General features: G+C 36.5%; 1 protein-coding gene and 1 pseudogene across 1 annotated transcript; both read left to right on the forward strand.

Annotated features, from left to right (window-relative positions):
* Positions 1 to 32199: 32199 nt before the first annotated feature.
* LOC149152954 (pre-mRNA-processing-splicing factor 8A-like) lies at positions 32200 to 144367 on the forward strand (annotated as a pseudogene).
* Positions 144368 to 189911: 45544 nt separating this feature from the next.
* LOC149152955 (uncharacterized) lies at positions 189912 to 191947 on the forward strand. Its single transcript, XM_089439545.1, has 5 exons — positions 189912 to 190102; positions 190265 to 190389; positions 190492 to 190696; positions 190777 to 190956; positions 191395 to 191947. The coding sequence occupies exons 1-4, from the start codon at positions 190009 to 190011 to the stop codon at positions 190953 to 190955; spliced, it is 603 nt and encodes a 200-aa protein (XP_089295671.1). The 5' UTR covers positions 189912 to 190008; the 3' UTR covers position 190956; positions 191395 to 191947.
* Positions 191948 to 288358: the final 96411 nt, after the last annotated feature.

Consider the following 288358-nt stretch of genomic DNA (forward strand, 5'->3'; position numbering starts at 1 on the left):
CTAGATCTATGGCCACCTGTGTGGGTGTGTATCCATGTGATATCAATCACCATCTAAATCATTTATCTTTGCTGCATCTTGACTTATAACCTTGGCCAAAATATTTTCAACCGGGCCCTCTAATTCAACCTGTCAAAAGCAGGGTACAATATTGAAATGCATTAACTAGACTGGTAATAACAATTGACCTTAACTCATCAACATCTGGAACACAAGTCTTTGTTTTCAACTATTTAAATATTGATTCATTACTCTACTGTGGCTACTCCATAGACTAGGTAGATCATCAAAAGAGAAATATGTTGTCTATGACCTGTGAGAATTTTTCCTCCCAGGTATAAGATAGTAAGACATTTAGGCAAGGAAAACTAATATAGAATATAAAAAATTTACAACCCACATCTACAATTTACGTCCTTAGCTATTTTCACACCATCATTGACAATATTTGAAGAACTATACTTGCTTTCCAAAACAACATTTCTGCCCTTTGGTCCAAGGGTGACTCTGATAGGATTAACAAGCTTGTTGACACCTGCATGCAAGACAATTTGAAAATATTTTCAATAGATGCAAAATAAAATGCTGGAATATATGTCATACCAAACCTACATACAAACCACATATTAACATCAAATGTATATGGACAAAGAAATATCTACCACAATAAATTTTTATGTGAAAAAAACCTTCCTTTAGATGGACCTTTTTTCTCTGACCTACATTTTTTTTTTTGCTGACCCATCTTGGTTGAAGTAAAACTCCTTTGCCATAGCTCTTCAATTGACTACCCACTCTTGGCTACGTAATCTTGTGGTTTGCCTTCTGCTTAAGCAATTGAAGGATATGGGTGAAAAAGCAATAAGAGAAGACAATTGCCTGGCATTTTTGTCAGATATTGCACCCAACTTCCTCTCCTTTCCAATGTTACCTAGGGAGAAAGAAGTGGAAATTGTTGTCATACTACCCATAGCATAGGCCATCTTCCCTTATTCTGAATAGAGAATTACAATATCTTCATAATAGCTATTATTTCACAAACATGAATGCCAAAGGAACAAAAAGAACCTATAAATAACACACTAAGTAGCTATTAAAGCTTTTGGAAAAATATGTAGCATCACGAAAAACATGGCCTAAGAGAAACCCAACCAGCATCCTCATCTTAAATAAGACAAGTTCCTATAATTTCACTCTTATTTCACAAAAACAGACAAAAGTTGGCTAAATTAATACTATAACAAAACAATATGAACCCAGTTTTGATGTGCACCCCAAGGTTACCAAGTGAGCTTGATATGCACCTTCAAAGTTGCCAAGCTAAAGTGTAGTCACCACGCTTGAGGTTGCATATTTTTTAGTTTCAATATTTTACCTCTAGTGTCCATGTTTTCAATTGCATCCAATTTACCATCTATATTTAATTCACCACTACTATACACAAACAATCCGTTATACTAAAGCACCATATATTGAAGGATCTTCCCCACTCACTCAAACTATAAAGAAATCTATATCAAAAATGTATCACTACTAGAAACTAGAAAATAATTTCTAAGTTACTGCATGAAAGGTTCTTACAAATTGGCAACAACTTTAAGGAAATTTCATCAAACCATACTAAGAATTTTATGAAAGAAGAGATCAAATAAGATGCTGAACCAATAGCTCTGGTGGAAAAAAACTATATTGCATGCTAATGAAAGAACACTCCCACTTTTGAACCTATGGAAATAACCCCATCCTAAAATTAAGAACAATGAAAGTCAATCATTGACACTGTTGTACTAGAAGACCCCTGAAGTCTGAACAATGGGAACAAAGATTCAGGAAATGTAAGCATCTTGAATCCAAGAGATGCTGGAATTATTAAAGTGGACATTCAAGCAAGAGGGAGAGTCCAATCCATAAATCGTGTTTGTGTCGGTTTCTTTGGATAATGCTTAGAATATGATTTTATAGAAATTTTGTAATGGCGTCAAGGAGTTAAAATGCTACTTCTCAATGACTTTGAATCCTAAAGAAATTCAAATTTTCAAGAATTACATGGTTATAAATATTAATTTACTGCAGACAGTGGGAATATCCAACTTGCTCCCCGGTTTCTGTGTAAGGTAAATCCTTGTTTCTGTAAATAATAGCAAAGATGATGAAATACGAAGCTAAAATAGAGATTATGAAATGCAGAGCTAGAAGAGAGATCATCTTTACTAAGTCACCATATGTCATGGAATTCTCTGACACTAAGGAAATTTATTTGGCCAAAAGCAGTCAAATTCCAATAATCAAATGCAACCTTCTTCTAGAAAGGCTTGCAGAAGTTTCACTTACAACATTTAGCATTAGTAGGGCACCCATGTATCCACCAAACACAATAGAATTTTCAGGTGGTTGTCTAGAAAATCACACCGGTGAGTGACACTGATAGAATTTCACTTATGGGGACTTATCAACCTGCATGCAGCCTAGAAGCAAAGAAAATTTGAGTGCACATCCAAAGATGCACAGAATACCAAGAACTATCCAACAGGTCATTTGCAACTAGCTATGTTATTAGAAATTGGAACTTGTTGACACCTAATCATCAGGATTGGGTGAATGTAATTAATGTACATAAATAATAAGAAATATGAATAGTCATCGGGAGATGAAGTGAACAGTCTCTCCCTCATGTATATAATAAATACCAACCCGAAGGAATAAGATGTGAGTTAATTTGTGGAGTTACTACCTGGCCTGACATGGTATCAAAGCTAGCTCCCGAAATTACTTGTAACTCCCTTCCGCCATTTTCTTGCAGTCTGTCCACCGCCCCCTGTGGAGTCTGTCTACTGCACTCTCTGGACTCTTTGCCATAATTATTGTCTGTGCCATATTCCCTCCTTTCTTTCTGTGCTCTCTGGGCTCTCTGCCATAGCCATTGTCTGCCATTGTCTGCACCATTATCTATCATATTCCCTCCTAACTGTTGGCACGCCAGGTAGGGGCATGAACCCACAATTTCCTGGTTGAAAACACTTTTGCTCCATCAAATGCAATAGGATGAACAAATTTCTAATGCCGAAAGCTTGAACTGAGGGATTTTTCACCCAGTGTTTCAATAGTTATCGTTGGAACTAAACTAGATCTTGGGGATGATAAACAATTTTTTGTTGATCACCCTGGCACTGTTCCTATAACAACTGCTTGAGGGGAAGAGTTGAAGAAGCAAATTGGTGTTGTTCCGGATCCTAACCAGCAAACCGAATCAATTTTAATGGTGTGGTAAGTGTGGATTGAATACGCTCTCCCAACTGAGCTATCTGGTGCGTCTGCGCAGGAGGAAACAGTGTTTGGAGGCTGTGTGATATACGCTGTGTTTAATAAAGTTCTTGAATGTTGCCATCGAAGTCTATTTGAATAATTTCTTGAATGCTGCCATCGAAGTCTGTTGAAGATTTGTAGCTCAGAATGCTGGTATCATATATGGTTGTGCATTGAACTGTGGTCGCTGGTATCAGTTCTTGCATTTATGCTGCCTTAATACACAGTCTTGTGTATTACATTGAACGTTGGTATTACATTGTATTTACGCTTCCCCACTTGTGTATGCGTTGAAGTTTTTTTGGCATATAAAAATCGTTGAATGCCATGTGTTGAATAGAGTTTTTTAAAACAAGGTCGTGGGTCAAAGCACTGTGGCATGAAGTGTTGAATACACTGTACATTTTTATGTATTGGAGCTCCTCCACAATATATTTAGGCTGAATTATATTAGGCAGAATTTTTTCTTTTTTTGTTACAGTATGCATTCAATCATATCCATGGTGGGAATAGTTCTCACTAGCAAGGAGAACTATCCTGAATGGTCATGGATGATAAAACACACCCTCATTTTCAATGAGTTGCGGAAAGAAGTGTGCATTGGAGATGGAGAAAAAGAACCTGAACAACCTAACTCAGACAAAGAGCTCACCATTTGGGAGAATAAGAACAACAAAGCTTATGCATTAATCACAACATCTGTAAATGAAGAGGTGAGTCACCATATTTCACCATTTTCAACTACTTTCGAAGCCTTTCGAAAGCTGAAAGAATCTATGACTCACATTCTGCACTTGAAGTTGTTCAACTCATGATTAAAGTCTTCACTCTTGAATTAAAAAATAATGATCCTCTTGCTCTTGCATTTGAAGTAAAATCTATAATGCATGATATCAAATCCACTAAGGTTGAATTGGATATTCCTCTTATCGCTTTTCTCAAGGCACTTTATCCTACTTACTCCAATTATCTTGAGTCATTGCAAGCAAATGGAAATATCAAAGATATTACCTTTGACTCTCTTGTGAAAAAAATTGCTGAAAAAGAAAAAGCTTTTGGAAATAAGACAGCCCTTGAATTTTCTGAAGAGGTTGTGTGCCTTGCTCATAAAGAAAAGAATCCTACTCAAGATTCTTCCAGAGGAAGAGGTGGTCGAAGAGGAAGAGGAATATATTTCAGAGGTTGGGGGGGTAGACACTCTCAAGGAGAAAAGGCATATTTGCACTGCATACACTGCAAAAGAAATGGATCACATGATGCCTCTACATGCAAGTTTCCATGGGACAAAATTAAGCAGCAAAGAAACCAACAGAAAGGTAAAACTAATGACACAAACAAAGGTTAAGCACTTGAATCCACTCACTATGTTGTGGGACGATGTAATATTGGAGTAAATGAAGATGTATTTAATGCTTCACTTGCTTCGTGGAAAAATGATTGGTTGCTTGATTCAGGAGCAACTTGCCACATGACACATAGAATTTTTTTTTTTGAAGAATTTACTGATAATGTTGATGGAGCAATATACTTTGAGACCAATCAAAAATCAATCCATCAAGGCTTGGCACAATCAAGCTTAAATTGCTTAGTCTTCTAGACTTTATTCTGCATCATGTTCTATATCTCCCACAACTCAAGAGAAACTTGTTGTCCTTGGTCCACATCCACCAGCAAGCTCACTCCATTCATATGTTTGATGGCAAGCTTGAGGTGAGAAAATCATTTGACCACTCACTTGTCATGAGTGGAATAGAAGAAGAAAGGCTTGTCAAGCTGCAAGGTACCTCTGCTCATGCACAACATTTCTCATACAATTCTCATTATAAAGAAGGTACACTTCCATCAAGTTTATAATGGCATGATAGATTTGGGCATTTGAACTATGACAGCTTCTGCTTGTTGAAGAAAAATGGTGTTGCTAGTTTGCCTACAATTCCTAGGAAATTTAAGCAATGTGATGCTTGCATTCTAGGAAAGCATAGCAAACATTATTTTCATGATTCACATTCAAGAGCACATAGAAAACTTGAAATCATTCATTCAGATTTATGTGGTCAAATAACTGTTCCTTCTACAATTGGAAATAAATATATGATGACATTTATTGATGACTACACAAGAATGTGTTGGGTTTATTTATTGAAGAACAAATCTGATGCTTTTCAAACATTCAAGAACATTCATAAATGGATTGAAAATGATGCACAATCTCATATTGTGTCTATTTGCTCTGATAATGGAAAAGAATACACATCAAATGAATTTTAAAACTATCTTCACCAACATGGGATCAAACATTAAAAAATTGTACCTTATAATCCCCAAAAAAATGGTGTAGCTGAAAGAATGAATAGGTCAATCTTAAATATGGTACGCTCCATGCTTTTCTTAAAAAATGTAAAGATAATGTTTTGGGCTGATGCCATTCTATGTGCTGCATATATAAAGAACAGATGTCCATCTAATGCTATTAGAAACAGGACTCCATATGAAATGTGGTATGGGCATGTTCCTTCAGTAAAGCATCTCAGGGTATTTGGTTCCACCTGTTATGCCTTGATACCAAAGGTACATATAAATAAACTTGGTGCAAGAAGTTGTAAGTATATCTTCCTATGATGAAATCAATAAAAAGTTTGTTGTATCTAGAGATGTAATTTTTCTTGAATCATCCAAAATTGACAATGTTGTTGAGCAACAACTTGATCGCTTGGATAGATTCGTAAATGAAAAATAATTTCAGGAATTTGATAATCAGATTCCACATCTTGAAGGGGGGATTCCTATACTAGATCAACATGTGGAATCTTCTTCTAAAAAACTCTCTCCCCCGCATGAAACTCCAACAACAGATGATGCTTTAAGTGACGTGATTGATAGAATTGGGAGACTCAATCTTGATTCAGTCCCAACTCAATCAACGGAGCAGCCTGGACCATCTGAGAAAGGTCCCCCAAAGTGGCTGACAAAGACACTTGAAAGTGTACATCCTGATGAGGCTGGAAAGACAGGAACAAGAAATTCAAACTGGCAAAATGGAGGTGATGTAGATGACTCTAATTGACCTACTGATATGGATGTTTCTTATGATTGTAAATTGAACTTGTCTACAGATTTTGAACCAACTTCCGTCAAAGAAGCTGATTCTAATGATGGATGGAAAGAAGCGATGCAAAAGGAGTATGATGCCCTCATAAAGAACGACACTTGGAAGCTGGTTGATCCTCCATTAAGAACCAAACCAATTGGTTGCAAGTGGGTCTACAAGAACAAGTATAAAGCTGATGGCTCACTTGACAAGCACAATGCTAGGCTTGTGGAAAAAGGTTTTGCATAGAAGGAAGGGATCGATTATGAGGAGACTTTTTCCCCCACAGAAAAACCGGCTGCCATCCAGACACTCTTTTCCCTGGCAACTCAGAACAGTTGGAAAGTCCATCAAATGGATTTAAAAACCGCTTTCATGAATGGATATCTAAAAGAGAATGTTTTTATGTCCCAGCCTGAAGGATTTGCTGTCAAAGGACATGAGCATAAAGTATGCAAACTTGTGAAGTCCTTTTATGGCCTCAAACAAGCACCGTGAGCCAGGTATGAAAAACTAACTGAGCATCTTCTGAAACTCAATTTCAAACATTATGATCTTGATGATGAAACTTTATTTGTCAAGAAAGTTGGCAAAACAGTTGTATCTCTTGTGGTATATGTGGATGATCTTTTGATGATAGGGAACAATGAAAGCTACATTGCATCCATAAAGAAGGAATTGGGGAAACATTTTTAAATGACTGATTTGGGCTATGTTCATTACTATCTTGGTATTAAAGTAACTCAACATCCAAAGTCCATATTTCTTTCTCAAAAGAAGTACATTGGAGATCTGTTGAACAGTTTTTGCATGACAGAATGCAATCCTCTTACTACTCCAATGGAACAAAACTTAAAGCTCACATCTATTGAAGGAAAAGAATTTGAGGATGCAACAAAGTATAGACGGCTTGTAGGAAGTCTTAACTACCTAACTACTACCAGACCAGACATTTCGTTTGTTGTTGGAATCCTCTCCAGGTTTATACAAAAGCCTTGTGAGGGACATTAGTCTACTACAAAAAGAGTTCTAAGGTACTTGAAGGGAACTCAAGACTTTAGAATCAAGTATACATAGGTGGACGACTTCATTTTGATTGGATACTCTGATTCAGACTTCGATGGAGACAAAGAAACTAGGATATCTACTTTAGGGTATGCTATGAGTCTTGGATTAGGAGCTGTATCCTGGAGATCATGCAAACAATCAGTTCCAACAGATTCCACAACAGAAGTAGAATACGTGGCAGTAGTTGAAGCAACAAAATAAATTGTGTGTCTCAGGAAAATTCTTGAAGATTTGCAGGTAAAAAAAGTCCAATCAACTCCACTCATGATTGACAATACCTCTATAATAAAGTTGGCCAAGAACCCAAAGTTCCATGATTGAACGAAGCACATCAATACTAAATATCATCTGATTCGACATCATGTTGAGGCCAAATAAATCCATCTCCATCATTGTTCCACTAATGAGAAAATTGTAGACATCTTCACCAAAGCGCTTGGAAGAGAAAAGCTTGAACAATTCAGAATGATGCTTGGACTCACCAACATCCCTTTAGATTAAGGGGGGGAATGTTGCCACCTAATCATCAGGATTGGGTGAATGTAATTAATGTAAATAAATATTAAGAAATATGAATAGTCATCGGGAGATGAAGTGATCAGTCTCTCCCTCATGTATATAATAAAGACCAACCTGAAGGAATAAGATGTGAGTTAATTTGTGGAGTTACTACCTGGCCTGACAGAACTCGAAAGGGAAATGAGAATGAAATAAGAAATAGGGACAGAGGATTTTGGGGAAAATAATTGTTAGCTCGCTCCACTTGATTATTCATGTACTATTGTAGTGTCAAGATGGGAATGGGGATGAGAACAGGGATGGGACAAGAAATGGGTATTCTGGTAGTCAGTGGCAAGTGCAGTGTTAGTGAATTTAATTGTAAGCAAAAAGAATGTGATGATTTCAAATTCATCAGGACCTCCCAAGGGAAGGTGATAATGTGAGTGTCTATTGGTCATGGAGATATTTGAACCGAGTAAAAAAAAAGTCTCTCACAAAACTTGGACCCGTTACAGATTTGAGATATGAGTCTTCCCATAAGTGGAGAGGGAAAATCTACCCAAGATAAAACACCTGCAAAAAATAAAACCCAAAAACACACACAGATACCAACAACAAAACAAAGATGGCCTTGAAAAACCCACATACCTTCTTTTGCAATTCTTTCCTTCATCGCCTCCATGTATTTACCACTAAACTGAACCCTCTCAATTCCATCACCAACCCACACATAGGCGTTCTGAGTTTTCTCCTCCATAAGTTCATTTCTCGGATTAGGACCCATTTTCATAATCTTTCCCTGACCCTTCCTCTGTTTAGGTGCAATTTCTGGAGCCTTACACGATTCCACCCCATTTGTAATATCACCCAGAGCAGCTCAAGCTACAATCCCCACTCACCCATTCTTAGCACAAGAAAATGATCCAGAGACTCCCCCCTTGGTATTATTCTCCACCTTGTGAGGGAAAATGGAGGTTGCTAGTCTAGAATTTGGAGGCTTTAGCTTGTTCGTGATGGTGACTAGAGCTTTCTGATTGGATAAATCAGGATGTTGTGCCTTGAGGCCACCAGATTTAGGGACAATGGTTTTGTCTGCAATAACCATCAAATAGTTTATTTACACTCTCATTGAATGCGGTGGAAAGGAAGAAGAGATGCCCATTGGGGTTTTGTTTTGTATTTCCTTACCTCTTTTTATCTCAACATTTTCCTTCTAGAGGGCAGCAAGAGGTTGCATTTTGACTGCCATTTCTAGTGGAAGGCTCCAATATGTCGATTAAGGCTCTGATAGGTGTGTCTGACTTTCCATGACCACTATCTATAAGAAACTTTCCACCCTTCTGAGCATTAATAATTGATTTTGCTAGCAGAAGTCCACTACCCATTCGAGCCAACCCACCACCATCTGCCATGAGCTAAAATTTACACCCCAATCCACCACCGCTCCCTTGTTCTATCATTCTCTCCAAGCTTCCAGGTGACCCCATGGTCTCCAATTGTCTTCACCCTAGTGTGGTCAGGTCAGAGGGTTCTTCAAATGATATTTTTCAACAACTATTGGGATACATTATAATAATTTATAAGAGTGCACAAATTCCTAAATTTCTTATACTTGTGTTAGAGTACATAGATATATAGCATTTTGGTGTATGTTTCTTTCCATCACTTCATAGACATAGCCTATATATTCCTAGTGCACCCCCTTGATATATTACACTTCACATTACTTAAAATCCCATTACCCACCTTTGGTCATCCCTGGTCATTGTACAAGCTCTATTATCTAAAATAGTGCCTTTTTAGGGCTATCAAAAAGAGTATCTAGACATATGATTTATGTTAAAAGATATTGAGATATACTTATTGTAATTGCTTTATAGACATAATAGTAGATTCCTTATGGACATAACTAGTAGGTTCTTAAAATGAGGGTTTTTTATATGACCGATGAGCTAGAAACTCCTCAGTTTGTATAATATTGTTGCTGATGTGCCCGATTATGCAAGGGAAGGGGTACATGTTTCATATGTTCCAAAATTTGCAAAGTTTGTACTAAAAATAATCCAAGTTTGTAAAGAAAAGGATGTGTTTCTTCTACATAACATGATGAAGAGATTTTTGATGAAGTGGAGTTCTTGGATGATGAGAATGAGGCAGAGTATAAAAAAGTAAGATCACTTGTGAAGAGGGGATCCAATTCAAGAGAAAATATCCAGGAAAATAATTATGGAAGATGTGGGAGAAAACAAGAGTTTGTGGATAGAAGGAAGAGGGAAGATCATGGTGGTCACTTACAACACAATTTGAACAATGTAAATGGATTGAGGTAGTAATCTCAAGTATGTAGAAATATCTTCCTATTTAATAGATTTATAGATTGATCATAGTAGGATCCTTTGATTTTTACTTGTCAATTATATGGAGGCGGGATTTGCTTTGAAGAAACCATTTCATAATAGTTTGTTTGGCTGGCCACCATCTGCAGCTGTAAGCTGGACACAAAATTTCAAAAGGCCAAGAACCCCAACTCCCTATAGACCCTCAGCTGACTAATCTCAATGCATGTGTCAAACTATTAGAAACAACCTTAAATAAGAACCCCCTCAACTTTCAAGATCCATAAGTGGTCCCTCAGTACCACCTACAAATCTATTGACATACTCTACAGAACAAATTCAAGGTTTGATTATGTTTGCAAGTGAACCTCCTCCTTGGGGAGCATTCCATACAAAGCCCAATCAAGATGCTACTGAAGGGATGTGTCCTACCTAGCCTCCTATTGCTGGTGACATGTTTGTGATAGTAAATTTATGGCAAACCTAGTAAGTGTTGTTCATTCTGTGCCAGTATATGATCAATCCCAAGGGATTTTCTCTTGGAAGAAACCTCCTTCTAAGAATTTTCATGATCCATTCAGACAAAATCTGCACTCACAAACTTGCTTGAGGCCTTAGCATCATCCAGCTGGAGGGATTCAACCAAGGCATCCTTCTTCTAGGCCATCTTTCCCAGACTCTACTGGAGGTGTTCACCAAGTCCAACCCCTTGTTCTTGGTGCAGTTATTCTTACTGGGAGCTAGATGAATTCCAACCTCATGAATTTCTCTTACAGGCCAATGCATTCTGCTTTTATGGGAGAACCAACACAATATAATAACATTCATCCTAGCTTACCCAACAGAACTTGGACTAGAAAACACTCTGGCCAAGTAGCTAGAGGGCCTCAAGTACCATCATTGGATGCAAATTAGAGGGATTCTAACCCTATGTTGTTTAATCAAGTGCAAACTTGTGTTGGAGTTCCAGTTACACAAAATCTAGGATTGTATGACAACATTAGAATGAATGATCTCTTCCTGAACAAAATATTCTTCCATGTCCCATGCCATGGGGACAACTTGCACCTATATTTCAGGGGAATCCAAATCAACAATTTTGAAGTGGCATTAAGGAAGATAATGTGAGTGTTCCTTTCTCTCAGCCAAATAATATTTCTGGCAGTCATTCCAACGATAGTTTTCCTTTCTCTCAACCAAATAATATGTTTAGCAATCATTTCAATGGGAATGTGCTCCTTTTTGTCAGACAAATAATATGTATGGAAATAATTCCAGATCAATCCTTCAAGGTGGGCACCCACCCTATGCAGTCAATCATGAACATTCACAACCAAGTTAAATGGCTCTCAATGGACATTCTTTACTTTTTGTTATTTTGGATTGAATGCAGGCTTCCATAGGCACTTTGCACAAGCCAATTTATGCAAAAAACTTTGGCTCATCTTATATCTTGATATTTAAGCTGGGTACATATTTATCTAGTAGCAGAGATAGTTTAAAGTTATGATTCTTATTTAAAAGAGAGAATTTGGTGTATCAAAGTACTATTTTTCTTGTATGTATATTTTTGTATTATCTGCAAACTAATGGTCCAGACATGATTCACAGTTGTTTTTGCTTCATGATGCACCATGTATTGGAACAATATAACTAAAATGCATTTCAAGAGAGTGAGTTATTACCAATTAAGTCTACTAATAATGAAGATAATATATATCATATCATAGAAAATGTGAAGTATGCATTATGTGCTTTAGCACCTTTAATATATCTTGTTTTAATATTTTCTTACGTGTGAGACTAGTGGGAAGGTGTTGGGTCCCTATAATACTAGTGATTACCCCATTAATATTGTAGTTATACCCCTTATTAATATTGTTGTGCCCCTATTTCCCCCATATTATTATTATTGTGCCCCATAGAATCCCTCTGTTGTTATTTTTGTGGCTTTATATTATTATTGTTAGGTCGGCTGGATTTTATTGTGACTCCTTAGACTCCTATATATAGAAAGGAGGTTTTGTCATTTGAATCATCCATTTATTGTTCATTTATGTAATGTAAAGGAGGTTTCCCCCTCAAAGAGGCTGAATTCTAAGGTGTTGATCTATCTTTTCTATCTTTTCTTGAGCTGGTTTCATAACATTTGGATTCAGAGCTTTGGATTCTAGGGTTTCGCTGCTCCAAATAGGTCATTGTGGCATTTTCGCTATAACATTTTTTCTGTGACGTTTTAGAAGTCGCAAAAAAAACTCATTTGAGAAGAAATCACACTAAACCTTGGGTCTGAATTTTATATCTTTTCGCGCGATATTTGCGGAGATATGATCTGAGGAAGTTGGTATTTTTGCAGACTCCTGAATTACATTCAAAATAGGTGACCTGAGGAAAATCGTCATAACTTTCTCTCTGGGGATCGGATTGAAATTTTGTAAGAATTTACAGAAAGAGGACAGACTTTAGTTTCTTGTATGCATGTTTCAGATCCAAATGTCAAAACAGTGACTCGTGGCACGTCGTACAAGTTAGCTCTACTAAACTAGTCTATAAGCAAGTCACTGTGGGAGATTTCACATAACTCTTCCTTGGAGAATCCAATTTGGGTCAAACTTGTGGCATTGGAAAGAGGACACAGAGGGCTACTACAGCTCAAAAGTTCAGAACTAGATGATTGGAAAGTACAGAGATACATCAGAGGCAATATCAAGCTCCTACAAAGTGAAAAAAGGTGTGTAGATTTTCTTAAATTTTTGCTTAAGCTTGGTTTGAAAATTTATTTTTAAGGAATTCAAAGGGCATAGTAGAGCATTATTATCGGTAACTGATGCCCCAAGGAAAGAAAATGCAAGCACCTAGTAAGGAACCTGAAAGCTCTAGCATGACTCATGAAGAAGAGGAAGAAATGCAACATGATATATCAAAATTACAAGACCAAGTGCAACAACTGTCCCTTGCACAAAAAGGAACAGAATATAACATGGATGGTTTAAAGAAAGATGTAGAAGCTAAGATGGATGGTTTAAAGAAAGGTGTAGAAGCTAAGATGGACTATTTAAAGAAAGGCATAGAAGCTAAGATGATTGACGTGGAAGCTAAGATGGATGATTTGAAGATAGATTTGAATACAGACATGGACGAATTGAAGATAAATATGAATAAGTTGCTACAAGAAATGGTCCCTAAGGGTGAAAAGGTACTAAAGGAAACTCATGATGAGAACAAAAGAAATTTTAATCATGATTCCATAGACGCTAATGTTGGATTAAAGACTCACCATATTCCAAAAATCGATATGAGAAAGTTTGATGGCAAGGATCCTGCCACATGGATATTACAGATGGAGCAATTCTTCGATCTCAATAATGTGATAAACACACAAAAGGTATGTATGGAAACTTTTTATTTGGAAGAAAATCAGTTTGTATGGTATCAATGGCTTTTCTCTCGTAAACCATTTATCACTTGGACAATTTTTACGGAAGAATTGATAGCACATTATGAGGATACAAAAAGCAACACTTTTTTAAGCCAATTGATAAGTCTCAAACAAAAGGGTTCAATAATGGAGCACATTGAGGAGTTCCAAAAATTGAACATAAGGGTAAAAGATATTCCAGAGGAGCATAGGATTGATGTGTTCATAAGGTCTTTAAAGGATAATATCCAACAAGATGTTCGCCTTTGGGAACCTGATTCATTAGAGAAGGCATTTAGGTTAGCAAGAAAAATGGAAAGCAAAATTATGGCAACCAGGAAGCATACCACTCACAACTATAAAGACAGAAGTGTTGTTGCCCCTAGTCTTCCACAACCTATAAGGTTGACACCACAACAATTGGAAGAAAAAAGAGCAAAAGGGCTTTGTTACAATTGTGATAGCAAATACACTAAAGGTCATAAGTGTGCTGAGAAGAAATTATTCTACATAGATTGTGAAGAGGAAGAAGAAAAGGAGCAAGAAAGGTCAAAAGAAGAGGATATACTCCAGGAACAAAGCCTAGATAAAGAACAAATAAATCCGACCATATCTTGTAATGCATTGGCAGGAATTACCACTCCTCAAACCATCAAGATAGAAGGACAAATCAAGAAGAAAAAGGTAATAGTGTTGATTGATTCAGGAAGCACCCACAATTTTATTCATTGTAAGGTAGCAAAAGAATTGAATTGCTTCCTATATCCAGCACCAGAGTGTCAAGTGATGATTGCAAATGGAGGAAAAATAAATTGCTTTGGAAAGTGCCATAATATCAAGCTATCCATGGGAGAATATGTATTGACTAGCCCAATGCTTTCCATTCCAATGGGAGGTGTTGATGTTGTGCTAGGAGTCCAATGGCTACAATCCCTAGGTACAATAGCTTTTAATTTTCAAGAACTTTTCATCAAATTTTCTACGGAAGGAAAGGAAGTTGAATTAAGGGGTATTGCAGGGAAACCAGGAAAGATAATCAGCTCTAATAGTATGACAAAGCTTCTAAAAAAGGAGCAAAGAGGTGTAATTGCACAATTATGCTCACTAGATGTTTCCACTTCGGAATCATCTATTTCTCCAGATCTCCAAAAATTCCTGGACAATCATTCCAAGGTATTTGAGACTCCCAAAGGTCTCCCACCTATGCGTGATCATGATCATGCTATTCATCTGATTCCAGGAAGTGTTCCTCCAAACATCAGGCCGTACAGATATCCCTATGTCCAAAAGAGTGAAATTGAACGTATGGTTGCAGAAATGCTAGAGGCTGGTATAATTCAACCGAGTCAAAGTTCTTTCTCTACTCCAGTAGTATTGGTGCACAAGAAGGATGGATCATGGCGCATGTGTCCAGATTATAGGGAGCTCAACAAGCTCACTATTAAAGATAAGTTCCCCATTCCTGTCATTGATGAATTACTGGATGAATTGCATGGATCAATTTACTTCACCAAGTTGGATCTTCGTTCAGGATATCATCAAATCAGAATGAAGATTGAAGACATTCTGAAAACAACATTTAGAACTCATGAGGGTCATTATGAATTTTTGGTCATGCCTTTTGGCCTTACCAATGCACCTTCAACATTTCAAGGTTTGATGAATTCAATTTTCAAACCATTCCTTAGAAAATTTGTGTTAGTATTTTTTGATGATATACTAATCTACAGCAAGTCTTGGAAGGATCATGTTGAACATGTTGACAAGGTGCTACAACTATTGAAGGAGAAACAATTATATGCAAAAAGATCCAAATGTTTCTTTGGAGTCCAGGAGGTGGAATATTTGGGTCATATTGTATCTCATGAAGGAGTTAAGGTAGACCCTAGCAAAATTAAAGCCATTAAGGAATGGAAAATCCCCACATCCATAAAGCATCTGCGAGGATTTCTCGGTTTGACAGGGTATTATCGCAAGTTTGTTAAGAATTATGGGAGAATAGCAGCACCTCTAACAACATTATTGAAGAAAGATGCATTTTCATGGACTTTGGAAGCAACAAAGGCCTTTGAACATCTTAAAGAGGCAATGTGCCAAGCACTGGTCTTAGCTACACCGGACTTCACAAAAACCTTTATTGTGGAATGTGATGCTTCAGGAAATGGAATTGGTGTTGTTCTAATGCAAGATGAAAGACCCATTGCTTTTGAAAGTTGTCCAATCAAGGGAAAGTTTTTAAGCAAACCTATTTATGAGAAGGAAATGTTGGCAATACTCCATGCACTTAAGAAATGGCGACCCTACCTAATGGGTAGACACTTCAAGGTAAAAACGGATCATGATAGCCTTAAATACTTTTTACAACAAAGATTATCCTCTGAAGAGCAACAAAAGTGGGTCACAAAGATGTTGGGTTATGACTTTGAAATCATCTACAAAAAAGGGAAGCAAAATGTGGTGGCAGATGCACTCTCAAGAAAGGATGAGGATGTGGAAGCATTGTTGTGCGCCATTTCTATTATCCAACCAGATTGGATAAAAAAAGCAAGGGAGGAATGGAAGAATGACGAAGAAGTGTGGGCACTTATTCGAAAGTGTAACAAGATTCCAGTACGTCTGGTACATTTAGCTGGAAAAATGATTCATTATGGTATAAAGATCGCTTATACCTCTGTAAGAATTCCCAGCTAAAACAAAATATTCTTATGGAATTACACACTTCTCCCTTAGGATGGCACTCAGGATTTTTAAAAACTTACCACAGGTTAAGAAGGAATTTTTTTGGGATGGCCTTAAATCAGATATTTAAAAGTTTGTGGCTGAATGTTTGGCTTGCCAAAATAATAAAGTTGAAACAATTAAGACACCGAGTCTATTACAACCTTTATCCATTCCAAGCCAACGTTGGGAGGAGGTTTCAATGGATTTTATCACAGGTTTACCCAAGTCTGAGGGAAAGAGTGTCATCATGGTGGTAGTTGACAGACTTACCAAGTATGCACACTTTTGTGCATTATCACATCCATTTAAAGCCAGTACAGTTTCTACTGCATTTATGGAAACAATTCAAAAGCTACATGGAAACCCAAAGATTATTGTAAGTGACAGAGATCCCATTTTCACTGGAAATTTTTGGACAAATTATTTTCTTGTCTTGGTACTCAGTTAGCTCATAGCTCATCTTATCATCCTCAATCTGATGGGCAAACTGAGATAGTAAACAAATTTTTGGAAGGATATCTTCGTTGCTTTGTATCTGATAAACAGACACAATGGGTCAAATGGTTGCCTCTGGCTGAATGGTGGTATAACACTTCCTTCCATACAACAACAAAAATGACCCCATTTATGGCACTTTATGGGTATCAACCACCATCCATCACATCATATTTAAGATAAAATTCTAAGGTTCAGGCAGTGGAACATCACATCGAACATCAACAACAAGTCCTCCAACTCTTAAAGGATAACCTCGTGTTGGCACATAATAGAATGAAACAACAGGCAGATCAACATCGCAGTGAAAGAAGTTTTGATGTAGGTGATTGGGTATTCCTACGGCTACAACCATATAAGCAAATGTCCTCAAGCAAGCTAAGAAGGATAATAAATTATCACCAAAGTATTATGGTCCGTACAAGGTGTTGCAAAAGATTGGTACTATGGCATACAAATTGGAGCTTCCTGCAGCTTCTCGATTGCACCCAATTTTCCATGTTTCATGTTTAAAGAAGGTTATAGGCGACAAGCTCCCAGTTCAAACAATATTGCCAGAACTTGATGAGGAAGGAAAAATTATATTGGAACTGGAAGCAGTCACAGAAACAAGAACTTGACAGCTACGAAATCGTTCAATTTTAGAGTATCTTATCAAGTGGAAGAACTTATCCGCTGAAGATTCCACATGGGAGGATGAGAATTTTATGCAGAAGTATCCAGAACTACTCAAGCATTGAGGGCAACACATTTTTGAAGGAGAGGGCCATGTTGGGTCCCTATAATACTAGTGATTACCCCATTACTATTGTAGTTATACCCCTTATTAATATTGTTGTGCCCCTATTGCCCCCATATTGTTATTACTGTGCCCCATAGAATCCCTCTATTGTTATTTTTGTGGCTTTATATTATTATTGTTAGGTCGGCTGGATTATATTGTGTCTCCTTAGACTCCTATATATAGAAAGGAGGTTTTGTCATTTGAATCATCCAAGAATTGTTCATTTATGTAATGTAAAGGAGGTTGCCCCCTCGAAGAGGCTGAATTCTAAGGCGTTGATCTATCTTTTCTATCTTTTCTTGAGCTGGTTTCATAACAGAAGGTTTGACATGGATTTTGATATGATTACTCAGCATGGCATATCAATAAAAAAATAGATTTCCTTCAAATTCTATGCAGTTTGGTTCCTAAGCGTTAAGTATCGTGAACAATATTGAATGCCAACTAATACTTTCCCACCTTAGTAGCAATTATTGAACTACTGATCCGTGACATGCATTGTGCTAGAAAAAATTAAAATTGGAAAAAATATGTTCAAAGTATCATATTAAGTCCAAAAATTAAGGTTTTAGATGACTCCTACATGAAAGTAGAGTTCATTTCTTGATTTTTGTTCTAATTTAGAGGAAATGGAGCTCTATAAAGTACCATTGTGCACTTCTATCTTTCATCATTCCAATGAGATTTTGAGCTTGAAATCCATCATGTATCTCTCAGTTTTCACTTCTCGATATCATTTCTACCATTTAATATTGGTTCACTCAAGCATCTGGAGGAGCTTGATATCCTTTAATAAACTAAAGACTTTACCAAATCATATTGCCAATTTAATGGCTTTATAAATTTTAAAGGTAGCAAGCAACAAACTAGTGGACTTGCCATTTGGGCTATCAAGTCCACCAAACCTGCAAACTATTGATGTGTTGAACAATAGTTGGCATCTTTGGAATCTATAAATTTGTTTTCCAAGATGTCAATCAGGGAAATTAACATACATGAGGAAATATTATCTTCTTATATTGCCAACTGTTTTTAGCAACATAATAAACTCTGCAAAAACTGGAAAATTCTTGTCTAGATGAGTTGTAATTTGGAAGGAAATGATGAATTGGAATAAGAGGTTGTTGAATGTGAGCCAATAAACTCTTCTATTGAGGAAGAGGTATTTGATTCAAATTTACGTAAGGAAAAAATAAAAAAATCCATTTGAAGGAGATTCTAAAATGTCTTTGTCAAGCCTTTATTCTAAGAACATGTCAACTATTAGATATTCTCTCACATTCAGACCATTCCTATAAGAGCATGTCAACTATTATATATTCTCTTACATTTAGACCAAGAAAATTGTGGAAGTGGTAGCACCATGATAATAAACAATTAAAGGCTCGTCAAGAGTGATTGAACAATAATAGGAAGCTCTGTGTTGAAGGTCATCAAGAAAGACAGAACATGGAAATTATAATAGAGTTAGTGCCTGTGTCAAATGGGAAATTATATCATGGACAAGAGAGGGATGAGGCACTGATAAGAAAATTTCTTGCAGTGAAAAAGAACTGGATCCTAAGATACAGGATGTGTTAATAAGAGGCAAAGATCCAAGATCCAGGTGACTCTAGGTGCATTAATGCCAAAGAAAATGATTCCATATCTCTAGTGAAAAATTCAACATTAAAAGGAATATTTCCTTTGGATGATCTTAATTGTAAGTTTACTAATTCCATTAGTAGTAATTTTGGAATAGTCATTTCTAATGTCATGTTGATTATAGATCAGAGTGGAACATCCCTTGGTCTTATGAAGGAGAGTGGTCAATTAGATTGTTGCTCTAAGGCCAACAATGATGATTTTCCCACGCCGAGTAAACACCATGGTATTTTTATCAAAAATTCTAAGCCCAACAAAGAAAGAAAATCCATGGAAGAATTCTCTTGGGCATCTCAAAAATACAACATTGAGTCTTTCTGTGGCATTAATGATCAATTACCTGATGGCTTCTATGATGTTGGCTGAGATCACCAATTTAAGCCAGTGATAAACTTTGAAAAGGAGAACCTTTTCTTATATTCTCAGGAGATTATTTTGGTTGATAGAAGAAGTGATGAGGAGTTGGATGCAATAGCTCTATCCACTAAAAAACAAATTCTTGATTTGAAGAACTATAGTGTTACTACTTGCTCTCTGTGTCAAAATGATTTGGTGGAAATGATAAATCTTTGAATATATCACCCATGTGAATAATTGTTATCTAATATTTTAATTACAAAACATCCAATACCAAAATGCTTTGGTGGAAATGATAAATCTTTGATTATATCACCCATGTGAACAGTTGTTATCTAAGATTTTAATTACAATACATCCAATACTAACCTTTAGGGGTGTAGGCATTAATCCAATATTTTAATTACAATATATCCAAAATTAACCTCTTCGGCTTTCGGAAAGAATTTGTGTTAAATGTGGGTGGATCTCTTTGGGCATTGGATTGGTGCCCTAAAGGAAATCAAGGTGTTGGAAACTAAATTAACTGTGAGTACCTTGCAGTTGGAGCACATCCACCTGGCTGTTTATATCACAAACTTGGTTAAATACCTATAACTGGGAAAAGTATTGTTTAAATCTGGTCTATTTTCAACGCATGTGAGTGTAAAGGATCCACCTTTCAAATGACAGAGGGTGAGAGAAGGAAAAATAAAATGCATAAAAGTGAACCTAATTATGAAGAAGACAAAGTATCTACAGTGCCTGTCCTATTTAAAGAGCCTATGGTAGGGAAATACTCTATTCCAGAACTAGTAGTTCCAGATAAAAAAAATGGTTTTCATGAGGGATCCAGTTGGAAAAAATTGGTTGAAAATATAGAGGAAAAGATGAGGAACAAGGGAATCTAAAAAATATCCCCGCCACAATATCAATTGATCCCTAAATTTCTCAACCCTAGCAATCTCTTAGTGCATATCAAATCCAAATTTACATGGGCTTGTTGCCCATTTGAAGCATTTATTTAAAAAAAAATATTGACAATGCAATGAAATACAACATGATTTCAGGCCATTCTTTAAAACAACATGAATTCAAAATTTGAATATGCTTGTGAACCCTGGCCTAACTTGAATTCTAGAGCTTATATTGATGCTTGATGTTTTTGGTTTATATAGTAATTGTCCCTTGATAAGTTTCTTGTGCCTAGTTAAATTATATAAATATCACACCCTAGATGGTATCAAGGGAGTGGTGTTTTGGAGGTAAGTTGCAACTGTTTAGGATTTTAGTCCTAAGAAGAAAAGCAGGAACAAAATGGTTAATAATCTTCTCGTGAATAGATTTACCTACCTGTTGATGCCTCTAAAATCGCTACATCAACATTGGGGAAAACCACCTGGTCCGAACTTTAGTGCAGCTCCTTTTCCGTTTGGTAGGGTGGTTCCGGCTAGATATAATGGGACCAGTTTCCCAGTGATATATGAATTGATGGGTGATTGGTTTGTAGTGTATAACAAGAGTGATATGTGTTTTATCCTACAATGCGAAAATATACAAATATAAGTAATCTACCCCGGGTATTATTTTTAACAACACGATTCTTGATTGTTTATGTTAAACAAATAACCATAAAGATGACTTATTCATAAAATAGAATTATGCATTCATATGATGATTACTTTTTTTAAGTAGTTAAACAAAGTAATAATAAAAAAATTATCGCATTGAACATAATATATATCACTGACATATATATCCAAATGATGACAGTTCTAAAACATTCATAAATGATAAGTTAAAGAATTGCTTAAAAACACACACACACACACATCTCTCTCTCTCTCTCTCTCTCTCTCTCTCTCTCTCTATATATATATATATATATATATATATAATAGCAATGGTGAGAAATATTCATTCACATAGAGAAATAAGACAAAAAAATGATAATAGTGTCGTATGCATTTGAATTCTCCCGATGTAAACAACATTCAGATTCTGCTTTCCTATTTGAAAACACCTTCAAAAGATGCAAAAGTGAAAATCTTATAAAAGCCTCTTCCACAAAAATGCAGAACTTTGGTCCAGCTTTTGATAATAAAAAAAATATTAGAAGTACAATAGTGCAACTCCCAAGTCAAGATTTTAATACAAATTGAGGACCCTTTCTAAATACATGAAAGGGTCTTAAATACTAAAAATAAAAACTAACTATCAATAAAAATCGCTATGCACTGTTCTAACTATAGACATGAAAATCTGGGATTCTTTATGAAAATAGTAGCACAATGGTGGTTGAAATGAATTCATTGTATCGAATTCTTTTCCTGTGATTGCAGCTGACAGATTGCGAGCATAGGCTAGATTTCTGGAGGCTGGTTCATCCTAGAGTGTAGCTGAGTTGTATAGGTGGCATCGGAGAGTTCGAAGATCATGCAGTTGATTGCATCCGAAAGACATTTCATGGTCATATGCTGGTTATGTGGCTTGACAAGGAAAAACCAAAATGTTTCCAGTGTCAAGCTTGGGATTCCTCCAATCTGCTTTTCCTTGTCCACCAACTCCTGTTTCCATTGTTCTTCTAACGACTTTGCTTTTGGAAGTTTTCCTGGAGAGCAATCAGTGATCAAATTAGACATATGCAAACTATTATTTATTAATTCAATTAGACTATTCATTGCTACTCTGCATCTAGACGTTGCTCTTTCAGCTTTCATTAATTGGGACTCCCATTTGGAAAACAATATTTCCTTATGTAATTCTTGTATTCTTGGCAGATTGGTAGCTATTCCTTCTTTGGAATCTTGCCATGACAGAAAATTGGTTAACCTTTCATCTGCCTTGTCTAATTCAAGTCTGGCGTCTACTGCCTTTTCAATTATTGATGTAGAAATATCGCATAAGGGGTTGGCCAATGATATATTGTGGCAAAGAATATCCAACTGTCGAGACAAGGCTTTGGTTATTTCCAAAGCTTCTGTTCTAATTTTGCTTACCTATGGATAACCTTTATACCTTTCTATTTGTTCTTTCAGTTATGGGATTTTTTCATCCTTTGCCTTCTTTTCTTACTCTCTTAACATCTTAAGCATACTCAATTCTTGAGACAACTCCTGTTGTTTATGAAGATTCTGCTCATTAATCCTCTGCTTTTTGAATTTCAACTCCTCTTTTAATTGTTCATTTTGTTGCCTCTGTTCTATTAACTATTGTTCAAGGTGATTTATCTTCTGTTGTTGCTCTGCCAATTGCACCTCAAGTTGGGTAATCATCTAATCTTTTTCCCTCATCAGGTGGCTAACCTTTGTGACTTTATCCATTGTCATCGCAATGTAGGCTCCTGCGAACTTAGATAGCTTTGTTAAATCCTCGGAGGGGTTGACTTCTGGTTTCCATACCACGTTCACCATCTGAGACTGAGGAGTTGAAAGAGGACTTTGATCAATTTTCCTCTTCTTCCTCTATCTTTTAACTACAACCTTGTGATTCGGACTGTAGAAGACATCAAGAGGTGGTATTTCTTCAGTTTGTAGTACAATCTCCTCAGTGGGATTCTTGGGAATAATCTCTATGTCCTATTGAATTCTAGGTAGGCCGCTTGTTCCTTCAATCGGAACTGTGATAACTTTTAGCTTTTGCACTGTAGGCATTTCTTGCGTAGTGAGCTCTTGGGATTTATTCGGGTTATTGATGATTGAGTCAAATTGCTCCCATTCCCTGATTAACTTAGGATTAATATGAATATTCGTATCAAGTGGCTCACTAGTTCCTTCCTATGTCTGCTTCTTTTCAGGGGTCCCCTCCTTCTCAGGAGTCTTTTCACTAATTTTCTCTTCAAAATGGGCTTGTGATTGCACCACAGAGGTAGTATTTAATAAGTCCAGAGGTAGAGTTTCCAATCTCTGTGTCCGGAACTTGTAAAATTCCTCTAGCCCCTCTACTCCCAATTTAATTTTTTCCAGTTGTTTCACTTGAGAAAATATCTCGGCTGAAGCAAACAAATAATTATAAATATCTTGCTCATGATAAAACTTGGTGATTTTGGCCTGAGAAGTGACATTATAGGCAATCGATTTGGGATCCTACTACCTTTTTTGGATGATTTCTAACTTTAATATTTTTATTTTCTTGGCTTCCTTTTCTGAATGTTTGAAATCATGCAGCATGAAAGCACCACATCATAGGGCAAATGAAGGCCACATATGCTTTTTATTCTCCTTTAGGTTCATTAATGTCCCTTCTACTGTTATCTTATATGCCAACTCTCTGGCAAGTAACTTATCCGGGATATATAAGGGAAGGACATGTGGGTCAGTAGTGCTGTCGAAAATTCTAATGTAGGTGAACTTGTCTTCACCAAACAAACTACCAATTGTAGTTAGGTCGACAGAGGCTTCCTCGGAAAACCTAGGAGCGGGTTTATTGAAGATGGCATAATACATAGGGAGGATGAAACCATGACAGATTATATAGAAATAAATTTTGTAATGGGCTTTCCACAATTCCTTATGATAGATATGAATAGGGTTAGGGTCCTGTGGAGTCCATTTCTATCCTAGAATGGGGTATTCAAAATTGAAACAGATAGTGTCCAAAATATAGGCACTCATATAAAACAGGGGGTATCACCCATGTAGTCACGAATCTGTTTTTCCTATAATCAAGTATTTGTTTGGACATTTCATCAAACAAAATTGGCTCCCAATCCATGAAAAAAAATTAATTGTAGCCTCCATTAAAGGTACCATCTCCATAGAAAATTTGGCACAATCATCGACTCCAAAGAGTCCGCACATCATTGCACCCGCATAATAGTAAGGAGATGCTAATGAGTCTATGGAGTACATACTTGATGATTCATGCTTGTGCTTGGTCAGGAAATGCCTCCATTATCTGATAGGGTCTGATTCGATGGCGTTTTCTTTGGCGAAAGCCTCCAAAAATGCTTTGTTATATCGCTTGTGCGGTTTAGGCAAATGGTACATTCTTTTGATATCCTCTGCTCTGAATGAGTCGAACATTCTCTCATCGGCCGTAAAGAAAGTTCTATCTGTGATATTGATGCTTTCAATAACCCATCTGACCAAGTCATTATAGGGTAAAACCTTGGCGCGGGCTGCTATTCTATGAAGAAAGGAGCTGGCCAAATCCTTAAGAGTATTCTCTGACTTGTCAGTGGAATCGATTGTTGCCACTATTTCTTCATTCTCCTCCAGATCTTCAGCTTCCAGCAAATTGTATATAGTCTCCCATGAAGCTTTGCCTAGACCGAGGCAAGTAGTATCTGATATCAAGACCTTCTTCACTGGTTCCTCTTTGGCTACCACGGGGGCCTTTGGTTTCTTTGATTTCTTTGTCATTTTTGCTGGATTCATCGACTCAGACTTGCTCTGCAAAGGAAACAAAAGAATGTAACAGAGAAAAACCCATTCAAAGCAAACACAGAATACAAAGATTGATGATAATTCAAGTGTGATAAGAAATATGAACTCAAATATTAACATATATGAAATCCTCGAAGGATTCAACCTTAACTGCTTAATTAATGACCTTCGTAACCGTGAATCGTGGTAATTAAATGTAATAATGATATGTCGCATTTTCACATATTACTTACCATCTCTTAAAGTGGATCCCTTGGCTTTCCCAATCAACGATTAGCGAAAATCGCATATCACAGATTGGGAGGTTCAAAGGTCAAGCTTAAGCTATTACCATAGGTAGCTCCGATCACGATAAAGGTGATAGGTATCGTGAGGAGGCGGGATATTCAATAAATCATTTGTTTTTCACTTATTATTGATTTAAGGGTTAAACAAGCAATCATATGTTTAACAACCTCATACCAAAAAACACACCTTTCCTCTATGTAATCACATCGGCGTATTCCAATGGGGCTTTTGTTATGTGTTTCATGGTATGTGCGATGGCTGATTGCGATTGCATTATTGCATCGGGAGTTTGGCATAGACCTTTGGAATGCTTCATTGTTCAACTTGCGATTTATGATAGCGTTATCGCATTGGAGATTTTCAAATGAGAGTCTTTCAAGCATATCCTTTAAATAAAGGATGCAACATATTATTTTATGTTTGTTTCACAAAAAGGTCTTGCATGTCTTATGTGGATAAATCCAAGCTTGTGATTATTATTGAATTATTGATTTTAACTAAAAGGGGCCCCATTTCATGTTAAAGTTTTAGATAAAAAAATTTAAATGGGGAGGGTTGTTGTATAGCACAACAATTGGCGATTCACTGGAAGAAACAATTATCTCTCAGAAAGTAATGCAATATCTATAGCTTTCTAAATTTGGAAACCATTTAGGATAAAGAAAACAATCTAAGAATAGTTGGATAAAGACTAACTCTGAATATAATGAAAAAATATTTTTGTAATTCCTTTTCCAATCCTAAAAATAAAAACATTCTCGGTTTCTTTGAGCTTTGGTTGGTTGATATAGATAAAGCAGGGGGCTTCTCCAACTTAGCTTTTAAGTTTACTCTGTTGTCACAGGTAGTGCCTCTGCTACCAGCAAACATTTATAGTCTCGACAGGGTTACCTTTTAACCATGTAATCATTCATTGTCCCATCCATCTAAGAGTATAACTTTTGAAAGATAAATTCAAAAAGATATGTTTACACATATTTATTCTTTTTGTATTTTTTAACCTTTATATTTCTTTTAAAAGATAAAAAGCCATTGTCCTGATTTGGTGGCCATCTGTTGACAATGCCATTCACTCGTTGTAATTGAACTGAACATGCTAGCTCATGATGAGACCCCTTGTCTTATGATTATAAACCATTACCTTGTTTTGGTATGCAGTATTGGTAATGTCAGTTTAATTAGTTCCCTATGATGATGGTAAGCAGGCTCATGATGAGACCTCTTATCTTTTATATCAAACATATTTTAGAATTACACTCTGAAAAATCACAAACTTAATGGATGGGGTGAATGAATTTCTCCTTAAGAGTATATGGATGACAATTTAAGAGTTGTAGATGCTAAGTTTGGAAAAGTCTTTACTTTTTACAAATAACCTCTCTTGGCTCTTTAAAACTTGGAATGATTTACAGTATTGTCAAGGCTTGTGAAGGTTTTACAACTCTAAAAAAGGTTCTCACAATTTTATTCTTTAACTAACTTTCTAGAACTGTAGCCTTTTCCTTAAAGGTTTCCATCTATCGAAAGTAAGTATTTACAATATTTCCTTAAATAAATTTCCAATAGTAAAAGGTCAATGGAAGACTATTTACAACCTTATTTCCTAAAAATAAAAATTCAAACAAACAAAACTGCATAATGAATATTTACAAGTAAGAAGGGGTTACCTTCTTAAGTAAAGAATTTTTTCAAGATAATCCCATTGACAGGAAGAGAATCTCTTTTTCCTGATAGATCTTGCAATATGAACGTTGATAAGTCTATATTCTCAATGATTTGAAACGGTCCAAGCCACATCTTCTGAAATTTAGTATGTTTTCCTTTATTTTTGTGTGCTTTGTCCCATTTCAAAACAATATCGCCAATTTGTAAAAATTTTGAACCGATAGAATTTGTGTCAAAAGAAGATTTAATAATATGTTGATGTTTTGTATGTGTAATTCTGGCTTTCTCCCTTTCTTCATCTAATTTAAGGATTTGATCATATCTTAATTGAATAGAAGAGGAGGGATTTTCTTCAATAAACTGCATTAGGGCTATAGATGGGAATGCTAAGTTTGTTGGTATCACAACTTCCTTCCCATACACTAAGTTGAATGGAGAAGTACCTATTGAGGCCTTATGTGTTATGCAGTCTGCCCATAATTCAAATATCAAATACTTGTGCCAATTCTTTTGATTTTGGTCAATAGTTCTCTTAATAATATTGATAAGATTTTTGTTGGTTGATTCTGATAAACCATTTCCCTGAGGATAGTAGTTTGCAAAATATTTCAACTTAAATCCTCTCTTGAGAGAAAATTCAAGTATGGTATTTCCTGAAAAATAAGATGCATTATAAAAAACGAGAGAATTAGGTATGCCAAACTTGGTAATGATGAATTGATCGATGAATTCAATGATTGTGTCCAAGTTGGCTACCTTCAAAGGAATTGCTTCTACCCACTTTGTGAAGTAATCTATGGCTATAAGGACCTATGCTACTTGGAAGAATGTGGAAGAATCTCTTCGATGATATCCAGTCCCCATTGTTCGAATGGCTGTTCAATGTTGACTGGCTGCAAAGGAAAGGCTAGTTTCCTTTGTCTTCCATTGGCAGTTTGACAAATTTTGCATTTTCTTACATAGTCATGAGCATCTTTGAATAAAGTGGGCCAATAATATCGAACATGTAATATCTTGTGAGCTGTTGTATGAGATCCAAAATGTCCACCTGCTGGTCCATCATGCCTACAACACCTTTTGTGCTTCAGTTTTTTCAAGGCATCTTAACAAAATTGAGTCATAATTCCTTCTAAATAACACATTATCAATGATTTCGAAGTGTTTTGCTTTCAATCTCAAGGCACGTTTGTTTTTGTAAGAGAGATTAGGAGGAGCATATCCATTTTTTAAATAAAATACCAGATCTGCATATTGAGATTTAGAGTTCATAATACTTGTCTCGTTTATTTGAAGAACATTGTCTAAGTATTCATGTTCTGGAATGTTAGAAGCTCCTGCTAACAACCTACAAAAACCTTGACCTCTAAAAATTTTTGCTAGCCTAATATCTAAATCATATTATTGTAATGTTGTAACCCAATTGGCTCTCTTCTCTACCACTTCCCTTTGGACTAGTAATTGTCTCACTGCTGAGAATGGGACTATTACTTTTGTATGAGTCTTTAGGAGGAATGGCCTAAAGTGTTTAATAGATTTGAACATAGCGAAAGTTTGCTTTTCTACTTCGGAATAATTAAGTTCAACACCTTGTAGATTAGAGCTGAAAAAGGATATGGGTGCTTCAATTTGTTGATCATTGATTTGTGTCAACACATTCGTATAAGAAGTTTTGGATGCTAAAGTATACAAAATAAAATGATTAGAAAAATTTGGGGTATTCAATGCAGAAGCATTAATTATCGCCTGTTTGATTGAATCAAAGGATTCATTTTCGTTATGCGCCCATTTGAACACTGAATTTTTCTTAATCATGGTTTGTAATGGTAAAACAATCTGCAAAAAATTAGGAACAAATCTTTTTACAAAATTTATTTGACCTAAAAATGATTGCATTGATTTTTTATTGTGTGGCAGAGGAATTTCAACAATCTCCTTGATTCTTTCTGGATCAATATAAATGCCATTTTTAGATATGATAAACCCTAAGAGTTTACCTTCATCAAGAGTGAAGAATGATTTCTTGGAATTTAATGAAATACCATACCTTTTACAGCGTTCAAAGATTTGTTTCAAATCATATAAACAATTTTCTCTTTTCTTGGAGAACACAGTTATGTTGTTTAAGTAGACAAAAACTGACTTATTAATCAAACCCTTAAATGCTATATCCATTGCTCTTTTGAAGGTAGCTCCAACATTGATTAAACCAAAAGGCATTTTCTAGTAGGCATATGTTCCCCATTTGGTTCTGAAGGTAGTCTTTAGTCTGCCATTTGGATGAACCAATATCTGGTTATATCCTGAAAAACCATCCAAAAAAGACATTAATTCGGTACCAACAACTGCCTGAAGAGTCTATTCGATTGTTGGTAGTGGGAAATTATCCTTTTAGCTTGCCTTATTGAGATTTCTGAAATCAATGCATATTCTAATGTCACGATTATTCTTCCTAACAGGTACTAAGTTAGAAACCCATTTGGAATGCCTGATTGGGAAAATTATCTTTGCTTACAATAGTTTATTCGATTTTGCTTTGATCTAACTCTCTAAATTCGGATGAATTTTCCTTAATTTCTGCTGCACAGGTTTCTATTCAGAAATGATTGGAATTGTGTGTTGTATGATATAATTATCATAAGTTTTTAGATCGTAATAGTTCCAAGAGAAAACTTTTTTATATTTCTTCTGGAGTGAGCCCTAGTCCCAGATTAATATTTTTTGGTTTGGCCTCAGTGCCAAGATTTATTAATTCAAACCTCAAAAGTTGAACTTTGAAGTTTTGAATTAGTGAAATCTTTGAACCTATCCTTGATATCATAAAGATCTTCAAGTTTGACCATGGATTTAGGTATAGAGTTTTCCTCTGGTAAATGCTTTATTTGACGATCATGGTCATTCTCATCAATAATCTGGTCATCATAGGATTTCTCAGAAGTTAAGAAATTCAAAATTTCTTTGTCATGATTAAATACCCACCAATTGGTGACATTGTTTGGAACGGATGGTCTAAAAGTAAATTTGACTGAAAACCTATCAGGGTTGTAATCCTCCAATGGAAGGAGCTTAGAAGCAACATTGGCTAGTAAATCAGCTATTGCATTCTAAGATCTAGGGATGGGAGAAATATTAAATGCTAGAAAATGAGATATGAGGTCTTGAACCAAGTACTGATAATGCTTAAGATGTCCAAAAAGGAAATGGATAGTATTCCTTGCTTGATGACAATCTCAGAATCACCAAATACTTTTAGATATTGAATCTTCAAGCCTATTGCTTTATAAAGCCCTTGGATCAATGCCTCATATTCAACAATATTATTTGTACACTCAAATTCTAGTCTGCATGAAAGCATAGTTTTTCCCCCTTGGGACTAACTAAAATACATCTTGCTCCTGCACTTTCATTTGATTTTGATCCATCAAAATATAAAGACCAAAATACAGGCTTATCTATAGTTTTATTTACAATTTCTTTAGCAATAGTAACACACCTTGTTGTATCTATATGAGAAAAAATTTCTGTCTGCGATGTGAAACTATTAACAAAGAAAGGTGATGATTGAGCATTAAAATTACCAAAGAATGATTCGGCTGAGTAATTTTCGAGAATGTTATTGTTGAAAGCTATGGGTTGATTTTCCTGCTTAAACTCCATTATAGTGTGAGTCATGTGCTTCTCCCGATTGATATTAATTTGATTTGGTTTCCCTTCATAGGGAAGCCACATATGCGACCAATCAATAGAAATATATCCATGGAGTTTCTCAGACCAATCCTTGCTTAAAATTAACCCATAGAACTCAGGGATTTCATCAATCAGTATATCAATTCTCTGGACTACTCTAGGATTAGCTGACAACCTAATGGTGACTGAATTAATCTCTCCCAAGGCTTGAAGCTTAGTTCTATCCAACTGAACAATATGCACTACAGATTTTTGGGGCTCAATGTTTAATTTTGAGCAAACCGAGGTTGGCATTATGTTTGATGAAGCCCTGGAATCTATTAAGTAGTTTTGTAGATTTCTATTGTAGATTTCATAGGTTAAAAGAAAAGGAGGATTATGAGAATTAGATCTATCTTCGATCAAAAAATTATCAATAGCATCTACTCTATCTGATGGTGGCTTACTTGTTCCATTAGTCGCCTTGGACAACGCAACATTTGGAAGAGGAGAATAAGGTACTGCATTTAATTCTATGAGCAACAATTTCTGTTGATGTTTGAGTTTGCTAAGCTCAAACAAAGAGATATTCACTCTAGTTTTCTTCATGTCTTCTATAATGTTGTAATCCATAGATTCAGAGACTACGAATGTCTTGGATGATGAGGGTGGATTGGAAGATGATGGTTGATTTTGATTAGGCAACACTGCATATTTCTTCATGGGAGATTTATCTTTAGCAGTAGGGCTTGCATTTTTCTTCTTTTGAGTTGGTTGAACAGGCTCTGCATTAACTTTAATTCTAGTACTTATTGGGAGAGCTTCCTGTTCGCTTTCATTATTAGAATTGGGTGAAATGAAGTCCCACATACCATGACATTCAACAGCATCTTCTTCTTCTGTTTCCTTGGATGACAAGACTGTGTCTTCATCCTCATCATTATCTGGATCTAATTCTGCATTAGATATGGCATTAGGTGGTTTTGATTAAGCTCTTTTAAAATTCCTAAATGGCTTTTTAGTGGAGGTCATTGCTACCTGTTTCTTTATTTCTATCATTTCACTAGACATAGTCTTTAAAAAATTTTTCAAACCCTCCACATCATATGGATCTTTAGCCACTTTCTTCTTCGAATCATCTTCAAAAGTAACCTTTTTTGACTTTCTCTCCTCAAGAGTGGTTTTCTTTTCTAAAGCGATAATACGTTTCTCAACGGCGATTGCTTCTTTCATATTCTCTACTAAGGTGGGCTTTGCAGCTCTGTCAACGAAGATGGCTACATTTGAAGGTAAAGCAGAAATATACCATGCTTCCAACTTCTTCACTGGGTTTAGATGTAGCAGGAATTTTATTTAAGATTTTATTAAATCGTGAGTTGACATATTTAATGGGTTCTTTTGATTTAGGTTTAAGATTGGAGAGATCATTGATTAATGTTGTTTTGGACCTATCATCTCCGAACTTAGTCAAAAACTACTCTTGGGAAGCATTCCAACTAGTAATGGATCCTAATGGTAACGAAAAATACCATGATCCAGCTGCTCCTTGTAATGTGTATGGGAAAAGCTTCACAACAACGTCTTCTTCTGCTACTCCGTTTAAATTTGTTGACAACGTAAAGTCGTTTATGTGTTCTTCTGCCAGTATGCCGATATCTGGATTAAACTTTGGCAACCACTTTTCAGGGTGGGATGGTAATTGACTCAAGGGTGTAGGAATTGCGACTACCCATGGGTTTGTCCATGGTGTTGGTTGTGGTTGATTTTGTGCCATTGTTGCACTAACAACAGAAGAAAGTGAGGATGTAGTTACAAGTGGTTGGGTAGAGGATGTTGAAGTACCTGTACCCTGTTGGACAATGATATGAATTTTGGGAGTGGATGGTTGACTTTGCAATGGATTGGATGAAATGGATGATGATGATGAAAGAGTCTCAGTGTCAGACTCTTCAGGTATCTTCCTATCTCTTTTCCTTTTAGGCAGAGGAAATTCTGTTGGTTCAATACCAAGATTTTCACTTCGTAATCTTGTAAGAGGCTGAGAAGGAATGTATTGCAAAGTCACACTGCCTTGGGATAACTCTGAATTTTCTTGAGATATTGAAAACCCTTGAATTTTATGAATTAATGACTAAACTTCAGAGGGTTCAAGGGTGGAATTTTCTAATATGTTCAAGTTTTCATCACCGGTTGTTATCTTTTCAACTTCTCGCTTGAAAATTGGAGATTTAGAATGCGAGGGATAAGTTGGATGAGATGGCGAGGGAGATTTACTCTCAGAATGGGCTATGGGTTTAGATTTGCTCGCCATTCACAGTTCATGCCCTCCTTCTAGCACCAAAAATGTTGATGCCTCTAAAATCGTTGCATCAACATTGGGGAAAACGACCTGGTCCGAACCTTAGTGCAGCTCCTTTTCTATTTGGTGTGGTGGCTCCAACTGGATATAATGGGACCAGTTTCCCAGTGATATATGAATTTATGGGTGAGTGGTTTGTAGTGTATAATGAGAGTGATATGTGTTTTATCTTACAATGTGAAAATATACAAATATAACTAATCTACCTTGGGTACTATTTTAACAACATGATTCTTGATTGTTTTTGTTAAACAAATAACCATAAAGATGACTTATTGATAAAATAGAAATATGCATTCATATGATGATTACCTTGTTTAAATAGTTAAACAAAGTAATAATAAAAACATTATCGCATTGAACATAATATATATCACTGACATACATATCCAAATGATGACAGTTCTAAAACATTAAAAAATATAAGTTAAAGAATTGCTTAAAAACATATATATATATATATATATATATATATATATATATATATATATATATATAGCAATGGAGAGAAATGTTCATTCACATAGAGAAATAAGACAAAAGAAGTGATAATAGTACCATATGCATTTGAATTCTCCCGATGTAAACAACATTCAGATTCTGCTTTCCTATTTTAGAACACCTTCACAAGATGCAAAAGTGCAAATCTTATAAAAGCCTCTTCCACAAAAATGTAAAACTTTGGTCTAGCTTTTGATAAAAAAAAAATATTAGAAGTATAATAGTGCAACTCCCAAGTAAAGTTTTTAATACAAAGTGAGGATCCTTTCTAAATACATGAAATGGTCTTAAATACTAAAAATAACAACTAACTATCAATAAAAATTGCTATGCACTATTCTAATTGTAGACAGTGAAAATCTGGGATTCTTTATGAAAATAGCGGCGCAATGGCAGTTGAAATGAATTCATTGTATTGGCTTCTTTTCTTGTGATTGCAGCTGAAAAATTGCGAGCATAGGCTGGATTTCTAGAGGTTGACTCATCTTGGAGTGTAGTTGAGTTGTATAGGTGGCATCGGAGAATTCGGAGATCATGCAGTTGATTGCATTTGAAAGACATTTCATGGCCATTTGTTGGCTATGTGGCTTGAAAAGGAAAAACCAGAACATTTCCCATGTTAAGTTTTAGATTCCTCCAATCTGCTTTTCCCTGTGGGCCGGCTCCTGTTTCCATTGTTGTTCTAACAACTTTGCTTTTGGGATTTTTCCTGGAGAGCAATCAGTGATCAAATTAGACATATGCAAACTGTTATTTATTAATTCGATCAGACTATTCGTTGCTGCTCTGCATCTAAACGTTGCTTTCATCTTTCATTAACTGCGTCTCCCATTCGGAAAATAGGATTTGCTTATGCGATTCGTGTATTCTTTGTACATTGGTAGCTATTCCTTCATTGGAATCTCGTCAGGATAGAAAATTGGTTAACCTTTCATCTGCCTTGTCTAATTCAAGTCTGGCATCTACCACCTTTTCAATCATTGATGTAGAAATATCGCATAAGGGGTTGGCCAATGATATATTGTGGAAAATAATATCCAATTGTCGGGACAAGGCTTTTGTTATTTCCAAATCTTATGTTCTGAATTCGCTTACCCGTGGATAACCTTTATACCTTTCTATTTGTTCTTTCATTTGTGCGATTTGTTCATCCTTTGCCTTCTTTTCTTGCTCTCTTAACATCTGAAGCTTGCTTAATTCTTGAGACAACTCCTGTTGTTTATGAAGATTCTTCTCATTAATCCTCTGCTTTTCCAATTTCAACTGCTCTTTTAATTGTTCATTTTGTTGCCTCTATTCTATTAACTGTTGTTCAAGATGATTTATCTTTTGTTGTTGCTCTGTCGATTGCACCTCAAGTTGGGTAATCATCTGATCCTTTTCCCTCATCAGATGGCTAACCTCTGTGGCTTTATCCATTTTTGCTAATATGTAGGCTCTTGCGAATTGAGATAGCTTTGTTAAATCCTCAAAGGGATCGACTTCTACTTTCCATACCATGTTCATCATCTCAACCTGAGGAGTTGAAAGAGGACTTTGATCAATTTTCCCCTTCTTCCTCTGTCTTTTAACTACACCCCTATGCTTCAAACTATAGAAGACATCAATAGGTGGTATTTCTTCAGTTTGTAGTACAATCTCCTTAGTGGGATTCTCAGGAATAATCTCTATGTCCTGCTGAATTCTGGGTAGGCCACTTGTTCCTTCAATCGGAACTGTGATAACTTCTAGCTTTTGCACTGTAGGCATTTATGGTGTAGTGAGCTCTTATGATTTATTGCTCTCATTCCCTGATTAACTTAGGATCAATATGAATATGCGTATCAAGTGGCTCACTAGTTCCTTCCTGTGTCTACAGGGGTCCCCTCCTTCTCAGGAGTCTTTTCACTAATTTTCTCTTCAAAATGGGCTTGTGATTGCACCACAGAGGTAGTATTTAACAAGTCCAGAGGTAGCGTTTCCAATCTTTGTGTCCTGAACTTATAAAATTCCTATAGTCCCTCCACTCCCAATTTGATTTTTGCCAGTTGTTTCACCTGAGAAAATACCTCGACTGAAGCAAACAAATCATCATAAATATCCTTCTCATGTTCAAACTTGGCGATTTTGGCCTGAGAAGTGACATTGTAGGCAACCGATTTGGAATCATATTGCCTTTTTGGGATGATTGTTAACTTTAACATTTTTATTTTCTCGGCTTCCTTTTCTGCATGTTTGAAATCATGCAGTGTGAAAGCACCACATCGAAGGGGGAATGAAGGCCACATATGCTTTTTAGACTCCTTTAGGTTCCTTGATGTCCCTTCTACTGTTATCTGATATGCCAACTCTCTGGCAAGTAACTTATCCGGGACATATAAGGGAAGGACATGTGGGTCAGTAATGTTGCCAAAAAGTCTAATGTAGGTGAACTTTTCTTCACCAAACCAACTACCAATTGTAGTTTGGTGGACAGAGGCTTCCTTAGATAATTGAGGAGTGGGTTTATTGAATATGTCATAATACACAGGGACGATGAAACCATGACAGATTCTATAAAGATGATCTTTGTAATGGGCTTTCCACAATTCCTTATGATAGATATGAATAGGATTAGGGTCCTGTGGAGTCCATTTCCATCCTAGAATGGGGTATTGAGAATTGAAACAGATAGTGTCCAAAATATAGGCACTCATATAAAATGGGGGTATCACCCGGGTAGTCACGAATCTGTTTTTCCTATAATCAAGTATTTGGTTGGCCATTTTATCAGACAAAATGGTTGCTCAATCCATGAAAAAAGAATTAACTGCAGCCTCCATTAAAGTTACCATCTCTATAGAAAATTTGGCAGAATCATGCACTCCAAAGAGTCTGCACATCATTGCACCCGCATAACAGTAAGGAGATGGTCGAGAAATGCCTCCACTGTCTGATAGGGTTTGATTCGATGGTGTTTTCTTTGGCAAAAGCCTCCAAAAATGCTTTGTTATATTGCATGTGCGGTTTAGGAAAATGGTACATTTTTTTGATATCCTCTGCTCTGAATGAGCCAAACATTCTCCCATTGGCCGTAAAGAAAGTCTTGTCTATGATATTGATGCTTTCAATAACCCATCTAACCAAGTCATTATAGGGTAAAACCTTGGCGCAGGCTGCTATTCTATGAAGAATGGAGCAAGCCAAATCCTTAAGAGTATTTTCTGACTTGTTAGTGGAATCAACTGTTGCCACTATTTCTTCATTCTCCTCCGGATCTTCAGCTTCCAACAAATTGTATATATTCTCCCATGAAGCTTTGCCTAGACTGAGGCAAGTAGTATCTAATATCAAGACCTTCTTCACTGGTTCCTCTTTTCCTACCACAGGGGCCTTTAGTTTCTTTGATTTGTTTGTCATTTTAGCTGGATTCATCAACTCAGACTTGCTCTGCAAAGGAAACAAAAGAATGTAACAGAGAAAAACCTGTTCAAAGCCAATGCATAATACAAAGATTAATGATAATTCAAGTGTGATAAGCAATATGAACTCAAATATTACCGTGGATGAAATCCTCGAAGGATTCAACCTTAACTGCTCAATTAATGACCACCGTAACTGCGAATTGTGGTAATTAAATGTAATAATAATATGTCGCATCCGCACATATTACTTACGATCTCTTAAAGTGGATCCCTTGGCTTTCCCAATCAGCGATTAGCGAAAATCGTATATCGTAGATCGGGAGGTTCAAAGGTCAAGCTTAAGCTATTACCATAGGTGGCTCTGACCACGGTAAAGGTGAGAGGTATCATGAGGAGGCGGGATATTCAATAAATCGTTTGTTTTTTGCTTATTATTGATTTAAGGGTTAACCCACAATCATATGTTTAACAACCTGCTATCGAAAAGCACACCTTTCCTCTATGTAATCCATCGGCGTATTCCAACAGGGCTTTTGTTATGTGTTTCATGGTATGTGCGATGGCTGATTGCGATTGCATTATCGCATCGAGAGTTTGGCATAGACCTTTGGATTGCTTTATTGTTCAACTTGCAATTTGTGATTTCCAATAGCATTATTGCATTGGAGATTTTCCAATGAGAGTCTTTGAAGCATATCCTTTAAATAAATGATGTGACATATTATTTTACATTTGTTTCATAAAAAGGTCTTGGATGTCTTATGTGGTTAAATCCAAGCTTGCAATTATTATTGAATTATTGATTTTAACTAAAAGGGGCCCCATTTCATGTTAAAGTTTTGGATAAAAAATTTGAAATGGGGAGGGTTTTTGTATAGCAAAACACTACCACAGCTATATATATGAATTTTCCTATCTATGTGCATTATTTCATCATTCCACACTAATTAATGTGTCATGGACTTATGTGGGGAATAATTTTACCTCATTCAGGTTTCCATAGGAAGGCACCTAACGAAACATTGTTTGAAGACGAACAATGTGAAATTTGTTTGGATGAACGTAATAGACCTGCTACATCAGCTTATCTATTATAAGTTTTGCAAATTCTCCTTCTAGTTGGACTCGATAGAGACCTGAATCGTAAGTGTTGGAATTTGGTTCAGAATACAAAGTAACAATGGATGAGCAGGTGCATACGCCACCTTATAACCCTTCAATTTCACCCAAGATTGAATATCAACTAGGGGCACACCCCAACCAACCGGCTGATGAATTTCCTTCCTCAAATAACCCTTTCACTAAACTCCATTGCAAATGGATCATCGGTCCTAGGAAGGAAGACCTTGCGCGACTAGTTTTTTTGGTTTTCTCTTTACCCATTTGCTAAAAGTGTATTGAACCATCTCGTGTGAGATGGCATTGAATTTGTAGGGCCCCTTCAAGAAATTTCTAAGCATGGAAGTGCATATGTTGGCATAGGAAACCTAGGTCATTCCCGTTTCCCTCCAGAAGGGGCTTCCGCTATTGCCGCCATAGATCCCATCACAACAGGCATTCTACTATGTTCTTTATCTATGCCTATACACATTGCCCTCCATAAGAGGTTTTTTGGTGTCATCACCGTAGATCCCATTGCAAAATCCATTATACGCTTTTATCTCTCTGGGCCTATACATGCTTCCCTCCATAAGGAGGCTACTTCCATCATTGCAATGGATCCCACTCTAGAAGCCATTCTACTTTGTTCTCTCCATTTTCATGTACATGTTGCCATCCAGAAGGGGGTTGTTATCATTGCCTACGTAGATCCCATTGAAAATGATCTTCTATATTATGTTGCCTTCTCTCATCCCACTCATTCTTCCCTCTGTTCTCTCTATGTGCTTGTACACTCTGCCCTCTAGAAGGGGGTTGTTGCCATTGCCGCTGTAAATCCCATTGTAGAATCCCTTTGAGAGAATTTTGCATTCCCCTTCAATTTGTGTTGCCTTCCCCTTCAATCATCCCACTCATTATGCCCTCTTTGCCATTTATGCCCTTTAATCATTCCACTCATTCCTTTTAGCAAAATACCTCATTCCTTTTCTACATTTTATGAGGCCCATCAAATAGCATAGTTCAACATTTGATGAGGCCCATGCCAATATTAACATCATCTAATATTGAAATAGATCTTCCAAAACCTCATTGCTCTAGAAACAAGAAAATGAACCTTTTAAGTCAACAACTTACGCAATTTGAAAGGTAAGGAAATTAGACAACGAGATTCACAAGGTTCCATTTGAAAACATGAAAACCAGGTAATAACAAATTTGATTTATACTCAATTCCTTGGCTGGGGACAAATCAAGTCTTTCAGATGTCACATATAAGTAATTAATATGAATAAAATGCCGAGTTTCAATAAATGCAAGAAAATAGATAAGTTTTTTGCATCTCATGGGTCCATAGGTGATAACACAATCCCAAAAAGAACATCTAATTTGACAATCACTCCATGACAAATATAACACATGTAGTAGGAGTCCACTCTAGAGATAAATCTAACCCAAAAAGCCAAAAATCAATTTTATGAGTGCTGAAAAGGGCACCCAAGACACCACAAAAGGTGTCCAAGAAAGTAAGAGTCATCTTCAAAATAGTTATTAGCCTTTGTAAACCATCTAAAAGCATAATAATGTTGATGTTCCTTATAATGAAACTTGCCTCCAACAAGTAACCCAAGGCATCAACAATGCATAAATATAGATAGGGCACCAAAGGATGACCCTATTGAAGCAACTTTATAACACTATCCGTAGGGATAAGGCTTTATGACAAAACGAGGGCCAAGGAATTGGTTAAAATATCACTCATTATACCCACACACTGTGAATCATAACCTAAGCACATAAAGGTATCTTAAATATGAAAGAATAACCAACTCAATCATAGTGTTTTCTAAGTCAATCTTCAAATTAAGGTAATGTTTCCCTATCTCTCTGGTCCACTCCATTGCCTCCTGGGCTGACCTAATCCCTAGACAAACCTAATCCACTTCGGTCACACTACATACTTGGAAACTCACCAGATCCTCAAAGCGAAAGCCTTTGCCACAAATTTGTAAGCAATGGTAAGAAAAGTAATAAGATACTAACCACCTATAGAGTCTCTCATTGCATTCTTAGGAATAGGCTTCATCAACCCATAATTAAGACTTAAGGGACTCAGAAAGGAACCTAGAAAAGAAAATTCTACATCTAAACAACAAATATGATCCGCAATAAAGTCCCATGTGAACTTAGAAAATTCATAAGGCAAACCATCCAATCTTGAGGACTTTCCATTTTGCATAGAATTAAAGGAAGCACATAAATCATATGTCATAATAAAATGAACCAACATATCATTGTCCCCAAAAGTGACCTTGCAAAAGATTATCATGCAATAAGCATCTTGGGCAACACCCACACTATTTGTCAATGAAAAAAGAGAAAATAAAGACAAAGGGATACATATGTACAATATATAAATTCCATATATAAAACCCCATCTCCACACTTGTCTTCTTTGCACTCAAACATGGTCATGTCCCCCCTAAAGATGCATTAAGTTGTCAACAAAGAAGAGGCCATCCAATTCCACAACTATTCTTGCTAAAAGCTAAGGATAGGGGCATAATAACTATAAAAATGTATCACATGGTCCTAAATCAAGAACATGACCCAAACGCACATGCCTACTGAATCCAAACCACAAGAAATCACATGATACTGCAAAGACAAAGAAAGAGAAATCACTATGCCTCCACTCCCCTGAAATTGCTCAAAATTCCTAAAATGGGCCATTCCAACAATTTCTCATTTTCTTCTGAAGCTACAAACCAAATCCCCCTAGGTTAAACAAATAAGTCTATGTCAACATGTTTACAAGGGATATCATCCACAAATGTGGGGAAGCATCCCTTGGATTTCCCATGATATTTTCCTTTCAAAAAAATAATAATAATGACTATATATATGGGGTTTGTAATAGTTTCAAGTCTCATTACCAAAGTGGCACATTCCCATGTTGGGATTCCATTCCTTTGGAGTGTAGGTCCCCAATGTTATAACATCCTCCTTCACTTTGCCATTAACATCACTAAGTGGTTTTGGTGTCATGCCTTGTGGGCCCTCTTTGGTTTGTGGTTTTTATCTATGTGATGCTCATAAGAATTGTAGGTCTTACTACTACAATGCAGTATCCCTATGTTGGGAGTCCATTCCACATTAATAACTTTCTCCTTCCTCCTATGATTACTTCCCAGTAGCACAAATGTACAATATATGAAGTCACAATGTAGGTATCCAATGAAGTTGGGATATGAAGTCACAACACACGCCTCCAAGGAAGTAAGGATGGATAACTAATTTTATTGCAAACTATAGTGTAAAATAGAATGGAAAGAACATGTTTTGGAAAGTGAAAAGAAGAGGGTAAAGTATCATCCCTAGATCTATGAAACAAAATCCCAAAAATAATGAAATATATCATGGAAACATATACACCATAAATAATAACAGTAATGAAATAAAAATGCATGACTACCAACCTATGCTTTCACAAACAAATAAGTTTGGTCAAATAATATATTTAGAGTTAACAAGGAAAATGTCACCAATATATAGATGATTCATGGGAACATAGACACTGCAAAGTTCTTCATCTCCACTCTCAACCTGCATATGACAATGGGAGAAAAGTAAGAACTACCTTCCATACAAATTGAAATAATATTTATTTAAACTATAGCACGCCAAAATACATTGCATGTTTACCAATAAACATGGATTTTTATTTATGACAATAATGATAATCTGCAAATACATATCAATTTATAGATATGCAAGAAACATTTCCATCTACCACTCAATTCCAACATTCACGTGGAATGCTTCAGTATTATCTCAAATTCAAGGATATCTAAAGCATCTTCAAGGATATCTAAAACATAAGAAACAACCTGAAGGACAACTGATGCGGTAATAAAACCAAAGGCATATTCCCCTACACGTGGATGATAAATAATTGCAACCTCTTTAAAGGCCCTTGTGTTCTAGTATGCAAAGAATAAGCCATGTATAAGCTTTAATTTTTTTTACTAACAAAACAATAAAAAATTACCACCTTATCCACAATCATAAATTCAACTCTTCAATTAATAATACATGTATCCACAAATTTATTGTATTTGACAAATTCATATCTCATTGAGTGGAAAGCTAGGAATCCATTATATGCCAATCTATGGAAAAGCTTCAGAAATTAAATAAAATATATTTTTTGCAATATCAAATAGGTATAAGAAAATAAAATTACCAATATTTAAAACATGAATGCATACTTTCTTGATATTTGACTATAAATTAGATGAAAAAGTTATTTCCTTAGTGTTAGTGATCTAGCATTTTCCAGACATGATACTTGATTATACAATAAAACATGTTTCTAAAATGTAAATGTGCTAAAGCCTAAAAGCAATGCAAAATACCACATCATGCTTGTGATTCTCAAATTCAAATGTAGACATGCACATGTACCTATTAAAAGGGAGTTAAACAATTTAACATTACAATAACATGTTTTTAAAAAGCCCAATATATGATGTCTAATCTCAGGAATATCTAGAGAAATGGTATTACTTATTTGCTTTGAGATTGAGTAGATATGTTTGATAAGAGGCATTTTCTTTATGAACCATTTTCCAACCCAGAGGACAGAAGCTCCCACCTATGAAGATACAAGTAAACTCGTCAAGAATATGAAGATACAAATAAGCACTCTTAAACAACCGACCTTTGTTTGGAAAAAAAAATTGGTTTGTTTCTACACTAACCATTATTATGGTAGGCTTCCCAAATATGTGGATTTTTAATATGTTTCCATACATGTTCATTAATACAATACCCAAGAAATATTTTCATTATATCTGAAATGCAAAACAACATGAATAAATAAATTGAAAAACAAAAAAAGTAATATGGGTGCAACAATGCAGAAGTACGGAGAAATAAATTTGATATCTTGAAATTATTTTTTGAAGGAAGGGAACACCATCAAAGGTCTTTAATGGAGAAACACTTTCGAGAGCTTCTCCAATGAATGGAAATCTCATGCTACCAATCAATAGCTTTGATTTCTCTCCTAGATTTCCTTCACAAGTTTTATATTTCAACACACTACACATCATTACCTCTGAATTTCTAAAAAATGATAGATTTTGACAAGTTCCCCACTCCTTTAGTAGCAGGATCGTCAGCAGTCCTCATTTTAACCAAGCGCCACCCATTGTCTATCTAGTAGCAGCATCTGAAATGACTATTTTAGGTCGAATGTTACCTTATTCTATGTGGCCTAATTGCCATATTTTCAAGAAATAAAAATCCACTGGCCCTGAATGGCTTGCACTTAAATGAAAACATAAAAAGACTTAGAAACAAATTTTCAATCTGGAAATTACAAAAGAAAATAGGCACAAACCATTCATTACTGAGAATGGGCATTGTTCCCTGCTCCAGATCCATGTTTTGGGGAGAACTCATTAAGAAACAGTGTTCAAGATCCTAGTCAATCCATTCATGGAAGTATAACCTTTAGAAGTGAAGCCCAAACACCCAAGTAGACCCTGTCTATAAGGAAAAAAACCCTGTATATAAGGCAAAAGGGACTTTTTCTTCAGCTCCTCATATTTTGTCCTATTGGAAAATATAATGGAGCTCGTGAAGTGAAATTGGCATCATCCTAACAAAATTGGTAAAACTTCCCCTGGATTGAGGATTCACAATACAATTCTTCAATCCTCCTACCTCTTACTTGAAATTGATTTAACATTGCAACTGTTTAAATCCTTCTAGTGCTTTTTCCCTGAATTTGAACTTTTCTTAGTGGGTTTCAACTGCTTATATTTCTCAACACTCCCGTGCTTCTTGGATTACTTTGCAGGGGCAATAGATAGACCCCAGAGCCTATCCTTTCCCTAGGCCTGTCCCTCACTGGCACTCCTAAACAAAAGGTCCTTCAAACTCCACCATTTTCTCGCCCTAGGCTTCTTAGGAACCAAACTCTTGACCTCCTCATGACAAGTAGGTATGCCCTTTTCCAGTTTTGATGAGAAAAAATCCTCGGCATTTGCTTTTCGAGGCTCCTCATACCAGTGGAAAATCCTCATCAGTAGTGGATAACGACTTGGTGTGCCTTGAGTGGGATAAGGAACGCTCTAGACCCCTTCCTTTCTTCCTAGCCTCGTTCACGGATGTCATAAAGAGATCAAAATCTCTTCCATCCCCATCCCCACTCTGATTTACCTTGGTAAATATTGCATAAGCCTCCTTGAGAATCCTCCGCCTACCTTTGTCTTTCCTCCTCTTCCACCCCTCCATGATAGGCGATCGAGGTGACCATGGGGAATGCATTGACCACGAGTTTGAAGAAGCATTAAATGACTTGAAGCTCCTCTTATTACCATCATCAGATTTGATACCCAGTGACACCTTCGCAGGAAGTTGTAGCTGAGGAGGAAGACACAACGATCAAATATTTCCATTACAGAAGAGCTAGTCAGCCATACACAATAAGCCCTCTGAATTCAACGCTCCATCCACCACTATGAACCATGCCTGAACTCAAAATCATCTCCACTAGAGCTCCCAATAATTCTCTCCTTACCGGAAAATTATTCAAAATAATCCCCCCTCCATTCTTTTTCAGAATACCAGGCTTCTCCTCCCACACGAAGGGCACTTCAGATCTAGTAGACTTGGTGAACTCTAACAAAATAGCAGTTGATCGTGTTAGGCTAGTGGATGCACTGAAATAAAACCCTCCAAAAGGATATCCATTTCCTCTTCTAGGATTGGATGGCACACTCTACGTTGTGACTGTTGAGAGCTATTGACAATGCTACAAATCCTCAACCATTGAGGCTTCTTCATAGGCTCCTGTGAAGCTTATGGGGAATCAGAACTTTATGTATGCATAAAGTGACAATGTTGATCATTCAAGAAACTTCTTCCATTGTGTATGCCTCCTTGGGCATGTAATTTTTTCTGTAGAACATTAAAAAAATAGTAATATTCATTTTTCTTAATTGTACAATATAGAAGTAAGAGTGTAATGGTTTTAAAATTTAAGAGAAAATATTGAATACAAGTAAAACTATTAGGGTTTAGAGGTACTTGTTTATTGGTGGGCTCAAATTTGGTTGGTGTTTAATTTTCAATTTCTTCCACATTGTATATAGAATGTTAATTTCTTAAAAATAACAATAGATGTCATTAGAGATTGACATCCTTATGAGTGTGTATACTAAGTCCAAATGAGATTTATTAGGGAGATAATTAATACTTGTAATTATGATCTTATTTGGATTGAGAATATTACAGATCATAATTACAACCTACAAGTAAAATGTCTTTAAAAATATAATTTGATAGCATAACATTAATTTCTTGAAAAATTATTCCATTTAAAAATAATGGCATCCATATTGGTGCTCAAATGCAATAGTTATGTATCTTGGAAATTTATGATACAAAGATTAAAGACGGATTTCCATAAATGCTATAAGAAATCAAGTTGAATATAGTGAAATATTCCTAAATACACCACAATAGTGCATAAAACAAAAAAATAATTAGAGGAAAAAAATCAATAAGAAAGGACTTTAAATGAAAAATTTATGTTGATTTCAAATTACCAACCCTAAGGGGTGGGGTTGGGATAGGTGGGGTGGGGAGAGAGTGGCTAGAGAGTGAGGGTGGGCATTGGTGGAAGGCAGCAGGAGAAGGGGGTGAGTGGGAGAGTTCATAACATTAGTTTTTCAATGAACTTTGATTCCATCTTGCTTCACATGGGTTCATATGATAACCCAATAGATGGAAAAGGCTCATTCCAGTTAAGGGAATTGTATGGACTTGATCCATAAAAATAAAAATTGAAATGTAATTGTCCCATTTGAGAAGAAGCCTTGACCACGCTAAGGCTCATTCCAATTAAGGGAATTGTATGGACTTGATCCATATATTTTTTTTAAATGTAATTGTCCCATTTGAGAAGAAGCCTTGACCACTCTACCTTAGAACTGCTTCTGATCTAGGTGTCATTCCTGCTAAGGGAATTCCTAGCTTGTTGAAATTTGTGTTACTTCCTAGCTTGTTAAAACATACATTGATTCCACCATATATTATCAATATTTTTGCAATGTAACTTAAATATTTTGTACTTAATTATCCTCCTTATCGAATTACTTAATCTCTCCAGGTTGCATGTTGACTAATGAACAATGTAACATGCACAATTACAGATTTTACATGTGTCCCATTTCAAAATCTTAAGAAGACAATTAGAGGTAATGAGGAAAATCACATGGAAATTTTGATAATTTGGAATATGAACAAGGATATATTGTGTTTGTATGAAAAACATGACCTCAGTCTAATCATTGAGCAATAATTGGATCCAACATGAATGGAAACTAGCTTGAAATTTTACATAGAAATATTATTTGGAATGCTCACGTCAAATTCAAAATATTTGTAGAAGCATTTATGTGGACTCATATTGTATCAATCTTTGCATCCAAATCTTGCTATAGTTCACATTCATTGCCCTATGTTTCTTTCTTATTTTGGTTCTCTAATAGAATGGAAAAAATTTATGGGATTGTCAATTTGGTTAGTGCATAGAAATTGGTTTACCTTGGGCATGTGGCATGCTAAGGGCTTCACTTATGGATGGATAGATAGTTTGGGGTGCACATATAATGTGTCTAATCAAGATGAGGATACAAGCACACACATTGCATGATAGATTGAAACCCACTTCATGGATAGGCACATCATATGACACACCTGGATGAGGATTTATAACACACGTCATGTAATAGATGAAGATGGGCTCATGGCATTGAGTTTCCACTTAATCAACCTATAGCATATGTGTTTGTAGGATACTAAATAATAAGCCTAAATTCAGTAGACATTGATAAACACCTCCTAAAATCCTTTCACTAAATTCCCCTTCTCAATACATCATTCTAATAAAATAATTCTTATTTTAGTAGATTAAAATAAAAATATGTTTACATAATCATGCATATAGCATATGTGCCAGAATAACCCCCAACGTACATATGATTGATAACAAGTTATGGGGCATGCAGGACCCTCAAAGAAATCTCATAGGAAACATTAAATATAGCCCAAACAATAGGTAGCCACTCATCAATCGAGAAAACCAGACATGCAAACATGCATGAAGGAACCCTTAGAAAAGGGTGCATCTATCAAATTCCTAAACATCGGGAAACCACTTATCAATCTAGAAAACTAGGCACGTAGGTATAGATAAAATAAAATGTTTTTGACGATGGCATTGAAAGACACAAATTCATTTTGTAGTGCCCCCTTGTTTTGTATATTTCTCACCAAATAAGATGAGTCTAATATTCTCTTCCTCAGCAAAGAACAACTGTCATTGCCCTCTCCATCTGATAGAATGAACCTCACAACCTTTGGAATCTTCACCACGACAAAAACTACAACTGAATCCACCTCCTCTGACCATATTGCATTGGATTTCGATAGAATTCTTGTAACAATTCATTGATCACTGGGAAGAACTAAACTCGGGTCCTCTTCACAATTAGAATTCAGACCTGTCACAATGAAAACATTACAAGTTTTTGAAATTTTGGTCCTTGAGGTAAGACCTTGGCCCAAAGGTCTAATCTGAGGTTTTTTTAAGGAGGAAACCATCGTGGGAGATTCTGGGCTTTAATCTGAGTTTGCAGAGAGACAAAATTAGTCACTTATGTAGGACAAAGGAGCATACATGGGCTTGATTGATCCCAACTTTTTGGTTGCACTAGTAAAGGATTCTTAGGTCCTTCTAGGGCTTGTTTTGAGATCATTCCCATGAGATTTTTTGAGGACCAAGTGTAGCAGGTCTTGAACTTTGAGCAGCAAATTTTTTTATCGAAGTCCTAGATAGATATACCACCTATAATCACTTAAGCTATATTTTTACAAATTCTACAACTTTGTTCAAAAACAACATTGGCCTTTAGAAAAATAATAGCTCCCCACATCCTAGAATAAAGTAATTTATAGAGAATGGAATCATAAGATAGGAGTGCCCATAACTGTAACCTATTAACAAAGTTAGACAATCAATGGGTTTCCAATCTTTGTCCAGGTTATATTTTTATGCAAAGTTGTAATTAACATCCTGAATCCATTCATAGGCACATTATGAATTTAGTTTAGGGATATTAAAACTAAAGAAATATAATAAACAATTTCCATAAGATTTGGTAAGTTTTTTTTGGCAAATGCCAATGTTAGCATGTTCAAGCCATAATTATTCAATCCAACTTTTTCCAAAATCGACCCTTTCAACAAAAACTACATTGATCCTTACTAAGAAAAAAGATAGCTCTAGAGATCCTCAAATAAATAAATTTATGGATAATGGAATCATAGTAGAAGGATGCTTACATATATATGCTAATCTCAAGAGTCCAACAAAATCTTGGGTTTGCCCATCTAACTCCCTAGGCATACTTTTATGGAAAGTTGCAAATCACTTCATTCAAAAACACATTGTGAATTTGATCCATGGGTAGAAAAACTAAACCAAGTGGTATAAATGAGTTCCAAAATATAAAAATAGTGTGTTTAACCAAATATGAGCACACTATCTGAAATAACTTGAGTCATGGTCTTGCAAAATTGGACACTTTGTGAAAAAATTGCATTGATATTTATAAGCTAAACTCTATCACAAAATATCTTCAAATAGTACAATTTTAAACTGATGGGATCATAACAAAAGGATGCTCCTAGATTATTCTATGTATTGTTTTGATAAGCTAAGTGTGCAATGCCTTCTGGGTTTATAATAAACAATCCTTAAATGTGGATATATGTAATTTTCTACGAGTTCATCACCTCAAATTTTCTCATCAATTTCCCCCTTTAAATAGGTTAGAATTCTTGCATTCTTGCATTCAGTATAGCTACTAGCCCAATAGGTGCACCCATCATTGTAATGATCACACACATCTCATAGTACTTACACACAACTAAGCATGGGAGCTGAGCTAAAATTTGAATGGTCCTCTCATACCAAATTTTGTGAGGTCCAATTGGGACCTCATACTAGAGAGAGTCACAAACTATTGTTCGAAATTTTTTTATTATCAACAGGTATGTGAATTATGGAATTGAGGTCCATAATAAGGTTGAGACCAAAAAATGTGGTCATTTAAGGCCTCAAGAGGTCCCACCTTGAGCATTTGCAAAATAAAATATTTGTTTGCATCAGTAAGAGTAAGTAAGGATCTGAGGCGCATATCTACAAGATGAGGATTTCTTTGAATGAATAAGAGAGCATTGCAAAGGATTCATATTGAATCTTTTGTGATAGTGAGAGGTGGTGTGATTATCTTGTGTAAGGATTAATCCAACTTTACTTGTATTAGGAATTCAAGTATGAACTCTGGCATTGGTAAGTATGAACTCGAGAGAAATTTACTCATGAACTTTAATCTCAAGAAATATGATACCAATAAATTTGGACTTGGGAACTATGAGAAAACTTAAACCAATGAGAAATTAAAAAAGACATATATATCATTCTCTTTGCCACTATGACTTCAAGCACCTATTTTCGGGTATCAAAATTTCCACTCTACCTACAGTAATTTATTCACCCTTTCCTTAATAGTCACCACTTGCAGAAATGGAAAGCCAAAAATCCTTCGCCCTTCTTCATCTCCTTTGTCGATGAATCAACGTTGTTTCAAATGAGGTGAGATAACAATTCTTTACAACTTTTTTTGTCACTTGCAATAAAGTGGCTCAATGAGGAATTTAGAATTCAAGGCATTATTACCTTGAGGAACAGAGGCCAGATATCCTATTTCTCTCCACATACACCAACAAAAAATACATACATCATGTCAAAGTTGTTTCTTGAAATGAAAGAGACAATCATTGTTACATCCTAACTTCCATGAGTATTTAAACCAATTTAGATGCAATTACTCTGCATTATGGTTCTCATTTCTCTACCATATCAAGGCATGTTGTCAACTATAGTCCACCACACTTTACAAAACAATTATTGCACATAATCATATGCTAGAATAAACATCCAATCAGGAGCAACATATGACTATAAACTCCCAACTTATAAAATTGATCTTTGCACCATTTGGGAAACCAAATACTTCAACCTATAGTCCTAGAGTGTCAACTTTCATCAATTTATGGATCCCTATTCCATTGTAAAATGACATATGTCTTATTGTATAACAATTTCCCTCAATACGGGTTCCAACAACCTTTTCTTCTGACCTTGCAAGTTGTGAGAGTGGAGGTAAAGCCCTATGTTTGAGAAATAAAATCTTATCTCTATAGCATAAAAAGATAGAACAAGGGTTGGTGGTGTATCAACAATATTTCTAATATCTATTGGAGGGAGATGATAGCCATTGTAAAATGAAGTTTCATCATCTTTCAAAGGAGGGGTTGTTGACTTATCATAGTCTTATATATTTCATTTCAAATTATCCTAGTGATCATAACTTGATGTCTTGTTTGCACTGATTCCTAGGCATTCTCTTACATATTTAATTTCAACAAATATACACAATGAAAAGTAGGCATCTCAAAGTAACACTTCCATTGAGTTTAACAACTATTAATAACTAAGAAAATCACACGGAGATGATATCTAAATTTTGTCACCATGAAAATAACTACAACGATCCCTTTATTTTATTTCCAATATGAAAATATACTTGAAATAAATGGGTCGGAGAAACCTAGTGGTTGAGCTCCCAAGACGTGGTCTTTAGTTCAACAATCCTTCCATTGGGAAACAATCTTACATGTTAGCCTCCTTATTTGACATGTCTAGTTGTATCTTCCTTTTTTAACATCCCAGTCATATGGAGATTACACAAGTTGCCTCTATGTTCAATCAGCTAGGGGAAATGGATTGATATTCAATGCATACTATCTTTAGAAATTGGTCTCTGTTAGCGTGGGTGTGTTATGGATACGCCCGAGACGACTTCTAGTTTGTATGCAGCTCCACATATTATATTATGTTATATTATATTATATTGAATACAACTCTCTAGTATTCCAACAAAATAAAAATCAAATATCCAACACAAATCCTCTTTTCCTTACAAGTCAACACAACAACATTCAATTTTAATGTCTAAATTTAAGAGACAATCTACCTTCCAAATCCTCATTATTCCACCATAATAAAAGTGAAATAAATATAAAATATTTGAAGGCATACAATACAAATCCTCATTATTCCACCATAATAAAAGTGAAATAGATATACAATATTTCGAGGCAAACCGTACAAATTGTTATGCCCAAATTTGGGAAACCATTCCTGTTATGAAACCAACTCAAGAAAAGATAGAAAAGAAAGATCAACGCCATAGAATTCAGCCTCTTCGAGGGGGCAACCTCCTTTACATTACATAAATGAACAATTCTTGGATGATACAAATGACAAAACCTCCTTTCTATATATAGGAGTCTAAGGAGTCACAATATAATCCAGCCGACCTAACAATAATAATATAAAGCCACAAAAATAACAATAGAGGGATTCTATGGGGCACAGAAATAACAATATGGGGGTAATAGGGGCACAACAATATAAATAAGGGGTATAACTACAATAGTAATGGGGTAATCACTAGTATTATAGGGACCCAACATGCCCCTCTCCTTCAAAAAAGTGTTGTCCTCAATGCTTGAGCCGTTCTGGATACTTCTGCATAAAATTCTCATCCTCCCATGTGGAATCTTCAGCGGATAAGTTCTTCCACTTGATAAGATACTCTGAAATTGATCGATTTCGTAGCTGTCGAGTTCTTGTTTCTGTGACTGCTTCCGGTTCCAATATAATTTTTCCTTCCTCGTCAAGTTCTGGCAATATTATTTAAACATGAAACATGGAAAACTGGGTGCAATCGAGAAGCTGCAGGAAGCTCCAATTTGTATGCCATAGTACCAATCTTTTCCAACACCTTGTACGGACCATAATACTTTGGTGATAATTTATTATCCTTCTTAGCTTGCTTTAGGGACATTTGCTTATATGGTTGTAGCCGTAGGAATACCCAATCACCTACATCAAAACTTCTTTCACTGCGATGTTGATCTGCCTGTTGTTTCATTCTATTTTGTGCCAACACGAGGTTATCCTTTAAGAGTTGGAGGACTTGTTGTTGATGTTCGATGTGATGTTCCACTGCCTGAACCTTAGAATTTTCTCTTAAATATGATGTGATTGATGGTGGTTGGTACCCATAAAGTGCCATAAATGGGGTCATTTTTGTTGCTGTATGGAAGGAAGTGTTATACCACCATTCAGCCAGAGGCAACCATTTGACCCATTGTGTCTGTTTATCAGATACAAAGCAACGAAGATATCCTTCCAAACATTTGTTTACTATCTCAGTTTTCCCATCAGATTGAGGATGATAAGATGAGCTATGAGCTAACTGAGTACCAAGACAAGAAAATAATTATGTCCAAAAATTTCCAGTGAAAATGGGATCTCTGTCACTTACAATAATCTTTGGGTTTCCATGTAGCTTTTGAACTGTTTCCATAAATGCAGTAGAAAATGTACTGGCTTTAAATGGATGTGATAATGCACAAAAGTGTGCATACTTGGTAAGTCTGTCAACTACCACCATGATGACACTCTTTCCCTCAGACTTGGGTAAACCTGTGATAAAATCCATTGAAACCTCCTCCCAACGTTGGCTTGGAATGGATAAAGGTTGTAATAGACTCGGTGTCTTAATTGTTTCAACTTTATTTTGTTGGCAAACCAAAAATTCCGCCAAAAACTTTTGAATATCTGATTTAAGGCCATCCCAAAAAAATTCCTTCTTAACCCTGTGGTAAGTTTTTAAAAATCCTGAGTGCCCTCCTAAGGGAGAAGTGTGCAATTCCATAAGAATCTTTTGTTTTAGCTGGGAATTCTTACAGAGGTATAAGCGATCTTTGTACCATAACGAATCATTTTTCCAGCTAAATGTATCAGAAGTACTGGAATCTTGTTGTAGCTTTCGAATAAGTGCCCACACTTCTTTGTCATTCTTCCATTCCTCCTTTGCTTCGTTTATCCAATCTGGTTGGATAATAGAAATGGCACACAACAATGCTTCCATATCCTCATCCTTTCTTGAGAGTGCATCTGCCACCACATTTTGCTTCCCTTTTTTGTAGATGATTTCAAAGTCATAACCCAACATCTTTGTGACCCACTTTTGTTGCTCTTCAGAGGATAATCTTTGTTCTAAAAAGTATTTAAGGCTATCATGATCCGTTTTTACCTTGAAGTGTCTTCCCATTAGGTAGGGTCGCCATTTCTTAAGTGCATGGAGTATTGCCAACATTTCCTTCTCATAAATAGCTTTGCTTAAAAACTTTCCCTTGATTGGACGACTTTCAAAAGCAATGGGTCTTTCATCTTGCATTAGAACAGCACCAATTCCATTTCCTGAAGCATCACATTCCACAATAAAGGTTTTTGTGAAGTCCGGTGTAGCTAAGACCGGTGCTTGGCACATTGCCTCTTTAAGATGTTTAAAGGCCTTTGTTGCTTCCGGAGTCCATGAAAATCAATCTTTCTTCAATAATGTTGTTAGAGGTGCTGCTATTCTCCCATAATTCTTAACAAACTTGCGATAATACCCTGTCAACCCAAGAAATCCTTGCAGATGCTTTATGGATGTGGGGATTTTCCATTCCTTAATGGCTTTAATTTTGCTAGGGTCTACCTTAACTCCTTCATGAGATACAATATGACCCAAATATTCCACCTCCTGGACTCCAAAGAAACATTTGGATCTTTTTGCATATAATTGTTTCTCCTCCAATAGTTGTAGCACCTTGTCAACATGTTCAACATGATCCTTCCAAGACTTGTTGTAGATTAGTATATCATCAAAAAATACTAACACAAATTTTCTAAGGAATGGTTTGAAAATTGAATTCATCAAACCTTGAAATGTTGAAGGTGCATTGGTAAGGCCAAAAGGCATGACCAAAAATTCATAATGACCCTCATGAGTTCTAAATTCCGTTTTCGGAATGTCTTCAATCTTCATTCTGATTTGATGATATCTCGAACGAAGATCCAACTTGGTGAAGTAAATTGATCCATGCAATTCATCCAGTAATTCATCAATGACAGGAATGGGGAACTTATCTTTAATAGTGAGCTTGTTGAGCTCCCTATAATCTGGACACATGCGCCATGATCCATCCTTCTTGTGCACCAATACTACTGGAGCTGAGAAAGAACTTTGACTCGGTTGAATTATACCAGCCTCTAGCATTTCTGCAACCATACGTTCAATTTCACTTTTTTGGACATATGGATATCTGTACGGCCTGATGTTTGGAGGAACACTTCCTGGAATCAGATGAATAGCATGATCATGATCACGCATAGGTGGGAGACCTTTGGGAGTCTCAAATACCTTGGAATGATTGTCCAGGACTTTTTGGAGATCTGGAGAAATAGATGATTCCAATGTGGAAACATCTAGCGAACATAATTGTGCAATTACACCTCTTTGCTCCTTTTTTAGAAGCTTTGTCATGCCATTAGAGCTGATTATCTTTCCTGGTTTCCCTACAATACCCCTTAATTCAACTTCCTTTCCTTCCACAGAAAATTTCATGAAAAGTTCTTGAAAATTAAAAGCTATTGTACCCAAGGATTGTAGCCATTGGACTCCTAGTACAACATCAGCACCTCCCATTGGAATGGAAAGCATTGGGCTAGTCAATACATATTCTCCCATGGATAGCTTGATATTATGGCACTTTCCAGAACAATTTATTGTTCCTCCATTTGCAATCATCACTTGACACTCTGGTGCTGGATATAGGAAGCAATTCAATTCTTTTGCTACCCTACAATGAATAAAATTGTGGGTGCTTCCTGAATCAATCAACACTATTACCTTTTTCTTCTTGATTTGTCCTTCTATCTTGATGGTTTGAGGAGTGGTAATTCCCGCCAATGCATTACAAGATATGGTCGGATTTATTTGTTCTTCATCTAGGCTTTGTTCCTGGAATATATCCTCTTCTTTTGACCTTTCTTGCTCCTTTTCTTCTTCCTCTTCACAATCTATGTAGAATAATTTCTTCTCAGCACACTTATGACCTTTTGTGTATTTGCTATCACAATTGTAACAAAGCCCTTTTGCTCTTTTTTCTTCCAATTGTTGTGGTGTCAACCTTGTAGGTTGTGGAAGACTATGGGCAACAACACTTCCGTCTTTATAGTTGTGAATGGTATGCTTCCTAGTTGCCATAATTTTGCTTTCCATTTTTCTTGCTAACCTGAATGCCTTCTCTAATGAATCAGGTTCCCAAAGGCGCACATCATGTTGGATATTATCCTTTAAAGACCCTATGAACACATCAATCCTATGCTCCTCTGGAATATCTTTTACCCTTATGTTCAATTTTTGGAACTCCTCAATGTGCTCCATTATTGAACCCTTTTGTTTGAGACTTATCAATTGGCTAAAAAAAGTGTTGCTTTTTGTATCCTCATAATGTGCTATCAATTCTTCCGTAAAAATTGCCCAAGTGATAAATTGTTTACGAGAACAAAGCCATTGATACCATACAAACTGATTTGGTTCCAAATATAAAGTTTCCATACGTACCTTTTGTGTGTTTTGCACATTATTGAGATCGAAGAATTGCTCCATCTGTAATATCCATGTGGCGGGATCCTTGCCATCAAACTTCCTCATATCGATTTTTGGAATGTGGTGATTCTTCGATCCAACATTAGCATCTATGGAATCATGATTAACATTTATTTTGTTCTCATCATGAGTTTCCTTTACTACCTTTTCACCATTAGTAAGTATTTCTTGTAGAAAATTAGTCAAATCTGTCTTCAAATCTGCCATGCCTGTCTTCAAATTTGTGTTCAAATCTATCTTCAAATTGTCCATCTTAGCTTCCATGCCATTCATCTTAGCTTCCACGCCATTTATCTTAGCTTCCACGCCATTTATCTTAGCATCTGTTAACTTTTGTGAGTGTGACATTTGTTGCACTTGTTCTTGTAATTTTGATATATCATGTAGCATTTCTTCCTCTTCTTCATGAGTCATGCTAGAGATTTCAGGTTCCTTACTAGGTGTTTGCATTTTCTTTCCTTGGGGCATCAGTTACCGATAATAATTCTCTACTATGCCCTTTGAATTCCTTCAAAATAAATTTTCAAACCAAGCTTAAGCAAAAATTTAAAAAAACTCTACACACCTTTTTTCACTTTGTAGGAGCTCGATATTGCCTCTGATGTATCTCTGTACTTTCTAATCATCTAGTTCTGAACTTGTGACCTGTAGTATCTCTCTGTGTCCTCTTTCCAATGCCACAAGTCTGACCCAAATTGGATTCTCCAAGGAAGAGTTATGCGAAATCTCCCACAGTGACTTGATTATAGACTAGTTCAGTAGAGCTAACTTGTACGACGTGCCGTGAGTCACTGTTTCGACCTTTGGATTTGAGAAACACCCATAAGAAACTAAAGTCCGTCCTCTTTCTATACCTTCTTACGAAACTTCAATCCGATCCCCAGAGAGAAAGTTATGACGATTTTCCCCAGGTCACCTATTTTGAATGTAATTCAGGAGTTTGCAAAAAGACCAACTTCCTCAGATCATATCTCTGCAAATATCGCGCAAAAAGCTCTGAAATTCGGACCCAAGGTTCAGCGCAATTTCTTCTCAAATGGGTTTGTTTTGCGACTTCTGAAACGTCATAGAAAAAAAGTTATAGTGAAAATGACACGATGACCTGTTTGGAGCAGCGAAACCCTAGAATCCAAAGCTCTGATACCAAATGTTATGAAACCAGCTCAAGAAAAGATAGAAAAGAAAGATCAATGCCTTAGAATTCAGCCTCTTCGAGGGGGCAACCTCCTTTACATTACATAAATGAACAATTCTTGGATGATACAAATGAAAAAACCTCCTTTCTATATATAGGAGTCTAAGGAGTCACAATATAATCCAGCCGACCTAACAATAATAATATAAAGCCACAAAAATAACAATAGAGGGATTCTATGGGGCACAGAAATAACAATATGGGGGTAATAGGGGCACAAAAATATAAATAAGGGGTATAACTACAATAGTAATGGGGTAATCACTAGTATTATAGGGACCCAACAATTCCACTTCTAAATCTTGATTTGTAAAAACCAAATAACCAATAAAAAAACAATAAAGCAATGCAAGAATTTTGAAAAAATGAAACAAATCTCAAGTATTCCAATAGAACAATGAAGATATATACTATCCAACACAAATCCTCTTCTCCTTACGAGTCAAAACAACAACATTCAATTCTCATGTATAAAATTGAGAGATAATCCACCTAAATCCTCATTATTCCACCACAATAAAAGTAAAATAAATAAAACAGTAACATTCAATTGTTATGCCCAAAATTGAGAAACCATTCACCTTCTAAATCTTGGTTTGTAAGTGTGCTCTATCATCTTCTAACACGGTATAAAGGTGAAAATTAATTAATCAACTTCTTCAATTTTAGGCCCCGAGCCTGCAACAGCAGAATAACCTTGTTCAGGAGATCCAACAGCTCCATATGCTCCACCAGGTATATCAACACCATCGCCTTGGTACATCTTAGCAGTGATAGGATTTCAAGTGTTCTCCAACTCCTTCATCTTGTCATCAAACTCATCAACATCTGTAAGCTAGTTGTTATCCAACCACTGGATATTCTTCTCACGGGCATGCTCAACCTTCTTTTTATTAGATGGATCTAACTTTTCCACAATCTTTTTATCTCTAATGGTATTCCTTATTTTGTAAGAATAATTCTCCAAAGACTTCTTGGACCCTACCCTCTTCTTGTGCTCTTCATCTTCAACCTTGTATGTCTCAGAATCAAGAACCATCTTCTCAATCTCCTCTTTACTCAATCTACCCTTGTCATTTGTAATGGTGATTTTGTTTTGTGACCATTGTTTTTATCCTTAGTAGACACATTTAGAATACCATTGGCATCAATATCAAAGCACACAGTGATCCGAGGAACTCCTCTAGGAGTAGGGGAATACCAGAAAGTTCAAATTTACCCAACAAGTTATTATCCTTGGTTCAAGTTCGACCACACTCATACACTTGAATCAACACACCAGGCTGGTTGTCTGAGTAAGTAGAAAGACTTTCTCCTTCTTTGCGGGGATGGTAGCATTCCTAGGGATGAGAAATTTCATAACCACACCTACAGTTTCCAGCCCTAATAAAAGGGGAGTAACATCTAGAAGCAATAGATCTTGCACTTTCTCATTTCCCTCTCCAATCAAAATAGCATCTTGCACTGTAGCTTTGTATGCAACAACCTCATCAGGGTTAATGCTCTTGCAAAGCTCCTTGCCATTGAGGAGGTATTGCAACAAGAAATGAACCTTAGGCATCCTAGTGGACCCATCAACAAGAACCACATCATGGATTGAGCATTTGTCCATCTTCACATCCCATAGGCATTTCTCAACAAGCTCCATGCACTTCTTGAGAAAATCCATGTTCATCTCTTCAAATCTAGTGTTATGAAACCAGCTCAAGAAAAGATAGGTCAACACCTTAGAATTCAGCCTCTTCGAGGGGGCAACCTCCTTTACATTACATAAATGAACAATTCTTGGATGATTCAAATGAAAAAACCTCCTTTCTATATATAGGAGTCTAAGGAGTCACAATATAATCCAGCCGACCTAACAATAATAATATAAAACCACAAAAATAACAATAGAGGGATTCTATGGGGCACAGTAATAACAATATGGGGGAAATAGGGGCACAACAATACCAATAAGGGGTATAACTACAATAGTAATGGGGTAATCACTAGTATTATAGGGACCCAACATGCCCCTCGCCTTCAAAAAAGTGTTGTCCTCAACGCTTGAGTAGTTCTGGATACTTCTGCATAAAATTCTCATCCTCCCATGTGGAATCTTCAGCTAATAAGTTCTTCCACTTGATAAGATACTCTGAAATTGATCGATTTCGTAGCTGTTGAATTCTTGTTTCTATGACTACTTCTGGTTCCAATATAATTTTTCCTTCCTCATTAAGTTCTGGAAATATTGTTTGAACTGGGAGCTTGTCGCCTATAACCTTCTTTAAATATGAAACATGGAAACTGGATGCAATTGAGAAGCTGCAGGAAGTTCAAATTTGTATGCCATAGTACCAATCTTTTGCAACACCTTGTACGGATCATAATAATTTGGTGATAATTTATTATCCTTCTTAGCTTGCTTGAGGGAAATTTACTTATATGGTTGTAGCCATAGGAATACGCAATCACCTACATCAAAAATTCTTTCACTACGATGTTGATCTGCTTGTTGTTTCATTCTATTCTGTGCCAACACGAGGTTATCCTTTAAGAGTTGGAGGACTTGTTGTTGATGTTCGATGTGAGGTTCCACTGCCTGAACCTTAGAATTTTCTCTTAAATATGATGTGATGGATGGTGGTTGATACCCATAAAGTGCCATAAATGGGGTCATTTTTGTTCCCGTATGGAAGGAATTGTTATACCACCATTCAACCAGAGGCAACCATTTGACCCATTGTGTTTGTTTATCAGATACAAAGCAACGAAGATATCCTTCCAAACATTTGCTTACTATCTCAGTTTGCCCATCAGATTGAGGATGATAAGATGAGCTATGAGCTAACTGAGTACCCAGACAAGAAAATAATTCTGTCCAAAAATTTCCAGTGAAAATGGGATCTCTGTCACTTACAATAATCTTTGGGTTTCCATGTAGCTTTTGAATTGTTTCCATAAATGCAGTAGAAACTGTATTGGCTTTAAGGGGATGTGATAATGCACAAAAGTGTGCATACTTGGTAAGTTTGTCAACTACCACCATGATGACACTCTTTCCCTCAGACTTGGGTAAACCTGTGATAAAATCCATTGAGACCTCCTCCCAACGTTGGCTTGGAATGGATAAAGGTTGTAATAGACCCGGTGTCTTAATTGTTTCAACTTTATTTTGTTGGCAAACCAAACATTCTGCCACAAACTTTTGAATATCTGATTTAAGGCCATCCCAAAAAAAATCCTTTTTAACCCTGTGGTAAGTTTTTAGAAATATTGAGTGCCCTCCTAAGGGAGAAGTGTGTAATTCCATAATAATCTTTTGTTTTAGTTGGGAATTCTTACAGAGGTATAAGCGATCTTTGTACCATAACGAATCATTTTTCCAACTAAATGTATCAGACGTACTGGAATCTTGTTATAGATTTCGAATAAGTGCAATCCTTCTTCCATTCCTCCCTTGCTTCATTTATCTAATCTGGTTGGATAATAGAAATGGCACACAACAATGCTTCCACATCCTCATCCTTTCTTGAGAGTGCATCTGCCACCACATTTTGCTTCCCTTTTTTGTAGATGATTTCAAAGTCATAACCCAACATCTTTGTGACCCACTTTTGTTGCTCTTCGGAGGATAATCTTTGTTCTAAAAAGTATTTAAGGCTATCATGATCCGTTTTTAGCTTGAAGTGTCTTCCCATTAGGTAGGGTCGCCATTTCTTAAGTGCATGGAGTATTGCCAACATTTCTTTCTCATAAATAGCTTTTCTTAAAAACTTTCCCTTGATTGGACGACTTTCAAAAGCAATGGGTCTTTCATCTTGCATTAGAACAACACCAATTCCATTTCCTGAAGCATCACATTTCACAATAAAGGTTTTTTTGAAGTCTGGTGTAGCTAAGACCGATGCTTGGCACATTGCCTCTTTAAGATGTTCAAAGGCATTTGTTGCTTCCGGAGTCCATGAAAATGCATCTTTCTTTAATAATGTTGTTAGCGGTGCTGCTATTCTCCCATAATTCTTAACAAACTTGCGATAATACCCTGTCAACCCAAGAAATCCTCACATATGCTTTATGGATGTGGGGATTTTCCATTCCTTAATGGCTTTAATTTTGCTAGGGTCTACCTTAACTCCTTCATGAGATACAATATGAGTCCCACGGAAAATTTTAGGGGCTAATGTTCGCCCAGTGGGCTAATTTTCCATGATTTTTCCACAAAAAAGATTCGCCAATTTCCAATTTTATAAAAGACGATTCGCCCAAATTTTAGAATATAAAATTATTTTACGTTAAAAATCGCCAACATTATATAGAGACTATATATAAAATAATTATAAATTTGATTAATTTTACAAATATATCAATAAACATTTATAATTTGCATATTAGGGATTACTGAGATTCGCCAATATTTTAAACTTCAAGAAAATTTTCCGTCCTTAAAATTTTCCTTGAATATGACCCAAATATTCCACCTCCTGGACTCCAAAGAAACATTTGGACCTTTTTGCATATAATTCTTTCTCCTCCAATAGTTGTAGCACCTTGTCAACATGATCCTTCCAAGACTTGCTGTAGATTAGTATATCATCAAAAAATACTAACACAAATTTTCTAAGGAATTGTTTGAAAATTGAATTCATCAAACCTTGAAATGTTGAAGGTGCATTGGTAAGGCCAAAAGGCATGACCAAAAATTCATAATGACCCTCATGAGTTCTAAACGTTGTTTTCGGAATATATTTAATCTTCATTCTGATTTGATGATATCCTGAACGAAGATCCAACTTGGTGAAGTAAATTGATCCATGCAATTCATCCAGTAATTCATCAATGACAGCAATGGGGAACTTATCTTTAATAGTGAGCTTGTTGAGCTCCCTATAATCCGGACACATGCGCCATGATCCATCCTTCTTGTGCACCAATACTACTGGAGCAAAGAAAGAACTTTGACTCGGTTGAATTATACCAGCCTCTAGCATTTCTGCAACCATACGTTCAATTTCACTCTTTTGGACATAGGGATATCCGTACGGCCTGATGTTTGGAGGAACACTTCCTGGAATCAAATGAATAGCATGATCATGATCACGCATAGGTGGGAGACCTTTGGGAGTCTCGAATACCTTGGAATGATTTTCCAGGAATTTTTGGAGATTTGGAGAAATAGATGATTCTGAAGTCGAAACATCTAGCGAACATAATTGTGCAATTACACCTCTTTTGTCCTTTTTAGAAGCTTTGTCATACCATTAGAGCTGATTATCTTTCTTGGTTTCCCTACAATACCCCTTAATTCAACTTCCTTTCCTTCCGTAGAAAATTTGATGAAAAGTTCTTGAAAATTAAAAGCTATTGTACCTAAGGATTGTAGCCATTGGACTCCTAGTACAACATTAGCACCTCCCATTGGAATAGAAAGCATTGGGCTAGTCAATACATATTCTCCCATGGATAGCTTGATATTATGGCACTTTCTAGAGCAATTTATTGTTCCTCCATTTGCAATCATCACTTGACACTCTGGTGCTGGATAGAGGAAGCAATTCAATTCTTTTTCTACCCTACAATTAATAAAATTGTGGGTGCTTCCTGAATCAATCAACACTATTACCTTTTTCTTCTTGATTTGTCCTTCTATCTTGATGGTTTGAGGAGTGGTAATTCCTGCCAATGAATTACAAGATATTGTCGGATTTATTTGTTCTTCATCCAGGCTTTGTTCCTGGATTATATCCTCTTCTTTTGACCTTTCTTGCTACTTTTCTTCTTCCTCTTCACAATCTATGTAGAATAATTTCTTCTCAGCACACTTATGACCTTTAGTGTATTTTCTATCACAACTGTAACAAAGCCCTTTTGCTCCAATTTTTGTGGTGTCAACCTTGTAGGTTGTGGAAGACTAGGGGCAACAATGCTTCTGTCTTTATAGTTGTGAGTGGTATGCTTCCTGGTTGCCATAATTTTGCTTTCCATTTTTCTTGCTAACCTGAATGCCTTCTCTAATGAATTAGGTTCCCAAAGGCGAACATCATGTTGGATATTATCCTTTAAAGACCCTATGAACACATCAATCGTATGCTCCTCTGGAATATCTTTTACCCTTATGTTCAATTTTTGGAACTCCTCAATGTGCTCCATTATTGAACCCTTTTGTTTGAGACTTATCAATTGGATAAAAAAAGTGTTGCTTTTTGTATCCTCATAATGTGCTATCAATTCTTCCGTAAAAATTGCCTAAGTGATAAATTGTTTACGAGACAAAAGCCATTGATACCACACAAACTGATTTGGTTCCAAATATAAAGTTGCCATATGTACCTTTTGTGTGTTTTGCATATTATTGAGATCGAAGAACTGCTCCATCTGTAATATCCATGTGGCGGGATCCTTGCCATCAAACTTCCTCATATCGATTTTTGGAATATGGTGAGTCTTTGATCCAGCATCAGAGTCTATGATATCATGATTAACATTTCTTTTGTTCGCGTCATGAGTTTCCTTTACTACCTTTTCACCATTAGTAAGTATTTCTTGTAGAAAATTTGTCAAATCTATCTTCATATCTGTCATGCCTGTCTTCAAGTTTGTGTTCAAATCTATCTTCAATTCTTCCATGTATGTCTTCAAATCTATCTTCCAATCATCCATCTTAGCTTCCACGCCTTGTATCTTAGATTCCATGCCATTTATCTTAGCTTATGTTAGCTTTTGTGAGCATGAAATTTGTTGCACTTGTTCTTGTAATTTTGATATATCATGTAGCATTTCTTCCTCTTCTTCATGAGTCATCCTAGAGCTTTCAGGTTCCTTACTAGATGTTTGCATTTTCTTTCCTCTGGGCATCAGTTACCGATAATAATTCCTTCAAAATAATTTTCAAACCGATCTTAAGCAAAAATTTAAGAAAATCTACACACCTTTTTTCACTTTGTAGGAGCTCGATATTGCCTCTGATGTATATTTGTACTTTTCAATCATCTAGTTTTGAATTTGTGACCTGAAGTAGCCCTCTTTGTCCTCTTTCCAATGCCACAATTCTGACCCAAATTGGATTCTCCACGGAAGAGTTATGCGAAATCTCCCACAGTGACTTGATTATAGACTAGTTCAGTAGAGCGAACTTGTACGACGTGGCACGAGTCACTGTTTCGACCATTGGATCTGAAAAATGCATACAAGAAACTAGAGTCCGTCCTCTTTCTGTAACTTCTTACGAAATTTCAATCCGATCCCCAGAGAGAAATTTATGACGATTTCCCCTAGATCACCTGTTTGGAATGTAATTCAGGAGTTTGCAAAAAGACCAACTTCCTCATATCATATCTCCGCAAATATAGCGTGAAAAGCTATGAAATTAGGACCCGAGGTTCAGTACGATTTCTTCTCAAATTTTTTTTGTTTTCAACTTTTGAAATGTCGCAGAAAAGAAAGTTATAGCGAAAATTCCACGATGACCTGTTTGGAGCAGCAAAACCCTAGAATCCAAAGCTCTGATACCAAATGTTATGAAACTAGCTCAAGAAAAGATAGAAAAGATAGGTCAACGCCTTAGAATTCAGCCTCTTCGAGGGGGAAACCTCCTTTACATTACATAAATGAACAATTCTTGGATGATTCAAATGACAAAACCTCCTTTCTATATATAGGAGTCTAAGGAGTCATAATATAATCCAGCCGACCTAAAAATAATAATATAAAGTCACAAAAATAACAATAGAGGGATTCTATGGGGCACAGTAATAACAATATGGGGGCAATACGGGCACAACAATATTAATAAAGGGTATAACTACAATAGTAATGGGGTAATCACTAGTATTATAGGGACCCAACATCTAGTGCTAGTAATAGTGGTATATAAGTCAATACCTTCATATAGGAAATCAATCTCAATGGTGGTCTGGGAAATTGATGAAAGGGTTCTCTTAGCTCTCTTATAGGAAGTTCTGAGTCTCTTGAGGGTTCTGTCATTACCACTAATGTCCTTCTTATGTTTTCTCTTAAACTCTTGTACAAAGTGGTTCACCAATCTATTATCAAAATATTCGCTCACCTAAATGTGTATCACTAGCAGTAGCCTTCACCTCTAAAATACCCTCTTCAATTGTGATAAAAGACACATCAAAAGTACCTCCACCCAAAACAAAGATAAGAATGTTCTTCTCACTAGAACTGCTAGCCTTCTTGTCAAGCCCATAAGCAATAGCAACAACAATGGGCTCATTAATAATTTTCATAACATTCAACCTGGAGATTGCACCTGCTTGCTTGGTTGCCTACATTTGAGAATCATTGAAGTAATGCAAGAATAATGACCACAACATTCTTAACAGTGGTCCCAATATAATCTTCTGCAATCTCCTTCATCTTAGTTAAATCCATGGAAGATATATCTTTGGCTGAAAAATACTTTTCCTCCCATTTGTATGTTACAACGATGTTGGGTTATTGACAATCCCTGAAATGACCTTGAAAGACCATAATTTCACATCACTCACAATGGAGGGATTAGAGAACTTCCTACCAATCAATCGTTTTGCATATATGATAACATAAAACCAAACTACCATCACTAAATGCCACCTTCCTGCCTCAATCTTCTCCATGATTATCAATCCTTTACAAATTCCATTAAAACATAATGCATGGCTTATTCGTAAGGTCGAGGGTTATGAGCTCCAAGATAAATTAAGAGGTTGTAATGCATGGATTATTCGCAGAGCTGAGAGTTGTGACCTCCAAGACAAGTTAAGAGGCTGCAATGCATGGCTTAGCATGACTTATACGTAGGGCCGAAGGCTACGAGCTCCAAGATAAACCTAAGAGGTTGCATGGTTCGCAGGGTCGAGGGCTGTGAGCTCCAAGATAAACCTACGAGGCTGCATGGCCTTAACGAATAAGCAAAAAAGAATTAACAATAATTAAAATTAACAATAACAAATATTATGGCCTCCCATAATAGTCAATCCTATGACAGATCATTCTTCAATCGTCTAACAATAGATCTAACAATGTTGACAAGTACAGAGTGGAAACTAGGGGAGTTCTTCTCAGAGCGTAACACCTTACGATGTAATTATTATTATTATATTACTTAATATTATGTGGGATCCAAAGCTCCTCTTCTGGTGGGATCTAAAGCTCCCTCTCAAGAGAGCACCACATCACGTTATCCTCATCAAACTTTACCTCCATTCTCACAACTGTCATTCTGAGGGATGACAAGTACACACAGTAGTTGTGGGGATTTTTTGTGTAACCCAAAAATACCCAAAATTCTACGGTCCACTCAAGCTTATTCCTTGATTCTTTGGAGACATCGTAGTAAATAGAGGCCCTAAAACTCCTGAAGTGTGACACATATGACTTTCTCCCTGAGAAATCCTCCTATAGTGTAATCATCCCAAGAATTTGATGAGGACTATGGTTCTTCAAATATACTATTGCGTTGCATGCCTCAGCCCACAAATGCAGAGGTAGGCCTTGGTAATGCAACATCACCCTTGCTGCTCCCATAATGCTATGGTTCTTTCTCTCAACCACGCCATTCTGCTGTGGGTTGTGGGCTGTTGTCAACTCTTGTTGGATGCCTTCTTTCACACATAAATTTTTAAATTCATTCAACATGTACTCACCTGCATTATTTCTTCTTGGAGCCTTCAACTTCTTGCTAGTTTCTTTCTCAATCAGTGCCTTGAATTCTACGAACTTGGAGAATGTCTCATCTTTCTTCCGCATGAAGAAGATCCAACACTTCTGTGAGAAGTCATCAATAAAAATGACAAAATATTTGTGTTTTGTAGTGGAGGCTGTCGAGAAAGGTCCACAAAAATCAGTGTGAATCCTTTCTAGGAATGCATGTGCTTTGTTGTCCTGATCATGGAATGTGGATTTTGTGTACTTCTCCAACGTATACCCTTTGCATACATCATGTTGCTTAAATTATCCTTTATGGAGGTCATTGGTTATTTGTTGTATAATCTTCAACGTGCCATGATGAAATGGCCAAGTATTTTATGCTAAATTTCACCGACATAGCGACCCTAGACTTTCTCTGCCTTAGTGCTTAATGCAATATAGTCTTCCACATTTAGCTTATATAGGTTCATTACATGATCTCCAATCTATTTCACCTATCCCATGGTTATGTGTCTCAGGAATGACTTTCCTTTGTTGAAGATCAGATCATAACCACGGCCTTCCAAAAATGCAACAAGGATGAGATTTTCTTTAGGCCTAGAACAAACAGGACATCCTTGAGCCTGAGAGGGGAACTTGACTCCCTATGAAAGGTAACTGTCCCAATACTGATTGTGTTGTATCTTCCTTCACCCTCTAGCTTGATGTGCATATTGAGATCTTTCTCCTCTAGGTTACTGAAAAATATCTACACCCTGTCATGTGGAATGATGCACCTGAGTCAAAGTACCACACGCTCCCCATCACTTTGTTGGACATGCATGTGATAAGGGTAAATTCAAGCTCGAACTGTGAAGCCAAGGCTTCAGCTGCTGCTCCTCCTAAGTTCTTCTTGCTTGCATTTTTGTGTGGACACTTTGTGGTATAGTGCTCATATTCATGACAATGGGAGAATTTAATTTTTGACAAATATTTCTTCTTTCCCCCTTTGATGGATTCTAGTTTGGTTTAAGATTTCTTACCTTTTCCCTTCTTTCCCTTTCCAACCAAGGGTAAGTTCTATTCATCATCACCCTTGGATGAGGTCCCATCTCTAGTATTCCATCTTATTTACTCTTGTACCAAACTAGACCACAAGTGTTACCAATTCAATATTTTCTCCCTTCCGTTCATTGAATCTTGATAGCTACACTAGCTCTTGGGAAGTCCCAGAAGGGCTAGGCTTACCAATTCATCCTCTAAAACAATAACACCAAATCCTACAAGCTCATCATGAACTTGGGTGAACTTGCTCAAATACTACGAGATAATGTCATTCTTCTACATCTTTATATTTCAAAGTTTATCCTTGAGCACCAACTTCTTGTGGTCACTACTATTCTGGAATAGATCTGTCAATGCCTACCACATTGCATAAGTATTTTCTTTCCCATGGATATTGGTGATAATGTGGTCCCATAATCCCTTCAATACTATTCTCCTCACCTTGGCTACATCTTTCTTCAACTTAGCAAGGTTCCGGGCATCAGATTCTATTAGCTTTCGAACATCTCTCTTGATGTATTGTAGAAATCCATTGTCATCAAATACCTCTTCCATGTGATCCTTCCATGTGATGAAATTAGAGTTTCCTTCCAATTCATACTCTAGCCTCAACCTGTTGAAGGTCATCTTCTTAGCTCTAAAGAGATCCCGCTACACTGAACTGCAAATTCGAACGTCCTGAGAAACAACATCAAAATTCTCACTTTATTGTAAAACCTTATCTCATACCATGTAGAAATTATGGTGTAAATTTGCAACTGCTCATGAAATATTTTCAAAATCACAAGAAACTAACCTACTCTATTGCTCTCTGGAAGTTAATTCACAATTTAGAACAAAATTTTTTGACCTGCAATAAGAAATAACAAACATGCACACAATATTTTTCCTGGGGAAAGAAATTTGCTAAAAACCTTAATGTCTACTTGCATTTATCTGATGAATAGAGATGTATTACAATTGCTTTGCTAAACTGAGCACAACTTGCAAGTGAATAACCTCTCTCTGCTCACTAAGAAGATTTGACCCAGACTTAGTCAATTTCTTCCTCTGCTTGAGCCCCTATTTCCATGCGAAATTCCTTGAAAAATTAGGCCCCTATTATTTAGGATTTTTTTCCAAAATGGATTGTACAATTCCTAAGGTTGATCAACTGACTGCATGCAACACTTGTACACTCAAGACTAGTCTAGAACTATTGTTCCACTACCTTGGAATCTCCACCAAATCTGGGGAACTCAAATTATTTGCATGCACTATCTATTTTGGGTCGATTGATTAGTTAACTTGATGATCATTGAGTTTGACTGAAGTCCCACTACACAACTGACCTTCCACTAGTTCCTCCAACAGTTAGAACTAGTTTAACTGAAAACAACTTGGGATAAATGACTTTGATTTCTAAAAATTAGCAATCACACATGCTTAACTGAACTCTAACTCCTCCAACTCAAATTTATTGAGTAAACTTGGTGACACAATCCATGTCATACGAGTAACTACAACCAAGTTATCTAGTGATGTGGAAATTCAATTTTTCTCAATTTAATCAAAGCAAAATCAAATAGAGAATTTCTTGTTGCATTTTTCAACAATCCTTCAGGTGAATCTAATGCATGTTGTCGATGATAGTGAGGAGTTCTAGTACAACAATGTGTTGATAACAATAAATAGTGGATAGAAGTGTTGAAAATAGCCACAAGAAATGCTAAAAATAGAAGTGCTAAAAATAGCACTGCTATAAATAGCAGTTTGCGTACCAGTGCTGGATTGAGCAACAGGGAATGAAAAATTGAAGTGCTAAAAATAGAATTGTTATTTTTAGAAGTTCGGGATAGATTCCAATTTTAGTCAATCCCTGGACTAAAATAGGAAGTAAAATTCGAATTTGAACTTAACAGTTGTTTGAAAATAAATTAATTAATTCACCATGAGTTAATTAGTTGTGAAAAATCAAACATGAAGTCTATGTGAAGACATGCAACAGTTTCTCTATTAATTGAGAAATTTATCCATCAGTTAAAGAGATAAGGATGGGTTGTAATTAGTTGGCTCAGTTAACTGAGTCAAGTCCAGTTAGATTAATTCAAACAGTTTGTTGAATTAATTGTGAGTTCAATTAGTTAATGCTTGTATGCATGTAACTCTTGCACTTCAGATAACTGAATATTCTCTCATAAATAACTCATGCATGTCAGTTCAGACAGAGACCTAGTTGAGATCAAAGGAGGGAAAATGTACTATCAATTGGATGGATTTTTCCTATAAAGGAAGCTCATCCATGGAGAAGGATTTATCTCCTTCAGGTTTGTGCAGTTATTTCAGAGGTCAGAGCAGTGTGTGAGGGATTATTACACACAGGTGGCAGCTTGAGGACCGAGGAGAAACTATGCAAGGAAATAGGAGGCTTGGAGGGCAGAGGAGAAATTTTGAGAGAGGCCTTTGACTATCTATTAGCAACAGAGGGATTATACTGAGAGTTGGTTGGCTTCCAAGCTAAGGCTTTGTGTAATTTTGTGACTATTTTCTACTTGTATGATAATATGGAGATTGGGGTTTTAGGCCAAGGATTTCCTCGGGTTATTTCTTCTGTGTTATGTGTGATTGATTTCTCGTTCTCAGTTATATGTATTCTCTTGATCTTGCTTAATTCGATTAAGCTTCCACAAAGTGTTGTAGAAGTAGATCTTGTATTGTGTTTTAGTATATTATATAATCTGTTGATCTACAATGGGAATTCTACATGGTATCAGAGCTAGATGATTTGTAGAAAAATTCTACAAGAAGTAGCGTTCAAAAGAAATGAAATAGTCAAAAAACACATATTAAAACACAATCGGTGGAGACCCCAAAAAGTACTTGAACTATGTTATTGCCTATCCACGTTCAGTGAAAGTGCCTCCATCACTCCTCTCACGAAGCACACCTATATTGTTGGCCTCCATCACCCTAAATCCCATCAGTCGTTGTCAGCCTCCATCACTCCGCTTCCTGAAGAAGCCATCAACAACGTAAATACATATTATTAATCCTTTACCTTTTTTTACTAGCGCCTCATATTGAAAATTTTAAGGCAAATTAAATTTTAAGAAAAAAATTATTTTGTGTTTAAAAATTGTGTTAAAACCCCCCTCCGTGTAGTAGGGCTGGATGCAATGACAGACAAGTGTTCTCTAATCGTATCAACAGAGATCAAAGGGACAAAAGAAGAATTGATGTCCAGGAAATCTTGCCAGGAAAAGTTGTTGCATTCTTCAGATCTAGCTACCCCCACAAAACGAATAGCCCAACAAATCATTGTCTTATATAAGATAACAACAATGATAAGTGAAATAAAACGCTAGGTATAGGTGCGAGACATTAGTATCCTGCAATCTGATGCACTTGGGGTGCATTGTTAAAGTTAATTTTGCAGTTGTTCGATAATATTGTCTTGAATTGATAGCTTTTTTTCTCAGTTGTTAATTATCTTAAATTAGTTTCGTCTTAAGTGGCCATTGTCTTCAATATAAATTTTTGTATAAAATATTTTTGTCTCAAACTGTTTTTGTTTTAAATATAAAGTTTTGTCTTAAACCATTTTTGTCTTAAATATAAAGTTTTGTCTTAAAGTATTTTTGTCTCAAACTATTTTTGTTTTAAATTTAAAGTTTTGTCTTAAAATATTTTTGTCTCAAACTGTTTTTGTCTTAAAGTTTATATTTAAGACAATTCAATTGATATTAACTTTTAATGTAAAATAACTAAAATAAAAAGTGACCTTTTAAGACAAAATATTTCTTTTGTCTTAAAAGTGCCCTTGGTGTAGTAGTGTGAGAATTTCCTGGTGATATAAGCTTGAACAAGATAATATATTTATCTAACTCGTTTAAGAACTATGTGCTTTCTTTGTATTACAAACTACTTTTGTGATAAATGTTGCATTGCAACTCCGATAGAGGAAGTATAGGAATTTATGAAAAATATTGCATTAGCATTTCTCTTAAAATAAATATAGAAAATTTCTCACAAATTTTGTATTAGAAGTCCTATTGGATGAAACATAGGGAGTCTTGTTAAGGCCTGTACGGGAACTTATGCTAAAAGAGATGAGGGACACTTGGTGAATGTCGCATGTGGGTTCTGACAAATGGAATGTGGTGACTTGAGTATTGGGTAAGAATGTTAGTCAAGAAGTATTCCAAATAACAATATAGGGTTTAGAACAATAAGCAACACACTAACCTTAAGATTAATTAACAACATAGCAGATTGTGTACAGGGTATCAAGATACATATAGGATGGGTCTACGACTTAGGAGTAACTGAAGGCATCTGTATAAAAAAAATAAAACATATAGGAAGAGGATAACCTTGTCAACTGAGTGGTTTAAAACTAAAGAAATTATTATACAAAGCTTAGGGTTAGCTCTCTATGGCTAGCCACTACAGCAGCCTAGGAGTAGTCCTATTAGTCACCCGGGATCATGCATTTGAGTTAAACGGTCAACGCAAAACCCACGGTGGCTCAAATTTTTCAGGAGAATAAGGAAACAAATAAAATGAAGTACAAAACACTCATCCAGGTATAACCTTCAAAACAAACAGGATAGTTAATGTAAGTGATTACATTGATGCTATTGATCTAAAGATGATCTGAGGTTGTCATTGATGTCAACCCAAGCAGCACCAGGGGCTACCCTGATCTTGCAAGGGAATTTTGGCTTGAAAACTTACTCTATTTTGATTCAAGGATCTTCTAGATAGATTCTACTTGTCGAGATGTTTCTGTTGATATATGGCACACCAAGTAATTCTTCACGGTTTGAGAGATATTCATGTTGGAAGTTAGTAACCCCAGTTAGTGGGCTAAGACCCTATTGGGTTGTGGCATGGCAACCATAGTTGGTTTTGGTCATTGAATAGTCTTTAATTAATAATTTTTTAAGCTCCTAAAATGCCTCCAACATTCTCTATAGAAGCCCCTCTCAAATCTAAAAAAGAAATATCATATATCCTCCATATGTAGTGATCATGGCATTTTCGCTATAACTTCATTTCTACGAAGTATTAGATTCTGAAATGAAAACCAATTTGATTCACAGTCCTAATGAATGTCATGACTAAATTGCAGATCTTGGTTCGCTATACTTTCAGAGATATGATCTGTGGAAGTTAGGGTTTTTGTGGGCTCCCGAATTTCATCTCAAAGAAGTGACCTTGGGAAAATCGTCATAACTCTCTCTTTGAGAATATGATTGGAATTTTGTAAGAAGTGGTGGATAGCGCATGGAATGTAGTTTTTTTTGTATCAATTTCGGAGCCGAAGGAGGAAACAATGACATGTGGCACGCCGTACAAGTTTTCTCTAGTGAACTAGTCCTTAATTAGGTCATTGTGAGAGATTGGGCATAACTTTGCCTTGAAGAGTCCAAATCGGGTTAGACCCATGGCATTGGAAAGAAGACTCAGAGTGATACTACAGGACCAAAGATCACATACTGTGGATCTGAATTCATAGAGATACATCAGATTAAATATTGTGCTCCTAGAAGGCGAGAATAACTAGATCAAGCGCTGTAAAGGGGTGCAAAGGACCAGACTTTCTAGGGCAACAAGGAGAAAGGCTCAGTGAAATGATGTAGCAGAGGTAAGTTATAGGTAAGTGTATTTTGTATATGCATGTTCATTTCTTAATTTCATATGGTTCTTTGTATTCTAATTTGTTGTTGTTTTTTTAGCACTGATATATGCTCTGCAGGATGAGGTAAGTTTTGCTATTATCATGTCATGGGTATTTCCTTGAAGACTTTTTGCAGGTATTATATATTCATCAAGAGAGGACTCAATGCATAATCTAATGTTCTGAAGAGTGAGAAAGGGTAGCATGACAAGAACAGAAATCAAGGTGCAGAACAACAGCAAGAAGTTCACCATATGAAGTCTTCAAGTGAGAAGCACTGCATACAATCATTGTAAAAGTATCATTGTACAGAGTCATTGTAAAAGTTGTACAAGTGTCTATCTGCCAAGAGTTGAAGAGGCAGTGTTGGGAGGTCCAGGATCATCATTAGGTGGTTGTGTCATAGTTGAGGTTATGGTCTAGTGTGTCTTCTTCTTATACATCATTCTATATCATTGTAAAGTAGACCATTTTCCTTGGTACGGGAGTCCATTCTTTTTTTATTCTTCTATAGGGTGATAGGGTGGTGCTAGGGTTAGTTGTAGCTCATTGGGTGTTGGGGCATCTGTTTAGTTGACTACTAAAGAATCTCAGGAGCGTCCATCCAATGGGAGCTGGAGAAGAATGATTTTCTACAATTCTAGGAAGTTGTTGCTTTCATTTCAGTTGGGGCTGAAGATTAAAGAATTTATTAGAAAAGTGTTCAGTGGTTTTTGACCTAGAGGTGGTTTTCGACGTAAAATCTTTGTGCCTCCTGGGTTCTTTTATTTACTATTATTACTGCATAAACATTAATAATAATTGAAGATTAACTAATGCTATGAAAATATTTAAAAGTGCTAATTGCTATGGAATACTAATTCACCCCCCTCTTAGTATTTTCCAATAACTGGTATCAGAGCTTGGTTCCTTCAGTAGCAACTTAACCGCTGGAAGTCCGTTTTTAGAGCATAGAGATGGAAAAGTCAAAGAAGTGGGTTACAAGGATTCAAAAGGAAGGTACAGGTACAATAAAATCTCAAGAAAGTGAGTATTGTGTGCCAACCCTTGATTTTGATGTAGATAATTACTGGATATCGAAATCCAGGATGGAAGTATCTTTGCAGGCACATGGAGTATGGGAATCAATTGTTTTTGGAGACACAACTACTGACAAAACTAAAAGGTACAATTCAAAGGCCATGAATGTAATTTTTAATGTTTTGCCAAATTCTGTGAAAACAAAAGTTGGTCAATGTTCAATAGCTAAAGCTCTTTGGGAAATGCTTCATAATCCCTATTCGACAAAGAAATCAGGTCAAGATGTTATTGAAAACTAGGATCTTTCTGAGTATGATGAAGAAGGGTTGACCATAGAATAATTTTCTAAGGAGACAATCAAGCTTATAAAAGAGCTCAAGGCTGAGAAGATCCGTTCTAATACTCTTGAAGAACAAGTTCAAGGTCTCAAAATTGAAGTTGAAGAACACAAATGTATTGAAGAGTCACTTCAAAAGAATTTGGAAGATATTAATAATACAGCGACACGAGAACTCAAGACAGAAGTCCAACAAAAGTAACAAGAACTCGACACAACATTTGTAGATATTATCAAGATCACACAACAGATGCAGGAAGTAGAAATTGAAAGGAAGGAATCTGATCAAAGATACATATCCGCCATTGAACAAAAGCATAAGGAATTAGAAACATGTTCAATAGAAATAAGCAGGCTCAGGATTGAAAATGAGAAGTAGAAGGAACATATACAGGTTCTCAATAGAGAAGTAGAGAAGATCAATCTTCTCAAGCTACAGGTTGAGGAGGCAAAAAAACTAAGGAAGATCTTGAAAAGATGGTTTCAAGAAAATCTTGCTCAAAAGAAAGAAGAACTTGATGCAACTCGTGATGAGATCAACAAACTCAAGGGATCGCAAAAAGAATACTTAGAAGGTAAGATAGATGAAGAAGCGAAAATGAAGGCAATTAATGATGGTAAAGCTCCAGTTGATGAAGGTACAAGCTCCACAACTTTGCAGGATGATTCTAAGAAGGAAGTTGACCAAAGTGAAAAGCCAAAGAAGAATGTTGCAACTCCAAAGAACAGGACCAAAGAAATCAAGAACAAAGGACCACAAGAAACTACAACACCGCCTCTAAATAAGAATGAAAAATCTTCCAAGTATGTTAGTTTATTTAATGGTTAAATCTTTTTGTGTGCTAACTATGGGCATATGTCTAGGGATTGTGAAGTTTTTGATAGGTACAATCATTATCTACAAAACCCTAGAAGCAAGTTTGCAGGATCACGAGACAAGTTCCATGATGATTTTGTTAGAAGAGAATATGTGCTAGATGGGCCAAATATTGAATGTTTCAAATGCCATAACTATGGCCATAGCACTTGTGGTTGCAAATATTAGATGGAATCGCCTATGGACAACATTGAATGCTTCAAGTGTCATAACTATGGGCACATGGCTCAATATTGCAAGAATAAGAAGGTCTAGAAAAGGAAATAGGTACATGAAGACAAAGTAGATAATAAGGTTTCAACAGTTATGCTTTCAGGATTTGTAAAAGCAAAAGGTCATGAGGAATTAGCAGTTACTTCAGATAATGACTCAAGTCAAGATGGCCTGTTAGGTGACTCACTATTTTGAAAAATCTGGCTTGTTGACTCCTTAATGTTTGTACAAGAGGAGTCTATGCAGTAGTATATGGCACAAGTCTATGATTGACAAGAAGGTAGTTTGAACAAGATGGTAGTTTCATTAAAGGTTCAGGGGGAGAAAAACAGTTGAAGGATTACAAGTTACCAAGAACAAGAGAAGATTAGTTTGAAAAAGTTATGTACAAGTGGAAGGAATTGATTTCGACGAAACATTTGCACTAGTTGCCAGAATGGAAGCCATCTGGATGTTTCTCACTTATGTATGTTTAAGAAAAATAAAAGTCTACCAAATGGATGTTAAGTCAACATTTTTGAATGGAGAATTAGAAGAAGAAGTTTACATCAAACAACTTGAAGGTTTTCCACTATCAAAAAAAGAACACTATGTTTGCAGGGTAAATAAGGCTATGTATGGTCTCAAGCAGGATCCCAAAGCATGGTATGCTCGTCTTGATGGATATCTACATCAACAAGGGTTCAAAATAGGTACTGATGATAGCAATATTTACGTACAAATAGATAAGTATAATTTAACAATCGTTGAGGTATATGTGGATGATATAATATTTGGTAGCAATGATGCTCGACTAAGTAAGAACTTTGCTACAAAGATGCAAAGCGAGTTTGAGATGTCTTTACTTGGTGAGTTGACATACTTCTTAGGGCTTCAAATATCTCATCAAGAGAAAGGAATATTTATATGTCAAGCCAAGTACATCAAGGAAATTCTCAAGAAACTCAAAATGGAAGATTGCAAACCCGTCCTTACTCTAATGGTAATAGGTTGCAAATTGAGCATAGACAATGCATCTAAGGATGAGGATCAAAGGTTGTACAGATCTATGATTAGTAATCTTCTATATGTAACAACCTCTCAGCTAGATGTTATGCAAGTAGTTGGACAAGTAGCAAGATTCCAAACAGCACCAAAAGAATCACATATTATTGCCATCAAAAGAATTCTTCGATATCTAAAGCACACAACTCAATATGGCTTGTGGTATCCTAAGGGCAACAATCTCATTATTCAAGCCCTTATAGATGCAAATTGGGTAGGAAGTGTTGATGATCGTAAGAGTACTAGTGGAGAAACATTCTATCTAGGTGGTTGTCTCGTATCATGGTTGAGAAAAAATAAAACCTCAATTCGTTATCCACAATAGAAGTAGAATATATCACAACAACAACTTGTTGTACTCACGTTCTCTGGATGAAGAAAACTTTTCAAGATCTTCAGGTCAAGTTTGATGAGCCTATTCCGATATTTTGTGATAACACCGACACCATCAATATCTCCAAGAATCTTGTGATGCATTCCAAAATGAAGCACATTGGAATTAAATATCATTTCGTTAGAGAGCAGGTCGCTGAAAACAATATCAAGCTTGAATGTGTTGGTGCAAAAGAACAGATCGCTAATATCTTCACTAAACCTTTACCTTGTGAAAAATTTGAATATCTTCGCCAAAAGCTTGGAATTCTCTCAAGTTCTCATTAGATTTTCCTTATTCAGAAAATAAAGGGGGAGTGGAAGTGTGTATAGGTCCACAAGATGGTTATGTGTCAAGGGGAGTTACCCTTTGTCATTGATGTGAAAGGGGGAGAGAAGACAATAGGAAGAGTTTCCCTGGTCGCAGCGGGAGTACTTGTGTTGTCATCAATGCCAAAGGGGGATATTGTTGATCTAAAGATGATCTAAGGTTGTCATTGTTGTCAACCCAAGTAGCACTAGGGGCTACCATGATCTTGCAAGGGAATTTTGAGTTGACAACTTACTCTATTTTGAGTCAAGGATATTCTGTATAGATTCTACCCGTTGAGATGTTTCCATTGATATATGGCACGCCAAGTAATTCTTCACGATTTGGGAGATATTCATGTTTGAAGTCAGTAACCCCAGTTAGTGGGCTAAAACTCTATGGGGTTGTGGCATGGCACTCATAATGTAGAATTTCCCACTTTATATCAACAACTTATGCAATGTACTAAAGAAAAATACAAGATCTACTTTTACAACAAACTTGCAGAAGCTTAATCGATTATGAGAAGGATCAAATAGAACACATAAAACAGAGAATGAGAAATCAATCACACATGAACATAGAAGAATACTTTGGGGAAAGCCTCAGCTAAAAACCCTGATCTCTGTATTATCATACAAGTGGATATATGTCTGGATTACACAAAGCTTTAGCTCACAAGCTATCCAACTCTCAGTACAATCCAACATTACAGCTCATAGACTGATTAGACACAACATTTGCCTTGCCTCAGCCCTCCAAGCCTCCTATTTCCTTGCGCAGTTTCTCTTGGGGTCCAATGTTGCCACCTGTGTGAATTGGCCTCATCACACACTCATCAAACTCAAAAGTAACTGTGCAATCTCCAAGGAATGAATTCCTTCTGCATGCAAGAGATATCTTCAATGGAATATTCCTACAACTGATAGTACACTATCCCATCATCTGATCTCAACTGGGTCTCTAACTGAACTGACATGCATGAGTTATTTATGAATGAATATTCAGTTATCTAAAGTATAGCAGTTACATGCATGTATGCATTAACTAACTGAACTCACAATTAGTTCAACAAACTGTTTGAACTAATCTAACTGGACTTAACTCAGTTAACTGAGCTAACCAATTACAACTCATCCTGACCTCCTTTAATCAAGGGATAACATCCTCAATCAATGGAGAAACTGTTGCATGTCTTCACATAGACTTCATGTTTGATTTTCTACAACTAATTAACTCAATATGAATTAATTAATTCTTTTACAAACAAATGCTAAGATCAAATTCGAATTTTAATACTCAAGTTTAGTTTAGGGACTAACTAAAATTGGAATGTATCCCGAAATTCTATTTATAGCAGTGTTATTTTTAGCACTTCTATTTGTTTAGCATTTCTTGTTGCTATTTTCAACACTCTCTCTCAACAAGAAAGGGATTATCAGTCACCCCAATCCTGTCTTTGTGGAACTCGAACTTGCATTTTGACAATGCCTTAGTAAAATATTTGCATCCTGTTCCTTGGTCAAAACATACAACAACAACATGATCCTCTTCACCACACAATCTCGAAGATGATGGTATCAGATATCAATGTTCTTGGACCTATCATGAAATAATGGATTCTCAGAGAGTTTGATACAACTCTGATTATCGTAGTAGATCACAATTGGATCCATCCTTTGACCAAACAATCCCACTAGAATCTTCTGCATCCAAATGGCCTCACATGCTGCTTGACTGGCAGCCATGTATTCAACCTCTGCTAATCTAAGTGCAATTGACCTCTGTTTCCTACTGTACTAGGAAATTGCAGTTGAACCAAGGTTGAATATTCCTTCAGAAGTGCTCTTCTGGTCTGATGGACTCCTTGCCCAATTTGCATCTGTGAAGCCCTGAAGATTCACTCCCTCTATCCGTCTGTACCACAATCCATACTGAGATGTGCCTCTGAGGTATCTCAACACATGCTTCACTGCCTTCCAAAATAGCTTGGTAGGCTAAACCATAGCTTGACTCAGCTGGTCACTGCAAAGCATAAGTTTGGTCATGTGTTCACTAGATACATTAGTGAACCCACAAGCTGTCGATAAATAGTAGCAACTACTACCTCACCTAAAGTAGCCTCCTGATCAGGATTTAAACAGGAACAAAAAAAATTATAGAGATAACCATAAACACAAAGATGCAACAGAAATAATACTTCATGTCATTAATGTAAAATACTGAAATATGCTTACAAACAAAAATGGAAATAAACCAGCTAGGGCAGTGGTAGCTTATCTTTGAGAAGAGAGGTGGCAGCTACATGCCTTTGAACTGTGTTACAATGAGGCTTGAAGGACTATTTATTGTTGAGAAACAATGGAAAACCCTTAACATCCCAAAACCTAACCCTAGAATATGAAACGCCAAATTGTGGGCCCCGTTTTGGGTAAGTTGGTACATAAATTTCCCAGGGTTGTAACTTTGGCACCCGATCTTCGTCTGATGCGTATAATAGCTCGTTAGAAAGATCTATCCAAGAACTACAACTTTGGGAAGAGCAACATCGGTCCATGGACCCATGTCAATCCCATATTTCCCAAAAAAACATCGTTTAGGGCCTCAAAATGGCTCCAGAAGTTCAGGACATGAAAAACTACTAAAAATACTAAATTGTGCTACAATTACGAAAACTGAAAAATTGAGAGAGACAGTTGTGGGGGTCCAAGTGGGATAGGTGGGTGGCCACCAACATCCACTTGTATCACATATTCCTTCCTCCAGTTACTGGCTAGAGGAGTCTGAATGGGCTTGCACTTCTCCATGTGGAATCGCTTGAGTATCTCATTGGCATGCTTGCCTTGAGACACAAATACTTCCCCATCTTTCTGCCACACTTCCATGCCTAGAAATTAGTGCATAAGACCCATGTCTTTCATCTCGAACTCTCTTGCAAGGTCCTCCTTGCAAGACTTGATCAACTGATCATCACCTCTCAAAATCAGATCATCCACATTAATAACAATGATCAATGGCTTACCTTCAACCATGATGTGGTAAAGGTTCGCATCTGCTTCACTCTTGGTGAAGCCCAACCCAATGAAATAGTTGTCGATCCTGTTGTACCAAGCATGAGGTGCTTGCTTCAGCCCATACAAAGCCCTCTTGAGTTGGCGCACATGCGACTCATGATCGAAGGTCTGAAAGCCTTCCAGCTGCTCAATGTACACCTCTTCCTTAATCTTCCCATTGAGGAATGTTGTCTTCACATCCATCTGATGAATCTTCCAACCCATTTGAGCTGATAGTGCCAATATCGTTTGGATAGATGAGTACCTTGCTATAGGAGAAAAGGTCTCGTTGTAGTTGATCCCCTCAACCTATGAGAAACCACGGGCAACAAACCTTGAATTATGTTTCTCAACACTGCCATCAGTTACCTTCTTTACCTTGTAAAGCCATTGGGAACTCACCACTGACTTGTCCTAAGGTCTTGGGACAACATCCCTCACACTATTCTAAATGATAGAGTCATACTCCTCTACCATAACATCAACCCAAAATGGTTGCTGCATTGCTTCCTCCAATGAAGAAGGTTTGGTCTCTACACACTCCCCAACCAGGGCCATGTACCCAATGTACTGCTCGGGTGACCTCCTCTATTTGTGCTGAGAAGATGGCTATCGCACATTCTCTCGTGCATCTAACATCAACCTGTTAGCTTCCCTTGAGCATTTCTACCCATCTCTGGAAGACTCAGCATGAATGGATGCCTCCACTCCTGGATCCTCTGCATGCGGCTGCTCCGCATTAATTTGAGGCTCCTCCTCCTTAGGAACTAAAAGTTCCTCCTCTTCATGCAACTTGAGCTCCCTCTCAAGTGATACTAGCATGGCTTTTTGCTTATGGAACTTCAAATATTTGCATACCACTGTCCTTCAACTGGTAGGCAGGAACACCCGATAGTTGTGGGGTGTATCAGTGTACCCAACAAGTATCCCCAACTCAACTATTGGATCTAGCTTCTTCCGGGCATCTTTGGTCACATGGCAATAAACCGATGATCCAAAGATCCTGAAGTGACTCACATCTGGTTGCTTCCCGAAAAAACCTCCATAGGTGTCTTCATTCCCAGTATACGGTGCAGGCTTCTGTTCTGCAAGTATACCACTGTATTGCATGCCTTAGCCCACAAATGAAGTTGTAGGCTTTGGGCATGCAACATTGCTCAATCTGCTCCCATAATCGATCTATTCTTCCTTTCGGCCATCTCATTCTACTGAGGGTTATAGGGTGTCTTCAACTCCCGTTTAATTCATTTTGCTACGAAAAGTCCTTAAACTATTGGGAGACATACTCTCCACCATTGTCACTACACAAGGCTTTTATTTTCTTTCCAGATTCTTTCTCTATCAAGGATTTAAACTCACAAAACCTTAAGAAGGTCTGATCCTTCTTTTGCATAAATTAGATCCAACATCTATGATAAAAATCATTAATAAAAATAACATAGTACGATTGTTTAGCTGTGGAGGCTGTAGAGAATGGTCCAAAAAAATCTATGTGAACTCGCTCCAGGATTGCTCCATATCTACTGTCTCGATCCTGAAAGGAATATTTCACATACTTACCCAACGTACAACCTTTGCATGTATCTGTCTGCTCCAGTTTTCCCTTGGGAAGTCCAATAGAATTCTGTTGAATGATCTTCAAGGCTCCATGTTGCAAGTGGCCCAATCTTCTATGCCATAGCTTGCCAACATCTTGGATCTACCCCAACTCAGCTTTGGAACTCAATGCAGCACAGTCATCTATCTCCAGCTTGTAGAGATTCTTTACTCGAATCCCAATCCTCTTGGTCTGTCCAGTGTCGATATGCCTCAGGAATACCTTTCCTTTACTAAAGACTACATCATAGCCTTTGTCTTCTAGTATAGTAACAGACACAAGATTCTTCTTCAGACCTGGTACATACTTTACATCAGTTAGCATGATAGGCATTGCATGCTCCCTCTGAAACACAATTGTACCTTCACCTGAAGCATGGTACTTTCCATCGTCGCCCATCTCAATCCGCATCTGGAGATCCTTCTCCTCCAAGGTACTGAAAGGATTCTTATCGTCGATCATGTGGAATGAGGCTCCACTGTCCAGGTACCAAACACATCCCACCATGGATGAAACCATGCATGCGATGAGAGAGAAATCCAACTTGAACTATGAGGCTAGTGCCTGACCATCTGATCCCTTCATGGATCCCTTCTTGGATTTATTTTTTGGACAATTCGTAGCATAATGGCCCATCTCATGACAATGAAAGCATCGCACTTTCGATTTGTCAAACTTCTTCCCACCATTGGAAGAACTGGATTTGTAATGGGATGCCTTCCCTTTCCCTTTCCTCGCCTTACTCACTAAGGCTAGATTTTCTTCGTCATCTTGCTTTGATAAAGATCCATCTTTGGTGCTTCTCCTGATCTCGTCCTGCGTCAGATCCGACCAAAGTCGTTCCCAATATGGTAGTTTCTCTCTTCCATTTACTGAGTCTTGGTAGCTATGCCAGCTCTTAGGAAGACCAAGGAGAGCAAGACTCACCATGTCATCATTGGTTGTCGTGATCCCTACACTTCCAAGCTCATCCCTATAGATGGTGAGCTTGTTCACATATCTAGAGATCGTGTTTCCCTTTTCACACTTGATTTTCCGAATCTTGTCTTTCAACGCCAGCTTCCTCTAATCACTGCTATTCTGATATAGATCTTTCAATGTTTTCCACATTGAAAACAGTGTCTCCTTCTCGTGGAGGCTCGAGACAATGTGGTCTCGAACTCCCTCTAGGAGGATTCTCCTCGCTCTAGCCACACATTTCTTCCATTTCGCCAATTATGCAGCATTAGTTGTTGCTGGCTTGGGGACTTCTTAATCAATGATGTCCTTTATATCATTGTCCTCTAATACTGCTTCCATGCGATCCTTCTAGGCTATCTAATTTGAGCTGCCATTAAGGGCATACTTGAGTCTTAAGCCATTGAACACCAATGGTGAAATTTGAGATGTGATAAGAATTTGAATTCTATAATCAGGAACTCGAAACTTCAAACTTGTCCCTTCTTTATATACTGTTCTTCACTTTGATCACCTTTGCTCTGATACCATGTAGAATTTCCCACTGTAGATCAAGAGATTATGAAATGTACTAAAGCAAAATACAATATCTACTTCTACAACAAACTTGTGCAAACTTAATTGGTTATGAGAAAGATCAAATAGAACACATATAATAGAGAATGATAAATCAATCACACACAAACACAAAAGAATACTTTGGGGAAAGCCTTAGCTAAAAACCCCAATCTCTGTATTATCATACAAGTGTAAATATGTCTAGATTACACAAAGCTTTAGCTCACAAGCTATTCAGCTCTTAGTATAATCCAACAATTACAACTCACAGACTGAATAGACACAACATATGCCTTCCCTCAACCCTCCAAGCCTCCTATTTCCTTGCACAGTTTCTCTTGGGGTCCAATGCTGCCACCTATGTGAATTGGCCTCATCACACACTCATCAAACTTAAAAGTAACTGCGCAATCTCCAAGGAATGAATTCCTTCTGCATGTAAGAGATATCCTCAATGGAATATTCCTGCAACTGATAGTACATTGTCCCATCATCTGATCTCAACTATGTCTTTGACTGAACTGACATGCATGAGTTATTTATGAGGGAATATACAGTTATCTGAAGTGCAGTAGTTACATGCATGCATGCATTAACTAACTGAACTCACAATTAGTTCAACAAACTGTTTGAACAAATCTAACTAGACTTAACTCAGTTAACTGAGCTAACTAATTACACCTCATCCTGATCTCCTTTAATCAAGGGATAACTTCCTCAATCAATGGAGAAACTGTTGCATGTCTTTACATAGACTTCATGTTTGATTTTCAACAACTAATTAACTCAAGATGAATTAATTAATTATTTTACAAACAACTGCTAAGATCAAATTCTAATTTTAATTCTCAATTTTAGTTTAGGGACTAACTAAAATTGGAATGTATCCTGAAATGCTATTTTTAGCACTTCTATATTTTAGCATTTCTTGTTGCTATTTTCAACACGTAATTGGTTTTGGTCATTGAATAGTCATTAATTAATAATTTTTTAAGCTCATAAAATCCGTCCAACATTCTCTATAGAATCCCCTCTCAACTCTATAAAAAGAAATCTCATATATCATCCAAATGTAGCGATTGTGGCATTTTCATTATAACTTCGTTTCTATGAAGTCTTAGATTCTGAAATGAAAACCCATTTGACTCACAATCCTGACGAACATCGTGACTAAATTTCAGATCTTGGTTCGCTATATTTTCATAGATATGATCTGTGGAAGTTAGGGTTTTTGCAAGCTCCCGAATTTCATCTCAAAGAAGTGACCTTGGGAAAATCGTCATAACTCTCTCTGTGAGAAGAGGATTGGAATTATGTAAAACGTGGAAAATAGTGCATGGACTATAGTTTTCTGTGTATCAATTTCAGACTTCAAGGGGAAACAATGACATGTGGCAAGCCGTAGAAGTTCGCTCTACTAAACTAGTCCATAATTAGGTCATTGTGAGAGATTGGGCATAACTTTGCCTTGAAGAGTCCAAATCGGGTCAGACCTATGGCATTGGAAAGAAGACTCAGAGGGATACTATAAGACCGAAGATCACATATTGGGGATTTGAAATCACAAGGATACATCAGATTAAATATCGTGCTCCTAGAAGGCAAAAACAACTAGATTAAGTGTTGTCAAGGGGTGCAAAGGACCAGACTTTCTAGGGAAGCAAAGAGTAAGGTGCAGCAAAATGGTGCAACAGAGGTAAGCCATAAGTAAGTATCTTCTATATATGCATGTTCATTTCTTAATTGAATTAGGTTCTTTGTATTCTAATTTGTTGTTTTTGTTTAGCATTGACATATGCTCTATAGGATGAGGTAAGTTTTGCTATTATCATGTCATGGGTATTTCTTTGAAGACTTTTTGCAAGTATTATATATTCATCAAGAGAAGACTCCATGCATAATTTGATGTTCTGAGGAGTGAGAAAGGGTAGCATGACAAGAGCAGCAATCAAGGTGCAGAACAACAGCAAGAAGTTCACCATATGAAGTCTTCAAGTGGGAAGCACTGCATACAATCATTGTAAAAGTATCATTGTACAGAGACATTGTAAAAGCATCATTGTAAAAATATCATTGTATAGAGTCATTGTAAAAGTATCATTGTAAAATTTGTACTAGTGTCTATCTACCAAGAGTTGAAGAGGCAGTTTTGGGAGGTCGAGGATCATCATTAGGTGGTTGTGTCATTGTTGGGGTTATGGTCTAGTGTGTCTTATTCTTCTACATCATTCTATATCATTGTAAAGTGGACCATTTTCCTTGGTACATGAGTCCATTCTTCTTTTATTCTTCTATAGAGTGCTAGGGTGGTGCTAGGTTGGTGCATGAAGTCACCAACAGATTCAAGCCTGTGAAAACTTCAGGGTGGTAGGGTGGTGCTAGAGTGAGTTGTAGCTCATTGGGTGTTGGGGCGTTCGTTCAGTTGACTACTGAAGAATCTCCGGCGTTGGAGTGTCCATCCAGTGGGAGCTGGAGGAGAATGCTTTTCTACAATTCTAGGAAGTTGTTGCTTTCATTTCAGTTGGGGTTGAAGATTAAAGAATTTATTAGAAAAGCGTTCAGTGGTTTTTGACTCAGAGGGTGTTTTCCACCTAAAATCTTTGTGCCTCTTGGGTTCTTTTATTTACAGTTATTATTGCATAAACGTTAATAATAGTTGAAGATTAACTAATGCTTTGTAAATATTTAAAAGTGCTAATTGCTAAAGAATATTGATTCACCCCCTCTTAGTATTTTCCAACAGATGCCACCTATGGCACGTTGGTTGACAATAGGTATCAAGTGCAATCTAAGTCACCAATTTTGTTCACCAAAACAAGGATGTAGAATAGTGAAATGAATTAGTAACCTTCAACAAACTCAGAATAACATGAATTCAACACAAATCATTGAGTAAAGGACGTTTTCTTCCAACAGATGCCGCCTATGGCACATTGATTGACAATAGGTATCAAGTGCAATCTAAATCACCAATTTTGTTCACCAAAACAAGGATGTAGAATAGTGAAATGAATTAGTAACCTTCAACAAACTCAAGATAACATGAATTCAACACAAATCATTAAATAAAGGATGTTTTTCTTCACAAAAAAAAATTAAAGAAATTCTTTTTAAAATAAATAAATCAACCAATTGCAGCGTAAGGGCCAAACCCAAAAGGATAACTCATAAATTGCACTCTAAGCATAATCCAAACCCTAAGGATTTGAAGAAATATGAGGAATATTCTTAAATATAATCTAAGACTTATTCCGCTAGCAGCTGTGTTATTATAACAGAAAGTACAATCAAAGTAGACCCTCACACCAAGCCATCGAACTTCTCAATAACCAGTAGGGAATTAAGTTAAGAAATTATGTCCACACCTTGAAGGAAAACACGTGAGAGTCACCTTTAGTAAAAACCAGCAGGGAATTAAGTCAAGAAATTATGTCCACACCTGGAAGGAAAACAGGTGAATATTTTACTCATTCGAGGGCGGTGAACCAGTAAAAATGACCAGTTAGAAATAATTCATTTTAAAATTTGAATTATTTCAAATACCTTTAAATAATTTTAAAGATACAATTCATGCCCAAAAAATTAAAAAACCCATACCCGTTTTTCCTTCCAAGACCTTAAATCTAAAAATTCTAACATAACTGTTTAGTTTCAAATATTAATCGTCAAAAATTCTTGTCTAATAAATAAATATATAGAATATCCTATTTTATTTTATTTTAGAATATCCTATTTTATTTTATTTTTTTCACTCTTTCAAAGTAAAAAAATATTTAGAAAATGAATAATAATATATTTTCAGTTATTCTTTTTTTCCTTGCTTTATTGTCCTTCTCGGTCAAATTCAAAAATGAAAATTTTCCAATTTCACAATTGTTTCTATTTTTCTTGGTTTTTTTTTCTAAATACATACAGTTATCTATATATGTTGAAATCTTAACACTATTTACTTACTTTTTTCCCTATTTTCTTGGCAGGCAAAACAAAAATAAAATTGAAAAATAAAAATTTTCCAATTTCAAAATTATTTCTATTTTCCTTAATTTTCTTTTTCCAAATACATAATTATCTATATATGTATTAAAACTTTAACAACTTTAACTGGATCTCTTCCTAAAACCACAACCTATTTAACCATTTCATTTCTTACCCGAAAGTCAAATCACTCCTTACTCTTTAGGAAACACTCTCATGTTAAGTATTTGCTTTCCTTGAGTACAAGCTCAAATGAACGATCTGGATCGAATTTCAGGTGCTTTTTCCCTTGACTAACGGTGCTTAGTCGTCGAAGGTACCATGTTTTTGTTGACCAATAAAGCCATTCTAACGATAAAAAACTATTTCGCTATCATTGTATAAAACTATAACTAAATCAAGTAAAATAGGATAATAATTTTAATCAACTATTTCGCTGTCATTGTATAAGACTATAACTAAATCAAGTGAAATAGGACAATAATTTTTATTCAACAACACAATGCTCAAATCACAAAAGAATCTATTAAATTATGTGTACTCACTTTCAAAATCTATATGTGGATTCACTTTCAACATTTCATGAATAGTCGTCAAATTTATCTAGATTTTGGTAAAAATAGGAATACTCCTCAAGTTTATTTCTCTCATGGGCTTTAACTTTTCGTTGAAATCCTACGTGGACTAAAAAAAATTCAATTCATACACGAATGTTCATCAAATAATTGAATATCGTAGGACGCCAACCCTAAGCTCACAATTACTATTAGGTCTGTAGTTCCCCGGAAGCCCTCAAATCCATTCATACACGAATGTTCATCAAATAATTGAATTCCACCAAGAATAATGTAGGACGTGAACCCTAAGCTCTCTATTACTCTTAGGTCTGTAGTTCACCGGAAGCCCTCATTTCTCGAATCAACTTATCATCACACCCAATGGAACCTTACCCGGTTGTTGACCAGAAAAAATCAATCCCTATCTTATCAATTAAGTGTTAAAATAAATCAAACACTAAGTTATTAATAAATGTTAAAAGTTTATATTCATTTACGGTATATTGTTTCTTTATTGAATAAATCTCATAAAAATTTATATGTATTTTGGAAAATAGATATCTCACAATAAATTTATCATAGCTTTTTATAAATTATACAACATTTTCAATATAAATATTTATCATATTTTTTTATAAATTATACAACATTTTTAATATAAATATTAAAAATGAAAAGAAAATTAATTTTAATAATTTTATCAATAAATTATATAATATATTTCAATTTTCTTTTATAATAATTTAATAGTTAATTTTCACAAAACTGGTTGAAAGTGAAAAATAAGATAATTTCAATGATTGTTAATAAATTTAATGTTTATATTTAAAAGAAATGATACAAAAATCTTTATGTATATTGAAGAATAGATATGTTATGGTAAATGGATTACAATGCCTTTTAATTCTCTTCCATAATAATTTAGTAAAAACATTGTTCACAGAATAAAATGAACGAATATAATTTTAAAGTTTATAAGAAATCTATCCACAAATAGAGTTTTATATTTTCTGTTTTTATTATCTTTGTCTAGTCAAATATAAATGTAATCATACATTATTTTGTCATTTTAATTGTATTTTATATTAATATAAAGCTGTGTGTTTTTATTGTTTTTTATTGGAATAAATGTTAAAAGTTTATATTCATTTATTTTACATTGTTTTTTCACAATAATTGTAAATAAATCTGATGAAAATCTATATGTATCTTGGAAAATACATATGTCACAATAAATTGATCATATATTATAACAATAAATCTTCTTTATAAATTATACAACATTTTCAATATAATTATTAAAAATGAAAGAAAATTAATATTAATAATCTAACCAATAAATTATATAACATATTTCAATTCTCTTTTCTGGTAATTTAATAGTCAATTTTCACAAAAACAGTGGCTGAAAGTGAAAAATAAAATAATTTCAATGGTTGTTAATAAATGTCATCATTATATTAAAAGAAATGATAAAAATCTGTATGTATATTGAAGAATGGATATGTTATGATAAATAGATTACAATGCCTTTTAATTCTCTTCTACAATAATTTAGTAAAATATTTTGATCACAAATTAAAATGAACCGATATAATTTTAAAGTTTATAAGAAACCCATCCACAAATAAAGTTTTATTTGTATTTTTATTATCTTTGTCTAATCAGATATAAATGTAATCATAAATTATTTTTCCTCTTAATTATATTTTATATTAATATAAAATTGTGTGATTTTTTTATTTTTTTATTTTTTTATTTTAATTCAATTATATTTAAAATAAAAGTGAGTAACTTCGGACTATGTGAACTAGTTCATACTTTTCAAAATTTTATAATTAAATGATAAGGAATATTAGCTATGCGCCTTGTTTTTTAATCACTTTACTTATAAAGTAATAGAAAACATATGTAAAAAATACACCAAAATCTATAAGGAGAATCTAGATGTCAATACAAACCAGGTTACTTTCAACGAAGCATCCTCCTTGAATCGTAGTTCACGTGAAAATGAGGAAAAATTTGACCAGCTATGTGTGTCTTCATACCAAAGCGAATACAAAAATAAAGTCAAACGTCTCGCCTCTCATTGTGATCGACCAAAACACAAACTCAATAATTGTCCCAACGACCACTGAAAGAAGTGAGACCTTTCAAAATCGCCCATGAAAGTCGTAAAACAAGGTTAAAAAAGTCTTTTAAATGTTAAAAGTTTATAAGGTATGTTTTCACTAGGTCAAAGTTATCATTTGTATATGATAACTTGCAATTAACATCATCCACTACTCAGAAAATATAGTGTTTTCTTATTGACGATCCACCCATGTAGAAAATAAGGATTTTTATAAGGGTATTTTAAAGTGTGAGTGGGTATTATTAAAAATTAAAAATAAAATAAACGATTTTTGTAACACTATTTCAAAGTGTGAACGAGTATTATAAAAAATAAATAATTTAATGATAAATATTATTTTTTCTAGTTGGTGAAATAGTTTAGTGATTAAATGTTATGAATTTTAAATTTTAAAAAATAGGGTAAAATTATACACTAGTTTTGTCATGAATCATTTCTTTTATATGGAATATTATTAAGTGTTTAATTTTTCTTCCTACTAAAAATAAATATTAGCGTTAATTTTCTTAATCATAATTAAAAATCTTAAATATAATGGAAAATTGAATGAAAAGAAATTTATAACTTGTAAAAGTTGATTAGGTTTTAAAATTACAATTTAAAGTTATATGCATATGATATAATATTGATAAAATTTTACTTTCGATGTCGATAACAACAATGGTAATTTAAGTTTAGTTTTAACCAATTTTTTTTTTTTTTTCATTTCAACATAACAAAAAGAAGGTAGTATTTTTACCTTTAAGTGATTTAAAGATTGTTGTGGATATTTTAATGGATAATTCATCACAGTAGATATGATAAAATATACTTAAAAATCCAAGATCTAATCTATTACAATTTTATTTCTCTTTAGAATTATAGATTTGTATATTATTGTTAATAGTGTATGTATGCTAATTAAAATTATGTAGAAAATAGATAACAACAAAATAAAATCCCATAGACACAATTTACACAAGATATGACATGGAAACCCATTTGGAAGAAAAAACAACTGGAAGATGAGGTTGCTCCACTCTCTTTCTTTGAATAGAAAATGTCTCTAAGTACAAAGAAGTGTGACTTGCAGCTTGTGGGCTAATACATTGCACAATGTTGAAGAATGTAACTAGTGCCTTTCTCATAATTTTATTTGAGTCATGATGTATTATATTTATCAAAATAAAGAAAAATAAATTGACTTATTAAAGTATGAGTTTCATGGCTGGGTCAATTGTTTTTAGGTCAAATACTCCATTGAAGACTTCTAGGGTTTATGTGAAGTATCCTTGTCCATGTCACAATGTAAATAACCCTTATTGGGAATTTTTTTCAAGAAAGATAATTATTTTATTGTAAATTAGGTCAATTAGGTATCCTCCACCAAGTCGGTCTTAAGGAAGGTCAAGTTGGCCTCAAAGGAAGAATTCAATCACCTAGAAGGAATATATATAAGCAACAATTTTGCTCATTTGGAAGAGATCACTCAACAAGTTCAAATTTCATTAGTTGGAAGCAATAAAAGGTATGAATTCCAAGGAAGAAAATGAAAGAGCTAGTGAAGGAGAAGGAGGTCATTATCTTACTAAGGAAGTTGAAACTTTCTCTCTTGTCTCACACAAATGAATTGAAGCTACAGGAGGGCTGAAATTTCAGTCTTGAAGCTGGGCCAAAATTCTAATGCAGTAGGTTGAAATATGTCTTTAATGCAGTATTGATGCAGTATTGAAGTAATGTTGATGCAATATTATTGCAGTTGATCTTTGAAAGTTGGAAGAACAACTTGAGGGTTGACTTGGTGAAGGGGGAAGGTTTGTTGGTCTAGGGTCTTGGTCAATCTAATTTGAATACTTGAAGGAAGAGTCCTTGACTGGGTTTTCCCTTATATAAGGGTTTTACCCTAGCTGTGCACCTACATACGGTGTCCTTGATCTTCATGTTTTGGTTTTCGCAATTGCTTGATGAACTAAGATAAAATAATAATGTAAGAACAATAATGATAATTCAATGAAATCAAAGGTAATTATCAACAAGAGAAAATCTTTCTTCTGTTATGATTTTCTAACATTTTATCAAAGCTGAGGTGAAGAAGGAAGAAAAAGGCAGGTTAAAATATCTATTGAGGAAAAATAAAATCAAGAAAAGGTCATTAAAGGGGATCATATAAGGAGATATCTCTACCATCTATAGGAACTATGTCAAACTCAATGAAGGGAAAAAAAATTAGAAGGAGCCTCTAACTATAGGGCCTGGAAAAAGAGGATAGACTTCATTATAAAAAAAGAACAAATTTTTGGATCTCATTCAAGGAAAATCTAAGAATCCTACAAATGAATTAAGTGAAGCAAAGAAAACAAAGTTTAGAGAAATCAAAATCTTGGCTATGAACCTTATAGTGGATGGAGTTAAGGATAACCTAATACCATACATATCCAACATAAATCTTGGTCAAGAAATGTATGAGGCTTTCTCCAAGTTATTCACAATAATGAACATTGGTCAAATAGCAAGCCTAAAGAATGAACTACGAACGATTAAGATGAAAAATGATATGGTTTCATCATATTTTATAAGGATATCTAGAATCAGAGATGAAATCCAAGAAATAGATGAAGTTGTCCTAGTAAAGGATCTTGCAATTACTTCCCTTCTAGGACTACCAATATATTTGAGTGCCTTTGCATGAGGACTTAGAAATTGGAAGGATACTCCAACATTTGAATAAATTTGGAATGCATGTAGTAAAGAAGAAGCCAAAATATCGTTAGTAAACAACAAGAAGGAGGAAGAAGAAAACATCTTGAATGCTTATTATACTTATCACAAGAACAAGGTAACCTTCAAGAAGTTCAAAGGACCAAAGAATAAAGTGGACTTATCCAAGATTGAATGTTACAATTGTCACAAGATGGGTCACTACAAAATCCATTGTCTTGAGAATCCAAGGAATGGAAATATAGAAATAGAACATGTGAATATTGTTAATGAAGCTCCACCAAAGAAGAACAAGACACAAGAATACAAAGTAAAATACCTATTTGCTACATACTTTTAGGGATAATATCCCTTGCATATCCTTCTATGTTATGTTTTGAATTGTTTTCCTTTATGTTTTGACTTCTATAGTTTGTAGGAATAACATGTCTTGTTAGAACATTTTTCATTTTGATAAGGTTGTAGGTATCTCTCAAAAGGATTGGGTTAAGAGCGAGCGTCCACCATTTTACCAAAATATAAGTATTCTATTCTTGGTTTCATATTTTCATGTTTGGTTTCCTCCCTACATCAAGACTTGTTTGTATTGTATACTAATAACCTTTCTCTTTATATTTTCTTTGGATAGGAAATCTTGCTAAATAATGTAAGGTTATTGAGGAGAATTGAAAGGATAGACTTTCAATTGCAAAGGAGGCCCTTTAAGAATTGATGTCCTATAAGGGTTCTAAGGAACAAATCAAGGTATGTCTTAAACATTGTTATAAATTTCTGTTCATGTAAAAGGTATGATCATTCTTCTTTTAAAGTTTTCTCTACATTACTGACACCGTTATGTCTAGGGTTTTGAATCACAAAGATTCTTGTTAGGGTGATTGATCACTGATTAAATCTATCCACATTATATTATCATTCTTTTGGAACCCTAAAAAGGTTCATTGTAAAAACCTTCCGTAAGGGTGTGTCAATATTGATTATCAAACCATAATCTATTTAGGGTTGTTGACAAAATCTAGAAAACCTATTCATTTCATGTTTAGGGTTTTGGTATTGTTATGGTAGAAACGCTATCCCTTTAGGGTTTGTTGTCAATGTCTAAATTGAAACCCTATATCTTTAAGGTTCGGTGAATTAGGGTTTACAAGATAAACCTTTGAATATTCATAGTAAGATCCTAGGAATGAAACCCTAGGTACATATTCCCATGTCTCATCGAAACACTAGTCTCGTCAAAATTTTTGTATATTTAACTTTGATGTATTAATGTTTGTGTATTGTATTTTCTTAGTAGATATTGTTGTGAGCTACTAGTGCATGGTAATGAAATCCTAGATATATGTGTGTATGCTAACTTAATTATTGATGCTCATATTTTAGTTTGTGAAATATAGGGTTTATAACAAAGCCCTCTTAGAGATTGATATTCTAGGATATGATGATATTGTTTTCCGATATGATATAATTTTGATAATAAAATCTAGGGTTTGTAACAAATCCTAGTAGAGTCTAAAATTGTTGAAACCTTAGATGTATAGTAGAATTGTTACTTGATTGAATTGTTGATATCTAAGGTTTTGTGTCTCATAGATGCACCCTAAGGGTTAGTAACAAAAACCTAGTAAGAGGTTGAAATCTAATACGTGTCTCTTGTTGATTATAAACCTAACTAGGTTCTGATATTTGATGTCTAAAGTATTTGATTGTTTTGATGCTTCCAATATATTGAAGTGATTTTGATATAGTTAACTTCATGCTTCAATTTGTATTTGGTTGTACTTGATGTTAAATATTTGCATGTACATAATATGTAAGATATTGAAGATGTCCATATAAGCATGATGAAGGAAGCTACAAGGATGATGATAATCAATATGACCTTGATTAAGTCGTGAAAGTTTTAATCTTCTCTGATGCTACAGAAGGAGAAAATAGTTAATCTCCCTAAGTTAAGAGGGAGCATGGTTAGAAGAGAAGAGTACATCTCCCAAGTTGAGATGGAGGGAATATTGTGATAGTCATTATGGATACCTTGTAGAAGAAATCAGAGAATGAATAGATTTGAAATGTATTGAGGATGTCTTGGTGCTACTAAAGAAATGAAAGGAGAAAAGTTTCCGATATTTTGAATATGAATAAGTGGCATCAGAATGATTGAGGACCTCAAAGATTTGTTTTTATTTATATGTATATTTGAAAGTTATTATTGATTAGGTTTTGTGTTTGTATAAGCAAAATATCTCCATAAGAAGGTTGAAGACTCTGGAAGCATGCTTGGACAAATGGATATATCTAGTTTATTAGGGATAGATGAAGCATCTAATGTCAAATTCTTAGGAGGACATTTGGTCGCCCTATGTCTTGATGTTTAGGTCCCAAAGAGGGAGGGTGGAATTGGTATTGGATATCTGACCTTGGATATGCAACTAGATCCCCTGGTTGATCGTTAGTGAGTAAGCCTGATGGTACCTAGATTTGTTGAAAGCTTGAGTTCATCGTAGTCCCACTCAAATAGATTACCTTGGTTAGGTATCTAGTTCATAGCAATGAGTACGTTGAACTCTTCATAGTTCATTTTGAGATCTTCCATGTACCTCTATAAATATAGGTAATTATGAATACCTTCTTAGTTAAGAGGGAGTGTTGAAGAATGTAACTAGTGTCTATCTTCATAATTGTATTCAAGTCATGAAGTATTATATTTTTCAAAAGTAAGAAAAATAATCTTTTTTATTAAATAAGTTGACTTATTAAAGCATGGTTTCATGCTTGGGTCAATTGTTTTTAGGTTAAAGTCTCCATTGAAGACTTCTAGGGTTTATGTTAAATGTCCTCGTCCATGTCACAGTGTATAGAACCTTTCTTAGGAATTATTTGTCAAGAAAGAAAATCATTTTAATGTAAATTAGGTCAATTAGGCCTCCTCCACCAAGTCGGCCTCAAGGAAGGTCAGGTGGCCTTAAAGGAAGAATTTGATCACCTAGAAGGACTATATATAAGCATCATCTTGACTCATCTGGAAAAGATCACTCAACAAATTTGAATTACAGTAGCTGGAAGTAGTAAAGGTAAGAATTCTAATGAAGAAGAAGGAAAGGGATAGCGAAGGAGAAGGAGATCATTATCATGCTAAAGAAGTCAAAATTCCATCTCTCTTGTCTCACACAAAGGAATTGAAGTTGTAGGAGGGCTGAAATTGTAGTCTTGAAGCTAGGTCGAATTTATGATGCAGTTGGTTGAAAAATTGTATTTCATGTAGTATTGATGTATATTGAAGCAACATTGATGCAATATTATTGCAGTTGATATTTGAAGGCTAGAAGACTAGTTTGAGGATTGACTTGGTGGAGGAGAGAGGCCTATTGGTCTAGGGTCTTTATCTATCTAATTTGAATTACTGAAGTAAGATTTATTGATTTGGTTTTCCCCTATATAGGGGTTTTTCCTTGGTTGTGCACCTACATCTGGTGTCCTTTATATCCATGTTTTGGGTTTGGTAATTTCTTGATGAACTAAGATAAAAGAACATAAGAAAGAAAATAATAATTCAAAGAAATCACAAGTAATTATCAACAAGACAAAATCTTTCTATCTTTCCAATTTTCTAACACACAAATCGTCTCTATGTGCTCTATATCTTATCCCCCTTTACTATATTTTCTCAACTATGGAACAAATGCACTTGAAATAATGGAACCCCTTTTCCTCCGAGTGGCCCTATTATAACACGGTTTGATAGCCTACTAGTGGTTAGGTTTGACTACCTCAACTCTTAAATAAAGTTACAATATAGACTCTTATAGAGTCGTATACATCATATTCACATGGATAGCCTATTTTTCATGAATAATGGGTGTTGACATGGCATCCTCTCAAATTATGGTGGTGAAAAAAGGAAGGTCAACTTCTAAGTGACATAACTTTCACATACACTCTAATTGATGAAATTAGTATGTTGTTGGAAAGGTATCTATATGTGGAATAGGTAAAAAGGGTGTGGATCCAAAGACAAAAAAAATTATCCCCAAATTTTTTTATGTTTGATGCCTCAAAATGCTCCTAGAAGATTTCAGACCCCAGTTTTCCAAACTAGGTCCTACCAGTAAAAATAGTCCTAAGAGCCGATTCCTCCACTTTTTCCACTTTGAAAGCATTGATATGGATGAAAAATAATATAATGATCCAATATGTATCACACCTCCCTATTTTGGTAGGATTTTGTTCCCCAAATATTCTACTGAATGAGGTGAGGAAGTTGGATTCTAATCCTAGAAGTTGTCCTTTCAACCTAATTTACAAAAGGTCATGCTACTATTGTCTTGTAGTTTTGGACCTATTTTACAAAATTGTATCTTCTGTCAATTTTTCCTAAGCATTTGGTTCTAAATTCGCCACAGAAGGTAGGACATGTTCCTCTTCCTAATCTATCATGGAGGGTTCACATAGTTTTGAATCTCTGGATTCACAACTGAGTAAATGTGCATATATGGTGGGAAACTGAGTTGATAGGAATTATCACCCACCTTTCCTAGTATCTTAAAGGGACCATGCCTAAGAGCCTTGATTTTCTTACCATGCCACTGTAACCTATCCTTATTTAATTGTAGCCATACTATGTTTCCCAACTTGAATGATTTCTCTGTTCCATGTTGATCATCCCTAGCCTTATATTTCTCCTGTGACTTTTGCAATGCCTCTTATACCTATATATGGATCTTCCTTATCTTCACTATAAATTTTTAATACCTCAAGGCATCTCTTGTAAGATCTTCCCTCACTCCTCCTTGCTCCCCATATGTAATGTCCAAAGGTGAAGGTGGAAAATATCCAAAACAAGTTTCAAGTGGGAACTTTCCTATAGAAGTGTGGACTGATCTATTGTAATAATGCTTTATATACACTAGATTTTCATCCCAAGTATTCAAATGATTCTAATTATACCCCCTTAGAAGATGCACCAAATTCATGTTGACTACTTCCGTCTGCCCATCTATCTATGGATGGAATGTTGTAGATCTCTTCAATTTTGTGTCCATCTTCTACCACAATGTAGTCGAGAATGCACTGAAAAATATTGTGTCCCTATTTGAAACAATGATCCTTGGTATCCCAAAGTGCACCCAACGTATCCAAAGAACAAGTTTATTGCTTGTTACCCACTAATGATATTTTTACAGGGCATCAGAACACACATCTTGCTAAACCTATTAACTATGACAAACAGGCAGCCATGTCCCTTCCTGGTTGTTGGTAAAACTCCCACAAATTCCATGGAAATGATTTCCCATGGACAAGTGGGTACATGTAAGGGATGATATAGACCTTGTTTCCTATTGCTAGGCTTGTTGGTACAATAAAGCATGCATCCTCTTATGAACCTAGCTACTCATTCTTGCGTTTTAGGCTAATGTGCATATCTCTACAAGTTGGCCATGGTCTTCCCTACACTAAAGTGTCGTGCAACCTTGGAGGTGCGATACTATCTAATCAGTTGTAATGGCTCACATTTAAGAACATATAGCTTATCTAGTCTATAGAGTAACTCATCCTGGAGATGGTAATTAAAAATGTTGTCACCATCATGCACATGACTCTAACTCTGCAATTGTTGAAACACTTCCTTGAGGTCCTCATCCTTTGAATATGCCTCTTTGTATGCATCATGGGTGAATGGATCCATGTACATAAGGGTTTCCAAAGCTATGATCCTTGATCTGGCTAGCCTTGAGAGCATGTCAACCAACTTTTTTGTGTTTACCTTCTTATACTTGATCACCAAATGAGACTTTTGTAGAAACCCCATCCACTCCTAACGCTTGGTTTGTTGTATCTTACTCTAGGCATGTAGGTACTATAGTGGCTAGTGATATGTGTGGATTACTATATCCTTTCCCATCATATAGTTCTTCCACTTCTTCATAGCTTGCACTAGGGCATAGACCTCCTTATCATAGGTAGGTTAGTTAAGAACTACCCCATGAAATACTTTAGAATGGTAGCATACAATCCTTCATCCCTCCATCAAGACCACTCCCATAACACACCCACTTGCATATATCTCCACTTCAAAGGGTTTTTGAAAGTTTGGTAATTCCAGAACTGGTACTTGACTAATCTTCCTCTTTCGCTGCTCGAAGGCCCTCTACTAATTGTTTACTCACCGGAAACTCTTGCCACTTGTTATTATGGCATGGATTAGTGCTACTATAATTGAAAATGGCGCTATGAATTTCCTCAAGTATTGTGCCACCCCAACAAAACTCCTAACCTTAGATACATTAGTAGACACTAACCATTTAATGATTGCCTCCATCTTGGCAGGATCTATCTTTCGCTCTCCTCCACCTATCACATTCCAAAGATACACCAAATACTATTTTGAAAACTCACACTTATTGATATTTTATAGAAGTTGGCACTTATTTGATGTCTCCAACACACGTGTCAAACGTGAGATGTGCTCATACTAGGTATCACTGTATACCAATATATCATTCAAATAGACAATAGAAAATGAATCTATAAAATGGTGCAATAAATCATTCATTAATCTCATAAATGTAGTTGGTGAAATGCATAGTCAAAATGGCATGACTAAACACTCATACAAACCTTGATTGGTTTTGAAGGCAGTCTTCTAGGCATCTCCTTCTCTGAATTGAACATGGTGATATCTAGACTTTAAGTCTAGATTGACGAAGTATTTTTCTTATTGTAACTGATGTAGTAGATCATCTATCTTGGATAGGGGTACCTATTCTTTAGCGTGATTTTTTTCAATTCCATTTAATTTATACAGATCTACCAAGTCCAATCCTTCTTTGGAACAATGATGATGTACAACCCACATAGTGGTGTACTTGGTCGAATGTCACCCTTTTCTAGACGTAGTTGATGCAACTGTTTTTTCACCTCACAGGCTTCTATAAGAAACTGGTTGTACAACCCAATGTTTGTCAATGGGGAGTCTGACAATAGCCGGATCTCGTGCTCCACTTCCTCTTACCTGGTAACCTTTAAGCTCTTGGAACACATCCTTATATGCTTATATAAAAAACTCTTATAGTTGTTGTTTTTGTTTCGTAATATATTCCTCCAGGGATTCCTTTCCCCTTACTAACTCTTTTATAGATTTATTTTCTCTCAAAAATAACAAAACATACTTCTTGCTAGTACTAATAAATTTCTTAACTTGGTCAGAACTTACCAGGAAATTTTTTAACTTTCTTTTGTGCGCATTGATTGTAAACTATTTTTTATCGTTAACGATTCAATACTAGTTTACTCTTTGCATGAATATTGCATCTCATATGTGCATGTATGTATTACCAAACAGGACTCCCCATATATCAAGAGGAATGTCATCTAGTTCTACTTCATCAATAAAATCAACATTGATGGAAAATCTAATTTTTCATTATTTTGTTATCTATAACTTTGCATCCTTATTTTCCCATCCCAATGGATATGGGCTTGGATAATCATGAACTTCGAATGTCAAATTCTTGACTAGCTCTACTACATTGAAATTTTTTTATGAACCCAAGTCAAACAAAGCATCAATATTTTTCTTCTTGACCTAGATATTTATATGGAAGAGTTTGGTCATTTCTTTATCTTCTTATTGTTGAAGGCTACTCAAATTCACCTCCTTCTATGTTGACGTACGAACGATCTTCTCGTCCATGTTTGAGCTAATCTCAAATTGGTTACTCGAATTAGTGGCCATGAAATTCTTCTTATTGTCTTGATTTTTGTCCTTTGGGTTTCACTCAAGATGAAACTTCCAACACTTCTCTTCTATATGGTTGTCAATATTTCAATGGTTGTAGTGGTTATTGTATCTTTTCATTAGTGTGTCATGGCTACTATATTTTATCTTTTCCTCAATTCAGCTTCTTCTTACCCTCCTTAGAGGCATCCTATTTCTCCTTCTACTTTGGTCCACTTGATTGTGCTTTCTCGAGGCCAATGTTCTCCATGCACTATTCCTGTACATAAGCCTTGTCAACATATTTGGGTTTGAAAAACATCAATTTCTCTCGCAAATAGTGGCGTAGACCCCCAAACACTTAAGGAGTACATCTGGGTTCTTTGGGGAGACAATCATAATTATGACCATATTTTTGAACTCTCTGGTATACTCATGCATGCTTTTGCCTATCGTTTTCCTTAAGTAGTGCCACTGAATCCACTGGTCCTCTACATACCAAAAAGGGTAAAATGTGACTTAATGAACATTTTATATTCCTCCCACTTAGCCACTAGAGGCTTTCCCTCTGATCTTAGGGTGTCTGTGTGGCTTTCCCACCAAGTTAAGGCATGATCCTCTAAATTCAGCGAAGAAAATGAAATCTTTTGTTCTTTCTCATTGTGATGGACACTAAAATACATTTCCAGTTCCAACAAATAGTGATTTAGATTTAGAGTATTGATCTCGCCATGGTACAACTTCATATCAACCTTTTCTTTAATTTTGAATAAGGGTTATGATTGATTCATGGCACTCAAACTAGGTTGATATTTTCTAGGTCCTTTCTTCATCTAGTTCTTTATTTCTTCTTGATCTCTTGATCCCCTTGAGAACCCCTATCTTCTTTAAATATCCCAAGCTTATTACTCAAGTCTAGAATGAGGATATTTACATTACGATTTATAGCTGAGACTTGTTGTTCTAGCTGTGAAAACCTATCCTGTATAGGATCATGAGGGTTAGTCACATAATTGTCATCCATGATTAGGGTTTTATGACTTTTGGCCCAACTGATCTAGATTCCTTGCAGATCTCCATAGTATACCCAAATAAACTTTCTATGATACCAATATGATCCGTAAATTGTCATGGATATTCTACTAAATAGTTTGCCGCAACAGATGTGCTAAAATATACTTTAAAATTTAAGATCTACACTATTACAATTTTATTTCTCCTTAGATTCATAGATCTGCAGATTACTATTAATAGTGTATGCATGTGAGTTAAAATTATTTAGAAAATAGAGAACAATGAAATAAAATCTCACACACACATTTGAAACAATATATGACCTAGGAAACCCTCTTGGGAGAAAAACCTAACTGGAAGGTGAGGCCACTATTCTCTCTTTCCCTGAATAAAAATTGTCTACGAGTAAAATTAAGAATGGCATGTGGCTTGTGGGCTACTACAATGCAAAAACCATATGTGTTTTCTCTATCCCCTATTCCCCTCAGTTATTTTCTCATATATGGAACAAATGCATTTGAAATAATGGAACTCCTTTTCCTCCTAATGGCCTGGTTATAACAGATCCCATTGCCCTACTAGTGGTTAGGTTTAACTACCTCATCTCTTAACCAGAGTTATAATATAGACTCTTCCAGTGTCTTCTACCTCATAATCATGTATCTAGCCCTTTTCATGAATAATTGGGGCTGATGTGGAATCCTCTCGACTCATGGTGGTGAAAACAAGAAATTCAACTTTTGAGTGGAATAATGTTAGCATACAGACTCTGAATGACATAATTCTTGCATCATTGGAAAGGTATTGTGTGTAGAATAGGAAACAAACGAGCAATGCTAAAGTGGAAAAATTTTACCCCAATTTTTTTTTTATTCGATGCCTCAAAACTCTCCTAGAAGGTTTTAGACCCTTATTTTCCAAATTGTATCTGACCGGTGAAGATGATTCCTCCACTTTTTCCACTATAAAGGAATCGATATGGATTAAAAATAATATAATGATCCAATCCAAATCATTAAGTTTAACTCTCAACTAAAAAACATTTGTCATTTCAACACAACAAAAGGAAGCTAATATTGCATGACTCTATAACACATTCTTTTTTTGAATCCATCTCAATAGAAATGGTTAACATAAAGAGAAATTTTGCATAGATAAGATATGAAATTTTGATAATGTTTTGTTAAAAAAATATGAGTTTCAATTCAAAATGTCATTTTTCTCATAGAAGTTAAAAAATCAAAATGATGGGAAAGTTTGAATATGGAAGTCCAAGTGGTAAATAAAGAAATATTGATTGATTCTTGATCAAATTAAAAATATTTTTAAAATTAATAATACAAGCTATTAAAACCCTAATTAATTAAATAGAAGATGAAACTCCAAGTGTAATTAATGAAAAATGATAAATATTAATATATCATCTAAATACACTACAAAGTATGAATAATGATTAATGTATCAACAAAATACATTACCAAGTGATTTAGAAAGGCCCACGACACAATATATCATTCATCAACCACATAAATGTAGATTTCTCATCATAAAAACCAAATGGAATTACCAGAAACTCATATATGCCTTACCTTATCTTCAAGTAGGTCTTCTAGGGATTTACTTATTTCACTCACACTTGGTGATTTCCTAGTTTGAGATCCAATTTTGTGAAGTAAATGGCATGTTGCATTTGATCCAAAAAATCATCAGTTTGAGGTACATGATACTTATTGTCTAGGGCAATCTTTTCTGGATATTTTTAGTTGACACACATTCTCCATGTCCCATCCTTCTTGAGTAGTATGATAATAGTTCATTCAAGAGGTGAGTTTCTTGGAAATATGATTCCTTTCTCCAACAAATGTTGCACTTCAATTATGGATTGCTTATGAAATCATATTATTAGTAATGGAGAATGGTAAAAACCATATATTGAACTCTACTTTCCTTTTAGGTGGTATTCCTTTAGGACCTTAGAACACTTTTACATAAACTTCTAAAGATGCCTTTACTTCTATTAATGCATCTCCTTCTTGTTTCTTTTGCAGGAAGAACATTGCAAACTCCATAATTAAGAAAATCAAATTCTTGTTTTTGTTAGCATTCAACCAAGGAGATATTGGATTTACCTTTCCATGCATTAATCATTATGTATTTTGAACCTTTTACTAGGTGGTGTTCACTTTCTCTCCCCATGAAGAGTGCATTCCTTGTGTGCATATAGGGACATCAAAACATTACACTACGCATGTCAATTCAAACCCTACATATACATCCACTTAATTAATATAACAATACGTAATGACGAATATGATATTCCACTACTTAGTAACCCTTCTCTTTGCAATATAAATCCTTCTTCACCCTTCCTTGTGGCTATGGATGAGGATAATTATGAACCTCAAATCCAATATTACATACTAAATCCATTGATATGAGCTTGGATTTTGAGCTAAATTCAATTATAGAATTAGCCTTGGTCACATTGACATGTTGTTTGGAATCATGATTGGCATTAGACCAAAACTCGTAGGTGTTAGTCAATAACCGCATCACCAGAGCTAATGACTGATGAAAGGCAGTTACTCCATGTCACAAAATACACGGGGAGAATTGGTTTATCTAATGCCTAACAATCTCCCTACCAACATGAGTTGAGTGTGTATCGAACTCGTGACCTATGCTTTGATACTACTTGTTAGGAATCATGATTGTCGTTAGACCAAAACCTGTAGGTGTAGTCAATGATTGCATCACCAGAGATAAGGATCCACAAGAGGCAGCTATTCCATGTCACGAAACACAAGGGTAGTGTTGGTTTATCCAATGTCTAACACATGTATCTTGATGTGGAAGAGTTTGAACTTTTTCTTCTCTTCACTCTACGGGAGGTTTCTCATGTGCACCTCTTTGTGCACTATATTGTAATTAATGTTCTTGTATATCTCTAAGATTCTCTCTAACTGGTTCCTTGAATATATTATTAAAATGTTTTTTTATTATTGGAGTTCTTCTTATGATTTTTTGGATCTAATTTAAGATGTATCTCTCAAAACATTTTATTTGTATCCTTAGACTAGTGTGTGGTGATGGCAATGTTATTTCCCTATCATCTCCACTTCTTCTTTCCCTTCTTGGAAACACCCTATGGATTTGTTTTCTTGGAACCACTTGATTAATTTTTATTCTTGTCCATATCTAGATATCATTCTTGCACCATGCTTAATCTATAGTATTAGGTTTATATAGCACCACATTCCTACTAAACGTATTCTATCAACCAACCAAATACTTAAGGACTACATCTAATTTCTTAGGAGATATTCCAAATTCAATGACTTATGCTTTGAATTCCATAGTGCACCCTTTCACACTTTGACATCATTTATTCTACAAATATTCCAACAAATCCATTGGTCTTCATCATATCAAATAGGGTAAGACTTAGAACTAATGAAAGTGTTAAACACATCTCAGAAAGTTACCTATGGATCACCCTCCAATCCAAGTGTCTTATATATTTTGAACCAAATGTTGGCATCACCATCAAAATTCAATCAAGTTCAATTTATTTTTTTTTATCTAGTATGTCATGCACACTGAAGTAAGCTTATAACTACTACAATTTTTTGTTCAAATTCCCCATAACAAACTCACCTTTATAGGCCTTGATGTCCACCTTAATTTCAATTTTAAACAAAGGATAGGAATATGTGATACTTAAAATTAGACTCCATTTCTCTATGTCTTCTTTATGTTAAAGTTTTTATAATATAGAAAACATCTTGATTAGAGCTATTCAGATTGCCAAAAGGTTTTATATTGCTATCTGGGGATGACATAATTGTTTCCATACTCGTAGAAATGTTGGATACTTTCTCTTCTAACTTTTCAAATATCCCCTTTGCATCATTTTTTCATATGATATTATACTCATATTCCATGGATAGTGTTTTGGCACTACTTTCTTTGCATTAATATCTAGCTCTTTTAATATGACATAGAAACGAGAGAGAAAACTACTCTATTACCAATATGATCTAAAATGGTGTTACAAAATATAGAGACATTATATCTACTTTAGAATATTTATTCATTAGTAATATGTGTTATTATAAGTGTACCATGTTTCACATTATAAAAAATGATAAAAATAAGAGAAAAGATCATATTTTCTTAAAATTATAATGCAAATTACCAAAAAATATTGACTCACTATGGAATACAATAAAAGTTATCTCTTTTGATGAGTTTCTGGATAGAATTCTTCCAAGTTTGCTCTATTATGATATCTCATTATTTGCTCACTGACAAATCAATAAAGTATGAACCTAATCCCTTTATTCCCTTCCCACTCATTTTTAACATGTCTTAATTGTTAAATAATTTTTGCATGTTTCAATTCCTAATTAGGATTTGGGTTACATTGGGTTACAAATAGCCTATAACATTGTTCAAATTATATGCATAACTAGCTCCACATATGTGAATAATAAAAACTATTATGACATCCAATTGGTATACATCATGGAAATCAAAGCATATAATAAATTGTTGTAAAATAAATTCCTTATATGGACTTGAATCGTGGTGATGTTTAGACCATTAACAAGATCTTAATAATTTAAATGAATTCGAAAAAGATATGGAAATTTTATACAAAATTACCCCTCAAAGTCATTCGATGCCATAAACAAACTACATTATTTTTCAAGACCCAAAATCATGCAAGGTAACCGACCCCTAAAATAGGCACTATAAGGTTATCACTATGATTTTCAACCACAAAAAGTAACCAAAAAAAAAATGAGAAATTTTATAATGATGCATATTGGATTAATGTACCTACCTGAAGCACTTGTTGTATAACCCCAAAAAGTCAAAAAAGGATGAGAAATTTTACAATGATGCATCTTGGATTAATGTACCTACATGAAGCACTTTCCCAATACTGCAAGTGAATGTTGAGATCAAATATTCTTTGGACAAAACATTTATTTTAGAATCAGGAGTGAACTAGTTCAATGTGTTTGATAGTATATTACGATCATGTTCAATCATGTACATACAACGATGCCTTTGAGTGGGTTGTATGAGTACTTTGTGTGATTATTTTAATTTAGTAGAAACTTGTTGTAGCTACTTTTCCACATAATTCACTTGGTTTCCAAGAATTAATTAAATATAATATTACATTGAGATTATCATTGTTATTTATTTATTTACTTATTAGAGTTGATAGATTTTGTTAGAAATATATGGCTTAAATTTTATGAAAAATGAAGTTTATTTAATTTATTTTTCACATTGTTCCATATTGCTTATTTCTAGAAATTAAATGAGAGAAAACTCAATGTAAAATTAAAAGAATTATTTAATTTTCAATAAAGAAAATCCCGGTTAAAAAAGAGAAAAATGAATTCATATACTTATATTTTATTTTCTTATTGAGAGAAATTGAACGCATGATACCATTTAAAGAGGAAGAAGAGTAGAGAAATTATATTTCCTTATTTAAAAAATTGATTCCATAGAATTCGAACCTAAGCTTCCTTTTCCAACATACTAATTCACATCTTAATAATCAAGATTACCTTATCAATTCTTAAACAAGTTTAAGAAGGGAGAATATCTTTGAGGAATTTTTAATTCCTTTATAACCCAATGGAGCAAGGGATCCCACTAGATTTAACTATGGGTCTCCCTTGCATAATTGATGAATAAACTTATTCTTGCCAACATGCTATGGTTTTTTTAATGAATTGCAAAGGCATGAAAATTCGTTTTATTGTGTGATTAGTGGACTAATCCATGGAATCCTAACACGACTACGTTCAAATACAATGAATGGCTGCCTTAATGTTTATAGATATTAATATTAATATAGGTATTTAGGTAATTTCCATGCGAGAGTGGCAATCGTAATAGCCTCCCATATAAAACGTTGCTTCCTTACTTCAACGGTCCAAGTGATTTAAAAAAAAAAAAAATCAAACGTCTCTCCTTTCTTTGTTGTTCAGCAAAACTAATTATTGTCACTTGGTAAGTGAAAGAAGTATCTTTCTAATAATGATCGCGTATGAAAAATATTATTTTTTTTCAAAGAGATACAATCAAACTATATATATTTTGGAAATATATGTCATTTTATTATTAGAGTGAATATTTGATGGAAAGTGTTTTTATTGTGAAATCTGAAGTCATAAAGAAAGTTTAAATATTTTTTTAAATATTAATGTTTAGAAAGTATTGTTTTAATTGATTTTATATGAGGTGGTTGAGATGAATGATTGTTATTCTTGCCATTAAGGTTTAATTCTTAGAAGTTATATTTTGAGATCATATTGAGTATATCATTGTTACTAGAAAATTTGGCATAATTTCTAACACTTTATTGATGCTAGTTCGATGACTACATGACAACATTTCAACGAAGTCAATTAACCTGATTCACTGGCATAGTTTCATTGAACCTATGACATAGAAATCCCACCATTGTACTTTTGAAAACCAAACACTACCACATGGAAATGGGGAGAATTAACCCCTTGAACTTCCATCAAAATAGATCATTGTAGTTATGATAGCTCATCATATGTGTGATGCTCAATAGTGCCATGTGAAATTTGTAAGGAAGATTGATCTACTGAGATTTTATGCACGTTTGAAACATACGGTGATAAATCTAACATAAAAATGATATCCATAAACCATTTTGTGAAGCATTATCCTTCTGTTGACTATGTTCGATATTCGTCAACCAAGGGGGCCTCCCGGATATGAAGTTCCAATTAGACCTCACACAGTTCGGAGAAGGAGCCCCAATTGAAAATACAATTGGTTTCCATTATCCTTAGGGATTTTCCTTAGCTGCAATTATCAACATAAGAGATTATGTAAACAATATTTGAAAAAATAAAGTAAGTTGACACTACAAGGCATAAAATTGCATTGTATATAAGTTGCTTTCACAACAAGGAAATAGGGAGTGGGCCTCTAGAAGAAAAGTAATAGTACCATCTTAAAAGAGACACACAAGAGCATAAGAGGATTGTTAATTAACCTACAAAGTAGTTCACAAGGCAACAATAATCATAAAAGAAAATAACAATGTACATTCAACAAGAACATACCAAATCTAATGAAATAGTTCATTTTCATTAGTATGTGTTAACATAAACATACACCTCAAACAATGAAAGGATAGCCTCGAAATCCTTCACAACATATGCATGAAAATGTGTCAGCTTTGAGAGCTTCATATATTAAGTGAAAGTACCAATATATACAAGTACAATGTTGCCACACTAGTCCCAATAATGGAACATTAAGTCACCACTTGCTCCTCTAAAGAAAGATCTTCTCTCCTATGCCAAACTAGAGAATCCAAGGTTGAAATTTCAAGTTCCAAAAGCCCTCCCCTTGCTTGCGTTATGAGGGTGTGTTTATAACAAATGAGGTGAATCTCCACCTCCCATGTGATTCTTTACCTCCCTCATGACTCTTGAGCTTCTACTATGACTTTTCAAATTCCTACATGACCTTTTAGCTTATATATAACTTTAGAACTTTCTAATGACCCTTCAATTTCCATGTGGGACCCTTGGTATTCCACATATTTTTATCTTCTCATTTTGGGAAATTACACAATTACATTCGGAAAATTATGTGGCAAGAAATATTCACATATGACCTTGTGGTGACTCTTGTACAAACCATGACTTGCTATTGATGATACGAAACTTCATGATGATGTGGCAATGCCAATATATTCTCTTTGCTACTATGATGTTTTCTTCATGATGGATATTTTCTTTTTCTTCATCTTCATAAGTGTTCTCTTATGGTCTCTCCTTGAAGACCTCTCTCAAGAATTACTTTGTCATGTTGCAATGATGGTACCTACAGATGGAGATATTTCATGACAAGCCAATGTCAACCTAGAAACCACCTATTCTACCTCTTCTTACTCATGGAAGATGTTGATTGAGATTAGGCAACAAAAAGTTATTTTTAGAGAAGGAGGTTGGGAATTGCGTAGTTGAGGGCTATAAGAACTTAGGGATGCCTCAATATTGACTATAACTACACAATGCGCAATAAAGGAGGGCATGGCAAGTCTTCTTGCACAATGAGGGGATCTAGGATGCAAGGTAATGAGCTTGCTTACTAATGATCTACAATAAGGAGTGCCTAAGAAGGAAGAGACAAGGATTGCACCGTTGGGCATTACAAGGTCTATGAGAAGGCCTTATTGTCCACTAGAACTACACAATGCATAGAAGGGAGTAAGTTAGGTCAAAAGGATTGTGTAGTGATGGGTCTCAAACAACCGAAGAAGCATGACTAGTCATTGTAACTATGCAATATGGAGTGATTGAGAGGCAAGATCAATGAATTGCAAAGTTGAGGGCTTCAATGACCTAAAATTTATCTGTTTCTCACTAGAATTGCATAATGTGTAGTGGGAGGCCCACCTAAGGAAGAGAACTGTGCATTTGAGCACCTCAGAGAGAAAAGGAGGCAGGGTTTCTCACTAAAATTGTGCAATGCGCAATAACTGATGGGAAGGCTTAGGAAATTGCGCAGTTGGGAAAGTCAATTACAAAGAGAGGCCTCACTTGCCACTACAACTACGCAATGTGCAATCAAGGGAAAGAGAGAACATGAATTACATAGTTTTCAAGGTTAGGCGCCTATATTGATGCCCTAGGCTTCAAGGTTGCTCAGTGTACCAGTGGAGGGAAATTTTCCTCCAGGGCTGCACAATTCAAAATTTCAAGAGGCATAGGATGCTCATTATCGCTTAGGACTATGTAGTGTGTAGTTCTAAGGGGAAACAAGATTGGTCAAAGATTGAGCAAGTTGCAAAGATAGTGAAAGCTCCAAGATGGCTAAGTGTGGGATTAAAAAGACAAGAGAGAACAAAAAATGAAAAAACATCCAGAAACTGTTATCTCACACTTAGATAACATCAAACCATGCCAAAACAATATACAAAACTCAAGATATGCATGCATACCTTGAAACAACAACAAAAAAACTTTTTTCTAAGTGTGAAAATTGAAAATCACTTTGCGACACTTATAATACAAATTATGATAAGAGTGTTGACTGAAACTTGAAAATGCGCTGAGTTGTGATAAATTATCTAGTGCATATTATTATGATATATATGATCAACTAATGTAGAAGAATGTGCTAGAGAGACCTTTAGTTGTGTGCTAAAATGAAACACATGCAAAAGTACAAACAATTAAAGCAATAGTTGCGACAGTAAGAAAAAGTGAAAATGACACATACAAAACCTAAAGAAAGTGAGAGTGACACATGCTATAGTGAATCAAACACAAAAGAGATAGGTGTTAAATTGGAATTAAGTAAAACAAAAAGGGAAGCTTGTGAAATAAAAAATGTGCATAAGCAAATGGTTAAGAAAATTCACTCGAGTGATGGTAGAATTGCAACCAAGAATGATAGAATCTATCGACTGAAGTTATGCGCTGACTATCGACATGAATTGCACAATGCACTGTCTAGGCATAGTACGTACTTCACTATCTCTAAAGACAATGCAGACATTGTCATCAACTTCTACGTAATGCACTAATTCCAAAGATTTCTTAAGCACTATTTTGGAGAATTTCACAATTCTTATTTGCAAGGGTGGGAATTGACTTTCAAGCTCACTAGAAAATGTGTGGATATGAATGCATCAAAGGATGAACATGTGTAAGCGAGTGGCTTTGACACTTAAAATCTCATAAGGAGGCTTAAAAACTCATAAAAACATCAACTAATCATGGAGTGACCATGAACAACTTGGGGTGACAGATCATGAGATCATAACTAGGCTCCAAAATTCAAGTGTAAGAAAAATTTTGGAGGGTGTTTGTCACAACGAAAACACCTTCATTATTTATCAAAGCAACTACATGGATAAGAAAAGTTCATTGGATGTAGGTGTTAGAGCAATGATGCATTGGGGCCATTTTTGATGCCATTAGAGAAAATTTGAGGTCTAAAATGGGACTAAAGAAAAAAATGGATAACTAAAATCAACTTCATAAGAATCAATATGATTCAAGATGATGATGTCAACCATGGGGGATGATTCACCATTTTTGGAGTAAAAAAAGTAAAAAGATTAAAAAATAAAAAAATAAAAACTACTTTTTCAACTTATCTCCCTATGGTTTTACTCAAATTTCAAGCAAGAGCACTCATTAGATGCGGAATTTAATTACTCATCCAAGAAGCACCCATGTTGCATACTTTTGATGGACCTTGTTACACAAGAATGAGAAATACATGATGGCAATCTTGCTTTTCATGTATTTCTCATTTTTCAGGTAGAAAGGTCCATCGAAAGTATGTAACATGTGTACTCTTTGGATTAGGATTTAAATTTCACACCCAAAAAGTGCTCTTGCTAGAAATTTGATTACAACCATAGGGAGATAAGTTGAAAATACGAGTTGAAAAGGCATTTTTTTCCCTCTAAAATTTGATGATGTAATCTAATCTTATTTTATTATTTCCACTATTATTTGACAATATTCCTTAGGAGGCCCATTTTAGACCTCTAAATTTCTCTAATGAAACCTTGTAGTCATTTTACATTGAACAATAGCTTGTCCATCAACATTCTAACAAGTGGATGATAATTTGAAAAACTAAATTGCTATACATCGAAAGCCATAGTTATGATGCATTGGACAAAGTGCAAAGACCTCACCCCAATTCCGTATTTTCCATTAAGGAAAATGTGGTGGTTCACAAAATTTTTCTTCTTACACTCTTAATATCAAGTCCCAAAACAAAAACCACCAATGGACTCATATCTTTAAGAGAATTCGAATGGTATCAAACTTGTTCACTTTTGATTTCTAGGCACAGAATTGTGCCCTTATGAAACCCTCTAAAACTTTTGTGGTGTTGAAAAATGCAGTGACAAATTCTCAATTTGATTTTGCGTTGATTAAATTGAGAAAATTTAAATTTCCACATCAGCAAAAAACTTGGATGATGTTAACTTATGTGACATGGCTTGTGTCACCCCATTTACTTAGTAAATTTTTCCATCCAAAATTCATAACTCTTATTTTATTATTTTCCTATTATTTTGTTATTTTTCCTTAGGAAGCCACTTTTAGGCTGAAATTTCCTTTAATGATCATGCAACTGTCATTCTAGCTAGGGTCCAGCCATCAATCCATGACTTTATCAACAACACATACCATGACCTCATGCATGACAATAACCATTACATCAATGTACACTTGACTACATGCAAACATTAACATGCATAAGCAATGCGTAAACAACCACAGACATGCATAAACACATGTAATCAAGCATAAACGAACAATACTTTTAACCAAACCTACAAGAATGATACATGTAACGAAGCATACAAGAATGTAACCAAACATATGAGAATGTAACCAAGCATACACAATGATACATGTAAGTGACATATGACAACATGTAACCAGTCATACACTTATGACGATACACTCCACAATAACAACATCAACCTCTACATAACGACATCAATACAACCACAATCAATATCATGCAAATGCAACAAACACATGGAAAGCAAGTGCAAGAGACACACATGCAACCGACATGCATACATGACCAACACATAGCCCATCCAGTCCGATGGGTGAACCTGGCTCTGATACCACTCTGTAACATCCTCCTCCCACATCTACCCAAGCAACCAGTTAGCTGGGTTAAACATGTGACGAGAGCCCACTATGATATGATTTCACCTCTTAAGTCATGTTAAGGAAGTTGAAACGACGGAAGAACACCATACATTCATTCAACATCAGCATCTTCAATATTCAACATTCAACATTCAACATGCAAACATTCAACATCAGCATTAGGGCCCTCAAGAACCAATCCAACCTTTCTTCCAATCAGCCCTTGTGTCCCACTGAGATTCTGGACCACTTGACCTCTGGACGCTCTCATGCTATGGGCAGTCAATGTCCAGGGACCTCTGGACACTCTCACAGGCCTACAAGTCAGTGTCTAGGGACTATTTTGCACAGTGTTGTGCCAACGTTCCCAGGATTTTAGCCACCTTTTCAAGCCCGGAGCCCAGGTCATTGCCCAGAATTGAATGACATCTTCAAAATAGTCAAATAACAAAGAAATGACAATATAAATGAAATTACTTGAATAAGACCTTGCTTGAACCCCTATTAACGATGATAGGCATTTTGTAAAACATATCACACATTTGTAATATACATGTGTAAATAACATATCTGAGCATAGGAGTCTCATACTTAGCTGAGAATCACTAAGAAACATTGATGCCTCAACACATCAACTCCCATTTCATCTATCAGGTCATAGATACATTGTTCATTCATTTACCAGTAAAAACATGATGAGAGCCATACATAGGTACTATCATAAAACATATATATAACCAATATAATAGCAACATAAATACCACTGGAATCACAACCATATAAACCACATATAACTAGTATAATACTCAAATAATTACAAGGAGAAATAACCTCATATTGATGATGCAAAATCCAAACACAGGATGGGACTTGTACATTCCACCTGATTGTAGAATGGCTGAGCCAAATCTCTCTTCAACCATCCACCCTCATGCCATATTCCAAGCATGAATGTGGGATCTCATAGAACACAACAATAAAAAACCATCCAGGGCTTCTAGAGGCCATCCACCTCAACCCATCAAACAACAATTCCACCTCACGATCAGACATCACAAAACCATCATCAGATTTTTCTTTATCTAAGCCTTCCAGGGCTTCAAGAGTGTTAGTCCAACCAAGGCTTCCAGGACTAGTAACTCAACCCAAGCTAAGGAAACATGAGAACCAACCAAAACAAATCCCCAATCACCATGGCTATCCATGAAATGGGAAGGCTAATAAATCCACTGTCAATCCCAACCATCCTCCATGCCAATGACAAATCACAACCAACAAACCACATGCATATTCCATGCATGCCAAAACTAGTGAGGAAAACGTACCTGCAACTTAGTACCTACAAGAAAAATTCAATGTAGTTGTTGATCTCGATGTCCTCTTGTGCATTCCTGCTCTTCTTTTTCCTTCTTGCTCTAAATTTCCAAGTATGCCACACCCTCTAAGAGTGCTCCAAGAAAACTCTAAGTATCCAAGAGTATGAGAGAAAGAGAATAATGAGAGAGCTTCAAAAATGAACTAATAAAAGGTTACCAACTGATCCTCAAAAGCCTTTTCATGAATGAGGCCTCTATTTTCTTCATTTTCCATTATTTTCCTTCAAATTCCTCCTCACATGCAACCTATGACCTTTCACCACCATTTTCTCCTAATTTCCATTATTTTCATAAATAAATGTGTCAAAAATGTGATTTTATCTTTCCAAATCCTTAGCTATTGCATTTTCCAATTTCCTTAGCCATTAATAACCAAATGAACACCCACACTAGGATGTCTTGCCCAACATTTAGCTTAGATGTGTGTCCCATCAACCATGGTTATTATTTTTGACTTTATTAACTTTTATTACATATAATTTTCAGCAGGACATTTACAGAGTCGTATACCTTTTTTAGATGTAAAATGTTTGCATGAAGAGGAGATATGTTGTTAGAGGTAAGTAGTGTTATTGTTTAGCATAAAAAATCATGAACTATTGTTTATGGTTGAAAACTAAAACAAGGTAATATCTAAAACAAAATCTCTCCACAAAATTTAATAAATCTCTCATAGAGTTTTTTATGAGGATTCTTCAGAGAGTATTGAAGGAGACAATCATAGTGGATGATAAGTGGGTGGAGATGTGACTAGATTGATGGGATAAGTTGGTGGATATTGGACCAGATTATGAATGGGTGGATATGGGACCATATTGATGGTAGGTAAAAGTCATTGGTGGATACAAATGGTATCTAAATGATGAAAGGTAAAACTTTAACACTACCTTAATCAAATTATTAAAGTAAGGAAGTAACTTTTTTTTGGGAGGATATGATTACTATGATATAGGAATTACTTAAATATCTATGTCAATACGTGTAAATATTAACCTAATCCACATTTAATTGTGTTTGGGTTGGGATTGCTTAATTTAGTAAACTAAACACACAATAATACCAATTTTTATACATCTATAAGTGATAATTCGAACCATAGTACATATAACAAAGAATATTCATATTTAAATCCATTAGGTTCCGATGTTACTATAAAGGAAAAAATAAATGCCTCAAGGATATTTTCTCTTCTTAAAAATTTAATGAATGATAAGGGGAATGTTGGTTATTGACATGTGAACATAGTATGTTTCAAGAGAAAACCAAGCTCAAACCATGTGGGTTCCTCCTTGTCATGTAACCAGAAAATATATTTTCCTCATTTATCTTTTTCTATATCATTCAATAAGCTCATGGACTCATTTCCCTTTAATAATAAGAAAATACAATTTATTCAAATTGCAATAAATTTTTTTATTTTTAATTTTTTTCTAATTTTCATAACTGTTTCTTATTTAATGTAGAAAGAATGGTGAAATGAAACAATAAAAAAATAAAAATAGTTTTAACAAAATTTAAACCAAGAATTAATTTAATGATCCATATGTGATAAGGTAGTTAATTAGAACTTGGAAACCAAGTGAATTATGAGTACAAGAAGTTTCTACTAAACTACCATAACCACACAAACTACTCACTCAAGCCACTTAAAGGTGTTTTCATTTGTAAATGAGTAAGTCTAATCCTAATATTTTGAAAAACACATTGAACTAATTCACCCATGATCACAAAATAAATGTTATGCCTAAAGAAGATTTGATCTCAACATTTTCTATCACCATTGGGAAAGTGCATATTGTAAGTATATTGGACCAAGATGCATGAATATATAATTTCTTATGCTTTTTGTTACTTTTGGGGTTGACAATCATAGTGATAACTTTGTAGGGCCTATTTTAGGGTTTGATCGTGTTTTCATTATCTTGGGCCTTGAAAAATTGTGTTGCTTACTTTCAGTATCAAACAAATGATTTTTAGGGGTAAAACTGTGTCTAAAACTTCCATGCCCCCTTTGAAGTTGTTTAAATCATTGAGAACTTTCTAGTGGTCCAAAGATCACCTCAATTGAAGTCCATATCAAGGAGTTATGCTTTGACAATTTGGCATATGCTTCAACTCCTATGATATATACCAAGTAGATGCCATGTCAATTCTCATTATTCACACATGTGGATCTAGTCATGTATGTAAGTTCAACAATATTATAGAGGGTCCAAAACCCTAACCTAATTGGGAATTAGGCATTCAAAAATTCTAACTATTAAGACATGTTAGAAAATGAGATGAGAGGAGGCGAAGGGTTAGGTTCATATTATATTGATTCATCATTGCATAACTTAGAAAAGTAGTGAAATATCGAAATAGAACACACCTAGAAGAATCTAATCATATGGAAGCCCATCAAAGGAAACAATTTATATTATACTACATAGCAAGTCAATCTTTCTTTGTATCATGCATTAAAATTGTAGGAAAAAATACCAAGTTACATTCCTCATTTTCCTTATGGTTTTTCCAAGATTGGGTTTTGTTCGCTATGTTTATGTTGTGCTCATTATTAGTATTACAACTTTTCTCTTATTTTTCTAAGTTATTCATCATGTGAAACATGCTATGCTTATATTATTAATGATAAATAAACTCGATAAATTAGACATAATCTCAATATATATGTCATATCTATTTAGGATTTGTAGATCCATTGGTGTTAGATTAGTTTTCTTTTGGGTTTGTATGCTATATTGAAGGAACAATATATCAATGTAAAGAAAGCACTCTCAAAACCCTAGACATGATAAATGAGTACATTAGGATACCAAAGGATGACTTGGAGGAGATATTTGAAAATTTAAAAGAGTAAGTGTTCAACAAGGGGTATTGAAAAATTAATGTCATCTCTATAGAGCAAGTTCAAGCCTTTTATGGATTTCAATATCTCTAATCAAAATGTTGGCTCTAGTGGGAAAACTAGAGCACAAAGAAGAGCTATAGAAATAGAGGCCAAGTTTAAGCATAAGATATTCCCATCCTTTATTCAAAGTGGACATCAAGCCCTATAAAGGCGAGAATGATGTAGGGAAATTGAACCAATGGTTACAATAACTTAAACTTTACTTTAGTGTGTATCGAAGAGGAAAATGTATCATTTGTTTGGCTAAAGTTGGATGGTCCTTCATTTGGTAGGATATATATATATATATATATATATAACTTTACTTTAGTGTGCATCGAAGAGGAAAATATATCATTTGTTTGACTAAAGTTGGATGGTCCTTCATTTGGTAGGATATATATATATATATATATATATATATATATATATAGGAAAGATACATTCCCATTAGTTGTTTAAAGTGAACATCAAATATTATCAAGATGATATTGATGTATGGAAATTGAACCACTTGTTGCATCTTTTATAGATTAAATTATCTACATTATTATATAAACTATAATTAATTTAAATAAAATAAGAAACTAATCACTAATTTAAATATAATATTATTGAAAATTTCAAAATTATATATATATATTATAGTTTTTATTAACTAAATTGTCTACATTATTACATAAATTATAATAAAATAATAATTAATTTCTATAAAAAAATTTAAAAGAAATAAATATTAAAAATACCATTCCATTTAAAAAATAATAATTTTCCAAACAACTTAGTTAATTTCACAAATTAAATTAATCAATCCCACCAAATTTACATTAAAAAAACCAATAATCATTATAAAGGAAAAATGTCATCCAAAAAAAATTAAAAACTATTTCCTTTAAAAAAAAAAAGAAAGAAGAAGATGATTTAATGATTTTCCAGGCAACTCAATCAATTTCAAAATTAAAATTAATTAATCCCATCAAATTTACATGATAAAAAAAAAAAGGAAATCATTATTCAAGGAAAATGTCAGCTCAGCTTAACCACAGTCACAGGTTAACACCCATAGTAAGTCCATAATGATGCGAGACTTTCGAGTGCAGAGAAAATGGAAAAGTAACAGTAGGGTTCGCATTCAAATCCCATCCAGCTATCCACCGATCTTTTTGTATATATTCTTCTGTGTTGACCCCACGACGATGATATAAAAATAAACGCCGATCTTTTGTATTTCCTCTTCTCGTTTTGACCACACAACCAATGATATAAAACAAAGGCAAAATAATGAACCCTTAGTACCATGATAACTTTATCAGAAATTGCCGCAAAAGAAGCAGCATCATTAATTTTTGCTTCGGTACAGGAATAGTTATGAGAAATGTAGCAGCACATGTAACATAATCATCAACGCATGAAACTTCAAGAGAAATTTATCCAATTGACTAAACATTATGCATTCTGTATTTTGTGGTGGAGTAAACAATAATGTATATACTGACGCAGTGGCCTAACCGTTAACGAAGAAAGTTTAGTCTTCAAAAATTTCACACTCTAATCTCAAATCAAAGTATGTACGCCTAATCTAATCTCAACTAAGACTTGTACGCCTAAAAACTGCTCCAAACTTCAAATTAAAAAAATATATTTCAAATGAGATCATATAGATTCCAACGTACGCATAACGGTTTGGAAATGCTGGACAGCTCCTCCTGCCCCACCCTGCATTGACGAAGGGGATATACCGACGACAAAAACGTCCCCATCTTTGAAAACTTTTCCCTCATTCTACACAGTTCCATGCTCGTGAATCGTAGGGACAAGACTGGATAGGCGCGCAATGTCGGCATGCTATAAAACATTTCACCCACACCTACAGGCCGACTAGCGTTTAGGAGCTCATTTAGTTGGGTTGCTTTTCTAAACAGGTTCGGAACTAACCGAGTGCTTTTTCCAACGACTTTATTCCTGCTGTACCCTCACCCTCCTGCAGATTTGCCCTCGTCGTGTTGATATTGATGGTAACTGCCGTGCTCGGGAACACAATGGATGGTTTGATCTGTGGCATGTACTTGTGAAAAATAACAATTATTTTATTTCACATCTGGAATTGATGGTTCTCGAAAAATGCACAAAAAATAAACCAGACAAGTCGAACGATACTAATTCAAATGAAATCCAGAATATACTAGTACCAATTTCAGACTCAAAAGTGCCCGAGGGAGGTTGAGATAAACAGCATCCAAACCATTTTGATGGTAGGGCAGAACGTAGAATAATTAGGCTGTGCCCTAATTCCCTAATTCAAATAAGAGCCAAAATAAACGAATCAGTTGGTGCTGATTCTTTTTTGGGTGGTCTAAGAAACTTAGGTGGTCTAAGAAACTTATAAATTAAGGTGGATTTTTGGTTGGAATTTTGTAAAAGAATTTGTAAAAAAACTTAGAATGTTGGAGTGTTTGAATCATTTTTTAATAGTGGAAATAGATTCAGCATAATTGAAAACTACAATCAAAATGAGCTCCAATTTTTGAAATTACAATTTTAAACAATAAAAATCAAAATTTCACCCAACAACAACACCTAATCTTAAATATAACGACCCTTAATTTCTTCTCTCAATACAATTAGAAATTTAATCGGAATTCTCAGTGGAAAGTAAAACTGCGATCTCAATAATTGCAAACCGCAAGGTTAGACTTATTTCGACGCTTTGAATTTACCCACCAATATGCTCAAGCCACATGAAAAAAATTTACAAATGGGATAAAAATCAGCTACGGTAACATACATTTGCCGTCATATATGTTATTAATTGTACGTTTCATTTTGACGCTCCAAACTCAACGTCGCATTTGAAAAATATATTTCAAGGTTATTGGTTTAAAAATAGTTGGTTTTTATGGAGAATTTAGTAATCAGGTACGGTAAAGACTAAGTAGAAAAATGAAATATTACATTAAGGAATTCAACTTTACTTGTGATTTACAACAAAAATAGTTTATTGGAGTTACCATTCAGTGGAGGGCAAAGATTCTTATTGCTCAATTAAGAACTAATTCGCATTAGCTTCGGTGTGAAATAAGATAATGGAAAAGACCTAAAGAAACTTGGGAAGAACAAGTGTGTATTTTTTGCATGTCATTCTTAAAAACATTTCATTTTGGCTTGAAAGTTTGGCCATTTCATCATTATTTTGAATAAGGAAAAAAATAAATTACAAAAAGCAAAAAACAAGAAACCAATAATCCCATAAACTAATTTTAATCTCATAGACATTAAAATATCATTTCATTACATAGTTATATATTTTTAAAAAAATCTTTGGTTTTTTTTAATGAAATATACGCCTATATATTTTGAAATTATTAAATTTATTAATGTAGGTTTATCTTGACAAAGTTTGTTGTTATTTTTTTTTAAATTTTAAATTTTGTTGAGATTTTCTGTTTGTAGCAAAATAGGAAAAATCTCAGCTGATGACAACAATAGAATTCAGGTCCTAGATTAACTCCAGGTTGTTGGGAGGGAGTTAATGCCTTCTATATTTGATGTGAGGGAGTTAATGAGGCTGTTAGATTCTCTATGCTATATAACAGGCAACCATTCGGATGGTTTGCTAAAGGGGTGAGAGTTTTATGAGGTTTTCATTATGTAATCTCCAATTTGACTAATAAATTCCTGATGCCTATGTTTGGTGGACGTAGCCCAGATTGGTTGGGTGAACCACGTTAAAAACTGTCTCATATGTGCTTGATATTCTGCTATGTGTTTATTTTGTTTGTTGTGCCTCTGGATTCCAACAATTGGTATCAGAGCATGTTGGAGGTGCTGAGACTTGCATACTAGAGGTGGATTGGCGTGATCGTGGATGTTTGCTGCTGCGTATACGTTGCTGTGCATTGTGATTGAAGGTGCGCTGTGTAAAGTGATTTGGTAGCACATGATCAGCGTTGGATTCGGTGGGCGCTCTTCAAACCATTCCGATGCGGAGAACAGCGTGTATTGAAAACGGTATGAATTAAATTTAAAACCAAAACCTGCGTGAGCATTTGTTATAACGGTGCGGATTTACGTTTTGAAACACCGGCGTGGATAGTTTTAAAAACGGTGTTGATATGTTATCAAAACAGCGTGGGTATGTTGTTTAAAACAGCGTGAATATATTTCTAAAAACAAAACAACGTAGTTATATGCTCTTTCAAGTGTATACGCAGTATGTAATGTTTTTTCAAGTGTCATCCATTCAGTGAGATAACGCAAGCACTCAGGTTGGAGTGAATGGGTATGAAGCTTGTGATGACTATTAGCCTGTTGAATACTAATACTCGTTAGAACGAATTTTCTCCGTTTACATACTGAAAAAGAAGCCCATAATTTTGCAATTTCTGTGCATCTGGGACACATTTCTTTCTTATTAGCAAACAACAGCAAAAAATTATGGGAGGCTGTTAGCAATTGCCCCATTCCCCGTATGGTAAGGTTTGGAGTCGTGCGACAGTAGCGCTCTCACTTACCAAATAGATACAACTGGTTATTAGAGATGGACTGAAACGCTGATTCTTATCTCCAGCAAAGCGATTTGCAGGGGTTCACTGCCTTCATTATTTAAAGACGCTTAGTTTTTTCGAAAATATAAGCAAACCTCAGATTAAAAGCTTGGTGCTCAGTTTATATACTGCAATTTTTCACAGCAATAAGTCAGTTTTTTTTTGTGTGTAAAAACAAAGGCATAGGCAGGTTTTTTGGTTGTGTAAAAACAAAGGGCAGTTTTTTGTTTTAAAGGCAAAGGCAGAAAAGGCATAGGCAATTTTTTTGTTTTTACTGGTTGGATATTGGAGATTATTGTGTTTTTTTGTTGATACAAATGGCGAAAACTCAAAGTGCCCAGTTTGAAATTGAGAAATTTAATGGCAAGAATAATTTTGAGATCTGGAAGGTGAAGATGCACAATCTGCTGGTTCAACAAGGTGTGGCGAAAGCACTTTTGGGGAAAAACAAAAGACCTCCTTCCATGACGGAGGATGAATGGGATGAGATGGACGATAGAGCTCTGAGCGCAATTCGGTTATGTCTGGCGGACGATGTTCTGTTCAACATTGTGTCAGAGAAAACCGCCGCAGGCCTGTGGTCGAAGCTTGAGAAGCTCTATATGACGAAATCTTTGACAAATCGGATTCTCCTGAAATGGCAGCTTTACGGTTTGTGGATGAAAGAAGGTACCTCAATTGTTGATCACCTGAATGTTTTTAATACCTTGTTGGTGCAATTAGACAGTCTAGATGTGAAATTTGATTCAGAGGATAAGGCAATAACTCTATTATGTTCATTGCCCGAATCCTGGGATCACTTTGTTACTTCCATAAGCTTTAGTACATCAGATATCCTTGAGTTTGACGATGTTGTTGGAGCCTTGTTGGCTGAGGAGACGAGGAAGAGGTCGAATGCAGACACCTCTACATCAGAGGTAATGATGGCCAGAGGTCGCTCACGAGAGAGACACTCCGGGGGAAAGCATAGCGACTCTCGTTCAAAGTCCAAAGGAAAGAAGCCAAAGGTAAAGTGCTGGCATTGTGGCAAGGCTGGACATCTGAAAAAGGATTGCTGGAAGCGAAAGCAGGCTGCTAAAGAAGGCTCTTCGACAGAAAAGAAGGAAGCCAACACCACAGATACAGGTTCAGTATCTGGTTCAGGTATGAGTGATGAGGTATTGTCAGTTAATATGTCAAAACATGATCAACATTGGTTGTTAGATTCCGGGGCATCTAACCACATGTGTATTCATAAAGATTGGTTTAAAACATATAGATCAGTTGATGATGGAGTCGTATACATGGGTAATGATGTCACTTGCAGTATTGTTGGAATAGGAAGTGTACAACTACAAATGTTTGATGGCACAACCAAAATATTAACTGATGTGAGGCATGTACCAGATTTAAGGAAAAATTTGATTTCATTAGGAGCACTTGATTCAAATGGATATAAAACTGTAATTCAAGGTGGAGTTATGAAAATATATAAAGGTATCTTACTAGTTATGAAAGCTAAGAAAGTAGGAAATCTATTTCAGTTAGAAGGTAGAACTGGGTCAGATCATGTGTCTGTGTCTGAACATGACAGTAGTTCCATTCACTTATGGCATCAAAGATTGGGGCATATGAGTGAAAGAGGATTGAAAATTTTGGCTGACCGAAAGTTACTTCCTAATCTAAGATCTGGAAAATTGGATTTCTGTAAACATTGTCTGTTTGGTAAACAAAGTAAACAAAAGTTTAAAACAGGAAAACATACTAGTAAAGGCATACTTGATTATATCCATTCATATGTTTGGGGTCCAGCCCCTACAGCGTCATATGGTGGCTCGTCATATTTTGTATCGTTTATTGATGACTTTTCTAGAAAAGTGTGGGTCTACATGTTGAAAAGGAAGTCTAATGTTTTTACAGTTTTCAAGCAGTTTAGAGCATTGGTAGAAAACATCACTGATAGAACTATAAAATGTTTAAGAACTGACAATGGTGGTGAGTTTACTTCCAAGGAGTTTGACAGCTATTGCAAGGATGCAGGGATCGAGAGACATAAGACCACGGTTTATACTCCTCAGCAGAATGGAGTTGCTAAACGCATGAACAGGACTCTTCTAGAGAGAGCAAGGTGTATGCTGAGTAACGCCGGGTTGCAAAAGGAGTTGTGGACGGAAGCAGTGGTAACAGCTTGTTATGTGATAAACCGATCTCCATCAACGGCAATAGGCTGCAAGATTCCGCAAGAGGTATGGAAAGGACACCCTTGTGACTATTCTAAACTCAGAGTGTTTGGTTGTGATGCATATGCTCTAGTGCCTAAACATCAGCGAACTAAATTAGATCCGAAATCGAAAAAGTATGTCTTTGTTGGGTATGGTGATGGAACAAAGGGATATAGATTGTGGGATCCTACTACCCGCAAAATCATCATCAACAGAGATGTAAAGTTTGATGAATCCTCTCTTGTACAGTTAGATGTAAATAGTAGATTGAAACAGGATGATGTATCTGATTTCCAGCATATTCAGTTTGACAGCATTTCTAATGATAGTCATAACGACCATAGTTCAGATTCTAGTCATGAACAGGTTTCAGAATTAGATTATGAACAGGGTTCAGATGGAGGACATGAACAGGTCTCAGATGGACAGGTCTCAGATGGCGATCATGAAGAAGTTCCTATAGTTGATAGACAGCCAATTGCGGAAGCACCAGAAACATTCTTAAGGAGGTCTACAAGGATCAAACGCCCTCCGAGAAGGTATGATGATCATGTTACTTCGGTTGCTTTGATCGCTAATGATGATGAACCTTTGTGTTATCAGGAAGCTGTAGAAGGTTCAAATAGTGACAAATGGGAAGCAGCCATGAAGGAAGAAATGATGGCCTTAGGTAAGAATGGCACGTGGGATCTGGTTGAACTTCTCAAAGGCAGGAAAACTGTGGGATGCAAGTGGGTGTTCAAGGTGAAACGGGGTGTGAATGATACGGAAGACAGGTACAAAGCGAGGCTGGTTGCAAAAGGGTTTTCTCAGAAAGCTGGCATAGACTTTCATGAGATATTTTCACCAGTGGTTAAAATTGTTTCAATTAGAATTGTGTTAGCATTAGTGGCTTTGTTTAATTTAGAGTTGCAGCAATTAGATGTTAAGACTGCATTTCTACATGGAGACTTAGATGAGGAAATTTATATGGAACAACCGGAAGGGTTTTTTCAGCGTCGCAATGAGAAATTTGTCTGCAGGCTCAAGAAGTAATTATATGGCCTGAAGCAGTCGCCTCGGCAGTGGTATAAGAAGTTTGATTCTTTCATGTTGAGTCAGAAATATGTAAGAAGTGAATATGATCATTGTGTTTACTTTAAGCAGTTAAATAATGGCATGTTCATTATCTTAGTGTTGTATGTTGATGATATGCTTTTAGCAAGCAAAAGCATTGAAGAAATCAACAGGTTGAAGACTTAGATGGCAAGGACGTTTGATATGAAAGATCTAGGAGCGGCAAGATAGATTTTGGGCATGGAGATTTTCAGAGACAGGGGCAATGGTAAGCTGTGGCTATCACAACAGAAGTATGTTGAGAAAATACTTTTGAGGTTTGGTATGAATAATGTGAAGCCTGTGTCAGTCCCTTTAGCTTCCCATTTTAAGCTTTCTTCAAGTTTATGTCCTCATACAGATGAAGAAAAGGATTATATGTCTCGAATTTCGTATACCAATGTAGTAGGATGTTTGATGTATGCGATGGTGTGTACGCGACCATATATTTCTCATGCAGTTGGGGTTGTCAGCAGGTACATGGCAAATCCGGGTAAAGAGCACTGGTCAGCAGTAAAATGGGTGCTTCGGTATATGAGAGGCACAAGTAGTTATTGTATAACTTACAATAAGAGTAGTGAATCTGTTTGCGGATATGTTGATTCTGATTTTGCAGGTGATTTGGATAAGAGAAGATCAACTTCAGGGTACGTCTTTACTCTTGCAGGTGGAGCTATAAGCTGGATGTCAAAGCTACAGAACATTGTTTCTTTATCCACTATTGAAGCAGAATACATTGCTGCTTCGCATGCTTGCAAAGAGGCGGTTTGGTTGAAAGGTTTGCTTGGTGAGTTTGGTAGGTTACAGGACAACATCAGGTTACTTTGTGATAGTCAAAGTGCAATACATTTGGCTAAGAATCCGGCCTATCATAGTAAATCAAAGCATATTCCAATTAAGTACCATTTTGTAAGACAAGTTATCACTGAAAGAGGAGTCTCTCTTGAAAAGGTGCATACAAAGGAGAACTGTGCAGACATGTTCACGAAACCAGTTTTGTTGGAGAAGCTACGCTGGTGTTTGGCTTCTCTTGGCTTGCAGAAAAGATAAAATAATAATAACAGGGCATCAGGCGAATTGTTGTCAAGGTGGAGATTGTTGAGATTTTCTGTTTGTAGCAAAATAGGAAAAATCTCAGCTGATGACAACAATAGAATTCAGGTCCTAGATTAACTCCAGGTTGTTGGGAGGGAGTTAATGCCTCCTATATTTGATGTGAGGGAGTTAATGAGGCTGTTAGATTCTCTATGCTATATAACAGGCAACCATTCGGATGGTTTGCTAAGGGGGTGAGAGTTTTATGAGGTTTTCATTATGTAATCTCCAATTTGACTAATAAATTCCTGATGCCTATGTTTGGTGGACGTAGCCCAGATTGGTTGGGTGAACCACGTTAAAAACTGTCTCATATGTGCTTGATATTCTGCTGTGTGTTTATTTTGTTTGCTGTGCCTCTGGATTCCAACAAATTTTTTGTGTTGATGCGTGCGATTGTATGATGCGTCAGTTTTCATATTGAATTATCTAATTCATAGAATCTATATAAATAAAATTGCTAGGAAAAAAATTATAATTTAATTTATAAATATTAAATTATATTAGAGTAGACTTAGATGATATTAAAATAAAACTATAAAAATTATTTAGATTATATATTTATTTTAAATGATTATTATTAATTAATTTTCACGAGAGTCATTTTTTTAGTGAATTTGTAATTTTTTTTAAATATTTTGATCATATTAAAACAAAACAAAATAAAGAAAAAAATTGTTTGAGTATGGTAGAGATGTTGTAATGTTATATTTAAAGTTTATCTCTTGAGAGAGTGAAAAGAGATTTTATCCCTCTAGACATTTGATAGATCTACGGTTAAGATAGATTTAAGTTAATTATAAAATGAATTAATATATGAGTTAAAACACACACATATAAACATATAACAAAAGAGCATAGAAATATAATAAAGTAATAATAAACGATAAAAAAAATGATGTTAGAATGAAAATTGGAAAACGAGATGATATTTTTTTTAATTTAATTGAAAAACAAAAATGGCATAACTACCTTTAATATATAAATCTTAATTATCATATTATAAATACTCTATGGAAATTAAATCTCTTTAAATGTATATATGTTTAACTTATGTATTAATTTTTTATAACTAATTATATTAATAATAATTTTAAAAATGAAGACGACTACTACTAATGGATGAAAATGTTTAAAAATTTAAATATATATTTATAATATATTGCAATTTTAAATTTATTTTATTTATATAAATTAATATATTCTAATATAAAATAACCCGAAAAAAAGATAATAAATGAATACATATTCATAAACAAATACTTAAACATGGATGGCTAATCACATAATTCTTCTTCACAAATTTAGTGCGAGTAGAAATTTGGATTACACATTTGAAATTTGGACTACATAATTTGGATGAAATAATTTGAAATTTGGACTACATGTTTGGTCACCAATGATTCTTTGCAATTGATTAAGAAAGATATGCAAGGGAGGGAGGATATATAACGGAGGAGCCACGAGGGAGTTACAAAAAGTGACACTCTATCTTCTTTCTTGACCCTCAACGTACCTTTTTACTTTTTAATATACTAACTGTAATTCAAAAGAATATAAAATAAATATTACGTTTGTATTACTTGATTTTATAAAGTGAAATTTGTCTCTCCTGTAATTATAAATAGTGTTTACTTTATGGGCATAAATTATTAAAGAGACTTAGGTTACGTCGGTTTTTTTTTAAAACTAGATAACTAGAGATGAGTGACAGTTTGGACTTATGAAACATATGCCTTTTTCTCTTCCGTATATTGTTGCAGCAATGGGTGGGGAAGGTTTTCATTTTGAACATTGGTGTCTTACCTGCCTTTTCCAATTCCAATGCTTCCGCCAAGAGATCATCTTTGCCCCTGTGACCAAAACATTTAGATATTCCAATGCATCTTTGAGAGTGAAATTTTATTTGCTTGATACCATAGGATATTATAATTGTCTCACTTTTGCTGATTAAACACACATGTGTAGAGAATTTCTATTGGACTTATGACACATATTACTTCTTCTCTTCAATATATTGTTGCAGTAAAGGGAAGGGTTGGTTTTCATTTTGAACATTGGCCTCCTATATGACTTTTCCAATTCTAAGGCTTTCAGCAAGAAATCATCATTGCCCCGTGACTAAAACATATAGATATTCCAATGCATTTGCTAGAGTGAATTCTTATTTGCTTGATACCATAGGATATTATAATTGTCTCACTTTGGTTTACTAAACACACATTCACACATTCATAGAGAATGCCTATGTTGTTACTATAAAATTTAAATTTCTTCTATTTGTAATTCTTTCTTTTCTATATTTGCAATTATACATTTTCGTTATTGGTTTACTACCACTATGCTAATAGAAAATTTCTCACATGAGTGAATATGCTAAAAGAATTCATATATCACTAATACTATTAGAACCTTTCACATGTCAATCAGCACAACAAAATTTCACCTAAGTTGTTCTTTGAAATGTTGTATAAATAAGATGTTTTGTTTTTGTTTTTTGTTTTTTTCTTAAATGGTAACTAGTGAATCAATAGCTTTATAGGATTGTTTTGAGCAAGATCTAGGATCAAATCACAACAGCTACCACTATTCACCTCAATATCAAGATATTTAGATTTTTTTCCCCTCTGCGCTTATAAGAACTACTCATTGTGATTTTCAACATGTTCATTTTTTTTCCACATAAGCTAACATGTCTCCAGAGTAGAAGTCAAGTGGAGGGGCAATTAAAGCTGCTAGCTACCACTCGAGCTATTGTCCTTTGATTTTGACAATTTATCTATATCATAAATCTTTGATCATGCTTATGTTTACCCATAACAAATCTTATAGTTTTCTATTCAATTTCATAGGGAAACAATCATATAGTGTATAAATAGTTTAAAAACAAGTAGTTGCTCTAATGTATCATTTGGACTTTTTTTTTTGCGTCAAGAACTTCGAGATCTTCAGCCAAAGGAACATATATAGTGTTTATTTCTATAATTTTGTTTTTCCTTGGAAATGAAATTACTAGGTTTTTCATCAAATAACTTACATTTGAGAGCTTGCATGGTGATGGCCTTCCTCTTCCTATAAGATGAAAAAATTCCAAGTGTCATTGATGGATATTCATCATCTATAATCATTGACAAATATCAAAGGAGGTTAATGTTGTATTGTTGGATGATGCTAGACTACCAAGCCAAAGTTTGTTGTTTACTAACCACCTTGATATTTACTTTGTTTTATTTTCTTATGTTGTTGTTAAGTGTAAATTACAATGTTCTTAGGAGTTTCAATGTTCCATACTCAATGAGCTTATGTCGTTTCTACTATCATTGTGGTTTCCTTCCAACCTACATTCATTTGATCCTCTTCTAGCATAATGGCTGCCTAAAGTGTCTACTACCTTTCCATTTCTAATGATTGACTGTTTGCCAATCCAATGGATAAAAGCCTAAGATATGAGGCTCCCATAAGGTCCAAAATATATCTTGATGGATTTGATCTTGCCTTTTCTTATTCCACCACATTACTCTTCATCTTTGCACCACATAAATATCGACCATTCACATGCATAATTCTTCTTCAAGAAAAACTTGGTGACAATATGGCCAAATAAGGCCTTTCTAATTTACATGATTAAAGATCTTATTTGTTAGATTGTGGACTTTAAATGCTCCATGCTAAAACTTAAAAAATCTATCATGTTGTTTATACTTAATGATACAAACAAATTATTAGTGAAGATCCTCATCATAGGAGAATATGTTGGGAATAAGCCCTTGTGTTATTTCAATGTGAAATTGACCTGAATTGTTTTCTCTAGTATGTTATTTCTAGATTACTAATTTGTCTAAAACATGATTGGGAAATATATTGGAGCTGGAGTGTATTTTCATAAATGTGAAGGTAACATACCAATAACCAATATTTCCTAATACTTAAAGGTATTCCTTTGAGAATCTTTGGCATGGCTTGTCAAAACACAAGTTTGTACATGGAAGCCAAGAATATTCCATAGAGATACTCATAATACTTTAAATATTTATGCTTTCATAGTTTTAATTATGCATTAGAAGAGGTGGAAGGAAAGGATGCCACATGTCACACAACTCTAGAAATGAATTGTTAGAACAAACTACATTGACTAGGAATGTTGCCATGTGGAATTAGGGAGATGCATTCCATGAATTCTCTAGGCATTGCTTAACAACATTGTTGATGTTTTTTAATATAATTTCCCCCCACCTGAGTGCATATTTATTAATGACCACATGGTGTATCAAGGAAACCAAGTGCTTGTCCACTCATGAGCAAGTCTTCCAACCATAAAGCATGTTTACCATCATATCACATCTCCAATGTTCTCTTGTAATTGATCAATATGATGTGTTGATGGGATTTTTCAAAATGCATTTTATCCTCCTTACAAATGATCAATAACTTTCACCGAGTTGTGTCTATTTATGAATTCTTGCATAAAGATTTTGTCTACGATTATCTAAGGGGTTGAAAACTTGTATATAGTCCTAAACATGTGAGGTTTGAAGGAACTAATCCAATTTCCCTTATTTGAATAAATGTTGCATTCCTTGATATTTTTCCCATTGGATTAACCGTTTTTGCTAATTGGGGAAAGCAAAGTTTTTATGCTCTTGTTGCAATTCTATGAAATTATGAAAGCTAAACCATGATGATCTCACTATTATTAACACCGACATACAATTATGTTGTTCAAATTTCTCTTAGATATGCCTTGAACATATTTCAAGGGGTCTAGCTATATGGGATGTTGAATTCTATGATCCATGTAGTCATATATTCAGATAATTTCCATTGTAATGGGTTCTTTAACCTCCTTCTTATTTGACCTCTTTCACTTTTTCATAGTTATATCTCCAAACATGTAACCAATCATTTTTCAAACGTTAATTGTTAGTTAAAAAATTCATAGTATATGCAATTTCAATGGTGTGGTGTACTAAAAGGTATAAACATTAGGGGGATTTTGAGGGAAAAACATGCCTTAAAAAAAGATTTACTATTATTTAATCAACTCTAAAAGAACCATTAGGATTCAAGATGATGATATCATTTATAAGAGTAGATATTTTTTTACAGAAAGGAAGAAACTTACTTTTTTAATCATATATTTGACTTATCTCACTATAGGTTTACTGAAATTTCAAGTGTAAGTGCTTTTTGGATGTGAGATTAGATTATACATCCAACAAGAACTGACTATGATACACATATAGTGAGATAAATTGGATAGACATGAAAAAATGTATTTCTAAAAAAATTCATGTATTTTTCATGTATTTCTAGTTTATCTCCTTGTCACTCTATCAAAAGTAAACATAGTGAATACTCATTGGATGTGGAATTTATTTTTACATCTAATTAATTCCTAGCCTTGAAATTTGAGTAAGCATGTAAGGAGATAAGTAAAAATTTTGATTAGAAAAAAGTAGTAGTATTTCTTTTCTTTTGAAAATTCATAATTCTTATTTTATTACTTTAACCAATATTTTATGATTTTATTTAGGAGGCCCATTTTAGACATTAAATTTCCCCTAATGGATTATTTGTTAACAAACATGTCATATAATGTAAACTGACATCATAAAGAACAATTGGGAGTTATCCTACACCATTATGTGATTCCATTGATAACAATAAAAATATTTCATTTTAAAAGTGTAGTGTGTGAGCCCGGTCCAATTCATGATTTATAAGATAGCCAAAGTAATCCTCATTAACATTTTTTGATGTTTTTTATAACCATGGGATTCAATAATTCATTGCACTAATCTATGCTAGGCTTGAGATCAAACCTACTAACTACCACTATAACTCATAGGTATATCCAACAACTCACAAGCCATATATACCCATAACTTGTGACTTAGAAAGGGCCAAGGAATCTTGAAGTACACTGGAGTGTAGCTTTATCCCTGGGATTATCTACCCTTCTAGCCTTATCACATTGCGATAAGATGTCACTTTGCAAGAATTGATCCCACATGGGGAGGATAACAAATAGTTCTCCCCCACTTTAGCTAAACCCTTGGACATATTAGGAGATGAATTACCTTATGCAAAGAGTGAGAAGGGAATAGTATCTTGGTGGCCTAAATGGGAGTCATGGCAACCAAATTTAGGAATGGTCTAAATAACTTTCAAAAGACCTTTAACATTGTTAGATCCTAGCCATAAAGGTAGTTCAACTTGTTCTAATAATTCTTTTCTAGAGAAGGGATTTGAATTGGGATACATAGTGAATATATGAGAAAGGGTATGATCTAGTATGGTGCTAAGCTCATTAGTCAAAAATTTTAGAAGGGAAGAATAAATATTTATTTTTGCAAAGGGACAAGCCTTAAGCCTAAGTAATTGACTCATATATAAATTGAATGATTAACAAGATGCTAGATGCATAAAGTGTTTCCTCATTGTGTAGTAAAAAATGAAGTGAATGAACCCTTTATCAAGTCATAGTACTAATTAGGGCCTTCAGTTGGTCAACATAAACTAGGAAATCATGAGCAACTTAATCAAACTAAAATGAAGAGCATAATCTATCACATATTAATTATATCATAAGTGCATTGAATTTGTGAGCCTTTATTTGTGTATGCTGCAACATGCACATGTGAATGATGGCTCAAGCAAGTCCCATTCATGGTTTTACTCATGGGCATGAGTTTAAATATAGGTCTAAGGTTCACAAAATTTAAACTGCAATTATGAGGAGAGTAGGCATGCATAGTGATTCATGTTGGCCAAGGAACCCTATTCTATTAACTATCTCCTTCTACATTTCTCAAGCATTATTTTTCTTCAACCATATAAGAACCCACATGGTGATCACATAAACAAATTCAAATGGATTGAGTATCACTTTCTCCTAACATTATATATATTAATAATATGGTAGTTTTTAGGTTAAAACTTTAAAATTCACTAGATAGAGGGTGAGAATCCATTTAAGATTGTAAGAGGAAAGAAAAACTATGATTTCCCTTTTAATTTAGATCTTGTGTTGACTATCATACATTACCTGAGAGACTTTCTTATTGAAAGGTTAGATACCTCACATCTACTATAATAAAGATGAGGAATAACCATTTGATACTTGTCACTATAATCATGATGGTGCTAATGCCTTTTTCATGCAATCAATATTTCTAAGGCTTAATCATTTTGGCAGCGTGAATAAAAATCCTTTAACAAGGTTATGGTGATGGTTACTACCATCTAGAAAGAATGGGGGGGTGGGCATGTGATTATATACGTATAGGTTGAAAATTACATAACGTAATAATCCTCTACTCACTATATGAACCACAATTCCATATGTATGCTTCATTTTTTTACCTTGACATAACACCTAATGTAGTAAAAATATAGTTGCAAGTTAAGACAATTTTCATTTAGAACCACAAGTAATAGGGTTGAGGATTACATTGTGGTCATCTTAGTGCTTTTGAAAAACATTATATATGAATTTATATATAACACCATGTGGTAAAGGGTTCACCAGCTAATTAAGAGAAAAATCAATATGGCTACAAAATTTCAATGCCATGGAACATTGAGTACCCCATATTATAATCATGAAAATGAACATAAATAACTCAAATTAACCACACATTCAAAATCATAAATAATAACACTATCCTACTTTTTGGGAAACTAACAAATGATAAAATGTATCTTTACACTTCATAGCTACATGACCATTTCCATTAAACTTGACAAAGAAACCTTGAGATTATGCACCATAAATTTACCTACAATTACTCAAGGAATTAAACAATAGAACTACAGATACATTTTCACCTAGACATGTGCAATGAGTTCTTTTATTTGGGAGGGGAAACAATATACCCATCATTGTGATAAGCGTGATATTAGGCTAAGGCTTCTTTTAAGGCCCCAATATTGATGGAACTTGAGTGCCTCCACTACATGATCACTTTGGTGGTCATTGACCAACAAAAATAGATGAAATATTGAGGTTGGTTGGATTTCTGAGTTGGTTTGGGCATCCTTGCATTACAACAAGACATGTCGTAAACCTATTGCCCACCACTGCATGAAATTACGGCATATCACAAACATTGAGAAAGCTTTACTTGGTTGTGATAATAGGTTGCAAGGTTGGACAAGTATGCTTTAGATATACTTGACAACAGCAAAGAATAACTATGTTTATAGGGATTGGAAAATAAATTTGGCTAATTAGGGAAACAAGATACAAGTTTTTATTGGAGATTTCTTATAAATTCCTCACAATGACTTGGATGGTGGACATTTCTTGGTTCATGATTTTGTAGGCAACAATGCATTGAATTTGGGTGCATCAACATAGTTTTTTGAGTCAAAGTTCACAGAAAATTGTATCAAAATGTAAAAAAATAGATGCTTGGTATGACATGCAAAATAAGGAAAGAAAAAAAGCATCTTGGATGTCATACAACAAAGATAGTTGACCATTGGATGCATGAGACATTAGGGACACCTCAGTTGCATAAGCTAGACTTATGGACCAAGGGGCTCAAACACTTGGTGGAAGAATGGGTGGATTGCATATTGGTTCCACTTTGGGTGTTGAAATAATTGCAAGTGAATTTAGGAGAAGAAAACCTCAAGGAAACATCCTCTATATAAAGACAACACCTACGTTGTGTAAGCACATATGCTAGAAGAACCATTACAAGTTATTGATATAAGGGTATATAAGGAATTCTATGAGTTTGTTAAGACTAAGGTTGGCATAGTAGACTACTTGGACACTAGCTAAGTGAATTGTGGAAGAGCTAGGATTTGTAAGAAGCACAACTCCATATTCTTCAAAGGTTGGATTTTTCAAGTATTTTAGGTAATGGGTTGTAAGTAGTATCTCCTTAGATCTAGATTTGTTATAGAGTTGTAGGTAGAAGGAAATGCTCCCTGATTATATATCTATAACATTATTTGTATAAATAAAGTTAAGGAACCACCCACATTGGGTGCTACTCATACGTTTGTGCCATGGGCTCATTGTCATCACTAAATGTTAGAATTTATTTCATTATATTGAATGACCAAGTGTGAAATATGTGGAATACTTTAAGGGAACAGTTGGATGTGTTCCTATTGTAAACTTTTTTGTATTTAACTTAGCTAAAAATCTAGAAAAATGTAGCTTAAGGCATAATTATGGGTAACCTTAAGTGAAGAGTCATAATCTTGCAATTTGCACAAGTTGGCCAAGCCCCTAAAAACCAAGGCAAGCTAATGTAGTATGAACTCATGTACAAAAACAAATTAGGGGAACTTCAATTTTGTAAAGAACAATTTGGGAAAACTATTAGTCTATGATAGCGGTATAAAAGCATATTATTCACCACCTTTTGAAGCAAAGTGGGTTCTAGAGAACGATCGTGAACTCTTCACCATGTTTAGAAATAATTGAGATATAACATAATGTTTTGGGAAAACTAATAGACAATTGCAAGGGTGACATAAAAGATTAAAAAATAGTATACTTAGTGCCTTGGAGTAGTAGGCGGTCAAGATAATTCATCTACACAAAAGGTGAATTAAGTATTTAAAGGATTTGACAATTATTTCACTATGCATATGTGTAGAATGGATGGTGCAAAGGAAGTGTCTATTAAGTCAAGGTGGAAGATGTGGTGAAAAGGTTTAGATAGTTTTCCAAGAATACAATGAAGTTTCTGAAAAGCATGAGAAAAAGCCTTAGTGTAGAAGTTGCAAGCTATGACATAGTTGTATCATAATTTGGTATTGTTTAAGAGGAAAGGTTTTCAAGATGATGATGACATAACAAGAAGGAAACAACAAAAAGTACCTAAGTCTAGAGCTAATGTTGTTGATTGTTTTCATTTTTACTAGGACCACTTTTTCCATTAATTTTCCCTTGAAAATGAAGCCAATAACCTTAGAATAAGTCTAGGTGTAGTTAACTTCAGAGGTAGTGTTATAGGTTATGGGTTCCATGAAAATAGGTTGAAGCATGCTCACGATAGTAGGTCAATAACAAGAGTTCATACTTAAACAATTTGATTATATTTTTACGATGAGATCCATGGATCACTCCTACAATAAGAAGGAAATAAGAAGTCATAAATAAGATGAGTTTCTTAAGCATTATTCAAGGAACTATATAAACTTGTGATGAAGGACATAGGGATTTTGGAGTTGATGGAGGATAAACATATGGATCTTTAGGAGGGAATTCTATGAATCCTTTGGTGGACAATATTTTAGTGAAGATATTGGAACAAAATATTTCTATGTCGAAGCCCATAGTTGATTTTATATAAAGTATTGATGGAGTTTTTGGTGGTGGCATTGATAGCCACTTTCCATCTTCCTTTCACCAACCAATGCTACAAGCGGCTTGTTACCTAGTCACAAGAGGTGGAGCCTAGGGTGCTAGAAAATGTGGCAATTTTGGTGAAGGGGTGGATAGGGAAGGAAATTTGATTTATCAAGGGGATGAAACTTGTGATGGAAATAGTCCATAATAGATATCTTTTTCTTCACATTGAGGTTTATTATGAAATTTTATATCCAACAAGTACAATAATGGGCATGGATGTGTTAGTGTATTAGTTCTTTTAAGAACCAATTGAGTTACAAGAGGTAACTTAACAACCTTGAGGAATAGGTGAAAATATTTCCTTTGTATAGCAATGATGATAATGCCGAAATAATGGAAAATTACTAGCGGGAGTATGATAATTTGGGGAAAAGTGGAGACAACAAATGAGAAAACCAATGAAACATGTGCATTTGAATTAGATGGTCTAGAGTGGAAGGTAGACCAAATTGACAAGGAAGATGTTTTTCTACCTCCATGTATATGATCTTAGGTTGAGGGAGGGCGATCCTTGGGCATATCCTTATGAAAATTTAAGGATTATTTCTAAGATGGCTTGGAGATCATGATATTATTGGTTGAAGGTGATGGAAGCATTGGTGTCGATGTGCCTCTCTCAATAGGTATGGAAGTATTTTGGTTTCGTCATTGCACTTAAAATGGTATGGATAATTAAGTGGAGGTGAGGAAATATTTTGGTTGCCTCATTACACTAAAAATACCATGGTTAGTTAAGTGGACCACTTGAGGGAAATTTTCATGACGGTCATCTACCACCCTTTTCTAATAGACACTATGCTTTAGTGTGACCCATTACATAGGAGTTGGAAGTGCAGCCTAACTTCACTTAAGAAAGGTTCCAAGTTCAATTAAGAACTTGGGAGCATTTGGTTGTGTTGTAGCTAAAACAAAAACACCATTATTTTTTCAAGAGAATTCTTCCAGTTAATCACATTCCATTTTTTCGGGTCTACGCATTTTAAACCACTTTGTGTGGTTCATCATCCGGACTTAGATGAATTTTTTTATTCAATCATGTTAATATATACTATAGACATGCAAAACGACTAGAAATAACATAGAAAAAATGGATGATTTATTTTTCATTCATGGTGAACCACACTAAGTCTTGATGATGAATCACACTAAGTGATTCGAAATCCATCGACTCAAATAATAAGAATATGATTTAATGAAAAAAATAATTTTCAAAGAACATTATAAATCACAAAAGTTTACATTCAAAATTTCATTATTTTAAAAAAATATATGAAAAATATAACCCATTAAAATTTTACTTATTTTTCTTATTTTGTTATCATATTTACTTTTCCATTAGTATATATTAACTTAGATTTTCTATAACGCACAACAATAAGTTTTTCCTTCCGTAAAACTTATCATTAATTAATCCTTAATGAGCTCGTAAACATGTAAAGAAATGCCTTCTACGTCCAAAATTCTCAATAGAATGATTTAATTCTAAATGTGTGATGTATAACAAAGTTTCCTCAAGCCGAATATTTATTTTCTAACATTTTTAATTGCATTTGAGACATTTCAAAGTATTTTCCTTTTAGAAATGACGAGATACTCTGATACCCTGCATAAAAGAAAACATAACCATTTATCTTGAGACATTTCAAAGTATTTTCCTTTTAGAAATGACGAGATACTCTGATACCCTGCATAAAAGAAAACATAACCATTTATTTTAATATATTAGAGTTTCTTAAACATTAAATATGAATCCGAGAGAAAGAAATGTGTATCGCTTAAGCAAGCTAACATCCCATATGAGTGCATCTCAAATTTCCTTATTATTCACTATTTTACAAATTATATATAGATTTCGGGTGTTGTATAGAAATATTATTTCTTTAACATCCATATACTAGATATATACCCATATATGTTTTCCTTGAAATAATTTAAAATAAATAGAAATTCCATTTCAATTTTTCAATTTTTTTTTTTTTTAAGTATTTGGAGAATGGAATCCAAATTTGAAATAAAGAAATTAGTGCACACCTTCTCGATACCTAGATTTGTTTTGAGCACAAATATCAAATATTATTTTGTAATATTTTCAGTTTGAACAATTTTTAAATTATTACATGTGAATTTGGGAAAATTCATTTACACTCTCGAAAAACATTAAAACAATGTGTTATTAGTCTCTTAATTAGTCTTTGCCATAAGGAAGAAGGGACTATAGTAATCCGTTTGCGTTTGTATATTAATCTCTGAACAAAAATCAAGCTATTAAACCTAATGTTTTAAAACACATACTTTTTCTTCAGCGTATTAAATATTGACCAGTTTTTTGTTAGCCAATGAAGAGTTTTCAGGTCTTATTTGACCTCTTCTCAAGGTAGAAACACAAAACTTAGTTTAAGGCAACATATTCTCAATAGTTTTTTCATAAAGAAGTAATGCTAAAATTACTATAGCATTAACTGATTAATTTTAAATGTTTATAGGTTAATATTAAAGGCTTAAATGCTGGTATAAAATGTGGCCAAATGTGCATGATTACACGATGCTACTGAATCATGATTACACGATGCTAATGAATAATATTGAAGATTGACGACTCGACGAATAGGCTCTGAAAAATCTGCAACTCACAGATATGCATGGGTCAATGAACCATGCAAGGTTCCCTGCGGTGTTGGCACGTTCGTGATTTCAGGAACGTGATAACTTGAACTCAAATTTTGGTCTTTGGGCAGCCTGGTGCGGGTCCAATTTCAGCGAGCCTTTTCTCTCACTTGGAATTCTATTTTGGTGTATAGATGGAAGATGGAGGTGGAAGCCCTAGGTTGTGCTTGAGGGCTCGAGTGAGAGCGTTGATTCCTGTAGCACGTTTTGCTGACTGAGCTCTTAATCCTTAGAAGAATGAGTGTTGTGAGGAGCCATTGAGATACAGAGATGCTATGTAAGAGCTACAGTGGATTCCAATTTTAGATTGGTAGTGCAAGTACAAGGGTTTTAAGTAATCCTGGCCCACGCAGGGTCAAATTTTTCTTTCCACAATCTTTATTTGTTGTGCAGGTACAAGTGAGGGTAGGTTCGAATCTTTCTTTCCACGATCTTTGCCACTAAGACATGCACACAAGATTTTCACTGGAATTTGACAAGAAAATAATTATATATTTTTTAAAATTTCAGTAAAATGAATTTTTAAAGTTTTCTTACACTAATTTAAGTTTTATGTCTCAGTTTCTCTTTGAATTTACAAGGGCTCATTTTTTTATTGTGTCTATTTGAATAGGAGACTCGTTATACCTGAATTAGGCCAAAAGACATATTGAAAAAAATTCATTTGCATAGATGACCTGATGACTCAGATTGCAGGGTATACTTATGGTATAAGCCCTCCAGACAATCCAAAGGTGATGGAAATTCATTGTATAGCTATGCCTCCATAATGGTTGACGCATCAACAAGTTCATTTTCATTTTCATTTGGCTTTGTTGGAGCACGAATTTTTGAATGATTTATAGCATTTGGGATGGATGCATACACAACCCAATGAGCTTCCTAAGTTATCACCTTAGGTTTGTTGGCTAGTGTTTAATCATTATTGTAAAAGAAGAATTCATTTATAGCTAGGGAAAGTGTGCTTAATGGAAAGGTATTTCATTAAATACTTATTTTCCTTGCCATGGTTTATTAGGACTTAACATGCCATTCTCAAATCTTGGAGAATAATAAGTAGTGGGATGGAGTGAAGTGCATCGTTCTTACATGTATTTTCACTCCTTGCTCCTGCTCCTTAACGACATATAAAGCTTACTGCAACAGGTTATGAGTGGTGGAAGCTTAACAAAGACACTGAAAGCAACCCACATGGTTATCTTCCTTCTCATTATGAGAATATAAAAATGCTTCTTAGTGACTGTTTCCTAGGATTTTACATGGTATTTCATGTTCCTTGATTTTCCATTTCGAGTTTCAATGACTAGGCCTGAATTGTAGCCTGCAGCATCTTTGTTGAATTATTCATTATTTTCTTCATCGTGATTGTGTGATCTTTGATTGAATTATTCATTATTCCCAAAGTTGTAGTGCTCGGACAGATCTTTCTAACAAGCTATTGTATGCGTCAAACGAAGATAAGGTGCCAAAGTTATGACCCCTGGAAGTTAATGTACCAACTTATCCAAAACGGGGCCCACAATTTGGCGTTTCTTCTTCTAGGGTTAGGCTTTTGGATGTTAAAGGTTTTCCATTGTTTCTCAACAATAAATAGGCCTTCGAGCCTCATTGTAACACAATTCAGAGGCATGTAGCCGCCACATCTCTTCTCAGAGATAAGCTACCATCGCCCTAGCTAGTTTATTTCCATTTCTATTTGTAACCATATTTCAGTATTTTATATTAATGAAATAAAGTATTATTTCCAGTGCATCTCTCTAGTTATTGTTATCTCTGTAATTTGTTGCGTTCCTGTTTAAATCCGGATCAGTGGTATTAAAGTGGACTGCTTTTTTTCTGTTTTTCTTTGCATGTCCCCAACGAAGTCGGTATATAAGGAGTTAGGGCTTGAATTGGTCGAACCTTTGCAAGACCATCCTTGCAAATCCCGACGACCTCCCATGGTGGATGAAAATAAAGACGGGGGGGTAGGAGATCCTATCAAAATCTTGCTCGAAGAAGCCCTTGAGCGAAAAAGGAACGCGATGATGGAAAACTTTGCCCAGATCCTTCAACGACTACCTAGGGGCGACGCATCGGCTTCCAACAGCTACTTTGGAAATGCCACACCATTTAAGGTACAAGTTAATTTTGAAATCCCCATATTAGAGGGTCAGATAGACGCAGTTGCCATCGATAAATGGTTAAATCTGTTAGAGGGTTCTTTTTTTGTTCATGATTTTCTGGTCGGGAAAAGATTGTTTTCACTCTTCTCAAAGCAGCCCCCCACATCAAGGACTAGTGGGAAACCTATTGCGAGTAGAAGGATGAAAGTACGAGCTCACTATTTTTAGCCGCACCCAATTGGAATTCATTTCGGGATGCCATCAAGGAGCAGTACTACCCTATCAAAAGCTATGAGGACAAATGCATAAAGTGGACCATGTTGCAGCAGGGAGGGGACCAAGATGTGCCGGAGTTCACAAACATTTTTCATACCGTTCGCACACAGTTGGGTATCAAGGATCTTAAGCTACATTTGGTACTCAAATACTGTGGCTGCCTACACAAGTACATCTAGGAAGAGATGGAGTTCATGAACATCTCCTTGCTCGACACGACGTACTGATACGCTGTCAAAATCGAGTAGAAGTTTAAATAGAAGAAGCGAGACTTTGGATCTGCGAATCCGAAGACCAAAGGACAAAGCTAAGGCGGGGTGACCCAAGACAACCCGTCGAAGCCGCAAGAAAAGAAAAACACCACAAAGCCAGAGAAGGACAGAGGAAAGTGGTGTGAGTTCCATAAGAGCCCCACTCACAACACAAGTGAGTGTCAAACCAAGTAGTCACTGGTGGCCGAGTTGAAGGCCTTCGAATTAGATGCATGTTCCGACCCTGAGTCAGAACCTGACAAGGGAATGGAAAAGGGAAGCAGATCATTAATGTGGAGCCCAGCGTCATTGTTGCCACTGCCAATATCCAGAAGAATAAGCACAAAGATCCAGAGGAGGGGGATCATCTTTTCCACTCACATATGTGGGTGAAGGGTTCACCGTTGCAATTCATTGTCGACAGTGGTAGCCAAAAGAACCTCATTTCAACAGAGGTTGTGAAGCAGTTGGGACTACAGACAATACCACATCTGCAACCATATAGCATCGGATGGCTTAACCAAGGATGAGATTTCTGAGTTCGCCAGTAGTGTCGCCTTCCCTACAACATCAAACTCTTAACAGACGAGGTATTGTGTGATGTTGCACATCTGGATGTTTGTGATGTACTATTTGGCCACCCATACTTGTGGAGGTGACATGATGTGTATGAGTCAAGGCCTCGCGTTGTTATTATTACTTTGGGTAATTCATTATACAGGATACTGGAGGTAGCCCCACCTACTGCCACCTCTTTGATCTCTACTAAGAAATGCAACAAGATCGTCTCCTAGACTAGGAAATTCATTTTCCGTCTGGTTCACTCCCAAAGTAAGGGGAAGATTGTTGCAACATCCATGACCCTCGCGAAGGGTTTCTCCACGCAGCACCAGCAGTAGAGGGATACGGTCATGAAAGAACACAGGAACAACTTCTCCTCACCCACAGGGGCACCACACAAGTTTTAGGTGGGCGACAAAGTTTGGTTACATATGCAAAAATAACGCCTTACAAGAGCCCATAAGAAGCTCCTACCACTCCGAAATGGTCCTTACAACATTACCAAGGCTGTGGGAAACAATGCTTTGGAGCACAACATTCCCCCACTCCTTCGCCTACACCAAGTGTTCAATGTGTACCGCCCTCGACCATGCTTCCCACCATTACTAGACACATCCGAGATTGCAGAACAGCTCACTAGGGACCAAGTTCAACAGATGAAGGAACTCAACGCAATGGGGACCATTGCTTCCTAAGGGGGGAGGAATGATCCAGGTGGATATTGGTGGCCACCCACCTATCCCACTTGAACCCCCACAACTATCTCTTTCAGTTTTTTAGTTTCCTTATTTGTAGCACAATTTACTTTTTTTAGCAGTTTTTTAGGTCCTGAACTTCCGGAGCTGTTTTGAAGCCCTAAATGACGTTTTTTTGGAAATGTTTCTCTTGCAAAAGTTGTAGTGCTCGAACAGATATTTCTAACGAGCTATTGTATGCATCAAACGAAGATCGAGTGCCAAAGTTACGACCCTGAGAAGTTGATGTACCAACTTACCCAAAACGGAGCCCACAGTTTGGCGTTTCATCTCTAGGGTTAGGTTTTGGGATGTTAAGGGTTTTTCATTGTTTCTCAACAATAAATAGGCCTTTGAGTCTCATTGTAACACAGTTCAGAGGCATGTACCCACCACATATCTTCTCAAAGATGAGCTACCATCGCCTTAGCTGGTTTATTTCCATTTCTGTTTGTAAGCATATTTCAGTGTTTTACATTAATGAAATGAAGTATCATTTCCACTACATCTATGTGTTTATGGTTATCTCTGTAATTTTTTGCGTTCCTGTTTAAATCCGAATCATTGTGAAGGTACTAGATAATGTTCCTTGGAATTACAACTTCATGGGTGTTAAGAATACAGTCAACATAAGTGTGGAATTAAGCTTGTAGCTTCTTGTGACATTTATCATGATGATCATTGTCCCACCCACTTTTTGGAATTCAACAATCTCAAAGATGGTGACCATGTAGAGGGAGATGCTAAAGATGTATTTTCTTAGCTTCGGTTATCTGGCAAGTTGTGGACATCCACAGTCAAGGTGAAATATGGTCATGGCCATGTCTTTTTCCCTGAGAATTCTAAGCTTAAGAGTGAAAACCATGTTAAGAAATAACCATTGAAGGCTAGATAACAGGTAAAATTGTTTATTTTAAAGCTTCTATTCTATCTTTTTCATTATCAGTAGGGTATTTTAATGAATTTTCATTTCAATAGATCCCTGTATATTTTTTCAAGTGCTTTCCATATCGAGACCAAGAAGCCCTCACCCCCATGGATTAATTGGACTCAAAAAATATAGAAAAAGTTTTCTCTTTACAGAAAAATGTAGCTAACATTTATTCATTCTATTTAACAGGGGAAACAACCAATGCATCATCTCAAAATTCAAGGTACAAAACCTATCAATCTAGTTGTTAAGGAGTAGGGATCCCCAGAAGGACGCCTAGGTCTATATGGTTTTACGTGTTGTGGGCATGATATGTATTTTCTTTAATCAAATGTACAATATTACATGTTCTTCATAATGGTTCAATTGTGGCATTCTTGTTAAGTTATGAATGTCATATGTTTGGTTGTTTGGCAGATACAGAAGCAAAGCAAAAGCACTAAACATGTTTGTTTAACTATGAGTACATATGTAATTACTAAGCAGGGAGAGCATGTTCTTTTTATGGTGTTGTTTCCTCTACCTTCATTGCGTCCATTGCCTCGTTTTCTTGTCCCCAAATTATTTTCAACTTGAAGCAAGCCCCTAAGACTCAAATAGAAGGGTGGAAAATATCAGTCTGACATAACTAATGATAGGAAACCCAACAGATTGCATCGCATTTGAAATCTACAATGGTTTGGATTTCACTAGAAGAACCCACCATTTAGATGAGTCAATTCCATATGAAGATGCATAACCAGCTTTTGTTCATACATTTGTATGTGACCCCATCCATTGATTTAGTTGCTTAGCTAATTCCAACTTATTTACCATCTAGTATACTAGTAGCTTAAACCAATATACTAGTAGGAAAGACTAGTAATAGTAATATCCCCAATGCTTAGGGAACGCAGAAGTGAGATCCCATGATTCAAGTCCATTCGAGGGTCCACTAGAGGTTACAGCCATTTTGGAAATAAACAAGGGAAGAGGCACCTAACCTAGCTATAGAAGTGAGGGCAAGACCAACAACAAAGCTAGTATCACCAATTGTAGGGATATGTCCCTAATAAATGAGGGGCAAGGGTTAGGTATGTAGGTATCCAACCACCTTGATTAAACTATCCTCTCATGTTAGTGCCTCGGTACTGAGTAATGGCCAAACTGTTGGTAAGGAATCTAGACCATTGCCGCCCTCCTGCATGTTGACGACATGTAGGTAATATAAACATATATGACATTTGTAGAGGGCATGTATGACAAATAAACACAAACACATAAATGTAGATTACATTATATACATTAATATTTAATAATACAAATTAAATATGTGATCCTTCTTGAGATACTTGTCAACATGTGTATCTTACCAAAAGTGATACATGTAATTTGTTGCTACTATTAATGCAATGTTGTATAGTTAATTTTAATGTAATATTGTATAGTTTAATTATTGCTCTGCATGACGTTATGTCCTCAGCCCTTGAATGCTCATTTTACTAGTATGTCTCTATTCTTAAGGTGCTTTGAAGATGCTTTCATTGTAGAAGAAAAGGGATATCACATTTTATTCATCAGAGGTTGTGGAAAAATTATCTTTTGATATCTTTTGCTTCAATTTAATTGTAGCATGTTAACTTGATCATAATCTACAAAGACTTAAAGCAAATCAATGTTAACTATTGAATAAAAACTAATAATTTTTGTCAACATCATTCCAAATTCATCACCATTTCAAGGGTTTCATTACTAGTTTTTTGCAAGGTTTGTAGTTCTTTTCATGACTTTAGATCACTTATGTTTTCACACTATTAATGGCGAAACATTAAGGAGTAGTGTACCATGGTTTTGGGAAAGCTCTTACCTTTTTTAGTAAACACCTTTAGCATGGTCTAAAGTCACACACAAAATCTCCATTGAAGGCTCTACGGTGAAAGCTAACCCTCTTTTCTACATGGTGGTGAATGCATTTCAGATGTTCTGATTATTACGCATTAGTATTTGAAACTTTTCAAACATAAATTTTTAATTGTTTTGTATTTTGTGACTTCAGGGATGTTTTAAGATATGCCTGTTGGACACGTTTTTGGTGATGGCTTGTGAATACCCTCGAAGAGTTTATGTTTTATGATGTTTTTATTTTTAGTTGTCAGAGTTCATGCCAACAACTTGTTGAAATTTTACTTGGAAAAAGATAGGTAGTTTAGACAAATATTTCATATTTGATTCAATTTTTATAAATATTTTTTTTTATTGGTCTCCTTCGATAGAATTAAAAAACATTTGGATCGTCATCTAGAAAATCAGGTCTCGCTCTTAGAGTTCCCTACGGTGACCTGATTCATTCATTGAACCCAACCCCTCTTTTATTGATCGATATTTGTGGAGGAACGAAAATAAATACATATATAAATAGAAATACATAGATACAATGAAAACATAACGTCAATTCATTAATAAAAAAGTATTAAAAGTTATTTACATGCAAAAAAGAAATAAACTAGCTCAGACAATGGTAACTTATCTCTGAGAATAGATGTGGAAGCTACATGCCTTATGAACTATGCTATAATGAGATTCAAAGGCATATTTATTATTGAGAAACAATGGAAAACCATAAACATACAAAAACCTAACCCTAGGAGATGAAGTGCCAAAACTTTGTGGGCCTTGTTGGGGTAAATTGGTACATCAACTTCTCAGGGTCGTAACTTTGGGATATGACATTTGTTTGATGCGTACGATACCTTGCTAGAAATATCAATCTGAGGACTAAAATGTTCAACTACAAACCCATGGCATAGGCTAAAAGTTTTCCTGTTTTCTAAAAAAACGTCCTTTACAGCCTCAAAATGACTCTGAAAGTTCAAGACCCGAAAAATTGCCAAAAATAATAAATTGTGCTACAATTAAGGAAACTAAAAGAAACAATGGTGGGGGTCCAAGTCGAATAGGTGGGTGGCCACCAATATCCACGTAGATCAACCCTCCCTTATTAGGAAGTAATGGCCTCCATTGTGTTGAGTGCCTCCATGAGATGGGGAAACTTCTTCTGAAATTGGTCCTTAGTGAGCCACTTGCCTTAGTGCAGAAGTTGGCTATATTTGGCAACCTGATAAAATTGGAACTTCTGATGAGTTTTATTGATATTTATTACATGATCTAATTAGTTGTGGTCTGTTCCACATAGTATGGGTTTAGCTCTATTGGTGTTAGTTGTTCTGCAATGTTTGATGTGTCGAGTAATGGTGTAATGTATGGTAATGTATGGCTGAAGGTAGTCCACAATGAACAAGGGGTGTAGGCCAAGGAATGGGGGAATTTTGAGCTCAAAAGTATTGTCTCCCACAACATTGGTGATGGTGTAGGTCCCATATCAAAGTGGTATGAGCTTTCAATGGGCTTCAACAAGGCGTTCTTTCTGCAAATGCAACCAAACTTTTTCGCCTACCTAAAACTTGTATGGCACCCGATCTTGGTCATGTCATTGCTTGTACTTGGCATTAGAATTATCCAATATGTTGTGCACCTACTGGAATATGTGTTGTATGCATTCAATAAACCAAGTTTCTTTATTAGCCTCAGACTATACATGTGTGGATTATGTCTGGGTAGTCGCATGAGGCATGTAAACACCAATTAGACACAATGGTTGAAAACTTAAACCCACTTGAAAAGGATTGCAGCTAGTCGAGCTATGGAGAGCTCTGTTATAACTATGTTACACACAAGGAAGTTTCTCATCCTAGGTTTGTGGATGCTTGGACTTGTGCATGTGTATTATGTGCACTATCATCTTGTTGATGACCTATGTATGGCCATCAACCTAGGGATGGAATGAAGTTGACTTGGTGAGCTTAGTGTCCAATAATGTCTAGAGGCTCAACTAGAATGTACTCAAGAAATTTCTATCCCGATCTGATATAATGGTATGCGGGATTCCAAAATGTACACATTCTTGTTCAAAGAAGAGTTTGGAAGTGTCCTCTACTGTGATACTCTTCTTGCAAGCCACCAATATAGCTATCTTAGAAAATATTTCCATGACCATAAATACATAGTCATTCCTATCCTTGGTAGAAGGGAGGCCCAACATATATTCCATTGATATGGATTCCCACTACTTGATTGGAGTAGGAAGAGGAGTGTACAAGCATTTCTTCTTGATAGTTGGCTTGGCAATGACACAGGAAATGTGAGATTCAATATATTTTCCAATGTCTTGTCATATTTTTGGGCAATAAAAATACTTCTATAGTACGACCACAATTTTCTCCACATGAAAGTGTCTTGCGACTCGACTGTAGTGTGCCTCCAAAATTAGCTTTGCATGATTGATTGAAGGAAAAAAAGTGGCCATCAAATAGGGAACTTTATTGCAATCCACTAGCATCTAGTATGTGGTGGCAAACTCTTGACCACTTTTGTACAATTGCATCCATTTGGAGGTCTCGTGGCCATAAGAGTTAATAATAATAGTCATTGCTACAACTGGGGGCCGACTGAGGCAATATGTAACATGATTGGTGTTTCTCTTCTTTTATTTAATTTTCAAGTGGAATTGTTGTAGATATGTCTACCACTTTTGATTTTGATCGTTTTGCAGCTTCCCTTATGTCTGTATAAAATAAATAGGTCGGTGATCTATGTGGATGACCAGCTCCTTCCCCACAATGTAATGCTTACATTTTCGGCATGTCTGCACGATGGAATACATCTCTTTATCATAGGTGGGGTATTTCCTAATTGCATCGTAAAGTGTATCATTGTGATAGGCCACCAGATGCCCTTATTGGGCGAGAACTGCACCAATAGCATAGTCAGAGGCATTTATCTCAATTTCAAATTGTTGTTGCAGGTTTGGCAATGTGAGTACAGGTGTAGATTAGAGGTGGTGCTTTAGCTCTATGAACGCCATTTGTTGGGACTTGGACAATAAATTTTTTTCTTTCACTCTGCCCTTGGTAACCTAATTCAAAGGCTAAGTGATATGAGAGAATTCCAACATGAACCTCCGATAAAAATTGGCAAGTCCCAAAAAGTTATGAAGCTATGTTAGAGTCGTCGGGGCTAGCCAATCCCGAATGACTTGGATCTTAGTTGGATCCACATGCACGCTTTCCTCATCAATGATGTAGCCCAGATATTATAACTGGTTCATGCCAAATGTGCATTTCTCCAAGTTGGCACATAGTTTGTGTTGCCACAGGGTTTGAAGGACCTGCCGAATGTGTTGTAGGTGTTCTTCCTAATTCTTGCTAAAGATGAGGATGTCGTCCAGATATACAACCACGATTAAGTTGGTGAAGAGCCGTAATATGTCATCCATCAGCCTCATAAAATTTGCAAGGACATTTGTCAAACTAAAAGGTATGACCAAACACTCGAAAAGGCCATCCTTGGATTTGAAGGCAGTCATCCATACATCTTTGGGTTCTATTAGCACCTAGTGTAAGCCATACTTCAAATCGATCTTGCTAAAATAGTTGGTCCCCTTGAGCTATTCAAGAAGGTCATTAATCTGTGGGATTGGATAATTGTTCCTGACAGTGATTTTTTTTAGTTCCCAATAGTTAATGCAGAGTCTCCATATCCCATCTTTCTTCTATACAAGTATAATCATCCTCCCACAAGGTGAGGAACTTGGTCATATGTGCCCTTTTTGCAACAATTCCTGGATCTGCTGCTTGATTTCTTCATTTTCCAAAATGGAGAGATGATAAATTGGCCCTTTGGGTAGAGGTACTCTGTTATGAAACCAGCTCAAGAAAAGATATAAAAGATAGATCAACGCCTTAGAATTTAGCCTCTTCGAGGGGGCAACCTCCTTTACATTACATAAATGAACAATTCTTGGATGATTCAAATGACAAAACCTCCTTTCTATATATAGGAGTCTAAGGAGTCACAATATAATCCAGTCAACCTAACAATAATAATATAAAGCCACAAAAATAACAATAGAGGGATTCTATGGGGCACAGTAATAACAATATGGGGGCAATAGGGGCACAACAATATTAATAAGGGGTATAACTACAATAGTAATGGGGTAATCACTAGTATTATAGGGACCCAACATGCCCCTCTCCTTCAAAAAAGTGTTGTCCTCAACACTTGAGTAGTTCTGGATACTTCTGCATAAAATTCTCATCCTCCCATGTGGAATCTTCAGTAGATAAGTTCTTCCACTTGATAAGATACTCTGAAATTGAACGATTCCGTAGCTGTCGAGTTCTTGTTTCTGTGACTGCTTCCGGTTCCAATATAATTTTTCCTTCCTCATCAAGTTCTGGCAATATTGTTTGAACTGGGAGCTTGTCGCCTATAACCTTCTTTAAACATGAAACATGGAAAACTGGGTGCAATCGAGAAGCTGCAAGAAGCTCCAATTTGTATGCCATAGTACAAATCTTTTGCAACACCTTGTACGGACCATAATACTTAGGTGATAATTTATTATCCTTCTTAGCTTGCTTGAGGGACATTTGCTTATATGGTTGTAGCCGTACGAATACCCAATCACCTACATCAAAACTTCTTTCACTGCGATGTTGATATGCCTGTTGTTTCATTCTATTCTGTGCCAACACAAGGTTATCCTTTAAGAGTTGGAGGACTTGTTGTTGATGTTCGATGTGATGTTCCACTGCCTGAACCTTAGAATTTTCTCTTAAATATGATGTGATGGATGGTGGTTGATACCCATAAAGTGCCATAAATGGGGTCATTTTTGTTGTTGTATGGAAGGAAGTGTTATACCACCATTCAGCCAGAGGCAACCATTTGACCCATTGTGTCTGTTTATCAGATACAAAGCAACGAAGATATCCTTCTAAACATTTGTTTACTATCTCAGTTTGCCCATCAAATTGAGGATGATAAGATGAGCTATGAGCTAACTGAGTACCAAGACAAGAAAATAATTCTGTCCAAAAATTTCCAGTGAAAATGGGATCTCTGTCACTTACAATAATCTTTGGGTTTCCATGTAGCTTTTGAATTGTTTCCATAAATGCAGTAGAAACTGTACTGGCTTTAAATGGATGTGATAATGCACAAAAGTGTGCATACTTGGTAAGTCTGTCAACTACCACCATGATGACACTCTTTCCCTCAGACTTGGGTAAACCTGTGATAAAATCCATTGAAACCTCCTCCCAACGTTGGCTTGGAATGGATAAAGGTTGTAATAGACCCGGTGTCTTAATTGTTTCAACTTTATTTTGTCGGCAAACCAAACATTAAGCCACAAATTTTTGAATATCTGATTTAAGGCCATCCCAAAAAAATTCCTTCTTAACCTTGTGGTAAGTTTTTAAAAATCCTGAGTGCCCTCCTAAGGGAGAAGTGTGCAATTCCATAAGAATCTCTTGTTTTAGCTGGGAATTCTTACAGAGTTATAAGTGATCTTTGTACCATAACGAATCATTTTGCCAGCTAAATGTACTAGACGTACTAGAATCTTGTTGTAACTTTCGAATAAGTGTCCACACTTCTTCGTCATTCTTCCATTCCTCCCTTGCTTCGTTTATCCAATCTGGTTGGATAATAGAAATGGCGCACAACAATGCTTCCACATCCTCATCCTTTCTTGAGAGTGCATCTGCCAGCACATTTTGCTTCCCTTTTTTGTAGATGATTTCAAAGTCATAACCCAACATCTTTGTGACCCACTTTTGTTGGTCTTCAGAGGATAATATTTGTTGTAAAAAGTATTTAAGGCTATCATGATCTGCTTTTGCCTTGAAGTGTCTACCCATTAGGTAGGGTCGCCATTTCTTAAGTGCAAGGAGTATTGCCAACATTTCCTTCTCATAAATAGATTTGCTTAAAAACTTTCCCTTGATTGGATGACTTTCAAAAGCAATGGGTTTTTCATCTTGCATTAGAACAGCACCAATTCCATTTCCTGAAGCATCACATTCCACAATAAAGGTTTTTGTGAAGTCCGGTGTAGCTAAGACCAGTGCTTGGCACATTGCCTCTTTAAGATGTTCAAAGGCCTTTGTTGCTTCCGGAGTCCATGAAAATGCATCTTTCTTCAATAATGTTGTTAGAGGTGCTGCTATTCTCCCATAATTCTTAACAAACTTGTGATAATACCCTGTCAAGCCGAGAAATCCTCGCAGATGCTTTATGGATGTGGGGATTTTCCATTCCTTAATGGATTTAATTTTGCTAGGGTCTACCTTAACTCCTTCATGAGATACAATATGACCCAAATATTCCACCTCCTGGACTCCAAAGAAACATTTGGATCTTTTTGCATATAATTGTTTCTCCTTCAATAGTTGTAGCACCTTGTCAACATGTTCAACATGATCCTTCCAAGACTTGCTGTATATTAGTATATCATCAAAAAATACTAACAAATTTTTCTAAGGAATGGTTTGAAAATTGAATTCATCAAACCTTGAAATGTTGAAGGTGCATTGGTAAGGCCAAAAGGCATGACCAAAAATTCATAATGACCCTCATGAGTTCTAAATGTTGTTTTCGAAATGTCTTCAGTCTTCATTTTGATTTGATGATATCCTGAACGAAGATCCAACTTGGTGAAGTAAATTGATCCATGCAATTCATCCAGTAATTCATCAATGACAGGAATGGGGAACTTATCTTTAATAGTGAGCTTGTTGAGCTCCCTATAATCCAGACACATGCGCCATGATCCATCCTTCTTATGCACCAATACTACTGGAGCAGAGAAAGAACTTTGACTCGGTTGAATTATACCAGCCTCTAGCATTTCTGCAACCATACGTTTAATTTCACTCTTTTGGACATAGGGATATCTGTACGGCCTGATGTTTGGAGGAACACTTCTTGGAATCAGATGAATAGCATGATCATGATAACACATAGGTGGGAGACCTTTGGGAGTCTCAAATACCTTGGAATGATTGTCCAGGACCTTTTGGAGATCTGGAGAAATAGATGATTCCGATGTGGAAACATCTAGTGAGCATAATTGTGCAATTACACCTCTTTGCTCCTTTTTTAGAAGCTTTGTCATACTATTAGAGCTGATTATCTTTCCTGGTTTCCCTGCAATACCCCTTAATTCAACTTCCTTTCCTTCTGTAGAAAATTTGATGAAAATTTCTTGGAAATTAGAAGCTATTGTACCCAGGGATTGTAGCCATTGGACTCCTAGTACAACATCAGCACCTCCCATTGGAATGGAAAGCATTGGGCTAGTCAATACATATTCTCCCATGGATAGCTTGATATTATGGCACTTTCCAGAGCAATTTATTGTTCCTCCATTTGCAATCATCACTTGACACTCTGGTGCTGGATATAGGAAGCAATTTAATTCTTTTGCTACCTTACAATGAATAAAATTGTGGGTGCTTCCTGAATCAATCAACACTATTACCTTTTTCTTCTTGATTTTTCCTTCTATCTTGATGGTTTGAGGAGTGGTAATTGCCACCAATGCATTACAAGATATGGTTGGATTTATTTTTTCTTCATCTAGGCTTTGTTCCTAGAGTATATCCTCTTCTTTTGACCTTTCTTGCTCCTTTTCTTCTTCCTCTTCACAATCTATGTAGAATAATTTCTTCTCAGCACACTTATGACCTTTAGTGTATTTGCTATCACAACTGTAACAAAGCCCTTTTGCTCTTTTTTCTTCCAATTGTTGTGGTGTCAACCTTATAGGTTGTGGAAGACTAGGAGCAACAACACTTCCGTCTTTATAGTTGTGAGTGGTATGCTTCCTGGTTGCCATAATTTTGCTTTCCATTTTTCTTGCTAACCTGAATACCTTCTCTAATGAATCAGGTTCCCAAAGGCGAACATCATGTTGGATATTATCCTTTAAAGACCCCATGAACACATCAATCCTATGCTCCTCTGGAATATCTTTTAGCCTTATGTTCAATTTTTGGAACTCCTCAATGTGCTCCATTATTGAACCCTTTTGTTTGAGACTTATCAATTGGCTAAAAAAAGTGTTGCTTTTTGTATCCTCATAATGTGCTATCAATTCTTCCGTAAAAATTGCCCAAGTGATAAATGGTTTACGAGAGAAAAGCCATTGATACCATACAAACTGATTTGGTTCCAAATATAAAGTTGCCATACGTACCTTTTGTGTGTTTTTCACATTATTGAGATCGAAGAATTGCTCCATCTGTAATATCCATGTGGCAGGATCCTTGCCATCAAACTTCCTCATATCGATTTTTGGATATGGTGAGTTTTCGATCCAACATTAGCGTCTATGGAATCATGATTAACATTTCTTTTGTTCTCATCATGAGTTTCCTTTAGTACCCTTTCACCCTTAGGGACCATTTCTTGTAGCAACTTATTCATATTTATCTTCAATTCGTCCATGTCTGTCTTCAAATCTATCTTCAAATCATCCATCTTAGCTTCCACGTCAATCATCTTAGCTTCTACGCCTTTCTTTAAACAGTCCATCTTAGCTTCTACACCTTTCTTTAAACCATCCATCTTAGCTTCTACATCTTTCTTTAAACCATCCATATTAGATTTTGTTCCTTTTTGTGCAAGGGACAGTTGTTGCACTTGGTCTTGTAATTTTGATATATCATGTTGCATTTCTTCCTCTTCTTCATGAGTCATGCTAGAGCTTTCAGGTTCCTTACTAGGTGTTTTCATTTTCTTTCCTTGGGGCATCAGTTACCGATAATAATGCTCTACTATTCCCTTTGAATTCCTCCAAAATAAATTTTCAAACCAAGCTTAAGCAAAAATTTAAGAAAATCTACACACCTTTTTTCACTTTGTAGGAGCTTGATATTGCCTCTAATGTATCTCTGTACTTTCCAATCATCTAGTTCTAAATTTGTGAGCTGTAGTAGCCCTCTGTGTCCTCCTTCCAATGCCACAAGTCTGACCCAAATTGGATTCTCCAACGAAGAGTTATGTGAAATCTCCCACGGTGACTCGCTTATAGACTAGTTCAGTAGAGCGAATTTGTACGACGTGCCACGTGTCAATGTTTTGACCTTTGGATCTGAAACATGCATACAAGAAACTACAGTCCGTCCTCTTTCTGCACCTTCTTACGAAATTTCAATCCGATCCCCAAAGAGAAAGTTATGATGATTTTCCCCAGGTCACCTGTTTTGAATGTAATTCAGGAGTCTGCAAAAAGACCAACTTCCTCAGATCATATCTCCGCAAATATCGCGCGAAAAGCTCTTAAATTTGGACCCAAGGTTCAGCGTGATTTCTTCTCAAATAAGTTTTTTTTGTGACTTCTGAAACGTCACAGAAAAAACGTTATAGCGAAAATGCCACGATGACCTGTTTGGAGCAGCGAAACCCTATAATCCAAAGCTTTGATCCCAAATGTTATGAAACAAGCTCAAGAAAAGATATAAAAGATAGATCAATGCCTTAGAATTCAGCCTCTTCAAGGGGGAAACCTCCTTTACATTACATAAATGAACAATTCTTGGATGATTCAAATGAAAAAACCTCCTTTCTATATATAGGAGTCTAAGGAGTCACAATATAATCTAGCCGACCTAACAATAATAATATAAAGCCACAAAAATAACAATAGAGGGATTCTATGGGGCACAGTAATAACAATATGGGGGCAATAGGGGCACAACAATATTAATAAGGGGTATAACTACAATAGTAATGGGGTAATCACTAGTATTACAGGGACCTAACATACTCCAGGATTGAGACCGATCGAATGATTTACCTGACAGTGCAAAGGTACCCCTATGGGTGAGGAGAATATGTCTTTGTATTCTTCCAATCTGCTCTGTAAACTCGCTGCCCATAAAATTCATGCTCCTTAATTTGTCTTCAGCTCCGATACCATGTAGAATTTCTACAAATTTAGCTCTGATACCATGTAAAAGTTCCTGATAATTTTGCAACGGTGCATCCACAAGTGGTACTCCAGTTAAATGAAGATTCCCTCATTATAAACTCATGCATGTTAGTTTAGAGAAATACCCAATTGAGACTAGAGTGTAGGGATATTTTACTATCAGTTGTATGATTTACTGAGTTGTAAATATCATGCATGCAATAAGAGAAGGACCTAATTTTGGATTGCATAGTTATGGACGAAAAATTTCCCTTTAAATACGAGATAATTCCCTTTGAAATTGTGCAAAAAGTTAGAAGCTTGGAGGCTTGGAAATTTGGCTAAGTATTGGCCAAAGGAAGTCATCTGGTGGAGGATAGGAAATACTTGTGTAGGTTAATATCAAGGTTGAGCGGAGCATATTGTGTTCATCCAAATTCTTTGACCTAGGTTGCAAGGAATTAGGAGCTTGGAGAGAAGCAGAAGAGGCTAGAGATTAGCTTGAGCTTGCTTGTGAGCAGGGAGATTGATCATACTGAGCACTAGGATTGTTCTTGTGAGAACAAACATTATATTATCATCTTGGATTTATGATTTAATGCAATACAGATAGGCGGGGTTTTGATTTGTGGCTTTCCCCAGGAAAAATTATTGTGTTATGTGTCATTGATTTGACTTCTTCTTGTTCATATTGTTTTCATCGATCTATTGGCTTCCACTAGTTGAAAGTAGAAGTAGATTCTTGTCTTGTGCTTAAGTAAATTGCATGAGCTTGTAAATCTACAAGATTTTCTACATGGTATCGGAGCAAGAGAACATATACATGACTTCCAAAAGACTTCCAACTCGAAATTCCTAAGTTAACTAAGTCAACTTAACTTAGTTAACTATTACAAGTTGCTATGAGAAAATAATTACAATTTTCATTCACAATTTAATTCAAGGACAAATTAAATTGGAATTTCTAGAATCTATTTTTAACATTTCTTGTTGCTATTTTCAATACTCGCTCTCAACAGGAAATAAATTCAACTCAATCCTGATCTTGAACCTTTGGAATGTTCTGCATGCAACACTTCTCTCTAGTTTTGTTGCTACAAAAACTCCAAAAAAAAGAAAAAAAAAACATTCAACCTAAATCAGTATGATGCATATGTCATCAAAGTCTCTCACTGTTATTGCCTCCATCGACTAAAAACTCTGTGCTTTTTTTGACTTTGCCTTTCTGCACTATTCTCAACCTTTCTTTGCGCTCTTTAGTATTTGACTGCTCTATCCTTTGTCACTTTGATCTCTTACTGCATCATTCCCATTGATTCCTCCCACTACTATGTACTTTGGGCTCTCGTAGCAAGGTATGATCCATGAGATAAAACCTCTCAATGGAACTTGCCCAATTTCAGCGCTCTTGGGACTATCACTTCACATTGCCCCACCTCACACTTGGAGGTATAGCTGCATGTGATCCCTCAGCCCACTTGGCTCGAAATTTCCCCGTACTAGAGGTGTCTACATGAGTGGATTCCTCCACTCAGTCTCCTCTCATATTCTCTAGTTGTGGTTGCTCCATAACTTCTTCAAGTTGCTTCTGAGTCTTCTTCTTGGGCTGCATGTTGAGAGGTAATTTACTCTCTCTCTCAACCACCAAGTCTCTAACCTTTTCCTTGATCCTAAAGGATTTTCATGCATATTGTACCTCAATATCATACAGGTTCTTGGCTCACACACCAATCTATTTCATTTATCCCTCCGTCACAATTTTTTCTGAAAAAGGAGGTGATTTTAAATCGACGATATCTCCCTCATCTGAACTCTGATTCAGATGATTCATTTTTTGAATTTGTGTAGTTTTCTACAAGGAATTCATATATAATATTTGTTTCTGAAAATTTGTCACAAAAATGTTCATATCTACCTGACACATTCGCCAAAAAAAAGAAAATCATGCTCTGGCACCATGGTATTAGAGCTAAATATGTAGAAATCTCTACATGGTATCGGAGCAGGAATTTTTTTGGGGCCATGATTTTTCAGAGCATATCTGAAATTTTTTGTGCATCAAAAACAAATAGCAGATCTGGATTCCTTGCAAAAAAATACCCAAATTGAAAAAAAAAAAAATCGGTCGAATAAGAGTTTAGATGAAGAAGCTATCGTTGATTTAAAATCAGTGTTTTTACCAGAAAATTTCATGACAGCAGAACAAATGAAACAAATTGGTGTGCTAGCCAAAAACCTGTATGCACTTGAGGTACAAGATGCATGTCAAGCCTTGAGGATCAAGGTAAAGGTTAGAGACTTGGTGGTTGAGGGGGAGAGTAAATTACCTCTCAACATGCAGCCCCAAAAGATGCCTCAGAAGTAGCTTTAGGAAGTTGTGGAGCAACCACAACTAGAGAAGTTGAGAGAAGACGGAGTGGAGGCATCTACTCATGCGAAGACCTCCAGTAGGGGGGAATTTCGAGAAATGTGGGTTGAGGGATCACATGCAGCCATACCTCCAACTGTGAGGTGGGGCAATGTGAAGTGATAGTCCCAAGAGGGCTGAAATTGGACAAGGTCCATTGAGAGATTTTATCTTATTAGTGTCAGTATTTGCATACTGCCATCAGCGATCAAAATCCTCTTTCCATATCATATTAGGGTCCCATTCTGAAGTTTTTGTCATTCCACTAGGTCATCATGCAAAAAATTTGGTCACTAAAGGTTGAATTAGGGTTTCCTTTAATCCTTTTAGAAGCTTACCCCTTGCTGGCTCATTTCACCTTTTGTTGAAGTATACCATTGGTCATGACTTGTCTTCATCATGATAGTCACTTTCATCATAGTCACAACCACTCAAAGTCTCCATTAGGTCATTAGGGTTTTCATGGTTCAATAACATTCCACTCCATTTCATGTAGAGGAGGAATAAGGAAGATCATCTTAGCAAGTATGAGGTCATTCCAAGTCACAAACATCATGTCTCCATCATTTTTCAAGAAATCATTCCAAGGGACAAATCATTTGCCACACATAGGGTTAGTTTTGCTTCAAAGTATGTTTCCAACCAAATAGAGATGAATTTTACAAAAGTGAGAAAGGTTTTTGTCCATAATTCAATTTTTACACAGGTTCCATGGTTTTATAGAAATGTCAAAAACTACAGTTGCTACAAGAGGTTTTCTGCATTTCTGGAGCGACCCTGGAAAAATAAACTTTTATCCTAGTTGGAGTGTCCAAATTACTTTCTTGATGCATCAAATGATAAATAGATAGAAATATATTTCCAATGAGCTATCATAAGCTCAATTTGAAGTTGATGAAGACCTCCAAAAGTTTCCTGTAAGATCACACTTCATTTTTGCACCCTCATTCTGCACTTTTTGACTAGTCTTTGGAGAATTGATTTTCAGGGGCTATAATTGATTCGTTTCAGTGCTTAATAGGTCCATTGTGTAGCCAAAAGAGAGACCTTTCCAACTAGCTATCATGGGATCAATTTAGACTTCGGGAAGGCACTCAAAAGTCAGATTGAAGTCAGCACTGCGTACCTGCTTCAGGCGTTGCACGTTTGCCATAGGCATTGCGCATTTGTCCAAGAGAGCCAAAATTGCCTCCTCAATTCCACCAAAGTGAATTCAACCTCCTACAAGTAAATAACCACTACAGATCACATATTTTTCCTCCATAGAATCATTCCCAAAGTATTTTAAAGATTTGATTGAAGATTCGATGTTATTCTCACATATAAACCCTAGTATCTCCCTAAAAACTACCCTTACACCCTCAATTCCTAAATATTAACTCCCCTACACTTTCATACACACCCTACCTTTTCATTCCCTTGCCCTAAAACTTTTTATCCCAAATACCCTCTAAACCTTTATCCCAAAACCCTAAGTCCTAGGTGCCACAATTCCTTAGGCTCCCAAACCCCCTACATTGCAAACATTTTCCCCCATCCCCAAGCTATCATACTATAATACCTTGTATCCTCCTCCATTACATAAATCCCTTTACCCATCTCATTCAATTCCCCTTCCCCATTCCTTACTCCCAAAAAACCACATTCCAACAACCTAATATCTCCCTAGGGTTTGACATTAAACACCATGGCAGAAGAAGAAAACAGACCATACAGTGAGGCAAAAAAAGCTAAGGTTTTGTTAGAACAAAAATTTTAGAAGCATGGTTTTCTTGAAGAGAAAGATAAACAAGCACCAAGAGGCAGACCTAGAACCAGAGGTTTGAAAAGAGCCTTGGAACTTAAAGGGCAAAGGCAAAGAGAGATAGTTGATGAAGTTATGCTTGATGATCAATTCTTGGATATGATAAAAGAAGACAAGGAAGGTTGGCTTAAGGTCATCAATGATCACTTGGAGAATTTATTGAAGAAATGTATAAAGGACAACATCATTTAAGCGAGAATGGCCAAATACTATGCCAACAGAGAAAGGAAAGCAAGGGCAAAGCTCAAAGTTGCTAGGGCAAGAATTGAAGCCCTAACTCACCATGAGGAAAAGAAGAAGATTGATATACTTACAGAGGCTTCACTCCATGCCTAGCCACCTCAAACATTAGCTTCTTGAACAATTTTGAAGACCCTTGACTCAATTTTTGTCATCTTTGTTTTCCTGTCTTTTTAAGGCAACTTTTATATCAGCAGTTTAGTTAAACGCGTAGCGCCTTAGGCACTGCACACTTTTTGGAGAGACATTTTGGAGGAATGGCCACCATCATTGGATTTAGAAGGACCAAGACATCTAGTAAAACCATGTTTCCAACCCTAGAAAGAAAACCTGGTAGGTGAAAAAGGCAAAAAACTACCAAATAATCATGTTTCTACCTCATTTTTGGGCCAGGTGCTGCGCGTTTAATGATTCTTGGGAGAATCGATTTTTGGAGGGTCAAATCAAGTCCATTTTGCAAAATAAAGGTAGATATGAAAACTAATTAGGATAATCTTTCCAACGAGCTATCTTGGGCTCAATTTGGACACCAGGAAGGTAGGAAAAAGTGGGTCTGAACATGGTGTTATGTGTTTGACACTGGCACTTCGCATTTGACAGTCAGCCCAAATTTTCACTGTTTCTCTCCAATTTGATTTTTACCTATGGGAAATTAGTGTTTTACTGATGTAATTGATAAGTATGATGAAATTATTATGTTTTTAGTTTTACCTAGGGTAAATACATTAGGTAAATGGCCTCTATGACTTGTAATGAATCAGTTTGCTTAAGTTAGGGATGAGTCACTTTGACCACCCTACACTCTAGCTATCAGTTCAGTCTTTGTTGCAACTGCTCCTCCTCTCATGGATTCAACCCTTGAGGCTAGGATGAGTTGGTTTGAGGCCTATATTATGTAATTTCTCAGTCATTCTACAGGTTGGACTCTATTGGATGTTGTATTAGTGTTTCAGACTTTGGCATGAAATATATTGGATGAGTTGCAACTATTTTGGTGGGATTCCTATGGCATGGTATTTTGATATTGTTTCTTCTTCAGTTTCATATGTATGAATGTTTTTTACCTCTCATGATCCATTTCACTCTAAGTATGTTTGATTTTCAAGGTGTGATAAGCAGAATTCATCTTGTATGCTCTGTTTTGGGAAAATCATCATAGATTGTTTCATTTCTTTGTTTAAAAATAATTCATGATCTTCATGCTATTTTTAGCACCTCACTAGTCTAAACCATCTCATCACTATATTGCAAAGTGTTAAAGTAACTTTCCTACCTTTCCCCATCAGATGTCTGCAATTCTGATTCTCCTTTCCCTTGACCTAGTTCATTTTCTGATCTAATTCACTCATCCAATGACTACCCCAATCAAATCAAATCAAACAAACCCTAAGCTACTATACCTAGCCTAAAACCGTAATATATCCAGCCCTCTTGGCTGTGATCCTTTGGAGAGAGCCCTCTCCGGCTTGGTAGGGCTAGCTACCAAGTCAAAATATTGGTCTGTGGTTACCTCAGCTGGACTCTTCCTCAGCCTTGGAGATCTGGAGGAGTGATAACATATCTCATGGATCATACCTTGCTACGGGAGCCCAAAGTACATAGTAGCAAGAGGAATCAGTGGGACTGATGTAGTTAGATATCAAAGTGACAGGGGCTAGCGCAGTCCGATACTAAGGAGTGCAAAGAAGGGTTGACAATAGTGCATAAAGGTAGAGTCAGTAGAAGCATAGAGTTGTCAGTTGACAGAGGCAATAACAGTCAGAGACTTTGATGACAGATGCATCATACTGACTCAGGTTTGATGATTTTTTTGTTTCTGGAGCTGTTATAGCAACAACACTAGAGAGAAGTGTTGCATGCAAAACATTCCAAAGGTTTAGGAACATGATCAAGTTGTATTCCTTTATTGTTGACAGGGAGTGTTGAAGATAGCAAAAAGAAATGTTAAAAATAGAATCAAGAAATTCCAATTTAATTTGTCCTTGAATTAAATTGTGAATTAAAATCAAATTCTATTCTCATAGAAACTTGTAAATAGTTAATTAAGTTTAATTAACTTAATTATCTTAAGAATTTTGAGTTGGATGTCTTTTTGAAGTCATGTATATGTTCTCCCTAAGTTTTAGGGGTCCAGGATGAGTTTAATTATGAGTTGTAATTAGATAACTCAGTTTACTGAGTTATGTTTAGGTAAATTAGTTCTAACTATTTATGGAACTAATAGAGGATTAATAGTCAATTGGTGCAATGGTGCATCGACAAGTGTCACTCTAGTTAAGTAAAGATTCCTTCATTAGAAACTCATTCATGTGAGTTCAGAGAAATACCTAGTTGAGACAAAAGTGAAGGGACATTGTACTATCAGTTGTATGATTTACTGAGTTGTAAATATCATGCATGCAATCAGAGAAGGACCTAATTTTGGATTTTGCAGTTATGGATGAGGAATTTCCTTTTAAATATGAGCTATTTCTCTCAAGGATTGGGAAAAGCATTAGAATCTTGGAGGCTTAGAAATTTGGTTAATTATTGGCCAAAGAAAGTCATCAGGCGGAGGATAGGAAATACTTGTGTAGGTTAAGCTCAAGTTTGAGAAGAGCATATTGTATTCATCCAAATTCTTTAACCAGGGGTGCAAGGAAATAGGGGCTTGGAGAGTTGTAGAATTGGCTAAGTGTTGGCCAAAAGCTTGCTTGTGAGCTGAGAAAGTTGAGCATACTTGTGTGGAATTGTTCTTGTGAGAACAAGCTTTTTATCTTCACTCATATTTCTTATTTAATGGAATACAGATAGGAGGGGGTTTGAGCCGTGGCTTTCCCCAGGAAAACTCATTGTGTTGTGTGCCATTGATTTGTCTTCTTCTTGCTCATATTATTTTCATCGATCTATTGGCTTTCGCTGGTTGAAAGTAGAAGTAGACTCTTTTCATGTGCTTTAGTACATTACATGATCTTGTGAATCTACAGGAAATTCTACAAGGGGATTTTCTACAAGATAAATTGGGCAGGGTCCATTAAGAGGTTTTATCTCATGGATCGTACCTTGTTACGGGAGCCCAAAGTACATTGTAGCAAGAGAAATCATTGGGATTGATGCAGTCAAAAATTAAAGTGACAAAGGCTAGAGCAGTCAAATACTAAAGAGCACAAAGAAAGGTTGACATTAGTGCAAAAAGACAAAGTCAGCAAAAGCACAGAGTTTTCAGTCGAGAGAGGCAATAGTAGTGAGAGAATTTGATGACAGATTCATCACACTGATTCAGGTTGGATGTTTACTGTTTTGTTTCTGGAGTTGTTGTAGCAACAACACTAGAGAGAAGTGTTGCATGCAGAACATTCCAAAGGTTCAGGATCGGGATCAAGTTGAATTACTTTGTTGTTGAGAGGGAGTGTTGAAAATAGCAACAATAAATGTTAAAAATAAAATCCAGAATTTCCAATTTAATTTATCCTTGAATTAAATTGTGAATTACAATTGTAATTCGTTTCTCATAACAACTTGTAATAGTTAACTAAGTTAAGTTGACTTAATTAACTTAGGAATTTCGAGTTGGAAGCCTTTTGGAAGTAATGTAAGTGTTCTCCCTAAGTTTTAGGGGTCCAGGATGAGTTTAATTGTGAGTTGTAATTAGATAACTCAGTTTACTGAGTTATGTTCAGTTAAATTAGTTCCAAACTATTTGTGGAGCTAATAGAGAGTTAAAAGTTAGTTGGTGCACTAGGGCATCAACAACTGTTACTCCAGTTAACTGAAGATTCCCTCATCAGAAACTCATGCATGTCCATTTAGAGAAAGGACCAATTGAGACTAGAGTGCAGGGACAATGTACTATCAGTTGTATGATTTACTAAGTTGTAAATATCATGCATGCAATTAGAGAATGACCTAATTTTGGATTGCGCAGTATGGATGAGGAATTTCCCTTTAAATATGGGCTAATTATCTCATGAATTGTGCAAAGAATTAGAAGCTTAGATGCTTGGAAATTTGGCTAAGTATTAGCCAAAGGAAGTCATCGGGTGAAGGATAGGAAATAATTGTGCAGGTTAAGCTCAAGGTTGAGAAAAGCATATTGTATTCATCGAAATTCTTTTACTAAGGGTGCAAGGAATCAGGAGCTTGGAGAGTAGCATAAGAGGTTAGAGATTGGCTTGAGCTTGCTTGTGAGCAGGGAGATTGATCATACTAAGTGTTGGGATTGTTCTTGTGAGAACATGCATTGTCTTATCACCTTGGATTTCTGGTTTAATGCAATACAGATAGTGGGGGTTTTTAGTTGAGGCTTTTTTCACAGATACTTATTGTGTTATGTGCCATTGATTTATCTTCTTCTTGTTCATATTGTTTTCATCGATCTATTAGCTTCCACTAGTTGAAAGTAGAAGTAGATTCTTGTCATGTGCTTTCGTAAATTGCATGAACTTGTGAATCTACAAGATTTTTTACACTTGAAACTATTGTTTCTATATAATTTTGGCCTCCCAAGGCCAGAAATTGCGTCTTACAGTATCTCTCCATGTCCTCTTTCCAACCCCACTAGTTAAACTATAATTGGATTCTTCAATATAAAGTTATGCCAAATGCCCCAAGATGACATGTTTATGGACTGGTTTAGTAGAGCGAACCTGTACGAAATTCCACTTGCCACTGTTTTAACCTTTAGCCCTCAAACAAATATCAATGAAATAAAAATTTGTGCACTTTCATCCACCTTTTACAAAAGTCAATTTGGATGTCCGAAGTGAAAGTTATGACAATTTTCCCTCAGACACATGTTTGAGACAAAATTATGGAGCATACAAAAACCCTGAATTCCTTGAATGATATCTCAGAGAATATAGTGAAGCAATATCTAAAATATTTACATGATATTAATCAAGATTTTTACTCCATGTGGTACAAAATTAATCTTTTTAAACCTCACAGGAAAAAAATAAATAAATAAATAAATTATAATAAAAATGCTAAAATGGCATGTTTGAAGCAGTGAAACCTTAGGATCTAGAGCTCTTATACCAAATGTTATGTATCCAAATCATAAAACAGAAGACATGATATATCAATGACCTAAAAATTAGCCTCTTTTAGGGGGAACCTGCTTTTACATCAAATAAATGAACAATTCTTGGATGAATCAAATTAAAAGACCTCCTAGGTATATATAGGAGGCTAAAGGGTCAAAATATAATTAGGGCCTACATAACAATAATAATGTAAGGGTTGAACAATAACAATAATGGGCCTTTATGGAGCACAGCATCAAAAATATGGGGGATACAATAGTATTATAGGGACCTAACAAATAGATATTATAAAAATATAAGTATGTTCCCACAAGAGAGACATCTGGAGAATAAAATGTTGATTTTGCAACACCAACAACTAAACATATTATTATTATCTAGGAAATTCAAGATATTCAACAAATCCCCCCAAAAAATAAAACATTGAGAATTTCATGGATATTTTAGTTGATATTTATTTAGAATACGAGAGTGATGAAGTTAAAAAAAATAATTTGGAGTAAGAGAAAACTCCATGGCCTATGGTTGATCAACTAGAGATCTCAGGTAATATTGGTAATGTTATTTCACAAGGAATTAATACTGAAAGTGTTATTATTTAATTTACTAAAATAGTGTCTCTTATATGTATTATTACTCCTTTAGCTACAAGGAGTGGAATCCTAACTCCTTTTTTTTTAACTAGAATCAATTGGTTCATGTTGAAGAAACTATGATTTCTTTAGGAGAATATTTCTTCAATGAGGAGAAGAAAGTAGTAATTAAGAAAATATCAATGAAAATAAAAAGCAAGAGCACTTGAGGAGGATTTGTCTTAACAATATTTTCTTTGTAATGCAACTAGTAGACTAACTAACAACGTATCCTAAGAAACATCATCATCCATAGGGGATTTTGTAAATGCAAATGCATGGTTAGTAAATGAATTAATATATGAATTGGAAAAATGAAAATCCCAACTTGCAACGACTACAAAAGAATCATTTATTCAAAATGAAGAACTAGAAAAAGAATATCAAGGATAGATTGATCAATTAAAGAAGAAATTTACTCTTAGTCCTATAGAGAAAAATATCAAGCACAAGCAGGAGCTATAAGGAATCAAATTGGAACATACTAAGGAAATGGAAAGTAAGAGAATAGAGTGAAGTAAATTTGGAAATGATATCTATTGGTTTCCAACAACAAATTAATACTCTTCAGAAACATCTAAAACAATTTCAAACTAAGCGAAAAGATACTGAGTTCTTCAAAATTTAGGAAGCTTTTGTGATTAATTCGTGGTTAAAAACAATTCATTAGAAAATTAATCATAATTTTTGTAAAATACACAACTTTCATCATTATTTTAGGTATACAGATCAACTTAAATTACAGGTTGATGATAATAAAACCACTCAGGAATCCTTTGCTAAAATCATCACATGGAAAATTAAAGAAATTCTAATTGAGACAAATTGGGGTACCTTTAGACAGTTGTGTTGTTGAATGCTCAAATGTAAATGACCATGTTTATGAAGGAAATCAATGGTATTCAAAAATATGGAAAATGGATTTACCATGGAATATTACAATCTTTCATACTTTGAACCAATTGGGAAAGCCCCTCCACACCAATTGGATTTAACAAGTATTGAAGACAAGAGAAATGAGAGTAATTAAGAAATTCTAAAGACAAATCTATGGAACAACGAGTTAGATAAGAAACTCTTATCTCAACCTACAAAATTTTCTAAATCCATTACGAATTTATTTTATGGATATAGGAAAACAAAGTCTAAGATAAAACCAAGGATATACCAATGTGAAAATACATTGGCGAGTCTCAATCCACCACATCTTCCCTTAATAGATAAGTTATATAAACAGTGGGACAATTATCTTAAAGGAGAGAATGATGGAAAATAAACATCATCCTCTTCTTGAGGAACTTTTCATGGATAGGCACTCTTTTCTATGAAATGAAGAAAAAGGAAAATCACTCATAGAAAGGAATAGGAATTATTTATGCGAGTAAATGTTACAAAGGAAAGAGGGTTGGACTCTTTGGTAAAATAGAATAGATTGTTCTATCTATTCATGAAGTATCTCTCCTAGGACTTGATTTTAGAAAGATTCCTCTTATTTTGGACTTGATTTTAGTTTCTTATTTTGGATTCACTATTAAGTGCCAACAAAGCCAAGAAATTGATTAGTTCGAAACAAGTAAATTTTACTTATTTTAAGAGAAATTTAGTCTGTAGAAGGTCCAATGAGAGCAAATATATCTTTGGAGGGGTGCACAAAGGAATAGATACAAAAGCTATAATATTTTCTAGAGGCATATAATGGATTGTTCCATCAGCCTAAAAGGATATCTCCCAAGAGGGAAGTGGAGCGTGAGATCCAACCATTGATAGATTCTCCATTACCAAACATCGAGGGTTATAGAGTAGACCATTCTAGAAAAAATGAGGTGAATAAGTAGTTTTAGTAACTTTGGAGTAGGGTGTTAGTCAACCAAGTACCTCAACGATTTGGGTCACCCGTCATAATTGTGCCAAAGAGGGTGGGAATTGGTGAATGTAAATTGATTACAGGGTATTAAAAAAATTATGCTCAAGAATAGGTACTCCTTGCCTAGGATTGATGATCTACTGGACAAATTGCAAGAAGAAAATACTTCACCAAGTTGGATTTACATTCAAGGTATCACCAAGTTCAATTCAAATAATAATATGCCTAGAAGATTTCCTTTAAAACCAAAACAGGTTTTTATGAGTGCTTAGTCATGCCATTTGGTCTATGTAATGCACCAACTACATTCATGAGATTAATCAATGATATATTGTGCCCATATCAAGATTCATTTATTATTATTTATTTAGATGATATATTGGTATAATTTTCTAGTTGGGAAGAGAACATATCACATTTGTTGCAAGTTTTAGAGACATTGAAGAAGCACCAATTGCTAGCAAATATCAAGAAGTGTGATTTTTCATAGTAGTATTTGATACATTTAGGCTATATAATTAATGGAGGGGAACTCAATATATACCCTACCAATATGGAGGCCTTCATGAAGTGGTATGTGCCTATCAATGTTTCTAATTTTAGGAGTATCATTGAGGCAAAAAAATACTTGAGAAAATTCATAGTCTCATTTTTAGCATTTTTTGCATCACTTCATACCATAACAACGAGTCGAAAAATTTTAAGGGGAAGGGTCAACAAAAGGCCTTTGAGGAGTTGAAGAATAAAATAAGTCAAACACATTTTCTTGCATTACCAAACTTTCAATTCAAGTGGGTATGTTATGGAAGTAATCTTGATGTAGGGACGAGGCCAATATGTTACCACTCTAAAGTGACTCATGGGCTGCTTCTCAACTATCTTACCTACCAAGTACTAGTTCCCTGGTACAATTTATCAAGAAGTGGAAATACTATATGATGGGAAAGGAGATGGTCATTCACACATATCTCCAACTACTATAGTACCTACAGGCCCAAAGTACGCTACAAAATACTAAGCATTACAAGTGGATGGGGATTTTACAACATTTTCATTTAATGATAAATTGAAAGAAGAAAAAAGTATGCAGATTGGAAGACATGCTTTCAAAGCCACCCACATCATAAATTACAACTCAGGGAACTCTAATTCACATAGATCCTTTTACCTATGACGTATATAAAGACAAATATATAGAGGATGAGGAGTTGAAGGAGTTGTTTCAACTGTTGTAGAGCTAGATTCATGTAGACAAGGAAGATAACACAAATGAATATCATCTGTGAAATAGGTTACATTACAGGATAGAAAAATTATGTGTTCTTAAAGCCGAGTGACTTCAACTAATCAAAGAGGCTCACATGTTATGAAACCAGCTCACAAAAAGATAGAAAACATAGATGAATGCCTTAGAAATAAACCTCTTCAAGGGGGCAACCTCCTTTACATTACACAAATGAAAAATTCTTTGATGATACAAATGACAAGACCTCCTTTCTATATATAGGAGTCTAAGGGGTCATAATATAATCAGAGTTGACATAACAATAATAATGTAAGGGCACAATAATAACAATAGTGGGATTCTATGGGGCACAATAGTAACATATGGGGACTACATGGGTACAATGATATAATAAGGGGGTTGTACTAATAATAATAAGGGGTTACACTAGTAGTATAGGGGCCTAACATGCCCCTCTACTTCAAAAAGTGTTGTCCTCAATGCTTGGGTAGCTCTTGATGCTTCTATATAAAATTCTTGTCCTCCCATGTGGAATATTCAGTAGGTAAGTTCTTCCACTTGATGAGATACTCTGAAATTGATCGATTTTGTAGCTGTCGGGTTCTTGCTTCTATGACTGCTCCAGGTTCCAATATGATTTTTCCTTCCTCTTCAAGTTCTGGCAATATTGTTTGAATTGGGATCTTTTGCAAATTTTGAATGAGTGGCCACACTTCTTCGTCCTTCTTCCATTCATCCATTACTTCATTTATCCAATCTGGTTGGATAATAGAAATAGCACAAAACAATGCTTCCACATCCTCATCCTTTCTTGAGAGTGCATCTACAACAAAATTTTTCTTCCATTTTCTATAGATGATGTCAAAGTCATAATCCAACATATTTGTGACCCATTTTTTCTATTCTGCTAAAGATAATAGTTGTTCTAAAAATTATTTAAGACTATCATGATCCATTTTTACCTTGAAGTGTCTTCCCATTCGGTAAGGTCGTTGTTTCTTAAGTGCATGTAGTATTGCCAACATTTCCTTCTTATAAATAGCTTGCTTGAGATGTAGCAGTAAAAATACCCAATCACCTACATCAAAACATTTTTCACTACGATGTTGATCTACCTGTTGTTTTATTCGATTTTGCACCAAAGTGGCGTTATCCTTCAAAAGTTGGAGAACTTGTTGTTAATGCTCGATGTGATCTTTCACTGCTTGAACCTTTTTCTTCTTGATATGTCCTTCTATCTTGAGAGTTTGAGGAGTGGTAATTTCTTCTAATGCTTTACAAGATATGGTCGGATTCATTTCTTGATGCTCAATGTGATCTTTCACTTCTTGAACATTTTTTCTCTTGATATGTCCTTCTATCTGGATAGTTTGAGGAGTGGTAATTCTGGCCAATGCATTATAAGATATGGTTGGATTCATTTATTCTTTCTTGATGTGATCTTTCACTTCTTGAACCTTTTTCTTCTTGATATGTCCTTCTATCTTGAGAGTTTGAGGAGTGGTAATTCTTGCCATTGCTTTACAAGATATGGTCAGATTCATTTCTTCTTTCTCTGGGGTTGGTTCCTGGTGTATATCCTCTTCTTTTGATGTTTCTTGATCCTTTTCTTCCTCCTCTTCATAATCTATGTAAAATAATTTCTTCTCAGCACACTTATGACCTTTAGTGCATTTGTTATCACAATTGTAACAAACCCCTTTTTCTCTTTTTTCTTCCAATTGTTGTGGTGTCACCCTTGTAGGTTGTGGAAGTCTAGGAGAAGAAACACTTCCATAATTATAGTCATGAGTGGTGGGATTCCTTATTTCCATAATTTCACTTTCAATTTTTGTTGCCCACCTGAATGCCTTCTCCAATGAATCAGGTTCCCAAAGACAAACCTCATGTTGAATGTTATCCTTTAAAGCACCTATGAAGACATCAATCCTTTGCTTCTCTGGAATACCATTTACCCTTATATTCAATTTTTGAAAGTCCTCAATGTGCTCTACCATTGAACCCTTTTGTTTGAGATTTATCAATTGGCTAAAGAAGGTGTTTCTCTATGTATCCTCATAATGTGTTATCATTTCACCACGTGACAAGTGGTTTAGGAGAACAAAGCCCTTTATACCATAAAAATTGATTTGGTTCTAAATAATTAGATGCAATACATACCTTTTGTAATAGTGGTACACCATGTAGATCAAAATATTTCTCCATCTGTAGTATCCACTTTACCGGATCCTTGCCATCATACTTCCTCATCTTGCTTTTTCTTAATTTTTGGAGCTCGATCTTGAAACTACTGTAACTTTTTAATTTTGGATCTTCCAATTCTAAAATCACGATATGCAGTAGCCCTCTGTGTCCTCGTTCCAATTTCACCAGTCTGATCGAATTTATATTCTCCAAGGCAGAGTTATGCAAAATCTCCCAAGATGACCGATTATAGACCTTTCTAGAAGAGCAAACTTGTATGAAGTGTCACGTGTCACTGTTTTGACCTTAGTATCTAAAAAATATATACAGGAAACTACAATCTATCCTCTTTTTGTAACTTCTTATGAAATTTCAATCTGATGCTCAAAACAAAAGTTATGACGATTTTCCCCAGGTCACCTATTTGGAATGAAATTCGAGAGTCTACAAAAATGCCAACTTCCTCAAATCATATCTCCGAAAATATAGCGCGAAAAGCTTTGAAATTCAGACCCGAGGTTTATAACGACTTCAACCCAAATGGGTTTTGTTTTTAGCATTTGAAACGTCGCAGAAAAAAAGTTATAGCGCAAATGCCACGATGACCTGTTTGGAGCAGTGAAACCCTAGAATTCAAAGCTCTGATACCAAATGTTATGAAACTAGTTCACAAAAAGATAGAAAAGATAAATGAACGCCTTAGAAATAAGCCTCTTCGAGGGGGCAACCTCATTTACATTACACAAATGAACAATTCTTTGATGATACAAATTACAAGACCTCCTTTCTATATATAGGAGTCTAAGGGGTCATAATATAATCAGAGCCGACATAGCAATAATAATGTAAGGGCACAATAATAGCAATAGTGGGCTTCTATGGGGCACAATAGTAACAATATGGGGACTACATGGGTACAACAATATAATAAGGGGGTTATACTAATAACAATAAGGGGTTACACTAGTAGTATAGGGGCCTAACATCACACCTCCAAGGTTGTAGGACATTTTTTTGTAGGGAAAACAATGGCCAACTTATAAAGATATGTATTATCCCCTAATGCAATAATATGTAGCTATGTTCATAAAAGGATGTATTATTTGTTGTATCAACAAGCCTAATAGAAACATGGTCTATACCATCCCTTACCTGTACCCACTCACCTTTGGGATAACATTTCCATGGACTCTGTGGGAGGTTTACCAACAACCAAGAGGGGACATGACTACCTATTTGTGGTACTAGTTGATAGGTTTAGCAAGATGCACCTTCTCTTACACTATAAAATGACCATTAGTAGGAAAGAAGCAACACATTTGGTATTTTGATAAGTATAGGTGCATTTTGATAAGTATAGGTGCATTTTGGATACTACATTATGGGATAATATGGACACAAAGTTGAATAGGTTTATAGCATTCCATCGAAAGACAGAAGGGAAAATAGAAGTATTAAACAGGTCTTAGGTACAAATTTTGAGGGGTTACTATTAGAAGCATCCAAATACTTGGGATGAAACTATTGTATATATAAAACACTTTTATAACGGAGTAGTTCATACTTCCACTAGTAATTCCCCATTTGAAACTTGTTTTGGATTTTTCTCACCTTCAACTTTGGATATTCCATATGGATAACAAGGAGGAGAGGGGGGATCTCACATGGGATGCTTTTAGGGAAGATAACGTTGTTGATATGATCAAGAAGATCCATTTTCAATTATAGGAGACATTGAAGAAGTCACAAGAAAAGTACAATTCCAGACATGATGAACATAAAACAAAGAAGTTATTCAGAGTGGGAGATAGAGTATGGTTGCAGTTGAACAAGGAGAGGTTATAGGGTCTTGGGAAAAAAACCAAGGCTCTACTTTATGATCATTTTGAGATACTCAAAAAGGTTGGAGATAATGCTTACCAACTTAATATGCACCTATGCATGCACGTTTACCTAGTGGTGGATGTGGAAATTCTAAAACCCTATGAGCCATCGATATTGAATTGGGAAGAGGAGTAGGTCCTACATTCCACAAAGTCCTTAGATCTAGATGCTCAGGTAGAGTTGATAGAGGATGTAGTTTGTATAAGAAGTATAGAACTAAAATATATGGGAAGTGTGACCTTTGGGAGACTGGATTGAAAGGAAAACATCCATGCAAGGCTAAATGACACTCTAAGGTGAAGGTAGAGGAAAAATTTCCTCACCTCATTTAGTAAAACCTTTGTGGGACTAAAAGCATCCAAAAAGGGGATTTCTGATTCATATTAGATTAATATATTGTTTATCATCTATCTCAATGATTTCAAGGTGGAAAATTCAAATAAATCAACTTACATGAGTAGTTTTAATGGTGGGACACAATTTGGAGCATTGTGATTTGAAATCTTATGGGGCAATTTGAGGCCTTAAATGTTGTTTTTTTTGGGGTAAAAACTTGCCACTTAATCGCCTCACCCCCTAATAGTATTATACACATAGATACCTTTCTAATGGTCCAATAAAAGTTCCAAACAAAGTTTGGATGCAAAATATATGCTTCCTAGAATTTCACATGTCATGATTGACCACCAAAATTCTAGAGGATGTCATGTAGACCCCCATTACTCATGGAAAATGGGCTAGCCCCGTGGAGGTGATGAATAAAAATATAGAAGGATGAAATTGTAGCTCATATTAAGGGTTAAATGGCTCAATTTTAGCTCCTTGTTGGCTATTTGGTTGTGTCATAATCAAGCCACTAGGAGGAAAATGGATTCCATTATATTTTCTTGTAGTTTGTTTCATAGTAGAAGAGAGTAACTAAGTTTGAATAGAGAGAGAGAGAGAGAGAGAGAGAGAGAGAGAGAGAGAGAGAGCGAGAGAGAGAGAGAGAGGGAGGGATTTTATGTTCTGTAGCATCCCAGAGACCATAGATATCAGGAAACTCCATATCAAGTTACTTCTCCTTTGTGTTTGAATCATTTTCAATTTAGACAAATGACAACAAAGAAACCTCACCTTCCAACTAGATTTTCTCCTAAAAGGGTTTCCCAAATCATTTTTTTTTCATAGCATTTGGTGTGTGTTTATATTTCACTATTTTCTATTTTCCACATTTTATCTATTGCATAAAAAATAGAAAATTCAGTAATTAATAAATCTAGAAATCTAAGGAAAGTTAATCCTCATAATACAAAATTTTAGATTTCAATTTATTTTTAACATATATGTTGTGACGAATTGTCTCAATGGAATATCCATGACAATTTACAGATCATAAGAACATAAAATAATATCTAAATGAAGGACTTTGTGAGTAGAATTATTTAAATCTCTATCTTTCGGATTCATCACATCATTGTAGTGTTTGTCGACATGTTTCGAACCAACCAATACATTGATGTGGTGGATTTGGAAAACAAATATTTAAAAATAAATGAAATTGACACTTGAGAATTTACATAAAATTAAAAATGAAAGCTGTGTAAAACATCCAATTGTCATCAAAAATTCATTTGAAAAGTAGAGAGGATGTCAAATTCTAGGTATGTTTGGAAGAGTTCATGTGGGGAGTTCTAGAAACCTTGTTGGTAAATCATAATTGCACGCAACCAATGGCCCAAACCGATCTTGGGTCCAATACATTAATGATTCACTAGAGATAACTCACATCCATGAAGGTTAATCTGAATGAGGCAATAAAGGCAAAAATAAGCATCATTTGGTGTATATGTGGATGAAGCCCGCCACCAAAAATGAAAATAATGCTTTATTCAATCTAGAGATGAAACATAATGGGGGGAATTAAAATTTTTAGTTATTTGCACATGAAGCATTGGAGAAGCACCACCTCATGTATATGAAGCAACCAATGGGTCATTAGGAAGAAGTAATAGAGATATGGGAAGATGGCACCCTATGGTGCATTTCATTTGAGTGAAAGGTTCTATGTCCATTACCATGGAAGTAGTTATGCTATATGCAAGCTCATGGATTTAAATGATGTTATGCAAATAAAGAAGATTACAAGGATAGGATATCTGAGAATGCACACATTTTCCACATAAAAATAAAACATGAAATCACCCTTAAATGTGTTCATACCTCATGAGAGTCATTGAAAAGTAGGAATATTGATTCTTGCAAAGGATAAATTGGGTGTTGTTCCAGGTTCCTTAAGACACAAAATCAACATGGGAAAAATTTAATAAAAAGAAAATTGATTTGGGGAAGTTAGTGGCTCTAAATAATTTAGATGGCTATCTGCACTAAGTTTAAGAATATTCGAAGGTCCATGTATATAGTGTACATAGGGAGAACACAGGAAAAATTTAAACCTCCCTTCCTTGGAGGCTTTTGCTACTATCTATTATCTATATCTATAATCATAAGCATCCCCTTCTCTTCTTTCCTCCTATGTATCTTAGACTTTCCATCTCAATACTACATACAAAGATTCTAGGGTATCATTATTTTATATGTTTCTCATGGATTGTATCCCCAAAATGTGTAACTAGAGAAGAAATTAACCAAGTAACTCATTTAATCACTTAATATTTATTTGTAAAAGTTGAATGGTTGATATTTAATTGCCCATACTATGCTAAAAGTAAACAACTTTGTGTAATGAAGTTATTCAATGTTCTATTTACTTGATTATTATGTTATATTTTCTTTTTAATATACTACCATTTCTTGTCCTTCTTCATTGCTTTGAATAGTAATTTGAGAACCTTAAAATAGTAGGATTTGTAAAAAACACAAACCTATTTATATTTCTTAATCGCCATGTTAGACCTTGATTCCATAGCCCAATGATTGTAGCAAGATGCAAACTTGTGTAAATCCCCCCAAAGCTTCCCTTCGGTGTTCATCATTCGACTTTCCAATCTATTATCTTATGATATACATTGATAAATCTAAATTACATCAACTATAATGAAACATATAATAATAGTTATAGATACTTCCCTTGGCATAGAAAAAAACCAATCCTAAAGTGAGCGAATTATTATTGAGGTGGTAATGGCAGTACTTCTAGCATCATCCTTTTAGGGTTCCCCCATGAGATTATTCCTTGCAAGATCTATACCTCATAGAGGTGAACCCAAGGAAAAATAAATAAGCTACAAGCCTATGAAAATTTTAAAAATGTAGTTGAAGAAGTGAAACAAGCATTCCAATTTAGTTTATAGGAGAATCTACTAACAAAAGAATAATGGGATGAGGATTATATATAATAATGGGTTGAGAAACTCACTATCACCAGGTAGTGATGATAACCATTGGATAGAGTATCAACTAGATGACTTAGATAAGGTTAGGGTCCAATACTAAAATTTGAAAGAAGAAAAAATAACAAGGGAAGTACCAAGGACCAGGGAAAAGCCTACAAAAGGAATATGAAATTTAATGACAATGTAATAGGTCAACAAAAGATCCCAACCCATCTAATCAAACAAGTTGATGTGGTCATGATGCTACCTAGCATTCCAAGGTAGAATACTGTTGGGTGTGAACACATCATTATTTTTCACTAAATGCCCATAATTTTATGGAAAATAATGTAATAATATTTAATGATCAATGATAACTTTATCAAACATATCGTTAAAGGAATGCTTGATGAAATTTGACATTCTTAGGTGACCCCTAGCTATAAATAAGTAGACTCATAAGAGAGGTTAGACTCATTTTGAGATATGATATTGTGATATGTTGAAAAGTGTAACTAGGTTCGATCTTCATAACGACATGTAATTGTGATTTTTGAAAATGATGTAAAGAAGAAAAATAAAATTATTATTGTAATGCTTGCTTCATAGGTTTCATGAGCAAGATATTTTATTTTTTAGATGGCTCCCATTGTAAGCCTTTAGGGTTTGTCAAAAAGATTCAATGTCATGTATGAAGAACCCTTCTTGGGCATGTTACAAATGTATTTAAGTCTATAGGATTTTCAAACATCCCTCCAAGACAAGCACATGTTACTCCTTTGCAAGTCAGCTTCAAGATGAATTAAAAAACTATGTCGACTCACCTAATATGGAGAGACACCTGTTAAAACTCTCATGTTGGCTTATTTGTATGGGACAACTACTATATATATGTGGATGGGTTCTTCACATTTCCACAATGAAGAAGTTCTGGTCTCTCTGAAATTCGGGTGATAAATTACAGTCACAAGTTCAGATACCTTTGTAATTCAGATAGGACATTGTAGTGATGCTTTCAGATCTCAGAGAAGAAAGGTTTCAGTTTCATAACAAAGAAGCATAGTTTGGACAAGGGTATAGAAGGTACAATTCGGTGTAATTGTAGAGGTCACAGTGCTGATTAGAGCAAAGAAGTTAGACGAAGTTTCGGTCATAACATAGTGACATCCCCTCACTGTCTCGGTGCTATATCACAATGAGAACCTCGGTGTAATCTTAGTCTCACAACAAATAGAATTTGGTGCCAACACAACAAAGGGAATTTGGTGCCACCGCAACAAAGAAAATTCAGTGCTACCACAGGAAGAAAGTCACAAGTGTGTGACAAGGTCTTAGTGCTATTACATGAAGAAGGTCTCAGTGCTACCTCTAAGAAGAGGACTTATGTCTTGGTCTTGGAGTGGCTAATAGGTCAAGGGTCTTCATCTTGGTATTCGTCAATTGGAATCTCTATAAGAATAACTTGTGCATGTTTTCCTCTCAAAGAGTGAGGGGTTTTAGCCCTAGCTCATAGCCTACATTCAGTGTCTCTTATATGTTTATGTTCATTCATTAGTAGTTGTTTGATGAAGAAGAACACTAATAACTAAAGATAAGAATATCCTAATCTAAAGTTGTAAAAAGCACTCACAAGCAATTACTAATGGAAGAGAATCACCTAATACTTGATGCGCTAGATTTCTCAACATGGTGTCAGAGCTAAGGTAACTAAGTCAGGGAAGGGCATCTAGTCAAAGAGACTCTCAAGGATCAAGTTTCACGAAAGGCATCAAATAAAGTAGAAGGATATCAAAGTGAAGTCGAGATCTACATTGAAGTATCAAACCCTAGATCGAAGAATAAGTCTACACCAACAAAAATTTTGGATCCTTTAGTCATCATCAAAAGACCACAAATACCCTCATCAAGTTGAAGAGATCTACAAAGAAAGGTACCGAAAGTATAGGCATCCAAGAGAAGCACTTCAATGACACATATCACATCGTCTTTGAGAAATCTGAAACTCTAGAAAAATTTCTGGGATCTGCACTCATTCACCACCAAAGAAGTCAAAGTCTCTTTAAGGAAAAGAAGGCTAAAGGAATTGTCATCATCTTCAAAAGGCTATAAGGTAATTTCTCTCTCATTGAAGAAAGGACCCCTTGTTGAAAATAACAACAAGAAATGCTAAAAATAGAAGTGTTAAAAACAGCACTGCTATAAATAGCAGTTCGGGTACCAGTGTTGGACATAGCAACAACGAATGAAAAATGGAAGTGCTAAAAATAGCATTGCTATAAATAGCATTTCGAGATGGATTCCAATTTTAGTTAGTCCCTAAACTAAAATTAAGAAGTAAAATTCAAATTTGATCTTAACAGTTGTTTGTAAAATAATTAATTAATTCATCTTGAGTTAATTAGTTGTATAAAATCAAACATGAAGTCTATTTGGGGACATGCAACAGTTTCTCCATTGATTGAGGAATTTATCCATCAGTTAAAGAGATAAGGATGAGTTGTAATTTGAGTTGTAATTAGTTAGCTCAGTTAACTGAGTTAAGTCCAGTTAGATTAGTTCCAACAGTTTGTGGAATTAATTGTGAGTTCAGTTAGGTAATGCTTACATGCATGTAACTATTGCTCTCCAGATAACTGAATATTGTCTCATAAATAACTCATGCATGTCAGTTCATTCAGAGACCTAGTTGAGATCAGAGGAAGGGATAGTGTACTATCAGCTGGAGGAATTTTCCTATAAAGGAAGCTCATCCATGCAGAAGGAATTATCTCCTTAAGGTTTGTGTAGTTATTTCTGAGCCAAGTGAGCAATGTGAGGTGGGAATTCACACAAGTGGAAGCACTGGACCCCAGGAAAAACTGCACAAGGAAATAGGAGGCTTGGAGGGCAAAGGAGAAGGTTGTGAGAGCCTTTGACTGTCTATGAGCAGCATTGTTGATTGCAGAGAGAGCAGGATAGCTTGTGAGCTAATTCTTTTTGTAATCTGAACATATTTTCCACTTGTATGATAATATAGAGATTGGGGTTTTAGGCTAAGGCTTTCCCCAGGTTATTCTTCTGTGTTCATGTGTGATTGATTTCTTATTCTCCGTTATATGTGTTCTATTTGATCTTGCTCATATTCAATTAAGCTTTCACAAAGTTTGTTGTAGAAGTAGATCATGTATTTTACTTTAGTATATTGCATTATCTGTTGATCTACAATGGGAATTTCTACATGGTATCAGAGAAAAGGTGATCAAAGTGAAGAACAATATACAAGAAGGGAGAAGTTCAAAGTTTGAGGTTCCTGAATATAGAAATCGAGTTCTTATCACGTCTCAATTTCACCAATGGCATTCAACGGTTTAAGACTCGAGTATGCCCTTGATGGAAGCTTGAATTATATAGCCATGGAAGGATCGCATGGAAGCAGTATTACAGGATAACGGTCTAAAGGACTCCATTGATCAAGAAGTCCCCAAGCCGACAGCGGCTAATGCTACAGAATTGGTGGAATGGAAGAAATGTGTGGCTAGAGCAAGGAGAATCCTTCTGGAGGGAGTTCGAGACCACATAGTCTCGAGTCTCCATGGGAAGGAGACACCATTTTCGATGTGGAAAACATTGAAAGATCTATATCAGAATAGCAGCGAATAGAGGAAGCTGGTGCTGAAAGACAAGCTTCGGAAAATCAAGTGTGAAAAGGGCGACACGATCTCTACATATATGAACAAGCTCACCACCAGCAAGGATGAGCTTGGAAGTGTAGGGATCACGACAGCTGATGATGACATGGTGAGTCTTGTGCTCCTCGGCCTTCCTAAGAGCTGGCATAGCTAGCAAGACTCGGTAAATGGAAGAGAGAAACTACCAGATTAGGGACGACTTTGGGCAGATCAAATGCAGGAGGAGATAAGAAGAAGCACCAGAGATGGTTCTTCATCCAAGGAGGATGAAGAAAATTGTGCCTTAGCGAGTAAGGCAAGGAAAGGGAAGGAGAAGGTTTCTCATCTCAAATTGAGTTCTTCCCATGGTGGGAAGAAGTTTTACAAATCGAAAGTGCGATGATTTCATTGTCATGAGGTGGGCCATTTTGCTACAAATTGTCCACTGAAGAACTCCAAGAAGGGATCCTTGGAAGGATCAGAAGGTGAGGCATTGGCCTCGCAGTTCGAGTTGGGTTTCACACTCTTCGCATGCATGGTTTCATCCATGGTGGGATGTGGTTGGTTTCTTGACAGTGGAGCTTCTTTCCACATGACCGGTGACAAGAGTTTGTTCAGTACCTTGGAGGAGAAAGATCTCCAGATACTCATAGCGATGGGTAATGACGAAAAGTATAGTGTCTCAGGTGTAGGCATGGTTGTTTTTCAAAGGGAGCATGGAGCTCGCATTACCTTGACCAATTTCAAGTATGTACCAAGACTAAAGAAAAATTTGGTGTCGATCACAATGCTGGAAGACAAAGGCTATGATTTAGTCTTCAGTAAGGGAAAGGTTTTCCTTTGACACATCACCACTAGACAGGTGAAGCAGATCGGTTCATGAGTCAAGAACCTATATGCTCTTGAGGTTCAAGATGCATTCAAATCCTTGAGGAGCAAGGAAACTATTGGATACTTTGTGGTTTAGAGGGAGAGTAAATTACCTCTCAACATGCAACCACAAAAGAAGTCTCAGACAATTGTGGAGGAGCCAAATTGGTGAAGCAGCTTTAGGAGGTTATGGAGCAACCACAACTAGAGAAGTCGAGAGGAGATCAAGTAGAGACATCTACTCATGCAGACACCTCTAGTAGGGGAAATTTCGAGCCAAGTGGGCAGAGGGATTACATGCATCCATACCTCCAGGTCGAAGGTGGTGTGATGTGGAGTGACAGTCCCAAGAAGGCTAGAATAGAGGTAGGATCATTAAGTTACCCAACCTCTTTGATTAGACCTTGCTACAGGAGCCCCAATGAGGAGTAGCAGGACTGGCTAAGTGGGTAGAGACAGATGCGGATGGAGCAGCAGAGAGAGCTACAGTGCAAGAATCCCAAGACAATGCATAGTTAGCAGGTTGCAACAATGCGAGAGGCACAGGAGTGTTGCACCAGTGCAAGATGGCACAGAGAGGTGTGCAATGATGCAAGATGCATGGAGTGTTGTAGCAGCTTAGAGGTCATAGAGGGAGAACTTGTCAATGACAGAGGAAGCTTCAGCATCAGAGGACGTTTCTAACCCAACATAGAGGTCAATTGGGAGGTTTTTGGTTTCTAGAGTTTCTGGAGCAATAACACTTGGGAGAAGTATTGCATGCAGAACATTCCAAAGGTTCAGGACCGGGTTCGAGTTGAATGCCTTTCCTGTTGAGATGGAGTGTTGAAAATAGCAACAAGAAATGCTAAAAATAGCACTGCTATAAATAGCAGTTCAGGTACCAGTGTTGGACATAGCAACAAGGAATGAAAAATGGAAGTGCTAAAAATAGCATTGCTATAAATAGCATTTCGGGATGGATTCCAATTTTAGTTAGTCCCTGAACTAAAATTGAGAAGTAAAATTCGAATTTGATCTTAGCAGTTGTTTGTAAAATAATTAATTAATTCATCTTGAGTTAATTAGTTGTAGAAAATCAAACATGAAGTCTATGTGGGGACATGCAATAGTTTATCAATTGATTGAGGAATTTATCCATTAGTTAAAGAGATAACTATGAGTTGTAATTTGAGTTGTAATTAGTTAGCTCAGTTAACTGAGTTAATTCCAGTTAGATTAGTTCCAACAGTTTGTGGAATTAATTGTGAGTTCAGTTAGTTAATGCTTGCATGCATGCAACTGTTGCTCCAGATAACTGAATATTCTCTCATAAATAACTGATGCATGTCAGTTCAGTCAGAGACCCAATTGAGATCAAAGGAAGGGATAGTGTACCATCAGTTGGAGGAATTTTCCTATAAAGGAAACTCATCCATGTAGAAGGAATTATCTCGTTCAGGTTTGTGTAGTTATTTCTGAGCCAAGTGAGCAGTGTGAGGTGGGAATTCACACAAGTGGAAGCATTGGATCCCGGGAAAAATTGTGCAAGGAAATAGGAGGCTTGGAGGGCATAGGAGAAGGTTGTGAGAGCCTTTTACTATCTATGAGCAACATTGTTGATTGCAAAGAGAACAGGATAGCTTGTGAGTTGATTCTTTTTGTAATCTGAACATATTTTCCACTTGTATGATAATACAAAGATTGGGATTTTAGGCTGAGGCTTTCCCGGGGTTATTCTTCTGTGTTCATGTGTGATTGATTTCTCATTCTTAGCTATATGTGTTCTATTTGATCTTGCTCATATTTGACTAAGCTTCCGCAAAGTTTGTTGTAGAAGTAGATCTTGTATTTTGCTTTAGTATATTGCACAATCTGTTGATCTACAGTGGGAATTTCTACACCCTCCCTTATCCTTAAAGAAGATCATCCATGGAAGCATCAAGACATCCTCATAAATAACCCTCAACAAAGGGATCAAGTTGAATTTTTTATCTTCACTGGACAAGTAAGTAGCTTTTCTTCTATAATCTAATCTAGTAAAATGAATTCATTTTGCAAGGAGATCTATAAGTTGATTGGGTTATCGAACTTCCTTGCATGGAAAATGAGGATAGACATAGTACGCGAAGAAATTGAAGTCATTGATCATATCAATGGAAAAGTATCCAAACCATCTGAAGGTCAAACATTATCTGAATACATGGAAAGGGACCAAAGGGCTCAAGGGATTCTTATGAAATTAGTCAAAGGTCCCCTCACTTATATCACTTATATATGATCTACACAAATTGAAGGTATCAAAGGATGAAGGGATATCTTCATAAGATCTCAACTGCAAGATATGGGAGATATCATATCGGATAAGGAGATAACATTCATTGTTCCAAATGCACTAACTGATGAACAAGGTAACAACTACCTATGAGGATAGGAAATCTATTCCATTCAACAACTTGTGGTTTCTATGCAAGATAGAAAAATACAGGTTGAGGGAAGAACTTCTCAAACATTTGTCGGAAAGAAAGAAGAGCATAGCTACGGTTCAATTCTATGATCATTACAGGAAATATTGTCCTAAGCTCAAGAAAGGAAATAACAAGAAAGATAGAGAAGAATCCCATATCACTGAAGAAGTGGAGGAAGCTGAAAAGAAGAAATCTATGAAAGAAAAAGTAAGAGATGTCTACTATGACTGTGATAGTATTCCTCACATAGTTCCTAAATCTTCTATCATAAGACATGGCTATTTTAAATGATGGCATGCATCATGGCATCATAGAAGCATTAAAAGAAAGAGCTCGTGACATCTCCATAGGGAAACATGAAAGACAATTGGAACAAAATCTATGGCAGTCAACTATGAAGGTTATATCTCTTGGGAACCTCATTAGAAACTTAAGGAAAATAAGAGTCATCCAAGACAAGTCTCATCATACCTCAGTAAAAAGGGAAACATCTGCCGATGGGGATATTCAATATCCTCAAATTTCTCTAATGAAATATTCATCGAAAGGTTCACTGATCTAGAGAGGAAGAAAAGTGTTTCATCAGGAATTCCAATTTGTGGAATTCATGGGATGATGGTATGATAGATGGAAGCAAATCAAGGTATTGAAGTTATTTTATATTAAGGAAGTTTCTAAAATAATCCTAGATGACCTAAAGGTAAATGAGGTATGTATGCTTGTATTCAATACTATAAAGTCATGTCGTATGGTTGCAGGTAACATGGATCTCTGCTCTATATTGAGAACCATGATAAAAAGAAAATGATCTCCTCCTCTCAAAGGATGTAGGAAGGAATAGGTCATGTTAGATTAAATCAACATAATATGTCCTAATATGAAAATGAGGTGGTTGACAGTGATTAGTGGAACTTTGATTGAAAGTTCATAGGAATGAAATATGTGAAGAAAGGAAGGAAGAGACTCTCGACTATACAACCATGGAAAAAGGAAATCAACATCCAAGGACTAGAAGATTTGACTAGGAAATCTCCTGAAAATATATGAAGGCTCTAATGGAAGTCTGAGAAAGATGGAGACCCTTGACAATGCATATATTTGGGAGATATGTACATGTATGCAAGTTGCTAATGCAATCTGGAAGATGCCATGATGAAAGACCATCACATAGGTAATTTTGATTTAAGTGTTAATTTCTTATTTTTGAACAATATCTCGATGGGATTATGCACGAATGCGAAAGGAAGAACTATGGATGTCTTGCCAGAGGACCATGTAGAAGGATGTAAGACCCTTCTAAAGAAGATAGTATGAAGAAGGCGGCATGACATGAAGCAATGCCGGATGTAGGCTGATGGATCAATTTCTGATGAAAGGAATGATGACATGATTGACTCATGGATGAAATTGATGGATGGTTTGTGCCTTATGAAGAAGTTCTCAAAGATGAAGACTTTGTGACAAAGAAATTCATGACAGCGAAGGAAGGAGCTCTTCAAGCAGCTATTTGTCTTTTCATCTCCACCTAAGGAGTTGCTGTAGGTCCCTAATTAAGAGGGAGCCTGGACACAAGTTTCTTACTTGGAAGAAACTTGGAAATTCCTAAGCCAAGGGGGAGCTTAGGTACATTCCTTCCGTAGGCATGATTACATTCCTTTATTGGCATTGTATGTCCTCCCTAATTAAGAGGGAGAGATAAACCCATCATTCTTGTCTTCACTGGGAAGAAAGAATGGAGGATTAGGTAAACATCTAGCATCTGATGCTCTTTGAGGATGAGATAGGGAATCCAGGACAAGTGTAGTCGTAAAGGACCAATATTCTTTGAGGACTGGAATCCAATATACAAATAGTCGTGGTGGAACATACCCTGAGAACTCGGGTGGGGTATGTTTTAGGAGAGACAATGATAAGGGTGTCTATAAATCATTGGCCTCGCTAGCATCGAGCTCATATATTGTGGAGAGATAGACTTGTTAGTCAAGGCCTTGCTATGTAAAAATGATGCTTGATATGATGTTATACAGATGGGTTACCAATCTAATTCTTCAGATTGAGAATGACCAAGTACCATTATGAATAGCTCCCTAGTTAAGAGGGTGTGTTGAAAAGTGTAACTAGGTTCGGTCTTCATAATTACATGTAATTTTGATTTTTGAAACTTATGTAAAGAAATAAAATAAAATTATTATTGTAATTCTTACTTCATGGGTTTCATGAGCAAGATATTTTATTTTTTAGATGGCTCCAATTTTGATCCTTTAGGATTTGTTAACAAGATTCAATGTCATGATGAATAACCCTTCTTGGGCATGTTACAAATGTATTTAAGTCTATAGGATTGTCAAATAGCCCTCCAAGACAAGCACATGTTACTCCTCTGCAAGTCAATTTCAAGATGAAGTAAGAAACTCATGTCGGCTCACCTAATCTGGAGACACACATGTTTGAACTCTCATGTCGACTTTTTTGTATTGGACAACTACTATATATATGTGGATGGGGTCTTCGAATTTCCATAGTGAAGAAGTTCAGATCTCTCTGAAATTTGGGTGACAAAGTACAATGACAAGTTTAGATACCTCTGTAATTCAGATTGGAGATTATAGTGATGCATTCGGATCTCAGAGAAGAAAGGTTTCAGTTTCACAACAAAGAAGCACAGTTCAGACAAGGGTATAAAAGTTATATTTCGGCGTAATTGTAGAGGTTACGGTGCGGATTGGAGCAGAGAAGTTAGACAAAGTTTCGGTAATATCACAGTGACATCCCCTCATTATCTTGATGTTATATCACAATAAGGACCTTGGTGTAATATCTGTCTCACAGCAAAGAGAATTCGGTGCCACCACAAAAAAAGAGAATTCAATGCCACCATAACAAAGAAAATTCGATGCTACCATAGGAAGAAAGTCACAAGTGTGTGACAAGGTCTCGGTGTTGTTACATGAAGAAGGTCTCGGTGCTACCTCAAGGAAGAGGACTTTTGTCTTGGTCTTGGAGTGGCTAATAGGTCAAGGGTCTTCATCTTGGTATTCATCAATTATAATCTCTATAAGAAGAATTTGTGTGGGTTTTCCTGTCAAAGAGTGAGAGGTTTTGGCCTTGGCTCATAACTTACATTATGTGTCTCTTGTCTATTTATGTTCATGCATTGTTAGTTGTTTGATGAAGAAGAACACTAATAACTAAAGATAAAAATATCATAATCTAAAGTTGTAAAAAACACTCATAAGCAATTACTAATGGAAGAGAAATCACCTAATACTTGATTCCCTAGATTTCTCAACATGATAAGTATAGTGTTATCTCTAAGCGTGACTTTGTAGATATGGATTGTAATGTTATCTAAGATAAGTATTCTACATTTTCACAATATGTTTTATTTTTAATCTTGGAGTTGTTTCCCACTATAAAAAATGTATTCTAATGTGTGTTTTTGATGATTGATAGTTGGTAAATTGTGTATTAGTTATAGAATATGGATACTTTACTTTTATTTGTTGTCTAATCTCCATTTATGTAGTATTTCCCTTAACACTTGTAATTTTATATTTATTATTGTTCCACTACCTCTTCTCCCCTTGTATTCTCTCACATAAAGTTTATTATATTTTTTAAATGTTACCTCTTAATTGATTTTTTATTATAAAATTATCAACTTTAATTAATTGATATCAAATGATGTTACTAGGGTGTGGTGCCCCAAATCTCACCTTTATCATGTAATGTCCTGAAATGAGTAGTCAGACTATAAAATCACATGGTTACCAACATTCACATCAACATTAAATCATAGATAAAACTAAAAAGAAACTATAGTAATCATTGATTGGGAAATGGTATCTCATATATTAATATGAACACACTATTAATTATAAATTGTAAATTGTGAGCTGTGGATTCTCTACTTGTCACTTCAACTAAGTCTCTACACTTTCTAGATTTACTCATGGTAAGGTAAATCCTACTTAAAATGCCTAGATCTTTTTATTTATTTCCTCATCAATTCTTGAACTTGTCACCTAATTACTAAAACAACCATCTAATTAATTTCTTAATTTGATAAAACCCATTACTTTATGTCACAAACATTTATCATAATATTTTAATATTATGCTTGCCTTACCTAAACTCATTATTAAACTATTTTATATGCACTATTTGTTGTTCCTTATATTTGTGACAATCATCAATGGCATAATTCACACACCATCTTATTATGTTGTCTTCCTTTATACCAAAACTATGCATTGCTCCATATTATATGTTCCTTTGACATGGAGTCATGATTAAACTATTTTATGTACATTCTTGATTGTTACCTATATCTGTGACAATGATCTATGGCATAATCCATGTACTTGCAAATTCCTCTATAACATAATCCATATGCTCCATGTTATTATGTCCTCTTCCTTTATATCAAAATTATATATTAAATTCTTATCTTGGTTTATACTTTTTTTTACTAAGTTTCCTTATTATATGTTATTTGCATTTTTTATTTTTAGAATATTTTAAGTAGGTGACAATTTTGTCATGAAAATATAAAATTTCTTGGCATGTTTTTGAAAAAATCCAGTTGAAATTTTTGGAAATCAAGATTATAAGTGTCAAACTATAGAATTTTAGGCATGTTGAGGGCTTTGAGGATGCTGAATCTATTTCTACCTTCAAAATCCTGATTAGAACACTTCTAAATCAAGATTTTGCAAAATAAGAAACATCAAATTTTAATGAAATTAATACCATGGAGGCAAAATTATTGTCTCCTTAAACAAGGCCTTTATTTATTTTTGTTAATGGTATTGCATCATAAATGAACAATCCACCAAAAACAAAACCATGTTGAACCCAATTCTTGCACATAAGATAAAGTTAACACCCACTGCCATGTAAACCTATCCTCCCTACTTTCCTTTTATTGACCCCAATCCTAGTAGAGTAGAGAAAGTTAACACCCTTATTCACCGCTATCTAAATCAATCCTCCCTACTTTCTTGATGTTGTAATGGGGGAATATGGGAGTAGTACATGATCGAGTAGTCTAATTTATAGACAAAATGATTTTTTTTCACGACATATTTTTTGGTTATTTTTATTCAAAATCTGGTAGAGATTTTTAAAAACTTGAGTTTAAGTTGTTTAATCCAAGTGACAGAAAATGTTTTTGAAGGTGTTGAACCCATTTATGCATTCAAAATTGCATTCTAAATAACAAAAAATCACATTCTTTCTTAAAATTATTTTACCAGATTCCGATAAATATATCTATTTCATCTATAAATTAAACTACAAATAACATTACTTAAACTAAAACGTACAGTATACATTACTACACTGTACGTACAGTGTACAGTATACATTACTACACTGTACGTACAGTGTACAGTGTACATTACTACACTGTAGTAGCAGAGACTTTGCTTCCATTCGTGTATAACTAACAACCAAATAGACTCTCGAATACTAAGATTTAAATGCGAGTGACAACCAGGATTTGGATTTTAGTTTTGACATGTCCCATCAGACCACCGAATTGCTCGGTGCCATGGTTTTGTTTATCATAAAAGTAAATGCCATGGTAGAAAACTCTCCTTATTTATTTTGATTTTTGACTTTGGGAGGAACAGAGCCGAGAAAAATTGCGGTCATGAAAAATACAGCAGTACGTGTCACGCAATTAACGAATGAATCACCGAACATGTAGGCACACACGGTCGTTGTCCTCGTCGCGAACCCGAAGAAAGTCGGCCGAGTGCGCCTTAACTGTAAATTAGCCGTGATTTTTGGAGCTGTCAGGCGGGTGGGGCCCTCACTGCTACCCTGCCCCACCAGCCGGAGAAAGCACGGAAATGCTGCTCCATACGCTCAAAAATATCCTCGCTCTCGAGTCTCACTCACCTCTTCCCTGATTGTACACCACACCCCTTCCTTCCTCGTAGGTCCCTTGATACTGGAGAGGCGCGCAATGGACTCACGATATAAATACACGGCTTCATTCTCATTCCCACTCAGATCTACAATCTCACTCACATTAAAGAGCTCAACTAGTTGTGCTACTTTTTTCTCAACAAATTCACAACTAGTGTGTTTCTTGAATAGAGATGGCCTCCGCCAAACCCACACATGCTGCATGCTCACTCTCCTACATATTTTCCCTCCTCATTCTGTTGGCCATTGCTGCGCATGGAGTACACAGTGAGTTCTTTGATCTCTTTTCTTGCTTTCCATCTTCATCTTGAATTCCCATTGATCTTTTGTTATAGGAATTACTTCATGTTTGTAACAGTCATTGGCTTCATAAGGTTATCCAAGGCTTAATTTGTATGATGGAGCTGATGTACTGTATGCTTTTTTCAGGCGCCTTTCTGACTTGCGAGGAGCTGCCCGCGGAAGTCTGCGCTTTCTCGGTTTCTTCCACTGGTAATAGATGTGTGCTCGAGAAGGCTCTAATGTTGGACGGCACCCTGCAATTTCAATGCCAGGTACCTTTTAATTATTAATTTCTCATAAACTCGAGATTTCACAACTAGCATAGCCGGTGATGATCCTGAGTCCTGACTAACAATATTTGCATATAACTTTAGTCGTCCGTTGTGGTCGCTGAGAAATTGGCGGAATGGATCGAGAGCGAGGAGTGCATAAATGCCTGCGGCTTGGAACGCATGGCCGTGGGAATGTCCACCGATTCTCTACTCGAACCAGAATTTAGTGGGAAGTTATGTTCTTCCGAGTGCCGCAACAATTGCCCCAATATCGTCGATCTCTATGTCAATCTCGCTGCAGGAGAAGGTCTTCCCTCAGATCTTTCACTTTCTCTTCTCAGTAATAAGTCTTTATTACTTAGATAGCTGATCCGAGGTGAATTGCAGGAATTTCGTTGCCGAGAATGTGTGAATATCAGAAAACCAGATCTCGTATGCTGATCGCGGAATCTCTGTCAAGTTCTTCAAAGCCAAAGTCAAGCATCCATCACAAGTCATTTGTAGCCCCCGGACCGTATGGCAGCCACCTGGTGGAGTTGGGAGCTTCTGTGCCTGCACCCATCTAAGGTACACTATTTAAGACGTACACAAGAGTACAGCCAACGTCTATATATTATAGATACTCGCTTTAAATGGTAGTTGTCAGATCACAGTTTTCTTACTCTCTATTCCAGCAAAGGTATGGCAATGGTATTTTTAGCGGAATCATGAGATCCCATTTAAAAGATAAGAGTATTTTTAGTAGAATAATGAGCTCACAACTCACATTTAAATGACAAAGGTATCTTTTAGCTGAACCCTGAGCTGACAGCTCACATTTATATAATATATAAGGGTTAACAGTATACATGATAATGATATTTTTAGCCAAATAATAAACTGACAACTCACATTTACAGCAAATCTGCATAAGGGTTAGCAATATACAGTATAGTAAAGCTACTATTCTACACAAATTCTTAAATGTTGCATTGAATTAATGCAATTTTTGTGTCTGATTGGCAGGTTCATTCTACCTAGTACCGATACCTCTCCTCTGTCCGATGTCAGCATTAGTTTGGCGTAGAGTAACGAAGTGTATTATTCCGTTTTCGAATAGGAATTAAAGGAAAGGTTGAACGTGTTTTAACTGGGCAGTTATCCGCAGAGTGAGCTACAGACATACATACATACATTTACAAATACGGAGAGACTAGCAGCTTTCTACATATGAAGTTCCTATATGTACGCGATCTACAGTATATTTGACATCAGAGCCGTCGTTTTGTGATATTTTATAATGTCTATTTTCACTTATCCGGGCAATTACAGTTCCGCTTTTTGCTGCGAAGTTTCTTAAGCATCAGAAATTATTGTGTATTTTCATGTTTGAAATTTGAATTAGCTTTAGAGAGGGCATGACGTCTCACAAATATCTTGATGCTGCAAACAGTGGAGAATGCGACCATGTATAGTCGCAGCGTCAATCACGTACGCACGACTTGCAAGACACAATTTTCAATACAGCTGTTTTTCGTTTGTCCTCTGGGAAATAATGATAATAAATCGTTTGTCTTCACATCGGATTTCATTGCTGTCGGAAAACATGATGACTCATTAACTCTTAACTTCAAATTAAATACTGAGTAATTTTTAGTTTTATGATTAAATATAATGTTAATATTATAAACTTTTTGAGGATGGAAAGAAATAGAATAAATTGTTGTTATTAGTAATAATAATTAGGATCGTTACTTTTAAATTATTATCATTATAATAGGGCGGAGTGGATGAGAAAAGTTTATGCTAAAATATTGTTGGAAGGCAAATATATTGTATTTCCTCACTTTGCGCGCTTACTGTATCACTTTCACTTTGTACGAGGATGGGTGGAGGCCACTCTTGAAATTGAAGACTAAAGGATGGGGATGTCCCTGGGGAGAAAGTGAAAGGATGGGGATGTCGGTGGGGAGAAGGTGAATAATATTGTTCGGGGCAAGAAAGGGATCCACATATTTTTTTAGTTTTATTTTTAGTAAGAGATTATATTTTTTTTATTTCTTTTTATAGTATTATTTTTTTAGATTATTATATTTTATTGGATATTTTTTTAATAGATATTTATTTATTTTCTTTCAATTAGAATAAAATTAGAAAAAGAAAGTGAATAAATAAAAATTGAGTAAACATATTATATTTGGTTGAGTGTTTGTTTTTTTTTTCTACATTCTTATTTTCACTAATAATGTTATATTTACTTCACACCTATCTCTCATCTTTCTATTGAAAATAAGGGTTTATCTTAACTTTCATATAATTTTTTCTCTTATTTTTACTATCCTAATTAGTATAAAACTTTCTTCTATATCTCCGCACATCCTCCCTTTCATGTAAAAAATATTTGATGATGTAAAGCACAATGTCACATATATTGTAAACTAATAAGCACAACTATATTTGATATAAGGAAAAATGTTCAAAATTAAGGGTGAGTGGATTTTTTCATATAGAATTTTAAAATTTTGATATGTAAGTATAAGAAAAAATCTTCAAATTGAAGGGGGAGTGGATTTTTTCTTATAGAATTTTAAAATTTTGAAAATTTTGATGTGTAAGTGTATTATTATGTGTAAAGAAAAAATATTGAATTGTAATAATTTGTTTATGAATTAGAAGTAAATAAATTTATATATATATATATATATATATATATATATATATATATATTTAAAATGTATATATTTTTAAAATGTTTAATAATATTATGGATTATAGAATTTTTAGCTCAAAAGTTATTGATATAATCAATAAATTAATAATATATAAATATATTATTTTATATAAAGGGAAAAAATTGATAATTTATAATAAATAAAAAAGTAAATTTGATGTAGAGGAAATCTTTGGGTATATTGTGTGTTTTTATTGATACGCTTAACATTTTGAGTGAACATTTCATCCACATTTCATCCATCTTCAGAGACAATAAGTTTTTGATGATGTGAAGAGTGCTAGACCCATTTTAAATAGAAGATGGAGTTAGAATTTAGCAGTTAGGGAGAATAATGAGATTGTTGGTTAATTTTTTTTATAAAGATATTAATAAAAATTAGAAATTGAATAGCATTCAATCAACTGAGGTAAATAATAATAAAAATATACTCAATTTGATAATAGTAAAAAAATGTATTATTTTCATGTTGTTTTATTTAAGTTAGTTAAGAGCAGGTCAAATTAAGGTTAAATGTGAATATGGATTGAAATGAAATCACAGTTTATTAATTTGGAATAAAAATACTACTATGTGAAAAAATTAATATTATTATTTGGAAAATTTCAATTAGAGATAAAATTATTAATTAATTAAATTGAACTAATATTAATTTGATAAAAAATAGTAAATATTAAAATTAAACTAATATAGATTGAAAACGGATATATATATATATATACTATTATTATAATGATATATAATAAAGAAATAAGATTAGATAAAAATATACCAAATTTGATAATAGAAAAAATGTATTATTTTCATGTTGATAATGTAGTTAAAATTATTAATTTATTTTAATTGAGTTAGTTAAGAGTGGATCAAATTAAGTTAAATGTGAATATGGATTGAAATGAAATCATGGCTTATTAATTAGGGAAATAGTAATAATTAAAAAGAATATTAGTTTTGGTAAATTTGAATTAAATATAGAATTATTAATTAATCAAATTGATAAAAGATATAGTAAATATTAAAATTAAATTAATATAGATTGAAAATGGGTATATATCTATCTATCTATATATATAGATATAGATATATATATATAATAAAGAAATATAATTAGAATAAAACTGATTATGAAAACAATAAAATGAATATATTTAAAATTGGTTAAAATAGAATAAGAATTAATGAGAAAATTAACTAACTTATGATATAAAATATTTTGTTTGAGGAAAGAGACTAATAATTAAACAAGACAAATATAGATTAGCCAAGAGAGATAACAATCAAATTATATAGTGACTTAAAAGAGAAGATAGATAGGACTAAAAGAAAATATATGATTAAAGGAGCTTTGTAGGTGTGGTTTTTCAATGTAGGATTTTCCTAGCAGGTGATTGATAAGGGATTGTGAATCCCCATATAGGTACGAAATGAATTTTTTTCATGAGATTTTTTCTTGTTAATTTTTATCAATTTTAATCAAAATACGACAAAGATTTTTAAAATCTTCAGTTTAAATGCCTAAGCTTTACAGCCTACTAAATCCATTTATGCATTCAAAAATGAATTTTAAACAACAAAAAATCTTGAAATTGTATTGGCCAAATTTGGTGAATTCTAGTGAAAAAGACAATGTCCTTTATAAGTTAGACTATATATATATATATATATATATGACTTGATATACCCATTTCAATGTATATTATATTAATTTTAATATTTACTATATCTTTTTTATCAATTTGATTAATTAATAATTTTATTTTTAATATAATTTTTCCAAATAATAACATTAATTTTTTTAATTATTAATATTTTTATCCCAAATTAATAAATCTTGATTTCATTTCAATCCATATTCACATTAATTTAATTTTACTTACTCTTAACTAATTTAATTAAAATAAATTAATATTTTAAACTACTATCCATATGAAAATAATAATTTTTTTTGACTATTATCAAATATTTTTATTGTTAGATTTTAGGCTTTTGTGATCCATAATGTGGTTCATCCTCAGGACAATAATAATTATTTACCCATATTAACTTGAGTTTGTTAATCTATATTCAATTTCTAAGTTTTATTAATATTTTTATAAAAGAAATTTAATCAAGGGTCTCACTATTCTCACCCTCCCTAAGTGATAAATTCTAACTCCATCTTCTATTTAAAATTGGCCTAACACTCCTTACATCATTAAAATCTTATATCTTATTGTCTCCAAAGATGAGTGAAGTGTTCACCCGAAACTTCGAACATATTAATAACAACACACAGTATACCGAAAGATTTCTGCCTCAAATTAATTAATGTGAAAATATTCATATTAAAATAAATAAACTTTCAAATAATTTTAACCTACAAAAAAATTATTTTAAACTCATTTTTCAATAATATTAAATGAGATAAAAATAAACCAATCATGTTGAATAGATAAATAAAATAATGTAAATATTGTATTATTTTTAATATTTATTGACTTGTCATATATATATATATATATATTTATACTATATTCCTTATAAATTCAAACTTCTCGCGTCTCTTAGAAAATAGTTGTTTCTAATAATGAACCAATAAAATATAAAAAATAGGAAATATAAATAAATAAAATAAAATAAAAATTATCAATAATACTTAATTTAATCAAAATATTAAATACATTTTAAATTCATAAAATTAATAACTTTTTCCTACCCATAAATATATATAATAAAAATATAAAAGATTCCCAAATAAACATTATTATTAATAATATAATTATAATTTTATAATAATAAAATTAATAATTACGATCGGTTATTCAAAAATGTGAGGGAATGTGCATTTTAAACATCTTTATAGTTCATCAAGAGTCATATCGCTAATGTAAGGAAAACACATCGATCATATATAGAAATCGAAATCAACGTGACACAGTGAGTTTCTTTAGTGAAATGAAATAAAACGTTTAATGACTCTGAAATAAAGGGAATGTCGATTTATTCTTTTTTCAAAGTAAAATTTCTGGGTCTCACAAACATCTTAACGCTGCTCCAAATAAAGGGAAAATGCGACCCACCAGTGTCTGAGCATCGATCACGTACACACGGATTTCAATACATAATTTTGAAAGCAAACCGATTTTCTTTGACCTTTAGAAAAGTAATAATAATTTTTTGTTTGTTCTTGTTTTGATGTGTATTTATTTTTTTGGTTAAAACTCTCGGTCTCACAAATATCTCGCTGTTCCCAATAATGAAAAATGCTACCCAGCATTGTCTCAGCATCGGTCACATACGCACAGATCTCAATACAAACTTATTTTTCTTTGGCATTTGAAAAAATAAAAATAATTTTTTGTTTCACATCAAATATAATGGTGACAAAAAACATAATGTTTAATGTCTTTAATTTTAAAATTAAATAATTATAATATTTAAATTATTAAGACACAACTAGTAATTTTTTTACCTTTACATTTTGACCATTTTTTTATATATAATTTTAAATATTTTTTTTGTAATATTTAAAATTATTAATTCAATTATTTATATATATAGATATATATATTTTCATTATTCATAAAGTAGGATGATGAGTGTAGTATTAATAAGACAAAGTCGGTGGTTAGGGGATTTGAAATTTAAGAGGATTTGTATAGGGATGAAGTTGATTCTAATGGTTGTCATTAATCATTGTCAAGGATGAAGAAGGTCACGAAAATATGGTCATCATTCATAGAAGTGGCTACAACGCAAGGACAATATAAGGTCAAGACAATGTTGTAATGCTCTTGAGAAATTCACTTAGCTCGAGCCAAGGGGCTGCACAAAGATTGTATTGTCTCTTAGGAGGGAATGGAGACTCCATCATCCTTGAGCATCAAATTGATTAGGGAAATGTTTATGCTAAGTGTGGTAAGGTCCTCCTAATTTTTTGTATACCTCAATTCTATATAGACCTAGGGTGGCTTCTTGGTTGGTGGTAGAAGATCTTGATGGGTGACTGTGAGTATATGGTCCTCTTTGTTTAAGGGAATAGAGGGGTTATTTTGGTTGGAAGCTTTCTAGTGGTAAACGGTGCTAGTAGATTTATGCTCGTGGGAGGACCGTGGGAGAGGGAGCCTGTGTTGTGGAGGGGTCAAGATCAACTAGTGAGAGGAGGTATCAACTAGGTCCACAGAGGGTGGAGAGAATATTTTGGATAAGCTCAAGGATTGTGGATAAGAGATCACGCGTATTGGAATTACGACTACAAAATCCGATTTGTGGGTGGTCTAGTTTGTTATTTAATTGGTAATGACTTGACTATTAGTTCCTCCACATCAATTGCACCTCTTTGTACATAGAAATCACGTGCAAAATGAAGGGAGGGAAAACAAAAAGGATGAGGGGTAGTGGTCACCCCACAAAGGGGGAGTCTAACTTTAGGCATGACTTGAGGGTGGAGAAAGAAGTGATAGAAGTTGCATCTAGAATCAAACAACACTATTTTGGGAGTGTTAAAAGGGATCTGGAAGAACATGAGGCAACAATTAAAATCAAATGATTGGAGACAAGCAATGCTCATATTTTGTGGGAGGTAGAAGGATGGAAGAGGGATCCCTTACACTTGCATACATAAGATATCGAGTTTTTTAGGTTGGTGGAGACTTATTAGATGGTGAATACTATGATAATTCAACCTTTAAAACCAAGAAACAAGGAGGAGTAAGATATTGACACATGATTCGACAGATCTGGGTGACTGTGGTGTTAATGAGGGAGGGCAATTGTCACTCACTCGCAATGCATGAGGAGTTAATAGACAGGGATGGGTGGAATCCATCCCATGATCTCATAGTAAGCCACATTCAATGCAACTTCGAGAAGGATTTTCACACCCGGACAGAACAATTAAGCATGGAGAATAACATGAATTCAGTTACTATGCTGCAGATCGACATTCGTTCCTTCAAACTTTCAACAATGCGAGCAGAGGAGCATTAAAAGTCTAAAGAGGCTGATCATCTCAGGGGGCTTCATATCATAGGTGAAGAATTTTCATTCTGGATCATTATTGTCAGGGAGCACAATCAAGCTCGTAGGGGGGGTAGGGGACATGGACGCCAACCACTGCCTCCCTGACATGCACAAGAGGAGGAGCAGTTTGATGAGGACACCCACACACACATTCAATGTCTTGTGGTTGTGATGGAGGCAAACGAATGATGCAACACCAACAATTCTCTCTAGGCTATCATTAACTTACCAAGTAATTGAGGGAGCAGGAAGCAACTCGAGACAAGGTCGAAGGCAGAATCATAGAGGTAAATACCCACCTAGTGCATACACACACAAATTTGAGAAATTTATCTAGGGAAATGAGGAATTTGTTTCCCCCTATCGCGCCTCCTCTAGCATCCTCAAATTCAATTGATAGGTCTACAGGTGTTGAGGCTTCTCATCCAAGACAAAAAGCCCCTAACTTGGGTCCCTCTAAGCAGCCTACCAAGAAACAAAAGGTGGTTGAAAGCCACAACACACCTGAGCCAAAGGAATAAACACCGAATTCAAAGTTTGCCAAGGGAGAACCCTCCATAAAGGAGGAGGAGCCATACTCAGTGGAGTCTTCATATAATGGGAGTGGCCCCTATGGCCACCAAATGGATATGATTATCCATTCATATAGTTGGAGTAGCAAGTAAAATCTAGGAAGGATAACTACCAACAAGGCCAGACCGCAGGGAAGCAAGTGCAACCAGCCCAGGCCAAGGATCCCCAGGAAGGGGAAAATCCCAAGTAGGAAAGCCTCATTTCCAAGCTTTTAATCTTCATACTTTTTGATAGTATGATGTGTGCTTATCATAAGTTTTTATTTTAGGGTCATGGTGTCATATTATCTACTTAAGGTCAATTATGTCTTTTGTCTACTCATTTTTTTGGAGTCTTACTGTTGAAACAATGGCTTTTTACTTCTACAAAGGTGATTTGGTTTCCTTGCCAAGGGTATATGGCCTTTGCTATTTTTTCCTCGGACCACTATAGGTTGCTAGTTTAACGGTCAATACTATGGCTCATAATTTTTTGAGAGACCATCAAGTTTCCCTCTCATGGGTAGATGGTGTCTTTAAACTCTTGATGGCTACCCTGTCTCATGGGCTTATTTCTCTCCAAGCATTTTAGACTTTACTTTATGTAAATTTTTGATGATATAAAAATTTTGACTTGCCTACAAAAAAAATATATTGACACATGATTAGAGTATTCAAGGGAAAGTTTGAACTTTTTTGCAAAGGGGTCTTTAGGATCAGCATCTCAGTTAAGTAGGTGTATCAATAGGGTAGGAAAAACATGGTTGAGGATACCCCCCATCACTCTAGGAGTATGTAATCCAACCCCATTTGATATCACAAAGGATTCTTGACCTTTTGACCAAGCCAAAGATAATCCCAACTCTAACAATGTGATAAGAGAAATGGAGGTGGAGGAGATTCCACCTTCCCCTATTTTTTTATTTATGCTCTTTGGTTTAGTTCACTGGTCATTATGTCATCTATCTCAAGGCAATGATAATATTCCATGTGGTTTATCCATATATATATAAGGGAAGAAGACTTTGATAATCATGGGGATATAATATTAATGGGCATGGTGTCCCTTGTTATAGGCCTGCACTAGTTATTGATGTATTCTATTTCATATATAATATAAATTAGCAGATTCTTTTTAGCTTAAAAATAAAACAATTATATATATATATATATATATATATATATATATATATATATATATATATATATATATATATATATATATATATATATATATATATATATATATATATATATATATATATAAAGTGTGAAGCTTCATATTTAACTTATTTTGCAATACTATTAAATCAAAATATTTGATTATAATTTAATTCTTAAAGATGATTATTTTAGTTCACATCTTATACCATAATAAATCCATCTTAAATCTAGATAGTCAAAAGGGATCGAATCCCTAGAGATGTGCTTGATGAATATTTGTTGGTTCTTAATATGCCATATCTAAACTCCATGTAGAGGATAGAAGCAATTACACATTGTCCTTAAAGTCAATAACACACCATTAAAATGTTTTAACCATAAGAATTTTTTCACTTTAAATTGTGTCTGGGCCTAATGGTTTAGAGCATGTGTTTATTTTTAAGAGGTCACACATTATTATTTAGTACCTACCATAATAATGAGAAACATTTTTACTTTCAATTACTTTATGTCTATAAATATACAAATGTAGATCCATCTTAACTTTAAATTTATCATAATTCCTGTTAGAGTTGGTCTAGTCAGTCCTCCATCAGAGATCAAAACTCTTTATGCATTTCATTTTTAGGAGTCTCGCTCCATTCATTCAGTTGCATTCTGCTAGGGGCGTACCATAATATGACAGAAAAGGTCATTGCTAGTCATTTCCCCCCATGTCTGGCTCCTGCTGGCTTAGGTCTTTTGTCAATGATCACCACAGTCCATGACAATCAAGGTCTGGTCCTTTAAAGGATAAAGGTCATTTTCTATCATTAGGTCTAGGGATTAATCAATTTGGTCTTTAAATATGTCCAGTAAAGCCATGCAGGCCAGAGTGAGGCCCTTACAAAGTAATGATTCAGAGAGTTTCATCGTCATATTGATAAACTTCGACTGTTCTTCAAAACTCCGTTTTGAAGAAAAGTCAAACAGTGTCATTGGTGATAAAATTTTCAAAAAAGTCGTCAGTTGATTTCTTCAGGTGCAGGCATGGTTTCTATGGCCAAATGTCCTGTCATGCAATCCCTGCAAAGAGTGCCGAAAATTTCATCATTTGAGCTAAAATTTCAAAGGGAAAGGGAAAATCAGTGTTGCTTTAAGTCAGTGAAAAAGTGTCGAAACATAACATTAGAAAAATGGGTTTTTGAAGAAGCAAAAATTTAACCCATGACTCCCAAGTATTTAAATACAAGTTTCCACCAAAATCAAAGTCATTGTGTGAATCAAGTGCATAGGGAAACATTGCAAAGTGTTTGAGTGTGCATCGTGTGTGTTTGGAGCAAAGTTGGAGGCAGTTTTCAGGGCGCGGTGCATATACACAGGGGTGCGGTGAACACAGAGGGCGCGGCGCACACAGAGCCACCCCTCAGTGTATTTTTTCAACGGGCGCGACGCACTAGGTTTTACGCATGGCGCACACCCACAGAGGGCCAAAACCGTGCCAAATTTCCTCAAATTTCTTGTGAAGCCCATCAAATTGAAAGGTAGGCTCTATGACATGACTTGTTCATCAAAGTTTATAAATGATATGGTGGTTTATGGCTATGTTTGAATGCAACAAAACTCATAAAATCAACCACAAGAAAAAACCAAAGGCCATTGTTATTAGGGTTGCATAATTGTGGTATTGAGGCCAAGGTTCCATTTTCACCCACCATTTTTCCCTCACCTACCATTTTTCCCTATCCTCCCTTTCTCATTTTTCCTATTATCCCTACCCTAAAACACTACCAAACCCTATTATCTTCCCCCAGTCTTATTTGTCAGCATAACACCCCAAAAACCTACCCTATTAAATACCCAAACCCCCTACATAGCCCTAAACAAAATTCTCCCCATAACCCCTATCCCCATCACATTACTCCCCTCCTAATACTCCCGTTTGTTTCATTGTTCCCCTTGGTGGCAGATATCACAAAAGCACCTAGCTTCACACCATCATCAAAGGGAAGCCTAAATACAGTACACACAACAATCATGGCATCACAACATTCATCAGAGTATGAGATGGAGACACAAAGTGACTCATCCTCGGAAGAGCAGGCTCCCAGGAGACATCACAAGAGTGGCAAACATGTTAGGGATGAGCCAACCACCCTCACAGAATTGCAGGCATGCCCTCTTGCTATGTCATGTTTCCAGCATCTATCATGTTTTGAGTTTTGTCAAAGAGTGGCTAATGTTCGAGTTCATCATGAGTTGGCCCGTCTTTTTGTGCTTCACCTACATGGAGATCACTCTATCTTGGCCGGGGTCACCTTCACACTGACACCCGAAACTGTCTCATTAGCAACCGGTATACCGAATGTTGGAGAACCATGGCACAAGAAACAGAAAGTTGATCGGCAACATTATGAGCCTTACATTAAGGCCAATTGCTTGAGGCATCTCACAAGAGTCTTTCCATTTAGATATTTGAAAGATGAACATGCTCCACTCATGGAGTTGATCATGAAGTATTTCAGCTGTGAGGGGAGGTTCTCTCGTCTATACGCCTATCACATCAGGTTGCTCATGCACTTTACCAGGGTACGGATGATGAACATCCCATTTTTCATTTGCAGGAACATAGAGAGGATGAACACCTTCATGCAGCACAAGACCCCTCAGCAGCAACTTAACAATGTTTATCACTTTGCTCTTATTAAGATTTTGGTGGATCATCAGTTGGGATTGCAGGGCATTACTTGGGATGATTTCATCTCCCATGACCTCTTCAGCACTTCACAGGTAGAGTCAAAGGTTGAACATGAGATAGGTGGTCCTTCTCACAGTATGAGCGCCATGAGACCACTACTATGCCAGTATTCATCACATATCAGAGGGGTGTTAGACATTTGTTTTGTTGGGTTGTGTTATATTCTTTCCACGTAGTTAATAGGGGGTTTGAAGGGCACCCGTAACCCCACTTTATGGGGTCCAGAGCAGCGCCCCGGAAAATTTTGGTTTTGGACCATATGTTAGGTTGGGCGGACCCACCTATGGTTTTGTGCATGATTTTCGCACATGTTTTTTGGACGCGATGGTTTTCGGTCCATGGTATTGGACGCGATGGTTTTCGGTCCACGGTATTGGATGCTTCGGCATGTATAAATATGTATTGTAACATTGAAAGGAACATAATGAAAAATCAAGCTGGTAGTCCCGGTTTTGGGATCCAGGGAAAAATCTCTGTGCATATGTGTTTTATGGGTTATGCTCTCGCATTGTTTATTTTCTTTGTTTAAGAATTCTTATGCACGTAATTTCTGTATAGGGTTAAAACCTACATTTGGTATCAGAGCTGTTTTGGCTTCAAGTGGACGCCTTTGTTGCTGAGGGGTTTCGCTCAGGCCTGTGGTAGACCTTGTTCAGTGGGAGATCTGCGAGATCGATTCTGGTGGTGAAAGAAGATGGCGAGCAGTGGAAAGATAGAGATTGAGAAGTTCAATGGTCAGAATTTTGAGTTGTGGAAACTCAATATGGAGGATCTGTTGGTCGATAAAGATCAGTGGATCGCGGTAGATCCGGGTACTAAACCATCGGGAGTGACTGATGAAGAATGGAAGAAGTTGGATCGGAAGGCAAAGAGCACAATACGATTGTGTGTCTCATATTCAGTATTGCTGAATGTATCAGGGGAAGCTACGGCAAAGGCTTTGTGGGTCAAGTTAGGAACTTTGTACCAATCTAAGTCTTTGGTGAATAAATTGTTCCTACGGAAAAAGCTGTATAACCTGAGGATGAAAGATGGAGACTCGGTGACAGAGCATCTGAATGCGTTTAATACTGTGGTAAGTCAGTTATTATCTGTTGATATTAAAATTTCAGATGAAGATAAGTGCATCAGTCTGTTGTGTTCTCTACCAGATTCGTGGGATAGTCTGGTTATTGCAATAGGTAGCAATGCAACTGCTTTGCAGTTTGATGAAATAGTCTCAGCCTTGCTGACGGAGGAGATGAGACGGAAAAATATGGACAACCAGAATGGTGATGCCTTGTCTGTACGAGGATGGTCCCAGAACAGAAACAAAAATAAGTCATCGAGTGGGAGATCTAAATCTAGAGGGAGATCTAAATCTCCAGGAAAACCTACAAAGGTGGTGTGCTGGAAATGCGGAAAGGAAGGGCACTTCAGAAGGGATTGTAAATCTAAAGCTCCTGATAAAGGAAAGGGATCTGATGATGCTCCTTCTGCAGAGGCGAAAACCACCTCAGATGAAGGTGGGGATGTGTACTTGGCTTCTTCAAGTACACATGTAGATCATGAGGCATGGTTGATTGACTCAGGTGCATCCTTTCACTTCACTCCCCATAGAGAGTGGTTCTGCGAGTATGAGAAATACGATGGTGGTGATGTCTTCTTAGGAGATGATAGGAAGGCTAGAATCATTGGTCAGGGAAAAGTAAAGTTGAAGTTGCAAGGTGGAAGGGTTAGAACACTTCCGGGTGTTCTACATATTCCTGCATTGGCCAGAAATCTGATTTCTGTAAGCAAGTTGGATGATGCAGGTGTAAAGATGGTGTTCGAGAAAGATACCTGCAAGATGGTTCGAGGAGCATTGATATTAATGCAGGGAGTTTGGATTGGAACTCTGTACAAGCTGCAAGGTAGCACTGTTGTTGATGGGTGCAATAGTTCTATGGTTCCTGAAAATGGAGTAGAGAATCTAGTGGTCTCTAGAGAGAAGACCATGTTGTGGCATCAAAGGCTTGGACATATTGGAGAGAAGGGCCTTCGAATACTTCATGGTAAAGGTATGGTAGAAGGTATGAATAATAGCTCTCTGGATTTTGATTTCTGTGAAAATTGTGTATATGGGAAGCGGAATCAGGTGATTTTCCCCTCTGGTGGTAAGAGGACGAAACAGATATTAGAGCTTGTGCACAGTGATGTGTTTGGACCTGTGAAGGTTCCATCACTGGGTAAGTCTGTGTACTATGTATCATTCATAGATGACTTCTCAAGGAATACATGGATATATTTTCTTAAGAAGAAATCTGAAGTCTTTGGCAGGTTTAAAGAATTTAAGGCTCTGGTGGAAAATCAGACAGAGAAGAAGAGAAAGGTGCTGAGGACAGATAATGGTGGAGAATTTTGCAGCAAGGAATTTGAAGAATTTTGTAAGAAGTGTGGTATAGCACGGCAGAAGACTACTCCATATACACCTCAGCAAAATGGAGTCGCAGAAAGAATGAACAAGACGTTAATGGAAAGGGCAAGAAGCATGCTTAGTGGTGTCGGGTTAGGACAGAAATTCTGGGCAGAGGCGGTGGATACTGCATGTTACCTGATCAACAGATCACCTTCATCAGCGTTGGAGGATAAGACTCCACAAGAAGTATGGATTGGTAAGAAACCCTCTCTTTCACATCTAAGGGTATTTGGATGTGATGCATATGTACATGTTCCAAAGGAGAAACGAACCAAGTTGGATAGTAAATCTGAAAAGTGCATCTTTATTGGGTATAAGGATGGTTTAAAGGGTTATAAGCTTTGGAACCCAGTCACACGGAAGGTTGTGTACAGCCGAGATGTGTTGTTCAGAGAGGTAAAAGATGTTATTCAACATGAAGTCCAACCAAAGGAACTTGAGAAGATAGAGTTTGAGCCAAAGGAGGAAGAATCAGACTCTGCAGTAGAGGAGGAATCAGAAGATGAAGAGCCACAAACTCCGGCTGTGAGAAGATCAGTTCGAGAAAGAAGGCAGCCAGAAAGGTATAGTCCATCTGCTTTGAGTTCAAATTTTGCTTTGTCTGTTACTGATAATGATCCCAAAACTGTGAAGGAAGCAGTGGATTCAGAGGATGGAAAACTCTGGAAAGCGGCCATGGTCGATGAAATGGCATCTTTGCACAAAAATGAGGCTTGGGATCTGGTGGAGTTGCCGGCAGGAAGGAAACCCATTGGTAGCAAATGGGTGTTCAAGAAGAAGACAAATGCAGAAGGAAAGGTGGAGAAATACAAAGCTCGGTTGGTAGCAAAAGGTTATTCCCAAGTGCCAGGAATTGATTTTGGTGATATTTTTTCTCCCGATGCCAAGGTAACTTCTATTAGATTACTTTTATCTGTTGCTGCTGCTTTTGATTTTGAGGTAGAACAGATGGATGTGAAGACAACATTTCTTCACGGGGATTTGGAAGAGGAAATCTACATGAAGCAACCTGAAGGCTTTGTGGTGAAGGGTAAGAAAGAACTGGTATGCAAGTTAAACAAGTCTCTGTATGGGTTAAAACAGTCACCAAGGATGTGGTATCAGAAATTTGATACATTTATACGGGGACTTGGCTTCACCAGAAGCAAATCAGATCATTGTGTGTATTTTAAATTAATTGGTGACCGTATTATTTATCTGGTCGTGTATGTGGATGATATGTTGTTGGTTGGAAATGACAAAGAAATTATCCATGATTTGAAGACCCAATTGTCCTCCAAATTCGACATGAAAGATCTTGGTGCTGCAAACTATATTTTGGGCATGGAAATTAAAAGAGATCGGTCAAAGAGGAAGCTCTGGTTAAACCAGAGGAAGTATGTCGAGACAATACTCCAGAGGTTTAATATGCAGGATAGTAAATCGGTGAAGGTTCCTATTCCTGTAGGTGTGAGGTTATCTGCTAAACAGTGTCCCAAGACACAAGAAGAGGAAGAGGACATGTCCCGTGTTCCATATGCAAGTGCAGTGGGTAGCCTGATGTATGCAATGGTCTGTACTAGACCAGACATTGCACATGCAGTGGGAGTATTGAGCAGGTTTATGTCAAAACCTGGGAAGGAGCACTGGACAGCAGTGAAGCGGGTTTTTAGGTATTTGCATGGCACTAGTGATTATGGTTTGTGCTACCAAGGAAGACCAGGATTGGACAAAGTGTTGGATATTCATGGCTTTTTTGATGCAGACTGGGCTAGAGATCTGGATCAGAGAAGATCTACAAGTGGGTATGTGTTTAACCTATTTGGAGGTGCAGTCAGTTGGATGAGTAAGAAACAATCTGTAGTGGCACTATCAACTACAGAGGCAGAACACATGGCAGCCACTCATGCAAGCAAGGAAGCAGTTTGGTTGTAGAGATTGTGTTCAAGTATGGGGTTAGTACAGGGAGTTATAAGAATAGACTGTGACAGCCAAAGTGCAATTTTCTTGGCAAAGAACCCTGCTTATCATTCAAAGACAAAGCACATTGATGTTCAGTATCACTTTGTGAGGGATATGATAGAAGACAGAAAGGTGTTGCTGGTAAAGGTGGACACTTTGAAGAATACTGCAGATGCATTGACAAAATCTGTGAGCTTTGAGAAGTTCTCTTGGTGTAGAGAAGCAATGGGAATCTCAGGGCTGAAAAAAATGACTAAGCTCTCCTGTGGCCCCCTGTGGAAAGAAAACAACAAGTGGGAGATTGTTGGGTTGTGTTATATTCTTTCCACGTAGTTAATAGGGGGTTTGAAGGGCACCCGTAACCCCACTTTATGGGGTCCGGGGCAGCGCCCCAGAAACTTTTGGTTTTGGACCATATGTTAGGTTGGGCGGACCCACCTATGGTTTTGTGCATGATTTTCGCACATGTTTTTTGGACGCGATGGTTTTCAGTCCATGGTATTGGACGCGATGGCTTTCGATCCATGGTATTGGATGCTTCAGCATGTATAAATATGTATTGTAACATTGAAAGGAACATAATGAAAAATCAAGCTGGTAGTCCCGGTTTTGGGATCCAGGGAAAAATCTCTGTGCATATGTGTTTTATGGGTTATGCTCTCGCATTGTTTATTTTCTTTGTTTAAGAATTCGTATGTAGGTAATTTCTGTACAGGGTTAAAACCTACATGTTTGCGGCAGCAAAGCGAGTATTATCTCCACCCGGGGTGGAAGGGGCCTTGCTTCCGACATAAACACTACAGGTACAGGACAGAGGTAAGGAGCCAATGCATGATGAGGGGCCTTCAGGTGAATGAGAGACCGAATTCGTTCTCCTTCATGATGATGATACAGATACAGAACCGACAAGTGCACAGCTCAAAGAGATCATCCAGGAGCAGCAATCAGAGATCGAAGCCTTATCCCTTGAATTGGAGAGGGCTAACTGGAACATGAGGTATTTGGAGCAGAGGAACAAACAGCTCGAGGACTAGCATGAGATCATGGAGCTGCAAAACATCCGTGAGAATCTCCAAGCTGCCCAACATAGGAGGATTGAGCTCACGTCATTGAAGCAAGAGATTAATGAGGATCGGGAGGCCAACCTCGAGAGAGTTAACATGCACTTGGAGAGGCTGCTGGACAAGGCTGACAAGGACCATGCACTGCTGAGACACATGGCTTTCCACTACATGGTGCGAAACAAAGTATGCAAGGCTCGAATCAGGAATTTGAAGGCTAAATTGAGGAAGGCAATTAAGAAGCAAAAGAGGCAAAGGGAGCTCGATCGACTTCAGATATTGGCCGAAGCCTCTTTGGCCCAGCATAGCACTTCATAAAGAACCTCCAGCCCAAATTTCAAGAAATTTGGGGCAATTTTGGTCACATGACAAATTTTTGGGAACAACACAGGTTTTTTCTCCCTGTGCGTCGCGCCACTGGCGCGGCGTTTAGGATTGGGAGCTCCAAATCACAAATGGTTTGCATTTTTAGATTCAGCATGCAAAATCATGACTACTGGTGCTTGGACAAGAAATTTGGGCATGATTTGAGTCTCCAGGAGGTCAAAAACACTCAAAAAATGACCTCTCTGCCCCTATTTTGACACACAGGAAGCAATCTTGGGAGAATGAATATTTGGAGGGGAAAATGAGCACCAAATTCAGAAATTCCACTTGGGTTGGAAAGTAGACAGGCCAAGATTTCCAACAAGCACACTTGGGCACATTTTGGACTCCTGAAAGTGCCTCAAAATAGGCTCCAAAGTGGCGCAGCGCATATAGGGAAAAAGGCCAATTTCACCTCTGTTTCGCGAAATTTCGATTCGTGACTTCTCCAAGTGGGCCCGCTCATCTACATTTCACTTTTTCGGCACCTAAGGCGGCATTTAAAGTATTTTCACTCCAGATTGGCTTCTATCCAAGTGGAAAAGGAAGGCAAACAGTCACCCAAGCCATTTGTCATGTTTGTAACGCTGCACCTGTAGCTAATGGTTGGCTTTCCACCTCCATTTTGTAATGATTCGAGTAAATCCCCAACCCTTGGGTGTTCTATCTCTTCATGGCACATTCTATATATTGTATGCAAACTATTTGCAAAGGGTTGGTTGGCTTGTAATTTCTGGGAGACTGTGGGAGAGAAACTCAGTTCTTCATTGTATATTTTGACAGAGGATTAATGAAAGGCAGCGGCTCTGTTTCATGAGATTCATGTGGTTGTGAGTGTAGCAAATGTGTCTCTTATGTTTCATATGTATTTCGTAATGTTTCACAGTTAATTTCATATTCATTTCCAATATAATTTTCTAAGTTAGATAAGATAGAATTCATTTTTATTGCTCTGCCTGTGGGAAAATTTCATGTTCAGTGTTCTTCTTCTGTTGAAAAGGATTCATGTACTTATGCCCTTTTCACCCTCCTAAGCAATTCCTCCATTCCGTGTTATTTCAAACTAAATTGCTAGACTTTCCGACTATCTTGCCTCATGAAATAATATATGCCTTTGTATTAAATTCTCTGCTCATTGCTGTCCGTTGGTCCCATACCATCCCAGAAACTCAGTCATTCATAAAAAATTGCTTCTTGTATCCATATTTACTTACTAGCCTAAGATCAATATTTCATTGTTAGTCATCTCAGACCATTTCGTTTACTTATTCGCTGAGCATGACTCGGAGAGAGCCCTCTCCTGTTCTGGTAGGGCTAGCTACCAGACTGAGCGTGGTTTGTGGTTACCCTGAATTTTGCCTTCCTTCAGCCTAAGGCAGATTTAGGTGCTAACATAGTGGTGACCATACTGGGGACGAAATTAATCCCCTTACTTCTTGATAATTCTAAGCTTCCGGATGATAAGTTTAGGATTGGATAGGCTGAGTAGGTTGGTTGTGTCCTTTGATTTTTCTCAATAACACGCTAGCTTCTAGACGATATACCAGAGCTAATCCAGATCCAGATCCTCCGCACATCTACGAAAATCCTAATTTGATTTCAAGAATTCATCGTCAAGAGAGCACTATAACTCCCGTGTTCAAATCCCATTCATGTCCTGACATTTTTGAGTATCTTGAAGAGCTTGAGTTTGATGAGCAGTTTGAACTATCGTTGTTCGAAACCAAATCTGAAAGGGCGGTTGACTATACTGTCCCCAATCCACAATTTCTTGTAGACTTGGAGATGGAAAGGGCTAACCGGTCAATTGATAATTACATTATAGCTCAACTTCAAACTCCAATTGCTAGCCCCTTACAAACTGTGCACACTCCTCCAACACCTCCAAGGCCAAATCCACCAAGAGTGATGGCTGCCCGTTTTTCACCCCTGGTTCTACCTCAAGTTCTAGATGATATGCCCGCAGATTATCAAAGCAAAATCTCGTTTTTTGATGGCACTCCTAACAACATTACTGCTCAGCAACATGTGGACAGAATGGCAGATTTCTATGAACTTCATGAGATCGATGCGGAGAATGTGGCAATGAGACTCTTTGTACAGACATTTGCAGGTGATGTGAGGAAATGGTTCAAAGGTTTGCCGGCGGCAAGTATCGCTACCTTGGCTGACCTACAAAGACAATTTTTAAACCGATGGGAAGTGAAAAAGAATCCTCTTCAAATTCTGGCTAAATATGAGCAAATCAAACGAAACGCTGGTGAGTCGGTCCAAGACTATTGCGTTAGATTCAATTCAGTTTATAACGAAATTCCAGATCATCTAAGGCCACCTGTGGGACTAGCCATGGTGAAGTTCCCGGATGGTTTTGATGCTGACATGGCTTATCAATTAAGAGAGAGAGAACCAGCCACGATGGAAGACATGCAGAAGATAGCGGTCAGCATTGAAGCGAATCTACTGTCCAAAAGAGCTAGAGCGAAAGTAGAAAAGGTGGTCACAGACAAGGAAGAGTCTTCCTCGATGGATCAATTACTCAAGAAGGTAGAGCAGATGTTTGAAAGGGTGAAACTCGACAAACCTGAGCCACAAGTTAGAAATCCTAACTTTCGTGGTCAGCAACAACCACAATATAGATAAGATCAGTGAGCCCGAGAGCAGACAGCACAACAGCCAGTACAGACACCTTTGCAGCAAAATTTTGTGCATGGACCGGAGTCAGATGAGGACGGGAATATAATAGGTGAAGAAAACCACCTCTTTACTCCTGATGATTTGCCTATTTATCTCACTGAGGAGGAGGAGTATGCAGAAAGTTCGGTTGCACACAAAGATGTAGATTTCATTCTAGCCAACGACACCGTCTTGGAGGAAGAATTAGATGAGTACCAAAGAGGCTATATGAATGCTCTGTTCGCCCAGCAGCAGCGATATTTACTTATAAACAGAGATGTGCCGGTCAAACCAATTCAGAAAAGGAAGGATGTTGAGGCATCAAAGAATGATTCATCAGTTACATACAGGAAAGGAAAGGAGGCGGTTGGTCCGGAGAGCAGCAAATCACCATCAGCAGAACAATCACATCAGCAAGTTGCATCGAAAGAAAAGGAAAAGAAAGAAATCCCAGTCAAAGAGGTAGAAAATATTCTCGCTTTTAATTTAGAGAATGAGATTTATAAATTGAAGATATCCACCCCCTTGACCGAAATAATGAGGAATGGCAGTTATAGAGGGCAAGTATCTAAAATGTTGAATTTGGACCCAATGTCCGACATGGTGAATGTCTAAGATGATCAACCTGAAATGACTTTTGGGCCAGCATTGAATGGTGAGTCTCCTGATAGTGATGTGCCACCCTTTTATATCAGTTTAAGGTTTCATGATTTTGTGTTACATAATACCATGTTTGATTCCGGAGCTTCTCATAATCTCATGCCTAAGGCTATCATGGATAAGCTTGGTCTGGACATCACCCGGTAATACCATGATCTCTATTCGTTTGATTCCAGCAGAGTAAGATCTATAGGACTCATCAAAGACTTGGTTGTGAGTTTGGATCAGCTCCCATTGAAGAATGTTTTGATGGATGTTGTTGTAGCAGATATTCCTCCCAGGTTTGGCATACTTCTTTCTAGGTCTTGGGTAGCGAAATTGAAAGGGACACTACAACTAGATTTCTCCTATGCAATGGTTCCGGTGTTTGGACAAATGAGGAAATTGTATCAGGAACAAAAAATGAAATACATGATCACAAGCAAGGAGAAACCAATAAATCATCCAATTAACTATGTACATATAGATTTAGAGTCTTTTGTTTTGTATTCAGATAGTTTCAATGATATAGATAGTCAGTTAGTTGAAGCAAATGATATTCCGGAAATAACAGAAAATTTCAGAGAAATTTTAAAGAAAGAAGGACAAGAACAACAGAACATTGTTGGGCAATCAGCTGAAAGTAATGGACAGCAAGCAGACAAGGCACAGTAAACAGATTTCCAGCACTTGCAAGAGGAGGAAGAAGGTTTGTGGACCATGGATTTCGATGGAGCAGTGGGAAATGATGGCGTTGGAATTGGAATTTGGGTACGCAGTCCTTTCTCCGCCCCGAACAAAGTGCCTAGTAACGTGCGGGTATGCTCTTACAAGTTGGCTTTTGAGTGTTCAAACAATGAAGCTTAGTATGAAGCTCTGATTGTTGGCCTAAAGATTCTAAGAAAGCTGAATGCTAAGAGGATTTTAGTATATGGCGACTCTGAATTGGTAATTAAGCAGGTCAGAGGCGAGTATCAAGAAAAGCATCCTAGGATGCAGGGTTACCGTAATGCAGTTCTAGACATCCTAAAATTATTTTCAGAATACACCTTGACATGCGTGCCTTGTATACAAAATAGTATTTCTGATGCTCTTGCCAAGGCAACAAGTAGTTTGAAGATCCCAATGAACTCTAGCAATAAATTCGAAATCCATGTCAAGCATCGTCCAACCATTCTAGACAATCAGAGATATTGGCAAGTGTTCCAAGATGATGATGAGATTGATGATTTTCTGCAAAACAAAGGCAAGTTCAAAGAGACCTCAATTGATGTAGAAAATGATGATGGTAAAGGTAATGGTATAGATGAGTTGCAGATCACTGAAATGGACATGTTGCAGCTGAAGAATAATGTCATTCCTAAGGGCTTGATACCTTTAGAAGAACTTTTTGATCAAGATGATGTAGCCCGCAAGCCAACATTGCAGCCAACAGAGAAGGGTGTAGAAGAGGTCAACATTGGAACAGCTGCTAATCCTAAGTTGGTAAAATTGTCCAAAGCATTACCGCCAAAGATCAAGGACAAATACATTAGTTTGCTGGCTTCATTTGCAAATGTGTTTGCTTGGGACTATTTTGACTTAAAGACATATGATACCAATATAATTCAGCACACTATACCCATCAAGCCCAATCAAAAACCATTCAGACAGAAGTTGAGAAGGCTAAATCCAAGGTTGCTGCCATCTATTTAAAAGGAGATAAACAGGTTGTACAAATCAGGGATAATTGTTCCCATCAGATTTTCAGATTGGATCTCTAGTTTGGTGCCCGTACGAAAGAAGACAGGTGAGATTCGCTTATGCATTGATTTTAGAAATATCAATAAAGTTTTGTTGAAAGATAATTATCCACTGCCCAAAATGGACCATATACTTCAGCGAGTAGTGGGAGCATCTCGTATGTCACTACTTGATGGTTATTCCGGATATAACCAAGTTTCTGTCCATGAAGATGACTGAGACAAGACAACATTCACCACTCCATGGGGAACCTTTCATTACGCTAAAATGCCTTTCGGTTTAAAGAATGCGGGTGCCACATTTTAGCGTGCAATGGACTTGGCTTTTGCAAATGAGAAGGATGTCTTTTTGGTTGTGTACCTAGACGATTTGACGGTGTTTTCCAAATCTGATGAAGAGCACATGTACCATCTAAAAACTGTCTTTCAAAAGTGCAGAAAATATGGCTTGTCGCTGAATCCGAAAAAGAGCTTGTTGGCCATGGAGGAAGGAAAACTACTCAGCAAATCGATCTGCCCTGGAATAAGAAAGAGATACAATATTTCAATGGTAAAATGAATTTTCTATGCCGCTTTGTAGCTAATATTGCTAAGCACATAAGAGAGATGACAAACATACTTAAGAAGGACAGCCAAGTGAAGTGGATGGAGGAGGCTGTAAAATCTTTCAATTTAGTCAAATTGGCTCTTTCTTCAGCTCCCGTTCTAGTCAGCTTGGACTACACTCAGGATTTCATATTGTTTTCATTTGCTTCAGAGCACACTATGGAAGCTGTGTTATTGCAGAAAAGAGATGATCATGAAAGACCCATTGCATTCTTCAACAGAGCTATAAGAGATGCAGCCTTAAAATACAACATCATTGAGAAGCAAGCCCTTGCACTTGTGAAGGCATTGAAAGATTTCCGGGTATATATTCTACATTCTCATATTTTGGCTTATGTTCCTAATGCTGCTGTCAAATATGTTTTAGTGCAGACTGATCCGGAAGGAAGATGAGGCAAATGGATTGCAGCCTTGGTGGAATATGATGTGGAAATAAAGCCCACAAAGCTGGTTAAAGGACAGAGATTGGCAAAGTTAATAGCCGAATCAAACTTACACGCCTTGGACATAAATCTGATCACTGCTATTTCCGATGAGAATGAGGAAGCATCATCAATTCAGGTATCGAAAATGTTTGCTCTTTCTCTATGGTATTCAGACGTCATATATGTGCTTAAAAATTTGTCACCACCGCCTGGCATGATTAGAAACAAAGCAAGAACACTCAAGTTGAAAGCTGCAAAGTTTTGCATTCTTAATTCTGCACTTTATTGGAAAGATCCCGGTGGCATTCTTTTGAATTGTTTGGTGGAAGAAGAAGCAAAGCAGGTCATGGAGGACTGCCACCAAGGAGACTGTGGTGGTCACCTTTTTTGGAAGTCAACAACAAATAAAATTCTGAGAGCAGGGTACTATTGGCCGACATTGTTCGCTGATGTATATAAGATGGTCAAGCGCTGTCATAAGTGTCAGATTTTCGAAGGAAAGCAGAAGTTACAGCCTTTGCCACTTAAGCCTATTGAGGTGAGTGCCCCTTTTCAGCACTGGGGATTGGATTTCATTGGTGAAATTCATCCCGCTTCTTCCAGTCAGCATAGATGGATCCTCATAGCGACAGATTATTTCACGAAATGGATCAAGGCAATTCCCACCAGGCAAGCTACTAATGTGATAATCATTTCATTCCTTGAAAATAACATCTTGTCTCTCTTTGGTTGCTCAAATAAGTTAATCACTGATAACGCAGCAACTTTCAAATAAAAAAGGAAGGTAGAGTTTTGTCATAAATATCACATCATTTTGGGTCACTCAACTACCTATCATCCGCAACGCAATGGATTGGCGGAGTCTTCGAACAAATCATTGGTCAACATCATCAAGAAGCTACCAGAAATAAATAAGAAGAGCTGGCATAAGAGGTTGGTCAGTGCACTTTGGGCAGATCGGGTCAGCCAGAAGAAATCCATTGGTACGTCACCGTTTGAGCTTGTTTATGGAGTTGATACAGTATTTCCTACCTCTCTGACTGCCCCGGTAGTCAAAATTCTTCAGGAGGTTGGCAGTGAAGAAGATCCCATGCAGAGAAGGTTGAATCAAATGGTCCACTTGTAGCAGACCAGAGAAGAAGTTTTCAAGAACACATCCAAATTGCAGGAGAATATCAAGAAAATTTATGACAGAAAAGCAAAGGCAGATAAATTTCAGTTGGATGATGTGGTGCTGAAGTGGGATGCAAGGAATGAGGAAAAAGGTAAGCACAGTAGGTTCGAGAATCTTTGGAAAGGTCCTTTCAAGATTGCAGCATATCAGGGTTAGAATGCCTTTCTTCTGAAGGAAATGAACAGAGAAGATTGTCCAGGAGGGCCGATCAATGGTCGGCTGCTCAAGCGGTACCATTTCTGAGTTATTAACGCTGCTTCCACTGTCATTGTAAATACCATTTTTATTTCAGTTTGGTTTGAGTTTGTCAAGTTAGTCTTCAAGTCATTTCAAGGTCAAGTTTGAGTCAATTTTTGGTCATTTTAGTTTCATAAATGAGTCAGAGTGCTATGTTTTTTGTCGAAAAAATGACTCCATAGCCCAATGGATGAAGGCACTGTCTAGCTCTTCTAGAGATCTGCTATTCTTGGCACCTCCAAGGAGCTACCATCCCCCATTGGAGCCAATGTTAGAGTCGGTCTGGTCAGTCCTCCGTCAGAGATCAAAACTCTTTATGCATTTCATTTTTAGGAGTCCTGCTCCATTCACTCAGCTGCATTCTACTAGGGGCATGCCATAATCTGACGGAAAAGGTCATTGCTAGTCATTTCCCGCCATGTTTGGCTCCTGTTGGCTTAGGTCTTTTTTCAATGATCACCAAAGTCCACGACAGTCAAGGTTTGGTCCTTTAAAGGATAAAGGTCATTTTCGATCATTAGGTATAGGGATTAATCAATTTGGTCTTTAAATATGTCCAGTAAAGCCGTGCAAGCTAGAGTGAGCCCCTTACAAAGTAATGATTCAGAGAGTTTCATCCTCATATTGATAAACTTCGACTATTCTTCAAAACTCTATTTTGAAGAAAAGTCAAACAGTGTCATTGGTGATAAAATTTTCAAAAAATTGTCAGTTGATTTCTTCGGGTGCAGGCATGGTTTCCGTGGCCAAATGTCCTGTCATGCAATCCCTGCAAAGAGTGCTGAAAATTTCATCATTTGAGCTAAAATTTCAAAGGGAAAGGGAAAATCAGTGTTGCTTTAAGTCAATGAAAAAGTGTCGAAACATAACATTAGAAAAATGGGTTTTTGAAAAAGCAAAAATTTAACCCATGACTGCCAAGCCTTTATATACAAGTTTCCACAAAAATCAAAGTCATTGTGCGAATCAAGTGCATAGGGAAACATTGCAAAGTGTTTGAGTGTGCATCGTGTGTGTTTGGATCAATGTTGGAGGCAGTTTTTAGGACACGACGCATATACACAGGGGTGCGGCACACACAGAGGGCACGACGCACACAGAGCCACCCCTCAGTGTATTTTTTCAACGGGCGCAATGCATATAACGGGCGCGACGCACTGGGTTTTGCGCGCGGCACACACCCACAGAGGGCCAAAACTGTGCCAAATTTCCTCAAATTTCTTGTGAAGCCCATCAAATTGAAAGGTAGGCTCTATGACATGACTTGTTCATCAAAGTTTATAAATGATATGGTGGTTTATGGCTATGTTTGAATGCAACAAAACTCATAAAATCAACCACAAGAAAACACCAAAGGCCGTTGTTACTAGGGTTGCATAATTGTGGTATTGAGACCAAGGTTCCATTTTCACCCACCATTTTTCCCTCACCTACCATTTTTCCCTATCCTCCCTTTCTCATTTTTCCTATTATCCCTACCCTAAAACACTACCAAACCCTATTCTCTTTCCCCTCCTCTTATTTGTCAACATAACACCCCAAAAACCTACCCTATCAAATACCCAAACCCCCTACATATCCCTAAACAAACTTCTCTCCATAACCCCTATTCCCATCACATTACTCCCCTCCTAATACTCCCTTTTGTTTCATTGTTCCCCTTGGTGGCAGATATCACAAAAGCACCCAGCTTCACACCATCATCAAAGGGAAGCCTAAATACTGTACACACAGCAGTCATGGCATCACAACATTCATCAGAGTATGAGATGGAGACACAAAGTGACTCATCCTTGAAAGAGTAGGCTCCTAGGAGACATCACAAGAGTGGAAAACATGTTAGGGATGAGCCAACCACCCTCATAGAATTGCAGGCATGCCCTCTTGCTATGTCATGTTTCCAGCATCTATCATGTTTTGAGTTTTGTCAAAGAGTGGCTAATGTTCGAGTTCATCATGAGTTGGTCCGTCATTTTGTGCTTCACCTACATGGAGGTCACTCTATCTTGGTCAGGGTCACCTTCACACTGACACCCGAAACTGTCTCATTAGCAACCGATATACCGAATGTTGGAGAACCATGGCACAAGAAACAAAAAGTTGATCGGTAGCATTATGAACCTTACATTAAGGCCAGTTGCTTGAGGCATCTCACAAGAGTCTTTCCATTCAGATATTTGAAAGATGAATATGCTCCACTCATGAAGTTGATCATGAAGTATTTCCGCTGTGAGGGGAGGTTCTCTCGTCTATACGCCTATCACATCAGGTTGCTCATGCACTTTACCAGGGTATGGATGATGAACATCCCATTTTTCATTTGTAGGAACATAGAGAGGATGAAAACCTTCATGCAGCACAAGACCCCTCAGCAGCATCTTAACAGTGTTTATCACTTTGCTCTTATTAAGATTTTGGTGGATCATCAGTTGGGATTGCAGGGCATTACTTGGGATGATTTCATCTCCCATGACCTCTTCAGCACTTCACAGGTAGAGTCAAAGGTTGAACATGAGATAGGTGGTCCTTCTCATCAGTATGAGCGCCATGAGACCACTGCTATGCCAGTATTCATCACATATCAGAGGGGTGTTAGACATTTGTTTGCGGCAACAAAGCAAGTGTTATCTCCACCTGGGGTGGAAGGGGCCTCACTTCCGACATCAGCACTACAGGTACATGACAGAGGTAAGGAGCCAATGCATGATGAGGGGCCTTCAGGTGAGCCATTAGGTGAACAAGAGACCGAATTCGTTCTCCTTCACGATGATGATACAGATACAGAACCGACAAGTGCACAACTCAAAGAGATCATCCAGGAGCAGCAATCAGAGATTGAAGCCTTATCCCTTGACTTGGAGAGGGCTAAGTGGAACATGAGGTATTTGGAGCATAGGAACAAACATCTCGAGGACCAGCATGAGATCATGGAGCTGCAAAACATCCGTCAGAATCGCCAAGCTGCCCAACATAGGAGGATTGAGCTCACGTCATTGGAGCAAGAGATTAATGAGGATCGGGAGGCCAACCTTGAGAGAGTTAACATGCACTTGGAGAGGCTACTGGACAAGGCTAACAAGGATCATGCACTGCTAAGACACATGGCTTTCCACTACATGGCGCGAAAAAAAGTGTGTAAGGCCCGAATCAGGAATTTGAAGGCTAAATTGAGGAAGGCAATCAAGAAGCAAAAGAGGCAAAGGGAGCTCGATCGACTTCAGATATTGGCTGAAGCCTATTTGGCCCACCATAGCACTTCATAGAGAACCTCCATCCCAAATTTCAAGAAATTTGGGGCAATTTTGGTCACATGACAAATTTTTGGGCACAACACAGGTTTTTTCTCCCAGTGGCGTGGCGCTTAGGATTGGGAACTCCAAATCAAAAATGGTTTGCATTTTTGGATTTAGCATGCAAAATCACGACTACTGGTGCTTGGACAAGAAATTTGGGCATGATTTGAGTCTCCAGGAGGTCAAAAACACTCAAAAAATGACCTCTCTGCCCCTATTTTGACACACAGGAAACAGTCTTGGGAGAATGAAGATTTGGAGGGGAAAATGAGCACCAAATTCAGAAATTCCACTTCGGTTGGAAAGTAAACATGCCAAGCTTTCCAAAAAGCACACTTGGGCACATTTTGGACTCCTACAAGTGCCTCAAAACAGGATCCAAAGTGGTGCGGTGCATATAGAAAGTGGCGCGGCACATATAGGGAAAAAGGCCAATTTCACCTCCGTTTCGCGAAATTTCGATTCACGACTTCTCCAAGTGGGCCCGCTCATCTACATTTCACTTTTTTGGCACCTAAGGCAACATTTAAATTATTTTCACTCCAGATTGGCTTGTATCCAAGTGGCAAAGGAAGGCAAACAGTCACCCAAGGCATTTGTCATGTTTGTAACGCTGCACCTGTAGCTAATGGTTGGCTTTCCACCTCCATTTTGTAATGATTCGAGTAACTCCCCAACCCTTGGGCATTCTATCTCTTCATGGCACATTCTATATATTGTATGAAAACTATTTGCAAAGGGTTGGTTGGCTTGTAATTTCTGGGAGACTATGGGAGAGAAACTCAGTTCTTCATTGTATATTTTGACAGAGGATTAATGAAATGAAACGGTTCTGTTTCATGAGATTCATGTGGTTGTGAGTGTAGAAAATGTGTCTCTTATGTTTCATATGTATTTCGTAATGTTTCACAGTTCATTTCATATTCATTTCCAGTGAAATTTTCTAAGTTAGAAAAGGTAGAATTTATTTTTATTGCTCTGCCTGTGGGAAAATTTCATGTTCAGTGTTCTTCTTCTGTCGAAAAGGATTCATATACTTATGCCCTTTTCACCCTCCTAAGCAAATTCCTCCATTCCGCGTTATTTCAAACTAAATTGCTAGACTTTTCGCCTATCTTGCCTCACGAAATAATCTGTGCCTTTGTATTAAATTCTCTGCTCATTGTTGTCCGTTGGTCCCATACCATCCCAGAAACTCAGTCATTCATAAAAAATTGCTTCTTGTATCCATATTTACTTACTATCCTAAGATCAATATTTCACTGTTAGTCATCTCAGACCATTCCGTTTACTTATTCGCTGAGCGTGAGTTGGAGAGAGCCCCCTCCTGTTCTCGTAGGGCTAGCTACCAGACTGAGCATGGTTTGTGGTTACCCTGAATTTTGCCTTCCTTCAGCCTAAGGCAGATTTAGGTGCTAAAAATTCCTATAGGTGCAAACATTTCTCGTGACATAAGGGCACCTAATTCATCAAGGTCACCTAGTGCACACCAACCCTTAACATGACTAGATTCATAATGCACAACAAACAAAAACATGAGTTTATTTCATGGTCCATAGAGGTGCAAACCTTTCCCATGACCCAGGGGTATCTAAGATGTCAAAATAACCTCATGCACACCAACCCTTACTATAGGTAGACTCGTGTTTCACACCAACACTTAACATGGGTGGAATTTTTTTTAGATTTGTACCTTGATTTCCTTACAAAAGGATACCCTTAAAATCCAATCAGCGTGGTAGGATTGAAAAATAATGACCAACATTTAAATATTCTTTTGTTATTAATATTTTCTTTAATGAGGTCTCCTTATGGGATGACCAAGTGGTTTGCACAATGGGATGTTATCCCATCCACATGGTTACAAATACCACAAGGGGACATCTATGGCTCATTGTGAGAAAGCTAAAAGAGTAGGTTTCTCCATCCTCATGGAATGTCAGGTCTTGCTAAATCATAAATTTCTAACATGTTTGGCTTACAAAATGTTGGATATGCTCTTGGTGTTATGGTGGTAACCATTAGTTTTGATCTTAGGCCTCACCCAGATTACTCCAGCAAGATACTAATTCACCATGGTAAAAGAGAAAATAAAATAAAATATATTGTTTAATGAGGTCTCCTCATGGGATGAAGGAGTGGCTGGCACAATGGGATTTAACCCCTCCACCCAATTTCAAATCCCATGAGGGGAAATATTTGGCTCATTGAGATAAGGATCAAGGAGTAGGCTCTGCAACCCTTGTGGAGTCTGAACTCTTGTTAGGTCATAAATTCCTGGTATATCTAGCAGCCGCTAGGTTTGATCTTCGGTCTCATTGCTCCAATGAGTTTGTGATTCACCATGGTTATGTGATGTCCTCAACGTATTGATGAACAATGGAATTAGTAGCCTATTTTTCGCCGTAGGCTATAATCCTTAAAAAAAGGGGATAAAACCCCAAAACCCCCATTGTGGGCGAGTTTTGGGTAAGTTGGGTGAAAAACCCAAATCTGGGGGTTTTGAGTAAGACACACTCAACTACTTAAGAGAATGAAACCCTTTAAGGAAATCTATAAATAAAAGAAACTTGGATTCATTTTGGATCATCAGGTGAAGATAATTTCATCTAATTTTTAGCACTAGATCTTAGGGTTTTAAGACCCCTTTCTTTTATCAATTCCGATGGTGAAATATTTCACCCTAGTTGAGAGTGTTTGATTTTATTTATATGTTATGGGAACAAGAAAGCATTCTGACCAAAAAATTTATTTGTGGTTTTTTGTTTGGGCATAGGATCATTTTATAAAGTAGCAAGTGTTAGGTTTAAGAGTAGATCATAGGTTTGGGCACAAAGTATCCACGATAGTGAATTCCTTGCATTTAGGGTGGCTCGTAAACCTGGGCATGAAAAACCAAAGGCAGGGAAGATTACCTGTGACATCACTACTTATGGTCTGTGGTCATTGAAAATCGTCGAGGGTTTCATTGAACAGACCAAACTCGGAAAGGCAGCTATGTCATATCCCGGAAAATTATGCGAAGGTATTTTTTCTCTTGAAGAAAATTCACAAATTATATTGACCCATAATTGACACCAAGAATACTGTGGGCGATCGGGTTGATTTAGAATTTAATAATCAGCAAAGGCGAGGCCATATTCAAGATCAAGAGCAGAGTGGATGCAGACATTGAATACAATTCAGAAGTTGTAGGAATTCTCGTTGTGAGTGGAGAAGAATCACACTAGCAGAAACCTTTGTTTCTAGAATCAAACTCATCCTGAAGGTCCCCCGAGGGTTCGAGCAAATTCATGGCAGCTATGTTCGAAGACGTGGGATGTTTTCTATAGCGGAACCGTTGTCATTAATTTAGAGTGACTTGTGGATAGAGTCCCTGTTGGACGTTGAATAGTATTTATGTTCAAAATTATTTGTGATGTCTTTATTAGTGTGGGGTCACTATGTGGGATTAGTACATTGCTTTGAAGTAGTCATGCTACATTTGCGTGGGATTACGACATTGTGAACAAAAGAAATATATATATGGTTGGTCATATTTTTTCAACTTGTTTAAATTATTGAATTAATGAGAAGGTTGAGTATAGATTCTACTAATATGGTGTATTTGGGAAAATTGATAAAACCCTAACATACACACACACATATATATATATAATCTTAGTATATTACGGTGTTACCAAAGAAAATCTAGCTTTGAGTACATGAGCTTTGCATGCTCCCTGTAGATACAAGCAATGCCACTGTAAGAAAAAATAGGAATAAACATTGTTCTGCGATGGGAGATAAAATAGGTAAGGGAGAACATGACCCTTGTATTCTACTTCAAGAACTGATACATGGACAACAACAGATGGATCAACAAATTCATTGTCAAGGGAAACGAATGATTCAAGGGCAACAACAAATAGCACAAGTGTTGACCCAACGGCAACAACACATCACAATGTTGATTGCTCACCTCACAGGATAACCAAATGTCGCTGCCAATAATACTACCATGGAGGGAAATGGAAACCATAATCCTGGTCTACCCAACAAACAAGCAAACAACAAAAAGAGAAGTTGACCAATTCTACCACAATTCATAGATAATCACGTGCTAGCAGCCCAAGAAGAAGTTGAGACAAATCAACTGCTTAACAATTGTGCTCAGGATTATGTAATATTGGAAGAAAATACTCGAGCAACTATGACCTTCAACGAGTATAAAAAATTTTGATACATGAATAGACCCCAGGGATAACTTAATGAAGAATTATCCCACAAGGTGAGTAAACTTCCTTTACCCTCATTTGATGGATCATCTAAATGTACAAAAAGGCCTTGGGTTCTCACTCCTACGGACGAAGAAAATGCAATTCAGTTTGTCACATTACATTTAGAAGTGGAGGCACATAAATGGTTGTATCATGGTCTAGTAAACCTAGGACATACTAACATTAGCTCCTATGAATATTTTACATAAAGGTTGATTGAAAGATTTGACCGAAAGAACCCATAAATCCACTTCAAAGAACTAACACTACTTAAGAAAACAAGGTCAAATGAAGAGTTTATTGCAGAATTTGAACGCATTGCAGTTATGGTAACAAATATATCTAAAGAGCAACTAATTATTCTTCTAACTGAAGCATTAGCTAAGCCCCTATAAGGATGGGTCAAAGAATTCATTCGATCACTCTTCAAGAAGCCATCAAGAAGACTCTAGACTTGGGTAATGCAGTCGTTAAAGCTAAGGCTTTGTCCAAGCCATTCATCCCTCCAAAAGATAAGGAGAAGAATCCTTTCCAACGTGATGGGCCCAAAAGAGACATAATAGATGAGGAAACTCAAAGTGAAATAAGGAGGAAAAAGATATGTTTTACTTGTAGGGAACCATGGGAACTTCGTCATCATTGTTTAGGAAAGGGGGAGATTCACTACATCGAAGTACTCTTTGATGGCAAAGAATAAGAAGAAGAGGTCACTCCAAGTACCGATGAAGAGCCACCATAGAAGGAAGAAAAGGATGATGAAAAGCTTGAAAACTCTAAAGAAGGACCGCCACAAGTGGAAAGCCTCAGCGAAGTAAAGAAGACCCAACCATAAGTCAAGATTGAAACTCTTTAAGGCACACCCTGTTGATCTAAAGATGATCTGAGGTTTTCATTGATGTCAACCCAAGTAGCACCAGGGCCTACCTTGATCTTGCAAGGAATTTTGACTTGAAAACTTACTCTATTTTGAGTCAAGTATCTTCTATATGGATTCTACTCATCGAGATGTTTCCGTTGATATATGGCACAACCGCACACCAAGTAATTCTTCACAGTTTGAGAGATATTCATATTTGAAGTTAGTAACCCCAGTTAGTGGGCTAAAACCCTATGGGGTTGTGGCATGGCACTCATAATTGGTTTTGGTCATTGAATATTCAATAATTAATGAGTTTTTTAGCTCCTAAAATCCCCCAACATTCTCTATAGAAGCCCCTCTCAACTCTATAAAAAGAAATCTCATATACCCTCCAAAAGTCGTGATCGTGGAATTTTCACTATAAATTAATTTATGCGAAGTCTTAGATTCTAAAATGAAAACCCATTTTATTCGCAATCCTAATGAATGTTGTGACCGAATTTCAGATCTTGGTTTTCTATATTTTTGGAGATATGATCTATGGAAGTTAGGGATTTTGCAGGCTCCCGAATTTCATCTGAAAAAGTGACCTTGGGAAAATAATCATAACTCTCTCTATGAGAAGAGGATTGGAATTTTGTAAAAAGTGGCAGATCGTGCACGGACTGCAATTTTTGGTATATCAATTTCAGAGCTGAAGGAGGAAACAATGACACGTGGCATGCCGTACAAGTTCTCTCTACTGAACTAGTCCATAATTAGGTTATTGTGAGAGATTGGGCATAACTTTTCCTTGAAGAGTCCAAATCGGGTGAGACCTGTGGCATTGGAATGAAGACTCAGAGGGATACTACAAGATCGAAGATCATAGATTGGGGATCTGAAATCATAGAGATACATCAGATTAAATATCGTGCTCCTAGAAGGCAAGAAAAAGCCTAGATCAAGTGTTGTCAAGGGGTGCAAAGGACCAATACTTTCTAGGGCAGCAAAGAGCAAGGTGCAGCAAAATGATGCAGCAGAGGTAAGCTACAGGTAATAATCTTCTGTATATGCATGTTCATCTCTTAATTGCATTAGGTTCTTTGTATTCTAATTTGTTTTTTTTGTTTAGCATTGACATATGCTCTACATGATGAAGTAAGTTTTGCTATTATCATGTCATGGGTATTTCCTTGAAGACCTTTTGCAGGTATTATATATTCATCAAGAGAAGACTCAATGCATAATCTAATGTTCTCAAGAGTGAGAAAAGGTAGCATGACAAAAGTTGCAATCAAGGCGCAGAACAACAACAAGAAGTTCACCACATGAAGTCTTCAAGTGGGCAGCACTGCATAGAGAAATTGTAAAAGTATCATTGTATAGAGTCATTGTAAAAGAATCATCATAAAAGTTGTACAAGTGTCTATCTGCCAAGAGTTGAAGAGGCAGTGTCGAGAGGTTTAGGATCATCATTAGGTGGTTGTGTCATAGTTTGGGTTATGGTATAGTGTGTCTTCTTATTCTACATAATTCTATATCATTGTAAAGTGGACCATTTTCCCTAGTACGGGAGTCCATTCTTCTTTTATTCTTCTAAAGGGTGGTAGGGTGGTGCTAAGCTGGTGCATGAAGTCACTAATAGGTTTAAGCCTTTGAAAAATTCAGTGTAGTATGGTGGTGCTAGGGTGAGTTGTAGCTCATTGGTTGTTGAGGCATACGTTCAGTTGACTACTAAAGAATCTTGGGCGTTGGAGCATCCATCTTGTGGGAGCTGGAGAAGAATGCTTTTCTAGAATTCTAGGAAGTTGTTGCTTTCATTTCAGTTGGGGCTGAAGATTTAAGAATTTATTAGAAAAGCGTTCGGTGGTCTTTTAACCAAAGGGGGTTTTCCACCTAAAATCTTTTTGCCTCCTGTGTTGTTTTATTTACTGTTATTACTGCATAAACGTTAATAATAATTGAAGATTAACTAATGCTCTAAAAATATTTAAAAGTGCTAATTGCTAAGGAATACTTATTCACGGCCCCCCCCCTCTCAGTATTTTCCAACACTTGGAATTAGATCTTGGTTCCTTCAGTAATAGCTTAACCACTGGAAGTCAATTTTCAGAGCATAGAGATGGGAAAGTCAAAGAAGTGGGTTACAAGGATTTCAAAGGAAGGTACAGGTACAACAAAATCTCAAGAAAGTGAGTATTGTGTACCAACCCCTGATTTTGATGCAGATAATTACTGGATATGGGAATCCAGGATGGAAGTATCTTTGTAGGCTCATGGAGTATGGGAATCAATTTTTTCTGGAGACACATCTACCGGCGAAGCTAAAAGGTACAATTCAAAGGCCATGAATGTAATTTTGAATGTTTTTTCAAATTCCTTGAAAACAAAAGTTGGTCAATGTTCAACAGCTAAAGCTCTTTGGGAAAAGCTTCATAATCTCTATTCAACAAAGAAATCAGGTCAAGATGTTATTGAAAATTCGGATCCTTCTGAGAATGTTGAAGAAGGGTTGACCATAGAAGAATTTTCTAAGGATGCAATCAAGCTTTTAAAAGAGCTCAAGGTTGAGAAGATCTGTTCCAATACTCTTGAAGGACAAGTTCAAGGTCTCAAAATTGAAGTTGAAGAACACAAATGTATTGAAGAGTCACTTCAAAAGAAGTTGGAAGAAATCAATAATACAGTGACACGAGACCTCAAGGGACAAGTCCAACAGAAGCAACAAGAACTCGACACAACATTTGCAAAGATTAGCAAGATCACCCAACATATGCAGGAATCAGAAATTGAAAGGAAGGAATCTGATCAAAGATACATATTCGTTGTTGACCAAAAGCAAAAGGAATTATAAACATCTTTCATAGAAATAAGCAGGCTCAGGATTGAAAATGAGAAGCAGAAGGAACACATATAGGTTCTCAATAGAGAAGTAGAGAAGACCATCTTCTCAAGCTACAAGTTGAGGAGGTAGAAAAAAGAAGGAAGATCTTGAAAAGATGGTTTCAAGAAGATCTTTCTCAAAAGCAAGAAGAACTTGATGCAACTCGTGATGATATCAACAAACTCAAGGGATTGCAAAAAGAATATTCACAATATAAGATAGATGAAGAAGCGAAAATGAAGGCAATTAAAGATGGTAAAGATCCAGTTGACGAAGGTGCAAGCTCCACAGCTTTGCAGGATGATTCTAAGAAGGAAGTTGATCAAAGTGAAAAGCCAAAGAAGAATGTTGCAACTCCAAAGAACAAGACAAAATCAATCAAGAACAAAGGACCACAAGAAACTACAACACTGCCTCCAAAGAAGAATGAAAAATATTCCAGGTATGTTCGTTTATTTAATGGTTATTGCTTTTTATGTGCTAACTATGGACATATGGCTAGGGATTGTGAAGTTTTTGACGGGTACAATCATTATCTGCAAAACCCTAGAAGCAATTTTGCAATATCACGAGACAGGTTCCACGATGATTTTGTTAGAAGAGAATACGTGCTAGATGGGCCAAATATTGAATGTTTCAAATTCCATAACTATGGCCATAGCACTCGTGGTTGTAGATATCAGATGGAATCGCCTATGGACAACATTGAATGCTTCAAGTGTCATAACTATGGTCACATGGCTTGAGATTGTAGGAATAAGAGTGTCTGGAAAAGGAAATAGGTATAGGAAGACAAAGCAGATAATAAGGTTTCAGTAGTTATGCTTTCAGGATTTATAAAAGTAAAATGTCATGAGGAATTAGCAGTTGCTTCAGATGATGAATCAAGTCAAGATGGCCCATTAGGTGACTCACTATTTTGAACAATCTGGCTTGTTGATTCCTTAATGTTTGTACAAGAGGAGTCTATGCAACAGTATATGGAAAAAGTCTACGATTGACAGGAAGGTAGTTTGAACATGATTGGTAGTCTCCTATATGTGATAGCCTCCCGACCTGATGTGATGTAGGTAGTTGGACAAGTAGCGAGACTCCAAGCAGCACCAAAATAATATCATATTATTTTCGTCAAAAGAAGTCTTCGATATCTTAAGGGAACAATGGAATATGGTCTATGGTATCCAAAAGGAAATGATCTAGTTATCCAAGCTTATACAGATGCAGATTGGGCAAGAAGTGTTGATGATCGTACAAGTACCAATGGAGTAGAATTCTATCTAGGTGGTTGTCTTGTTTCATGGTTAAGTAAAAAGCAGTCTTCAATTTCGTTGTCCATAGCAGAAGTAGAATATATCGGGGCAGCAACTTGTTGTACTCAAGTTCTCTGGATGAAGAAAACTTTTTCTTCAGGTCAAGTTTGATGAGCCTATTCCCATATTTTTCAATAACACCAACGCCATTAGTATCTCCAAGAATCTTGTGATGCATTCCAAAATGAAGCACATTCCAATTAAATATCATTTTGTTAGAGAACAGGTCGCCGAAAAGAATATCAAGCTTGAATATGTTGGTACTAAACCTTTACCTCATGAAGCATTTTAATATCTTCACCAGAAGCTTGGGATTCTCCCAAGATCTCATTATATTTTCCTTATTTAGAAAATAAAGGGGGAGTGGAAGTGTGTACAGGTCCATAAGATGGTTGTGTCAGGGGGAGTTACCCTTTTCCATTGATGTCAAAGGGGGAGAGAAGGTAGTACGAAGAGTTGCCTTGATCATAGCGGAGTACTTGTGTTGCCATCAATGCCAAAGGGGGAGATTGTTGATCTAAATATGATCTGAGGTTGTCATTGATGTCAACCCAAGCAGCACCAGGGGCTACCTGATATTGCAAGGAATTTTGACTTGACAACTTACTCTATTTTGAGTCAAGGATCTTCTAGATGGAATCTACTCATCGAGATGTTTTCGTTGATATATGGCACACCAAGTAATTCTTCATGGTTTGAGAGATATTCATGTTTGAAGTTAGTAACCCCAGTTAGTGAGCTAAAACCCTATGGGGTTGTGGCATGGCACTTATAATTGGTTTCAGTCATTTAGTAGTTAATAATTAATAATTTTTTAAGCTCGTAAAATCCCTCCAACATTCTCTATAAAAGCCCCTCTCAACTCTATAAAAATAAATCTCATATATCCTCCAAAAGTAGTGATCGTGGAATTTTCGCTATAACTTCATTTCTGTGAAGTCTTAGATTCTAAAATGAAAACCCATTTGATTCATAATCCTGATGAACGTCATGATCGAATTTTAGATCTTTGTTCGCTATATTTTTGGAGATATGATCTATGGAAGTTAGGGTTTTTGCAGGCTCCCTAATTTTATTTCAAAAATGTGACCTTGGGAAAATCATCATAACTCTCTCTCTGAGAAGAGGATTGGAATTCTATAAAAATTGGTGGATAGTGCACAGAATTTAGTTTACTGTGTATCAATTTTAGAGCTGAAGGAGGAAACAATGACACATGGCACTCTGTACAAGTTCACTCTACTAAACTAGTCCATAATTAGGTCATTGTGAGCGATTGGGCATAACTTTGTCTTGAAGAGTCCAAATCGGGTTAGACCTATGGTATTGGAAAGAAAACTCAGAGGGATACTGCAAGACTAACGATCACATATTGGGGATCTGAAATCATAGATATACATCAGATTAAATATCATGCTCCTAGCAAGCAAGAAAAAACCTAGATCAAGTGTTGTCAAGTGGTGCAAAGGACCAAGACTTTCTAGGGTAGCAAAGAGCAAGGTGCAGAAAAGGTAAGCTACAGGTAAGAATCTTTTGTATATGCATGTTCATCTCTTAGTTGCATTAGGTTGCTTTTATTCTAATTTGTTGTTTTTGTTTAGCACTGACATATGCTCTACAGGATGAGGTAAGTTTTGCTATTATCATGTTATGGGTATTTCCTTGAAGACTTTTTGCAGGTATTATATATTCATCAAAAGAAGACTCAATGCATAATCTAATGTTCTGGAGAGTGAGAAAGGGTAGCATGACAAGAGCTACAATCAAGGTGTATAACAATAGCAAGAAGTTCACCACATGAAGTCTTCAAGTGGGCAACACTACATACATACATTGTAAAAGTATTATTGTACAAAGTCATTGTAAAAGTGTCATTGTAAAAGTTGTACAAGTGTCTATCTGCGAAGAGTTGAAGAGGCAGTGTCGGGAGGTATAAGATCACGATTAGGTGGTTGTGTCATAGTTGGGGTTATGATCTAGTGTGTCTTCTTCTTCTACATCATTCTATATCATTGTAAATTGGACCATTTTCCCTGGTACGGGAGTCCATTCTTCTTTTATTATTCTATAGGGTGGTAGGGTGGTGCTAGGGTGAGTTGTAGCTCATTGGGTGTTAGGGCATCCGTTCAGTTGACTACTGAAGAATCTCGGGCATTGGAGCATCCATCCAGTGGTAGCTGGAGAAGAATGCTTTTATAGAATTCTAGGAAGTTGTTGTTTTCATTTTAGTTGGGGCTAAAGATTAAATAATTTATTAGAAAAGAGTTTGGTGGTTTTTGTCTCGGAGGGGGTTTTCCACCTAAAAGCTTTGTGCCTCCTGTGTTCTTTTATTTACTATTATTTCTGCATAAACGTTAATAATAATTGAAGATTAACTAATTCTCTTAAAAGATTTAAAAGTGCTAATTGCTAAGGAATACTGATTCACCACCCCCCCGCCCAAACAGTATTTTCCAACACACCCAAGTATTACACCTTCAGGGTCAAGGGAGTCATCAAGGGAAAACACATCACAACACTAATTTATGGAGGAGCCACACATAAATTCATTGATGCAACACTAGTAGCAAAAATGGGACTTCCCATTGAAGCGTTAAAGGGTTTGGATGTGATAGTTACGAACATGTACAACTTGGATTGCACACGGATGATCCCAGGTTTGAGTGTAACTCTTGGTAACTATACTTTTACTAGTGATTTCTATGTAATAGATCTTGCATACCTTAACATGGTACTGGGAGTTTAATGGTTATATTCATTGGGAAAACACACAATGGATTACCAAGCATTGGAAATGGAATTAGAGAACCAAATGGAATTAAGGTCGTATTAAGAGGCGTGCCAAATGGCGGTCCACAGGGCATTTCAGCCAAAAGGATGGAAGCCCATTTTAGGCATGGTGATATAACATACACAAAAGAATGTAATATTATGACTGAAGAGAATCTCTGCAACGATAAACCATGATACAGGGTTGATATTTAGCAAGCACTAGACAAGAACGCTGTAGTGATTGATGGCATTCCTCTAGGATTGCCTCTTAAAAGAGGATTTGAGCATACTATTAAGTTGGAAGAAGGAGCTAATCCTGTGGTCACCACACCACACCAGTGATGAGCCCCAGTATTGCAACAAGAATGTTGAAAATCCCAAGGATACTGAATTAAATTATCAACCTGGGGTTTGTACAAACTTAAGAGGTGTTGGCACTATATGTACAACATGCAATGTGTCATTCTTTCATCTATCTAATGTAATGAAGTGGATATCATGAAATCCAAGCCTAAAATAATTGCAGAAATGGAAATGTTTTTCTATTTGCAAAAAGGAAACCTAATTAATTTTGTATAGAGGGAATCCTAGTTACTTTTGTAGAAAGGAAAGGTTATTCTACTTTGCATGAATGTAAATGTTAATCCTATTTGTAGAAATGTAAACATTAACCTATTTGCAAAGTGAAAATGGTACATCAAAAGGAAGCCTAGTCTATGCAATAGAAATAACAATGTTGAAAATGGAAACCATAACTTAAGATGTATGAAATAAATGAAATCATTCTTCAATCAATACATTCAATATAGATTTTGTTAGTAGAGCTCAAAAGGTGCTTCATAAAGTAATCATGAAAATCATCATTATGCACTTTAGGTCATGAATATGTCCACTAATCCAAACAACAAAGGTGAATTACAATGGAGAAGAGGAAATTATTAAGAGGTATTTTGGTCTCACTTAATCATGGATTCAAAGCCTAGGGGTCATGAATCAAGCCCAAGAGATAAAAACCAAGCTTTTGGAGCAAATCTAGTCAAGTTTACACATGCTACAAGAGGAGCTACAAGAGGCCCTGTTTTGCTATAAGATTGAGATAACTTGTCTAATGGCCACGTAAATAAAATGAAAATGAGATGGAAGTTTTATTTATTTTTAAGTAGGATGTACTAGGACTCTATTCCAAGTGAAATCAATCCAAAATACCTTTGTTAACATGTGCTAAAAAATAACATAAAATTACTCCTCTAAAAACTGAAAATTCAAGAACTAGCGAGCTAGTTAACCTACCAAATGCATAACCTAATAAAGTGAAAATGATATGGGGTAAATTTTTTTATTAACTTGAATTTTTTCATAAACTAATACAAATGGAATCAACTCACATGAAGATTATTAACACGTTCTAAAAAATAGCAGAAAATTACTACTATTTTGCTACAAGGAACTTCCATAAATCCTATATTTGTGAACTAATAAACCAATCCAAGTAGCTAAATGATGGATATATGAATTTTCAAAGTTGTTATAAGGATGCATCATTCTTGTTACTTTTTAAATAACCTATGAAAAAACTCACTTCAATAATTTAACCAATATGACCTACAACAAAAGAAGTATCAATAGTAAATGCAGAAATAAGAGATGCAAGTGAAAAATACATTCAAAGGAAATAAAGAAATTATACAAGAGGGATCTAAGTCTATTTGGATGGCCAAGCCCAAGAAAAATCAGATTCCTATGAAGGAAGCCAAGCTTTAGAAGCTGAAAATGGCACCAAACTTCATTATTTGGATAAATCCGGGGACATCCTTGCTAGAAATGGAAGTGGAGCTACTAAATAACAAGTTTTCTCCACAAGAAGAATAAGAAACACATGCCCTTAGAGGAAAGTTCAAATTGGTACTTAAACAAAGTGATGAGGAAGCATTATCCTTGAAAGGAGAAAAATTTACCCTAAACAATCCCTCAAATAGTGGATATGGCTCCCAACACTAGGAATTTGCATTAAATGAAAGGGAACAAATTCCTAGATTTTCTCAATCACTGGAGCTCTAGAAATTGTGCAATAATTTCATAATATATTGTTCATTTACTATCCAATATTTATCCTCTTGTAGCAGGAAGCAAGTCCCTAGATTATCTCCTCCAAATCTTCATAATCTGCCCAATATTCTCACAATATTCTACATAAATAAATAAATATTAGGCACATAATATGCAATCATATCTAGATTTCCTAATGAACATATTAAAGCTAAAAATATATAATCTAATGAAAAAATAAAGGTTCAATGTGCTGAAGGATGGTTATATGGGCCTTAGTTTGTGTCTAATTTGGAGGCTCACCATACCCTCCTACTAAAAGTGTTGCTCATCCTCTTGGAAACTTTGTGACCTAATTGTGCCTAATTCATGGCCCTAGTGGCATCCTTAACATCCCAAGTTACCTCAAAACTAATTTTGACACATCTTCTCTTGCTCCATCATATTCCACTTCTTCTATAACTTCTTCTTTTATAGATCGATCCTTTTCTCCAAGTTCTAATTAGGCTCATGCTTATATCTTAATAAAAGTTTTCTCATGATATAAGTTTTTGAACGTTCTCCACAACATATATGATAATTATAATCCTGGATGAGTCTATGGACTCTCTTTAATTGAAACCACCCCCCCGCATGATTGTCACTGTGATTTTCCAAACTTTGGCAAACCAATACTCCCAATCTGCTACAAGGGTAAAAGAGAAGTTTTATCCATACTGGTTAGAAGATGGAAAACTTCAGACTCAACTCAAAAACAATTTCATTTCCTTTCTTATCTTGCTTAACTCAAATGAAACATTCAAATTCAATTTTTTATTCTCAAACTACAGTTAGAATTTTGGTTGAAGGAATGAGAGGTTTTGTAGGTTTCTTGTCCACACATGGTAGAGAAAAATCTGTACTTACCATTCTATTAGATGTCCCTCTTCAAATATATGGTAAATTTTCTCAAAAACAAGATTTTTTTAGCTCTATGGACTTTCCTATAGCACATTGTCTTCTCCTGTAGCAAACATGTCTCTCCCTGTAGCAAGATTGTTTCTCTTGTAGCAAATCTTTTTCTCTTGTAGTAACTCTGTTTTCTTCTATAACAGGGAAGTTTATGCCTTGAGATGCTTATATGTGGCTGCTCTAATGGTTCATAGGTGTCAAAATTTGCTTCCCCTTTGGTTGAAACCTCCCGCCCATGGCTCCTACTGTTGTCTCCTTAATTTTTTTTAAGGGAATTTCCAATATTTTTCTTTGAATAGTCTAGGGTGCAGAGATAGAGATAGCGTGGTTGATTTTTGGTTAAAGAAGAAGAATAATGATACCCATTATCTCATTGAAAGAATTCCTCTGCTCTTTCATTTCCCCTCTTATGTAAGAAAACAAAAATTTCAAATGAATTTACCACTTCAAGATTTTGCTACAAGATTCTTGCGCAAAATCCACTATGAAATTATATGGAAAGTGAGGAGGGAGGATGCTACTTACCCTTATTAGGATGACTTCTTTATGTTCATGGGGGTTTGAGGAAAATTCTTGGTGGTTTGGACTCCTTTTCTCCTCTTAGTTCAATCATGTAGCACCTCCTATACATTACTGTAGCAATTCAGGTGTTCATGTAGCAGTGGTGTCCAGTCCTGTAGCACCTACAAAATAATCTTGTAGATTTCCTGTAGCACCCTCGACAATCCCTGGTAGCATCTAGCTCAACCTTCAATGAAGTAGTGGGCCTCTCTTACCATTTTGGGAATGAAATCTTGGTACAAATGAAGTTTTGGCTCATCCCTTATTCCTTTTGTGGTTTGGTGGTGGGCTTAGTGCGTTGGATGAGTTGTCCCACACCTACCACCTTCATAACTTCTCAAACCCATTGGTCCACTCCTCGTAATTATCATCCTCATTTTCTTGTTATTTTCCACGTTGCATGAGTGAGGGAGTTGGATGCACTTAACCATTCAAGGGTTGCTGAGACTATTGGCCACCTTCAGCGTACAAAACACTCTCTTGTGCATTGATTTTTTTTTAACCATCATATTATGAAGAGGAGAGGTGAAGTATAGTGCATACCTATTCCTACCTAGTGATTTCGCGTTGATGTGTTGATCCTTTGGATGCATGGAAGATCTGGACATGGGTGAGGTTGTGTCTGAGTATCTTAGGAGAGATCATTTCTTTGTCTCCCTCCCTTCCTGTAATTTCAAGAATTTTTTATGCTTTCTATTGGCTGAAAATTCAATGATGCAATTCCTTCTGTATTCAAGTTCTCTTCTTTGGATCAAATGTTCTTGTTTGTTGGGTAATGAAATACACTTTAGAGCTTGTATCTGTGGTCTGCTGCTTCAAGGCTTTACTGATTCAAAAATGCATCTATTTGATTTGTTACATGCATGCTTCTTCTGCTCTAATGATGATCTTGTAGCATCCTATATGAGGTCCTACAGTTGCTCAAGATCATGGTTTTGAATCCTCCAATGCTGCATGGTAGTTGACTTCTGGATCTGGTGCTCTAGTTATGGTCTGGCAGTGGATGTGTAGACTGCTACAAGACTATGTGTCTTATTGTAGCAGTCACATAGACTCTGCTAAGATCAAAATTTCCTTCAGGTTCTATCTCTAAAAATACTAATAATTCATGAGTAACTAGTTGATAGTGCTCAAAGGTATTTTCTATGGTAGAAGAGATGGAGTAAGAGGTGAAAAGTGGTGTTTTTTATGGATAGAGGTGGAAATGAGAGTGGATAAGATGTGAAGAGGGTGTGGAAAAGGAATGATGAGGCTACAGTGGACCCCTCTTCTTGTTCTTAGATGAAAAACATAAGATCTGAACCATTTTTCTATGTCTATCACAATCATGTAGCAATTATGGCCACTCTTGTAATAATTCGGGAACACTCTTGTAGCAGAATTGTATTATCCATATCTCTCAAACGGTAGATTGGATTGACTTGAAATTTTGTGAGAATCTTTGTATCATCCTTATGCATCTCCCCATAAACAATAATGGCCAACAGATGCATAAATCTCATGAAAAAAATGGTTGTATGTGATAGAGGTCAATTTCTCAAAAAGTGTGCACTAGAATTTGTTGAAATTTCTTGAGCTTGTTACCATCATCCATATGCATCTCCCCATGAAACATATTAGAAAAGATATGCATAGTTTTTGAGATATGGTAAAAATAATTTTTTTCCCCATGTATTTTGACCTCCTGTAGCAAAATATAACCTTCCTGTAGCAATTTAGGACAGCGAGGGAAATGAATGGGAAAGGCTTGGAAATTATGGGTGGATGTTGGAAATGGATGACGGTGATGTATTGACATGGCCTTGGTCCTATTGGAGCATCTGGAAAAAGGAGGAGAAATCCCAAGTTTGACTTCCTTTGACTAGGATTGTTAGGTCCCTATACTACTAGTGTAGCCCCTTATTGTTATTGTTAGTGTAGCCCCCTTATTGTTATTGTTGTGACCATGTAGTCCCCACATTGTTATTATTTTTCCCCATAGAAGCCCACTATTTTTATTTTTGTGCCCTTAAATTATTATTGTTATGTAGGTTGTGATTATATTGTGACCCTTTAGACTCCTATATATAGAAAGGAGGCCTTATCATTTGTATTATCCAATAATTTTTCATTTATGTAATGTAAAGGAGGTTTTCCCCTCGAAGAGGATAATTTTTAAGTTGTTGATTTATCATTTTGTGAGCTGGTTGCATAACATTTGGTATCAGAGCTTTGGATTCTAGGGTTTCGCTGCTTCAAACAGACCATCATGGAATTTTCACTATAATGTTTTTTTTGCAAAGCTTCAGAAGATGAAATTGTAGCTCCATGGAGCTGATATATTGCTGAACTTCATGTACAAATTTCAGATCTTGTCTTGCTATATTTTCAGAGATACGATCCAAGGAAGTTGGGGTTTTTGTAGTTTCTTGAATTCAATCACAAACAGGGGACCTAGGGAAAATCATCATAAATCTCTCTTTGAGCATAGGATTTGAATTTCATGAAATGTGACATAAATAGGATGGATGATAGTTTTTTAGGTACCATTGCTAGGGCTAAAGGTCAAAATAGTGACACATGGAATTCCATACAAGTTTTCTCTATTGAAGTAGTCTATAATCAGGTGATCGTGGGAGATTGGGCATAACTCTTTCTTGGAGAATCCAATATTGGTATGAATTATTTGATTGGAAAGAAAACTAAGAGGGATGATACAAGAAATTTTTTTAGATCATGGAGATTCACAATTAGAGAGATACAACAACTGCAATATCTAGTTCCTAAAAAACAAGAAAAATGTGTGTATTTTTTAAATTTTGCATAACTTTTGTTTGAAAAATTAGTTGGATGATCTAGGTGGATATTGATAGCCACCAGCCTATTCCACCTAGACCCCCTAGTCAGTTTCATATGTTTTCTTAATTGTAGCACAATTTACTATTTTTGGCACTTTTTCATGTCGTGAACTTCTGGAGTCGTTTTGAGGCCCTAAACGACATTTTTTTTGGCAAAATTTATTTGGCGATTCCCAAAGAACTAAGGTTAGTAGCTATATTCCTCGAAGAGATATTTCCAATGAGATATCATACACGTCATACAGAGATAATATGACCAAGTTACGACCTCGGTAAGTTGGCTGCCCAACTAACCCCAACGGGGCCCATAAACTCTTGGTGTTACATCTCCTCGGGTTAGGTTTTGGTTGTTTAGGGTTTTACCTTATTGTTGAATAGTAAAAAGGAATTTGAGCCTCATTGTAACTTAGTTCAAAGGCATGTAGCTACCACATCTCTTCTCAGAGATAAGCTACCATCACTTGATCTATCTTATTTCCATTCTATTTGTAAGCATAGTTCAATATTTTTCTATTAATGAAATTAAGTGTTTTGATGCTGCATCTATGTGTTTATGATTATATCTATAAGTTGTTTCATTTCTATTTAAGTTCAGATCAGTGGTATCAGAGTGATATTCTCTTTCTCTATTTTTCTTTGCATGTCCCCAACGAGGTTAGGGTATAAGGAGTTAGGGCTCAATCTAGTTGAACCATTGCAGGATCAGCCTCACAAATCCCAATGACCTCCCAGGCAGAATAAAATAAAGACGAGGGGCTAGAAGATCCTTTCAAAATGTTGCTCGAGGAATACCTCGAGCGATAGAGGGACGTGATGATGGATAACTTTGCCCAGATCCTTCAACGACTACCCACAGGTGTTGTATCTTCATCCAGCAGCCACTCTGGAGGTGCCACTCCTTTTAAGGTATAAGTTAACTTCGATATTCCCATAATTGAAGGCTTGATAGATACAGATGTCATAGATAAATGGTTAAATCTATTGGAAGGATATTTTTTAGTTCATGACTTTTCCAATTGGGAAAAGATTACGTTTTCACTTCTCAAAGCCACCCCACATGTCAAGGACTGGTGGGAAGCCTACTGTGAACAAAAGGACAAGAGTAAACCCCTCGTTGTTATAAGTTGTACCCACTTGGAATTATTTCTGAGATGTCATCAAGGAACATTATTACCCTGTCAGGATCTATGAAAATAAATACATAAAGTGGACCACGCTATGAAATGCAAGGGACCAAGATGTGCCAGAGTTCACAAATACTTTCCATACCCTTCACATGAAGTTGGGTATCAAGGATACTAAGCAGAATTTAGTACTCAAGTACCATGACTATCTACACAAGTACATCCAGGATGAGATGGAATTTTTGGACATTTCTTCACTCGACATGACGTATCGGTACGCTGTAAAGATTGAGAAGAAGTTTAAACAAAAGAAGTGGGACTTTGGATCTGCGAATCCAAACCAACGAAAAGGTGCCCTGAAACCACATAATAAGGAACAAAGCCAAGGCGTGGCTACCCAGGACAAACCACTGAAGCCGGAAGCAAATAACAACACCATGAAGATGAAGAAGGACATGGGAAAATGGCGTGAGTTCCATAAGATCTCCACTCACACTACAAGTGAGTGTCGGGCCAAGAAGTCACTAGTGGATGAGCTGAAGGCTTTCGAATCAGACACAGGTTTCGACTCTGAATCCAATCCTGATAAGGGGACTGACAAAGGGAAGCATATCATTGATGTGGACCGAGTGCCACCATGGCCACAAAAAGATTTAGAAAATTGAGTCTAAAGATCTAGAGGGGGAACATCTCTTCCACTCATAGATGTGGGTGAAGGGTTCTCCACTGCAGTTCATTAGCGACAACGGGAGCCAAAAGAACCACATTTCAGTAGAAGTTGTGAATCGACTAGGCCTAAAGACTACATCACGTCCACAGCCGTACACCATTGGGTGGCTTCACCAAGGACGAGATCTTCGCGTTAGCCAGCAGTGTCGCCTTCCCAATAGCATCAAGCCCTTGACAGATGAGGTACTATGTGACATTGCTCCTATTGAAGTTTCTGATGTATTGTTAGGACAATCATACCTGTAGAAGCGACATGCTGTATATGAGTCTAGACCTTGCTTTGTGATTATTACTTTGGCTAATAATTTGTACAGGATACTGGAGGTAGCCCCGCCTACCATTATCTCTTTGATCACTGCAAAGCAATGCAATAAGATCATTTCCCAGACCAAGAATTTTTTTTCCTTATGATTCGCCCCCAAAGAAAGAAGAAGGTTGTGGCTAAGGCTTCCAGGTAGGGCTCCTCTGCACAACAACAATATATGGGCAAGGTCGTGGAGGAGTATAGGGATATTTTCACCTCGCGCACAGGGGTACATCTGCACTGTTAGGTGAAGCACTCCATCGATCTGACCCTGGGCATGCCTCTGCCCAATGGATTGATCTATCGATGCTCTGTTATTTAGAATGATGAGATCAAGAGGTATATTCAGGAACTAATGTAGAAAGGGCACATCAGGCCAAGCTCATCACCCTTTGGGAGCTCAATTGTATTGGTACAGAAGAAGGATGGGACCTTGAGACTTTGTATTGACTATCAGGCGTTCAACAAGATCACTTTCCAGAATAAGTACCCAATCCAATAGATTAATGACCTTCTGGACTAACTCAATTAGCAAGATTGACTTGAATTCAGGTTATCACAAAGTGCCTATCGAACCCTTTGATGTGTGGAAGACTGCCTTCAAATCCAAGGAGGGCATTTTCGAATGGTTGGTCATGTCGTTTGGATTGACGAACGCCCTTGCAACCTTCATGAGATGGATGGACGACATTTTGTGGCCCTTCACCAATGCATTCATGGTGGTGTATTTAAATGACATCTTGATCTTTAGCTAGAGTTGGGAAGAGCATCTCCATCATATTCAATAGGTCCTTCAAACCCTTCGACAAAACAAGTTGTGTGATAACTTGGAGAAATGCACCTTTGGCTTGACCTAGGTTCAATATCTGGGGTACATCATTGATGAGTAGGGTGTACATGTGGACCCATCCAAGATACAAGTCATTCAAGATTGGCCAGCCGCAACCACTTTAACAGAGCTCTGCAGCTTTTTAGGTCTTGCCAATTTATATTGTAGGTTCGTGTTGGGGTTCTCTCATATCACTTGGACTTTAAGTCAAGTCACCAAGGGAGGAAATAGAGAGCATTCTCTGAGTTGAAGAATCACCTCTGTTTTGCACTAGTGTTGACATTACCAGACCTGAAACAACCATTTGAGATTGAGACAGATGCCTCTGACTATGCTATTATTGTGGTTCTTACTCAACATGGGCACCCAATGGCTTACCAAAATGAGAAACTTTCAGACACAGTCTAAAAGTACCCTACTTTTGACAAAGAAATGTATTCCATTGTGCAGGCCTATCGTAAATGGAATCATTACATTATGGGGAAGGAAACGGTCATCCACACAGACCACTGAACTCTACAGTTCATACAGACAGGAGGGAAGTTGTAGAATGATTTCCATAAAAAATGGTCCACCTATCTGCAACAATTCCATTTGAACATTAATTATAAGAAGGGCAACACCAATAATGTCGCTGATTGCCTCAGTCAACCACTGGTCCATGGTGCTAATTACTGTGCTCAACTCCTGTGGCATGAGACATCAGGGTGGCTGCATCTTTACAAGAGTGATCCAGAATTTGGCAGCATATACTAAACACTCCTAGAAGGGAATAAAGTTCCAAATTTTCACCTTTAGGATGCACTATTATGCCACTTGGGACACATAGTGTTCCTTCAAGTGAGCGTGCCAAGATGGTTTGGGAGGTGCACTACAGTCGGGTTGCTAGACATTTTGGAGTAGAGAAAATAGTGGCGGTATTGTAGAGGTATTTTTATTAGCCGAAACTTTGTTAGGATTTTGGGAACTACATTAGATCCTGCACCGCCTGCACCATTGTCAAACCAACAATCAAGAAGCAAGGCCTATATAATCCTCCACCTACTCCTAGTTGAACTTAGGAATCTGTCTCCATGGATTATATGTTGGGCCTTCCTTCTACTAATCATGACAACGATTGAGTTTTTGTGGTTGTTGACAGATTCTATAAGATGGCCATCATGGTCACCTAAAATTAGAGTATCACAACAGAGGCCACTATTAAGCTCTTCTTTGAGTGAGTGTGGGTACAATTTAGGATCCGAAAATCCATTATCTTAGATCGGGACAACATATTCCTGAGTTCATTTTGTTCAAGTCTCCAGTCGATGCTGGATACAAAAATTACTAAGTCCATGCCTTTCCATCCCCAAACTGATGGCCAAACAGAGGTTGTTAACAGGATGATCATACACATTCTACACATGTAAAACTCGAAGCATCCACACACATGGGATAAAAGTATCCCCTATTTCCAACACATCTACAACTCTCCACAGCTCAATAGGCCACAACCCCTATTAGGTAGGGCTAGGATTTAAGCCATTATGCCCCATTGATGTGGCCATACCACTTGTAGTCGCTCAGGTAGATTCAGCTCACATGGAGTTCGAAGATGAAAGGGCTAAAAACTTCATTGAGCACATTCAACACATCTGCCAATAGGTGCATGATATATTGGACATAGCTAATGCTAAGTACAAGCAACGCCATGATCAACATCGAGTGTTACACAAGTTCCAGGTGGGTGACAAATTTTGGCTTCATTTTCAAAAGGAGCGCCTTGCATAGTGAAGCATCAATATCATTGTTTGATTCCAAAATCACCCGAAGCAAGAAAATGGAACACCTAGTAAGAAACCATAAATATCTATTATGACACATGAAGAAGAGGAGGAAATGGAACATGGTATATCCAAATTATGAGACCAAGTACAACAAATTTTGCTCTGTCAAAGAGTTACCAAAAATGAAATGGAAGGAAAGATGGATGGTTTGAATAATGGTTTAAAATCAGGCATGGAAGGTTTGAAGGATGGATTAAAAGAAGACATGGAAGGTTTGAAGGATGGTTTAAAAGAAGACATGGAAGGTTTGACAAAGTTGCTACAAGAAATTCTTCCTAATGGAGAAAAGCTATTAGATGAAACTCATGATGAGAACAAAATAAATATTAATCATGATTTCATAGACTCTAACATTGGATTGAAGATCCACCATCTTCCAAATATCGATATGAGGAATTTTGATGGCAAGGATATGGTAACATGGATACTATAGATGGAGCAATAGTTTGATCTCCATAATGTGCAACACACACAAAATGTACGCATTGCAACTTTATACTTAGAACCTAATAAGTTTGTATGGTATCGATGTCTTTGTTCGTGTAAAACACTTGTCACTTGGTCAATTTTTATGGAGGAAATGATAACACATTATGAGGATGCAAAGAGAAACACCTTCTTTATCCAATTGATAAATCTCAAACAAAAGGGTTCAATGATGGAGCACATTGAGGACTTCCAAAAATTAAATATAAGGGTAAATGATCTTCTAGAGGAACATAGGATTGATGTCTTCATAGGGACTTTAAAGTATAACATATAACATAAGGTTCACCTTTGGGAACTTGATTCATGCATTCAAGGTGGCAAGAAATGTTGAAAGAAAAATTATGGCAACAAGGAAGTCTACCACCCATAACTATAAAGATGGAAGTGTTGTTGCTCCTATCCTTCCACAAACTCCAAGGTTGAAACCACAATAATTGTAAGAAAAAAGATAAAATGGGCTTTTCCACTAGCATAACAAAATGGGCTTTGTTACAGTTGTGATAGAAAATATACTAAAGGTAATAAGTGTGTTGAGAAGAAATTATTTTACATAGATTGTGAAGAGGAGGAAGAAAAGGAACAAGAAACATCAAAAGAAGAGAATACTCACCAGGAACCAACCCTAGAGAGAGAAGAAATGAATCTAGCCATATCTTGTAATGCATTGGTAGGAGTTAACACTCATCAAACTCTCAATATAGAAGAACATATCAAGAATAAAAAAGTAATAGTGTTGGTTGATTTAGGTAGCACCCATAATTTTATTCATTGTAACATAGCCAATGAATTGAATTCCTTCCTATATCCAACACGAGAGTCTCAAGTGATGGTTGAAAATGGAGGAACTATAAATTTCTCTAGAAAGTGCCATGATATCAAGATAACCATGTGGAATTATGTATTAAATAGTCCAATTCTTTCCATTCCAATGGTCAGTGTCGATGTTGTACTAGGAGTCCAATGGTTACAATCTTTGGGTATGATAGCTTTTAATTTTCAAGAACTTTTCTTGAAATTTTTTTGAGAAGGAAAGGAAGCTGAATTAAGGGGCATCGCAGGGAAACCAAGAAAGATAATCATATCTAATGGCATGACAAAGCTTCTAAAGAAATAACAATGGGGCATAATTTCTCAATTGTGCTCACCAGAGATTCAAACATCAAAATCATCTATTTCTCCATATCTCAAAAAAGGATTGGAAAATCATTGCAAGGTATTTGAGACTCTCAAAGGCCTCCCAACTATTCGTGATCATGATCATGATATTAATTTGATTCTAGGAAGTATTCCTCCAAACATCAGGCCTTACAGATATCCCTATGCCCAAAAGAGTGAAATTGAATGTATGGTTGTAGAAATGCTAGAGGTTGATATAATTCGACCTAGTCAAAGTTCTTTCTCTGCTCCAATAGTATTGGTGCATAAGAAGGATGGATTGGGCACATGTGTATAGATTATAGTGAGCTCAACAAGCTCACTATTAAAGATAAATTTCCCATTCCTGTCATTGATGAATTTTGGATAAATACATGGAGAAATATACTTCACCAAGTTGGATCTTCGTTCAGGATATCATCAAATTAGAATGAAGACTGAAGGCATGTCAGGCCAGGAGGTAACTCCTCAAATGTAATTGTCTTCTTCATTCAGGTTGTTCATTATTATATACAAGAGGGAGTGACTGTTCAGTTCATCTCCCGATGACTCTCCATTTTCTCTATTATTTATTTATATTAATTATAGTTCTTCACCCAATCCCTATGAGCAGGTGTCAACATTCCCCCCCTTAATCTGAAGGGATGTCGGTGAGTCCAAGCATTGTTCTGAATCTTTCAAGCTTTTCTCTTCCAAGCACTTTTGTGAAGATGTTTGCAATCTTCTCATTAGTGAAACAATGATGAAGATGGATTGTTTTGGCCTCAACATGATGTCGAATCAGATGATATTTTGTATTGATGTGCTTTGTTCAATCATGGAACTTTGGGTTCTTGGCCAAATTTATTGCCGAGGTATTGTCAAGCATGAGTGGAGTCGATTGTACTTGTTTTACCTACAAATCTTCAAGAATTTTCCTGAGCCACACAATTTCTTTTATTGCCTCAGCTACTACCACATATTTCGCTTTATTGTGGAATATGCTGGAACTGATTGTTTACGTGATCTCCAGGAGACAAATCCTGATCCAAGACTCATAGCATAACCTGAAGTAGATACCCCAGTTTCTTTATCTCCATCGAAGTTTGAATCAGAGTATCCAATCAAGCTGAAGTTGCCCACTTGTGTATACTTGATTCCAAAGTCTTGAGTTCCCTTCAAGTACTTTAGAACTCTTTTTGGAGTGGACCAATGTCCCTCACAAGGCTTTTGCATACACCTGGAGAGGGTTCCAACAACAAACGAAATGCCTGGTCTGGTAGTAGTTACGTAGTTGAGACTTCCTACAAGTTGTCTATACTTTGTTGCATCCTCAAATTCTTTTTCTTCAATGGATTTGAGCTTTAAGTTTTGTTCCATTAGAGTAGTCAGAGGATTTCATTCAGTCATACCAAACCTGTTCAACAGATCTCCAATGTACTTCTTTTGAGAAAGGAATATGGACTTCGAATGTTGAGTTACTTCAATACCAAGATAGTAATGAACATAGCCCAAATCAGTCATTTCAAAACCTTTCCTCAATTCCTTCTTTATGGATGCAATGTAGCTCTCATTGTTCCCTGTTATCAAAAGATCATCTACATATACCACAAGATATACAACTATTTTTCCAACCTTATTGACAAACAAAGTTGCATCATCAAGATCATAATGTTTGAAATTGAGTTTCAAAAGATGCTCAGTTAGTTTTTCATACCAGGCTCGCGGTGCTTGTTTGAGGCCATACAAGGATTTCACAAGTTTTCATACTTTATGTTCATGTCCTTTTACAACAAATCCTTCAGGATGGGACATAAAAACATTTTCTTTTAGATCTCCATTCAAGAAAGTAGTTTTTACATCCATTTGATGGACTTTCTAAATGTTCTGAGCTGCTAGGGCAAAGAGTGTCCGGATGGTAGCCCAAATTGTTGTGGGGAAAAGGTCTCCTCATAATTGACCCCTTCTATGCAAAACCTTTTGCCACAAGCTTGTGCTTGTCAAGTGAGCCATCAACTTTATACTTGTTCTTGTAGACCCACTTGCAGCCAATTGGTTTGGTTCCCAATGGAGGATCAACCAGCTTCCAAGTGCCATTCTTTATCAAGGCATCATACTCCTTTTGCATTGCTTCTTTCCATTCATCATGAGAAGCAACTTCTTTGAAGGAAGTTGGTTCAAAATCTATAGATAAATTCAATTCACAATCATAAGAAACATCCATATCAACAGGCGAATCAGAGTCATCTATATCACCTCCATTTGGCCGGTTTGAATTTCTAGTTCCTGTATTTCCAACCTCATCAGGATGAACACTTTCAAGTGTCTTTGTCAGCCACTTTGGGGGACCTTTCTCAGATGGTCCAGACTACTCTGTTGATTGAGTTGGGGCTGAATAAAGATCGAGTCTCCCAAATCACATCACTCAAAGTATCATCCATTGTTGGAGTTTCATGTGGGGGAGAGAGTGCTTCAGAAGAAGATTCCACAAGTTGATCTAGTATAGGAATCCCCCCTTCAAGATGTGGAATCTGATTATCAAATTCTTGGAATGATTTTTCATTTGTGAATCTATCCAAGCGATTAAGTTGCTACTCAACAAAATTGTCAGTTTTGGATGATTCAAGAAAGTTTACATCTCTAGATACAACAAAATTTTTATTGGCTTCATCATAGAGATGGTATGCTTTGGAGGTGTTTGAATACGCTAGGAAGATACACTTATGACTTCTTGCACCAAGTTTGTTTCTATGTACCTTTGGTATCAAGGCATAACATGTGGAACCAAAGACCCTGAGATGTTTTATCGAAGGAATGTGCCCATACCACATTTCATAAGGAGTCTTGTTTCTAATAGCATTAGATGGACATCTATTCTTTACATATACAGCACATAGAACTACATCAGCCCAAAACATCAATTTTACATTTTTGAAAAACATCATGGAGTGCACCATATTTAAGATTGTCCTATTCATTATTTTAGCTACTCCGTTCTGTTGGGGATTATAAGGCACAGTTGTTTGATGTTTGATCCCATGTTGGCGAATATAGTTTTCAAATTCATTTGAAGTGTATTCTTTTCCATTATCAGTGCGAGTAGAGCCAATATGAGATTGTGCATCATTTTCAATCCATGTATGAAAGTTATTGAATGTTTGAAAAGCATCAGATTTGTTCCTCAATAAATAAACCCAACACATTCTGGTATAGTTATCAATAAATGTCATCAAATATTTATTTCCATTTGTAGAAGGAACAAGCATTGGACCACATAAATATGAATGTGTTTAGAGATGATTTGAAACAAAGAGATGAATATTGAGCCCGTTCTTTCCTCCTTTTGGCCTCCAAATTAAAAGCGCGACAACTCTGGGAGAAGCGCAACACGATGATGAAACAAGCAATTGATGATGAATTTCAAAGTTCTGATGGTTCTGGCAAGTCTCACAATGGAAGAAAAAATCTCTTGGAGATTTTGGAAGGAAAGAATGAAGTTTTAAAATGCTATGATGCTCCTTTATAGCTCAAAAACTCGATTTTTGTCTTGATGATTGAATGATGTCATGTGTACTTTTTGATCAAATGACTATTGATTAATTTGATTGTAGCATTATTTCTACAAAAGGAAATATTTCTTTGATTCACTTTATTCCCTAATTGCTAACTCCCATGATGATGACCAAAATGGATGACATGACTCCCTTGTTTGATTTTGATGAATGATATAATGATGAAATTCAAATGTATATCATCGACCATGACCTATATGGTGACCCACTAACTCTTTTGATGACCTAGGATAGGGAATGATGACATGACCATGACGGGTGATGGTGACCTTTAACAACTGAAGGGGGTAGAAATGATGCCTAGACAAATGAATTTGGGACCTTTTGACAACTAGGAGAGATGTCAAATTTTATTTGAAAATATAATAATTTGACCGTAAGACCCTATCCACAATATGAAAAGAGTACATTTGATCAATGTGACTATTGGACACTAACATTGGCTCCAAATGGGTATGATGGCTCTTTTAGGAGGTGTCAAGAACATCGTAGACCAGGTAGCCTCATCCGTTGGGTGATGGAGTCATATAAAAAAAAAACTTGACACTCAAATAACTGACCAACTAAACTTAGAAAAACAATAACTAACTTGACTTGACTCAAGAACTTGACTACTGACTGAACTTACTTATGGCAGAAAACCATCGGGGCCTTAGGGCCTTCACTTTAGGCTTCAAATCCTGATGATAAATGCCCACCCACTGAAGATATATATACAATCATGTGAAATGATACCTCCAATGTAACCAATCCAGCAAATGACTACTTACTTGAATCTTGCTGACACTTTCCTTGAGCAGGCAAAAAAAAACAAAATCTAAAAACTCAAAGTGCCCATTGAACATGTTCTCATGATCCATAAATACAAGAAAATTCATCTTCCCAGATGACTGTAGCGAATTAGTAAAAAGATACTCAATAATATAAAATGTTACCCTATCTTGAAATCCAGCAGAAATACAAGCACTCCTTTTATTTTCCAATGAAAAATATTTGTCTAAATGAAAGAAGAAAATATGTTCATCATGTTTTTCACTTGCATCAAGAAAAAGAGAAATGTGTTCTTGAAAATCTATATTTGAGGGAGCCACCTTCTCAATAGCATAAGTGTCCACATCTAGGGAATCTGGGACAAAATCCTCTTCTTCAACAGACTCTTCATTTTCTGAACCTAGAGGAAAATCATCATGTGCAAGAGGCTCTAAAACAACCTCTTATTTATCACTGCTCTCCTCTTCATAATCTGCTTGCAATGTTTGATGATTATTCTCTGTTGTAATTACATTGTCTGAAACTTCCACACATGAAAATTCAAAATTATGATTTGCACAAATTTTCCCTTGGAATAGTGTTTCAGAAAATGGATGAGTTGGAGAGACATATGAGTGGTGAATGTATAGAGATCCTTGTTCATGAATTTCATCAGAAACCTCATCTTGGTATTCACAAACCTGATCTTGAAATAAAAACCTAGAGAAAGAACAATCTGAAAAAAACAAGTGAATGACTATCTTCATACCTCTCATCCAAAAGACAAGGTTTTGGATGCTCTTGGAAAACTTTAAATGTAGCAACCAATTCAGGTATATTTGATTCCTCATATTCTTCAACAGGAAGAATATCAATTTGATTGTCACAAGAATCAAGGAAAACAACTTTGTGTTCATTATTTCCTTGCAAAAATAGATGATCATCGCCATAATATTGTTGAGTGTTAAATTTTCTGTACATGCGATTTCAGAATTCTGACTTGGACCAAATTCTTCCTGACTGTTAGAATGAAAATCTGTTTCATCTTCAAGAAAAGAAGCAGTTGATGTGTGCTATGAATGATCCTTTGTATCAAAGAAACTAATCTCTATTATTTTTTGTTGGGAAGAAAATTCATAAAGGGCCTCTATGATCTCATAGTCTAGACACTCTTCATCACCAAAAGCCTCTTCAAGGTATTGAATGAAATCTTCATAGGATTCACAACAATCTTCGAACAATAAGAACATATGATGATATTTTCCATAAAACTCAAAGAATGTTCTGTGGAAATATTTAAGAGAGAATAAGCTACCTAGCTTCAACCCTTCATACCATGATCTTGCTTTCCCTTCTAGGGTAGCCATAAATATTTTCATCAAACAATCCTCATGAAACCTAATCCCAAGCTTATGTATATGCCAATGAAATTTTATTAGATGCAGAATAGCCTCATCCTCATTTCCATCTATGAATTTTGGCAGATAAGATTGCCAATCTATGCAAGGCATTCGATTTGGAAAACTAGGAATGTGAGAATGATTCATAGGATCATACCTTCTATCAATTGAATCTTTCCTGAGAGAAATAGATGAAATAATGCATCCTTTAGGCTACTGATTCTTTTGCCAGTGGAACCACCAATAAAACCTTGATTTCTGGATCCTAATGCCAGTGGATTCTTTAAATCAGGTTGGAGTCATTAGGTGAATTATTTCAGCCTTACTGTGTCTGATCACTAGCCACCATCAGCAATCAAATCTACAACATGAATAATCTTTCCTAAAGAAGATTAACTTTTGATCCCCGACAATGACGCCAAAATGTTAGCACTCCTTAGTTTTCCCAAGGCTGAGAAAGCAAACCAAAGAGGTAACCTTAGCCCAACTTTTAACTTGGAAGCTAGCCCAGCCAAGTCAGAGAGGGCTCTCTCTAAATCAATCCTCACAACCAATGAAGTGATTGGAGAATACTAGGGTCTTAGGCTAGTTATCAACTCATTAGGGTTTTGATTAGGGTTTGTTGGATAAGAAGCACAGGGTCTAGGAAATAGGACAAGTAGGTCAAAAGATTAGTTGCAGACATAGAATGAGGCAAGGTAGGTGTAATCAGTGACACAAATGGTTTGGAATTTTAGTATGGTAATGAGAAAATCATATGAAAGATAATAAGTAAGGAGATGCATGAATTCACTTATTTGGAAGAAAAACTTTTAAATGCTAATCTCAAACAAGAAAGAACATTGAGATAATGATTTATGTTTAACACTCAAGAGATAAAACATAAGAAGAAATATGAATAGCTATTGAAAGTATCTAATAATCATATGCATGAGAAAAAGCTGGAGAAAAATAGTGTCACTGACCACAACACATGAATCCCATAAAAATAATTGCAACTGTATATTATTTCTGCTAATATCAAGTACACTAGTTCATAAGTATGAGCTTCCAATATACAACCCTCCCTTTGACCTCATTATGTCTACATATAGATGAAAAAAGAAATTTACCCTCTAAGGGGTCTAATCCTTCTACCTCGGAATTGATTACATGATTCTCTCTAACCAATGCCAAAACCTAGGGGAGTTAGAAACCACTTCCCCTTTTAAACTAACTAATTGAGTTTGTCTCTCAAAGCCTTTGATTACAATATTATTTACTATTTAACCCCTAAAAACTCATTTACTTAATATGAAATCATAAGGTAACCATTTACATTAGTCTAGCTTGACCCTTCACCATTACAAGTAGTAAAACAATCAAATTCACAGAAGCACAAAAAATTCGCAGAAGCACAACAAGTCTAGCATAAGCGCAACAAAACTTTGGAGGATGATTTGGAGGCCTTCCCGAATGATTTTTTTGCTGAAAAATGTGTGTATGGAAACCTTTATACGTCCTCTAGACAATGGAGTCACTAAGACCTGAAAAAAACTGCTTCAAACCCATTAAACTGGACTTGAAGTTAGACTGTCCAAAAGCGTAGCGAGTACCTTGAAAAAGTGGCAGAAAGGTGAAAAATAGGCACTATTTGGTGATTTATGAAAATTTATGACTCTTAATGCATCCTAAGGTACTTTTATGACATAATTATGCCTTAATCTATCTACACATACTTGAAAATCAGAATTTGGACCTCCTGAGGAAAAGCACAACGACTAGTTGTTGTGTTTCTAGGTAGTAAAATTTCTGCATTTTTGTAAACATAGGGGTCAAATATGAACTAATATCTCTTTATCCATAATAAATTTTAAACAACTGGGAGAGGCTTTTATATATAAGGTTGTTTTGAAGAAAACAATCTCCCATTTTTGTGAAATTCATTCCCAACTTCTTGGAATCCGTGCCATAAAAGAGTGACTAAAACAAGTAATTAAATTGGAGAATTTAATTTTCTGACACAAGTCTCCAAGAAAGTTGAATATCTCACAATACACGATACATGTGTAGAAATGGAAGGAGGTTTTTGTTATTTGGCCTACTATTGACAAAAGCCTCTTTCACTATTGTAAAATCCATCTCCATTATTTCTGAAATGCATTTTGAAGTAAAATTGTCGTTATGTGCAACGAATGACCTCAAAACCCTAAAAATCATGCCAGTCACCTCCTTTTTTCCACATGTTTCCATGGTGCAGGATATTTAGACTTACCCTTTGAATTGCCATGTAATGAAGACAAAGGTATGAGAAAGTGTTGCTCATGGGAAAGGGGTTGTGAAGGGGAGGGAGGGGATTTGATCTGCAAAACGGGGCTAAAAGGGAAACATTTTGAGGGAAGGGAATGAAGGGGAAGGGGGATAGGATAATTAATGAGGAAATTATGGGGGTAGGGATATATTTGGGGAAGGAAATTGAATTGGAATTTCTCAAATTGAGTGAGTAAAGAGGGGTGAAAAATGGAAAACACGGTCCGAGGCCAGAAGCATAGCAACTAGCTAGGGTTGTGAGGGAAAACGATAAAATGAGTAAGCTTGACTGTGGGGAATGGTGGGAATTACATGATGAAGGTAATTAGGGATGTGAATTATTATAAACAAAAGGATTTCTCTGTCAAGTGAAGCAAAAGTTGATAAAAATGAAAAGTTTAGCAGAAGCACTTCTAAACCCTAGGCAAGGATTTTAATCATATTTTAGAGGAAATATATTGCATCAAGGGTTTATGAAGGCTCCAATTACTTGTTTAGAGATGGTTTGAAACACTGAGATGAAGAATGAACCTTTTATTTCCTCCTTTCGGCCTCCAAATCAAAAGTGAAACAACTCTTCCAGAAACGCAACAAAAAGGCAACAAACTGATGAAACAAGCAATTGATGATGAATTTCAGAGTTTTGATGGCTGTGGCAAGTATCACAATGGCAGAGAGGAGATCTTGGAGATTATGGAAGGATAGAATGAAGTTTTAAAATGCTATGATGCTCCTTTATAACTCAAAAACTTGATTTTTGGCTTGATGATTGAATGACATCATGTGTACTTTTTTATGAGATGACTATTAATTGATTTGACTGCAATATTATTTCTTCAAAAGGAAATGTTTCATTGATTCACTTTATTCCCTAATTGTTAACTCCCACAATGATGACAGAAATGGATGACATGACTAACTTGTTTGATATTGATGACTGATATAATGATGACAATCCAATGTATATCCTAGACCATGATCTATATGGTGACCTGCTAACTTTTTTGATGATCTAGGACAGGGAATGATGACATGACCATGATGGGTGATGGTGACCTTGAACAAGTTGAGGGAGTAGCAATGATACCTAGACAAATGAATTTGGCACATTTTGACAACTAGAAGAGATGTTAAATTTTATTTGAAAATATAATAATTTGACCCCAAGACCCTATCCACAATATGAAAAGAGTACATTTGATCACTGTGACTATTGGAAACTAACATTCTCTATTATTTTTCCCTCTTGAGAGGCTTATTTTTGTATTATGGAGCTATCGTGATGGGATTGTCACAAAGGAATGTTACTTTTGCACATTATTTTATTAGTTGGGGAATTATTATGCCTTATTAGGAAAATAGAACCCAATAGGGAGGATATATGTTGATTTGAAGATCATTTCATTTGATCATCACTTGGATTTGAACTTGTATCTCTTCTTGAGAATTTTCCTATCCTTATCGACGGACAAATTGGAATCATGATGCATTTTGATGTTTGGAAAGAGCTTATCTTTAATCTTGGAGATTCCATGTTTGTCTATTGAATATTGCAATATTTTCGCTATACTTGTAAGTGTACTTTTCATGTCTATTTCTCATTTTTTTAATCACGTGTGTAATGTATGAATAATTTTCACTCCTGAAGCTGGTGAAGCTACATTAACAAAATGTGAATTTGTTGATATTGTCTTTGTGAGGAATTTTTTATATGTTCATGCAAAAGTATAATGAATAAATATCCTAGGGGTATATGATTGTTCATAATTTCCTTGATAAGTCATCAATTGCAACATCAAAGAAGTATACATTTTCCTAGTAGCCTGGTTGCTACCTCTAGAGCCATGCGATGTTGCTAGGGAGCTCCTTGATTGAGTAAAATTATATCTAAGCATTGAATCACATTGAATCAATTCTCCCAATAGGCTAGGCATTGGTCTAGTCCTAGGTGATCACTAAAATGAACACTTTTCTCACCTCCTTCTCTCTTTTCCAAGCCATGACCCTAGTAGGCTTCCTACGGAATCACACAAAATCTATTGTATCCATCCAAAATTGATGAAATTTGGTCTAGAGTTGCGTTATTATTTCCTTGAGTGGTCCTACAATTTTGAAGCTATTCCAATGGTGTAATATCGATTTTTGGCAAGCCCTAGCGCGTAAATCATTATCCATAGTTTTCTTGTGGTTAGTGGCTTTATCAAGGATCATTTTATTATAGTCTCAAGTAAAATCCAATCTCTTGATACTTCCTCTCCTCCCTCACTTTGTCACGCTTCTTTATTTGAAGTTGCATCCCAAACCTTTGACCCTTTTTGGGTTAACTATGGCTTCATTTTGGTCCCACAAACTTATCACTCCAATTTTGCAAGGATTGCTTGGAAACCCTATTCTTTAGGATTCTTTGGTCTAGGGAGATTATTATCAAGAAATACTCCTTGACCCTAGGTCTCGGTCTCCTTCTAGAGCTTATTAGAGATACATTCATCTTGATTCTAAATAAATCCATCCCTATCATTAGAGTCTCTCCTTTGAATTGGCACTTGGAATCACTACCTTCACACCATTGGTATATCTTTGTTAGTGATTTCCCTAATACTCAGATTCCTCCCATTGGTAAAAGTCCATAAATATTAGGGATATTTTGTTGAGGTGACATTGGGATATTAATCCACTGTTTCCCCTTAACTTAGTAGTTTATCTCTAGGAACCCCTCCTACGACCCCTTCTAGATTGAGTGGTAACAGGGTCAAGAGCCATTTTTTCAGTACATTACTTATTGATGCACCTTGCCATATGAAAACATGTTGGTCCATAATACTTAGTTCCTTCCATATAATTATGCTGAAAGGGTAATATATAAACAATTGCTCTACTGATTCTTACATTGATTGACTAAGGGATCATATGCTGGGTCCAATGAAAGATCATTTTATCCAGGTGGATATTGGTGGCCAGCCACCTATTCCACTTGGACCCTCACCATTGCTTCTTTCAATTTTTCAGTTTCCTTAATTATAACACAATTTAATATTTTTGGCATTTTTTGAGGGCCTAAACTTCCAGAGCCATTTGGAAGCCCTAAACGACGTTGTTTTGGAAAAAGTAATCCAATGATTACATAGATAATCACATCGATAGTTGTATTCCTCAGAGAGATATTTCCAACGAGGTATCATACGTGTCAAACAATGATAATATGACCAAGTTACAACCTGGGGAAGTTGGCTGCCCAACTAACCCCAACGGGGCCCATAAACTCTTGGTGTTACATCTCCTCGGGTTAGGGTTTTGGTTGTTTAGGGTTTTCTCTTATTGTTCAATAATGAAAAGGCCCTTGAGCCTCATTGTAACATAGTTTAGAGGCATGTAGCGGCCACATCTCTTCTCATAGATAAGCTACCCTCGCCTGAGTTATCTTATTTCCATTTTGTTAGTAAGCATAGTTTAATATTTTTCTATTAATGAAATGAAGTATTTTTCTACCGCATCTCTATGTTTATGAGTATATCTGTAAGTCTTTTCATTCCTGTTTAAGTTCAGATTATCATTTTCGCAACTTGTCCCATGTAGGTTCTTTATTTTTTGTAGAAGACACATGAGAAAAAATGTTTTAGGGGGATAATTGAAGTCCCAGATATTTCCCCCCACCATGGAGGAACACTTGTGTAATTTTCTTGTGCCAGGGATAGGTAACTGATGTTGGGGAGTAGGCATTGAAATTGATTTCAATACATATCAGTTGATCCTCCTAAACCGAGACTACTATATCAAAAAGGGTTAGGCTAAAAATGTATTGATCCCATGCTTCTACATCAAAACCATCTAGATGTGGATCCATAGATGATAACCATTTTTCTTTCCATTGTTTTGTGAAAAAAATTGGTTTAAATTGTACCAACATACATTATTTAGAGATTGTAATAGAGGCTCTAATAGAGCATACCATCCTTGAATTCCAATCTAGGGGTCCTTTCCTATGATATTTTTTTTCCCATTCCCAAATTTCCATGATAGATGGGAATCGACTAGAGGAAAAGCTTTAATTATAGCTTTCCAAATTATGGAGCCATTTTAGAATTTTTTCTTTGAAAATTGGAACTAATTGGATGTTGATAGTGGGATGTTATATTTTGAATTAATGGTTGTAAACCACAAGAATTTTCCCTGGATGAGTTTCCACACTCTTTTTGCTACTAGTGCTCTTGAAAACTAGCCCAAATTTTTAAAGCCCCATCCTCGTGAAGTTTTGGCAAATAAATGGATTTATAGGCTATGAGGGAAAAAATATTTTTTCCCTCCTTCCCACACCATAAAAATATGAAGGATAACTACTTGATATTATGTAATGGACCTGAAGGAATCCATGTCAAGGAAGTCCAGTATAATGGGATGGATTCAATTACTGACTTGCACAGGACAAGCCTACCAACCTTGTACAACGATTTATTCCACCATGTTTTAATTATTTTCTCAACCTTTTCTAGTAGCCAGTTGTAGTAATATTTTAAGTAACAATTTTTTTTTAGGACAAAACCAAAATATTTTACTCCTTGGTTGATATCATAAATTATTGAGGAGAAAATATCATTTATAATGTCTTTGTCCCACCCATTTAGACCCCAACTAATGATTTTGGATTTTGAATGATTGATGAAGATCCATATAGAAAGTGTAAACATGTCCAATTTAGATTTTAATGAATTTTAGTGATCCAATGAGACATTTAAGAAGAACAGAATATTACTAACAAAGAGAAAATGAGTCAGCAAATAATGTGGGACAATTGAGATTCCTTTGAAGCTACTTGTTGTAGTGGCTGCAACACCCTCCAAATTTTTGTCCTGCATCCAGTTTCACAAACTTCGTTGGGTTATAACTTGATGTTTGCAAGCATTCAAGCTCACCACATGAGCTCGTGTTGAGTCTTTGCACCCTCCTTGCTTGACCATTCAACAGACATCTTTTTACATGGTGGTCAGAATGTCACACTTGTAGCCATGTTCTGGTTATGCACAAGGTGTCGCTTCATGTGTACAAGTTGTATTCACTACGTAAACATCCATCGCACTCACACACAAAGTTTTATGGATTGTCACGCAAGTATCATCACGGTTGTTCAATGATCTATAACAAGCATCGCGCTTATTGCTCACATCGTCAGTCAGTCGTGTTGAGTATATGTTGTCTTCATGGTTTGAGGCATCTTGTCATCGAGTCATGTTGAGTGTGTGGTCACAAGGTCATCCTCTGGTAGACAGACCTCCCCCCATAACTAACTCGATCGACCATCACCCAGAATAGCGCAGAAGTGCCCAACAAGCCATTTCAATATGTGCTACCCGCAATCACAACAGCTAGCCCTCCCGCTGGTCAACCAAAGAGTTTGATCGAGCAATGATATATGGACTCACTCCACTAAAAATTTATGCAAAACCTGCAGAACTTGCCCACTCTGCCAACTGAGGAAATTTCACAGACAGGCTAGATAGACACCTAGTGTCCATCCCTGTCTCCCTCAAAAAATGCTCAATTTTTCCAGTCAGCCACCCACTCAGCGGTCTAACTACTCACCTAGAAAACCAAACAGATTTCATGAGCAGTCCCTCAACTACCCAGCAACCTGCTTAGGTCAGAAACTACGTAGAGGTGGTTAGCATGTCAGCCTCCCAGCAATTGCATAGTTTTTTCTCCTGTATCCCACTGCCAACTCCCCTAAAAAAATACGCATTTTTATCAGGAAAGCCTCTTGCAGCCCACTACCAACTCCCTTGATGAATTGCGTAGTTTTTTCTACCAAGCTCCTCTGTTTCCTACACTAATTCCCTCTAGAAATAGTGTAGAACTTCCCTCCATTTGAGCGAAATCCAATGGACAGTCATTGCTAATCTAGAATGCCCGGCTCAGTCTCCCAGTGACTTCTACACACTTTTCACCAGCAGTGCTCAGAGCCCTCATCCCAGCTTGAAACGTGTCTTGCGCAATTTCATAGCCTTGTCCTCTCTCTGGGTAACCTTCCTCCAAAAAAGAATGACAATGCATCATGGTAGACTAGGAGGTTTATGGATTTGAAGTCATCTTGTCATGAGTGATTACAGATACATGTACATGAATAAGATATGACACAACAATGGACGGGATGAACAAGGAAAGCACATGCAAGGAGATATGTTTGCGAATGGAAAAGAAGGGAATTTTTCACGAACGAACGATGCATGCTAAGAGAATTGTTCGCGAATGGAAAAACATGTGAATCATTCCAAAGTAAAATAAAGCAAGCGACATGCACATGCAACATCAAGCAAACACAAAGACCATCAAAAACTCCGCACACCTTGCCATGTAGAGGTGAAGCTGTGATACACCAAGAGCACATCCATCACTTAGAAACACTACAGCTCGATATGGACACCACCAATAACATGAACATACCAGCACTGTCGTGTCGATTCATGTTAGCCATATCACTATTGTGGGCCATACTATGTAAATAAATGTAATGTAATGTGGAAGTCCAAGAGACCCACATGTCATACGAAGAGTCATTTAAAGTTGAAGAGTCAAATAAGTCAAATAGTCATGAGGGAATTCAAACAGTCACAAGGGCTAGTTTTACCCTTGGCTATAAATACCCCCTCATTTGTACATGCAAAGGACTTTTTCACTTTGGCTCCTACCACATAGCCTTGAGAGTGTGTAGTATTTTCTTTGAGGAGTGAGTAGTGGCTCCAATTCCCCTTTCACAGGGTTAGTGATGTATGGTGTATCGATGTGTGTTGGAACATTTTCCTAATTCAGAAGCCTGATAACAGGCCATCATGTTTTCACACATGTATTGTAATTATTTTCAAGGCTGTTATTGAACACTTGTAATGCATGTTGCTTTAACCTGTGTTAAACAATTGAACTCTTTCTATTGCTATAATACATATATATTGATGAAAATGTGTTGTATAAGTTGTTAATGTTGTCCTACCAATGTGGGTTGCCTCACTGGACATCAGACAAAACCTTTCCGATAAACTTGTTATAATCATTGTCGCACTCACACGGAGTGGCCCCGTGGGTGCTGTATGTGCTATCTCCTCTTCTGTGTTGAGATTGCCGCATCCATGTGGATTTCTCCTCTGTAAGCTGTGCATGTCCTATTGTGTTGTGTGTCTCTGACAGAGTTGTGATTTCCTCCCTTTGGACAAGAGACTCACCTCCACCCCCTCCCTCTACGGTGAAAGAACCTTTGACAAAAGTAACACTAGAAATCACCAGGCATGCGAAATTTGAAGACAATGAAAACCACCTTCATGTGCGGACAAGTAAGAGCTAACGTAGCAAAAAATTTAAGGATGAAAATCTGTCTTAAAGTTTAGAAACATTGGCGAATCTTACTAGTCCCAAAATAGAAAATTATAAAATGTTTGTTGATATCTTTGTAAAAACATGTAAATTTATAATGATTTTATATATAGTCTTTATACAATTTTGGCAATTTTTAAGGTAAAAGAATTTTATACTATAAAATTTGGGCGAATCATTTTTAGAAAAAAATGGAAATTGGCGAATCTTTTGTTTGGAAAAACCATGGAAAATTAGCCCACTTTCGATTATTAGCCCCTAAAATTTTCCATGCTAAGGAAAACATTTAAGATAATGGAAACTAGACCGTTATACCAGATGGGACTCCTACACCAAATGATGTGAGGTCTAGTTGGGACTTCATATCGATTAGATCCCTTGAATGTTGATGGTTCTAGCACCGTCAACATTCCTGGTGCTAGAAGGAGGTCTTCCAGTTGTTTATGGCTGAATGTCCTCTTACCCCCACTCATCAATAATCTTGTCAAGGAAGTAACTCACACTCCTTCTCACTTACACATGACTTTGAAGTTGGTTACTCCTCACCTCCCATAACTGAACATGGAATTTCATATCAGCACCTTCGCTCTCTTCGTCTCGTCACCCGTCAATTCACAAAAGTAGTCAGACTGATTCCAGGAATACAACATCTTCCATACGCATCAAGAAAGCCAATAACCACTCCTACAGGGGTTGTTGTATCATCGCTGGAAGAAGTAGTTCTTGCCACACTTTAAGATTTGGCAAAAGCTGTTGAGAACAGAGAGGAACCTCTAGTCTTCCAATAGGGAGAATGGGACACCCTCATAATATTGGGCTCAAACTCTAGTACAAGAGGCAGAGGGGAAGGCAGTGGAGGAGGCAGAAGCAGAGACAAACCAACAAACTCAGAGTTGAAACCATCAGATTCTGAAGAAGAGGAGGAGGACGAATAAGAAGAAGACATGGCTGACCAAAATCTAGAATGGTTGACTTAGGGACCATTGGCTCTCCAGGGTAAATTACACAAGATGCTGAACTAGTCAAAGAGAATGGTTACAAAGTTCGATCATGACAACACAGTGAAGGAAGAATATCACTTGGACAACTTCTAACTACAATTGCAGACCCTTCAGGTACGATACAATTACATTGCATGTAGACTATTCTGATGTACTTTGGATGGTCGGGCAATAGCATGGTATCACAAACTTCTTATCAACTCCATACATAACTGGTGCATTTTCAAACATATGTTTCTGGAAAAGTTTGCTGATGACAAGACCCCATCCATGTTACTCAAAGAATTGGGAAGCTTGAAGATGGAGGGGAAATAAAAGGTAAAATATTTCAATTAGAGGTTTCTGCACATATTGAACAAGTTTGCAGTTGACAAAAAACCTCATGAATTTATCACTATCGACTACTACACATCTACATTGCCGAATAGAATTACACAGTTCGTCAAACGAGCTGTGAAATCAACACTGTTAGAAAACTCTGAAGAGGAAATCATTGTTGAAAAGGACCTGTGCACGATTGGAACCATTAAGGATGAAAAACCAACAAATAACTCCAAAGATGCGAGCAGGAATCCCCAATTTGCAGCGAGCAAGGGTAGGGACAAGAAAACAATTGATATTTTAACCCTTACTTGTATAGTCAAGAACTTGACAACAAAAGTGTCCAAGATCAAACAATGAACAATTGACATATCTGCAAGTAGTTGATTGCCTAGACAAAGACAAGGAAGCATTTCATTAGGAATCAATAACTTCCCGACTAAAACTGCGTAGATCTTACTATTCCAGCTCGAACAGTACGTGAACAACAAATTTTATTCATTTCATGAATATGATCACTTGAAAGGGTCTTGTTTGGAATGAAAGCGAGTTGTAGCCTAAGTATGCAACCGCGCACTTGACGTATCGAGCAATGTGTAGGGACAACTGGGAGATATAGATAAGGAAGAAAATGTTGCGCCTTGAGATGCATCGATGTTATATTATTGCTTAACTAAACGATCAAATTGGTTACTAAGCTTGGTTATATGATACTCGCATATCTACGCCCGGAGGGAATCATACGAGGTTACGAGTGTGAGGTTTCACTTGTTCATGTTGCGGGTAGGGCGTATATTTAGTGTGGATTCGAAGGTGGCAGGGATGGCATTCTTTCCTCCCATCCGATTGTGGTGGGGCGGGTGGATCACCTTCCATTGCAGCTTCTCCCTCCCTAGCCAGCCGGAATTCGAGGAGTAGATAGCCCGGTCAGTCCGTCGATTTCAATTCCACAGCTGATGAAAGGATCTCCTACTTGCTTGTCAAGTCGAAAGATGGAATGGGTAAAATAAGATAGGGGGGAATATCAATGTGCGCGCTAGAATAAGAGGAGGGGAGGCCGAAATTGAGTGTGGTGTATCAATCGGATTCTCTCTGAAACTAGGGATGGCTGGATGGGGATACGCGGGTAGTATCTACACCTTATGCTCGCAAGCAACACAAAAGAAAAACACTGAGAAGTAGCCTAAAAAGAAAAATTATCATTACAATCTTAGAAGTAAGGGGGCTCCCCTTACACTTGGGGAAGTGAAACAAAATCTTGAATTGTTGAGGAAGGTTGATCCACCAGCCATCAAAAAGTAGAAAATAGAAAGTAAGCCAGGGAAGACAATGGCAGAAAAGAGTATGTTCATGAGCAACAAACTGTAGAACAGTATGTGGGACAACATGAACACCAATCTTACCTCGGACATCTCGGTAATTATACCTGCCCTGGATAACAACATTTTTGAAGACATAAAGAAAAATCGCGCAAACATTATTTCGTTCGAGTTGGCTAAGATCTAGAGTCAATGGGACATCTTGCTTCTCTCACTAGGCAGACATCAACAGACAATGCATCCTCTACCAGCAAGGGAGAAAGCACACCTCTCGGATCAATTTCAACTATGTTAAACACACTCTGGATGGAAGAAGGAAACTTTGTTTACCCTCCATTCCTACTTTCATTTGAAATATTTAACTATAAAGTTCAAAACTGTTTGGTTTATTCTGGCACAGCAGCCAACGTCATGCCACTCTCCATTGCCAAAAAGATCAATGTGCAATGGAGGAAGACATATGCACAGATCATCCAACTTGATCAAACATATATACCAGCCATTGGTGAACTTTAGGATGTAATCATTTGACTATTTAATGATGGCCGAGTTCACGAGTGCATAAACATTGTTGTTGTGGACATACTAGAAGCGCACAACTTATTAATAAGCAGAGACTAGTCCAGCAATCTGAACATATACTTTGCTACAGACTGCTCGCATGTGTGGCTTCCGTACAAGGGAAAAATCAATCGAATATGGGTGTTATCTGAGAGATACATGAGGCACAATGTCGCTCCCATCAATGGTGAGAACAAACCGTTGGCCTTCACAGAGCTCATGTTCGGCAACTGCCTCTTGGAAACAACGCTGGGGTGTTATCCTGCACGGCCAGCTCCAACCCGATTAGACACGCAATTGGGTCTCCTTCCTTGCCAAACTGATGGAAATGAAACATGTACAATACATTGTAACATTATTAGCAGTAGCAGTAGCGATAGTAGTAGCAGTAGTGAAAGTACATCGAATGGTCCGTGTACAGACGAGTTGTGGACCATGTACTTTGACGGATCAAAGACATAGGATGGCTCAGGAGCCGAGTGTGTCTTGATCAAACCAAAAAATTGGAAACATTTGATTTCAAGTTTCTTGGAGTTCAAGTGCACAAACAACATTTCTGAACACAAAGCAGTCATGTTGGCCTTGTAAAAAGCCATCAACCTCAACGTGGTTGTGCTCAAAAGTGGTAGGTGTTTCGGAAATAGTGGTGCAGAAGGTATGTAAAACCATTCACTGTTTATCTCCTCATCTCAAAAGTTACCAGCAAGAGGTATGGTGACTGATCTCTAACTTCCAAGCATTTAATATTAATGTTGTACCAAGAACGTGTAATGCAGTTGCCAATGCTTTGGAAAATGCAGCTTCTAGAATGTCACCGCTTAGGGATATATTTACTCTTGAAATTTTGTATAGACCATCTATCCCTGATAACATAACTAATTTACGCGTGTTTGATGATGATCAACAGATACTGCATTTCATGGTCAACGCTGATATCTTCAAGGATCCAGTGATAGACAAAGACGAGCACGAGCGATCTTTGCAAGATGGGGTGGAGATTAAGAAAGGCCACCTCATCTCCAAAGGTGTGGTATCTTTGGAAAAAATCTATGACTTGCAAGAACACTTTTAGGGGCCAAGGAATAGCAAAACCCAAAAGTCTACCATGATGTATGAATGGATTAACTTGGGGAGAAAACAAGATCCAAAGTTCATCAATCTCAATACATGTTGCACATAGCAGGAGTGATAAGCATTTTTGTGCTTATTGAAATAGTACCAGGATGTGTTCGCATGGACATGTGATGATCTGAAAAATTACGACACATAAATAATCAAACACATCATTCTGATCAAAGATGGGGTCAAGCCATATCAGTAGAAGTTGAGGAAAGTACATATGTCACTTGAACCCCTCATACAGAAAGATCTCACCAAGCTATTGGATGCATGGATCATATACAGAGTTCATCATTCTACATGGGTTTCAAACCTTGTTCCTGTACGTAATAATTCCAGGGAAATCCACTTGTGTGTTGATTTACGGAACTAGAACCGCGCCTCGGAAAAAGAAAACTACCCTGTGTCATCTATGGAACACATTTTGTAAATAGTATCTGGGGCAAAAATGTTTTCCTTACTTGATGGGTTTTGAGGATATAATCAGGTTCTAGTACTGGAAGCTGATAGACTCAAAACTACCTTCTGTACCAAGTGGGGTACATTTGCATACAGACAAATGACATTTTGGCTCGTAAATGCAAGCGCAACTTTTCAGGTTGCCATGGACATCACCTTCTACAGACTAATCAGATAAAGCATAGTGGCATACCTCGATGTTGTGACTATGTTTTCAAGAAAACGGGAAGACCACATACACCATCTGAAGAAAATTTTTGGGTGATGCTAGAAATATGGGATTTCATTGAATCCTAAAAATATCATATTTTCAATGTTTGAGGGGAACCTCCTTGGGCACATCATTTCCAAAAGATGGATCAAGGTTGACCCAAACTGGGTCTGAACTATTACACAAATCCCTCACGTAGACAACAAGAAAGCAATGTAGTCCTTCTTGGAAAATATAAACTTCCTCCAGAAGTTCATCTCGAAATATGTGTAGATAGTAAAACTAATGAAAGGCATGATCAAGAAGGATGCAGCCTACAACTAGGGCAAGAGGGAAAATTATGCATTCACCCTTATCAAGAAGACCATTGTAGAAGTGCTTGCACTCTACATCCCATATTTCAATAAAGGCTTCCTACTATACACCTTCACCTCCGACGACTCGCTCGCTGCAGTAATCACTTAGAAGGATGAAATGGGTGACGAACGACCCATATCCTTCATCAGTGCAAGCATGCAGGGTCTCGAACTCAACTATCCCTCCATTGAAAAAAAAGCATATGTAGTATACAAGGTGGTGAAACACTTTAGACCCTACCTGTTGAAGAAACATTGCATAGTCTATGTGCCTCACCCAGTAGTCCTCTCACTGCTCGTACAACAAGAGCTAGGAGAATGACGTGTGAACTGGATGACAGGCTTGCAAGAATATGATCTTGACATCAAGCCAGTTCAAACTGTCAAGGGTCATGGTCTCTACAAACTCACGGATGAGGCAATATACGCACAGGAGGAAGAAGCAGAGAGGGCTGAATGGGAGCAGGAAATTGAAATGTATGATGTAGTGTGAGCACCACCCACTGTAAATGAAAAATCTTGGTATGAAGATGTGCGCTAGTACCTTGAGCACGACACCATACCCTCTCACTTTTCCATCAGACAGAAGAGGACACTGCTCCTCAAATATTTAGCCTATCATTTGGTGCATGATTTCTTTAAATAAAGCACAGTAACGAAATCTTGCTCAGGTGCCTCGAGGCACATGAATCAGAGAAGGTTTTTCAATATCAGCATGATGGACCTTCCAGGGGTCATTTCTATGAAACCAACTCACAAAATAGAAGAAAAGATAGATCAATGACTTCAAAATCAGCCTCTTCAAGGGGGAAACCTCCTTTACATTACACAAATGAGCAATTCTTGGATGATACAAATGACAAGGCCTCCTTTCTATATATAGCAGTTTAAGGGGTCACAATATAGTCAAAGCCGACATAATAATAATAATGTAAGGCCACAACAATCTTCTATGTGGCACAATAATAACGATATGGGGATAACATGGGCACAACAATAACAATAAGGGGATACAATGACAATAATAATAAGGGAATACACTAGTATTATAGGGAACTAACATGGCCCTATCCTTCAAAAAAGTTGTGTCCTCAACACTTGAGTAGTTCTAGATGCTTCTGTATAAAATTCTCATCCTCCCATGTGGCATCTTTAGCGGGTAAGTTTTTTCACTTGATGAGATACTCTGAAATTGATCGATTTCGTAGTTGTCGAGTTCCTATTTCTGTAACTGCTTCAGGTTCCAATATGATTTTTTTTTCCTCGTCAAGTTTTGGCAATATTGTTGGAACTGGGAGATTGTCACCTATAACCTTCTTTAAGCATGGAACATTGAAAACTAGGTGCACTCGGGAATTTGTAGGAAGCTCCAATTTGTATGCTATAGTACCAATCTTTGGCAACACCTTGTATAGACCATAATACTTTGGTGATAATTTATTATCCTTCTTAGCTTGCTTGAGGGAAATTTGTTTTTATGGTTGTAGCCGTAGAAATACCCAGTCACCTGCATCAAAACTTCTTTCACTGTGATGTTGATATGCCTCTTGTTTCATTCTATTCTATGCCAAAGTGAGGTTATCCTTTAAGAGTTGGAGAACTTGTTGTTGATGCTCGATGTGATCTTCCACTGCTTGAACCTTAGAATTTTCTCTTAAATATGATGTGATTGATGGTGGATGATATCCATAAAGTGCCATAAATGGGGTCATTTCTGCTGCAGTATGGAAGGAAGTGTTATACCACCATTTAGTTAGAGGCAACCATTTGACCCATTGTGTTTGTTTATCAGATACAAAGAAACGAAGATATCCTTTCAAACATTTGTTCACTATCTCAATTTTCCCATCATATTGAGGATGATTAGATGATCTATGAAATAACTAAGTACCCAGACAAGAAAACAATTATGTCCAAAAATTTCCAGTGAAAATGGGATCTCTTGTCGCTTACAATAATCTTTGGATTTCCATGTAGCTTTTGAATTGTTTCCATAAATACAGTAGCAACTGTACTGGCTTTAAAGGGATGAGATAACGTAAAAAAGTGTGCATACTTGGTACATTTATCAACTACCACCATGATGACACTCTTTCCTTCAGACTTAGGTATACTTGTGATAAAATCCATTGAAATCTCGTCCAAACGTTGACTTGGAATGGATAAAGGTTGTAATAGACCTGGGGTATTAATTGTTTCAACTTTATTTTGTTGGCAAACCAAAAATTATGCCACAAACTTTTGAATATTAGATTGAAGGCCATACCAAAATAATTCCATCTTAACCCCGTGGTAATTTTTTTTAATATCATGAGTGCCCTCCTGAGGGAGAGGTGTGCAATTCCATAAGAATATTTTGTTTGAGTTGGAAATTCTTACAGAGGTATAAGAAATCTTTGTACCATAACGAATCATTTTTCCAGCTAAATGTATCAAATGTAGTGGGTCTTGTTGTAACTTTTGAATGAGTGTCCACAATCCTTCATCATTCTTCGATTCATCTCTTGCTTCGTTTATCCAATCTGGTTGGATAATAGAAATGGAGCAGAGCAATGCTTCCACATCCTCATCCTTTCTTGAGAGTTCATCTACAACAACATTTTGCTTCCCTTTTTGGTAGATGATTTCAATGTCATAGCCCAATATCTTTGTGACCCATTTTTGCTGCTCTTCTTAATATGATCTTTGTTATAAAAAGTATTTAAGACTATCATGATCTTTTTTTACCTTGAAGTGTCTTCCCATTGGGTAAGGTTGCCATTTCTTAAGTGCATGTAGTATTGCCAACATTTCCTTCTCATAAATAGATTTGTGTAAATACTTTCCTTTGATTGGATGTCTTTTGAAAGCAATGTGTCTTTCTTCTTACATTAAAACATCACCAACTCCATTTCCTGAGGCATCACATTCCACAATAGAGGTTTTTGTGAAGTCTTGTGTAGCTAAGACCGGTGCTTGGAAATTTGCCTCTTTAAGATGTTCAAAGGATTTTTTTGCTTCTGGAGTCCAAGGAAATGCATCTTTCCTCAATAATGTTATTAGAGGTGCTGCTATTCTCCCATAATTCTTAGCAAACTTGTGATAATACCCTGTCAACCCAAGAAATCCTTGTAGATGCTTTATGGATGTGGGGATTTTCCATTCCTTAATGGCTTTAATTTTGCTAGGGTCTACCTTAACACCTTCATGAGATACAATATGACCCAAGTATTCCACCTTTTGTACTCCAAAGAAACATTTGGAGGTTTTTGCATATAATATTTTCTCCTCCAATAGTCTGAGCACTTTATCAACATGTTGAACATGATCCTTCCAAGGCTTGTTGTAGATTAGTATATCATCAAAAAATACTAACTCAAATTTTCTAAGGAAGGGTTTGAAAATGAAATTCATGAAACCTTGAAGTGTAGAAGGTGCATTGGTAAGGCCAAAAGACATGACCAAAAATTCATAATGACTCTCATGAGTTCTAAATGTTGTTTTCAGAATGTCTTCAGTCTTCATTCTAATTTGATGATATCCTTAACGAAGGTCCAACTTGGTGAATTAAATTGCTCCATGAAATTTATCCAATATTTCTTCAATGACAGGAATGGGAAATTTATATTTAATAGTGAGCTCGTTGAGCTCCCTATAATCCAGACACATGTGCCATGATCCATCCTTCTTGCGCACCACTACTACTGGAGAAGAGAAAAACTTTGACTAGGTTGAATTATACCATCCTCTAGCATTTATGCAACCATATGTTCAATTTCACTCCTTTGGGCATAGGGATACCTATAAGGCCTGACGTTTGGAGGAACACTTCTTGGAATCAAATGAATAAAATGATCATGATCATGAATAGGTGGGAGGCGTTTGGGAGTCCCAAATACCTTGGAATGATTTTCCAAGACTTTTTGGAGATCTGGAGAAATAGATGATTTCGAAGTGGGAACATCTAGCGAACATAATTGTGCAATGACACCACGTTGTTATTTATTTAGAAGCTTTGTCATGTTGTTAGAGCTAATTATCTTTCTTGATTTCCATATGATACCATTAATTCAACTTCCTTTCCTTCTGAAAAGAAATTCAAGAAACATTCTAGAAAATTAAAAGCTATCATACCTAAAGATTATAGCCATAGGACTCCTGGTACAACATCAACACCACCCATTGAAATGGAAAGAATTGGAATGTTCAAAAAATATTCTCCCATGGATAGCTTGATATTATGGTACTTTCTAGAGAAATTTATGGTTCTTCCATTTTCAACCATCACTTGACACTCTGGTGCTCGATATAGAAAGCAATTCAATTCCTTCACTATCTTACAATGAATAAAATTATGTGTACTACCTGAATCAATCAACACTATTACCTTTTTCTTCTTGATATGTCCTTCTATATTGATAGTTTGAGGAGTGGTTATTCCGGCCAATGCATTACAAAATATGGTCGGATTCATTTCTTCTTTCTCTAGGATTTTTTCATGGTGTGTATCCTCTTCTTTTGATGTTTCTTGTTCCTTTTCTTCTTCATCTTCACAATCTCTGTAGAATAATTTATTCTCAACCTTTAGTGTATCACAACTATAAAAAAGCCCTTTTGCTCCTTTTTCTTCCAATAGTTGTGGTTTAAACCTTGTAGGTTGTGGAAGGCTAGGAGCAACAACACTTCCATCTTTATAGTTGTGATTGGTAGGGTTGCTTGTTACCATAACTTTTCTTTGAATTTTTCCTACCAACGTGAATGCCTTCTCCAATGAATCAGGCTCCCAAAGGAAAACCTCATGTTGGATGTTATCTTTTAATGTCCCTATGAAAACATCAATCCTATGCTCCTCTGGAATATATTTTACCCTTATATTCAATTTTTGGAAGTCCTCAATGTGCTCCACCATTGAACCTTTTTGTTTGAGATTTATCAATTGGCTAAAAAAGGTGTTTCTTTTTGTATCATCATAATGTGTTATCATTTAGTTTGTAAAAAATTCCCAAGTGACAATTTTTTTATGATAGAAAATCCATCGATACCATACAAAATGATTGGGTTCCAAATATAAAGTCGCAATGCATACCTTTTGTGTGTTTTACACATTATGGAGATCAAAATATTGCTCCATTTGTAGTATCCATGTTACGGGATCCTTGCCATCAAACTTCCTCATATCATTCTTTGGAACATGGTGGGTTTTCAATCGAATGTTAGAGTCTATGAAATCATGACTAACATTTTTTTGGTTCTCATCACAAGTTTCCTCTCCTACCTTTTCACCATTAGGAATCATTTCTTGTAGCAACTTTGTCAAACCTCCTTTCAAATATTCCATGTCTTTCATCAAATATTCAATGTTTACTTCTAGACCATCCATCTTAGATTCCATGCCATTCTTTAGACCATTCATATTAGCTTCCACACCTTTATTTAAACCATCCATCTTAACTTCTGCTACTTTTTCTGAGAGTGAAATTTGTTGCACTTGGTCTCGTAATTTTGATATATCATGTTGCATTTCTTCCTCTTCTTCATGAGTCATGCTAGATATTTCAGGTTTATTTCTAGTTGTTTCCATTTTTTTTCATTGAGGCATCAATTAATGATAATTATGCTTTACTATGTCATTTTAATTCCTTCAAACTAATTTTTCAAACCAAACTTATGCATAATTTTAAAAAGACTACACACCTGTTTTGGCTTTGTAGGAGCTCGATATTGAATCTGTTGTATCTTTGTAATTTTGGATCTCCAAGGTATCAAATCTAGTCCTATGGTAGACCTATAAGTACTTGTTTCAACCCCATACATATGATCAAGATTGGATTCTCCAAGAAAGCATTAGTCCAAATCTCCCATGATGACCTGATTATACACTGGTTCAGTAGAGAGAACTTGTACGAAGTGTCACGTGTCCTTGTTTAGACCTTCGGATCTGAAAATGATATAAAGAAAACTATAGTCTATTCTCTTTTTGTATCATTTTATGAAATTTAAATTTGATGCTCAGAGAGAATGTTATGACGATTTTACCGAGGTCACTAATTTGAGATATAATTCGGGAGTCTGCAAAAACCCTAATGTCCTTGGATCATATCGCCAAAAATATAGAGAGACAAGATCTGAAACTGGTAGAAAATGTTCATTAAGATTATGACTCAAATGGGCTTTAATTTTAGCTTCTGACACGTCGTAGAAAAAAAATTATAATGAAAATTCCACGATGACCTGTTTGAAGCAACGAAACCCTAGAATCCAAAGCCTTTGATACCAATTGTTATGCAACCAGCTCACAAAATAGAAGAAAAGATATATCAATGACTTCAAAACTAGCCTCTTCGAGGGGGGAAACTCCTTTACATTACACAAATGAATAATTCTTGGATGATACAAATGACAAGACCTCATTTCTATATATAGGAGTCTAAGGGGTCACAATATAGTCAAAGACGACATAACAACAATAATGTAAGGGCACTACAACAAAAATAGTGGGCTTCTATGGGGCACAATAATAAAAATATGGGGGCAACATGGGAAAAATGATAACAATAAGGGGACACAATGAAAATAATAATAAGGGAATACACTAGTATTATAGGGACCTCACAATCATTTTGTGGGAAATACCATTGCACACAAAGTTATGCAAGGAAGTTTCTAGTGGCCCACATTAATCAAGGATGCACACTCTTACATCCATAAGTGCTTGTTATGTCAGCAATGTGCTGACAAAACATGAAGTTCAACAGCCCCACTGGTCCCTATTGCAATAACTGAACCATTCCAATAATGGGGCTTGGAAATCATTGGGGAAATTTTCCCACATTCGTCAAAACAACACCACTACATTCTGACAACAATTGATTACTTCATGTGGTGGACAGAAGTAGTTCCATTCAAGAAAGTGAATGACCTAGAAGTCATCATCCTCCTCCAATAGAAAATCATTTGACGCTTTGGCATTCTAGTATCACTTGTATTTGACAATGCAACTTAATTTTCATCTTTGAAGATTTATTATTTTGCATTAAAAAATGGTATTGTGCTAAAACACTCATCTAACTACTACCTGTAGGGAAACGTTCTTGCTAAATCCATGAAAAATAACCTTATCTGTATAATAAAAAAGATTGTTTTCTCTAAGCAGCGTAGCTGGCACTCTACCTTGATGAATTCTTTATGGGCTAACTACATAACACCCAAACCATCTCTAAATACCTCACCATACTTCTTGGTCTATGGTAAATAAGCCATCCTATTGTCCAACATCTACTTTCTTGTGCTTCAGTTATCTCAAGAATACCAAGGCAAGCCTTGCATGCTAGTTCAACATAGGATGGATACACTTCACAAACTACATTTAGAAAGGATGAAAGAAAAAGAAAGGTTTACACTCCACCAGAACCATATCAAGAGATGGTTTAGCAAGAAGTTTGCAGGGAAAGCTAAGTTCAATGTTGGTGACTTAGTATTGAAATGGGATAAACCCCATGAAGACAAGGGCAAGCATACAAAGTTCCAGTCCTTGTGGATTGGTACGTAGACAGTCCATGAGAAGCTTGGCCCTTACACATACCATCTGAAATCACTTGATGAGAGGATTGACAATATTCTTATCAATGACGAAGATTTCAAACATCATTTTCAGTAGGCCGGGTAGCGCCCGCGGCATGTACATCAGTCTGTCTACTACTTATTGTTTTTCTTTTCACTTTGCTTACTATTTTTGTTTCGTGTTGTTTTGTTTGTTTAGTATCCTGCTATTTTTGTTCTTTTGTAAATAAGTGTTGCCTTTTACTGAATTATGGATTTTGAATGAGTATGTGTTTGAGATATAAAGAGTCTTGTGACACTACAACACTTGGCATGTCTTGTGTCTGTATTCTTTGTGCTTGGTTATAACCTTCAGCTGATGAAGTATTGACAAAAAATATGATTCATTTGCAAGGGAATATTGGGTCCAACCATGAACTTGTGTCCACATTGGGAAGCCCCATGCATGTACTTAGCCTTCTGCTCTGTGTGATCAAGCTCATCCCACTAGTAGAAACAGAGAGGGGAAAATCCAAATGAGCAAACCTATGTCAGAGGTCTTACATGCTTCTCTGAGGGAACAACCTCTTATGCTCTCAACGGATATATTTTTTCATGGTGGTAACAATGTCACGCTTGCAGCCATGTTATGGTCATGTACAAGGTCTCACTTTGTGTGTACAAGTATTCACTACGTAAACATCTGTCGCACTCACACACGAAGTTGTATGCACTATCATGCAAGAATCATTGCAGTCATTCAATGATCTATCACAAGTGTTGTGCTTGTTGCTCACACTATTGGTCAGTCATGTTGAGTATATGTTGTCTTAATGGCTTGAGGTGTCTTGTCGTCAAGTCATGTTGAGTGTGTGTTCGCAAGGTTGTGTATGTAAAAATTCACTTGCTCACACACTTAGTCATTTTGCTGAAGTTCTGATGGCCTGATCATCCTCTAACAATCGGACCTCCACCCAGAATCGACTCGACAGACTGTCACCAAAAACAACACATCAGTTCCCAACAAGCCATTTCAATATGTGCTTCCCACAAGCACAATAACCAACCCTCCTGGTGGTCAATCGAAGAGTTTGACCAAGGAATGACCCTTAGACTCACTACCCTCAAAAATTGTCTAAAAGTTGCAGACCTTGCTCGCTCTGCTAACTGAGGAAATTGTGCAAACATGTGAGATAGACACCCAGTGTCCATCCTTGTCTCCCTTAAGAAATTGCGTAGTTTTTCCAGTCAACCATTTAGTTAGCCCGCTGACTGCTCACCTAGAAAACTGTGTAGACTTCATGAGCAGTCCCTCAGCTGCCCAGCAACTCGCTCAGCTCAGAAACTGTGCAGAGGTGTTTAACAGGTCCTACGCCTAGAAATTGTGTAGTTTTTGTCACCAGAACTCGCCACCAGCTCCTGTGAAAAAATGTGAATTTGCCCCAGCAAGCCTCCCACAGCTTCCTACCGGCTCCCTTGAGGAATTGCCCTGTTTTTGCTACAAAGCTCCTCTGCTGTCCACACTGCTTCCCTCTAGAAATTACGCAAAACTTCCCTCCAGCCGAGTCAAATCCCACGGAAATTCACTGCTGATTTGGAATTCCCAGCCCAGTCTCCCAGTTACTTCTACACAATTTTCACTAGTAGTGCCCGGATCCCACATCCCAACTTGAAACTGGCCTTGCGCAATTTCATAGCCTTGTCCTCTTTCTTGGTAACATGCATCCAAAAGTGAATGACAATGCATCATGGTAGGCTAGGAGCTTTATGGATTTGATTTTGTCTCTTTATGAGTGATTACAGATACAATTACATGAATAAGACATGACGAGATGATAGACAGGATTATGAAGGAGACAACATGTAAGGAGATATGTTCATCAGCGAACAAATAGATGATGCATGCTAAGGGGAACTTTTTGTGGATGGACATTTCATGCGAGGAGAATTTTTTTCAAAGGGACGAACATGTGAAGCATGCCAAAGTATAAGAAAGTGAGTGACATGCACATGCAACATCAAGCAAACAACAAGACCATCGAAGACTCCAGAGGTAAAGCTATGATACACCAAGAGAACATCCATCACTCAGCAACACTGTAGCTCGACATGGACACCACCAACAGCATGAACATACCAACACCGTTGTGTCGAGTCATGTCAACCACATCGCTATTGTGGTCCATACTGTGTAAATCAATCTAATGTAACATGGAAGTCCAAGAGAACCACATTTCATATGAAGAGTCATGTAAAGTTGAAGAGTCAAATAATCAAAATAGCATTAGGGAATTCGAACAGTCTAGAGCGAAAGTTTTACCCTTGGCTATAAATACCCCCTCATTTGTACATGCAAAGGACTTTTTCACCTTGGCTCCTCCCACATAGCCTTGAGAGTGTGTAGCCTTTTCTTTGAGGAGCGACAAGTGGCTCCAACACCCCTTTCACGGGGTTAGTGATGTATGGTGTATCGATGTGTCTTGGAACTTTCACCTAATTTAGAAGCCTGATAATAGGCCAGCACATTTTCACACATGTATTGTAATCGTTTGTAAGACTAATATTGAACACTTGTAATTCATGTTGCTTTAACCTGTGTTAAAAAATTGAACTCTTTCGATTTCTGTAATAAATATATATTGAGGAAATGTGGTGTATAAGTTGTTAACGTTGTCCTCCCCACGTGGGTTGCCTCACTAGACATCAGACATAACCTTTCCCATAAACTTGTTATAAGAATTGTCACACTCGCATGGACTGCCCTGCTGGGTGTTGTACGTGCTATCTCCTCTTGTGTGTTGAGACTTCTGCATCCATGTGGATTGTTCCTCCAGAAGCTATGCATGTCCTATTTTGTTGTGCATCTCTGACAGAGTTGGGATTTCCTCCCTTTCGACTAGAGACTCACCTCCACCCTCTCCCTTTATGGAGAAAGAACCTTGACACAGGTAACACTAGCAATCACTAGGCATGCTAACCGAAGACAAAGAAGACCAATCTCATTTGCTAACGACTAAGAGCTAAGGAAAAAACTTAATATAATGGCAATCAGGCCGTCATACCGGATGTGACTCCTACACCAAATGGTGTGAGGTCTAGTTGGGACTTTATACCGGGGAGATCCCCTGAATGTTGGCAAGTCCAGGACCGTCAACGCCACCTTAAGTTTTTTCATTTGAAATGATCTTGCTGAGATGATAAGGAGAAGGAGTGGGGATAGAGGGAATCCTTGCCTTAGACATCTTTCTCCCTATAAAAAATGAGAGTTTCCTCCTTTTATAAGTGGTGCATAAGCAGGGGAGCTGATGCAACTCATAATCCAAGAGTCAAAAATATGGAAGAATCAAAGTTGAATAAGAAGGAACTTTATGTAGAGTTAACTAGCTTGATCAAATTATTTAAAGAGGTTCAATTTATAGAGAAAAAATCTCGCTTTTTTGTGTGAATGAAGTTTAATCCTTCTTGGGCTAGTTTGATTGATTTATGGATTTGTCTCCCTTCTAGCAAAACCAATTTCTTTTGGGGAGATGTTGTTTTGAAGAAGTTATTTTAATTGAAGGGAAATGATCTTGGAAATAATTTTATAAATAAATATGCAAAGGGATATCAGTCTGGGAAGATTAAAGGATAAAACATTTTGTGCTTTAGGGATCAGGGAAATGATAATTAAGTTGAAGGAGTTAGAATTCAACCTCATCTATAAGAGTATTCCTTATCCAGTGGATGTTGGTGGCCACCCACCTGTCCCACTTGGACCCCCAGAACTATCTCTGTCAGTTTTTCAGTTTCCTTATTTGTAGCACAGTTTACTAGTTTTAGCAGTTTTTCAGGTCTTGAAATTCTCGAGTTCCTTTGAGGCCCTAAATGACGTTTTTTGGGAAATCTGGGAGCAACATGAGTCCATGGACTGATGTTGCTCTTCCAAAGTTGTATTCCTTGAATATATATTTCTAATGAGCTATTGTGCACATCAAACAAAGATCATATGCCAAAGTTACAACCCCGGTGTAAGCACCTAAATCTGCCTTAGCCTGAAGGAAGGAAAAATTCAGGGTAACCACAAACCATGCTCAGTCTGGTAGCTAGCCATACCAGAATAGGAGAGGGCTCTCTCCGAGTCACGCTCAGCGAATAAGTAAACGGAATGGTCTAAGATGACTAGCAATGAAATTTTGATTTTAGGCTAGTAAGTAAATATGGATACAAGAAGAAATTTTTTATGAATGACTGAGTTTCTGGGATGGTATGGGACCAACAGACAGCAATGAGTAGAGAATTTAATACAAAGGAAAAAATTACTTCGTGAGGCAAGATAGGTGGAAAGTCTAACAATTTAGTTTGAAATAACGTGGAATGGAGGAATTGCTTAGGAGGGTGAAAAGGGAATAAGTACAAGAATCCTTTTCAATAGAAGAAGAACACTGAACATGAAATTTTCCTACAGGCAGAGCAATAAAAATGAATTCTACCTTATCTAACTTAGAAAGTTTCACTGGAAATGAATATGAAATGAACTATGAAACATTACGAAATGCATATGAAACATAAGAGACACATTTGATACACTCACAACCACATGAATCTCATGAAACAGAGCCGCTGCCTTTCATTAATCCTCTGTCAAAATATACAATGAAGAATTGAGTTTCTCTCCCACAGTGTCCCAGAAATTACAAGCCAACGAACCCTTTGCAAATGGTTTGCATACAATAAATAGACTTTGCCATGAGGAAATAGAACGACCAAGAGTTGGGGAGTTTTCGAATCATTACAAAGTGGAAGTGGAAAGCCAACCATTAGTTACATGTGCAGCGTTACAAAAATGACAAATGGCTTGGGGTGACTGCTCGCCTTCCTTTGCCACTTGGATAGGAGCCCACCTTTAGTGAAAATTCTTCTTAAAAATTGCATTAGTTGCTGAGAAAAATATAGTGTAAGTGAGCGAGCCCACTTGGAGAAAGTCGTGAATTGAAATTTCGCGAAACGGGCGCGATTTTGGCCTTTTTTTCTATATGCGCCGCACCACTTTGGAGGCTATTTTTAGGTACCTTCTGGAGTCCAAATTGTGCCCAAGTGTTCTTGTTGGAAAGCCTAGCCTGTCTACTTTCCAACCCAAGTGGAATTTCTGAATTTGGTGCTCATTTTCCCCTCCAAATCTTCATTCTCCCAAGACTACTTCCTGCGTGTCAAAATAGGGGCAGAGAGGTCATTTTTCAGTGTTTTTGACCTCTGGAGACTCAAATCATGCCCAAAATTCTTGTCCAAGCACCAGTACTCATGATTTTTCATGCTTAATCTAAAAATGCAAACCATTTGTGATTTGGAGCTCCCAATCTTAAGCGCTGTGCCACAGGGAGAAAAAACCTGTGTTGTGACCAAAAATTTGCCATGTGACCAAAATTGCCCCAAATTTCTTGAAATTTGGGCTTGAGCTTCCTTATCAAGTGTTATTCTAGGCCAAAGAGGCTTCCGCCAATATCTAAAGTTGATCTAGCTCCCTTTGCCTCTTTTTCTTCTTGATTTCCTTCCTCAATTTTGCCTTCAAATTCCTGATTCGGGCCTTGCATACTTTGTTTCGCGCCATGTAGTGGAAAGCCATGTGTCTCAGCAGTTCATGGTCCTTGTTGGCCTTGTATAGTAGCCTGTCCAAGTACATGTTAACTCTCTCGAGGTTGGCGTCCCGATCCTCATTAATCTCTTGCTCCAATGACGCGAGCTCAACTCTTCTCCTTTGTGCAGCTTGGTGATGCTCACGAATGTTTTGTAGCTCCATGATCGCTTGCTAATCCTCAAGCTGTTTGTTCCTCTGATCCAGATATTTCATGTTCCACTTAGCCCTCTCCAAGTCAAGGGATAAGGCTGTGATCTCTGATTGCTGCTCCTGGATGATCTCTTTGAGCTTTGCACTTGTTGGTTCTGTATTTGTATCATCATCATGAAGGAGAACAAATTCAGTCTCTCGTTCCCTTGATGGCTCACCTGAAGGCCCCTCATCATGAATTGGCTCCTTACCTCTGTCCTATACCTGTAGTGCTAATGTAGGAAGCGAGGCCCCTTCCACCCCGGGTGGAGATAACACTCGCTTTGCTGCTGCAAATAAATGTCTAGCGCCCCTCTGATGTGTGATGAAAACTGGCACACTAGCAGTCTCATGGCGCTCATACCGACGAGAAGGTTCACCCTCATGCTTAACCTCTGATAATACCTGTGAAGTGCTGAAGAGGTTATGGGAGATGAAATCATCCCAAGTAATTACCTGCAATCCCAGCTCATGAACCACCAAAATCTTAATAAGAGCAAAGTGATAAACACTGTTAAGTTGCTGCTAACGGGTCTTGTGCTGCATGAAGGGGTTCATCCTCTCTATGTTCCTGCAAATGAAAAATGGGATTTTTCATCATTCGTACCCTGGTAAAGTGCATGAGCAACCTGATGTGATAGGCATATAGACGAGAGAACCTCCCCTCACAGCTGAAGTACTTCATGATCAATTTCATGAGTGAAGCATATTCATCTTTTAAATATTTGAATGGAAAGACTCTTGTGAGCTACCTCAAGAAATTGGCCTTAATGTAAGGCTCATAATGCTGCCGATCAACCTTCTGTTTCTTGTGCCATGGTTCTCCAACATTCAGTATACCGGTTGCTAGTGAGACAGTTTCGGGTGTCAGTGTGAAGGTGACCTCGGCCAAGATAGAGTGATCTCCATGTAGGTGAAGCACAAAAATATGGGCCAACTCATGATGAACTCAAACATTAGCCACTCTTTGACAAAATTCAAAACATGATAGATGCTGGAAACATGACATAGCAAGAGGGCATGCCTATAATTCTATGAGGGTGGTTGGCTCATCCCTAACATGTTTTCCGCTTTTATGATGTCTCCGGCGAGCCTGTTCTTCCGAGGATGAATCACTTTGTGTCTCCATCTCATACTCTGATGAATGCTCAGATGCCATGGCTGCTGTGTGTACTGTACTTGGGCTGCCCTTTGATGATGGTATGAAACTAGGTGTTGTTGTGATATCTACCACCAAAGGGAACAATGAAAAAAGGGAGTATTAGGAGGGGAATAATATGATGGGAATAGGGGTTATGGGGAGAAGTTTTTTTAGGAATATGTAGGGGGCTTTGGGGATTTGATAAGGTAGGGTTTTGGGGTTTTGATAAGGTAGGGTTTTGGGGTGTTATGTTGACAAATAAGAGGAGGGGATAGGGAATGGGGTTTGGTAATATTTTAGGATAGGGAGAAATGGAAAAAGTGGCATAGGGAAGAAGGGAATAAGGGAAAGAAGGAAAAATGAAATGGGGGAAGAACCTTGGCACCAACACAATGAGTGTGTAACCCTAACAACATTTTCTTTGATGATTTTAGGTGGTAGGGTTTAAGAGTTTTTGTGCAACCATAAGCCATCATTTACTATCATCATACCAACATAAAAATGGATGAAACACTAAGAGATTGACCCCATCTGGAAAATCCATGCGAATAAATGGAAATTTGGAGAAATTTCAATGAATTTCAGGCCTTTTAGCCCTGTGCACTGCGCCTCCCATGTGTGTCGCACCAGTGTAAATTTACACTGGAAAATTTCTCCCAGTGCGCCGCGCTCCCTCTGTGCGCCGCGCCTTTTTTCAGGAGCCTTTTGGAGGCCTTCCCAATGTCATAATTGGGTGTAGAATAGCTTTTTGGAAAGGTATTTGAGTCTAATTTCCAACCCAACCAGAAGTTTTTAATTTGGAGTTCATTTTCCCTGTAAAAAATCAAATCTCCCAAGACTGGTCAAAATGTGCCAAATGAGGCTGCCTCAAGGTAGAGTGTTGTTGCAGTCAACCTGTGAATGCCTTCCGCAACTCCAAATTGAGCTTATGATAGCTCATTGGAAAGCTATTTGTGTCGAGTTATCATTTGACTCATCAAGAAAGTCATTTGGCTAACCAAGCTAGTAGAAAACATGATTTTCCAAAGGTCACTTCAGAGGTGCATCAATTCTCCCGAGGCGACTATATTTTTGACTTTTCTCTAAAACCATGACACCTGTGTAAAATGTGAACGAGGTTATTCTTCCTTGGCCTGTTGTGGACAAAAACATCTCTTATTTTTCTAAATTCATCTTTCCTTTCTCAGAAACATCATTTGAGTAAAACCTATCCTGATGTGTGGAACAAGAGATTCGTCGAAATGAAGGGGATAAGCGGCTTCTAAATTCTTGGGAAAATTCTTGGAAGTAGGGAGGGATGCTAAGAAGCAGCGGAAAGTAGAATTTAAAATATTGAGTGAGGGGAAGGGGTCCAAAAAGGAAAAACACAGGTCCAACCTAGAAAATTACCAGGTTGTAGCAAGAAACTAGGGTTTGTGCGAAAATGAGGAATTTTGGGGATCTCAGTGATGGGAAGTGTTTGATAAGGTACTTTAAGGATAGGGGAAGGTGTATGAACATTAGGATACAAGTTTTGCCGATGATTTGACCATCCCAGAGAAATTACCTTCAAAATCCTAGGAGAGGGCAATGACCTTACCTAGGCGCAACTGAAGCATGAACAAGGTGTAAAATGACCCGGTGGAACTTGACATGATAATGAAAACCCTCTGAATGATGGTACACTCAGCTGAACGGTGACATGGACTGACATTTGACAACTTTTATAGGAGTAAATCAAAACCCTAGACCTAGTACCTAGTGACCAAATTTTGCTTGAAGACTCACTGAAATGATAAAATTTGACCTTGACACGTTAAAATCACTTTGTAAGAGCATGTTTGATCTCTGTCGGAGGACTGACAAGACCGACTCTAACACCCGGGAAGTTGATGTATCAATTTACCCAAACGGGGCCCACATTTTGGTGTTTCATCTCCTAGGTTTAGGTTTTTATATGTTTAGGGTTTTCTATTCTTTCTCAACAATAAATAGGCCTTCAAGCCTCATTGTAACATAGTTCAAAGGCACGTAGCTGCCACATTTCTTCTCAGAGATAGGCTACCATCGCCCTAGCTGGTTTATTTCCATTTCTGTTTGTAAGCATATTTCATTATTTTACATTAATGAAATGAAGTATTATCACCACTGCATCTTTGTATTTATGGTTATTTCTGTAATTTGTTGCGTTCTTGTTTAAAACCAGATCAATGGTATCAAAGAAGTCTGCTCTTTCTCAATTTTTCTTTGCATGTTCTCAATGACGTCGGGATATAAGGAGCTAGGGCTTGAACTCGTCAAACCTTTGCAAGACCAGCTTCGTAAATCCCAATGGCCTCCCATGGAAGATGAAAAGAAAGACTAGGGGGTAGGGGATCCTATCAAAATCTTGCTTGAAGAAGCCGTCGAGCGACAAAGGAATGTGACGATGGAAAACTTCACCCAGATCCTTCAGCGGCTACCCAGAGGCGACGCATCAGCTTCCAATAGCTACTCTATAAATGCCACACCTTTTAAGGTACACGTTAATTTTGAAATCCCAATCTTCGAGGGTAAAATAGATGCAAATGCTGTAGATAAATTGTTAAATCTGATAGAAGGGTATTTTTTGTTCATGAATTTTCTAGTCGGGAAAAGATTATTTTCGCTCTTCTCAAAGCATCCCCCATGTTAATGACTAGTGGGAAACGTACTGCGACCAGAAGGAAGAAAGTACGGGCTCACTATTTTCAGCCACACCCACTTGGAATTCATTCCAGGATGCCATCAAGGAGCAGTACTACCCTGTCAAAAGTTGTGAGGACAAATACATAAAGTGGACCATGCTGTGACTGGGAAGGGACCAAAATGTGCCGGAGTTCACAAACATTTTTCATACCCTTCGCACATAGTTGGGTATCAAGGATTCTGAGCTGCATTTGGTACTCAAATACCACAACTGCCTACACAGGTACATCCTGGATGAGATGGAGTTCCTAAACATCTCCTCGCTCGACATGGCCTATCGATACCCTGTCAAAATCAAGTAGAAGTTTAAACAGAAGAAGCGAAACTTTGGATATGTGAATCTAAAGTAAGGGAAAGGCATCCCCAAATGGCAGAACCAAGGACAAAGCCAAGACGAGGCAGCCTAAGACAACCTGTCAAAGCCGCAAGAAAAGAACAACACCACGAAGTCGAAGAAGGACATAGGAAAGTGGTGTGAGTTCCACAAGAGCCCTACTCATAACACAAGTGAGTGTCGGACCAAGCAATCATTGGTGGCCGAGTTGAAGGCTTCCAAATCAGACACATGTTCCAACCCTGAGTCAAAACCCAACAAGGGGAATGGAAAAGGGAAGCAGATCATTGATGCGGAGCCCAGTGCCACTATTTACACCGCCATGATCTAGAAGAATGAGCGCAAAGATCCAGAAGAGGGAGAGCATCTTTTCCACTCATAGATGTGGGTTAAGGGTTCACTGCTGCAATTCATTGTCGATAGTGGATGCCAAAAGAACCTCATTTCAGTAGAGTTCATGAAGCGGTTGGGCCTACCAACTACTCCACACCCGCAGCCGTATGGTATCGGGTGGCTTCAACAAGGATGAGATCTCTGAGTTCTCCAGGAGTATCTCCTTCCCTACAGCATCAAACCCTTCATAGATGAGGTATTGTGTGACGTTGCACCTCTTGATGTTTGTGATGTACTATTAGGCCAACCATACTTATGGAGATGACATGTTGTGTATGAGTTAAGGCCTAACATTGTTATTATTACTTTGGGTAATTGATTATATAGGATACTGGAGGTAGCCCCATCTACCACCACCTCTTTGATCTATGCTAAGAAATGCAACAAGCTCATCTCCTAGACCAGGAAATTCATTTTCTGTCTGGTTCGCTCCCAAAGTAAGGGGAAGATCGTCGCCACATCCGTGACCCCCGCGAAGGGTTCCTCCACGCAGCAAAAGATGGATATGGTCATGAAAATAGACAGGAACATCTTCTCCTCACCCACAGGGACACCATTGCACTATCAGGTACCACACAAGTTTCAAGTGGGTTATAAAGTCTGGTTGCATCTGTAGAAAGAACGCCATACAAGAGCCCATCAGAAGCTCAGACCACTCTGACATGGTCCTTAAACGAGTACCAAGGCTATGGGAAATAATGCTTTGGAGAACAACATTCCCCCAATCCTTCACTTGCACCGAGTGTTCAATGTGGACCATCGTCGACCATGCTTCCCACCATTACCGGACACAACAGAGGTTGCATAACAGCTCACCAGGCACCAAGTTTAGTAGATGGAGGAACTCAATGCAATGGGGACCATTGCTTCCTAAGGGGGCAGGAATGATCCAGGTGGATGTTGGTGGCCACCCACTGATCCCACTTGGACCCCCACAACTATCTTTGCCAATTTTTCAGTTTCCTTATTTGTAGCACAATTTACTAGTTTTGGTAGTTTTTCGGGTCTTGAACTTCTAGAGCCGTTTTGAGGCCCTAAATGATGTTTTTTGGGAAATCTCAGAGCAACATGGGTCCATGGATTGATGTTTCTCTTCCCAAAGTTGTATTCCTCGGACAAGTCTTTCTAACGAGCTATTGTTCACGTCAAACAGAGATCGTATGACAAAGTTACGACCCCAGGAAGTTGATGTACCAATTTACCCAAACGGGGCCCACATTTTGGCGTTTCATCTCCTAGGGTTAGGTTTTTGGATGTTTAGGGTTTTCTATTGTTTCTCAACAATAAATAGGCCTTTGAGCCTCATTGTAACATAGTTCATAGGCATGTAGCCACCACATATATTTTCAGAGATAAGTTACCATCGCCCTAGCTGGTTTATTTCCATTTCTGTTTGTAAGCATATTTCAGTATTTTACATAATGAAATGAACTATTATCACTGCTGCATATTTGTATTTTTGGTTATTTCTGTAACTTTTTTCATTCCTGTTTAAAATCGGGTTGGTGGTATTAGAGCGGTCTGCTCTTTCTCTGTTTTTCTTTGCATGTTCCCAATAAGATTGGGATATAAGGAGTTAGGGCTTGAACTGGTCGAACCTTTGCAAGACCAGCCTCACAAATCCCGATGGCCTCCCATGGTGGATGAAAAGAATACCAGGGTGCAAGAGCTCCTATCAAAATCTTGCTCGAAGAATCCCTTGAGCAACAAAGGAACGCAATGATGGAAAACTTCACCTGGATCCTTCAGCAACTACCTAGAGGCAACATATCAACTTCCAACAGCTACTCTAGAAACACCACACCCTTTAAGGTACAAGTTAATTTTGAAATCCCCATCTTCAAGGGTAAAATAGATGCAGATTCCGTAGATAAATGGTTAAATCTGCTAGAAGGGTATTTTTCTGTTCATGATTTTTCCAGTTGGGAAAAGATTATTTTCGCTCTTCTCAAAGCAGCCCCCCACGTCAAAGACTGGTGGGAAACATACTGCGAGCAGAAGGATGAAAGTACGGGCTCAATATTTTCAGCTGCACCCACTTGGAATTTATTCTCAGATGCCATCAAGGAGTAGTACTACCTTGTTAAAAGCTATGAGGACTAATACATAAAGTGGACCAGCTATGACAGGGAAGGTACCAAGATGTGTCAGAGTTCACAAACATTTTTCATACCCTTCGCACACAATTGGGTATCAAGGATTCTAAGCTACATTTGGTACTCAAATACTGAAACTGCCTACACAGGTACATCCATGATGAGGTGGAGTTCCTGAACATCTCCTTGCTCGGCATGGCATACCGATACACTATCAAAATCAAGAAGAAGTTTAAACAGAAGAAGCGAGACTTTGGATCTGCGAATCCGAAGCAAGGGAAAGGCTTCCACAAATCGCAGAACCAAGGACAAAGCCAAGAAGGGGCAACCCAAGACAACCCATCGAAGCCGCAAGAAAAGAAAAAAACCATGAAGTCAAAGAAGGACATTGGAAAGTGATGTAAGTTCCACAAGAGCCTCACTCGTAACACAAGTGAGTGTTGGACCAAGTAGTTGCCGATGGCCGAGTTGAAGGCTTCCTCATTATACGCATGTTCCAACCCTGAGTCAGAACCCAACAAGGCGAATGGAAAAGGGAATAAGATCTTTGATGCAGAGCCCAACGCCACTATTGCCACCGACAAGATCCAGAAGAATGAGCCCGAAGAGCCAAGCATATTTTCCACTCACAGATGTGGGTGAAGGGTTCGCCGCTGCAATTCATTTTCGATAGTGGACGCCAAAAGAACCTCATTTCAGTAGAGGTCATGAAGCTATTGGGCCTACCGACTACTCCACAATCACAGTCGTACAGTATCGGGTGGGTTCACCAAGGACGAGATCTATGAGTTCGCCAGCAGTGGCGCCTTCCCTACAATATCAAACCCTTCACAAACGAGGTATTGTGTGATGTTGCACCTCTTGATGTTTGTGATGTACTATTTGGCCAACCATACTTATGGAGGCGACATGTTGTGTATGAGTGAAGGCCTCGTGTTGTTATTATTACTTTGGGTAATTCATTATACAGGATATCGTAGGTAGCCCCATCTACCACCACCTCTTTGATATTTGCTAAGAAATGCAGCAAGCTCATTTCCCAGACTAGGAAATTCATTTTCTATCTGGTTCGCTCCCAAGGTAAGGGGAATATTTTTGCCACATCGATGACCCCCGCGAAGGGTTCCTCCAAGCAGCAGCAGCAACATTAGATGGATACGGTCATGAAAACAGATAGGAACATCGTCTCCACACCAATAGGGACATCGTTGCACTATTAGGTAACACACAAATTTCAAGTGGGCGACAATGTCTAGTTGCATCTGTAGAAAGAACACCTTACAAGAGCCCATCAGAAGCTCAGACCACTCTGACATGGTCCTTACACGAGTACCAAGGTTGCGGGAAACAATGCTTTGGAGCACAAAATTCCCCCATTCGTTCACTTGCACCAAGTGTTCAATTTGGACCATCGTCGACCATGCTTCCCACCATTACTAGACATAGCAGAGGTTGCAGAACAGGTCACCAGGGACCAAGTTCAGCAAATGGAGGAACTCAACGCAATGGGGACCATTGCTTCCTAAGGGGGGAGGAATGATCCAGGTGGATTTTGGTGGTGACCCACCTATCCCACTTGGATCCCCACAACTGTCTCTATTAGTTTTTCAGTTTCGTTATTTGTAGCACAATTTACTATTTTTAGCAGTGTTTCGGGTCTTGAAGTTCCAAAGCAGTTTTGAGGCCCTAAATGACGTTTTTTGGGAATTCTGGGAGAAAAATGGGTCCATTGGCTGATTTTTCTCTTCCTAAAGTTTTATTTCTTGGATAGATCCTTCTAACGAGCTATTGTGCATGTCAAACGAAGATCGTATGCCAAAGTTACGACCTCAGGAAGTTGATGTACCAATTTACCCAAACAGGGCCCACAGTTTGGCGTTTCATCTCCTAGGGTTAGGTTTTTGGATTTTTAGGGTTTTCTATTGCTTCTCAACAATAATTAAGCCTTTGAGCCTCATTGTAACATAGTTCAGAGCCATGTAACTACCACATCTCTTCTCAGTGATAAGCTACCATCATCCTAGCTAGTTTATTTCTATTTTTGTTTGTAAGCATATTTCAGTATTTTACATTAATGAAATGAAGTATTATCACCACTGCATCTCTGTATTTATGTTTATTTTTGTAATTTGTTGCGTTCCTATTTAAAATCGGACCAGTGGTATTAGAGCGATCTGCTCTGTCTCTGTTTTTATTTGCATGTCCCTAACGAGGTCGAGATATAAGGAGTTAGGGCTTGAACTGATCGGACCTTTGAAAGACCAGCCTCGCAAATCCCAATGGCCTCCCATGGAGGATGAAAAGAAAGATGAGGGGGCAGGAGATCCTTTCAAAATCTTGCTCAAAGAAGTTTTCGATCGAAAAAGGAACGCGATGATGGAAAACTTTGCCTAGATCCTTCAACGGCTACCCAAAGGTGACACATCGACTTCCAACAGCTACTTTGGAAATGCCACACCCTTTAAGGTACGAGTTAATTTTGAAATCCCCATCTTCGATGGTAAAATAGACGTAGTTGTCGTAGATAAATGGCTAAATTTTCTAGAAGGGTATTTTCTATTCATGAAATTTCCAGTCGAGAAAATATTATTTTTTCTCTCCTCAAATCAGCCCCCCACGTCAAGGACTGGTGGGAAACACATTGTGAGCATAAGGATGAAAGTACGGGCTCACTATTTTTAGCCGCACCCACTTGGAATTCATTCTAGGATGTCATTAAGGTGCAATACTACCCCGTCAAAAGCTATGAGGACAAATACATAAAGTGGACCACGCTACGACAGGGAAGTGACCAAGATGTGTGGGAGTTCACAAACATTTTTCATACCCTTCACACACAATTGGGTATCAAGGATTTTGAGCTGCATTTGGTACTCAAATACTGCGGCTACCTACATATGTACATCGAGGATGAGATGGAGTTCCTGAACATCTCCTCGCTCGGCATGGCATACTGATACGCTGTCAAAATCGAGTAGAAGTTTAAACAGAAGAATCAAGACTTTGGATCTGTGAATCCGAAGTAAGGGAAAGGCTTCCCTAAATCGTAGAACCAAGGACAAAGCCAAGATGGAGCAACCCAAGACAACCTATCGAAGCCGCAAGAAAAGAGCAACACCATGATGTGGAAGAAGGACACAGGAAAGTGGTGTGAGTTCCACAAGAGCCCCAGTCATAACACAAGTGAGTGTCGGACCAAGTAATTGTTGGTGGCTGATTTGAAGGATTCTGAATCAGACGCATGTTCTGACCTTGAGTTAGAACCCGACAAAGGGAATGGCAAAGGGAAGCAGATCATTGATGCAGAGCCCAATGCCACTGTTGCCACCGCCAAGATCCAGAAGAATTAGCCCGAAGATCCAGAAGAGGAGAAGTCTCGTTTCCACTCATAGATGTGGGTGAAGGGTTCGCAGCTGTAATTCATTGTCGACAGTGGCAGCAAAAAGAACCTCATTTCAGGAGAGGTCATGAAGCAGTTGGGCGTACCGACTACTCCATACCCGTAGCCATACAATATCTGGTGGCTTCACCAATGATGAGATCTCCAAGATCGCCAGTAGTGTCGCCTTCCCTACAACATCAAACCCTTCATAGAAGAGGTATTGTGTGATGTTGCA

This window comes from Pinus tabuliformis, chromosome 9, assembly GCF_031772625.1.
Source record: "Pinus tabuliformis cultivar Carrire ecotype Pingquan chromosome 9, CPIR1, whole genome shotgun sequence".
Taxonomy (NCBI): Eukaryota; Viridiplantae; Streptophyta; class Pinopsida; order Pinales; family Pinaceae; genus Pinus; species Pinus tabuliformis.

Coding starts and splice junctions, on each gene's coding strand:
- LOC149152955 (XM_089439545.1), top strand. CDS start 190,009: ATGGCCTCCGCCAAACCCACACATGCTGCATGCTCACTCTCCTACATA. Junction 190,390..190,491: donor CCCTGCAATTTCAATGCCAG/GTACCTTTTAAT, acceptor ATATAACTTTAG/TCGTCCGTTGTGGTCGCTGA. Junction 190,697..190,776: donor CAATCTCGCTGCAGGAGAAG/GTCTTCCCTCAG, acceptor GGTGAATTGCAG/GAATTTCGTTGCCGAGAATG.